The sequence below is a fragment of the Myotis myotis genome, unplaced genomic scaffold, assembly GCF_014108235.1.
Source record: "Myotis myotis isolate mMyoMyo1 unplaced genomic scaffold, mMyoMyo1.p scaffold_m19_p_3, whole genome shotgun sequence".
Taxonomy (NCBI): Eukaryota; Metazoa; Chordata; class Mammalia; order Chiroptera; family Vespertilionidae; genus Myotis; species Myotis myotis.
In genome coordinates, this window is record NW_023416335.1 from 170,240,895 (window position 1) to 170,529,252 (window position 288,358).

Below are 288,358 nucleotides of genomic sequence, written 5' to 3' on the forward strand. Positions count from 1 at the left end.
CAGCTTCTCGTTGCCTCTTCCTTGTCTTCCAGTCCACTTCCTGCTCCTCTGAGCATCACTCCAGCAGCAGCAGTTCCTTTCTTTGGTAGGAGCTGAATCCTACCAGTTTGCAGTTTCCCTGGCATTTGCAGTACCAGCCTCACATGACCCTGTCAGAGACACCAGCATCAGTGGGCCAGTGGCTCTTCAGAGCTGGGTTCAAGCCTTAAAACATCTTCCAACTCCCTTTTTCAAATTCATCTCTTTTTAAAAATACATTTTTATTGATTTCAAAGAGGAAGGGAGAGGGAGAGAGAGATAGAAACATCAACGATGAAAGAGAATCATTGATCGGCTGCCTCCTGCACGTACCACACTGGGGATGGAGCCGGCAACCCGGGCATGTGCCCTGATCAGGAATCGAACTGTGACATCCTGGTTCATAGGTTGAAGCTCAACCACTGAGCCAAGCCAACTGGGCCAAATTCATCTCTTATTAATGCATCTAGTGTCCCATCACACTCCTTTCTGGATTTGGGGAAGGTGGGTAAGACAACACGTAGAAATGGGAGGCTATCCTGAAGCTAGCACTGAATTGGTTTGGAGTAAAGAGGAAATGCAGGAGGAATAATGCCCCGATGGGTGGGTCTTTATAGTAAAGGCCAGACCATGTAATGACATACAGAACTGTTAGGAAGCAGTAGGATATAGGACAAGAGAGAAATGCAGACTAGAGGAAACAAAAGGCCAGGGACTGACAGTGTAGTAACAGGTTGTACTGTATTGAAATGAAATTGAGACTTACAAGCCACCTTAATATTTTGGTGTGTTTCCTTCTGAACTTTTTAAATGCTTTTTATTCAGTTTAGTCTCTATTGTATATTCAATTTTTATCTTCTGCACCTGTCACTTAACATTAAACATAAGCATTTCCTCTTCTTATAACATCAACATCGTCTTGTGTGTGTGTGTGTGTGTGTGTGTGTGTGTGTGTGTGTGTGTGTTTTAATTTGGGCAAGAAAGCAAAAGAGAATATAAAGATAATATGCAGCCCTATCTTGTTTGGCTCAGTGGATAAAGCATTAGCCTGTGGACTGATGGGTCCCAGGTTTCATTCCTGGTCAGGGCACATGCCTGGGTTGCCGGCTTGATCCCCAGTAGGGGGCGGAGGGCTTGCAGGAGGCAGCCGATCAATAATTCTCTCTCATCATTAATATTTCTATCCCTCTTTCCCTCTTCCTTCCTCTCTGAAATCAATAAAAATATATTAGAAAAAAGATAATATGCAGCGCAACAAACAATGCTTACCCTACATTTATTTATTTTTGAGTTAGTGCCATTTTATTTTATTTTTAATTGAAGTACAATTGACATAACATTATGTTAGTTTTAGGTGTTTAACATAATGATTTGATACTTGTATATCTTCAAAATTATCACCACACTATGTCTAGTTAACATCCATCACCATACATAGTTACAGAATTCTTTTCTTGTGATGAGAACTTTTAAGATCTACTATTAGCAATTTTCAAATATGCAATACAGTATCATTATTATCACCATGCTATACATTACATCCATAACATTTATTTTGTAACTGGAAGTTTGCACCTTTTGCCTATTTTCCAGTCCCTCCCCCACCTCTGGCAACCACCAATCTATTCTCTGTATCTACGTATAAGCTTGTTCTGTTTTAGTTTTAGTTTTCACAGATAAGTGAGATCATATGGTATTTGTCTTTCTCTGTCTGAATTATTTCACTTAACATAATGCCCTTAAGGTTCATCCATGTTGTCGCAACTGGTGAGACTTTATTCTTTTGTATGGTTGAATAATATTCCATTGCGTATATTTAAATAATTTCTTCATTCATTCATCAATGAACACTTAATTTGTTTTCATATCTTGGCTACTGTAAATCATGCTGCAATGAACATGGGGGTGTATATTCTTTGAGTTAGTATTTTCATTTTCTTCGGATAAACACCCAAAGTGGAATTGCTGGATGGTACTATAGTTCTATTTTTTTAATTTTTTGAGGAAACTCCATACTGTTTTCCATAGTGATGCACCAATTTACATTCCCATCAACAGTGCACAAGGGTTCCTTTTTCTTCACATTTTGACCAACACCTGTTATTTCCTGTCTTTTTGTAAGAGCCATTCTAACAGGTGTGATGTGCTATCTCACTGGTTTTAATCTGCATTTCCCTTATAAATAATGATGTTGAGCATCTTTTCATGTACTTGTTGGCCATCTGTATGTGTGCCTTGAAAAAATGTCTATTGAGATTCTCAACATCATTTTTAGTGACTGATTAAAATCCAGGGGTTTTTTTGTTGTTGTTGTTAGATCATTATTTATTTAACTATTCCTCTTCTGATGGGCTTTCAGGCTATTTTCAATGTTTATTAAAATAACTGCAATGACTGTCTCTGTGCAAAAGCTTTTTTTGTTTGTTTGTTTTGTTAATCCTTACCCGGGGATATTTTCCCTTTGATTTTTTTTTTTTTTTTTTTTTTTTTAGAGAGAGAGTGGAATGCAGGGGGAGAGACAGAGAGAGGGGAGCATCGAAGTGATAGAGACACATCCATTGGCTTCCACAGGGATAGAGCCTGCAGTCGAGGTATGTGCCCTTGACTGTAATCAAACTCAAGACCCTTCAGTCCGCAAGCCAACGCTCTATTCACTGAGCAAAACTGGCTAGGGTGCAAAAGCTTTAAAAAAAATTTTTTTTTTTTTTAAATTTCAGAGAGCAAGGAAGAGAGAGATAGAAACATTAATGATGAGAGAGAATCATTGATAGGCTGCCTCCTGCACACCCTCTACTGGGATCAAGCCTGAACCCCAAGCATGTGCCCTGACCAGAATTGATCCTTGACCTCCTGGTTCATAGGTCAACGCTCATCCATTGAGCCACACTGGCTGGATGAGCAAAAGCTTTTCATGCAATTGAGGTTGTATCCTTAGGAGGATATATTCCCCAAAGTGGAACTGCTGTGTCAGAGAATGTGGATGTTTTTAATCTTAATATTTTCATTCTTAATTTGCCCTCAAATTCTTACAGGTGAACATCCTTTTTCCATAAGAATCCTGTAATCTAAAAAGCACTGAAAATTGAAAGCATCTTCATATTTTACCTGGCTTGTAATCATTTAGTAGTAAAACCTGAGTAGAACTGATGGAAAGTGATTTATAGACTTTTTTTTCAATATAGTGTGAATATTTATGTTTTGCATAAATATTAATGCATTTGATTATGGGATACTGCTTCAGAACCCACTCAGAGAGTTCGGTAATTATATTTGTAACCTACTGCCTTTTGAAAATCCCAAAATATCTTACTTTAAAAGTGTATCCAGGCTTAAGGGTTTGAGATGAAGATTGTGAACCTGTACTAGTAATGTTCCAAGAATGTACTGGATATGTTAATTTTTAAAAAAAATCTTTGCTGAAATTTTTGTCCTGGTGTTATGGGCTGAATTCATGCTGAAGTCCTAACTACCAGTACCTCAGAATGTGACTGTATTTGGAGACAGTCTTCAAAGAGGTAGTTAAAGCAAAATGAGGTCATTAGGGTAGGCCCTAATCCAAAATGACTGGCGTCCTTATAAGAAGATATTAGGGCACATTCACACAGAGGGAAGACTACCTAAAGGCACAGAGAGAAGGCAGCCATCTATAAACCAAGGAGAGAGGCCTCAGAAGAAACCAGGCCTGCCATAATCTAGCCTCCAAAATTATAAAATAAATTTCTGTTGTTAGGTCACTCAGACTGTGGGTATTTTGTTTTGGCACCCTAGAAACTAATACAATGGTAACATAGATTTTATAATCAACAAAGTATCTCCATTTTGCAAAAACAAAGCACCAACCAACTAATCTGAACCACGCTCCCCCCAAATCAAGCTTCTAAAGTATGATTGGCTTTTTAATTGTTGCCATTATTTTCACAAGTAGACCACAATTCTTGTCAGTTTCCTGGAGGATCCAGCCAGTTGAGGGATTAAAAAAAAATCACAATGTCTTAGGCTTGAAGGGACGTTAGTTGAGAACAGTTTTAACTCCTTTATTTTACAGATCGGCAAAAAGAAGTTGCTAGCCTAAGTTTAACCATTGCATTGCTGAGAGATTGAAGACAAGGCCTTAGATTTTGTATGCTTTGGTCAATGTATGCTTTGGTCAATCATATTCCTTACGGTTTCTGCGCTTCTGAATCAAGGTCTGAGTCTCAAGAAGTGACACTTGCAAGAATTACAGATGGTGCAGTGAGTTCAGAGATTGCTGTAAATGGGGTGATATGATTAATGAGAAAGCAGGGTTGGTGAACGTCTAATAGGAAATCTGAGCTCTAATCCTGGCGTGTTCATGAAAGAAAAACCACTTAACCAGGGCTCTAAGTTCCTTGTCTTTCAAATGAAGGGATAGGCTAGTTGATGAGAACATTTGCATAGTACTTGGAGTTCTTTAAAATGTGCATTTGTGTAAAGAGAGCTACAAAGTGCCTGGCATAGAGTGCTAAAAAATGTTATTTTATTAGCAATCACACAACCCCATAAATAGAGATGCCATTTTGCAGATGTAAAAGCTGAGAATTACAGAAATTAAGCACACAGTTTCCCCAGGTCTCAACAGGGAAAGTAGGCCGAGACCCGGACTTCTGTTTCCTTCGTAGTTCACCGAAGCCCGTTTAGGTGTAAGGTTATTATTTTTCAATAATTTAGACTTGCTGGGACTCTATAAAGACGCAGAAACATATGGTCACAGAGAAGAGGGAAATGTTTTATGCAGGAGTAAGCTATGTCTGTGAAGGAAGGGTTTGGGGAGATAATGAATTTCCTCTGCAGTCTTTACCGCGAGGCAGCCTTCTGATGGGGAACCAGGTGGGAGGTAGGGAGGAGTGGGAGTCCTCAATGCCAGACTAAGCAGCCTCAGGAAAAACCCTGATCAGTAGCGGCACATTGCCAGCATTGTATTACTTATCTGGTTGTGGATTATTAAATAGATTGGGCACTTGGGGCTGGAGGTTCAGAGACTAGTTAGATGGCTGTTGTTAGAGTCTAGTACTGAAGTCCAAGAAGCGGGCATCCAGTAGGTTGAGATAATTAATGAGACCCGGGAGGAAGGTCTTCTCTTTTTAGTCAAGAGATCGTGTGCCGGCGCATGTAAACCCATTATTTTTATTTATTTTTTTAAAAAAATATTTTTATTGACTTCAGAGAGGAGGGAAGAGGGAGAGATAGAAACAGCAATGATGAGAGAGACTCATCCATCGGCTCCCTCCTGCACGATCTGAGCCCGCAACCCGGGCATGTGCCCTTGACTAGAATGAACCCGGGACCCGTCAGTACGCAGTTCAAGCTCTGTCCACTGAGCCAAACCGTTATTTTTAAAAAAGGGACTAATGAGTACTTTAAAAATATTTTTTAAAGCTACTGCGGAGGCCTGGGAAGCCAAAGTAGCGCCTGTGTAACTGAAACCAGGGTTAGATTCCTGGCTGTTATCTTCTAATTATGTAACGCAGAGGAAGTCATCGAACCTCCTGTGAACCTCGGTTTCATTTCCTCTGAGTTGAGCGCGAAATTCCCTACTTGGTAAACCAGACAGTATTCTCAGGCCCCAGCCACAGCGCTCAAGGTTGGCTCCCGTGCCCCCCAGGCATCCTCCGGGCTGGGTCCGAGGAGCCCAGGAGGCCGAACCTGGGAAAGCGGTTCCCCCGCAGACGCCCCCGCCCGCCCCGAGCTGGGCGGACCTCCGGACACCGGCCCCGGCCAGGACCAAGCTCCCCGGGAGGACCGAGCATCCCCCGCCAGCCCGCGGGACGGAGAGAGGCTCGCGAGCGCGTGGCGGCCCCCGCTCGCCCGGGGTGCCTCGTGGAGGCGGGGAGAGCGGGCGAGGGGGGCGGGCGGGGCGGCGGCGCCCAGGCCGCAGCGTCACCCCCACGCCGCCCGCCCGCGAACTCGCCGCGGTGCCGGACCGCGCTGGCCGCGTTTGAAGTCGCGGGCGCGGCCGCTGGTTGGCGGGCGCGGGTCACGTGGCCCGGGCAGGAGTTTCCCCGACAGCTGGAGGCTGCGTGGGATCCGGCGGCGGCTCGGAGCGCGGCGCTGCGGCCCTCCCCGCCCCCTCCTCCTCCCCGCCCGCTTCCGCCCGGCTTATTCTCCTCCGTATTGACAAACAGCGCGGCCGCGGCGGCGACTCTCGGCGAGCATCGGTAGCCAAGCCATGGGAGACAAGAAGAGCCCCACCAGGTAACGGCGCCCGGCCCCCGGGCCCGGACCGGACCGGGCGGGCGGCGGGGCCCTCGCGCCGGGCTGCGGGCAGCCAGCGGGGCGAGAACGGGGGCGACGCCGCTGCTCCGCGCGAGGGGCCGGCGCCGGCCGCCCCACAATGGAGCCGCGATGGCGGCAGCCTGGGGTGTCAGGGCGGGCGGCGGCGGCGGCGGCGGGCAGGGTTAGCGGCGACTGCACCGCGCTCGCGCCCTCCCCCTTCCTGGCTCCCCTCCCCCTCCGAGCCGAGCGGCGGCCGGGCCCGCGGGGCCGGGGTCGCGGAATTGGGGCAGGGGGCGGGGCGGGGCGGGCGGCCGCGGGCCGGGGCGCCGGGCGCGGCCTGCTGGTGACCCCACGGGGCGTCGTGTCCGGCTTGTGTCCCGCAGGCCGAAGCGGCAGCCGAAGCCGTCCTCGGACGAGGGCTACTGGGACTGTAGCGTCTGCACCTTCCGGAACAGCGCCGAGGCCTTCAAGTGCATGATGTGCGATGTGCGGAAGGGCACCTCCACCCGGTGAGTCCCGCGCCTGCCCCGCGCGCCGCCCGCCCGCCGGCCGGGTCGCGGCGCCCGCCGAGGACGCCCCCGCGCCCCCGCGTCCCCCCTCCGTGACACTCGCAGGCGCGGCGAGAGGAGGCCAGAAGGAGGGGGCGGCCGCGATAGGAATTGGGTCAGATTGATCGCGACCCCAGCCATGGTTTGCGGTGAGGGGTAATTGAAGAGGCCGTAACGTCTTTTGCTGCCAAGAGGGAATAAATTATTGAAGGGAGGCAGTAGCGACTTGGATTCAATTGGTGTCACTAGGTGTAATGTCCTCCCCCCCACCCCACCCCACCCCACCCACCCACCCCACACACGTTCCGGATGTAATAGTGTTGGCTGCATTGTTGTGTTAGTGTGTCGGAACCAAAGAAAAACCATGAAGACCTCCTGTTTAGGAGCAAAAGATGTAATTTACTGTCGTTCTTCAAAGTAAACTACTTGGTTATAGAATACAGGATAGGTTTAACTTCCTTTTTTATGCAGACGTCTGGAAGGGTCAGATCGAGGTTTTGCTTCGTGTTTGTATTCCAGTTCTTTAATATTTTATAAATAGGTAGTTGGAGATGAGCCCAGTCACGGACACATTTTTTACCGAAAGTATCTGAATATCTTTAGTTTGATCAAATGGCAATCTGTTAGACTATATACCAATGAGATGACTTGATCTCTGTCTATTTTCAGTCTTTATTTTATTGTAAGCTTGCAACAATTCAGTCTTTTACAGAAACACTTAAGTTCATTTACTGGGTAAAGAAAATCATCCAGGAAATTCCAAGTCAGTGACAGTCTTGATATGCCAGCACTTAGTTACAGAGTTCCTTCGCCTTTATAGGAAGGTAGTTTTTAAGTTAATTTATTATAATCCTGTGATTTATAGCTTGATATTGAGTTAACATGTATTTTGATATCACAGAATCTGTTACAAACTAAATTACCACAAGAATAGAAGCATACTAATGTGATATACTGTTGTTTTAAAAAACACTAACACAAAATTGACTTTAGATTTATATGTTCAGTAGAAATTAGATTTCTAAAAATGAGCTATTCAGATTTTTAAGCACCATTTAGAATATTTTATTAAATTTTTAAAATGTAGATTCAGAAATGGTTGGCAGTAATTTAACACTAAGATTTACTCAGTGAATGAAGCTGGCTGCTTTGGACATAAGTCTTTTTGTAAATCGTAGTATGCTTTTCGCATATTCCCATTTTCATTGGATGAAATTTTCCATAATATCCTTTAAAAAGAACATTTTCAAAAATTTACAAAATTCAAGGGAATGTAACAGAACATTCTAATAAAAAAGTACCTGTTTGCTAAAATGAATGTGGTAACTATTTTTGGAACTGTGATTTAAATATTTTTGAAAAGCAGAATATCTTTATATAAGGTGGGAATTGGTTCACATTATGTTTGTATATCTATGTTAGTATTTTCCACTTTTAAAAATGCTCAATAGACAATTTTCAGAAAAATTGGTTTTTGGAGGCAGGAATTTTAAAGTGGAGATGGTTATTATAATCTTAATCTCTGGTATGAAATTGTTGCTTTTTGTTGTTCCCTCTATTTTCTTTGTAGCCATTAGAAAAATACTGAAACTAGAAGAGCCTATATGTTTATTTGCAGGGACAGCAAGGAAGGGGGGAAGCTGGTGTCCTACTCCACAGCCAGTCTTGGGATTAGAGGAACCCTGAGAAATAGAGTAGGTGGTGGCAGCTCAGAAGAGAAGAAACAGGCTGAATACCTGGCACCTGGAAAAAGAAGGAATATAGTGCACAGGGGAGTTGGCCCAGGACAGAGAAGTGGGCCTAGTTTAAAAGAGGCTTGAGGCCCCCATGGGGCCCCCTGATATTTTTTACCAGTACATCTGAGCTCTTGTAGATCCAATTTTTAGTGAATTACTTGAGGAGGACTCAGAGAAGCATTCTCATTTGGATTGAAACTGAAGAGGCTCTGGGCAACTCACCAGAAGTCTAAGGGACACTCTGTTCCTAAAAGTAAGTGTTCGACACTACAACCCTCTCAGCTTCTTCCTTCCCCTCTCTGAATTGTCTCTTCTCTTTTGATTTTGGCTATAAATTAAGAGCTCTAATTTCTCTGTTATTTTCTTCATTTCTGAAAATCAGAGTGGAATCCATGTTTGGATAAAACAATGGAGCAGGGCATTGTTAATAGGACAGATATTGATTGCACCACAAAATATTGCCCTTCCTGGTAATGTTAGAACACAGGATTAAAGGACTGCAGAACACTCTGGAGAAGCAAATGTTTTTAGTAGTTGGAAGAAATAATTCTCTACAACTGACATGTTAATTAGCAGTTAAGGTAATTTCAAGGATAAGGTTGGTGATTACCAAAGCAGGGGCTGGATAGCTGCAGAGCAGAAGGATGCAGATTGCTAATGACTAGTTTGCAAGAGGACAGAGTGGGCTTGAATCCCTTGGCTCAGACTGACCTTTGAACTGATTCTGTCTCAGTCCATATATGGGAGGCCAAATGTAAGCCATCCCAAACCCTTGAAACATCTTTTCTTCTAAACCTCCAGAGAAGATGGGGCCATGGTCCCCTATAAAGTCTTCACTGGCAATTTTATTTTCTTTAAAGACTATCTAGTTAAAAAAAAAAAAGTCTAGTTCAAATCCCTTATATTACAACAGAAGGCCATTTCCTTTGGCTATATCCTTGGTAGGTCATGTTTTTCTGCAGAATAACAGTTTGTATGGAATGAAAAGAGGTTATGTTTACAGCAGTATTTTAAATGAAATGTGATTTGATTGAAGTAGCTTCAATTCCTAAATTGATAAATTATATTCTTTAAATTTAAACCATTTCTATGATTGAATTTTAGTTTGTACTTGCTCGCCTTAATTAGTTTAAATTTTATTAATCTTTTTTAATCCAGAAGCTAAATAACTACATAGTGCAAGTACCTGAGGTTTTCTACATTGTGCTTTTGTGAGCGAAAGTGATAAATGTCAAAACGACAGGAAAATTTTAAAAAGAAAAAGCTATGGTGACAAATTGTTATTGAAAGCACTACATAGTCTCCTTCATATTTATTTTTTATTTTAAAAATATTTTTATTGATTTCAGAGAGGAGAGAGAGAGAGAGAGAGAAAGAGAGAGAGAAACATCAATGATGAGAGAATCATTGATCGGCTGCCTCCTGCACGCCCCCTACTGGGGATCGAGCCCACATCCCAGGTATGTGCCCTTGATCAGAATGGAACCCGGACCCTTCAGACCACAGGCCAACGCTCTATCCATTGAGCCAAACCAGCTAGGGCTCCTTCGTATTTATATCTCAACTTCTTATAACGCAAGGTGTCTCAAATATAAACCCGAGAAACTAAGAAATTAAGAGCCATTCTGAATCATCTGAGAAAATGAAATATTGAGTATAGTGTCTGTGTGAGGATAGTATAATGTATGATGATTGAGTTAGATTAGTATCTTACTGTCACTTCATATAGGAATGGAAATTACTGCTTAATTCAGATAGCAAATATTAAAAAATGATGATGACACCCTAGCCGGTTTCGCTCAGTGGATAGAGCGTCGGCCTGTAGACTGAAGGGTCCCAGGTTCGATTCCGGTCAAGGGCACATGCCCGGGTTGCGGGCTCAATCCCCAGTTGGTGTGCAGGAGGCAGCCGATCAATGATTCTCTCTCATCATTGATGTTTCTATCTCTCCCACTCCCTTCCTCTCTGAAATCAATAAAAATGTATTTTTTAAAAAATGATGAAATGTGATCTAAATGAAAACCTATAAAACATCTAATTCATAGGAGGCTTTCTAGTGTAATTTCAAGTGGAACAGATAATGATCTTCTAAAGGTAAATTGTAATAGCTCCTTTAGGTTCCCTAAGACGTTATTTTAGAGAATGATGAAAAAGATTTTACATAGTAGGAAGAGCACTAAGAGTCTGGTGAACAGGGTTCTTATTCATTTCAGTCACTTCAGTACCCAGCATTCAGCAATGTTTATTGAACATCTTATTTTATACAAGGGCAGAGCTAGGTACTGGACATACAATGGTGAACAAAATAGATGTTTCTTGCTTCTTTTGTATTTTATCAAATCAGAAACACTTTGAATTGTACCAAATCTGTACATGAGGTAGTATTATTAAATCTTTCTTTTATGCTGAAGAGGTGAAATTTTCTCGTGTAAAAAAAAATAGTGTTTCTAACGGAATACAGTTTTGTGGTTAGGATCTGACTGTTGGTTTAAAGAATGAATTATTTCAGCTTCTGAAATAGAATGGGATTAAGCTGTATAAAATTCACATTTTGAAAAAAACCTTAAAGAAACCAGTTATCTGATAAAAATCATTTCAGTATCATTATTGTCTTTCCATACTTGCTTCCTGTCTTGTAATTTGAAGTTTGGCACAGACTCTCCTAGACTTTTGGTGTGAGAATGGGAGAAAAAAATTGAGGACCATCTAAGTCAGTCCGTTTTTCAGATAATGCAGAATACCTGAGCCTCCCTTTCCAGGCACCACACTGTTGTTCTAGGAGGGGTTGGGTTTCCTCCCTATATCTTGGGGTTAGAGTAGTTACATGGGCTCAGTGTTTACAGAGAAATTTTGAAAATGATTGTGTTTTGGTAATCTAGGTATTGGTTTTTAAAGGGTGATTGAGGAACCCTGGAATTCTCTTTTAGGAAGCCTGTGAAGCCCAAACTGTTTTCGTAATCATACTAAGATGTTATTTGCCCTTTTCACTGTGTTGTTACTTGTAGTGGTGGTGCAGAGGCAATGGTGGGTCAAACTGCTGGCCCTTAGCCTGAATCAAAGTAGTGGCACCAAACTGTTACCTTCACGGTAATCTTCACCACCATGCACATGCAGTAAAAATAACGTCAGACTCACTTAAGAATATCTTTGATGAAGCAGTAAAAGTTACTAATTTAATGAAGTCTCATGTCTTTTTTAATATTCTGTTTCATAAACCAGGAAGTACTGGAACATAAAAGTACATTTTCCTTTATTGCAGAGTGGTTGATTCAAGGGAAAGCAATTGTGTTGAGGTGCAAGCAAAACTAGCTCCTTTTTTTTGTAGAACATCATTTTTACTTGAAAGAATTCCTGGCAAATTGTGGTTCTTCGGACTTGGATATTTAGCAGATATTTTCTAAAAAATGAACAAAGTGTGTCTGTCACTTTAAGAAAAACAGTTGATAGTATTTGTTGGCAATGATAAAAATTGAGCTTTCAGGAGAAAATTAGAGTTTTTGAAAACTTGTAACCACTACAGTGATATTAAGAACTTAGAATTCTTTAAAGATGAGATCATGTGGTAATATTAATTAATGTAATTTATGATAGTTTGTCATGAAATTTGTCAACATTTGGACAATCTTCATAACTCAGTGACCCAACATTTTCCAATAACCAGGGTATGATTTTACAAAACTATGCATGGATATAATCCATTCAAAGTTGTAAATAAGCCAGTGTGTTTTAAGGGAACACTAGGAAACCTTCCTTGATGTGGTTTCAGATTTCACATGCAGCTAATCTTTGAGAAACAACTACTTGTGTGTTTTTTATGTAATATCAAAGAGGAATATTCACTATTTATATCTACTACATATTTTTGAAAGTCCAGATTTTCTTCATGTTCTTGAACCAAAACAGGGTAGTGCAGCAAATTGAATGCAGAAGTAGATATGACAATCCAGATGACTTCTGTTAAGTTAGATAATAGAGGTTTGCAAAAATATGCAAGTGCCACTCTTCATGCAAAACTATTGTTTTGGAAAATATAGTTTTTTTCCCCACAAAAATGTTATTTATATCAATGTGTGATGTACTTTTTGTTAGTTTTTAAATTCACTAGTGTATATTTACATTTTTTTCTGTTTATTTTATTCCTTGACAGATAAGACAAAAGTTCTTTTAACTTTTGAGAGTGTAGCAATCCTGAGACCAAAAAGTTTATGAACTGTTTGGTCTAGAGTTTTACTAACTTGGGTTTCTACATACAACAGATTTATTTCAGCAGCATTCTTTTCCTTTCCTTTATCCTTTGTTGAGTAAGATCTCTGTGTGACCTAGTTGTTAAACTCAGTGGCTTATTTTGAAGTCTTCTTTCTATGTCATCTTTGCAGTAGTTGGTATTGGTAACCTTTTTTAAAAAGAATTGAAATTCTCCTTCCTTGCCATCTGTAATGGCACTTTTTTCCTAGTTTTCCTTGTATAAGTCTCTGAAATCAATTTCTGCCTATCCAGACTTGACTTCTTCTCTTTGTGTGTGGCACAGACCTTCTGGAACCTGAGCTAGAAACTATTATTGACTCATCTTTGATGGTAAGCCATCATCCCTTATGTTTAGTCTTTCTCTGGATTTTCTCTCAAATCTGTCCTTTTTCCAGGTTATGTAGAAGCCCATATCATCTCTCGTGAGTTATTGGACAAATTTATCTCTTCTCTAGAATGCTGCTAATGTTATCTTCAGTATAATTTTTGAAAACTATGTAATTATGTTGGTCCCTGTATTAAATAAGAGAGAGGGACTCTCCAGTGACTTCTAATCAAAGGTTAAGTTCCTGAGATTGATGTTTCAGGCAATAATAATCTATTCCTAAACTACTTTCCTAGCTTCATTTTCTGCTGTGTATCCCAACCAATCCTATGCTGCATCAGCACTGAAATATTTTGATCAGATGGTACTCCCAACTATCATTGATTCAGTCTATCTTTCTAAATGGATATATAGTAATTATTCCTACAGAATCACGATATTGTATTATTGTCTAGAGCAGTGGTCGGCAAACTGCGGCTCTTTGGCCCCTTGAGTGTGGCTCTTCCTAAGCCTTAGGAGTACCCTAATTAAGTTAATAACAATGTACCTATCTATATAGTTTAAGTTTAAAAAATTTGGCTCTCAAAAGAAATTTCAATTGTTGTACTGTTGATATTTGGCTCTGTTGACTAATGAGTTTGCCGACCACTGGTCTAGAGCAGTGGTTCTCAACTTTCTGGCCCTTTAAATACAGTTCCTCATGTTGTGACCCAACCATAAAATTATTTTCGTTGCTACTTCATAACTGTAATGTTGCTACTGTTATGAATCGTAATGTAAATATCTGATATGCAGGATGGTCTTAAGCGACCCCTGTGAAAGGGTCATTCGACCGCCAAAGGGGTCGCGACCCACAGGTTGAGAACCACTGGTCTAGAGGTTTATCTGTTCTACCAGGCCGGGACTATCTTACTCACTTTGGTATCCCCAGAAACTAGTAAAATACCTGGAACATTGTAGGCATTTAAATTTTTTCAATGAACGTGTTGTTGTTTTTTAAATTTGACTATTCAATTTGATATCCAGCATTGCTTTTCCAATAACTTTTAAGTCTGTATTTTTAAACATTATCAGACTCCCCTGGCCAGTGTTTTCAGTGGTTAGAGCAGTGATGGCAAACCTTTTGAGCTCGGCGTGTCAGCATTTTGAAAAACCCTAACTTAACTCTGGTGCCGTGTCACACATAGAAATTTTTTGATATTTGCAAGACTTATATTTTTGATACTTATTTTATATATTTAAATGCCATTTAACAAAGAAAAATCAACCAAAAAAATGATTTCGCGTGTCACCTCTGACACACGTACCATAGGTTCGCCATCACTGGTAGAGTGTTGGCCCATAGACCGAAGGGCCTCTGGTTCGATTTCAGGTCAAGAGCACATACCTGGGTTGCAGGTTTGAATCCTTGCCCACCTTCTATCCCCTTCCCGGTTGGTGCTCTTGCAGGAGGTGGCCAATGGATGTGTCTCTCTCATGTCAGTGTTTCTCTGTCTCTCCCTCCCTTCCAGTCTCTCTGAAAGTCCGTGGTAAAGTGCTCTCAGGTGAGGATTAACAACAACAAAAATATTATCAACTGTTTTGTTTGCAATTTATTGTATATATTCGTTTTAGCATTATTTTTTACAGCTTACTTTATATTTTGAAGCTGTGTTAATTGATTAAAAACACAATTTTTACAGTTAGACTAGTAACTGAGATTTAGATGTACTTTCTTCATCCTTAAACATGGCAGTAGTATTTTTATAGCACAATAATGTTACAATACTATATGTGGTTATTTTGAAGATTAAAGTAGAATACATTTAAAGAACGTAGTATCTTATTTCGTTTCTATTACTGTATTTATTTTTATTTGTTCTTTTCAGATATTTTTTAATTTTCTTTTTTCTTCTACTTGTCATATATATTTTGAAAAACGTGTGCAAATAGGAAATACAATTTTTTCTCAGTTTTTGAACATATTTAGTTTTATTTTGTTTGTTTGTTTGTTAATCCTCACCCGAGGTTTTTTTCCCATTGATTTTCAGAGAGGGAAAGGGAGAGGGGAGGGGGAGAAAAACAGGGGGGGGAGGGGAGGAGAGATCTCAATATGAGAGGGACACATGGATCGGGATCGAACCTGCAGCCCAGGTACTTGCCCTTGACCAGGAATCAAACCTGAGACCCTCCAGTGTGAGGGCCGACCTCTAATCACTGAGCAATGCTGGCTAGGTCTATGTTTATTGTTTTAAAATTGACATGTTAGTTTCATGTTTTAGCATTATTTCAAAGATGATGTTATACATGAATACCTTAGCATTTTAAAGAAACAACTTTGGAACGTTTTATGGTTTTTACTTTTATCGTCTCACTTCCACCACTTATTTAGGTCTTGTTATCCAGACTATTGAAATTTATATAATACAGCTAAAAATGAGAAATTAACTACTGAAGTCATGAAAGAGTATAGCATATTATAAAACATATTTCTCAACTAAATTATAAGATCTCTGTTGAATGACTTTTAAAGTTAAGATGGTTGGTTGCCAAAACCGGTTTGGCACAGTGGATAGAGCGTCGGCCTGCGGACTGAAAGGTCCCAGGTTCGATTCCGGTCAAGGGCATGTACCTGGGTTGCGGGCACATCCCCAGTAGGAGATGTGCAGGAGGCAGCTGATCGATGTTTCTCTCTCATCGATGTTTCTAACTCTCTATCTCTCTCCTTTCCTCTCTGTAAAAAATCAATAAAATATATTTAAAAAAAAAAAAAAAAAAGATGGTTGACATTGAGGATCTATCAAAAAATAAAATATACTAAAACTAAATAGAAATTTATGCTATTTGAAATTGTTTAATTGAAAAACAATTTAGAATTCATATAGTGCATTTCTTTGAACTACTGAGTTTTAAATTAATGGAACAAATTAAATTTAATTATTAAATTGAACTAATCTTCATTTATATGTGAACTTACTGCTTTTAAGATAAATTATACAAATTAGCAGACACCTAACAAGTATAGAAATTGGATAGACATGAAGAAAATAATGGAATTTTCCTTCATCTTGTACTTTTTACTGCATCTAGTTGTTCATAGTAGGACTAACAGGATTAGTCACTGATATCTTTCTAGAATTTCATTATCATTTTGCCTACCTAGTTAACTATACTTCAAGACCCAGCTCATGCCCTAGCCGGTTTGGCTCAGTGAATAGAGTGTCAGCCTGAGGACTTGAAGGGTCCCGGGTTCAATTCTGATCAAGGGCACATGCTCAGGTTGCAGGCTCGATTCCCAGTAGGGGGCGTACAGGAGGCAGCCGATCAATGATTCTCTCTCATCATTGATGTTTCTGTCTGTTTTTCCCTTTCCCTTCCTCTCTGATATCAATAAAAAATATATTTAAAAAGAAAGAGAGAGAGAAAAAAAGACCCAGCTCATGTGTCTATTTCCTCTGATATTCTCCGATCTAGGCACATCCCAAACTTGCCTTCTTTTGTTTGTCTTTTGTGCATATCTCATTCTGTACTCCGTCTAGCTTTAGCATTTTTTCATAAATCCAGCACGGATTCATGCTTTCTCAGGAAGCTGAGTATTTTTTCTCAGAGGACAAGCTAATCAGAGAAGGGAGGATGGCTCTTTGGTTAATGTTATGAGAATAACCATATTCTCTTTCTAGGATCCAAATAGTCCCTCAAAATTAATTTGTGATGTTTACCTTTATTATATCATTCAGCATACTATAGTTCTGTTACATATATGCATTTACTCTCTTTTTATGCTATCAGTTTCTAAGGAAATAAGAGTTTTTCATGATCTTTTTTGAAAATGTTTGACAAAGTGCCTGGGAAGTAATATGTTCAATAAAGGTTTGGTAAAAGAGGAACAGGTATTAAAAAGGAAATTTTATTTATTTTAAATAAGCTTTGAAAAAAGTTGGAATTTTGAAACAGGTTGTATAAGTCATAATTTGGAGAGTACCTCCTGCATACATGTGTGAACTATCAGAAATAAATAGAAGTAAAAAAATTCTATAATTCTGTAAATGCTTATTAGACACCTACCATATGCCAGGAATTATGCCTGAACTATAGAATTGTGGATGAGAGACTCAGCTCCAGCTCTCTGAGAATTTGAATTCTAGCAAAGAAGATATCACTAGGGAGTAAACAGAAATAATTTAAATTAATTTTCCAACACAGTCCTAGTTTTTTGAGAAGTCCTGTGCTCAAGTTAAGTATGAAATCAGTTATTGCTGTGGCCATTATTAATAAGCACTTAAGCTAAAATGTGCTTTAACATCATGGCCAATTTCTAATTTGTTGGATTACTTGTCTCAAGAAATTTTAGCCAGATGAAGCTGCCACTTCATTACTAGGCAAAACCTTCTCTTTATCTCTTTGTACATGTATATATGTATGTGTGTGTGTGTAGATGTGTATGTTTTTAAAAGAAACTTTTTAAAATTATAGTTGTTATATAATTGAAGATTTTAGAAGACTAAAATGATTACTTGCTGATGACAAATTTACATAGGATATTATAGACTGTTACATTTAAATATATTTAGTATTTACTCATCCCAGAAACCACCTTTTTTGAGAATAAAATAATTTTGTAATAGTACTACATTATTAAATTTAATCGGTATTTCTTCAGCTATCTTATTGGTTATATTGGCAATGCTACTCAGGTTTTTTGTTTTTCTTTAAAAAGCATTGCTGAGAAGCTTTAATGAGCTAATTTCTGTAAAGGTCTTTCCACAGTGACTTTTACATAGTAAATGTTCACTAAATGGTAGCCATTACTGTTAAGTATGTTTTTGTAAGCATATAATATATGGCCGTGGCCAGTGTGGCTCAGTTGGTTGGAGCTTTGTCCCTGGCACCAGAAGGTTGTGGGTTCGATTCCCAGTTAGGGCACATACCCAGGTTTTGGGTTTGGTCTTTGGGGCACGTATCAGAGACAACCAATTGATGTTTGTTTATCACATCAATGTTTTTCTCTCTAAAAAAAAAATAAAATAAATTAAAAAATGCTAAAGAATGCTAATTTATTATTGCAAAATTAATTTTTTTGTACTATTGGTGATTTGTGGGGTGGGGGTAGGAATTCAGTAAAAGCAATATCTTTAAATTTCATTTATGTAGTACTGTACTGTATTCAGAATTCTTTCCTATATGTCCTTCTATTTGCTCATCAAACCACCCTACATGGAGGAAAGGAAGATGGTCATCTCATCACAGTTTAGTGTTAGAACCCAGATTGAGAATCAGGTTGTTTTGACTCGTTCATCTTTTCACCCTTCCATCTCTGATAAACAGGTTTATAAAACAATCCTGTTTGGGTAAAAGGTTTCTTTGCTTACTCCTCTTTCCTTCAATATTAGATACAGGGCCAGCATACTTTGGTAGAAAGATTAGCATTCTCTGGAGTATCAAGTTTTATTCAAGGATTTAATGTAACGTTAGTTTTTGTTTTGTTTTGAAAGACATATTGACCTTAAATATTCATCTTTTATAGGTTGTAATTTTACTGGTATTACAAGTGCATAAAAATGTCATAATGTCTTTGTAAATTATTCATTTAATAAATATTGAACACCTACAATGTCTTTGTTTATTGACTTTCATGTTTGTTAAAATCTCTACCCCCCCATTTAATTTAATTTAATTTAATTGTTGCCAGTATTACAGATGTCTTCCAATATAATATTTACTCCTCCTTTACCTCCCTCCTCCCAGCCTTCCCCCCACCAGCTCCCCCCCCAGGCCTTCACCACACCATTGTTTGTGTCCATTGTTTATGCATATATGTATTAAGTTCTTTGAGGGTGTTGCGAGAGAGATTGAGAGAATTTCAGAGCTGGAAGGAACTTTTCAAGAGCTTTCATAATATTTAGTCATTTCTTGAGACAGGCTAGTTTTTATTACTTGAAACCTTAATGGTAAAGTGGTAAGATAGTCTTCAGAGGGAAGATCCTGAGGGGTTTCAGGTACAGATGTTTGCATTAAAACTTTTGAAATGGGTTGAGGCCACTATTGTTTGCAAACCTTCCTTGGTTAGGATTTTCAGCTTAGTTTGGAGTATTCTTGTTGTGGTATTGTCTTAGAGAACTGCCAGGCAACATATAGCAATCTACTGGGTTTGGTCTTTACTATTTGTTGGAACTCATGGCTCTGGCCTCGCATCCTTTGACAGGTAAGAAACAAGCCTGGAAAGATTGTGATTTGTTCAAGGTCACTAACTAATTAGTGTCAGATTCAGGTATTTGCATTTCCAGTTCTTTTTATTACCTAGCCATGGTAGCATTTAAATTTGTTGGCAAGTTAACTTCATAAGGATTTCTTGTAAATTTCATTATATCTAGATCTAGTGTGGTACAACTTGATAACTTCTAACACTAAACCTATTACTTATAACTAATGTAATAACAACTTACGTTAAAATCTGGGCTAGCATTATAATGAATGAAGAACTAAGTACTATCAGTTATTTTCCCTATGTTAACAAATATATATGTTTTCATTCATTTTTATTGCTGGCTAACATTCCATTCACAGTTATTTGACCATTTTATTGTTGATAGGCTTGGTGTAGTTGAAGTATAAATATTAACAAACTTCATTTTGTTGTCTTTTATAGTAGCATTTATTGTGCTGTGTATCTTGTCTTCTTTGATATCGTAGTATTTCTTAGAACAATCCCAGTAAATATTATTTCCCCTTTTATGTGTGATATCAATAATAAGGATCACTAATAGTATAATTAATAACCAATTTGATTATATATGTATATATGAATGTGCATTTATGATAAAAAGTTTTTATAGCTCCAGGTGCATCTGCAGAGTAGGCAAAGTTGTTTTGGTCTTTGTCTTTTTCCATCCCTTTTTGCTATTTATCTTTTGTTCCCCTAAGGCCCAAAATCTCCTCACCAATGTTCATTTCTAGCCTACATCCTAAAATGTTCTGATTCCTGCCTGGCTGGTGTGGCTCAGTCGTTGAACATCGACCCATGAACCAGGAGCACATGGTTCCTTTCCTGGTCAGTGCACATGCCCAAGTTGTGGGCTTGATCCCCGTAGGGGGCATGCAGGAGGCAGCCAATCAATGTTTCTTTCTAATTGCTGTTTCTGTGTGTCTATCCTTTCCCTTCCTTTCTCTCTAAAATTAATTTTAACATTTAAAAAATGTTCTGATTTCTTTATTTTCTTCTCTAGTAGCTCTCTTTGCTAGAAAATCTTTTCTGCTTAATAAAGTAATCTGAATAAAGTAATTCATTCAAATGTGAATGTAAATAAAAGTGAGCATGGTTGGTAGCGTTTTTTCCTTAAGATCATTCTGATTACAAAAGCTCACACCTGCTGCTGGTACATGCTCATTGAAGATAATAAAAGAATGAAGAAGTATAAGGAGGAAAGTAGGAATGTCCACCATCCTATATAATAAAAAGCTAATATGCAAATAGACCAAACTGCGCAACAATCGGACAACCGGTTGCTATGACGTGCGCTAACTACCAGGGGGCGCACGCAGAACGTGGCAGACGTCAGCAGAAGGTTGCAGAGTGTCAAACATGGCAGGTGTTGGCCGCAGTGGGATGGTGGAGCAGGTGAGCGGGGGTGCCAGGCCAAGGTGGGGCACCGGTCGCTGTCATTGGAGCGAACCTCTGGTGGTTACTGAAAATCCTTTGCTTCCATGTGCCATGGTCCTGTCCGACGCTCACACCTGCTGCTGGTACCTGGCACCGGCCCCAATCGCTCAGTGCTGTCATTGGGTGCAAGCTGCAGTTGCTGCCCCCGACTGCCCCTCAGGGCTTTTCCACCTCCCCCTGCTTCTGAGGGGTGATCGGGGCCGGCAGCCACCTTTCACATCTGCTGCGTGCAACGACCCCACTCGCGCCCGCTGCCAGCATCAGAGCTGCCGCTTCCACCTGCTGCTGGCGCCCAGCACTGGTCCCAATTGCTCTGCACTGTTGGTGCGAGCGGCAGCTGCCAGCCCCGATCACCCCTGAGCGCTTGTCCATCTCCCCCTGCTCTTGAGGGGTGGTTGAGGCAGCAGCCACCGCTTGTACCCACTGACGGTACTGGTCCCACTTCCACCCACTGCTGGTGCTGGCCCCAATTGCTCTGCGCTGTCAGCAGGTGTGAGTGGGGCCAGCACTGTCAGCGCATGGGAGTGGCAGCAGCGGCACTGCTGGCAGACAGGGGACTGGGGGGCTGAGGCGGGAGAGGCCTGGCGGGAGCGTGGAGAATGGGCCGAGACCCACCCCTGTGCCCACCACAGCCTCATGGCCCACAGTTCCTTTCAAGGTGCACGAAATCGTGCACAGGGCCCCTAGTCATAATATCTCCAGCCAGAGATAGCTATTTTGTTGTGTTTAATGTGTTTATTTTCTGTCTTTTTACACATAGATATTAGCATTTAAAAGTGGAAGTTGAGGTATCTGTTTGGAAGAATGGGGGAAAGGAGGAGACTTCCAAATTGGTGGCCTTCTCTGACTTCCCCTGACTGCTTTCACCTTGCCTGATCCTCTATGCTCCAGTGTGTTTCACAGACACTAATCCTAGGGAATGCTCTTTGAAAACAAGAAATCAAGAAAGTTTGAAAATATTGTATGTAATTTTCATGGAGTTTAATAAAAGTTTTTTAGAAGAACAACTTGTTTTATTTGAGTGTTCTCAACCTTATTTGACCAGAACATGTTGGGACATAATTGTTCTGTAGGCCCTGGCTATTGAAGTTGGTCTAAAGAACAGGGTTATTGGCATCACCTGGGTGTCCTTTAGAAATGAAGATCTTGCCCTGGCCAATGTGACTCAGTTGGTTGAGCATCATCCCAATCCCTAAGAGGTTACCAGTTGGATTCCATTTCAGGGCATATGTACACATTGAGGGCTCGATCTCCAGTAAGAGGCGTGATCGATATTTCTATCTCTCCTTCTTCCTTCCCCTCCCTTTAAAATGAATAAAAGATTCAGAAAAAAGGAGGGAACCAAGATGGCGGCATAGGTAAATGCCTGTACTTGCTGCCTCCCACAACCACATCAAAATTACAACTATAATTCAGAACTATCATCCAGAACCGTGGGAAAGCTGGATGAGTGGAAATACTAATACTAGAGAGGTAAAGAAGAAAGCACACTGACTGGTAGGAGGTGCGGAGGCATGGGACGGGCTGGTCCGGCACCCGGGTGTGCTGCTTTTTTAATTGGGAGGGAGATCACCTCTTTGGAGGCAGCCTGGAGGAGCAAGGAGTCCCAGTCCCACACCAGACCCCCAGCCCAGGGTCCCAGAGCTGAGGAAAGAAGTCTCTCTGGGCTGTAAAAACCAGTGCGGATTGGGGCTGAGTGACACACAGGCTGCTAGAGAACAAGCTACTACTATTAAAAGGCCAGCACTGCAAACTGAATTCACAAGCTCCTGCTTGCTCTGAGCTCCAGTGCCAGGCAAGGCTCTGGGGGACCCAGACAGGTATAGGGAGAAACTGGACTGTCTGGCTTCAGGGCAGAAACACGGGGGTGACTTTCTTCCAGATGGAGGTATTCACATTGGTCATTGTTGCTGTGTTGGGACCTCCCTGTGCAGGGCTGACTGGCAGACATTTCTGTTGGCTCCACCCTGGAGATTCCCTGAGACCCTGCCCCACCCAATTTACAACCCCACCCACCCAAGCTGTTTGCAGTGACTTTTGCATATAAATGGACTGTCCTTTCTCAGCCTAAAAGCTGTCAAGCTGCAGCTGGATCAGGGAGCCCTAAAGCTGTTAACCTCTAGAGTGCCGGGGAGCTTGATCGCACTCCTGTCTTTCATCAAAAGTACCAGGAGCGCTATCACACTCCTCCTACAGTGTCACTATTAGATGCTAGTAGTTCACTCTTTATTGACAGATGGCACCTAAGTGCAGGTTACTTATGATGCAGAATGTTTGTAGTTCTAAAATTGACCACTGACATTTATCTGCCTAATTTTTTACAGGCACTACGATTTTATGAAGTTTACTCAGATTTTGTAGCCCTAAAGCTTTGAAATGGCTTCCAGTTCTAAGTCTGCTTTTATTAGTGATAATGATATTGCTAAATATGTCAATTCTTGCTGTGAAGATGACAATTTTGTGGAAGATATTGGAGAAGGGTCTCCCTCTTTTAACATTATATGTTTTGTTCCAATTTTTTTCTACTAGTATTTTATAATACAATCACCAAACAGTATATGTCAAAGATAAAAACAAATGTAGTAAAGGTTTCCTTAAGTTTTTGAATATGTAACTTCATTTACTTGAGATTCATAATTTTTTTCCTAAACTGCTGTAAAATCAGCAAAAATGCCTTGGCAATTTTAGCATAGTTCCTAGGATATTGGTCGGCAATCAAAGGGTTAATAAAAGCCCAAGACCAGGACCAGCACCAGCCTGCCTTGCTTCACAGCTGGGTCTCCTCTGGGCACTTCCAAACCTGATACAAAGAGGAGAAATCTGCAGATCTCTCTCTAGCTCCTGCTGGGTGGCCCCAGGCAATGGCTGACTTTGTACCTCCTTGGAGATCCAAGAGCCACTGTACCCAGTGGTCAGTGTGAGACCATAACAGATTACAACTTTTCACATCCATAAGTGACACACTCAAGGGGCAGACTCAGTGAGCACCAAAGCCCCACTGAAGCAAGTACTGCCCCATAAGAGTGTCTCCTGCACAGCAGCTCTCCCACTGTCGTCACAGCTGGTCCCCACAGCCAGTTGGCCTGGAGTTCAATTCCTCCCAGTGATACCAACAGCAATCAAGGCTCAACTACAACAAGACTGTGCACACAGCCCACAAAGGGGTGCACCAAGAGTGTCCACCTCAGGTGATTGGGGAGGCTGAGCCACTGGGCCCTATAGGACACCTACTACACAAGGACACTCTATCAACTCAAGGAGAATTAGCAGCTACTCAATATAGAGAAAGGGAAGCAGCCAAAATGCAGAGACAAAGAAACATGTCATGCCCTAACCGGTTTGGCTCAGTGGATAGAGTGTCGGCCTTTGGACTGAAGGGTCCCAGGTTCGATTCTGGTCGAGAGCATGTACCTGGGTTGTGGGCCCATCCCCAGTAGGAGGTGTGCAAGAGGCAGCTGATCGATGTTTCTCTCTCATCGATGTTTCTCTCTCATCGATGTTTCTAACTCTCTATCTCTCTCCCTTCCTCTCTGTAAAAAACCAATAAAATATATTTTTTTAAAAAAGGAAGAAGCATGTCACAAATGAAAGAAATGGAAGAAAGCAAACTACTTTACCACAATTATAAAGTTACTCAAGAATCTTCTAGAAACCTCCGAGGAACTTAGACCTTCAAGGATCTTAGCGAGAATGCCAAAAAAATGGAAAAGGAACAGTCATAAATTAAGCATACACTGACTGAAATAAAGAATAAGATATGGGGACTCAACAGTAGACTAGAGCAGTGGTCGGCAAACTGCAGCTTGTGAGCCACATGTGGCTCTTTGGTCCCTTGAGTGTGGCCACGAAGTTTCAATTGCACTGTACGTGTGTGCCCGCACATGGTATTTTGTGGAAGAGCCAAACTCAAGGGGCCGCAGTTTGCCAACCACTGGACTAGAGGATCCCAAGAATCAAGTCAATGATTTGAAATACGAAGAAGCAAAAAACACCCAACTGGAAGAGCAAAAAGAAAAAAGAATACAAAAATGTGATAGTGTAAGGAGCCTCTGGGACAACTTCAAGCATACCAACATCTGAATTATGGGGGTTCCAGAAGAAGAGAGAGAGCAAGATATTGAAAACCTATTTGAAGAAATAATGGCAGAAAACTTCCCCTACCTGGTGAAAGAAATAGACTTACAAGTTCAGGAAGCGCAGAGAACCCCAAACAAAAGGAATCCAAAGAGGACCACACCAAGACACATCATCATTAAAATGCCAAGAGCAAAAGACAAGAAAGAATCTTAAAAGCAGCAAGAAAAAAACAGTTATCTACAAGGGATTACCCATATGGCTGTCAGCTGATTTCTCAACAGAAAGTATGCAGGCCAGAAGGGAGTGGCAAGAAATAGTCAAAGTGATGAATAGCAAGAACCTACAACCAAAAATACTCTACCCAGCAAAACTATCATTTAGAATTAAAGGTCAGATAAAGAGCTTCACAAACAAGAAAAAGCTAAAGGAGTTTATCACCATCAAACCAGTATTATATGAAATGCTGAAGGGTATTTTTTAAGAAGAAGAAGAAGGTAAAGATAAAAAATTATAAACAAAGTGGCAACGAATACATATCAAGTGAATCTAAAAGTCGAATAAAAGCCGAAACCGGTTTGGCTCAGTGGATAGAGCGTCGGCCTGCGGACTGAGAGGTCCCGGGTTCGATTCTGGTCAAGGGCATGTACCTGGGTTGCGGGCATATCCCCAGTAGGAGATGTGCAGGAGGCAGCTGATCGATGATTCTCTCTCATCGATGTTTCTGACTCTCTATCTCTCTCCCTTCCTCTCTATAAAAAATCAATAAAATATATTAAAAAAAAATAAAAGTCGAATAAAAAATCTGATGAACAGAGTAAACATGAATGGAATAGAATCAGGAGCATGGAAATGGAACAGACGGACGATTCTCAGAGGGAAGCGTGTGTGGGTGTGTGCGAGAAGAGATTAGACAGAGATCTTATATGCATGTATGCAGAACCTATGGACACAGACAGTAGGGTGGTGAGGGCCTGGGGTGTGGGGTGGGACCCGGGTGGTGGGAGCTATGGGGTGAAAAAGAGGGATATCTGTAATAATCTCAACAATAAAGATTAAAAAAAAGGAAATGAAGAATCTCTGGCCCCTACCAAGGACTTACTAAGTCAGAACCTCAATTTTAACAGGATCCCTAGATTATTCATACACACCTTAAAATTTGAAGAGAATTGCTCTATAGTTTTTTTCAGGATAAGATGAGCTGGGTATGGTTCTGAGATGTTCATTCCACAGATCTACTTTCCCCAAGGGCTCCCCCCCCGCTTTATTGTGTGTGCATGTGCGTGTGTGCAGGCAGGGTTGCAAGTATGCGTGTATGTGGGCATGCGTGTGTATATAGGCATGTGAGTGTGTGGGTATGTCTCTGTTTATGATGTCCCTTCTTTGTTTGGCCAACACTCCCCTCATGAACTCTTGTGTCCAAAATGACTCCTCTGTTAACAACTTTTGTCCTTGCTTCTGTTTATTCATACACAACCATACATTTCTTCAGTCATGTAGCTCATTCAGGGCTGGCTCTGGAAGCCTCCTGTGAGGAAATAGGGAGTAGGAGTAGATGGGTTTGCCAGGTAGAACCAAGTAAGTTTCTTGGAGTAGAAGATAGCTGACCTTCCCTCAGAAGGGCCTAGGGGTTTTTAATTGTGTTGATAAGAACCGTGAGGTCTCCTGGAATTGTCTCATTGGCTGCCAATACCTTCAGCCAGATCACCTACACTCATACATTTTATTTATTAGGATTTGTCTTGCTTTTTATTTCTTTTTTTTTTTTTTTAATATTTTATTCGTTTTCTACAGAGAGGAAGGGAGAGGGATAGAGAGTTAGAAACATCAATGAGAGAGAAACAGCGGTCAGCTGCCTCCTGCACACCTCCCACTGGGGATGTGCCCGCAACCCAGGTACATGCCCTTGACCGGAATCGAACCCGGGACCCTTCAGTCTGCAGGCCGACACTCTATCCACTGAGCCAAACAGGTCAGGGCTGCTTTTTATTTCTTTTCTTTTTTTTTTTTTTAATTAAATCTTTATTGTTCAGATTATTACATTTGTTCCTCTTTTTTTTCCCCCCATAACTCCCCTCCTCCCAGTTCCCGCCCCACCCTCCGCCCTCACTCCCCACCCACTGTCCTCATCCATAGGTGCACGATTTTTGTCCAGTCTCTTCCCGCATCTCCCACACCCCTTTCCCCCCCAGGAATAGTCAGTCCATTCCCTTTCTATGTCCCTGATTCTATTATAATCAACAGTTCATTCTGCTCATCAGAATATTTATTCACTTCATTCTTAGATTCACTTGTTGATAGATGCATATTTGTTGTTCATAATTTGTATCTTTACCTTTTTCTTCCTCTTCCTCTTCTTAAAGGATACCTTTCAGCATTTCATATAATCCTGGTTTGGTGGTGATGAACTCCTTTAGCTTTTCCTTATCTGTGAAGCTCCTTATCTGACCTTCAATTCTGAATGATAGCTTTGCTGGATAAAGTAATCTTGGTTGTAGGTTGTTGGTATTCATCACTTTGAATATTTCTTGCCACTCCCTTCTGGCCTGCAAAGTTTCTGTTGAGAAATCAGCTGACAGTCGTATGGGTATTCCCTTGTAGGTAACTGAGTTTCTTTCTCTTGCTGTTTTTAAGATTCTCTCTTTATCTTTTGCTCTTGGCATTTTAATTATGATGTGTCTTGGTGTGGTCCTCTTTGGATTCCTTTTGTTTGGGGTTCTCCGTGCTTCTTGGACCTGTAAGTCCATTTCTTTCACCAGGTGGGGGAAGTTTTCTGTCATTATTTCTTCAAATAGGTTTTCAATATCTTGCTCTCTCTCATCTTCTGGCACCCCTATAATTCTGATGTTGGTACGCTTGAAGCTGTCCCAGAGGCTCCTTACACTATCCTCGCATTTTTGGATTCTTTTTTCATTTTGCTTTTCCGGTTGGGTGTTTTTTGCTTCCTCGCATTTCAAATCATTGACTTGATTCTTGCGCTCCTCTGGTCTGCTGTCGGGAGTCTGTATAATATTCGTTATTTCAGTCCGTGTATGCTTAATTTCTAGTTGGTTCCCCAATATAAGATCGAGGGTCTTATTAGTTTTCTTGTAGATCTCATTAAGTTTATCGGCGGCTTCTAAACAGTTCTTGAGAGACCTTAAAAGTGTGGTTCTGAACTCTATATCTTCCATTGACAATTTTGTCCTGTTTCTTTGTCTCCGCATTTTGTTATGCTTCCTTGGTGCACCCCCTAGTGGTCTTTGTTCGCAGTCTTATAGTTAAATCTTGATTGTTGTAGCTAATTCCAGGGAGGGTTTGACCTCCAGGCCAAGTGGCTATGAGAATCAGCTGTGTCAGCAGTGAGAGAACTTCTGTCCTCTAGGGAGGTGCTAATCTGGCGTTTGCCTGAGGCTATCCGGCAAATGCCTCTGTGCTGGGCTTGGGCGGGGCGGGTCGCACAGGATCAGCAGGGTGGGCTGGAGAGAGCAGTTATGGCGGCTCTCAGTCCCGTCCCCAGGGGCTCTGCCTCTCTGAGTCCCAGCACCCGCTGCAAAGCTCGGAGAGAAAGCTGCACTCGCTCTGACCGAAGCCAGACAGTCCCGCTTCTCCCGTTTGAGTCTGGGTCCCTAAAGACTCGCCCGGATCTGGAGCTCAGAGTCTGCGACTCCCTCCCGATGGAAAACGCCAACCGCGCCCTCCGCACCTCCGAATTTGACTTCAGCACTGCGCCTCCTCTGAGTGTCCGTATGCGTTTCTCTTTCCTCCTAGTTGTAGGACTTCCACTCAGCCAGCGTTCCTGTGGTTCTGGGTGATGTCCCTTCCGTTTTTTAGTTTCACTTTTGAAGTAGGTGTTCAAGGCAGCAAACTCCTGCGTTAACCTATGCCGCCATCTTGGTTCTCCTCTGCTTTTTATTTCTTAACGTGTTTGCTGTCAAACCCTTATTTTGAAAATCATTGCCTTGTTCCATCCATTTAGCCTTCTACAGCTCAGATTCTTCTGTTCAGCACTACTGGGTTGTGACTGGACTTCTTAGTCTCACATTTCAAAGCAAGAGTTGATAATGAGTTTTGTGTAGTGGCAGAGATTTGAAGCTCTCTCTTGAAAAGCCTTTTCTCCCACCTTCCTTCACTGTATCTTTCCTTTCTTCTCATCCATCTTCTTAGACACATTGCTCTTTTTTAAGACCAGGGCTGGTAAAGTCCAAAGGTACATAATCTGATTAGATGAGTAACGAGCAGTACAATTTATAGATGCAAAATAAATTAATAATGTCATCAAGTTGTACTTTTATTAAAATTTTTAAGACAGTCTTAAATAAATAAATTTGGTCACTATTCCCTTGTTGCCAATTTTCCATAAACTTAATGTCTTTGATTACATAGCATTTTTCTATAATATACCTTGGTAATTCACTGTAATTTTGCTGTCCTCCCTTGTATAGGATTTCATCATACATAGTCTTAGTGCAAGAAAATATATCCAGTTTTATTTTTTTTAAATATGTATCTATGTTAAATTTTTATGTGTATTCAGTATGATGATGGAAAGAAGAAAAAAGAACTTCAACATTTAATAATTCCCTATAATTATGTAGTATTGTGGTGAAGAGTTTAGACTCTGGAGTTCCACTCTTTGGATTTAAATATTGATCTCACCACTTACTGACTGTGACCTTTTGAAAGATACTCAGCTTTTTGAGCCTCAGTTTTTTCATTTGTAAAATGGAGATGATAACACCTACCTGATAGAGTTGTGAGGATTAGATGAGATAATTCTTGCAAAGTACTTGGTACAGTGCCTACTATATAGTAAGTCCTCAAAAAATGTTAGCTAAAAACATCAAATACACATGTGGTAATATAATTTATATAGGGTTTAACAGTCCCTGTTGTCAAACATGGGATCCTAGTGGGGTAACTAACAAAATCAGAGCATAAGGAAATGTTTTCTGCTCTGACTGGGTAGTTCATTTGATGAGAGCATTTTTCGGATACACCAAGGTTATGGGTTTGAGCTCCAGTCAGGGCACATATAAGAAGCAACAATGAATGCATAAATACATGGAACAACCAATCCATGTTTCGCTCCCTCTCTCTCTAAATATCAATAAACAAGAAGTTTTAAAAAAGGAGAAAGTACCCTGGTAGTGTAATAGTGGTAAGAAGTGCATATACACTTAAGAACGGAAACATTTTAAAGCAGCATTTTTTACTATTTGCCATAGTTAAAGACTAAGTTTATTTTCAAGGTTGGAGTGTCAGCACAATCATGGTCTTTTTTAGGATACTGTCATCTTATATGTGTCATATAATGCTGTTACTTCTGCCTTGCACTCTCCTGTTTTCCACAACTTCTTTCTACTTCTTTATGATTGCTTAAGCATGCTCGCTCTCCCTCTCTCTCTCTCTCTCTCTCTCTCTCTCTCTCTCTCTCTCTCTCTCTCTCTCTCAGCACTCCTTTATTCCTAGGCCAGAATGAATGCCGTTTCAATTACTCTTAAAGCGTTCTATGCAAAATGTAATGATTGTATTTACACAGTGTATTGAAAATATTTTGTTATGTTTCTCTTTCCTTCCCTGGACTAATCTTGACAGTAGTACCATTGATCCTGGAATCATATTTCAGTTTAATCCTACCTTGCCATTTATAGTCATATAACCAGAGGGCTTTTTGGTGATAAATGATGTAAGAAAACGAGCACTGTTCTTAATAATAAAGATGATAATTGTAAATAATGGTAATAAAAACTCTAAGTGCCTGTCCCTATGTCTTACGTAGGTATTGATAATGCTTAACTGAACCACAATGACTCCTTATCATTTATCTGATTCTGTGGCTGCTTTAAACTGTTTTCCACTTCTTGTTTTTTAAGAGATGTTAATACAATTTCATTTCATGAATCTGTTAGTCGGATGGAGTATGTTTAATTTTTCCTGTTTTATTTGATAAAAGAATTTATGTAAACCCAAGTTACCTTCATACTTGGCTCTTTCAGCAGTTTAAAATGTTTTTTTGGCCATCAATTCAATGTATAGTTGATAACGTTTTCTTGTCTTAATGTCTTGCTTACTTGTTTGTTGAATCTTAACTAGAGGCAGACAGACCAGTTAGTGCAGTGTTCTCAACCTTCTGGCCCTTTAAATACAGTTCCTCATGTTGTGACCCAACCATAAAATTATTTTCGTTGCTACTTCATAACTGTAATGTTGCCACTGCTATGAATCGTAATGTAAATATCTGATATGCAGGATAGTCTTAGGCGACCCCTGTGAAAGGGTTGTTCGACTGCCAAAGGGGTTGCGACCCACAGGCTGAGAACTGCTGATTTAGTGGAAGCCATTGCAGTAGTCAAGGCAAGAGACAGTAGTGGCCCAACAAGGATAACATCAGTGGGAAAGAGAAATGAATGGATTCTAGATATGTTTAGGAGGAAATTTATAGGACTTACTGGGTGCTTGGAGATGGTTGTAGGAGATAGGAAGTTGAGTTGTAGAGAGGGGAGAAGCAAAGATGAATTCTAGATTCTGACTTAATTAAGGACTGGGTAAATAAGTGGTGGAACTTCTCACTGACATGAGGAACAGGAGAAGGGCAAGTTTGGGGTAAGGTAATAGTTCATTTCTAGATTTAATTTCAAGTATCTGTGGAAAATCTGAGAGAGGAGCCTTATGAGGCAGTTGGATATGTGGGGCTTAAGCTTAGGAAAGAGAACAGGGCTAAAAATATTTATTGGGTAGCTATCAGTATACATGACTGAGTTGAAGACACGTAAGTGATAAGACAGATTAGGGAGAGAATAGACTGCATAGCATGAGAAAAGAGAACCTAGGACTGAAAATTGAGAAAGCCCTTTTTTTTTTTTTTTTTTTTTTTTTGTGGTGGTAGAAAGAGAGCATCCATTAAGAAGAAGAAAGAAATAGAGGAGAAAGAAAAATTAAATATGGAGTAAGAAACCCAGGAAAGTGTAGTTATAGAAACAGAGGGAAGATAATGTTTTCAGAAGGAGGGGATATAGTCAGCCATGTCAAATGGCCTTTACTTTCATCAAAATCTTAAATTTCTCCTTGCATTCTATGCAATGTTTATTTAACAAATGTGGCATTAAAATATATTCTTTAAGTTGTAATGATAACCTTGTATAGTGCTTGTACTAAGCCTTTCATGATAGTTATAACAGTTCTGAGTTATTTCTATAGGTTAAATAAAGGAAGTTAATATTGGAAGGTTGGGAGATGAATATAATTATGTTAGTATCTAACTTTGTTTCTCAAGAAAGAGAGCTTTTATCTAATCTAATAAAAGACAAACATGCAAATTGACCATACCTTTGCTATGCCTTAAGCCACACCCACCAGCCAATCAGAGCGACTATATGCAAATTAACCCAACCAAGATGGCGGCCGGCAGCCATGGAGCTGGAGTGAGCAGGAGGATTGAATGCCCCAGTGATGGAGGAAGCTAAGCTTCCTGCCTGCCGCGGCCGGCTCTGAGCTCCACTCAAAGCAACAAAGTTTCAATTATAGAAGGTAAATAAATCCCAGAATAAAAAGAGAAAAAGAAAAAAAAGAGAGGTTGGGAGCTTCCGTCGCCGGGGGGCTTGGCCTGCCTGAAAACAGCCCTTAGCCCCTCACCCAGACTGGCCAGGCACCCCAGTGGGGAGCCCCCACCCTAAAGGGGGTGTGGCCAACCTGAAAACAGCCATCAGCCCCTCACCCAGGCAGGCCAAACCTCCATCTGGTGAGTGTCCCCGTGGGGGGTGGGGCTTGACCAGCCTGCAAACAACCATCAGCCCCTCACTCAGGCTGGCCAGGCACCCCAGTGGGGATGCCCACCCTGAAGGGGGTGTGACCAGCTGCATACAGCCATCAGCCCCTCACCCAGGCTGTCCAGGCACCCCAGTGGGGACCCCCACCCTGAAGGGGGTGTGACCAGCTGCAAACAGCCATCAGCCCCTCACCCAGGCTGGTCAGGCACCCCAGCGGGACCCCCACCCTGATCCGGGACAGCCTTCAGGGCAAACCAGCCTGCCCCCACCCATGGCCCAGGCCTCTCTCCTATGTAATAGAAGGGTAATATGCAAATTGACCCTAACAGCAGAACGACTGGGAATGACTGGTCACTATGACACACATTGACCACCAGGGGGCAGACACTCAATGCAGGAGCTGCCCCCTGGTGGTCAGTGTGCTCCCACAGCGGGAGCTCTGCTCAGCCACAAGCCAGGCTGATTGCTGCCAGTACAGCGGTGGTGGTGGGAGCCTCTTCTGCCTCCTCAGCAGCACTAAGGATGTCAGACTGCAGCTTAGGTCTGCTCCCCACTGGCAAGTTGACATACCCTGAGGGCTCCCAGGCTGCCAGAGGGATGTCTGATTGCCGGCTTAGGCCCAATCCCCCAGGGAGCAGGCCTAAGCCAGCAGGTGGTCATCCCCCGAGGGGTCCCAAACTGCAAGAGGGCATAGGCCGGGCTGAGGGACCCCCCTCCCCCCCCCGAGTGCACAAATTTTTGTGCACTGTGCCTCTAGTCTAGTAATATCTATCATTAAGCCTGTACTTCCACAGGTAGTTCCTGATTCTAGCTATGGGAATTAATAGAATTAATTTTAAAAATTGGTCCATCTTGTTATTAAGAACTTTTAAAATGGTAAGTAAATGTACAGTAATTTGAAGACTCTTCGAAAATTGTGTGGTTAATTGTGGAGGAGCATGAATGGTTTGAAGAAGCTCTTTTGTTTTTAGGAGGAGTAAATCATTGCACTCTTTATGGCTCAGCTAACCAAGCAAATCATAGTGTTTTCCATAAATTTATATTTGGTCTGTAAAGTGATAGTCATCTGTGGAGTACATTTGATTTGATGTGACTCATGATTCAGATTTTATGAGTGTCGAATAACAAAGTTATTTCTTAGAACATAGGTAGTTTGAAAACTGTCACTGTTGACTTCAGATTATATTGAAATTTATTATGTTAGAAAAATTTTCCATTGTTTTATAAAATCATTTTTACATGGAACATATGTACTTAACATCTTTGAGATGGTTATTAAGAATTGATAAGAAAACTAATGCAGGGCTTAGACTCTGGTCAGATTATTTTTAATATAAGAAAAAATGAGAAAAAAAATGTAATTACAGAGTAAAGGTTAGACTTCCTTATTATGTTGACATAATTGTTGGCATTTTTGCATATTAACTTGGATACTAACTATAATTAGTGTGTAAAGGCTCCATATAATGCTCTTGACATTTTGGACTAGAGCAGGAAGATGTTAGATGATATTAAATGTCTATGGAAGTATCTCATTTTAAAATATGGGGGAAGCCCAAAATATACTGTAGATGAAAGGAGAGCTGTTCTGTCCAGAGCAGGGGTCCTAGATTTTACCTGCCAGCATCCTTTCTCTTTAGCTTTTCCAAACAGTTTGATTATTAATAATTTTACCATCAAGTGTCGGTAAAGAGCATGACTATATACTGTTTATCTCATATTTTCAATTAAGAATTTATCAGCAGCCCTAAAATTCTAGCTTATAAAAATCAGGTATTGGAACATGAAAAATTATTTGTGTAAATGTTTCTGGCACCTTTTTAAAAAATGTATTTTTATTGATTTTTAGCGAGAGGAAGGGAGAGGGATAGAGAAATGGAAACATTGATGAGAGAGAAACATCATCGATCAGCTGCCTCCTGCACACCTCCTACTGGGAATCCAGCCTGCAACCTGCACATGTGCCCTGACCAGGAATTGAACTGGTGACCTCCTGGTTTATGGGACAACACTGAACCACTGCGCCACATCAGCCTGGCTGTTTCTGGCAACTTTTAAAGTATGAATAGCTTCCTTTAATAAAGTAAATCTAATGTTATGGCTGATTTTATAATATTAGTAGATATAATTGGTAGGTAACGATAGTGATTTACTTAGTAACTACTATCTAGAATGTTTTATTAACTATTTCCCAACTATGTGTATTCTTTTTTAAAAAAACAAGAGTTTTGGTCTCTAAAAATGACTACTCCAGCCGAAACCGGTTTGGCTCAGTGGGTAGAGCGTCAGCCTGTGGACTGAAAGGTCCCAGGTTCGATTCCGGTCAAGGGCATGTACCTGGGTTGCGGGCATATCCCCAGTAGGAGATGTGCAGGAGGCAGCTGATCGATGTTTCTCTCTCATCGATGTTTCTAACTCTCTATCTCTCTCCCTTCCTCTCTGTAAAAAATCAATAAAATATATTTTTAAAAAAAAATAAAAAAACAAAAAAAACAAAAAAAAAACAAGAGTTTCTAGTGGTATTTGCAATTCAGTTTTAATATTAACGTGTTTTTGTAGCTCTTTTATGTTGCAAATTGTGATTTCTAATAACATCAATTACTTGTTTTCTTTATCTTGCAATATAAAAATATAGTTTCAAAATAATAGAACCAGAATTAACGTAAACAATAAATCTCTGAGTGAAGTTTAGAGTTTCTTTATCGTTCTTTTAGTCCTTAGATTACATCCCTCTAAAAAAGGTTACATTTAACATCATTTGAAAATAATTTCATTTCTGGGTGGTCATGCTAATAGTTGGATATATGGTTAGATTCTGGGTGTTGTTTCTAAACACCTATATTAATTTAGTTAATCCTTACAACTGCCATGTGAAGTAGGTTCAGTTGTTATCCCTATTTTTGCCCTCTTGATTTCAGGTTAATTTGCATTAACAAGAAAATAGTACTGCTTTTGTTTGTCGTTATGGGTTGATACAGGGAAAATGGCAGATAAAAACTGAGGAAAAGGAAAATTTTGATTAGGAAATGAGATGGTATTTATAATTTGGGACCCTGAGGATAGTATATCATGGGACTGAAAAGGGAGCTAAGGCACAATAGACAATAATTTTTGTATATAACTGCAGTGCCCTGTAGAACTTTTCCTGTCTGGATAATAATGAGAGGGAGTTCTAGTAGAAAAACCAGATAAAGTGGGAGTCTATACTATACTGATCTGTTTAAGGAGACAAAAAGAGGACAGTTTTCTGTAAATAACATTACTTAATAAGTTTATAACTCACTTTTAACCTTATTTTGGTTAACTGAGGCTCAACTCAATTATATATTCATACATTCCTCCAGATTTATATATAACCCTTCAGTAATGTCACTTAAATATGTGTGAATATATGTATAATATCAAATTTTATTACACTGTAACAAGATTCCAAGTCCAGGACTTATCCTGAACATTAAATGTTTAAATTTTAATGAAAATTAGAAAATAATGTATCTGGAATCATCAAAATCAGTTGCAATTTAAGTTACTTCTTGGCAAAATATAATGTTCAAACCAGTGGGTAGTAATGGAAGTGAAAGTTGCTACCACATTGTTTCCTGAGCAGTGTTGTCGTAAGTTCCGATTGATTTGATGGAATAGGTTTTCATTAGTGAAATGCTTGATTTGGTTCATGATTACTAAGGAGTACATTTTTGTGGATGAGCTTTATTACTATTAAAGCTTACACAGGATACTTTTGAATAGAGCATCCTAATTTTTGGAATTTCTTTTCTAAGCTATTCTGATGAGATCTATATCTTAGTTGAGCTTATGGCATGATAACAAGGACAAATATAGCTTTCAATACTGGTGTCTAAGAGACCATTTTGGTTGCCTTAAAATATTTTCAAGACCTTTTAATTCACTTACATTTTCTTAAAAAAAGTACTTGATTGTATTTTAAATTCATAAGACCTGAGTTTAATGGAGACTGCATTTTCTGTAAATAAAATTTAGAAATTATTATTTAGTTCTTTTTAAAAATATATATTTTTATTGATTTCAGAGAGGAAGGGAGAGAGAGAGCGAAACGGCGATGATGAAAGAGTATCATTAATCAGCTGCCTCCTGCATGCCCCACACTGGGGATCGAGCCTGCAACCCAGCATGTGCCCTGACTGGGAATTGAACCGTGGCCTCCTGGTTCATAGGTTGATGCTCAACCACTGAGCCATGCCAGCTGGGCTCTTAATGACATCTTTTTTTGTGTGTGTGTGTGTTGAATGACTTTTATTTTTAAACAACTATCCCACTACCCACAATCAGTGTTTTGTTTTTTTTTTTGCTTAAAGTAATACAAAGGGTATTACATGTGTCCATTTCCCCGCCCCCCTGCCCTAGACAGTCCCCTAGCCTCCCCTATCCCCCAGTGTCTTCTTAATGACATCTTTTATATTAGCTTATATCATAAGGATAATATCATAAAGATAATATATTTGGATTATTGTTCCTGTGTCTATTTTATCAATCCAATCACATAAGACTTTTTCTTTTCCTGTTAATCCTCAGTCAGTATTTTTCCTTTGACCTTTTTTAAGAGAGAGTAGAAGAGCGAGGGAAAGACAGAAACAGATGTCAGAGAAACACATCAATTGGTTTCCTCCTGCACGCGGGCCCTGGCCAGGGAGGAGGCTGCAACCAAGGTATGTGTCCTTGACTGGAATCGAACCTGGGACCCTTTGGTCTGCAGGCCAATGCTCTATCCTCTGAGCCAAACCGGCTAGGGCCAAACAGGACCTTTATGCCATGTACTTGCTCACTATTCAGGGAATAGAAGTCAACAAGATTTCTATTTAGTTAACTAGAAAAGTTAACTAGATGACCTTTTTGGTATTTATCCTTTTTTTACAGTTAGAAATGAATGTCTGTATAATGTCCCTGTTTTAGTGAATGTGTCATTTAAAAATGAAAAGGGAGCCCACTATATGGGAAAACATACTTGCCAATGATACATCTGATAAGGCGTTAATTTCCATAATATATAAATTACTCATACAACTCAATAAAAGGAAGACATCCCAATTGGAAAAATAGGCAGAAGACCTGAATAGACACTTCTCCAAAGAAGACATAAAAATGGCCAAGAGACATATGAAAAAATGCTCAAAGTCACTAATCATCAGAGGGATGTAAATTAAAACAACAATGAGGTATCACCTCATACCTGTCTGAATGGCTACCGTCAACAAATCAACAAACAAGTGCTGGTGAGGATGTGGAGAAAAGGGAACTCTAGTACACTGCTGGTAGGAATGCAGACTAGTGCTGCCAATATGGAAAACAGTGTGGAGTTTCCTAAAAAATTAAAAATTGAACTGCCATTTGATCCAATGATCCCACTTCTAGGAATGTAACCTAAGAAGCCTGAAATACCAGTCAGAAAAATACATGCACCCCTATATGTTCATGGCAGCGTTATTTACAATAGCTAAGATCTGGAAACAGCCCTAGTGCCCATCAGTAGATGAGTGGATAAAAACGCCATGGCACATTTACACAGTGAAACACTATGCAGCTATAAAAAAGGAAGGATGCCGAAACCGGTTTGGCTCAGTGGATAGAGCGTCGGCCTGCGGACTGAAAGGTCCCAGGTTCGATTCCGGTCAAGGGCATGTACCTGGGTTGCGGGCACATCCCCAGTGGGGGATGTGCAGGAGGCGGCTGATCGATGTTCCTCTCTCATTGATGTTTCTGACTCTCTATCTCTCTCCCTTTCTCTCTGTAAAAAATCAATAAAATATATAAATAAATAAATAAATAAATAAATAAATAAATAAATAAAAAAGGAAGGATCTCTGACCCTTTGAGACAATATGGAGGGACCTGGAAAGCTAAGTGAAATAAGCTAGTAAGAGAAAGACAAATATAACATGATCTCACTTATATGTGGAATCTAATGAACCAAATAAAATGGGGAACAAAATAGATCCAGAGACATGGAAGCATGCAACAGACTTAAGATTCTCAGAGGGAAGGGGCGGGGTGCGAAGAACTTAACCAAGGAATTTATATGCATAACCCATGGACACAGACAATAAATAGTGTGGTGAAGGCCTGGGGAGGGGGCGGGAGTGGGGAGGAGGGAGTCAATGGGAGGAAAAAGGGAGACATATGTAATACTTTGAACAATAAAGATAAATTGAAAAAAATTTAGTGCATTAAGTACTGTTATTTTTAAAATTCAGATTTATAGAAAAGTGAATATAATTTACCAAAGACAATTTGTATCTTCAAATAAGTAGAAATCTAGAAACAGTCTTGACGTGTGCTGTTAGCCTTTATGAAATACAATATCTATATATATAAAGGCCTAAGTGACCATTCGACTGGTCCACCGTTTGACTGGTCAATCAGTCGCTATGACATGCACTGATCACCAGGGGGCAGATGCTCAATGCAGGATCTGCGCCCTGGTGGTCAGTATGCTCCCACAGTGGGAGCACTGCTCAGCTGACCAACGGGTGCAGACACAGAGCTCACGGCTGGCCACCACAACCCAGAGACCGCATTGGAGCAGCAGCAGCGGCAGCGGCAGCAGAAGGCACAGTGGGGCCAGGATGAGCAGGAGTGGCAGGTGGGAGTGGCCGGCAGAAGTGGCAGGCCATGCCGAGGGACCCCACCAGTGCACGAATCCGTGCACTGGGCCTCTAGTTACCTTATAACGAGATAGAAATGTAAGATATTTATTAGAATTATATTTTTAATTTTTTGTTGAATAACTATTTTATACATCATTTTATCCTATTTATGATTAAAACAAAGGAAAAAGAATACATTATCTTTAATTTGTTTCCATAGAATGAAGAACCATGAAACCAAAGTTTCTTAAGGGTAGGGGGGATAGTTATTTAGTAACATAATGGTAAAAGGGAGGTATATTATTGAAACATCTCTCTGTATCTTCAACAAGAATTGGTGTTTGAAGTCATCACTGCTGTATCACATTAAAATGAATAGGTACCTGATTAATATGTATTCAGTTAAAGGTAATAGGATGTATTAATGTGAGCTTGAAGATAAAGTTCTATTTAGTAGACCTTTTTTCCTTTTGTTAGAAACAGTTGGATTTTTTTAAATGACATGTCCATTTTTAGGCAAGTATTTTAAGTGTAACAGTTAATAAAAAATATTATCATATTACTTTGTACAAGTATTTAAAATCAGCGTTGTTATTTGTCCATGGCCTGGCATACTTTTATGTGTGTGTGGTTGATTTGTTGTAGGTGGCAAATGATTATTTTAAACACTTACTGAATACTGAATGGGAATTGTGTTGATGCTTTTTATTTCAAGCCTTGTATATTGTTAATCCACTGTAGTGGCCTCTAAACCAAAATTCAGTGAATGTTAATGACAATGACTAGTTAGGGAATGACAGATTTTGATCAACTAATTATCCTTGTACTAATATTAAAAATGATGGTGTTGTTTCAGTGAAATGGAATAGTGGGGTAACTGATATATGTGTATATTAAAACATAACTGCCATTATAGTAGAACTTTAAAAATGAAACCATCAAGCCTGTTTTTTGTTTTGTTTTGTTTTGTTTTGCTTGTGTTTCTAATAATGCCAGAAGTTTTAGTTGACATTGTGGTTAGCAGTTTCTGCATTTACTTTGGTGCATGCATATGTAGTTATCTGGTGAATTTATAACCCTTTCTCTGTAGTTCTGTATGTATTAATAATCTCAAATAAAATGAAATAATCTTCTTATTCTGATAGAGAAGAAAAAGCTGGATCACTTACCAGTAACTGGAGTTCTCCTATTGGGTAATCTCCACAGATCCACATTCTTTGAAGTTATTGTGAATGCCTCGAGGACCAAGGAACCGTTGAAATTTCCAATTTCAGGAAGGTAAGCAAGTGCACTGAAGCATGTCTCTAGCATCTTCCAAATCCCCTTCCCCCAACTTTCTTACATATACATCTGTACTGCATGCCCCCTCAGTTCCAGTGGCTGTCCATCAGGAAGAATCTCATGCTGGACAGAAGGGCAAGAGAGGTGGATCTGTGAGGGAAAAGACCCAATAGGATAACTCAAGTTACTGGTAAGTGAGCTAGTTTTTTCAAGCTTGAGATGTTTTTCTCACATTTCTTCTTTTTAGAAGGAGCTCATTTAATTACAAAGAAAGGAAGTTGTTTGCCATAGCGTCTTTTTGTAAGCTTAATATGGATTGTAGAATTTATTGTATGGATAATAAATACCTAGTTCTTAAATAGTGTATGAATAAATGTGACATTAATTTCAAAGTGTATCATTTACATAATGGCTGTTTATAAAAATTATGTTTATTACCTCATAGTAAATAGTATAATAGTTCTAAAGCAATACAAGGAATCTCTGTGTTGAAATATTATGTTAATTCATTTGTTTGTAATGTTGCTTTTATCGAAGTAAACACTAAACACTCTAAAATTTATGCTTATGCCAAATTTGGCCAAATTCTTTTGACATAGTACTGAACAGCAAAAATAGTTTTATATAACTTGACTAGCACTTCTTACTGACATAGTTTAGATTGTACCTTTTAACTTCACTGAAGGTATATTGGGAAAATAATTCAGGGCATGCTGCAATTATATTTACCATTTTCATGTTCATTGTGGATGGACTATTGATGCGAAGGGTGGTGCAATTGTTTCTATGTGTGCTCTCTGGTTCTTCAAGTACAAGATAATTTATTGAGCTGGCATGTAAATGTTAGAAACGGACAGAGCTTTTCATTTCTCTGTCAGTCATCACCAGGTTATTTCTAAAAGGACACTTTTAGCACATAAAGTGCCTATAGTGGTGCTTGCTTGCTCTAGCTATTTTATAAAGTTATCATCATTTGCTAGGTACTTAAAGCCTCTCATAATCCAATCCCATTCTATTTATCCAGCCCTAATTTCTGCAATTTGGAACTTTTGTTTGGTTTTATCTGGACACTTGTCATATTTATATTTTGGTTTCTGCTTTTCCATTTTCTTGAAATGGCCTTCTTTCATTCTAGTTTTCTCTAAGGTTGAGGTCATAAATTGTTTTATGCTAGCACCTCTCTGTTACTTCTGTTTCAGTGAGTAGAAACATGAGATTGCTCTGAGGGTTGAATTCGTGGGACGTATTTAGGACAGTGCCTAGTAGTACATAGTAAACACTCTTCTTGTTAGCTATTTAATTATAGATTGATCTTAAACACTTCTGTGATTATAGGTATAATTCTTATTTGTAGGATACAGTTTAGTTTTTAAATATTAGCTTCAGGTTATATTGCTGTTTCTTTAGAAATAAACCTCTTAAACTGACTTGTATGGTCTTTTTTTTAAGTCTTCACCCAAGGATATATATGCTCATTGATTTTAGAGAGAGAGGAAGGGGGAGAAAGAGAGAGAGAGAAAAAGAGATGAGAGAGAGAGAGAGAGAGAGAGAGAGAGAGAGAGAGAGAGAGAGAGAGAGAGAGAGAGAGAGAAAGAGAAAGAGAAAGAAACACAATGTGGGAGAGAACATCCATTGGTTGTCTTTCCTATGTGCCCTGGCCAGGGATAGAACTCGAAACCTAGGTATGTAGCCTGCAACCTTTTGGTGTATAGGACAATACTCCAACCAACTGAACCACACAGGCCAGGGCATCAAGGATAGGATTCTATTGTTCTTTACCTTATTTAGTCCCTAACATCAGTGACTGAGATTAAATTGTATCCACTGAAAAAAATTGTGGGTTTTTTAAAAAATCTAAATTCACAACTATATTAACAGGTTTTTTTTCTCCCATTTATAAACAGGTTTAGGCTTATCAATGCTGTTTGTACTGTATGTTTTTCTTAAGAACAACAGTTTTTTCCCCTACAAAACTAGTATAGTGAAATTATTGTTTAGTACAATATAAACTTCTCTTATGGAACATTACCAAGGAGTGTATAGTTTTGAAAGTTAAGTTGGTTGGCTTTATTTTAAGACTTTGTGACGCATTAGAAAACAACTGGAAATTCAGTGTACTTGATTTTTTTGAGGTTTGACTATCTTAGAAGGTTGTTGCTTAATTTTGAGGAGTTGGATTTAAATATACCTGTCTGATGAAGCAGTAAATGAAATCTGTTTTCAAGGTTATTGAGGAAGGAAATGTTCTTTGACAGATTGAGTGTCACTTCTAAATAATTCACTAAAGAACCATTTCAGGTCCATTAGACAAGCCAAGATAAAGAACAAAAGTCAGATGACTTCATTGCTTGTTTTGAGTCTGCTTACGCACATCCACGAAAGAGACTATTCAATTTCATGGTTTCTTTGGTTTGATAATGGTATGATGGTTATATTGAGAATGCTCTTATTCATTAGCAGTATATACTGAAATATTTATAATTGAATTATCAGAATGGGTTTAGGAATGGGCTCAGAAAAGAAAATGTGGGTATTTGGGGAGTGTGTGTGTGTGTGTGTGTGTGTGTGTATCTTATATAATAAGAGCCTAATATAGACAGTCCTCGGATTACGTCAGACTTGACATACATCATTTCGTGGTTACATCACCATCTCCCATTTATTTATTAAAAAAAAAATAGTTCTGTCATTTTGACATATGTACATGTGCTTTATGTTTTTTTTATTTATTTACCACAAGTAAAGGTCAGGAGTTGTTATCTTTCTTTTAATTTTTTTTACTGTTTCACTTCATTACTGCTGTGTATGTGCTCCATGTGAGTGACGTAGGTGCTTATGTAGGTGGGTTCTGACTTATGGCGAAAATTGTGTTACGTCGCACCATAGGAACGGATCTCCGATGTAACCCGAGGACCCACTGTATGCAAATCAACTGAACGGTGGAACAACTGGTGGAATGACCAGTCGCTATGATGCACACTGACCACCAGGGGGCAGATGCTCAATGTAGGAACTGCCCCCAGCCTGCAAGCCCCAGGCCAGCCAAGATGGGTGCCAGCAGGAGCTCCCCGATTGCCCTGCTGGTCGCCTCCCACAGAGGTAGGCAGTGGGGGGCAGGGCCAGTGAGTGGGTGGTGCCAGCCTGGCCAAGGCAGGTGCCAGCAGGTGCCCCCCAATCGCCCCACCAGTTGCCTCACAGATCGGCCCTGATTGCCAGCCAGGCCTAGGGGGACTCTGCCTGTGCACGAATTTTGTGCACCAGGTCTCTAGTCCCATATAAGAAAGTGTTAATATGCAAATTAACCCGCACGCCCTCACAAGATGGCTGCCTACAACCAGGCTGGCAGCGGGGTTAGTGAGGAACGACCAAATGACTGAACAAGCAGGCTGTGTGGGTCGACCAGGTTGGAGGGGGAGCCTTGAGGGGCGACCAGGATGGCAGGGGGGGAGTTGGAGGTGACCAGGTCCGCAGGGGGGGCAGTTGGGGGTGACCTGGCCGACAGCAGGGGGCAGTTAGGGAGCGATTAGGAGCCAGCAGTCCAGGATTGTGAGAGGGTTGCAGGCAGGTAAGTGATTAGGAACCAGCAGTCCAGGATTGTGAGAGGGTTGTCCAACTGCCAGTTTAGGCCCGATCCTGGGAACAAATCGGCAGTCGGACATCCCCTGAGGGGTGCCCCCCCCCTGTGACCCCTACCCCCTGCTGGCCCAGTCTAATCGGCCCCCATCGGGGCAGGCTGGCTGGACCCCAACCGTGCACAAATTCGTGCACTGGGCCTCTAGTGTATATATAAAGAGAAATAAAAAGAAAGATAAAGCAAATGTTGCAAATGTTAATTTTGAGCCTAAGTGAAGGGCATATAGATATACATTGTACTTTTAACTCTTCTGTGGCTTTGATATTTTTCAGAAAAAAAGTTGGGGAGAAAGTATTTGAAAAAGAACTTTACTGTCTGACTCAGTGGTTGAGCGTTGACCTATGAACCAGCATGTCATGGTTCGATTCCAGGTCAGGGCACATGCTCAGATTGCAGGCTCTATCCCTCTAGTGGGGTGTGTGCAGGAGGCAGCCGATCAATGATTCTCTCTCATCATTGATGTTTCTATCTCTTTCTCCCTCTCCCTTCCTCTCTGAAATCAATAAAAATATATATATATATTTTTAAAAAACAACTTTACTGTGATTCAGTTTCTCTAATTCTAAAATGGGAATAATGGAACTTGTTCTTTCCATGCTTTGATGCAGGTAGGCACAATGGGATAACATTTGGTAGATAAAATGGCAGTCAAGAGAACTTTTAAGAAGTTTTTTTTTTACCTTAAAGAAGAGTTTTACAATGGAGAACTTTTCAAAGAACATTTCACCTAAAAGTATATTAGCTTAAAATATATCTCTTCCATTTTTTTAATTAAGAGTATATATTGCATTAAAAAATAAAAAATAAATCAAAAAAGAGTATATTGCATTATAATTGAACAAGAACAATCAAGAAACAAATATATAGACATATAAAGTAATCATTTGAAATATTGAAAATGAAATATGTATAGGAAGTTTTAACTCCATAAGTGGACATAATAGAAGATTGGACACAGCTGAAGAAAGAACTTGTTAATTTTAAGATAAAATGTGTTAACTCAGGACACAGCACAAGAAGATAAAGAGATGAAAAAAATGAAAGAAAAGCTAAGATGTCTTAGAGGTCAGCTTTTACATTGAAAAGCTCCAACCAAATGCCTTATTGGAGTTCCAGAAAAAAGGATACAATGGTAGAGAAGCAACATTGAAGAAAAAATGACTCAGAACTTTTCAAGAATTAAAAGAAGTGGAAATAACATTGTATCAAAACTTGAGGAATGCAAGAAAAGGCCTTTAAGGGTAAATTTATAACCTTAAATTCATGTATTAGATTGAAAGAAAATAAATGAATCAGATATTCAACTACAAAAAGGAGAAAGTAAAACCAAAGAAAGAAGGGAAGAGGAAATAAAAAAAAATACAGAATTTGGTAAGATGGACCATCCTATCTAATAAAAGAGAAACATGGTAATTGGATTACGACTGCTACCCTTCCCGTTGGCTAATCAGGGAGATATGCAAATTAACTGCCAGCCAAGATGGCGGCCGGCAGCCAGGCAGCTGATGCGAACAGGGAGGCTCGCTTGCTTCAGTGACTGAGAACTCCAACGTTCCCCGCCTGACTTGCCGGTCTCTCAGCTGCAACTCTAAGCAACTATGTTGCAAATATAGAAGCTAAAAAAAACCCCAGAAACCTGCTTTACTCAGCTGGGCTTCAGCCAGCTGGACCGCAACATTGTATCAAATACAGATGGTAAACAAAAGCCAGAAACCTGTTTTCAGCAGCCTAGGCCTCAGAGCTAAAGCTGGCCCAGAATAAAAAAAGAAAAAAGAAAAAAAGGAGCGGTTGGGAGCTTTAGTCACCCGTCAGCCTGAAAACGGCCCTCAGCCCCTCAGCCAGACTGGCCAGGCACCCCAGTGGGGACACCCACCCTGATCCAAGACACCCTTCAGGGCAAGCCAGCCAGCCCCCACCCGTGCACCAGGCCTCTATTCTATATAGTAAAAGGGTAATATGCCTCGCAGCACCGGGATCAGCGGAGCCGAGAGGCCTCCCGGCACCGGGATCAGCGTGACGGGGCAGCGCCCAAACCCCCTGATTGCCCTGCGGCTCTGTGTGTGACAGGGTGCAGCGCCCTAACCCCCTGATCGGCCCTGCTCTGTGGGTGATAGAGGGCGGCGCCCCAACCCTACCCCCCACGGGCCCTGCTCTGTGTGTGACGGGGTAGAGCCATAATCTCCCCATCGGCCCTGCCCTGAGTGTGACAGTGGCGGCGCCCCAAACCCCTGATTGGCCCTGCTCTGTGGGTGATAGAGGGCAGCGCCCCAACCCCCTGATGGGCCCTGCTCTGTGCGTGACAGGGGGTGGCGCCGCAACTTCCCTATCGACCCTGCCTTGAGTGTGACAGGGGGCCGTGCCCCAACCCCCCAATCGGCCCTACCCTGAGCGTGACTAGGGGTGGCATTGCAACCTCCAGATCCGCCCTGCTCTGTGCATGACAAGGGAAGGCGCCCCAACTCCCCAATCAGCCCTGCTCTGAGCCTGACCAGGGGCTGCACCTAGGGATTGGGTCTGCCCTCTGCCACCCGGGAGCAGGCCTAAGCCAGCAGGTTGTTATCTCCCGAGGGGTCCCAGACTGCGAGAGGGCACAGGCTGGGCTGAGGGACCCCCTCTCCCCCCCGAGTGCACAAATTTTTGTGCACCGGGCCTCTAGTAATCCTATAAAATAAAAGCCTAATACGCTAATGTTCGACCAGTCACTTTGATGCACACTGACCTCCAGGGGGCAGATGCTCTGACTGGTACGTTAGCTTGCTGCTGGGGTCCAGCCTATCGGGGCTGGGCGAGACAGGCCGGACACGCCCTGGAGCCCTCCCATGGTCCCTCCCTGGCCCTGATTGTGCACAGGTGAGGTCCCTCAGCCTGGCCTGTACCCTCTTGAGATCTGGGACCCTTCGGGGGATTTTGGAGAGCTGGATTTGGCCAAATCCCTGCAGGCCAGGCTGAGGGACCCCACCGGTGCACGAATCCGTGCACTGGGCCTCTAGTCAATAATAAAAATAATAGTGATGTTTATTCAAATTAAATCTGTTTCTTTTCAGTTGATTAAGTTCTGAAAATACTGATCAGGAAACAGATGACAAATGATAAAATTTAAAAGTGGAATGTAATTATAAATATTTAAAAATGGAATATAATTGCAAGGCAATTGCATATAAAAATATAATTACAAGTACAATTGTAATTTTAAAGATCACAAGAAATCACTTAATTTATATGTATATAAATTTTTTAAACCAAGTGAAATGGTATGTTTTCTAGGGGAAGAAATAATTCTAAAATTGTACAAGAAAAGGAAAATAAAAATCATTTAAGACATTAAAGCTGTAATAAATTTCCCCAAGAGGAATTTTTTAAAATAGCAAGTTTATTAAGCTATAATTCAGAAACTATACTACTTACCCATTTAAAATGTACAATTCAGTGGTTTCTAGTATTTTACAGTTCTGCAACCATTACCACAGTCAGTTTTAGAATATTTTCATCACCTTGGAAAGAAACTGTACCTATTAGCACTCAGTCCCAATTCTCCGCAAACCAGTGTTAGGCAACCACTAATCCACTCTCTGTATAGATTTGCTCCTCCTAAACATTTCATATAAATGGTATCTTTACTATATGGCCTTTTGTGGTTCACCTCTTTCACTTATTTTTAAGGTCTAATCATGTTGTAGCATGTACCAATACACTTCATTCCTTTTTATGGCCAAGCAATATTTCATTGTACAGGAATACCACATTTTGTTTATCCAGTCATCAATTTATGGATATTTGGATTATCTCCTACTCTTTTCCTATTATCAACATTATGTACAAGTTTTTATGTGGATATATGTTTTCATTTCTCTTGAGTATATACCTAGAAGTGGAATTGATAGGTCATATGGTGACTTGATGTTTAACTTTATGAGGAACTGCTAGATTGCTTTCCTACCAGCAGTGTATGAGGGCCCGAATTTTTCCACATCCTCACCAACACTTTTATTATGAGTCTGACTATAGCCATCCTCAAAGATGTGAAGTGATTTCAGAAGGAATAGGTTTTTTTTACTTTAATTTTTAATTACAGTTGACATACAATAATATATTAGTTTCAGGTGTGCAGCCCAGTAATTAGACATTATATAACTTGCTAACTAATCATCCTGATAAATCTTCTATCCATCTGACACCTTAGTTATTATTACAATATTATGGACTATATTCCTTATGCTGTACTGTATATCCCCTGACTATTCTGTAACTATACAGTTTGTACCAGAAGGAATAGTTTTAATGTGAAGTTTATTATGATTTCAGATACACTTTTGTGGAACAGATAATCCCAATTTTATTTATTTTTATTGGTTTTAGAGAGAGAGGAAGGGAAAGGGAGAGAAACATCAATTGGCTGCTTCCTTCATGCCCTCTAACTGGGGATTGAACCTAAAACCTAGGTGTGTCGGAATTGAAACTCGAGACCTCTTGGTGCATGGGATGTCGCTCAACCAACTGAGTCACACTGGCCAGGGAAATCCCAATTTTATACAAACTGACCCAGATAATAGAAGAAAAAAAGGGGAATGCTACCCTGATCATTTATTAGACGGTTAGCCCTGAAACCTAAATTTGAAAGAATATACAAGGGCAAGTTTATATTCAACCTCATTTATGAACAGAGACATAAAAATTATAATGATGATAAGAATATAAGGACAGTTCAATATTTGAAAACCATCAATGTAATTTATAAGACTTAGGGAAAAAATCTTGATTTAGTGAAAATATATGATAAGAGTCAATATCTATTAATTTTTTTAAAGTAACCCTTAAACCATGAAGAGAATTGAACTTCTTTCTTCCAGTAAAGGTTGTCTTTCAAACAGCAAGCATCATGCTTAATGGTGAAACCTTACAAATATTCCCATGAAAGTTGAGAATAAGACACGTATACCTGTACTGGTAAGTTAAGGAAAAGAAAATCCAAAAGGATTAGAGGAAGAAAAAGGAAATGAACAAATTACTAGAAATTTTTTTTAAAAGTCAACTGACTTTATTAAGGGACTTAAATGTTAACTGGATACAAGATCAACATTCCACTTGGCAATAGCCAGTCAGAAAATAAAAAATATCTCAGTTACAGCAAATTCTATAAAGTACCCAAAGTTTTATTGAAGGACATAAATGTAGACATGAATAAAAGGTAGGATTACTATATTTACAGGGGAGAAATACAAATATTGCTTTAAAATTACATCTCTGTGATTTATATGTCGTTTGAGACAAAAATCCCCATAGAATTTTTTGTGTGTGGAAAATGATTTTCATATACAAAGATATAGACACAAGAATTGCCGAGAGTTCTGAAAGAAGAAAAAGAATGAGAAAGAACTTCTGTGGATATCAAGACTAATTTTTAAATTATAGTATTTAGAATGAAATACTACATAGCTATGAAAAAAAATAAACTGCATACAATATGAGATGAATTTCCCAGATTTAATGTTGAGCAAAGAAAGAGAAAAACAAAAGGTTACATATTGAATAATTTCATTTACAGGAAGCTCAAAAGCAGATTGAACTAATCAATGGTGATAGAGATAGGAATAATAGTTATCTTAAAAGCATGGTACTTATTGCCAAGGGGTATGAGGGAACATTCTAGAGATATGCTAATATATTGGTTTGGATCACCAAGGGGTGTTAGACATTTAAAAATCAAATTGTATACAGCATTTGTGTACTCTATGTGAATTATACCTCAATAAACAAGTAAAATAAAAACATGGTATTTAAAGTAGTATAGTCTTAATACAGGAAAAGACAGTTTAATAAACAGAGTTCAGAAATGGATCCATATGTATTTGAAGTTGGTAAGTGCTAGAGATGGCATTTTCTATCAGCAGAGAAAGAGCATGAACCAGTGAATTGGTTTTTCATATGAAGGAAGGGACTAGATCTCAAACCATATGCAGAAATAAAGTTAATTTAAGCACTGAACAGGAAAAACGTTAACAAGTTTTCTTTAACAAGTCAAGAAGACTGAACCATCAAGGATAAAGAATTTGAGTACCTCAAAAAGAAAAACAGTTTTAGTAAACAACATCATAAATCAAACAAAAACATAACTAGCACAACTGGGAGATATGTGCAGTGTCTGTAGTATACAATGGATTTGTGTCCACAATATATAAAGATCAAAAGAATAAGACAGATGATGCAAATATAAATAAAATGAACAATGGTTATTAAATTCATAGCAGAGGAAACTGGAAATTGGAGTGGCTAATGAACTGAGAAGATGCTCAGTCTCATTTGCAGGGAATGCAGTTAAAAACTTATGAGCCATCAATTTTCAATCATTAGATTGAGGAGCTCAGGATGGGGTGAGTGTTCCAAAGTTAAAATTGTGCTTACCTTAGTATCCAGCAATTATTGTTCAAGATATTAGTCTTGGAAAACTTGCACATTTTCCCAGCAAGATTTTTACAGGGAGATTTATTTGGAAAAAGAGCCTAAATGTCTATCAGGGATAGGAGTCAGGGATAAATAAGATATAAAACTAGAGGCCTGGTGCATGAAATGCATGCACAGGTAGGGTCCCTAGGCCTGGCCAGCAATCAGGGCTGATTGGGGCCTTCTGGCTGCCAGCTGGGACCTTCCTTCATTCCACGCAGCCCCAGGTGGTCAGTGCACGTCATCGTGAGCGATTGAACTCCCGGTCTCCCAGTCGAACTCCTGAGGGGACAATTTGCATATTATATATATATATATATATATATATATATATATATATATATATATATACACACACACACACACACACACACACACACACACATACACATACACATATAGGCCCGGTGCACGAAATTCCTGCACTGGGGGACCAGGGTCCCTTAGCCTGGCCTGCGCCCTCTTGCAGTCTGGAACCCCTCAGGGGATAGCCAACTGCTGGGTTAGGCTCGATCCTTCTGGGGATCTGTGAACCAGAAGCCAGGCTCGCTGCTCCTTAGCGCTGCTATAGAGGTGGGAGAGGCTCCTGCCACGGCCGCTTTGCTCGCCAGGCTTGAGATGGCTTCTGGCTAAGCGGCACTCCCCCTGTGGGAGCACACTGACCACCAGGGGGCCGCTCCTGTGTTGAGCGTCTACCCCCTGGTGGTCAGTGTGTGTCATAGCGACCAGTCGTTCCACTGGTTGTTCCGTCGATTTGCATATTAGGGTTTTATTATATAGGCCTGGCCGCGGATCAGGGCCAATCTGTGGGGCAACCGGCAGGGCAATCAGGAGACCCCGCTGGCACCTGCCTTGGCTGGCCTGGTACCGCCCACTCACCAGCCCCACCTCCGCTGCCACCACTGGTTGCCTCCCTCTGCAGGCCAATCGGTGTGGTGATTGGGGTGTCCCCACTGGCACCTGCCTTGGCTGGCCTGGAGCCTGCGGGCTGTGGGCAGTTCCTGCATTGAGTGTCTGCCCCCTGGTGGTCAGTGCACGACATAACAACTGATTGTTCCACTGGTCGTTTCACTGTTCAGTCAATTTGCATATTAGGCTTTTATTATATAGGATAGTTCTATAGCAATTACCTAGATCTATATTGAGATTATTATTGTTCTTTTTTTGTTTGTTTGTTTGATTTTACTTTAAGAAACATATAGTACTGTCTATGCCCAGGGATTGTTCTGAGCATCCTATCTAATAAAAGAGAAACATGGTAATTGGCGTACGACTGCTACCCTTCCCATTGGCTAATCAGCGAGATATGCAAATTAACTGCCAGCCAAGATGGCGGCCGGCAGCCAGGCAGCTTGAAACTAACATGAGGCTTGCTTGCTTCAGTGACGGAGGACTCCCAACGTTCCCCGCCTGCCTTGTCCTGCCTTCTGAGCTTGCAGTTCAAGAAACATTGTAACAAATATAGAAGCTAAAAAAAACCCCAGAAACCTGCTTTCAGCAAGCCCGGGATCTCAGAGCTGGAGTTATACTTTGTTTCGATTATAGAACCGAAACAAACCAGATACCTTCGTTCAACAGCAGAGGCCTCAGAGCTGGAGCCAGAGCTAAAGCTGGCCCAGAATAAAAAAAAGAAAGAAAAAAAGGAGCAGTTGGGAGCTCCAGTCAGCCTGAAAACAGCCCTCAGCCCCTCACCCAAACTGGCCAGGCACCCCAGTGGGGACCCCCACCCTGAAGGGTGTGTGACCACATGCAAACAGCCATCATCCCCTCATCCAGGCTGGCCAGGCACCCCAGTGGGGACCCCCACCCTGATCCAGGACACCCTTCAGGGCAAACCAGCCAGCCCCACCCATGCACCAGGTCTCTATCCTATATAGTAAAAGGGTGATATGCCTCCCAGCACCGGGATCAGCGGAGCCGAGAGGCCTCCAGGCACCTGGATCAGCGTGACAGGGGGCAGCGCCCAAACCCCCTGATCACCCTGTGGCTCTGTGTGTGACAGGGGGCGGGGCCACCACCTCCCTATCCGCCCTGCTCTGTTTGTGACAGGGGAAGGTGCCCCCCCCCCCCACTCTGTGTGTGATGGGGTAGAGCCATAACCTCCCCCTCGGCCCTGCCCTGAGTGTCACAGTGGTGGTGCCCCAACCTCCTGATTGGCCCTGCTCTGTGGGTGGTAGAAGGCGGCGCCCCAACCCCCTGATCCGCCCTGCTCTGAGTGTGACAGGGGGCGGTGCCCCAGCTCCCCTATCGGCCCTACTCTGTGAGTGACAGGGGGGAGCTCCCCAACCCCCTGATTGACTCTGCTCTGTGCATGACAGGGTACAGAGCCCCAACCCCCCTGATGGGCCCTGCTCTGTGCGTGATCTGAATAAATGATTATGTATATGATTATGTATATCATTGATATGTACATCATTCAGTCTCAGATCTAAGTGGTCCTCTAGGTGGTCCCTAGGCTCTGTCCAATTTAAATAGAGGCAGATAATTGTTTAGGAACTCAGTTTTTTAATAAAGGGAATATTTTTATTTTGAGTGTTAATATTTGAATATCACATTACATATTCAAATAAATTTTAAAAGCCGCCCTTCTACTCATAAAATGCATAAGGAGGGAGACAGAGGCAACCAGAGACTAGGAGAGGAATCTTTTCAGAATCACTCTATTCCATCAAGATGGAGACAGCTTCTAGTGAGTTGGAGGCCAAGAATTTCATTGTATGGATTTTCCACTTTAGCCTCCTACTTCCCCATGCCTGTAATCCAATTTCCTGTGTGATCTTTGTCCTACCCTATATAAGCAGCCGGCTTATGGGCCAGCAGAGCAGATTTTTGTGGATGACTTGCTGCTCTCCCATACTGCCGGCAGTACTGGAATAAACATTCCTTTTCTGAAAACAAAACAAAACAAAACAACCCCCCAAACACCCTCCCCCCAAAAAAATAGCCATTCGCAATAAACAATAATTTGTGTTTAAAAAAATATTTTTATTGATGTCAGAAGGAAGGGAGAAGGATAGACAGATAGAAACATTGGAATATGTTTTAAATATGTGTCCCCTGATTGGCCCGGCTCTGTGCGTGACAGGGGCTGGCGCCGCAACCTCCCCATCGACCCTGCCTTGAGTGTGACAGGGGGCGGTGCCCCAACCCCCCAATTGGCCCTACCCTGAGCATGACTGAGTGTGGCATCACAACCTCCCAACCTGCCCTGCTCTGTGCATAACAGGGGAAGGCGCCCCAACTCCCCAATCGGCCCTGCTCTGAGCCCAACCAGGGGCTGCACCTAGGGATTGGGCCTGCCCTCTGCCACCCGGGAGCAGGCCTAAGCCAGCAGGTCGTTATCTCCCGAGGGGTCCCAGACTGCGAGAGGGCACAGGTCGGGCTGAGGGACCCCCCCCCCCCCGCCTTCCCCCTGAGTGCACAAATTTTTGTGCACCGGGCCTCTAGATTTATTATAAACATGAACAATTTTAGTCCTCTTAGGAACTCTGACATATTCAGCCATTATCTCCATTTTACATATGGGAATATTGAAGCATAGAGGAGTAAATAACCTACCCACTCTATATGGAGCAAATAGCAGAATTTGGATTCAAAGCTAGGTTTTTGAACCTCAGTTGCTTGGCTCCAGAGTCCACTATGCCATGCTTTATAGTTGATGTATATAAATATGGAGAGACCTCATAAGTGTAAGGAAAAGTTTGTTGCAAAATGATGTGATGTAATTTGCACAACATAAATGGTAGTGATTACTTCTGGTTGCGGTTGTGAAGTGAGGGAGATCTAGTAATAGTGGTGGAAGGAAAGTAGCTTTATGGAACTGCCTGCTTTTCCTTAAAGAATATGTGCGAGCATGTGCATGCGCGCACACACATATTTAATGTATGTATATGCTTATTTTTTCAAAAAGAAATACTGGAAGGATTGACCTTTATTGTTTTAATCTTCATTTATTTTCGATATTGGTTTATAATAGAAAAAGAAAGCAGTGGCCTTAGCACAATGGCTATAATTTATCCTAGTTCTGAAATAGCCACAGATGAGCGCCAGACAATGAGTTATGGATAGGCAGGTGAATAGGTTTCATCCTCTGTCTTTAAGGAGCTTAAGAGTTTTACAGGGAAATAGACAAAAACTAATTTTAATTAGGTATGTTAAGTGCAGATTTCTTTTTTCCCCCTCGGTTTCTTCATCCCCAACCCCTTCCCTCAAAATACAAATAGGATAATGGGTAACTATCTTGATTTGGGGCATGGGAAACAGACAATGAAATATCAATGGTGATCTTCTCATTCTTTTACAAAACTACCAGAGAATAAACTTTTTTTTTTGGCTTTAATCTTTATTGTTCAGATTATTACAGTTGTTCCTCTTTTATCACACCATAGCTACCCTCCACCCGGTTCCCACCCCACCCTCTGCCCTTACCCCCCCCCACCCCCCCGCACTGTCCTCATCCATAGGTGTACGATTATTATCCAGTCTCTACCCGCACCCCCACACCCCCTTACCCCCAAGAATAGTCCACTCCCTTTCTATGCCCCTGATTCTATTATATTCACCAGTTTATTCTGTTCATCAGATTATTTATTCACTTGATTTTTAGATTCACTTGTTGATAGATGTGTATTTGTTGTTCATAATTTGTATCTTTACCTTTTTCTTTTTCTTTCTCTTCTTAAAGGATACCTTTCAGCATTTCATATAATACTGGTTTGGTGGTGCTGAACTCCTTTATCTTTTTCTTATCTGTGAAGCTCTTTATTTGACCTTCAATTCTGAATGATAGCTTTGCTGGGTAAAGTAATCTTGGTTGTAGGTTCTTGCTATTCATCACTTTGAATATTTCTTGCCACTCCCTTCTGGCCTGCATAGTTTCTGTTGAGAAATCAGCTGACAGTCGTATGGGTACTCCCTTGTAGGTAACTGACTGGTTTTCTCTTGCTGCTTTTAAGATTCTCTTTGTCTTTTCCTCTTGGCATTTTAATGATGATGTGTCTTGGTGTGGTCCTCTTTAGATTCCTTTTGTTTGAGGTTCTCTGTGCTTTTTGGACTTGTAAGTCTATTTCTTTCACCAGGTAGGGGAAGTTTTCTGCCATTATTTCTTCAAATAGGTTTTCAGTATCTTGCTCTCTCTCTTCTTCTGGCACCCCCATAATTCGGTAGTTGGTACGCTTGAAGTTATCCCAGAGGCTCCTTACACTATCTTCATATTTTTGGATTCTCTTTTCTTTTTGTTTTTCCGGTTGGATGTTTTTTTGCTTCTTTGTATTTCAAATCTTTGACTTGATTCTTGCAATCCTCTGGTCTGCTGTTGGAACTCGGTATAATATTCTTTATTTCAGTCAGTGTATGCTTAATTTCTAGTTGGTCCTTTTTCATATCTTCGAGGGTCTCACTAGATTTCTTGAGGGTCTCACTAAATTTATCGGCGGTTTCTAGAAAATTCTTGAAAAACCTTATAACCGTGATTTGAACTCTATGCCCAGTAGTTTGCTTTCCTCCATTTCTGTCATTTGTGACTTGTTTCTTTGTCTCCGCATTTTTTATGCTTCCCTGTGTTGATAGAGTAGCTTTCTGTGCTAGGTGTCCTATAGGGCCCAGTGGCTCAGCCTCCCCAATTACCTGAGGTGGACACTCTTGGTGCACACCTTTGTGGGCTGTGTGCACAGTCTTGCTGTAGTTAAGCCTTGATTGTTGTAGGTATCACTAGGAGGAATTGACCTCCAGGCCAATCAGTTGTGAGAATCAGCTGTGTCTACAGTGGGAGAACTTCTGTGCTGGAGACACCCTTCTGGGGCAAGACTTGCTTCAGTGGGGCTTTGGTGCTCACTGAGTCTGCCCCCTGAGTGTGTCCCTTATGGATCTGAGGAGTTGTAATCTGGATAGTTCCACTCTGATCACTGGGTACACTGGCACTTGGCTCTCTAAGGAGGTGCTAATTTAGCCTCTGCCTGAGGCTACCCCGTAGGAGCTATGGAGAGATCTGCAGATTCCTCTTCTTTGTTTGGGGTTTGGAGGTGCCCAGATGAGGCCTAGCTGTGAAGCATTGCAAGCTGCTGTGGGGCCTTGGGCCTTCTTTTGGAAGTTCTGGGTCTGTCTGACCCAGCTGCAGTTTGTTAGGTAATTTTCAGATTGCAAAGGGCCAGGCCTTTCATATGCAAAAGCCTCTGCACACAGCTTGGGTGGGGCAGGGTCTCAGGATCAACAGGGTGGAGCAAGCAGCTATGGCTGCTCTTTAGTCCTACCCTAAGAGGCCCTGGTCTCAGTGTCCCAGTAATCGCTGCAAGCACCTCTGAGAAAAAGCCGCCCTCCAGTTCCCACTGATGCCAGACAGTCCATTTTCTCTTCGTATGAGTCTGGGTCCACGGAGACTCGCCCGGAATAGGAGTTCAGAGCAGTTGGGAGCTTGAGACTCTTTCCTGATTAAAAAGACAACCGTGTCCTTAGTTGCCAGCCCTTTCCATGTGCGCGTCCGTACCTCTGCACTTTACTTCTGCACCTCCTCTGAGTCTCAGTGTGCTTTTCTCTTTCCTTCTAGTTGTAGAATTTCCACTGAGCCAGTCTTCCTGTGGTTCTGGATGCTGTCCATTTTGTCTTTTAGTTGTATTTTTGAAGTGGTTGTGCGAGGCAGCAATTTCCAGTGTTTACCTATGCTGCCATCTTGGTTTTGGTGTATCGAGAATAAACTTTTAATGTTTAGAGGTTGTAGCTTATTCATCATTGTATCTCTGAAACTTAAACTTAAAATGCCTTGTGCTTGGTATTAGTAGACTCCTAAATGTTTAAATGAATAACTGATGCACTTTCACACTTCACTCTAAGTCAGCTAGCACCTGAACCTATAGTTTTCCTTAAGCTATCTGGGATGTCTTATATTGGTTCCATTTGTTACTGAAGTCAAAGGTGATTTGACTGAGGACACTATATAAAGCCTTGAATTGTTTTGTGCCAAAGAACTCTGACTTGAGAAATATTTTAGTCTGTACGAAATGTTAAATCTCTAAACCCTATTTTGTTTTCATTGTGCTAAGTCCAGTACATTTTTTAAAAACTAGTAGTCTTCTAATATTGGGATAGTACAATTATTTTTATCAGAGTTATTATATTCTCTGTCTTTGAGTCACTACTGTCTTGTAATCTATATATATAAAAGCCAAGCAACCAGAACGACCGGAACAACCAGTCGCTATGACACACACTGCGGCTTGCCAACCAGCCTGATGGGGGTGGGGCCGGTCAGCCAACTTCCCGCGGCCCCTCCCCCCAGTTGGCCTGGCCCCCAATCAGTCCCCCTCACCCTGTTTGCGGGCGGGCTGGCCAACCTCCCATGGCCTCGCCCCCCACCCCCCCGGCTGGCCTGGCCCCCAATCAGTGCCCCCCACCTCGAACAGGGGCAGGGCTGGTCGGGCAACCTCCTGAAGCCCCTCCCCCCAGCCAGCTGGCCCAATTGACCCCGATTGGGGTGGGCCAGCCGGACCCCACCTGTGCACGAATTCATGCACCGGGCCTCTAGGTGTGTTTATATTCTGCATCTTATTTGTGAAATTCTTAATTTCCCAAAACCACATTTTTTTGAAGTTTTCAGATGGACCATGGACTGTTTTCAGATTGTATTAGTGTTTATTATTTGCGAATTCCACTGTCTTTTAAAACTTGTCATGGTATCTATGAAAAGTAGTTACTGTTACCTCCTTTTGCTCCAGTGAGAGAGGTATGTTTCCTGTGGTAGCAAATTAGAGTCACTGTTAGGTGAGATCTTTCCCAAAAGGCCAAATTTTAATGTCTAAAAACTGCTGAAAATGGGTATACTTGAATGAATCATAGTGAAAAATGTTTATCCTACTTTGTAAGTTTAACACTTGTGTTATAATTAAGAAAACCCTTAAACATTAGCATATTATTATGCTAGATGGATTATAGTAAACTATTGGTCAAATCCTGTTCAATGTGTACATAGTGCTTCTTTCTTATTATGTAACCCTTTTGCCAGAGATAAGATGGTTATCATTTGGTAGAACAATCCCTCTGGCTCAAACCCCTGCCCAGAAATTTGATTCAGTCTCTTTTCTTGACAGTCTGGTGTAAGCTGTCATTGCTCTTATTCAGAGTGTACCCAAGAGGAATTTAATACTAAAGGAACAAACAGTATTAAATTCAATGAAAAATGTTAGACTAGTCCATTAATTTAAGGCTTCACATTAAACATGACTAATTTATAACAGTGCTGTTCAGTAGAAATGTAATGTAAGCCAAAAAGGGAACCATATGTATAATTTTAAAAGTTCTTTTGGCCAAATTTAAAAAGTAAAACGTAACAGATGAAATTACTTTTAATATTAGGTTGTATTTAACTCAATATATTTAAAGTATTGTTCTTTTATTAGTGATACTAGAGGCCTGGTGCACAAAAATTTGTGCACTCGTGGGGGAGGGGGGTCCCTCAGCCCGGCCTGTGTCCTCTTGCACTCTGGGACCCCTCGGGAGATAACGACCTGCTGGCTTAGGCCTGCTCCCGGGTGGCAGAGGGCAGGCCCAATCCCTAGGTGCAGCCCGTGGTGGGGCTCAGAGCAGGGCCGATTGGGGAGTTGGGGTGCCGCCCCCTGTCATGCACAGAGCAGGGCGGATTGGGAGGTTGTGATGCCACCCTCAGTCATGCTCAGGGTAGGGCCAATTGGGGGGTTGGGGCACCGCCCCCTGTCACACTCAAGGCACGGTCGATGGGGAGGTTGCGGCGCCACCCCCTGTCACGCACAGAGCAGGGCCAATCAGGGGGTTGGGGCGCTGCCCCCTGTCACTCACAGAGCAGGGCCCATCAGGGGGGTTGGGGCTCTGTACCCTGTCATGCACAGAGCAGGGCCAATCAGGGTGTTGGAGTGCTGCCCCCTGTCACGCGCAGAGCAGGGCCCATCAGGGGGTTGGGGCGCCGCCCTCTATCACCCACAGAGCAGGGCCGATCAGGGGGTTGGGGCGCTGCCACTCTCACACTCAGGGCAGGGCCGATGGGGAGGTTATGGCTCTACCCCGTCACACACAGAGCAGGGCCCGTGGGGGTGGGGGGCGCCGCACCCTGTCACACACAGAGCCGCAGGGCGATCAGGGGGTTGAGGAGCTCCCCGCTATCAGGCACAGAGCAGGGATGATCAGGGGGTTTGGTGGCCTTCCCCTGTCACGAACAGAGCAGGGTGGATAGGGCGGTTGTGGCCCCGCCCCCTGTCACACACAGAGCCGCAGGGCGATCGGGGGTTTGGGCACTGCCCCCTGTCACGCTGATCCCGGTGCCGGGAGGCCTCGCGGCTCTGCTGATCCCGGTGCTGGGAGGCATATTACCCTTTTACTATATAGGGTAGAGGCCTGGTGCACGGGTGGGTGCCGGCTGGTTTGCCCTGAAGGGTGTCCTGGATTAGGGTGGGGGTCCCCACTGGGGTGCCTGGCCAGCCTGGGTGAGGGGATGTTGGCTGTTTGCAGCTGGTCACACATCCTTTAGTGTGGGGGTCCCCACTGGGGTGCCTGGCCAGTCTGGGTGAGGGGCTGAGGGCTGTTTTCAGGCTGGGGGTAACTGAAGCTCCCAACCACTCCTTTTTTTCTTTTTTTTTTCTTTTTATTCTGGGCCAGCTTTAGCTTTGAGGCTTGGCTCCAGCTCTTAGGCCTCCACTGCTGAAAGTAGGTTTCTGGCCTTTGCTTACAATTTTTCGATCCTGCTGGTTGAAACCTGGCGACTAAAGCAGATTTCTGGGGTTTTGTTTAGCTTCTATATTTGTTACATAGTTGCTTAGAGTTGCAGCTCAGAGGCCTGCAGCGGCAGGCGGGGGACGTTGGAGCCCTCCGTCACTGAAGCAAGCAAGCCTCATGTTAGTTTCAAGCTGCCTGGCTGCCGGCCGCCATCTTGGCTGGCAGTTAATTTGCATATCTCGCTGATTAGCCAATGGGAAGGGTAGCAGTCGTACGCCAATTACCATGTTTCTCTTTTATTAGATAGGATATTTTACAACATTTTTCACTCTAAGTCTTTAAAATTTGGGGTGTATTTTATAGTTAGAATGCATCTCAATTTGGAGTAGCACATTTCAAGTGCCCAATACTCTCATGCGGCTTCTGCACTGTACAGCACAGACTAGGGTATTTGGAAGAATATTTGGTTCTATATCATTCTTCTGTTGCTTCCCATTAAAGATGCTTTGCATATTTTTTTCTTTTATTGGTTCACCTATTCATGGGTGCTTGGCTTTACTATTGATCATTGGCAACCTGAAACTCTACTTTTCTTCCTAAATTTGACAGAGCATTTAGGTCTTTCTGTAGTGTTCCCGTATATTTAGGTTTACTTAATGTTTTTAGATAAAGTGTAGTTTCCTTCCTGTAAGCTTTGAATCAGAATATTGACTCCTACTTTTTCTCAGACCATCAGGCTCAAACCTCCTACATGGGCTGTGTAGATAGGATTGCACATTATTATATTGTCATCTCCCTCACCCTAGCTGGGTAATAAACCTCTCTCTTCTTAGTTTAAGTCATTGCTCTAAACCAGAAGGATTCCATATGATGACTTATTTTTGGGTGTTCATTCTCCAAGATACTAATTGCTTAGAGATTTTCAAGGTAATACATTTTTCTCTACCCTAGTAGATACTTACATTGCAAAATAAAGTCATATCTAAGGTACAATGCATATGACATTCTGATAGCCTGTCGGTTTCACCATTCCTAGATGAGGGACATTTAAAATTATTCTCAGTAAATGAATTTATAACCTTTAATATTGGTTATCCATGTGTCCCAGAACCAGCAGAAGAATCTTCTATGATTTATATTAAACAGTGCCAGACTTTGCTCTTATAATATGAGATTATTTTGACTCTGAATATATAACTGCTCAGATTCTGGGAGTTTCTGTGTTCCCTCTTTTCTTATCTTAATTAATTGTTTAGCTTTCATACTTGTTATGAGTTTCTAATCTTAGCCTACCTCTTTATTACTCCATCTCCCTTCCAGTGCAGAACCTCAATCCCAGTCTACTTTCCATGCATACCTGTTTTTGATGAGTGTTCCTAGCACAGTTAAATGCAGCATTTGACTGTTACTTATCCTTGATATTTAGGTATCAGTTTTAGCAACAGTATAGAACTAGCATTGGAGGTCCTGGCCTGATGTTGAAGTGAAGCAAAGACTATCCTCATTCTTTCCCGTCCACTGTGATCATTCATCCTATTTAATTTCATTGTCCCTAGCCATGTGAAAGCTGATAGTTGCTAATTGAGGTCACTGGTGTGTTGGCCAGATTCCTGAGTTAGAGGCAGTTATATTGCCAAAGAAATAGCACTAGGCAGCATGTGGTAGCAGCTGTGAATACACCTAAAAACTGGTAGAAGAGTGGGCCAGCACTAGAGGAAAGGAGCACTGGATTAGTTTTCTTTCTTTTTTTTAAGTTTTCTGTCCTCCAGTTTGTCCTATCTACTACCGTGACACCGATTTTCAAAAAAAATTCCAGTTTTAACTTCATCTGTAGATATTTACTGAAACTAATGAAGTGTCTAATACTTTCTCAGTGAATAAGGCAGACACTGGCTTCTCAAGTCGTCATCCCTCTTAAATGTCCAGTAACTCTTCACTGCCTTCAGGTCCAAGGCAAAGGTCTTAGTCTTTGAGATTCTGCAGTGGAGTTTGGAAACCGATGACTACTTGTTTGACTCCTAGTCTTGTTTTGTTTGGTCCCCTTACTGTTGGTCTGCACTATGTTTCAAGCAAATCGAATTACCGTTTTTAAAAATGTAGGTTATTTTTTAAAATTTCAATTTCCAGCTTTTTTTAATTGGAAGGTCTAGCAACACTTAGTCACATTTTTCATTGCAACAACCTACCCCATTTTGAAGGGACTTTTGCTCTCCATAGTTCTTATCATTTTCTGTTGTCTCCTGGGTTTGTCTAGTAAGTATCTGGTCCTCTTTACTCATTTTTATTAATTACCTGGTCTCTGTAGATAATTAAGCTTGCAACCCCTGTTTTAGATAATCTGGTCCCTCATTACTCTAAACTTTTCTTTGATATGAACCTTTTAGTAATGGCCAAGAGGACATCCTTAGGTAAGGTCTATACCAGGGGTGGGCAAACTTTTTGACTCGAGGGCCACAATGGGTTCTTAAACTGGACTGGAGGGCCGGAACAAAAGCATGGATGGAGTGTTTGTGTGAACTAATATAAATTCAAAGTAAACATCATTACATAAAAGGGTATGGTCTTTTTTTGTTTTAGTTTTATTCATTTCAAATGGGCCGGATCCGGCCAGCGGACCGTAGTTTGCCCACGGCTGGTCTATACTCTTTAACATAGCTTAGACATTTTTTGTGGTTTGGTTCCTGTTTATTTCTCCAGCCTTAGCTTTTGCCATTCACTGTGGTAAAGTTATGTCCCAGCCATATCTACCACCCACCTACTGGTGTTGTGTTCTATTGTTTTTGGCCTTTGCACACACACACACACTCTAATCTGTGGATGATAGCTTGCCTTTCCTCCCCATTCTCTGTCCCACTGCTTCCCCAGCCCCACCTTAAGTTTGGTTAATTCCTGTTAATATCTTAATTTAGATGTCACATCCATCAGAAAGCCTTCCCAGCTTCCACAGGATCTGCCTATGTATTTTTATAACTTCTTGAATTTAACCCAGTCTTAACACAAACCGCTTCTGATAGTCTCCTCTCCATCCCTTTTAATAGACTTTTTTTTTTTTTTTCAGAGAGGGAGAGAGAGATAGAAACATCAGTGATGAGAGAGAATCATCAATCAGCTGCTTCCTGCATGCTCCCTACTAGGGAGCAAGCCCAAAACCCTGGGCATGTGCCCTGACTGGGATCAAACCATGACCTCCTGGTTCATAGGTCAACACTCAACCATTGAGCCACTCTTGCCAGAACTATTCAGTAGACTTTTAAAGGGTGTCTTTTTCATCTTTGATTCCCAGGGCCTGTCACAAAATAGGTGTATAGTAATATTTCATGAATGCTGACTACTTTCTATAATCTCTCATAATAATTCATACTTCTGAGTCTTTGCTTATGTGGTTTCTATTGTATGGAATGTTCTATTAGTCTTCCAGCTCTGTTCATCCTCTAGACTTTAACTTGGGGGCTATCCTGAGATTTTTTTTTGTGGTGGTGGGGTGCTTATTTCAATATCTGCTTACCTTTCACTCCTTTAAGTTATGGTAATATTTTTTAGACGCTGGCCATTTTAGCACTTGCCATAATTTTATATATTTTACTTTTAATTGAAGTTGCATCTAATGTCACAATCTCATTCATAAGGTGTTATTTGCCAGTAACATGTGCTTTAGTTATGGTATATTGCTATCTAAAATAATTAATCTATTCATTATATTCACTCATGAGTCAAACCTCTACTACTTTTCTGTATATTCTCCCTTATTTATTGAGAACTATGACATCTAGCCAGAAGTTTTTATCTCTACCTAAACTTTATTCTCAATTTCAGACTTCTACCATAATAACTTTTTAATGCATATATTTTAATTGCTTGAGTATTTTTCCTGTTTCTCCACTAAACTGTAAGCTAAGGAATGGTGAAACCATGTCTGTTATAGCCACCTGTTATACTATTTTAACTAATGTTAGAGTTTATACGATCTTGATATTCACTGTATGTATGTTTATGATGGGGCTAAAAAACAATGAGTGTTTTCAATAAGCATGGCGTGAACATCTCTCATTTCTTTACATGTGAGTTGTTAGGCAATTATTTAGGCAACTCCATTCGTTTGTTTCCTAGCTATCTCATATTTGACATATGTGAAATTGAACTTACATTTCTGTCCCCTAATTTCTCCTCCTCTCTTGATGACACACTATGTCTTTTCCTTCTCGCAGCCTCTACTTTCTGTTCATGTACAAATCCTGCATCATGTACCTCCAAATATATTTAGAATTATACCACTTTTTCTACCCTCTACTGTTGCTGTCCTAATATAAGCCAACATCATCTCCTGCCTCCCTATTATAGCAAGTTCCTAATTGGTTTCTGTTCCCCTACCATCTGGTTTCTAAATAGCAGCCAGGCCATTTTTTTCTTTTTAATTTCCAAAGCTCTTTTTTATCTGATCCTCACAAACGCCTTTGTAGAATGACTATTATTATAACAATTATTTTTACCAAGAAAGCAGAATCTAGAATGGTTAAGTGGTGTACACAGGAACAGAAGCTATTCAGTAGTAGAACCAGAATTTAATTATATATCTTCATGTCTCAAAGCTTTGTCTTGTGGACCACAAATGCCCATATAATTCCTGCCCCCACACTTGCATAGCTTCCCCACCAGAGTGGTACATTTGTTATAATTGATTCACCTGTATTGACATATCATTATCCCCCAAAGTCCATAGTTTTCATTAGGGTTCACTTTTTTTTTTAATTTCTCAATTTCTTTTAATATCTTTTTTTCCCATCAGACACAATTTATTTATTTATATTTTTATTTATTTTATTTTTTCCCCTTTATTGATTACATTAGGGTGGTATACATTCTGTGGGTTTGGACAATTATATAATGATATGTATCCATAATTACAGTGTCATAAAAGATAGTTTTACTACCCTAAAAAGCTTTAGTGCTGTGCCTATTAATCCTTCCCTCCCCCCAGCCCTTGGCACCATTGATCTTTAATGTAATATGGTTGAATCATATAGAATGTAGCTTTTTCAGATTGGCTTCTTTAACTTAGGCATTTTAGATTCCTCCCTTCCTTTTGATGGCTTGATAGCTCTTTTTTTTAAGTGCTGAATAATAATTCATTGTCTGGATGTATTACAGTTTATTCATCCACCATTTTGCATTCCCACCAGCATGAATAAGAACTTGGGTTGCTCCATATTTGCACCAGCATTTGGTGTTGGCAGGGTTCTGGAGTTAGACCATTCTAGTAGGACAACCAGGTAATTTTAGTTTTAGTTAGATCTTATTCTCTTGCTCAGAACTTTCCCATTTTACTGAGTTTCTCATTCTGCTTAGCATAATATAATTCCAGGTTTTTCCCCATTGTATGAAAGAAAGGCCTTACATGATCTGGCTGTTGGCTGCCTCTTCATTGCCTTTTCTCTCTCATTCATTGCACCTTATTTGGCACATGTTATTTTTGGGACAACAGATATCCTAAAATACTCTTCAGGAGAGAAGTGATTTCTCTCAGACATTTTGGTCAGACATTTTGGTCACCTTATTGTCCTTGCACATGCCATCCTTCTGCCTCAGGGCCTTTGCAGTTGGTCTTGCTTGTCCTGGAATCTTTTACATCTAGATACCTGCATGGCTTATTCCTTCACTTCATTTAGAGCTGTAAGTATAACCTCATCGGAAGAGCTTTTATTTCTCTGTAGAAAAATAGCTCTTCTGTATAACTCTCTCTTCCCAGACCCTGCTTTATCTTCCTTTTATGACTACTTAATAATACTTCATACAGATACATGTTATTGCCTGTTTTTTCTAGAATCCATGTATGCTCCATGAGGCAATACTTCTATATACCTGTAGAATAAGATATGGTACATAGGTTGTGCTTTAGTAAATGTCTGTTGAGTGAATGAATGACTATATTACATCAAAAAATGTTTTAGTGTTACTGATTTATTACAGAAGAACATAATCAGAAACATAAAGGAGGCTTAGTTTTATTTTATTTCACAAATTACAGACTTTGTGAGGCTAGAGATTTTCCTTTCTTCTTTGCTATATTCCCATGATTGGCATGTTGCCTGGCAGTACTATACATTTAATAAATATTTACTGAATGAATGAGTTTATGTAAAGGAACAGTGATGTCTTTATTATAAGAACAACCAAATTATACTACACTTAAAAGTAATCTTGGAAGGGAAGGAGGAAGAGTGATAGTACTACCTTGATTAAAATTGTTGGATCTAGCCCTGCTGGCATGGCTCAGTGGTTGAGCATGGACCTGTGAACTGGGAGGTCTCGGTTCGATTCCCAGTCAGGGCACATGAATGGGTTGCAGGCTCTATCACCGGTGGGGGTGTGCAGGAGGCAGCCGATAAATGATTCTCTCTTATCATTGATGTTTCTATGTCTCCCTCTTTCCTCTATGAAATCAATTTTAAAAAATCGTTGGATCCATTCATTTCCTTCCATCTTCACCATGTGCCAAATACTGCAAGCCACCATCCCTCTTGTATGGGTTACTCTACTAATGTACCACTTAGTCTCTCCAACTCTTTATGTGTCACACACCAGTTCATTCTGTACACAACAGTTTAAAAATGGAAATGTAATAGAAATCACTTCTCTCCTGAAGAGTACTTTAGCATGTCTGTTGTCCCAAAAATAACTAGGTTCTTTAACTTGTCCCATTTGTAGACCTGACCTGGCCTTCCTACCTCCTGATCTTTCCCCTTACTCAATATTCTCCAGCTTTACTGACTTTCAGTTTCTATAATGTCTGAAGTTCTTTCCTCCTTTGTATATTCAGTACTTGCTTGCCGGGGTCCAACCCCAGCAGGTCCAGGGGTCCCCAAAGGTGTGGACGGAGTCGGCGAAGAAGGAAGGACACGGAGGCAGTGTTCAGTTGATCAGCAGCCTAGCCAGGATCTCCAGCCAAGTTCTGGTCTGGATCTCCAGAGAGGTTCTGCTTAGGATCTCCAGCCAGGTTCTGTATCCATGTTGTCTTGCTAGGTTCTCCAGCCAGGTTCTCCAGGTTCTCCAGCCAGGTTCTGTAGCCAAGTTCCCTCGCTAGGTTCTCCAGCCAGGTTCTGTCCAGGTTCTCCAGCCAGGTTCAGTTACCAGGTTCTAGTCAGGTTCTCTTGCCAATTTCTGTAGTCAGGTTCAGTCCAGGATCTTTTGCCATGTTCTCTCGCTAGGTTCTGTCTCTAGGTTCTGAGGCCAGTTTCTGTCCAGGAACTTTTGCCATGTTCTCTCCAGCGAAGTTCTTCTGTCTCTAGAGAACGTTTTGTGTAGGTTCTGTGCCTAGGTTCTGTCTCTCTCGTTCTGTCTTCTTACATCTGTATTTATACCAGTTGATTCCAATCCTATCAATCTCTATTTCAAAGGTTAGGGCGTTTCTTATCTCCATTCCAGGGAGTAAAGATTATGTAGCTTAAGCATGATTGTTTGTAGTTAAAGTGATTAATTACCCACCTGGCACTTAGTTAAGAGGTTTTATTCCCTTCCTAACTTCAGGGGAAAATCCCTACCTGGGGAAACAACCTTTCTCAGAGACCTTGGTTAAAACATATAGTGCCAAGAAGGTGAGCAAACATATTAAGAACAGTATGCCATATATGCCAGGTCCCTTGAAACAGCAAGCATGGACCGGCTCCCGGCACTTGCTTTCTGCCTGGATAATCTTTCTTCCATTCTTTCATTTGGCAACTCCTTTGTTTTATTTAAATCTGAATATGTCAGAGCCTATGAAAAATCTTCCTTGAAAGCCTTATCTACCTTCACTCCTATTAAAATTGCTCATGGTTTTGGAGTGGGGTGAGGAAGGACAACACTACAGTTTGTAATTATATATAGGTAGCTAATGTTTTGGTTTATTTATATTCATAACACTAAGCAGGGTGCTTTGCACATGGTAGGCACTTAATAAACATTTGTTTAATATGTGAAATAACTATGCAACAAAAGATAGAAAACAAAAAGAATGAGAATGAAGAGGGAAAAAGACCCAGAAAACATAAAAACAATACAAATGTGCTTGTTAAAACAATAAATGCCCATGACATAAGCTCAGCTATTAAGCAAGACTTAGATTAGGTCAAATATAAAACCGACCTATACACTTGATTTAGAAACACATCTAGGACAAAATTACTAAGGGGGTTAAAAGTAAATCAATAGTCACAACAAAATAGTAGGCAAATATAAACAACAAATTATCAATGGATTGGTATTATTGCTAGACAAAATGGAATTAAAAGCAGTAAATATCAGGTAAGAAAAGTTGCTGTGAAACTAATACAGGTTAATACAAACACAGTCCTTAGAACAACACCTGACATATAGAAAGCATTCAATAAATATTAGTGCCATAAAAATAGAGCAATAGAGCAGGCATAATACTGTTTACACCTGATGGAGCTCTCATAATAAAATACAACTACAGATCAGTTATATCTATATATATAAAAGCCTAAGTGACCATTCGACTGTCCAACTGGTAGCTATGACGCTCATTGACCACCAGGGCGCAGCCGCTCAACACAGGAGCTGCCACGCTACTGTGACTTGGCAGCTGCAGCTCTCGGGTGACCAGCACCCAGAACCAAAGAGGAGGGAGCCCAATTCGCCCGAGAACTGCCCTCTCACAATCTGGGACCCCTTGGGGGATGGTGGGGAGCCGGTTTTGGCCCGATCCCCACAGGCCAGGCCAAGGGACCCCACCGGTGCACGAATCCGTGTACTAGACCTCTAGTTAGTAGATAAAAGTGGAAAAGCCATGTGATTATCTCAGTAGATCTTGAACTGAAGTTAATAAAATGAGACATATTTCTGAAAGTCATCTTTAATAAAATTTTCACATAGTTAAGAGGCATGATGTAGAAATAACCACCAAACTCTTTGGATGACATCCAGTGCTTTTTTCTGGGTATTTGTTAATGTGTCTTCAAGGACTATTCTGGAGCTCCCATTTCAGAAAGGGCAGCTGGTTCATAACAAATTCAGGCTCCAGAGAGACATGTTGTATGAGGTTCTAAATGGTGGTTCTGCAACATCAAGACAGCACAGCATTGTGACATGTAGAAAGTATGGGCTCTAGAAAGACATTGCATAATCTCCCATATCTGTGGAGTATGAAAAGTTGAACTCATAGAAATGGAGTATAATGGTTGCTTTCAGGTGGGGGGATGGGAGAAATGGCATGGTGTTGGTCAAAGGGTACAGAGTTTTAGTTATGCAGGATAAAATTCTGGTGATCTAATGTACAGTGAGATGACTATCCTATATAATAAAAGCCTAAAATGCAAATTGTTCCCTCGGGCAGTTGTTCAACTGAGAGTTCCACTGGGAGACTGAGAGTTCAACTGCTTGCTACGGCATATGCTGACCACCAGGGGGCAGTGCGGAACTTGGAGGGTGTCCACGACATGCTGTGACCTCTCACTGGCTACCTGGTGGTGGGGGTGATGGGGATGGAGGTGCAATGAGAATGCAGGGTGTCTGTTGAGCTTGTTCTCACTCCCCCGCTACCCTCCCCCGGGGTGCCAGGGAAGTCCCCATGCTCAGGAGCCGGGTGCCTGTAAGGAGCCCAACCTGCACCCGTGCAGCCTCTTCCTGCTGAGCCGGGCCACAGTTCCTGGGACCACAGAGGCCGGTCAGGCTCCCCATGGGTTTGCGCAGGAGCCTGTCTGTGAGGCTGGCCGAGAGAGAGCTTGTGGCCCACCCAGCTTCCATGTGGCACAGCTGTGCTCTAGCCTGCACTCACCACATATCCACATGGGGACTCGGGCACCGTGACTTAGGCGGAGGGGCACGCATTGGGGTGCGGGGGTTAAGGTGGTTCCCAGGGCCCAGAGGTCAGCTAGGACCTGCCCTTCCATGCCAAACACTCACACTTTGATGGCTGGCCAGACCTAGGGACCGCACACGTGCACAAATTTCGTGCACCAGGCCTTTAGTAGTTAATATTGTGTTGCATACTTGAAATTTTCTAAAAGAGTAAATCTAATATTCTTACTACAAAAAAGGTGATATGAGTTTATGGATTTGTTAATTAGCTTGATTGTGGTAACCATTTTACAATGTATCTAATCTAATAAAAGAGAAACATGGTAATTGGCGTACAACCGCTACCCTTCCCATTGGCTAATCAGGGAGATATGCAAATTAACTGTAAGCCAAGATGGCAGCCGGCAGCCAGGCAGCTTGAAACTAACATGAGGCTTGCTTGCTTCAGTGACTGAGGATTCCAATGTTCCCCACCTGCCTTGCCGGCCTCTGAGCCTGCAGTTTAAGAAACATTGTAACATATAGAAGCTAAAAAACCCCCCAGAAACCAGCTTTCAGTGAGCTGGGATGCTGGGATCTCAGAGCTGGAGTTATACATTGTTTCGATTACCTACTTTCAGCAGCGGAGGCCTAAGAGCTGGAGCCTCAGAGCTAAAGCTGATCCAGAATTAAAAAAAAAGAAAAAGAAAAAAAGGAGCGGTTGGGAGCTTCCGTCACCCACCAGCCTGAAAACAGCCCTCAGCCCCTCACCCAGACTGGCCAGGAACCCCAGTGGGGACCCCCACCCTGAAGGGTGTGTGACCAGCTGCAAACACCCCTCAGCCCCTCACCCAGGCTGGCCAGGCACCCCAGTGGGGACCCCCACCCTGAATGGTGTGTGACCAGCTGCAAACAGCCCTCAGCCCCTCACCCAGGCTGGCCAGGCTCCCCAGTGGGGACCCCCACCCTGAATGGTGTGTGACCAGCTGCAAACAGCCATCATCCCCTCACCCAGGCTGGCCAGGCACCCCAGTGGGGACCCCGACCCTAATCCAGAACACCCTTAAGGGCAAACCAGCCAGCCCCATCCATGCACCATGCCTCTATCCTATATAGTAAAAGGGTAATATGCCTCTCAGCACTGGGATCAGCAGAGCCGCGAGGCCTCCCGGCACCGGAATCAGCGTGACGGGGCAGCGCCCAAACCCCCTGATCGCTCTGTGACTCTGTGTGTGACAGGGCGGGACTCCAACCCCCTGATCGGCCCTGCTCTGTGGGTGACAGGGTGTGGCGCCCCAACCCCCCCTCCCACGGGCCATGCTCTGTGTGTGATGGGGTAGAGCCATAACCTCCCCATCGGCCCTGCCCTGAGTGTGAGAGTGGTGGCATCCCAACCCCCTGATCCGCCCTGCTCTGTGTGTGACAGGGGGCAGCGCCCCAACCCCCAGATTGGCCCTGCTCTGTGCGTGACGGGGTGGTGCCGCAACCTCCCCATCGACCCTGCCTTGAGTGTGACAGGGGGCGGTGCCCCAACCCCCCAATCGGCCCTACCCTGAGCGTGACTGGGGGTGGCATCACAACCTCCCAATCCGCCCTGCTCTGTGCATGACATGGGGCGGCACCCCAACTCCCCAATCAGCCCTGCTCTGAGCCCGACCAGGGGCTGCACCTAGGGATTGGGCCTGCCCTCTGCCACCTGGGAGCAGGCCTAAGCCAGCAGGTCGTTATCTCCCGAGGGGTCCCAGACTGCGAGAGGGCACAGGCCAGGCTGAGGGGCCCCCTTTTCCCCCCGAGTGCACAAATTTTTGTGCACCAGGCCTCTAGTACATATATAAAAACATTACTTGTACACCTTAATTATATGCCATTTTTATTTGTCAATTGTACTGTAATAAACCTGGGAAAAAATTAAGTGTAGACTTTAGATTCAGGCAGACCTGGAGTTGAGTATAATTTGGAACGTGATCATGGTAGGCTTCTTAAACATTCTGAGCCTTGGTTTCTTCCTTTTAAAAAACAATATATATTTTTATTGATTTCAGAGAGGAAGGGAAAGGGAGAGAGAGAAACATCAATGATGAGAGAGAATCATTGGTAGGCTGCCTCCTGCATGCCCCCCTACTGGGGATGGAGCCCATAACCCAGGCATGTGCCCTGACCAGGAATTGAACTGGTGCACTCTTGGTTCATAAGTTGAAGCTCAACCACTGTGCCATGCCAGCTGGGTGGTCCTTGGTTCCCTCATCATGTAAAAAGGAATTTGAAATTAAGTGAGTTAGTGAATGTAAAGAGCTTGGCATGATCCTTGACACACATAAGGACAACCTTTAAAAAGTTAACAATTTTTATATGTTATACTATCTATTAAGGCAGTGAATCATGTAACATATTTTAGGAACAAAATAAAAAGTTTTAGTTTTTTAAAACGTATACCTTACTCAGCTGGAAAATTGCTTTATCTAAATACTTCATCCTCAAAAACGGGACACATGTAATACTTTCAACAATAAAGATTGAAAAAAATATTTCATACTCACTCATACTAAAGTCTTTTTATGTTTAATTTTTTGACTGAAGTAAATTAACATACAATAAAATGCACAGATGTTATATTTTCAATTTGACTACATTTAACTTTGACTTTTAATATGATAGTATCTTTCATTTGCACTGAACTACTTGTGAATTGCTAAGTTTAATTGATAACTGTGATTAACTTAGAAAATTCTGTGTTAAGAAAGCTCTTTTATAGGAAGTTAATGTTATTTCAAAAAACTGAGTTCATTTGTAGCCATTGTTGGTCTATAGAAGCTCAGTGGTAGTGTTTTTAGTAAATTGTATTTATTTGTGGGCTTGGTAACAAAAATTTCTGCGCATAGCTTCCATTTATTAGTACCTAATACATGTTAACTGGTGTAATCCTGTATACGATTATAAAGTTTGTCTTCTTAAGTTTCTTTTTTATGTATCTTATTTAGAGAGCCTAATATATTTGTTCTTCCTTTTAGTTCCCTTTGTCAAAAAGCAAAGATCTGAAGTAGCTATTTATGCTTGCTAATTAGTTGATTTATTACTAATATGTATTTGTAAATTTGTCAGTTTAGCCATACATTTGTGTTTTAGCTCTCTGTTAAAGTAAGTTTTGGTTGACAGGAGCAAATGGGGAACTATGGGATGGAGGAGGAAAGTACAACTGTTTCCTTAGCTGATCTGGAAGGTAAATATGACTTAAATTTCATAGGATCATTAGGGATAGAGGATCCTGAAGTAGTTCCTTATAGTCTTTGGATAGAGAAGCTGGGAGTTCACTAGTGTTTGGCTGAGAAATGCTGAGATAGAGGGCCATTTGTCCTTCCTACTTTCTGTTCATCAACAGAAATCCCTTCTTTAGTCTTCCTCTCCTCTTTTACTTTAGGTAGTCCTATTTTTTGTGGCATTTAAAAAATGTATTTGATGTTATTAAGTCTTAACTTCCCCTTTTTAGTTATTTTGGAATATATGATCATGACCCATTCATTCTAAATTAATTTAGTTTACTTATGTACGACCCAAATTGGTCACTTAATATTTTGTGAATAATTTAACTGATTAGAGCTAAATCTATTTTAGCGAACATATGAGTGTTTATTTTTATTCAGAATACAATTTTTATTCTAAAAAGTATGGTAATCTACCATAAACTTCTTATATAGCCAAATTTAGGACCCAAATGTTAAGAGAACTTAATGAAGGCTGAATTAAATCTTCTGTTAGCAGATAGGAGATAACCATTTGTTGATTTCTTACTACCCTAACTGAAAAATTAATATGTAGTATAATAAAAAAGAAATAGGCTAGTTGTGATTGATATTACAGTGGGGCCTTGACCTACGAGTGTCCCGACTAACGAGTTTTTTGAGATACCAGCTGTCTCTCAGCCGATTTTTTGCATTGAGTTGACAGAATAATTTGAGTTAACGAGCTCCTTAACGAGCTTGGTCTCCGGACGAATTAAACTCGTAAGTCAAGGCCCCACTGTATTAGGCTCTATATTTTTATTCTTTCTAATTATAGGTAACTCTAAAAGAACATTCTGTAAAATGGAATGAAATCTCTGTGATTATAGGCATCTTGAATTAAATAGGAAAAGCAATCTAAAGAAATTGGCATGGCATTGTATATTAAAAGGCAGTTTTTGTGAAGATTTGTAATAAACAAATTTTCTGCTTTTATTGTTTAGAAAGTGTATGCTATACTGATGTGTACATTATTGAACCTGTTGTTTGTCTTGAACTGATTATTTGTATATGAATTATCAAGATGTGTTTATACTAACGTAATGTTTCTCTGATAACTTAATGTGGGCTTGTTTACCTTCCCTGTCTATCTATAGCATATACCATCAATTGGTACTTAAGAAATTCCATCTAATTTTTTTTAATCCTCATTGGAGGATATTTTTTCCATTGGTTTTTAGAGGGGGTGGGAGGGAGGGAAGAGGGGAGAGGGGAGTGGGGGGGGGGGGAGGGAGAGAGAGAGAGAGAAACATTGATGTGAGAGAGACACATCGTTTGGTTGCTTCCCAAACCCACCCTGACTGAGGTCAGGGATGGAACCTGAAACCCAGGTGCATGCTCTTAATTGGGAATGAAACCCGAGACCCTCCAGTGCGAAAACTGATGCTCTAACCACTAAGCCACTGGCCAGGGTTCCATCTAATATTTATATCAACCTAAGAAACAATCAGGAATATAAAATTTTGAATGATTTTATATCTGTTGCAAATATGTTGTATATACGTTTTGTAATATATAATATATAACATTTAAATATCGGATTACATATATAAATACTATGTGTGTATGCATATGTGTGTATGTGTGTATATGCACACACACATATGCACACACAAGGCCAAACAGCAAGCTTTAAGTATGTTTCAGTTATTGTGGCATCTTTATGCTCTCAGGCACCGAGCTTTAAATCTTTAAATTTCCTCCTTTCCTCTGTCTCAGCAGCCCTAAATCCAGTTAGACTTCTGAGTAGTTGTTTTTCCCCCAGTTGCTCACATAGCCCATCCAACCCCTAAAGCCCTATTTTGGACCCTTGTTGCCTCTTTTTCAAATATTGTAATAATTTCTTAATGGTGTTCTTTGCTTCAGGTCTGACCCTGATATTCTTGCATTGTCAGCAGTGAGGATTCCAAAACGATTTCATTTTTTAAACTTTTATTATATAACATTTCAAACCTAAAATGTAAAAGCAGAGAGAATAGCATATGGATTGGACTTGTGATAGATAACTCCTTATTCCTTTAGAATGAAGTCCAAAATTCAGACCACTTCATAAAGCAACCAGAATTCTCCAATAGCCGGGCTCCAATTTGTCTTTCCAGTTTTGTCTCTTTATATAATTTCAGTATTCCAGCTATACTGGGTTACTTTCTAATTATTTGTTTTTTTGAAAATGCTTTGGAAATTCCCTGTATCTTCCTGACATTGTGACTACTCATTGTGCTCCCTATGCCTTAATTGCCCTTCTTTTCAACTTTATTCATTGAAATTCTACATGTTACTTAAGGCTCAGTTTAAATACCAGCTTGTTTCTTTTCCACTCTGACTCTCCCAGTTGTAGGTGTGCCTTTTTTAAAAAGTATTCCCTACTTCTCATATTTAGCCAACAAATATTTATTGGGCATATACTGTGTTCTAGGCCATATTGGATTCCTCATGTCTGTTTCTTGTACTAAGTTAGGGCTCCATGATGTTAGGAATCTTGCCATCTTCATTGTTTAGTCCTCTCTTGCAGTTAGCACAGTGATTGCATGTAGGTTTGAAATGAATAGTGATCTTAACAGTTGACTTTCAGTTGTTTTCAATTAATTACTGCATAATAAAATTATACATGTGAATATTTGGAGAGTTTTAAAATTAAAAAGTATATTTTTGAAAAGTAAACTATTGTTAAAAGTGTGAAAATATAGATAAGGACAAACAAGAAAATTAAAATGATCTTAGGAACCTAGAAATAATGACAGCCTGAAATATTTTTGAATACTTTGCATTGATTTATTCTATTCGCTTTGATTATCTCTATTCCCATTTCTCTCCCTCTTTCTCTCTTCTGTGTTCCCCTTCCCACAACAAATAGCACTGTCTTTTCACATGAATTTTTGGCAAACAGATTTATTATATACTAGAAGCTCGGTGCATGAATTTGTGCACCAGTGGGGACCCTCGGCCTGGCCTGCGGGATCGGGCTGAAACTGGCTCTCCAACATCCCCTGAAGGATCCTGAATTGCAAGAGAGTGCAAGCCAGGCTTAGGGGCCCCACCGGTGTACAATTAGGGCCGGGGAGGGACGCGTGTCTGGCCCGTCTTGCTCAGTCCCAATCGGCTGGACCCCAGCAGCAAGCTAACCTACTGGTTAGCATCTGCCCCCTGTTGGTCAATGCACATCATAGCGACTGGTCGATTGTCTGCCCTTTGCTGGTCAGTGCACATCATAGTGAGTGGTTGAGCGGCCTTAACATATCATTAGCATATTACGCTTTGATTGGTTGAACAGACGACTGGACGACCAGACACTTAACCTATTAGGCTTTTATTATATAGGATTTCTGTGTAACAAGTTATCACAAAGCATTTATTTTCTCACAGTTTCTGTGAACCAAGAATTTGGGAACAGCTTAGCTTGGGCTTATCCTGATGTTGTAATTAAGATGTCAGCTGAGGCTGCAGTCATTTGAAGGCTTGACTCAGCTGTAGCATCTGCTGCCAAGATGGCACACCCATACTGGCTGTTGTTGGCAGGAGACCTCAGGTTCTTGCCGTGTGTACTTCCCCATAGACCTGCTTTCAGTGTCCTGATGACATAGCAGCTGGCTTCCTCCAGATTAAGTGATCCAAGAGTGAGCAAAACGGAAGTCACAGTGTCTTTTACTAGTATGACCTAGTCTTGAAAGTCCCCCTTAGTCATTTCTGCAGTATCTTTTTGGTTACACAGGTCAGCACTTTTTATTGTGAGAGGAGATGGTGCAAGGGCACAAATGCCAAGAGATGTGAGGCTCATTGGCCACCATCTTGGAGGCTAGCAGTAGTTATATGTAACTGGAAAATGTAGAGGTAAAATGAAAAGGCCAAATAGCTTTTAGTTTTTTCAAATTGGGTATAGTGTAGTATTGCCATTTTGTTTGAAAGTGAGAAGGTATGGAAGACTTAAACTCTTACTAGTACAAGAATACATTCCTAAATCAAATTTTAGCAATACCTTCAAAATGTTAGCTTTTAGGTTTTTATACACTCAATTGTCTGAACAACTTCAAAGAATAAGTAGTAGTTTATTAATCTTTATTAGTGTTTATTACATATAAGACAGTGTGTTGAGGTATTTTCATGATCACAATATTTAACTCCCCACAATTATAAACAAGAAATGAGATTTTTGAAAAATACATATTTTTATTATTGATTTCAGAGAGGAAGGGGGGGGAGAGAGAGAGAGAGAGAGAGAGAGAGAGAGAGAGAGAGAGAGAGAGAAATATCAATAATGAGAGAGAATCACTGATCAACTGCCTCCTGCATGCCCCCCACTGGGGATTGAGCCTGCAGCCTGGGCATGTGCCCTGACCGGGAATCAAACCGCGACCTCCTGGTTCATAGGTCGAAGGTCAGCCACTGAGCCATGCCAGCCAGGTGAGAAATGAGATTTTAAGTAAGTATCAGAGTAGGGTTAGACTCTAGGCAATCTTACTTCACCTACAAGCACTTTTGATCATTATGTAATTGATTCTCAGTATTTCAGTATCTTTGGAAATCAGAGGGTATACACCGTATAAGCATACCACTAATATTTGGTAAATTGAAAAATACTATCACACCTAAAGCAATAAAATAGTATTTAAGAAAATAATAGTTATTGTTTATAATAAGTCACATCTGTGAAAGAGATGTTGTTTACCAGCTTTTCTTTAGAGCTCAGGAGCTTGCACAATAGGTCAGATTCCCCAAATCATACTTTTTTTTCCTGTTCTTAGTTCTGCTAACTTAAAATTGTAGATTGCTGAAATGGTAGCAAGCTATAGTTGGCTAAGATAATTCTGCATATTCAGATTGAACCCAAAATTAGGGATAATTTCTTAAGCTATTCCTGTACTTTCAGACTTTGGATGAGCCTTGTTCCACTAAATACTGAAAGTTGGAATATTTCAAATTGAGGCAGTGGCATATGTAATATTAATTAGCTTTTTTGGTTATTAGTGGCAAAGTCAACCTCTTGCTGATCAACTCTATGCACCATGTTTGGCTTTTTCTTAAACTGAAAATTAAATTTATTCTCTTGTATTTTAAATCAACATATTCATACTATTCAAGATTTAAACATATTGCTCAGATATACATACCACTGTGAACAGACCTCTAAAAATCTTAGAAATGATCATTTCAGATGTTATTAGTGCCTTGAAGAAGTGCAAACATTTTTACTACAACAGGCACTTTCTATTAAGGTGGGGGGAAAAACTCCAATATATTCAGTAAGTTTTTAAAAAAATATATTTTTATTGATTTCAGAGAGAAGGTAGAGGGAGAGAGAGACAGAAACATCAATTATGAGAGAGAATCATCGATCAGCTGCCTCCTGCACACCTCCCCACTGGGGATCGAGCCCACAACCTGTACATGTGCCCCGACCCAGAATCAAACCCAGGACCCTTCAGTCACAGGCCAACACTCTATTTACTGAACCAAACCAGCTAGGGCTTAAGTAATTATTTTTTGTAGGGAAAGATATTATAACCATTCTGATCACATTGAATCAAAATTGGGAGGTATGCTTTTTATTGCCAGTTATACATTGAGGAATAATGTAACATAGATTAGGCAATTAATTGCAACCTCTTTTATAGCTTTGTATCCACACCAGTACCTGGTATTCTATTAGTACTGGTCCCAACCTACCTTTTCCAGCTGACATCGCAGTTCACAGTTTTCAATGTAGTTTCACTCTATTGGAAATAACTTTTCTGTAGTTTGGTATGTCAGTGATGAAAAGTCATTGATTACTTCTCTCTCAAATAGGTTGTCTATAATCTATATATATTAAAGGCTAATATGCTAAGTGTCCCTCCGCCTGTCCAACCGGTTGCTATGATGCACTCTGAGGGCAGACGCTGAACACAGGAGCTGCCGTGATGCACACTGGACATTTACAGAGAAAAGGCAGTGCGGACCTGGCATTGACAGAGCAACACTCGGCTTCCTCCAAGTGGGACACAGGCCCCACCACCACCCCAGAGCAACACCCCACCAAATTGCAGCTGAGACCGCATCGTGCAAAATGCAGCCCACAGCCCAGCCCAGCCCAGAAACAGTGGCTGTGGGTGCTGGGTAAAGGCGTCACGTAGCAATGCCTGGCTTCCTCTCCCTAGCAACTATCATCCTTGGAGTTTCTTCAGCCCAGAAACCTGGCTTGCCTTATAGCCAGGTGCAAACATTTCACAGTTTAACCAAATGTCTGTGAAGCATTTTCCCGTGCCTCATCTCATTTGATCCTCACAGAAATCCTGGTGTAGGTAGCTAGGAGACTCGATGGAATCATACTTTCTTTTTATTAGCCGGAAAATGGAGATTTAGAAAGTTTAGAAACTTGACCCGACTGAAAAAAAGTAAGAAATGGTGGACCTTGGAGAAACCAAGATGGCGACATAGGTAAACACTGGAAATTGCTGCCTCGCACAACCACATCAAAAATACAACTAAAAGACAAAACGGACAACATTCAGAACCACAGGAAGACTGGCTCAGTGGAAATTCTACAACTAGAAGGAAAGAGAAAAGCACACTGAGACTCAGAGGAGGTGCAGAAGTAAAGTGCAGAGGTACGGAGGCGCACGTGGAAAGGGCTGGCAACTGAGCACGCAACTCTGAACTCCTGTTCTGGGCGAGTCTCTGTGGACCCAGACTCATACAGGGAGAAACTGGACTGTCTGGTATCGGTCGGAACTGGAGGGTGGCTTTCTCTCAGAGGTGTTTGCAGCGATTACTGGGACACTGAGACCAGGGACCCCTTAGGGTAGGACTGGGGAGCAGCCATAGCTGCTTGCTCCACCCTGTTGATCCCCTGAGACCCCACCCCACCCAAGCTGTGTGCAGAGGCTTTTGCATATGAAAGGCCTGGCCCTTTGCAATCTAAAATTACCTAACAAACTGCAGCTGGATCAGACAGACCCAGAATTTCCAAGAAAAGGCCCAAGGCCCCACAGCAGCTTGCATTGCTTCACAGCTGTGCCTCATCTGGGCACCTCCAAACCCCAAACAAAGAAGAGGAATCTGCAGATCTCTCCATAGCTCCTGCTGGGTAGCCTCAGGCAGAGGCTAAATTAGCACCTCCTTAGAGAGCCAAGTGCCAGTGTACCCAGTGATCAGAGTGGGACTATCCAGATTACAACTCCTCAGATCCATAAGGGACACACTCAGGGGGCAGACTCAGTGAGCACCAAAGCCCCACTGAAGCAAGTCTTGCCCCAGAAGGGTGTCTCCAGCACAGAAGTTCTCCCACTGCAGACACAGCTGATTCTCACAGCCAATTGGCCTGGAGGTCAATTCCTCCTAGTGATACCTACAACAATCAAGGCTTAACTACAGCAAGACTGTGCACACAGCCCACAAAGGTGTGCACCAAGAGTGTCCACCTCAGGTAATTGGGGAGGCTGAGCCACTGGGCCCTATAGGACACCTAGCACAGAAAGCTACTCTATCAACACAGGGAAGCATAAAAAATGTGGAGACAAAGAAACAGGTCATAAATGACAGAAATGGAGGAAAACAAACTACTGGACATAGAGTTCAAAACCACAGTTATAAGGTTTTTCAAGAATTTTCTAGAAACCGCCCATAAATTTAGTGAGACCCTCAAGAAATCTAGTGAAACCCTTGAAGATATGAAAAAGGACCAACTAGAAATTAAGCATACACTGATTGAAATAAAGAATATTATACCGAGTTCCAACAGCAGACTAGAGGATTGCAAGAGTCAAGTCAAAGATTTGAAATATGAAGAAGCAAAAAGCACCCAACCGGAAAAACAAAAAGAAAAAAGAATCCAAAAATATGAAGAAAGTGTAAGGAGCCTCTGGGACAACTTCAAGCGTACAAACATCCGAATTTTGGGGGTGCCAGAAGAAGAGAGAGAGCAAGATATTGAAAACCTATTTGAAGAAATAATGACAGAAAATTTCCCCTACCTTGTGAAAGAAATAGACTTACAAGTCCAAGAAGCACAGAGAACCCCAAACAAAAGGAATCCAAAGAGGACCACACCAAGACACATCATCATTAAAATGCCAAGAGCAAAAGACAAAGAGAATCTTAAAAGCAGCAAGAGAAAACCAGTCAGTTACCTACAAGGGAGTACCCATATGGCTGTCAGCTGATTTCTCAACAGAAACTATGCAGGCCAGAAGGGAGTGGCAAGAAATATTCAAAGTGATGAATACCAAGAACCTACAACCTAGATTACTTTCTCCAGCAAAGCTATCATTCAGAATTGAAGGTCAGATAAAGAGCTTCACAGATAAGGAAAAGCTAAAGGAGTTCATCACCACCAAACCAGGATTATATGAAATGCTGAAAGGTATCCTTTAAGAAGAGGAAGAGGAAGAAAAAGGTAAAGATACAAATTATGAACAACAAATATGCATCTATCAACAAGTGAATCTAAGAATCAAGTGAATAAATAATCTGATGAACAGAATAAACTGGTGAATATAATAGAATCAGGGGCATAGAAAGGGAGTGGATTGACTATTCTTTGGTGGGGGAAAGGGGTGTGGGGGGTGCAAGAAGAGACTGGACAAAAATCATACACCTGTGGATGAGGACAGTGAGGGGGGGATAAGGGCAGGGGGTGGGATGGGAACTGGGTGGAGGGAAGTTATGGGGGGAAAAAAGAGGAACTATAATAATCTGAACAATAAAGATAATTTTAAAAAAAGAAATGGTGGACCTTGATAATGACTTCAGGTTTTTTCTCACTGCACAGAATATAGTCAAATACTGCTGCAGTTAAATATTTTACTCTTTGTTCCCCCTGTGTGATCTACAATAACAATCTACTTCATGTTGATATTTACTGCTGTGTTGCAGATAATTACCTGAAAGAGAAGTTGGGGTGCTTCACTGGGTTGGAAAAAGTTTGGCTAATTCAGAAAGCAGGTCTATTTAAGCAAGTTTATTCTATATACTAGGGGCCCAGTGCATTAATTTGTGCACCTTGAAAGGAACTGTGGGCAGTGAGGCTGCGGTGGGCACAGGGGCAGGTCTCGGTACATCCTCCATGCTCCAGCCTAGCTCCTTCTGCTGCAGCCCCTAATCTCCTCTCTGCTGGCAGCCCGCTCCCGCTGCTACTCCCACGTACTGACAGCTCTGGCCCCACTCTCACCCACTAATGGCGCAGAGCAATTGGAGCCAGCTCCAGCAGTGTGTGCGAGTGGGGCCTGTGTAGTCAGCGGGTGTGAGAGGCAGCTGCTGCCCCAGTCACCCCTTAGGACCAGGGGAAGGTAGAGAAGCCCTCAAGGGCGATTGGGACTGGCAGCTGCCATTTGCACCCGCTGATGGCACTGAATGATCGGGACTGGTGCCGGGTGCCAGCAATGGTTGCAAGTGGTGGCTCCAGCACCAGCTGCAGGTGCGAGCAGGGCTGGTGCCAGCAGTAAGTGCAAGCGGCAGCACCAGCTGCAGGTGGGAGCGGGGCCAGTGCCAGTGCCAGCATCAAGTGTGAGTGCTGGGTGGGACCGTGGCACATGGGAGCAAGGAATTTTCAGTAACCACCATAGGCTCACCCTGATGACAGCAACTGGTGCCCCACTTTGGTCTGGCGCTCCCACTCACCTGCTCCACCATCCTGCCATGGCCAACACCACCATGTTCCATGCTCTGCCACCTGCTGCCAATGCCTGCCATGTTCCGCGTGTGCCCCCTGGTGGTCAGCACATGTCATAGTGACTGGTTATTCAGTTCGGTTTTTCTGCTGTTTGTTCTACTTGCATATTATCCTTTTATTATCTATCTATATATAAAGAACCAGGGGTGTCACATCTGAAATAACTGAATGAACAACTGAACAAGCTGAGTGGGTGACAAGGCTGGCAGGGGGGGTTAGTGAGGGATGACAAAACGACTGAGCAGCAGGCTGCGTGGGGCGACCAGGCTGGCAGGGGGGGCAGTGAGGGGCAACCAGGCCAGTGGGGGGGGCAGTAAGGGGTGACCAGGCTGACGGGGGAGGCACTTAGGAGCGACCAGGTTGGCAAGTGGGGGCAGTTGTGGGTGACCAGGCCAGTGTGTGTGGGGGGGCAGTTAGGGGCAATCAGGTCAGTGGCAGAGGCGTTAGGGGTGATCAGGCTGGCAGTGGTGCCAGTTAGGGGTGGCCAGGCAGGCAGGCAGGTGAGCAGTTAGGAGACAGCAGTCCTGGATTGTGAGAGGGATGTCCAACTGCCAGCCTGATCGGGCCTAAACTGCAATCCCTAGGAATGGGCCTAAACCGGCAGTCAGACATCCCCCGAGGGGTCCTGGATTGGAGAGGGTGCAGGCTGGGCTGAGGGGACTTCCCCCTCTCCCCCGTGCACGAATTTTGTGTACCAGGCCTCTAGTATGTACACTAATAAAAGACAAAGATGCTAATTGACCATACCTTCGCTATGCCCAAGCCATGCCCACCAGCCAATCAGAGCAACTATATGCAATTAACCCAACCAAGATGGTGGCCGGCAGCCACGGAGCTGGAGCATGACGGAGGCTTGATTGCCCTGGTGATGAAGGAAGCCAAGCTTCCTGCCTGCCCTGGCAGGCTGTGGCCTCCGCAAAAGGCAACAAAGTTTCAATTATAGAAGACAAACAAATCCCAGATACCTGCTTCCAGCCAGCCTCCACTGGGAGCTTGGGTGGCTAGTGGCTGTGGCCAGCCTTCAAACAGTCATCAGTCCCTCACCCAGGATCCCCACACCCTCATGGGGTGAGGGTTCCTGATGGGGGTCTTGGACAGCCTGCAGACAGCCATCAGCTCCTCACCCAGGCTGGCCAGGGACCCCAGCAGGACCCTCCACCATGAAGGGGGTGTGGCCAGCCTGAGAAGACCCTCAACCCCTCACCCAGGCTGGCCAGGCACCCTTGCAGGGACCCCATCCTGAAGGGGCTTGGCCAGCCTGCAGCCATCAGCCCCTCACCCAGACTGGCCAGCGACCCCAGCAAGACCCTCCACCATGAAGGGGGTGTGGCCAGCATGAAAAGGGCCCTCAACCCCTCACCTGGGCTGGACAGGCACCCTAGTGGGGACTCTCACCCTGAAGGGGCTGTGGCCAGCCTGCAAACAGCTATCAGCCCCTCATCTGGGCTAGCCAGGCACCTCAGCGGGGACCCCCACCCTGAAGGGCCTGTGGCCAGCCTGCAAACAGCCATCAGCCCCTCACCTAGGATGGCCACACCCTCATGGGGTGAGGGTCCCCACTGGGGGCCTTGGCCAGCCTGCAAACAGTCATCAGCCTCTCACCCAGGCTGGCCAGGCACCCCAGCAGGACCCCCACCCTTATCCGGGATACCCTTCACGGCAAACCAGCTGGCCCCCACCCATGCACCAGGCCTCTATCCTATATAGTAAAAGGGTAATATGCAAACTGACCCTAACAGCAGAGCGATTGGGAATCACTGGTCACTATGACACACACTGACCACCAGGGGGCAGACACTCAATGCAGGAGCTGCCCCCTGGTGGTCAGTGTGCTCCCACAGCGGGAGCTCTGCTCAGCCACAAGCCAGGCTGATTGCTGCCAGTACAGCGGTGGTGGTGGGAGCCTTTCCCGCCTCCTCAGCAGCACTAAGGATGTCTGACTGCAGCTTAGGCCTGGTCCCCACTGGCAAGTCGATATCCCCTGAGGGCTCCCGGGCTGCCAGAGGGACGTCTGACTGCCAGCTTAGGCCCGATCCCTTGGAGAGCGGGCCTAAGCCAGCAGGTGGAAATCTCCCGAGGGTTCCAGACTGCGAGAGGGCACAGGCCGGGCTGAGGGACACCCCCCCCCCCCCCCCCCAGTGCACAAATTTTTGTGCACTGGGCTTCTAGTAGGATATAAAAGGCTAAGTTGACTTGTGTATGCATGATACATATAAAGCTCTTGCTGGTGCCAGTTGCATGTGTGTGTTTCGATCTTTCATTGTCGATTGTGAATTTGGTTGGCACTTTTATTATAAAGGGCAAGTAGCAATATTAAAATATTTCTTCTAATTAATTTCCTTTCATTGTGCACAAATCTGTACACCAGGCCACTAGTGACATAATAAGAACTAATTGATATTTTTTTACATTTGTGGTTTGTTTCAGCTGTAAAGCAAAAATATCTACTAGTATGCACATGTAACAGTATTAACCCTTCTACATTGCATGCTAATAGTATACTATGCCCAACTATATCATGTATTAAAAAGATTTAAAATATATATATATTTTATTGATTTCTTACAGAGAGTAAGGGAGAGGGATAGAGAGTCAGAAACATTGATGAGAGAGAATCATCGATGAGCTGCCTCCTGCATACTCCCTACTGGGGATGTACACGCAACCAAGGTACATGCCCTTGACCGGAATCGAACCTGGGACCCTTGAGTTTGCAGTCCGACGCTTTATCCACACAGCCAAATCGGCCAGGGCTAAAACAATTTTGTACCTTCTACTTCTTCATTCAAACATCATCAATTTTACAAATTTCTTTAAACTTTCTGTTTATAATGTTTTTGCTATTATGAGTACAGCTGTGAGTGATGCCATTGTAGTTTTAGACTTCTCATTTTTTGGTGACAGAATACATCAGTTTTACACTGAAGACCATATTTTGCCCTTTGTTTTATAAAAATTTACTTGGTTTTCCCGAAAAGTACTATATTTTGAAAATTATTCAAAAGCTTTGATGCTTCATACCATTGTTTGACAAAGAATTATACTTGATCATTAGAGGCAGAAGCATGGTGACTTGCTAAAAAACAGTTTTCAGATATTTATCAATATACTTCTCATTTCATTTTTCTTGACCAGGTACTTGTGTGTACACATCAATACTTGAAGATTTATGTGTGCAATAGGGCCAGTCATATTGATTGACATTCTATATTCTGTTGAAGCCCTGTTCAATGTTTACATCATTACTCTGAATTCTGGCATTTGTGGTATTGTCTATTTTTATGAGTTAAAACAATTCTTATGAGTTTGGATTGTACATTACAAAATAACAATGAGATTTCTGTGAAAAATCATTTGACTTACCTTTTATTTATTTTTATTTATTTTTAAATCCTCACTTGAGGATATGTTTTTATTGATTTTTAGAGAGAGAAGGAGGGATGGAGAGAGAGAGAGAGAAATATTGATGTGAGACTGAAACGTTGGATCGGTTGTGTCTTGCACACGCCTCGACCAGGGATCAAACCTGCAACCTTTCAGTACATGGAATGACACGCCAACCAACTGAGACACCTGGCCAGGGCTGAGCTTACCTTTTAAATTTATAATTATGCCAGACTGCCTGTGGAGCACTAGGTGGACTGACATGGCCCACTAGTGATACACAGATCATGCTTTGAGGACATGGCACTCAGCTGCTCTAAGAACAGGTATTAAAACAGCCATAGATCTGATTATTACAAGAAATAACTAATCTGGCTGGTAGAAGGTAAAGGAGAGGTAAAATGAAAGAAGCAATACTAGTGCATGGTGATGACAATGAAAACCAGTGTCTTACCCACATTAGGCCAAGAAGCAGAGGAAAAGCAATAGGGCAAGAAGTAAGGAGAGACAATACAAAGTAAACTGTCTAACAGGAATAATTGATAGCACAGAATAAAGGTGAATGCTGCAAAGGAGTGAAAAGAAACACCAAATAGAACAGCTGTATTGCTAACTGAAGGACAAATCAAGTATTTACATCAGTAACCTCAAGCAAAGAACAGAGCATTCAGGGTGCTATAATCTGATGGATTTGTTATAGTCAGTACCATACCTTCTATGGAATATATAAAGATTCAGTGGACCAGAGAAAGGTGTCTTAAACAAGCAGTTTGGGTACCAGATTTTCTGTAGCAAACAATGGCATCTGAATTCTTGGAATATAATAGGTGTCAATAAGTGTATTAGTATCTATTGCTGCGTAAAAATAACCTCAAAACTTAACTGCTTAAAACAGGAAATATTAATTACCTCACAGTTTCTGTGGGTCGGGAAATCTGGGCACAGACTAGCTGGGTCTGTCATGGGCTGCAGTTGTCTCAAGCTGTCATTGGGGGAGGAATTACTCCAGGCTCACTCACTCAAGTGGCTACTTAATTCCTTACTGGCTGTTGAACAGAGGACTTTAGTTCCTCACTGACCTGTTCTTTGTCACATAGGCCACTCTATAGGGGAGCTCATAGCAAGGCAAGAGAGAGTGAGCAAGATGGAAGCTATAGGGTCTTTTAGTAACCTAACTTTGAAGTGGCATCAATCATTTTTGCTATTTGTTTAAGGTCTTTCTAGGTTTAGCCAAGTCACAAGGAGGAGATTAGAAGGGACATGAATAACAGGAGGCAGGGATTATTTGGGACCATCTTAGAAGACTGCCTGCTACAATAAATGAATAAAAAATGAAGGAAAGAGCCTAGCCGGTTTTGCTCAATGGTTAGAGCAGGGGGTCCTCAAACTATGGCCTGCGGGCCACATGCAAATACAAGTATTGTATTTGTTCCCATTTTGTTTTTTTACTTCAAAATAAGATATGTGCAGTGTACATAGGAATTTGTTCATAGTTTTTTTTTAAACTATAGTCCAGCCCTCTAACGGTCTGAGGGACAGTGAACTGGCCCCCTGTTTAAAAAGTTTGAGGACCCCTGGATTAGAGTGTTGGCCCATGGACCAAAGGGTCTGGGGTTTGATTCCCAGTCAAGAACATGTACCTCGGTTGCAGGTTTGCAGGTTCAATCTCTGGCCCTGGTCGGGGCACATGTGAGAGGCAACCAGTCTAGGTGTCTCCTCTCCCCCTCCCCCTCCCCCTCCCCCTCCCTCTCCCCTCCCCTCCCCTCCCCTCCCCTCCCCTCCCCTCCCCTCCCCTCCCCTCCCCTCCCCTCCCCTCCCCTCCCCTCCCCTCCCCTCCTCTCTTCTCCTGTCTCTAAAGATCAATGGGAAAAATATCTTCTGGTGAGGATTTTTTAAAAAAGGAATGACGAGAGAAACTTAAGCAAAAATAGCTTACTAGGTGTACCGGTTAATCGGATTTTTTTCAATAGATGGAGTTTAAATTATGTTGATATATATATGTGATTTGATATGTATGCTGTTTTGTTGTATTGACAGCAGGCTTCAAAACTTCATATGTCGCCGAAGCTGGTTTGGCTCAGTGGATGGAGCGTCAGCCTGCGGACTGAAAGGTCCCGGGTTCGATTCCGGTCGGGGGCGTGTGCCTGGGTTGCGGGCACATCCCCAGTGGGAGATGTGCAGGAGGCGGCTGATCGATGTTTCTCTCTCATCGATGTTTCTAACTCTCTATCTCTCTCCCTTCCTCTCTGTAAAAAATCAATAAAATATATTAAAAAAACAAAAAAAACAAAAACTTCATATGTCAAATTTGCTGAAGATGTTAACATCATGGATATTTTTACGCTTAAAAATGTCAAATGTCGTGCCAAAAAAAGAGCATTTGCGGGAAGTTTTAATTCATTACTTTATTTTGAAGAAAAGTGCTGCTGAAAGTTATCATATACTTCAGAAAGCTTATGGTGAATATGCTCCATCTCTAGATACTTGTGAACGTTGGTTTAAACGCTTTAAACGTGATGATTTCGATGTGAAAGACAAAGAATGTCCAGGTCAACTGAAAAAGTTTGAAGACCAACAATTACAGGCATTATTGGATGAAGATGTATGTCAAACTCAAAAACAACTTGCAGAAAAATTAAACATTGCTCAGCAAACAATTTCTGATCGTTTACAAGCAGTGGGAAAGATTTTTAAAAAAGAAAAATGGGTGCCACATCAACTGAAAGAAACACAAATGGAAAACCGAAAAGTCATCAGTAAAATGTTGCTTCAATGGCACGAAAGAAAGTTTTTTTGTGCATCAAATTGTGACTGGTGATGAAAGGTGGATTTATTTTGAGAATCCCAAATGCACAAAATCATGGGTTGATCCAGGTCAACTATCAACATTGACTGCAAAGCCAAATCGCTTTGGAAAGAAGACAGTGCTCTGCGTTTGGGATCAGGAAGGTGTGGTGGATTATGAGCTTCTAAAACCAAGTAAAACGGTTAATACTGATCGCTAATGACAACAAATAATCAATTTGAACCACACTTTCATCGTGACACGACCAGAATGTGCCAGAAGACATGGCAAAGTAATTTTGCTTCATGATAATACACCATCACACACTTCAAAACCAGTTAAAGACACATTAAAACAGTGGTTCCCAACCTTCTGGCCCTTTAAATACAGTTCCTCATGTTGTGACCCAACCATAAAATTATTTTCATTGCTACTTCATAACTGTAATGTTGCTACTGTTATGAATCATAATGTAAAATATCTGATATGCAGGATGATCTTAGGCGACCCCTGTGAAAGGATCGTTCGACCGCCAAAGGGGTCTCTACCCACAGGTTGAGAACCACTGCATTAAAAAATCTTGCCTGGGAAGTATTAACCCACCTGCTATATTCACCAGACCTTGCTCCTTCAGATTACCACTTGATCCGATTGATGGCAAATGCACTTTCTGAGCAGCACTTCAAAACATACAAAGAAGTGAAAAATCGGTTCTCTGAATGGTTTGCCTCAAAACAAAAAAAGTTCGCCCTAACCGGTTTGGCTCAGTGGATAGAGCATCGACCTGCAGATTGAAGGGTCCCAGGTTGAATTCCAGTCAAGGGCATGTACCTTGGTTGTGGGCACATCCCCAGTAGGAGTTGTGCAGGAGGCAGCTCATCGATGATTCTCTCTCATCAATGTTTCTGACTTTCTATCCCTCTCCCTTCCTCTCTGTAAAAAAATCAATAAAATATATTTAAACACACACACACGTAAAGTTCTGTTGGGACGGTATCCACAAATTACCTGAAAGATGGGGGAAATGTGTAGCTACTGATGGACATTACTTTGAATAAAGCACTTTTTATGTTTCTTTTGAAATTATCGTGTTTTCTTTGATTACAAAATCTGCCATTATTAACTGGTACACCTAATATACAGGCATACCCCATTTTATTATTTTTCTACTCATTGCATTTTATGAAGGCAAGATCCTCCACTAGCAAAAAGACTGACTTTATTATTGTGGTCTGGAATTGAACCTGCAATATCTCTGGGGTATGCCTGTACTAAGTGGTCCATTCATATAGATTACAATTATGGAAATTGAACCATAAAAGAAAAAAGTAATCTATCTATATATATAAAAGACTAAGTGATCAACCATCTGTCCATCTGACCATCCGACCGACTGACTGGTCGGTACATATGATGTGCACTGGCAATTTAAAAATAAATGTTGACTTGCACACGCATGATACATATAAAGCTCTCCCTGGTGCCAATTGCACACATGTGTTTCGATCTGTTGTTGATAGTGAATTTGGTTGACACTTCTATTATAGAGAAAGGGTGAATAACAATATTAAAATATTTCTTCTAATTAATTTCCTTCCAATGTGCATGAATCTGTGCACTGGGCCACTAGTCTTATATAATAAAAGGCTAATATGCAAATAGACAGAATGATGGAATGACTGGTTGCTATGATGCGCACTGACCACCAGGGGGCAAATACTCAATGCAGGAGCTGTCCCCTGGTGGTCAGTGTGCTCCCACATGGGGAGTGCCATTCAGCCAGAAGCCAGGCTTACGGCTGGCAAGCGCAGCAGCAGTAGCTGGAGCCTCTTTTGCCTCCACGGCATCGCTAAAGACCCCTCGGGAGATGTCCAACTGTGGGGAGCGGGCCTAAGCTGTCAGGCAGACATCCCCCGAGGGGTCCCAGACTGTGAGAGGGCACAGGCTGGGCTGAGGGCCCCCTCCCCCCAGTGCACAAATATCGTGCACTGGGTCTCTAGTATATATATAAAAGGCTAATATGCTAAGTGTCCCCTCGGGAGTTCGACCAGGAAACCAGGAGTTTGATCGCTTGCTGTGACATGCGCTGACCACCAGGGAACGGCGTGGAACATGGCAGGCGATCGGCAGTGGCGGCAGTGAGGCACTGAAGGAACAAGGGAAGGAGGAGGCAGGGAGTCAGGGGGACTCGCATGATGGTGGTGTACCGGTGGCGAGGCAGGGAGGAAGCGAGGAGGCATGGAATCTGATCAGCCCTTATTGCTGGCCAGGCCTAGTGACCCTACCCGTGAATGAATTTCATGCATTGGACCTCTAGTCTCTGGATAAGAATGGTTTTAGCTAAAAGTAGACATATGTTGATCAGTAAGTACTCTATTAGTTTATTCATATCAGAAAAGAAAGCCTTGGGAAACATGGGTACTGTTTTCTGCAGATTCTAAATCAAATGACATCTTTTATTACCGCCAGTCTCTATATTTAGAAAGATCTAATATCTAAAGTTGATGCATTTCAGTCATTGGTTTCTAGCTTTCCCTGCATATTGAAATCACCTTGAAAACAGAAAGACCAAACCAAAAAAGGATGTCTGGGCTCTGTCTTGGCAAAATAAATCAAAACCGCTATGAAAGTGGGGCTGAGACAAGCATATTTTTTTTGTCAGTTTTCATCAGTGAGTCCAGTGTGTATCGGCTTAGGAACTGTTGTTTTAAGTGGTTCCTAATGGAAGGATTTGAGTATGTACCCTTTCTGTGGTTTAGTACAAATTGAATAAAGAAATAATTTTATGAACAAGCTTTCTTCATTCAGCATATATTTATACAGTGTCTATAATGTAAATAGCAGTTTGGGGAGATTGAAAAAAGAAAGAAATGGAAATAATTTAAAAATGGGCATAAGCTATACTCTATAATATAGTTAAGTATCTATATGAAAGGCTGATATGCTAAGTGTCCTTCCCACCTTCTGACCAGTCGCTATGACGCGCACTGACCACCAGGGGGAGACGCTTAATGCAGGAGCTGCCGGGCTGCAGTAACTTGGCAGCAGTGGTTCTCAGGTGACGCACCCCAAAACCAGAGAGAAGGGAGCCTGATTCCTCTCGGGGCCATGCGATTCCACCTTTAGCCATGGGTTATGTTGTTGTTGTGGCACTGTCGGCCCCGGAATCTGGTTTACTGCACCCTTGAGTTTGCATTCCACACCCTGTATGACAGCAACTTTGTAGAGTGCCCTCTCGCACTCCTGGACCCCTTGGGGGATGTCGGAGAGATGGTTTTGGCCCGATCTCCACAGGCCAGGCCGAGGGACCCCACCTGCAGGAGGGACCCCGCTCACTCTGCCATGACCTTTGAGCCATGGTGCTACCCCAAGTGTAGCCAGCCAGGGAGGGACCGTGGGAGGTTGGCTCCAGGGCATGTCTGGCCCATCTCGCCCAGTCCCACCCTACCAGCCACCTTCTAATTAATTTCCTTTCAATTTCGTGCACCGGGTTACTAGTTTACTATGATTATCTGACACCGTTCAAATGTACGGTAGGGTTTCAGAGAGGGAAGAGGTGAATATAGACTACAGTAGATAAGTTAGGCTATTTGGATAAAATGGGGCAGAGGTAGATTAGGAAAGCACTTTAGTGAAATGCAGGAACTTGCTGCCCTTGACAGATCCAGATCCTGGGATCTGATTTGGAGAGATCTAACAGTTTAGCTGACACTTTGATCTTACCCTGTAGTTGGGTGGCTGTGAGAGAGGAGCTTTGAAAAATACCAGGTTTCACTCCTGGAGACTTCTATTCTGTTGGTCGGGGTGGGACCTAAGTATCCTATCTAATAAAGAGGGAATATGCTAATTGACCATCACACCCTCAAAGATGGCGGTGCTCAGTCCCCTCAGTTTGTGCTGCCGGCAGTGGCAGTAGCAGAGGTGTGATGGGGTGTCGCCTTCCCCTGATTGCCAGGTCGCCTCCTGCCCCTGAGGTGGGAGGGGGCAGGCCGGGCTGAGGGAACCCCCTTCCAGTGCATAAGGCCCGGTGTATGAAAATTCATGCATTGGAGCAGGGACCCCTCAGCCCGGCTTGCCCCCTCTCACAGCCTAGGACCCCTCAGGGGTAGGAGGCAACCCGGCGATCAGGGGAAGGTGACTCCCCATCACACCTCTGCTACTGCCACTGCCGGCAGCGCAAGCCTCGGCTGGCCCTGGTTACCTGAGCCTCGGGCGGCCCTGGGCAGCTGGGCAGCTGCCATCCAAGGCTTGCCTGCGCCTTGGGCCAGCCCTGGGTGGCTGGGGAGCTGAGGGGACTGGGGGACTCCGGAGGCAGGTGCGTGGAGCTGAAGGGACTGGGTGCCGCCATCTTTGAGGGCGGGGCAGGCAATTAGCATATTCCCTCCTTATTGGCTGTGGGTGCCAACATCTTTGCAATGGTCTGAGGGTCAATTAGCATATTCCCTCCTTATTGGCTGTGGGTGCCAACATCTTTGCAATGGCGTGAGTGTCAATTAGCATATTCCCTCTTTATTAGATAGGATAATATTGGTGGCCTTGTCAGAAGAGGAAAAGGGATCTCTCTCACTTTATCATGTGTAAATACAGAAGGATGCCTTCTGAAAGCCAGGAGGAGAGCACACACCAGAAGCTGAACCTGCTGGATCTTCATCTTGGACTTTCTATCCTCCAGAATTGTGAGAAAATAAAGTTATGTTGTTTAAACCAACCAGTCTGCAGTATTTTGTCATGGCAGCCCAAGACATCTAAGACATGGGAATAGAAAGTGTCAGAGGGGAGAATATAGAAGATAAAGTGGAGAGAGACTAAATCATGCAGGGTTGTGAACTAGAGCAAGTATTTTGGATTTTATTCTCAATTGCCATTGTACTCTGGTTGCCAGAATGTAACAAGGGAAGGGTTTGGGTGGCAAGGAGGAACACATTACACCATTTTAAGCAGAGGAGTGATTTAATCTGATTTACATCTGGATGGATCGCCTGCTTTGTGAGAAAATGGTCTGTAGGAAAGCAGTTGAGGAATCAGGGATATTAGTTAGGGGACTATTACAAGGGTGATATTGAGAAAATCAGCCATGGTGGTAGTGAGAAAACATTCAGTTCTATATTTATTTTTAAGGTAGAGTGGAAAGGATTTGTTGGTGAAGTGGATGTGGGTGTGAGAGAAAGTGTGGAATAAATATTACTTTAGGCCTTTGGTCCAAACAAATGTAAGTAAGGGGTACTATTTACAAAGATAGGGAGACTGTCAAAAGATGGAAAAGTGGGAGGAGAGAGAAATCAAAAGTATATTGTTGAACAAACTAAGTTATTTTGAGTTGTGAAGATATTAAATAGGCAGTTGGTTTTATAAGTATGGGGTTTAGGGGAGACATTGGAGTTTTTGATTTAAAGTTTGGCCCGGCTGGTGTGGCTCAGTTGATTGAGCACCATCCTATGCACTAGGAGGTAGCCAGGTCAGAAGCCTGGGTTTCAGGCTCGATCCCCAGTAGGGGGTGTGCAGGAGGCAGCCTATCCAATGTTTCTCTTTCATTGATGTTTCTCTCCCCCTCTCCCTTCCTCTCTCTGAAATCAATAAAAACATTTTTAAAAATAAAGTTTGGAGTATTAGTATATACATCAATATTGTCAGCCTTGAATGTACTTTGTAATCAATTTGGAAACTTTCAAAAAAATTTCTGAGCCTGGCTCCATCCCTATAGATTCTCATTTAATTTGATCATGAGGCTTAGGCATTCATGTTTTAATTTGATCAGTGGTTCGGTTAAACATTTTTTAAAATAGCTTTTATGAAGGTATAATTGACATACAGTATACTGCACACAATTAAAGTATACAATTTGATAAGTTTCAGCATGTGAATACACCTGTGAAAAAAACATTTCCACAATTAATATCATGAACATATTTGTCATCATCAGAAGTGTGTTTGTATCCTTTTCTGGGTTTTCCTCCTGTGTGTACTTCCCTTCCATCCTCTGGCACTAGGCAACTACTCATTTGCTTTCTGTATAGATTAGTTTGCATTTTCTAGTATTTTATAAGTGAAATCATACAATATGTACTTCTTTGTATGACTTTTTTAAACATAATTGTTTTGATATTCATTTATGTTGTTGCATGTATCAGTGCTTCAGTTCTCTCTGTTGCTGAGTAGTATTCCATTGTAAGAATTGTACCACAGTTTCTTTTTAAATTTTTTTATTAAACTTATTGGGATGAGATTGGTTAATAAAATTATATAGGTTTCAAGTGTACGATTCTATAATACCTCATCTGTATATTGTGTTATGTATTTACTATTCCAAGTCAAGTTTTCTATCAACATATATTTGACTCCCTTTATCCTTTTCTACCCCCAACCTCCACTCCCCTTTCCCTCTGGTAACTAGCTCTGAGGGAAATGCAATTCAAAACCACAATGAGATGCCACCACATACCTGTTAGAATGGCTGTTATCATCAAATAATAATCATATCTAATAAAGAGGGAATATGCTAATTGACTGTCACACCCTCACAAATGGTGGCACCCACAGCCAATAAAGAGGGAATATGCTAATTGACTGTCACACTCTCACAGGATGGTGGCACCCACAGCCACAAGATGGTGGCACCTGGTACCCTTAGCCCCCCCTCATCCAGCTGAAGTCCCCCAGTCCCCTCAGCCCCGCCAGGGGCTGGCAGGTGCCACACGCCTCATCCAGCCAGAGTCCTCCAGTCCCCTCAGCTTCACCTCATCCAGCCGGAGTCCCCCAATCCCCTCAGCCCCTCCGCATCCAGCCTCAGTCCCCCAGTCCCCTCAGCCCTGCAGGGGAAGGCAGTTGGGGGCGATCAGGCCGGCACGGGAGAGCAGTTGGGGATGATCAGGCTGGCAGGCAGACTGGTTAGGGGCAGTCAGGCAGGCAAGCAGGCGAATGGTTAGGAGCCAGCAGTCCCGGATTGTGAGAGGGATGTCTGACTGCCGGTTTAGGCCTGATCCCTGTGAGTCCCAGATTGGAGAGGGTGTAGGCTGGGCTGAGGGACACCCCCTCCCGTGTACAAATTTCATGCACTGAGCCTCTATATAATAAAAGCCTAAGCAGCCATTACGGTGGAATGACCAGAACGACCGGTCACTATGATGTGCACTGACCACCAGGGGGCAGATGCTCAATGCAGGAGCTGCCCCCTGGTGGTCAGTGTGCTCCCACAGGTGGAGCGCCGCTCAGCCAGAAGTTGGGCTCACAGCTGGTGAGTGCAGTGGCGGTGGCAGGAGCCTCTCCAGTCGCCGCGGCAATACTAAGGAGCAGTGAGCTGAGCAGTAAGGAGCAGCGAGTAGGCGGGCGGTAAAGAACGAGAGGTCCCAGACTGCGAGAGGCATGTCCGACTGCCGGCTTAGAGGGATGTCCCAGACTGCAAAAGGGTGCAGGCCGGGATGAGGGACACCCTCCCCCCCCCCCCAGTGCATGAATTTCATGCACCAGGCCTCTAGTAAGAAGTGTTGGAGAGGTATTGGAGAAAGAACCCTCATACGCTGCTGGTGGGAATGTAAACTGGAAACAGGAGGTTCCTTAAAAATTTAAGAAGAGTTACCATATAACCCAGCAATCCTACAGTTTCTTTATTCAACTGTTGATGGATATTTGGGTATTTTTAGGTTTTGGCCATTACACATAAAGCTGCTATAAACATTTGTGTACAAGTCTTTGTATGGACACTTCTTTCCCTGTAGATAAATATCTTGGTGTGGAGTAGCTTGATAATGTGGATCACATTTGTTCATATGTTTCACCATGAGAAATTGTATGTATATATGTGTGTGTTTGTGTGTGTGTGTGTGCGCACGCGTGCATGTTTTTGATAAGATTTTTTATTAAAATTAATGTTAATTTATTAGTTGAAATTATTAAAATTAATATTCAATTTAAAGTTTCAGTTTTAAAATCTAGTTTTTTCTGCCCTAGCTGGGTAGCTCAGTTGGTTGGAGCATCATCCTGAACACCAAAAGGTTGTGGGTCTGATTCATGGTCAGGACACATACCTCGGTTGCAGATCCAGTCCCCTGTTGAGGCGAGTTTGGGAGTTGGCCAATCGATCTTTCTCTCTCATATCGATGTTTCTCTCTTTCTCACTCCCTTCTCTCTCAAAAATCAGTAAAAATATATCCTCGGGTGAGATTTAAAAAAAAAACACCTCATTTTTTCTTAAATGTTTGTTCAGTTTTATAAATCTTATTCAATTATAAAATTTAACTTTTATCCCCCTAGGCATAGTTATTTTAAAAAAGCATTGCAAGTTAATTCTAGTTGGAGTCAGGGCTGCAAATCATTGTACAGATGGTATTTACAGCCAAGGACTGAATTAGATCACCTAGACCTGTGGTCGGCAAACCGCGGCCGTGGGCCACATGCAGCTCTTTGGCCCCTTGAGTGAGGCTCTTCCACAAAATACCACGTGGAGGCGCGCATGTACAGTGCGATTGAAACTTTGTGGCCCATGCGCAGAAGTCGGTATTTTGTGGAAGAGTCGGTATTTTGTGGAAGAGCCACACTCAAGGGGCCAAAGAGCCGCATGTGCCTCGCAAGCCACGGTTTGCCGAGCTGCAGTTTGCCAACCACTGAATCCTAGACCAGCATTTCTCAAGCTTTGTGTGCATAAAAATACACATAGTTCTGGGACAAGGTTGAGAATTTGCATTTCAGGAAGCACCCAGTGCAGATTCTCTTGGTTGGGTTGGTGGCCCACACTTCAAGTAGTACCATCCTATAGGGTTAGTGTAGGTAGAAGACATACCCAAAGACTGACTCCTGGGGCACTGCACAATTTAGAAATTGAGAAAGTGGAGGAGGAATCAGTAAATGAGACTATGAAAGAGTGGTCTGTGAGGCACGAGAAAAATCAGAAGAACGTGCTGTTCTAAAGGTTTATGAAAGTTTTGCTGGAAGAGAAGAGTGATAAACTCAGTTAAATACTTAAAAAGACCGAGTAAGGTGAGAGCAGCAGTTGATCAATGAATATGATAAAGTGATTGTTGCTGACCTTTAAAGAATTTATTTTGGTAAGTTGTAGAGACAAAAATGGATTGAGGTGGAAAACAGAAGAGAGAAATGAGGCAGTGGCTGTAAAGGCATTTGGACTTAGGGAAGGGTATTTTCTTTCTTTGTTTAAGGTAAGGACTATTATAATGTATTTGTATCTAATAGGAATAACCTATTAGAGAAGAAAATAAATATTGTTGGAGCAGCGGAGATAGGAGATCAGTAGCAGGAGTGGTGTCCTAGAGAAGTGATCCAGTGGGCAGGTGGAGGCATATTTTTTTAAAAAAATCTTTATTCAGATTATTACAGATGTTCCTCTTTTTCCCCCCAACAGCTCCCCTCTACCCGGTTCCCACCCCACCCTCTGTCCTTACCTGCCCCCCCACCCCCCACTGTCCTCATCCATAGGTGTACGATTTTTGTCCACTCTCTTCCCGCATCCTCCACACCCTGTTCCCCCCGAGAATTGTCAGTCCACTCCCTTTCTATGCCCCTGATTCTATTATATTCACCAGTTTATTCTGTTGATCAGATTATTTATTCACTTGATTTTTAGATTCACTTGTTGATAGATATGTATTTGTTGCTCATAATTTTTATCTTTACCTTTTTCTTCTTCTTCTTAAAGAATACCTTTCAGCATTTCATATAATCCTGGTTTGGTGGTGCTGAACTCCTTTATCTTTTTCTTATCTGTGAAGCTCTTTATCTGACCTTCAGTTCTGAATGATAGCTTTGCTGGAGAAAGTAATCTAGGTTGTAGGTTCTTGCTATGCATCACTTTGAATATTTCTTGCCACTCCCTTCTGGCCTGCATAGTTTCTGTTGAGAAATCAGCTGACAGCCATATGAGCACTCCCTTGTTGGTAACTGACTGGTTTTCTCTTGCTGCTTTTAAGATTCTCTCTTTGTTTTTTGCTCCTGGCATTTTAATGATGATGTGTCTTGGTGTGGTCCTCTTTGGATTCCTTTAGTTTGGGGTTCTCTGCGCTTCCTGGACTTGTAAGTCTATTTCTTTCACCAGGTAGGGGAAGTTTTCTGTCATTATTTCTTCAAAAAGGTTTTCAATATCTTGTTCTCTCTCTTTTTCTGGCACCCCCATATTCAGATGTTGGTATGCTTAAAGTTGTCCCAGAGGCTCCTTACACTTTCTTCATATTTTTGGATTCTTTTTTCTTTCTGTTTTTCCGGTTGGGTGTTTTTTTGCTTCTTCGTATTTCAAATCTTTGACTTGATTCTTGCAATCCTCTAGTCTACTGTTGGATCTGTGTATAATATTCTTTATTTCAATCAGTGTATGCTTAATTTCTAGTTGGTCCTTTTTCATATCTTCGAGGGTCTCACTAGATTTCTTGAGGGTCTCACTAAATTTATCAGCGTTTTCTAGAAAATTCTTGAAAAACCTTATAACCGTGGTTTTGAACTCTATGTCCAGTAGTTTGCTTTCCTCCATTTCTGTCATTTGTGACTTGTTTCTTTGTCTCCGCATTTTTTATGCTTCCCTGTGTTGATAGAGTAGCTTTCTGTGCTAGGTGTCCTGTAGGGCCCAGTGGCTCTGCCTCCCTAATTACCTGAGGTGGACACTTTTGGTGCACCCCTTTGTGGGCTGTGTGCACAGTCTTGTTGTAGTTAAGCCCTGATTGTAGTTGGTATCACTGGGAGGAATTGACCTCCAGGCCGATTGGCTGTGAGACTCAGCTGTGTCTACAGTGGGAGAACTTCTGTGCTGGAGACACCCTTCTGGGGCAAGACTTGCTTCAGTGGGGCTTTGGTGCTCACTGAGTCTGCCCCCTGAGTGTGTCCCTTATGGATCTGAGGAGTTGTAATCTGGATGGTCCCACTCTTACCACTGGGTACACTGACACTTGGATCTCTAAGGAGGTGCTAATGTAGCCTCTGCCTGAGGCTACCCAGCAGGAGCTATGGAGAGATCTACAGAGTCCTCTTCTTTGTTTGGGATTTGGAGGTGCCCATATGAGACCCAGCTATGAAACAATGCAAGCTGCTGTGGGGCCTTGGGCCTTCTTTTGGATGTTCTGGGTCTGTCTGACCCAGCTGCAGTTTGTTAGGTAATTTTAGATTGCAAAGGGCCAGGCCATTCATATGCAAAAGTCTCTGCGCACAGCTTTGGTGGGGCAGGGTCTCACGGAATTAACAGGGCGGAGCAAACAGCTATGGCTGATCCTCAGCCCTGCCCTAAGAGGTCCCGGGTCTCAGTGTCCCGCGGTAATTGCTGCAAGCACCTCTGAGAGAAAGCCGCCCTCCAGTTCCGACCGATACCAGACAGTCCAGTTTCTCCCCATATGAGTCTGGGTCCCCAGAGATTCGCCTGGTACTGGAGTTCAGGGACATTGGGAGCTTGTGTCTCCCTCCCGATTGAAAAAGACAACCGCGTCCTCAGTTGCCAGCCCTTTCCCCGCGGACACCTCCGTACCTCTGCACTTTACTTCCGCAGCTCCTCTGAGTCTCAGTGTGCTTTTCTCTTTCCTTCTAGTTGTAGAATTTCCACTCAGCCAGCATTCCTGTGGTTCTGGATGCTGTCCATTTTATCTTTTAGTTGTATTTTTGAAGTGGTTGTGTGAGGCAGCAATTTCAGGTGTTTACCTATGCCACCATCTTGGTTTCTCCTCGAGGCATTTTTTTTTTAAAATATATTTTTATTGCTTTCAGAGAGGAAAGGAGGACAGAGAGTAGAAACATCAGTGATGAGAGAGAATTCATTGATTGGCTGTCTCCTGCATGCCACCCACTAGGAATTGAGCCCACAACCCGGGCACGTGCCCTAACTGGGAATGATCTCCTGGTTCATGGCTTGACTCCCAACCACTACGCCACGGCAGCGGAGCGGTGGAGGCATATTCTTAAATAGGAATATGGATAGGGAAGTTAGCGTGTATGGGCCCAGATGGGAACTTGTGGAAATTTTAATCCAGTAGCGTCTATTTTCTCTGTGAAATAGGAATCAAGGTCATCCCATGATAATACGACATGTAATAAAAGTAAGCTTTCTTCAGTGCTCTATCCCTATGCTTTGAACAGTGATTTGAACATAGTGAGTGTTTAATAAATACGCCAGGAGGAGTAATCTTGGATTGGAAGGGAGAAGGGAAGGAGTCAAGTAGATAGTATAGGGAGCTGCTGTTGGGTTAAGCCAGTGGTCGGCAAACTCATTAGTCAACAGAGCCAAATATCAACAGTACAACGATTGAAATTTCTTTTGAGAGCCAAATTTTTTAAACTTAAACTATATAGGTAGGTACATTGTTACTAACTTAATTAGGGTACTCCTAAGGCTTAGGAAGAGCCACACTCAAGGGGCCAAAGAGCCGCATGTGGCTCGCGAGCTGCAGTTTGCCGACCACGGGGTTAAGCTATAGGTAGTGTTCATGGGACTGATAAATATGGAAGAAAAATTGAAAGGAATTGATGTTTATTTGGCTAAGATGAAGGAAAAGTTGAAGATGACCTATCTGAATGCAGCTCTAGAACAGAAGTGGGGAATGTTTGTCCTGCGGGCCATATAAGGCCTGTAAAATCATTTTGTCTGGCCCTGCCAAGGCTGCAGGGGTGAGTTAATTAAATATTTGACCAAATATAGCAGGCTGATTTTTAAGTTGATAAATTTGTATGGCCCTCAAATGATGTTGTAAATATTCAAATGGCCCTGGCAGAAAAAAGGTTCCTCACCCCTGTTCTAGAGCATGTCCGTGGTCTTTGAAGTTAAGTGAACTGTGATGTTGCTTAATGATTTGAGGGATTTTTCAGAGATTTAATTGCTGAACACTCTAACCTAGTTTTTATAGCAGTTGTAGTCATCTATTTTGTCTGTGCTTACCAAGGACTATCATAGTAGTTGCCAAGGAATCAAGTCTCTCCTGCTGCTGCCTTCCAGGAGTTTAGGGGAAATTGTGCTTTGGGCTTCTGCAGAAGTGTTTGATATTGAAAATTAAATATATGAAAACCTTGCAGACTCTTTAAAATACTCTGCATAGATTCTTGAAATGGTGAGGGATGTTGTTCCATACATTCTATAAGCACACTTAGGCACGTGACAATAAGAAAGAGTACGTTGAATCTTAGGTGTAAATTTAATTGGCATGGTATGAATACGTTGGATCGTGGTTTTCCCATGGTAGTCATCACAGCCACATGTCAGGGATAACCAGGGGATTTGAGCATGAACACTGAGCACATGGGGGCTAAGGAGTCTCTACATCAACTTTAGAGATGTGTTAGTTTTTGCAGTTTTATCTATTGAGAGTCCTTATAAAATTTTATTAGCATGATGATCCTGCAAAACAGTAACAAAAACATTTGAATAACTTTACTATAGCTAATATTTGAATTTTGCTAATAAGTCAAATAGTACTGATAGATGATTCCATTATTTAGAGGTGGGGAAAACCACTTAAAAAGGACTTTTAATCCTTTGATTTAATAATAAAATTTTATAACAAGGAGATGTACTTTAAACTCTTCATTCTGTCTTTATGGAGAAGTAAATGACTCAAAAGCAAGATGGCATCAGAAATTTTTTCAAGGGGATGATGAGAATAAATTAACCAAAGAACTTATATGCATACATACATAACCCATGGACACAGACAATAGTACATTGAAGTCATGGGAAGGGGATGGTTGCAAGGTGCAGGGAGATCATTGGGGGAGGAAAAGAAACATCTGTAACACTTTGAACAATAAAGACAAATTTTTTAAAAAGATAAATTAAAAAAATAGAAAGTGAGTCCTTAGAAGTTGGCATCTATTCAAATCAGTGTTCACATAGTTGATTAATAATTGTCTTTATGCATTATATTTAAATTCTATTTATAATGATTGTTAATATTAAGACATGTTTATTGAGCATCTAATACATGTAAGATCTACTGTACTAGATGCTGGGGCTACAACAATAGGTAAGATGTGATCTTTTCTCATGTAGGTGTTATGTAGTCCAGTTGGTGGGGAGATAGGACACAGCCATGCAAGGATCAATAGCATTACAGAGCAGTGTGGAAGACCACAATTCTGAAGAGGTACTTTAAGGGCTCCACAAATATTAGATGCACATTTCTTTTTAAAATATTTTAACCATTTAAAAAATAAACACATTATATAAATGTGGTTTTTGCACCAAATATTATCCACAGAAGGAAGACCACAAAAGCTAATAAATTTATTTTGCAAATTAATTTATTCCTCTTTTAGAATTTCAAAATAAAGTAGCAAAACCTTTATTTGTATTTCTTAAACACTGTGAAAGAAGACACATAGCAATAGAAGCATTTTTTAGCATTTATTTTCCCTTTTCTACCTTTGCCCTCATATAATGGTTTTGTTCCCAAGTTATTTCTCTAACCCCCACAAAAAAAACAAAACCTCTTCTGGCAATTTCTTTCCATTTTTTTCCCTTCTGATTCTCCATCACAAAATCTCAAAAACTGATCTGTCAAGTTAACATCTACCTCAGAAAGCTTGGGAGGAGGAGTCATTGAGCAGGCCAAACTAGAGAATGCTCTTCTGAGGGCCTGGGGAGGAGAAATCCAGGGACTTCACATGGAGTTGTTTTCATCCTTTATAGACTGCATGGTGCTAGAGCTCTCTGACCAGGTCTTCAAATGACAATTTCCTAGGAGTCATTACATTAACAATATATGTTTAAGGACAAAAAAGAAATATAGTTTCTCATAACCAGAAGGATTTTATCATACAGTGTGCTGGGCCAGCTCAGCCAAGGGTTCAGTGAGCCTGAGGGGGCGCGGCGAAGGATGTAGAAAAGACAAAGAGAAAAAGCTGGGTCTCAGCGGTTCTCAACCTGTCGGTCGCAACCCCTTTGGCGGTTGAATGACCCTTTCACAGGGGTTGCCTAAGACCATCCTGCATATCAGATATTTACATTACGATTCATAACAGTAGCAACATTACAGTTATGAAGTAGCAACGAAAATAATTTTATGGTTGGGTCACAACATGAGGAACTGTATTTAAAGGGCCAGAAGGTTGAGAACCACTGGCTCTAGGTGGATCTCCTGTCCTGGCTAAGGCCACAGAGAGAGACCCAGGCAGCAAGCTGAGCCTTTATTTTATAGCCAGAGGTAAACAGGTATTGGTCACCATAGTTACACTATTCTTGTGAGTTTTACTTGTTTTGGCAGCACTTGCTACATCTCCCTCAGCCCATTAGCTACCCATATAAGATCTAGGAAGTTACAAGGTCAAGCCTAATTATGCTAAGAGGGCTATGCCCTCTAAGCTGAGACTTGTCCCTTTGCCAACAGGTAAGTCTGAGGCTTAACCCTATAGCCATGCCCTACAATACAGCATTTTGCAATAGTGAACCTCAACCATCTTGTTTTGCTATTAGGACATGTGATGGTATTCTTTTATCTTTTATGACATTTGACACCAAAATTTACTTGATATGATTCATAAGTGGATGAATACTGGAGGATAGATATGTATACTAGTCTACTGTAAAAATGATAATGTCTGGTAATTTTGGAGCAAAGAAAATTGCTGTCCTCTTTTCAAAAAATGATGAGCCACCAAGGTTTTCAAAGTAAAATGTTTTGACAATGCAAGGGTAAGAAGTGGATGTAAAGATAAGCCAAAATCACTCTAACTGATTTGGCTCAGTGGATAGAGCGTCAACCTGTGGACTGAAGGATTCCGGGTTTGATTCCAGTCAAGAGCACATGCCTGGGTTGCAGGCTTGATCCCCAATAGGGGGTGTGCAGGAGGCAGTCAATCAATGATTCTCTCATATCGTTGATGTTTCTATCGCTCTCCCTCTCCCTTTCTCTCTAAAATCAATAAAAATATGTTTGTTTTAAAAAAAGATAAGCCAAAATCTATCAGAAATATATATGAATTCAGGGAACCAGTGTTTATAAGATAGATATGTTTCTAGGATTAGATGTAATAACTGATAAGTTAGCTACATTATAAAAATTTTGTGTCTTTTAGGTCTATATACCTTTAAAGTCACATTATTAGGCAATAAAAATTTGGGTTTACTGTGTTACTAAATTTTTTTAATATTCATTGTTCCTTTATTTCATTTGTAAATTATTCATAAAATGACATTATAAAGGGGTCCATGGTAATGGCTATTTTTTCTGATGTACTGATGGTTTAGACATGAACTAAATAAAGTTCTTTCTACCCTGTCATAATAAGTCCCCTGACTGTTTGCTCTATCACAGCACACTATTTTCTTCTTAGTGCTTTTGACAAAATTTACTTTTATTTCCTTTTGTATGGTGTCTTTCTCATCTGCTTAGTAAACTATGAGGGCACAGACTAAGTCTGTCTTGTTATATAGTGAATCTCCAGCACACCACCTAGTCCTTGACAAGTGTTAAGTGTATAATAAATTTGCCAATGGGGTGGGTGCTTATACAGTCTTCCTTGGTTAGGTTTTTGGACTTTGTCAGCAGATTCAGATTTGGGGTTAGTTCAGCCATTTTACTCACTGAGATATATTATATTGCTTCAAATTACCATATATGTTAGTGTCATGAACCAGATTGTTTCTTTCTGAATTCTGAGTAATGCTGCCTGTTTTAGAAAAGAACCAGTAATTGCTTTATGTCTTGTTTGTTTTTTTCTTTTTGCATGTTCAATTTGATTAAGCTAATTTGTAATGAGATTGATCAAGCTTAAAGCATTTTTCTTATATTTAGCACATATTGTATTGGAGGGTGGTGGAGATGAAAGGCAGACACATAATTAGAAATGGTATATATTAAGCCTCCTATGCACATGGAAGGTTTAACAGCTTCTAAAATATTTTGTTTTGATGAATAGTAGGTATCCATTAAGTGGTTGTTGAAATGTTTTCTTTTTTTATGTTACAGTAAATTATCACTCCTGCCAAACACAGTCTATTTGGGCATTTATGATGGGTAAATAGATACATAGGGACTCCAAAATTTTTGAATACAGTATTTCACAAGTTATAGCCTAATTATGATATATGTAAGAAGATAATACTAGTAGAGTGCATTTGGGATATGGCTGGACAGCACTTATTTTACTTATTAGATGACCTTATTGTTCTTATTACAGAACCTTTGGTATTACAGATGTATTGTTAAAACCCTGAGTAATAAACCCCTGAACATAAAAAGGCATATCTTATAAATGATATATCCTGTCCCTTATTTCCTGAGTAAACTCTTCCACCTCTAAAATTCCATACTGTCCTCCTTATTTTTCTCATTAAATAGAAAAGGGATCAAAGTTAGACCTTGTTAAGCTCCCTGGAGGTAGGAGGGCTTCCTTTTTAACAGGGCACGGTGAAGATGAATCACTTTATGATAGGATAAAAAGCTCATCATAAGCTGTGTTCCCTCTGTCTTCAGTGAAGAATCTTTAGAGCTCATTTAGCCTCTAGAGCAGTGGTTCTCAACCTTCGTAATGCCGCGACCCTTTAATACAGTTCCTCATGTTGTGGTGACCCCAACCATAAAATTATTTTCATTGCTACTTCATAACTGTAATTTTGCTACTGTTATGAATCGTAATATAAATATCTGATATGCAGGATGTATTTTCATTGTTACACATTGAACATAATTAAAGCATAGTGGTTAATCACAAAAACAATATGTAATTATATATGTGTTTTCTGATGGTCTTAGGCAACCCCTGTGAAAGGGTCATTCGACCACCAAAGGTGTTGCGACCCACAGGTTGAGAACCGCTGCTCTAGAGAGCAGCAGAAAACTTTATTTCAATAGTTAGGCTATATGCATACATGTATATTTATATATTGTGTTTTTCTCCCAAATTTGAAACAGAACAAATAATCCTAGAACAGAAGAGCAAAGGTATAATCTTTAAGTGAAAATCAACCACCATTAAAATAAAAGAATGGAATAGTGTATATTTAGTAAAATCTAGGATAAAAAGAGAGAATAAAAAATACAACTACTCAAGAACAGAAATAAACATTTTTCTTAAGAAAAAAGAGAACCACTATAGAAAATTTGTTGGTGAGTAAAAAATACTGTAAAATCAATAACAAGCAACACTAGGTACAGAAATTACGTAGTTACTTATCAGACAACTAGTCTCACATTTCCACTTGCTCTAAGGACAGCTTTGCTTATCCTACCTATCTAATAAAAGAGAAACATGGTAATTAGCCGTACCTCTGCTGCCCTTCCCATTGGCTAATCAGGGCAATATGCAAATTAACTGCCAGCCAAGATGGCGGCCGGCAGCCAGGCAGCTTGAAGCGAACATGAGGCTTGCTTGCTTCAGTGACGGAGGACTCCAACGTTCCCCGCCTGCCTTGCCGGCCTCTGAGCTTGCAGTTTGAAACATTGTTACAAATATAGAAGCTAAACAAAACCCCAGAAACCTGCTTTCAGCCAGCCGGGATCTCAGAGCTGGAGTTGAAACAGAGTTTCGATTATAGAACCCAAACAAACCAGATACCTGCTTTCAGCAGCCGATACCTAAGAGCTGGAGCCAAGCCTCAGAGGTAAAGCTGACCCAGAATAAAAAGAAAAAAAGAAAAAAGGAGCGGTTGGGAGCTCCAGTCACCCGCCAGCCTGAAAACAGCCCACAGCCCCTCACCCAGTCTGGCCAGGCACCCTGATCCAGGACACCCTTCAGGGCAAACCAGCCGGCCCCCACCCGTGCACCAGGCCTCTATCCTATATAGTAAAAGGGCAATATGCCTCCCAGCACCGGGATCAGCGGAGCTGCAAGGCCTCCCGGCACCGGGATCAGCATGACAGGGGGCAGTGCCCAAACCCCCTGATCGCCCTGCAGCTCTGTGTGTGACAGGGGATGGGGCCACAACCTCCCTATCCGCCCTGCTCTGTATGTGACAGGGGAAGGTGCCCCAACCCCCTGATCAGCCCTGCTCTGTGCCTGATAGGGGGGAGCCCCCCAACCCCATGATCGCCCTGTGGCTCTGTGTGTGACAGGGTGCGGTGCCCTAAACCCCCCCCCCCCCACGGGCCTTGCTCTGTGTGTGACGGGGTAGAGCCATAGCCACCCCATTGGCCCTGCCCTGAGTGTGACAGTGGCGGTGCCCTAACCCTGATCAGCCCTGCTCTGTGGGTGATAGAGTGCGGCGCCCCAACTGCCCCCCACGGGCCCTGCTCTGTGTTTGACGGGGTAGAGCCATAACCTCCCCATCGGCCCTGCCCTGAGTGTGACGGTGCGGCGCCCCAACCCCCTGATTCGCCCTGCTCTGTGTGCGACGGGGCGGTGCCCCAACTCCCCTATCGGCCCTACTCTGTGCGTGACGGGGGAGCTCCTCAACCCCCTGATGGGCCCTGCTCTGTGCGTGACAGGGGGGAGCTCCCCAACCCCCTGATTAACCCTGCTCTGTGCGTGACAGGGTACAGAGCCCCAACCCCCTGATTGGCCCTGCTCTGTGCGTGACAAGGGGTGGCGCCGCAACCTTCCCATCGACCCTGCCTTGAGTGTGACGGGGGGTGGTGCCCCAACCCCCCAATCAGCCCTACCCTGAGCGTGACTGAGGGTGGCATTGCAAACTCCTGATATGCCCTGCTCTATGCATGACAGGGGGCGGTGCCCCAAATCCCCAATCAGCCCTCCTCTGAGCCCGACCAGGGGCTGTACCTAGGGATTGGGCCTGCCCTCTGCCACCCGGGAGCAGGCCTAAGCCAGCAGGTTATCTCCCAAGGGGTCCCAGACTGCGAGAGGGCACAGGCCAGGCTGAGGGGACCCCCACCCCCTGAGTGCACAAATTTTTGTGCACCGGGCCTCTAGTCTAATCTAATAATAGACAAACATGGTAATTGACCATACCTATACTACGCTTCCCATTGGCTAATCAGCAGGATATGCAAATTAACACAACCAAGATGGCGGCAGGCAGCCATGCAGCTGAAGCGAGCAGGAGGCTTGCTTACTCCGGTGATGGAGGAAGCCAAGGTTCCCCGCCTGCCGCGGCCCAGCCCTGAGCTCCACTCTAAGCAACAAAGTTGCAATTATAGAAGCTAAACAAACCCCAGATACCTGCTTTCTGCAGGCCGTGGCTTCAGAGCTGGAGCGGCAAGAATTACTTTCAATTATAGAAGGTAAATAAATCCCAGAATCAAAAAAAAAAAGAAGAGGCTGGGAGCTTCAGTCACCGGCTTGGCCAGCCTGAAAACAGCCCTCAGCCCCTCATACAGACTGGCCAGGCACCCCAGTGGGGACCCCCACCCTGAAGGGGGTGTGACCAGCTGCAAACAGCCATCAGCCCCTCACCCAGGCTGGTCAGGCACCCAAGCAGGACCCCCACCCTGATCCAGGACACCCTTCAGGGCAAACCAGCTGGCCCCCACCCGTGCACCAGGCCTCTATCCTATATAGTAAAAGGGTAATATGCAAACTGACCCTAACAGGAGAAATACTGGGAATGACTGGTCACTATGACACACACTGACCACCAGGGGGCAGACACTCAATGTAGGAGCTGCCCTCTGGTGGTCAGTGAGCTCCCACATGGAGGAGCTCTGCTCAGCCACAAGCCAGGCTGACGGCTGCCAGTATAGTGGTGGTGGTGGGAGCCTCTCCTGCCTCCTCAGCAGTGCTAAGGATGTCCAACTGCAGTTTAGGTCTGCTCTCCGCTGGCAAGTGGACATCCCCCGAGGGCTGCCGGGCTGTCAGAGGGATGTCTGATTGCCATCTTAGGCCTGACCCCCAGGGAGCAGGCCTAAGCCAGCAGGTGGACATTCCCCAAGGGGTCCCAGACTGCGAGAAGGCACAGGCCGGCTGAGGTACCCCCCCGAATGCACAAATTTTGTGCACTAGGCCTCTATTCCTATACAATAAGAGAGGAATATGCTAATTAGCCATTATGCCCTGAAGCATAATGACCAATTGCATCAATTTCAAATCACAGATCAGCAGGAGGGTGGGCCAGCGAGGTGCAAGTGGGCTGCGGAGAACTACAAGAGGGGGCAGGGCAGCAAGCTATGAGGAGGGCAGGGGGAGCTACAGGAGGGTGGGGCAGCAGGCAGAGCTACAGGAGGGCGGGGCAGCAGGTGGAGAGCTATAGGAGGGTGGCAGAAACCTACTGGTGCATGGATTAGTGCACAGGGCTACTAGTATTTTAAAAATCTAAAAAGCCAACGTGCCCAACACCAAGTTCATCACTTCCTCTTGTTTAGAATAGTCCTGTTCTTGGCATTCTGCAACTAAGGGTCTTAGTCCTTTTGAGCTGCTCTAACAACAATACCATCGACTGTGTGGGACATAAACAACAAACATTTATTTTTCACAGTCCTTGAGACTGGGAAGTTCAAGATCATGCCACTGGCACATTCAGTGTCTAATGAGGACACACTTCTCTTTAACAGCCAATTTCTCACTGTGTTCTCACATGGTAGAAGGGGCAAAGGATCTCTCTCTGTGGCCTCTTTTATAAGAGCATTAATCCCATTCATGATGGCTCTACCTGCATGACTTAATCATCTACCAAAGGCTCCACCTCTAATACTATCACCTTAGGGGATAGGATTTCAATATGTGAATTTGGGGAGGAGGGACACAAACATTCTGTCCATAGCACTGTGCTTCCTAATTCCCTATTTCTTTCTGTTTTATTTCTATTGGGGAGTGGGTGTTGTTCTTTATCCTTCTTATTCAGCACATATCCGGTTGTATTATCCTTCTGAATGTCAATAGATTCACTGCTTCAATTCCATTCCCCTGACTACGCCATAGAATAGATTCTTATTACTATTACTTCATTTCTATTTTGACATGGTAGTCTTCTAGTTTGTTTCCTGATTCCAGTCTCTCACCTGAGCAGTTTAAATAATTGTTCTTTGTGAGTTGGTTTTGCCTTGTAGGAGAGTATATGTTTATTATTTTGCTCTTACCACGGAGACTTTAACACTTAGAAAAATTCTAGATTCATATCTCATTTAGAAGATAAATTAGTGCCCTGGCCAGATAGCTCAGTTGGTTAAAGCATCATCTCGATATTCCAAGGTTGGAAGTTCGATCCCCAGTCAGGACACATACAAGAATCAACCAATGGGTGCATGAATAAGTGGAACAACAAATCGATGTTTCCCCTCCCTCTCTCCCTTCATACCTTTTTCTCTCCCTCGTCCTTCCTTCTCTAAAATCAATCAATCAAGTTTTTTTAAAAAGAGAAAGAATTTATTTATTTAACTCAACCTCCTGGCTTAATGAAACAAAACCTTCTCTACTAATATGCTTTTATTTTTACACTAATAGACTCATATTTTATATGGGCCATATAAAAGGAGAAATGATCCTAGAAAGATTCTGGAGACATAAAACTTGTTAAATATGAAAAGCAGCAGTTGTAAGATTCATGAAGTTGGGGAATTAGGATTATCTCTTTCTCACAGAAGTGGGAGTGAGAATGTTGAGGAACAGTGTCACAGAATAGTTGGGTCCCCACTTGGAGACATGTTGGAGGGAAGGGGGAGTGATTGATCATGTTATAAAAACATTTTTTACCTAACCACAGCACAATGTTATATTCCTGAAAATCTTCATGATTTAGAGTGTCCATGATTGAGATATTTAGATCTTATGGATAAAAACTGCTTTTGGGTATTGAGGTCATTAATGAATCCAATACATCTAGAAAAATAATCAACTTTACTTAAAGGCAGCACTAAGTAAAGAGAATATAAATAAATTATGTATTTTAAGTTAGTATTAATGGCTCCTGAATAACATCAATTTATTGATTGCTTGAAACTTCAGGATTTTATACTAGGTTCAAACGAATGTAAATTTATATGAATGTTTGAAATTTTATTGTAATTCAGGTTTATTCATTAACCATTTTGGAAATTTATTTTGCATTAAATTTTGGGTTGCAGAAGGGAGCAACATTACAAAATGTAAGAAAGGAAATTGTCAAACCTTCATTTGTTATGGAAGAAATAGATTCAGAGATCCTTAATGACTTGGAGACAAAATGATTACTACACCTCAGTTGCATTTTATATCCTGGGGTGACTTTGAATTTTAGGTGACTTACTATTCACTAGGCCCTAGTCTAAACAAATCTTTCCTCAACTCTACCACACCTTTTAGCTTTCTCTTTCTATATTCCAGCATTATTAAAAGAGAAATTAATTCTTGCTGCTCTTTTTCATTATTTGTTTACTTCTGTGTAGTGACCCTGAACAATGACTAAGCTTAGACATTACTGTACTCCTTTTCTTAAAAAAATTAATCTTTCTCCCTCATTAAACCTGATTTTATTATTCACTCATTCTTCAGAAAATATTTTTATATGCTTTTATTGAGTTTTTTAGAGAGAGAGAAAGGGAGAGGGATAGAGAGATAGAAACATAATAAGAAACATCAATCAGCTGCCTCCTGCACGCCCCCTACTGGGGGTCGAGCCCACAACTCAGGTATGTGCCCTGACCAAGAATCGAACTGAGCCCTCTTGGTTCATGAGTTGATGGTCAACCATGGGCCACATCGGCCGGGCACAAATATTAAGTATCTAGTATTTTTTCAGTATTGTGCCGGGTATTAGTTAAACAGTGGTATGCACTCTTTACTTGTGGAGTTTATTTTCGAAGTAGAAACAAGACAAAATTAAAACTGCATCTCCTTCCCCAATACTCCCTATGATCCTTACTTTATTTATTTATATAGCATTTATTAGCATCAGAGACTGTTTTTTCTTTTTTTATGCCACCCACAGAAACTTGGCTACAGGAGGGCAAGGGTTTCTCTATGTTTTGCTAAAGGAATGTTTGTTGGTTGAGAAGTGAGAAAATCACATCTGGCTAGTCATCGTGTCTCCTTGATCATGCTTCTTTAGTCTGTCTTAAATAACTCCACTGCTGCTTCCTTAGTTCAAGCCCCTTTTAATTTTGCTCGATCCATTAAAGTAGCTTCTTAACAGTTTCCCTGCCTCTTTTGTACCTTTCCTCTTAAGATTGCTGCCAGTAATCTTTGTAAAATTCAAATCTGAATTTCTTCAATGCTCTTCCATCTATTAAGGGTAAATCAAACTTCCTCGGTTTTCATTATTGGGTTCCTGCCTGGCCATCCAGCCTTGCTCTTTTTATTTCTCTGCCACTCCCTGATTTTCATCTCAAACTTTATGCTCCAGTAGTACTAATATATTACATTTCTTCAAGCTTTTTCACAAAGTGTGGTGGCCAGACCAGAGGCATAGCTTGGCTTGGAAACTAGTTAGAAATGCAAATTATTGCACTACTTCGGGCCTATTGAAATCAGAAACCCTGGGAGTGGGGTTAAGTCTTCCAGGTGATCCCGTTGTATGTAAATTTGAGAACCATTCCTTTAACCCCTTTTTTTAAAAAATTCATTTCTTTTTTTTTTTCTTTCTCATATTCTAGTTTGTTTTATTAAATGGAACGTGTTAACTAGATTCTAAAAGATTTAGGATAAAAATTATACATATGCATTGGAGAGAGGGCTGCAAATGTAGGGAAAATCCAAGTATTCTTTTTTTTTTTAGAGTTTCTTTTTTTTTTATTTTTTTTTTAAATTTTTTTAAATTAAATCTTTATTGTTCAGATTATTACATTTGTTCCTCTTTTCCCCCCCCCATAACTCCCCTCCTCCCAGTTCCCGCCCCACCCTCCGCCCTCACTCCCCACCCACTGTCCTCATCCATAGGTGCACGATTTTTGTCCAGTCTCTTCCCGCATCTCCCACACCCCTTTCCCCCCCAAGAATAGTCAGTCCATTCCCTTTCTATGTCCCTGATTCTATTATAATCAACAGTTCATTCTGTTCATCAGATTATTTATTCACTTGATTCTTAGATTCACTTGTTGATAGATGCATGTTTGTTGTTCATAATTTGTATCTTTACCTTTTTCTTCCTCTTCCTCTTCTTAAAGGATACCTTTCAGCATTTCATATAATCCTGGTTTGGTGGTGATGAACTCCTTTAGCTTTTCCTTATCTGTGAAGCTCTTTATCTGACCTTCAATTCCGAATGATAGCTTTGCTGGATAAAGTAATCTTGGTTGTAGGTTCTTGGTATTCATCACTTTGAATATTTCTTGCCACTCCCTTCTGGCCTGCAAAGTTTCTGTTGAGAAATCAGCTGACAGTCGTATGGGTATTCCCTTGTAGGTAACTGAGTTTCTTTCTCTTGCTGCTTTTAAGATTCTCTCTTTATCTTTTGCTCTTGGCATTTTAATTATGATGTGTCTTGGTGTGGTCCTCTTTGGATTCCTTTTGTTTGGGGTTCTCCGCACTTCTTGGACCTGTAAGTCCATTTCTTTCACCAGGTGGGGGAAGTTTTCTGTCATTATTTCTTCAAATAGGTTTTCAATATCTTGCTCTCTCTCATCTTCTGGCACCCCTATAATTCTGATGTTGGTACGCTTGAAGCTGTCCCAGAGGCTCCTTACACTATCCTCGCATTTTTGGATTCTTTTTTCATTTTGCTTTTCCGGTTGGGTGTTTTTTGCTTCTTCGCATTTCAAATCTTTGCCTTGATTCTTGCGCTCCTCTGGTCTGCTGTCGGGAGTCTGTATAATATTCGTTATTTCAGTCCGTGTATGCTTAATTTCTAGTTGGTTCCCCAATATAACATCGAGGGTCTCATTAGTTTTCTTGTAGATCTCATTAAGTTTATCGGCGTCTTCTAAACAGTTCTTCAGAGACCTTAAAAGTGTGGTTCTGAACTCTATATCTTCCATTGACAATTTTGTCCTGTTTTCTTTGTCTCCGCATTTTTTATGCTTCCTTGGTGCACCCCCTAGTGGTCTTTGTTTGCAGTCTTATAATTAAACCTTGATTGTTGTAGCTAATACCAGGGAGGGTTTGACCTCCAGGCCAAGTGGCTATGAGAATCAGCTGTGTCAGCAGTGAGAGAACTTCTGTCCTTTAGGGAGGTGCTAATCTAGCCTTTGCCTGAGGCTATCCGGCAAATGCCTCAGTGCAGGGCTTGGGCGGGGCGGGTCGCACAGGATCAACAGGGTGGGCCGGAGAGAGCAGTTATGGCGGCTCTCAGTCCTGTCCCCAGGGGCTCTGCCTCTCTGAGTCCCAGCACCCACTGCAAAGCTCGGAGAGAAAGCTGCACTCGCTCTGACCGAAGCCAGACAGTCCCGCTTCTCCCGTTTGAGTCTGGGTCCCTAAAGACTCGCCCGGATCTGGAGCTCAGAGTCTGCAACTCCCTCCCGATTGAAAACGCCAACCGCGCCCTCCGCCGCCAGCCCGCTCGCGCACTCCGCACCTCAGAATTTGACTTCAGCACTGCGCCTCCTCTGAGTGTCCGTATGCGTTTCTCTTTCCTCCTAGTTGTAGGACTTCCACTCAGCCAGCGGTCCTGTGGTTCTGGGTGATGTCCCTTCCGTTTTTTGGTTTCACTTTTGAAGTAGTTGTTCAAAGCAGCAAACTCCGGCGTTAACCTATGCCGCCATCTTGGTTCTCTCCTAAAAAATTCATTTCTTCATAAGCTCAGCCATCACTTGCCATGTTTTCAGTGGCACTTTAATTTGTGTAACTCTTAATCTACATCACTAACCGTGATTTATATGTCAACCCTACTTGTGTATTGGACATCTTTCCTGGATATTCTTTCTGTACTTGAGACTCTTTAGGCTCTAAACAAAATTAATTTCCCATCTGCTGAAATCTGTTTTGCATGCTGTTTCCTGTTTCCTCCTTCAAAGGATTCCTCTGTGCAGCTTTGATTGTAGATTATGCAGTATTTTCTCATTAGTTTCTATTTTGTCTTGCTTGTCTAGAGAAACCAAAAGAAAAAAAAAAGTGTTGTTTTTTTTTGTAACTCTACTGACCAAAATAGGGTCAGGATTTTCCAGACAATAAATTAACTATTGTTTATAGACCCATCTGTTGAAATGTATTTTTATCTTATGCTCCCTAACTTTTTCCTTCCTTCCCTTTTCCCTTTCTCAGTCTTCTTTTTCTCTTTCATTTTAAGAACTTAGAGATTACTTAACTTTGAATCTTGACTTTAGTTGCCCAAGTCCTACCATAAAGCTGGAGGGATCCTTGATCTAGGCCTATAGAGTGATAGCTTGTACTGGCACCAAAGATTAAAGCCAGACAACATTTCAGATATCTCTCTGCAGTTCCTACAGTAGTTTCTCAGTAAACGTTTTTTAATGAATAAGTGAGTGAGGAGGCATGTGTCAAAAGATTGGGCAGATCTTCAAGGTCAAAAAAGCATGGTGAGCTTGTGGCTAGAATACATAAGGCACCTCAAGGAATTGAGCAATAATGACTGAGAAATTTCAACACTCAAATATTTATTAAGTGAATAAATGAAAGATTTTAAAGGAAAAAACAAGTAGTCATAGTCACAGATGGTTAGATATTTCCTTCTCGGAGGGAGGAAGGATAAAATTAAATGTTATTTCAGTGTAAACTTTCAAGTTTAATTTTTAAAATTTGTGTGCATTTTTATGTGTGCTTCCCTATGAACATTCAGTTTGATACATATTTTTAATAATTTCATATTGATTTATGTATGTTATATTCTAATGGTTTGACCATATATCTTGGGCTATAACTTTTAGCTATTATATTTCTACTAGAGGCCTGGTGCACAAATTTGTGCACCAGTGCGGTCCCTTGGCCTGGCCTGCAGGATCGGGCTGAAACCGGCTCTCTGGCATCCCCCGAGGGGTCCTGGATTGCGAGAGGGCACAGGCCAGGCCAAGGGACCTCACCAGTGCACCATCAGGGCCAGGGAGGGACGCAGGAGGTTGGCCAGCCAGGGAGGGCTCCAGGTCATGTCTGGCCCATCTTGCTCAGTCCCGATCGTCCAGACCCCAGCAGCAAACTAACATACCAGTCGGAGCCTCTGCCCCCGGTGGTCAGTGTACATCATAGTGAGCGGTTGAGCGGTCTTAGCATATCATGCTTTGATTGGTTGAATGGATGATCGGACACTTAGCGGCTTTTATTATATAGAACTTTTGTTGGGTTGGAAAAACAATGTTATTAAATTGTTAAATTGCACATCTGAATTACTTTGCATATGAAGAATTTTTATACTTGAAATTTATAATATATATCTAGTCTCATAATTTGAGCTATTTTCTCATAAAGAGTATGTATTCTTAAGTTATAATAATTTTTAAAAACTTTCTTTTTAACATACACACAGGAAACCTCGACCTGTCTCCCAGTTGGTTGCACAGCAGGTTACTCAGCAGTTTGTGCCCCCTACACAGTCAAAGAAAGAGAAAAAAGATAAAGTAGAAAAAGAAAAGAGTGAAAAGGAAACAACTAGCAAAAAGAACAGTCATAAGAAAACCAGGTAAATTTTTAAAATATTTTATGGTACTTTTGAAATAATAAAATTAACCATTTTATCTCTTTTAATATAATATATACAAAGTAGAAGTAAAAGATTTCATCTCCTTTATTGTAAAGTATCATGAAATTGGTTTTGGTGGGGGTTTTTTGTAGTTTGAAAGGTGTACAGACAGTCCTCGGGTTACGTCGGACTTGACGTACGTCGTTTCGTGGTTATGATGTCACCATCTCCCATTTATTTATTAAAAAAGAAAAGTTCCATCATTTCAACATATGTACATATGTGCTTTATGTTTTTTATTACTTATTTATCACAAGTAAAGGTCAGGGATTGTTATCTTTCTTTTGAATTTTTTTTTACTGTTTCACTTCATTACTGCTGTGCATGTGCCTCATGTGAGTGACTTAGGTGCTTATGTAGGTGGGTTCCGACTAACGGCGAAAATCGCGTTACCTTGCGCCATGGGAACGGATCGCCAACGTAACCCGAGGACCTACTGTACTAGAAGTTAAACACAGAGGCCACAAATATAAGCTTAAATGTGAGGGTGTGTGTGTGTTTTTCACTAGATTAAAAGACTTTGTGTTTGAGTCATTTCTTTTTCACTCATAAAGCCAGGAATAATAGTCACAGTATTCACAGATATTTGCATGGGCTTTAATCAGTCAAAATGGTCATGGGTTCAGGCAGAATAGACAATCTTGATGCCCTTAGCCACGCACATCAAAGGAGTAACAGCCCCGCATATAATGTAACCTTAGCTGTTACCGGCTTCCTCTGTGATGTAACTATATCATTGCCCTTCTACAACATTTGTTTTAAAAAAAATTTGTAACCTATCTGCAAAATTATGATAAAGCTATAAAAGTACAATTAAGAGCCAGCCTGTTACTTTCAGTGTCACAGTTTTTTGTCACGAAGAAGATTCATGAGTGAGTAGTTTGATTAATGTTAATGATTTGAAACATTTAATGATATTTTTGTGGCTAGATACACATGAATGTAGAGCTTTAAACATAGATATGTTCATTTTGTTGTTCTTACCTAACTTGTTCATTATGTGCACAGAAAGTTAGTAGCCAGAAAAGCTAGTTTAAAATTATATCATTTTTTGTGTGTTTAGGCCAAGATTGAAAAATGTGGATCGGAGTAGTGCTCAGCATTTGGAAGTTACCGTTGGAGATCTGACAGTCATTATTACAGACTTTAAGGAGAAAACGAAGTCACCGCCTGCATCTAGTGCTGCTTCTGCAGATCAGCACAATCAGAGTGGCTCTAGTCCTGATAACACAGAGAGGGGAATGTCCAGGTCATCTTCACCTAGAGGAGAAGCCTCATCATTGAATGGAGAATCCCATTAAAGTTTATTTTCTCCAACTTCTTAGTTCATTCATATCATGCAAATATACAGATTATGCCAAGAAGTACCACATTTTCATGACAAACATATTCATGCACAATTCATAATTTGCATTTTGCATAAAAGAGAAATTTGTTAGAATTTGTTAGATTTGATTGCAATCTATGCCTACCAAACATTTCCAGACTTTAACATTTTGGTCTCCACAATTAAAGGTGCCATGAAAATGTGGTTGAATTATTCATTATGCAGTGTTATTGGTAAGTCTATTTTCACTTTTAGTTTAGTGAATTCTAACACATAATTCTTGAATTCTCTACTATTGGCATGTAACGAAGTTAAATTTTTATAACATAGTGCAACCTGCCTAAATATGTATTATTTGAGAATTGTGAAACAAATAGTTATATGTATACAAGTCAAAGATCAACTTAATCAACTATTGCTGCAACAGGATTTTCTTAATGGCTATCCTCTTAATACACCTGCTGGTACTTGGTGTGGTTAAATAGAAAAACTGTTATTAAATAAAGAATTTGTATGAACCGTTGCCAATATTTTTGACACATTTTGCTAAATTATTTTTTCCTGAATTATGTTTCTGGTTTTACCTCCCTTTTTTTTTTTTGCTTTCAAAACATTCATTTGTTGTAATGTTTACTCTCAGACTAGTAAACAATAAAACATTGATTATTTAGCTTTATAATTCAAGTTTAGTGCTATTGTCATTGAACACTGGTATTTTCTGTATTATATAAAATATTAAAATTCAAATAATTATAAGCATTTGACAAAAGCAGAAGAGAAAAGAAACCTGCCATATTTTAAAAGCTGCAATTTTGGAAAAGCTTTAACTTAATAGTTCTATCACTGTTTCCTCGCCCCAAACTTTATCCAGGGTTATAGAAGTATGAATCTAATAAATACAGAAATGACAACTGTTGCACAGAACTGGGAAAAAAACTAGTTTTAAATCAGTTTAATTGGCCCCTTATTAAATGTAACAATTCTTATGAAAATCATAGTGCCCTATTTTCAGACACAACTGCCAGTTTATGCATTTATCAATATCCCAAAATAAATATTTACAGCTCCACTTACTATTATGTAAAGTTATGAATAAAATATTTTTATGACTACAGATTTTGCATTTTTGTTTACAACTAATAAAGTGTTTTATGTTATATTTAAAAATCAAACCTAGAAACCACACAGTACTTCTTAAATTCTCCTAAGGTCTCCTGCTTTTTCTTAGCCATTTACTTAATATATAGCCACCTGTAGGAGACTTCTGCAATATCAATGAACTTAACAACATAACTTGGATACAAAATATCACATAAAGACATCATGATAGCATTTTAAGAAAAAAATAAAACTGTAGACCCTGACAGTTGTGATATATGGTGGTTTCATGTGATAATGTAATTTTCTGTTTTATTGCAGTACTTTTTACAGGCACAATGGTACTGTCATTTTTGTAAGATGCTAGTTGTGAAATATAGTTAATTGCATACAGTAAAAGTCTGTGATTAAAACATTTATATACCTCATTCTTTAGTGTTGTTAAATGAAAAATTAAAATTTGTTTTTATTATCAGATACTTTCAGTGGAACTGCAACTAACTGGTTATGTTCTTTTAAAAAACATGAAGTTTTTTCTGTCTTATTTTTTTTTTTTTACCATATTTCAGATGTTTTTTAAAATATGCTTATTTTTAGACATAGCAAAAATTACAAATAATATTAATAGGGAAAATATTATAAATTTTAAGTCAAAACTATGCTTTAGAGGTACTGGGTCTTCTGATGATATTCAAATACTTTCAGAATGTATTTTCAATGGACTGCAAAAGAGACAAATCTGACAGAGGGTGGGATTTTACCTGAATGGGGGTGGCATAGTCATCTTTCTATATTGGTGGGAAGATAATGTAGCATGGAAATTAAAGTACTAACTGGTGTTTGGCATTTGAATCCCTGTTGTAGAACCTAAGCGACCTTGGGTAAATTACTCATTACTCAAGGTCACTTCCCATCTATTAAACAGGGTGATGATAATCATATTTAACTCATAGGGTTGTTGGGATGATTAAGTGTCAATCCATATAAAGTTCTTAACAATTACCTGACACATACTAGATGCTTAATAAATGTGAGCCATTACTATCTTAACTGGTAAAATTTCATTACAAAAATACAAAAAACAATTTGTAACAGAAATCATTTCCATACCCTCTTGTATGACAGAAAGGAATTGTGTTCTATAGGTTACACTGAATTTTCTGCATCAGATGTTTGCTCTGATCCTAGACCAGCTATTTTTCCATAATTAAAGAACCTGATGGTATGCACTAGGAGACGGCAGAAATGAACTGAGTTGCCTAGTTTAAAATTTTGTTTTCCTTTCATTAATCATAATCATCTTCGCCTGCCTTCATTTCACCCTACCTCAAACACTTCCAAACGAGGAAGCAGGCCCAAATCCCACCTGAAAACCTAATATTAAAATATGCAAAAAGATTCAGAGCCTGGGCTTAGGGTGCATTTTTAGCTCTGTTTCATCAATGTACCCTGCGATAGTAGCAGTGGGTTCTTTTATCCAAATTCCATACAAAAAGAGAATTTGGATGTTTTTCAGAGTTTATTACCTTATTTTGATATAAGAGTGAAGATATAATTTGAGGCATACAAGAATACATACTCTTAAAGCCTTTTGTATTACACAGTAGAAATAGTTGACTTAATAAAGGTTTTATATTTATTAAATGCTTTCCTAAGATTATAGTGATGATAGCAAAGTGAAAACAATGAGAAAGGAAGAAAAACCTCAGCTTTTCTAAGTTGATTGCATATTTATTACCTTTCTTTTAGGTAAAAACCCTTATTGCCTAAAAATGTAGTTTCTGCATATTATATGCATTAATGCTAAATGGTCTAGAAGTTTTAGTTTCTACTAAGGCCCTTTTTTACTTATTTTTTTGGTCTGCAACTTATCTTTTTTTCCAGAATCTTTTAACACCTGATATAGGAGCAGTGAGATTGATGACAATTTCTGTACTGTACTTTGAAAATTAAGCGAAAAAAGAAAAGTGAGTTTGTGTAAAGATAAGGATAAGGATAACCATAAAATAATACTTTGACCTGTTAGCATTGCCCTCCCCCCACATAACCAGAGGCACCTTCAGTTGTCTGGAACAACAAATGTAGAAAATTGACGTGTAGAAAAGTTATCTGTGTCAAATATAGCTGAGCAGAATCAAGAGACAACGAAGGTTGCAGAATATAGGATCATTTTGTAAAAGCAGAAGGAAAAGAATTCCCTCAATTGCTATTGATGAAAAAATAAGCCCTACTAATATCAAAGGCAAGGGAGAATACGAATGGGAGAAAATGAGGGAAGAAGGGGAGAAACAAAGCACAAATAATAGCAGAAATTAGAAAATGGGGCATTGGGGTGCTATCTGGATGATAGAGAAAAATCACTAGGAGGAAGAGGGGATGGGAGGGGGAGGGAGAGAGAACAAATGGAACTTAGAATATCTTTGTCTCTGAAAATACTTGAAAAACATTCTGTGATAAATCATCATAATGACTCAGTCATTAAAGTTTCAGTGGTGTTTAGTAGACTTTTTACTAGGGCAGCAGTATGTGATAACTTTAGAACAGTTTTCTTCAAAGCCAGTTAATTTTAAAAAGCTGCCATAGAGAAGTTTTACCTTGAATTATATGAATACTTCCCTGAACTCACATCCCCACTAACCCAGGTAATTTAAGCATTATGTTTGTAATATGGCATTCTACTTAGCCAGTGCAGATATTCCTGCCTTTATGGAATAGGCCAATCCTGGAGCATACGAAATGCTGTGACAATGCAGGTACTTCTATGGAAAAAATCAAAGATAGCTTTGAAAGCTTTCAGTGCCATGGACGTTCCATGTTCTGAATCTTCTCTGGTGGTGTGATCCCTGCTCCAACGTTAGTAGGAGTTGTAGATTATAGTAACTGTTCTTCCATTGTAATACTTTCAGTATTTCCTAATCTAGGATTTCTTTACATCAGTATTATTCAACTCTGAACATTTATTGGGTATGTTTTGTGTACAAGGCACTGGCTAGGAATTGGTTACCAAGAGGACAAAGATAGGGAACTCTTACAGGAGAGATCTGTGAATTATTACAATGCCATCACTGCAACAATAACTATATGTAAGATACAGAAGTAGCACTGAGCTGGGTGTATTTGTCACGCCTTTGCTTCTAGAAAATTCATCTTCACTGCAAGCCCACACTAGATCTCATCTCATAGTTGCAGCTGATATTAGGTGTCAACAAGTAGTTTTAGCCAGCACCATTTCATTATTCCAGCTCAAATTTCCAAAAGTTTAAAACTTTAAGCCATATAATGTGAGATTATCACTTTCCCATACTTTTAAAAATCAATGAACAGCTGAATGAGGTTTGCTATTGCCTTTTTGTGAAGATTATTGAGGGAACATTACATCACTCAATCCAAATGGGAAATTGTATTCAAACCTGTTTCAGGAAAATACTTACTTCTGATAAATCAATTTGCCTTTTTCTTATGGACAATACAAATCATTAATTGTCTTCGATGTTTATTTTAGTTGTGAGAAATCTCATTAAAAGGAAGCTTGCTTTTAACAATTATGTAGGGCTCCATTGCCTGCATGTCTATATTCTGATTTGTTATTCTTCAGTCTTCTAGATTCTGATTTTTATCTCATGTTTTTCCTTGTGTCATTCTAAAGTTCCTCAAATTTCTTCTGTAATAAGGTTGAATAGTGACACTTTTTTAAAAAGCTAAAAAAAAGGTGTGAGGATAAGCCCAACGGGAACTTCTTGGGTCAAGGAGCCAATAAAGTGGTGCCTCTCAGCAGGAATTCCTGATGAGTGGAAACAATAGATGAGTTTGACAGGTCTTGAGATTATACCTTGGTTTAGATCTGCTGACCTACTTAGAAGTCGGGAGTTGGGATGAAAGCTACCTACCATCTTTATACTTTCATTACTTCCTTTAGCAAGAGAATCAGAAACAAAGCTGGATATCAAGATTTATTCACTTAGACTTTCTACTGTGTATTATTTTCATAGTCCTCTTTTAATTTATAATAACAGCATTGAATGAGCCTGTGTTTACTTTGAAGTCAGCAAGATTGAGAAGAGTTGGGTTACTGTTTAAAACCAGTTTGGGAGGAGAATACTTCAAAAATGGCAGTGAAAATGTTTTTTTAGAAAAGGAGACTGACTTCAAGAGCAGAGTGACCTGACCTCAGGCCTAACGAGGTAGTTTTTGATCTTTAATAAGAGTAAATAAAAAAACAACAAACCTATTGTTCCCAGTGCCCGATAAGATAAATAATTTAAGGGATATTTAAATTAGAGCAAAAGATTTTTTTTTACTTTATTAAAAATAAAATATGGAAATGTAAAAAAAAAGAAGAAACTAAACAACATAGGACTGAAGTGTGATGGTATCGAATTCTTTATTTTCAGCCTTCAATTTTTGGGAACCTGGGTTAGAATTTGTGCATGTGCTTTTTAAATCTAATTTTCCCCATGAGTAAATTTCCCTGCAAATCCAGCTTTTAATTTCACTGACAACATTTATTTTAAAGTAATCCTATATAATAAAAGGCTAATATGCAAATTGTCCCTTCCACCAGGAGTTCGGCCAGGGGGCGAGGTCGGCCAGCCAACCACCTATGGCCCCTCTTCCCCCTACCCGACCTGTGCATGAATTGCACCGGGCCTCTAGTAAATTATAATCTGTTGTAATAATGGGGGTGAAGATTGAACCAGGGAAAAATACAGGGATGGTCCATAGGATAGTCTTTACTCCCTCCCCCACTCCAACTCCTCCATACTCTCCCTTGTGGATGAAATGCCAGCTAAATTCTGGGATCATTTAGGAGGTGTCCCCATTCATTGGATTTCTACTACCACTTTTTCCAATCTTGTGGCCTGTAGCTGAGCTTTTTTAGTTTTGTACTCTTTCCTTCTCTTCCTGACCCTCCTCTTTCCCCACATTTACTGGTCTGAACGAACACTTAAAATGAAATACTTTTTGCTTAAAATGACTATTATTTTCCAACTTTTTCCTTCAGTCCAACAAGGTTTCTAGGAAGTAGACTGGAAAATGGAGAAATTTCATTAGAGGCCTACTGGAGGTGATAATTTTTACTTTTAGTCTGAGTTTCTGATTCTTTGTACTCTATAACTAATCTGACTTGTCTTTCTCTGATTTTAAATTTTATTTGAACCTCCAAGATCAGTCTAAGAGGTTTTCATATAACATTGTATTGTTGTTTTTTAATTTGCATCACTCAGGTTAGCATTTATTTGTTCATAGTGAGACAACATGGTATAATGGAAAAAACAAACATGGCCTTTGTATCCTCAAAGATTTTCATTCAAATTATGGATCTTCATTATTAGCGATGTGGTTAACAAACTTTTCTAAATTTCAGGTTTCTTCTTATTTAAAAGAAAATATATCCTACTTCATATAAATGTTATAAGGATTAAATTAGATTATGCATAGACCTTTATAAAGTAGAAGTTACATAAAAATGTTCTAGAACTTTACTCTGAAAAGGTATAGAATTTACCTTTTCCCCAATAGGATGTCTTTTTTTAAGAATCAAGTACTCAGTGTAAATAGAGATGAGAAAGAAAGACTGAGCAGAACCTGAAGTTTAGAGAGACTTAGAGAAGACATAAAAAAAATAAAAACACTCATGAATTGAATGTCTATTATATATCCAACATGTAATAGGAGCTCTAAAAAAATCAAGATTAATCTTTTGAGTATAATAATTCTTGAGATCTGAATCTGAGAGTTTTCCAGATCATGGGAAAGAGCTCTATCTCCGTAATTTAAACAACAGATATTGCTACTTTTAGATTTCTTTTTATCTGCCTAAATTTACCTTTTTGACAGCATGAAAGGAAGATCAAAATTGATTAAAAATTTGGATATAGCCAGCCTGTTATTAGAAAATTAAGAGGATGGTCTAGACATGAAAAAATAGGTTTAGGAATATGTACATACACATAGTAAACTATTATAACATTAAGATATCCCAAATATCATCTAAAATAATCTAAATTTAATTTTAGAAATATGAAAATGTAATGTGAAACCCAAAAATGATCACAAGGGCATGCACACAGCTCCTTACACTCCAAGACAACCACTTAAGATAGCATGTGAGTAATACAAAAATCATTTCTATTTTTGGAATACCTTATATACTTTTTCAACAGAATTTCCTTTTTAATTACAGGATTAAAAGGAGCCTAAAGGGAGGATATGGTCCAGGACCCTGATGTCAAGTAAATGGATTATTCTTCTGGATATGCTCTCCCCATAAATGGTTGCAGAAATGAAAACTGCCATTCCAGTAGTTTAACAATCTGTGGGTCATGAAATTATTTTTTATTTTTACTACATTTAATTTCTTTGTGGAGCTAGAGAATAATTGTAGTTAGCACCCCTTTATATTAAACATCCTTGATTTGAGTACTAATTCTTACTCTAGTTTCTTAGTGTCGTATTCTTTAGTTTTTTTCTCTCAAAATCTATTTTCCCTTCTTATAAATGCTTACCACTCTTTGTATCTCCTTGCGTTTATTTCTCTAAGAATTGTAAGGTGTAGTGGAAGGAATAACTTAAAATTGTCTTCGTTTTTATCTGCCTGTCTCCCCTTTGAGGGCAGTACACTCTAGCCCTTTGTCTGGCATGTAGAATATATTCAATAAATGTTTATTGAATGAATAAGTGTATGTTTTCATTCTATTCACACATCTTGATACAATGCTAGTTTTTCATTTTTTGTCAGGTAAGGCAAGACCTTTTCTTTTATAGGGGAAGAAACTGGCTTAAAGTGTTTAGTGACTGCCCGGCCGGCGTGGCTCAGTGGTATGAACCAGAAGGTTCGATTCCCCGTCAGGGCACATGCCCAGGTTGCGGGCTCGATCCCCAGTAGGGGGCGTGCGGGAGGCAGCTGATCCATGATTCCCTCATCATGGATGTTTCTATCTCCCTCTCATTCTCCCTTCCTGTCTGAAATCAATAAAATATATATTTGGAAAAAAAAAAAAATGTTTAGTGACATCCCCTGGTCACAGAGCCAGCACTTTTTTGGTGTAGGAATTTCAAATGGAGAACTGTTGTTAAATTACATAGCACTTCCCCACCTTGTTTCTCATCGCCAAACTCTCCAGAGCTCCAAATGCAATTTGAACAATTTAACAGCATGATTTTTCTCCCTGGTTTGTGTGTGTGTGTGTGTGTGTGTGTGTGTGTGTGTGCGCGCGCGCGCGCGCGCAAAACTTCCTTTTCTTCACTTTTCGGTACTGTAGCTGCTTTCTGGCTCCAGTCTCAATCTCTGTCCCAGCCAGAATCTGCTCCCTAAGAGGCAAATTCGATCATGTTACTTCCTAATTAAAAAAAAACCTTCAGTGGCCCACCATTATCTGCCAGAGTAAGTTCAAACTCCTTGGCATACTAAACAAGGCACTCAAGTATCTGGCCCCTTCAACTTCTACAGTCTTATCGCTGATCATATCATCTCTTGCATTCACTTAGCTGTAGTATCAAACTTCTCGCAGTTCACTAAGCACAAGGGCCTATTTCATTGATTCCCCCAGCCTGGAATTACCTTAATGCCCCCCCTCCCCCCCAACACACACCCTGCCCCCAATCCTCCCCAAGACTAGGACCAACTTTGCTAAGAAGTTTCTCTTGACCACACCCACAGTGGAACTGATTGTTCCTTTGTGTGTGTGTGTCCACACCTTTACCGGCTTACATCCGAATGTCTGTATTGTACTTAACAAGTATCCACTGTTCCACCCTACACTCCAACCCAGAGTCTCTATACTCCAAGGTACTCACACAGCACTTTGCACATAGTGGTGCTCTGTAAATGCCCACTGAGCAAATGGAGTAGGACTATGGCTGAGGAAGAGGAAGAAGAAACTCATAGCTGAAGAGAAAGCTCTGTAGGGAAAATATGAAATTGTTTTGAATGTGCGAATGAGTTGTGAGGAAGGTCAAAAAGATGTAAAAGGAGGGACCTCAGCTTAACCAGCTCCTGTGACTAGGCAGTTAGACAGACATGAGCAGAGCAAGGACGATGGGCCAGGTACAGGCCACCAGGGCAGAAAGCCCTGGGCATCTAGCCAAGGACAGTTGTAGTGTGGGACCTCATACCCAGGTGACCTTGCCCCCCTAGCATCTTGCTGGTCATGCTGTGTGGATTCCATGACCTTTCCTCTCTAGGAATAACATCTAGGCCTCAGGTGTATTTCAGCTCCAGGCCCAGAAAAGCAGCAAAATCAGACAAGCAAGGCCATGGCTCACCTCAGCACCAAATGCACTGTCCCCCTACACTGGCACCAACGAATCAATCAGTGGAGACCAGGATCCTGAAACAGCACACCTGGAAAGCTGATGAATATTCTCTGGAGATCTTCCCTGGGACCTCCCCTTTAATTTCCACCCTTGAAACCCTTAGGAGGAGCATCCCCCTTTCCCTGCCTCCTCCCCTGACCCCCAGGCACCTTACCATTCATTACCTTCCTCACTTCTAAGCTCCAAGGGCCCTATAGCTTGTTTCCTAAACCCATTTCTTCTATGAATCACTTCCATCGCTATGATTTTACAAAGAAATGTTCTTTTACAGTTTGAGTCTTGGCTCTGAATTCTTTCTTAGCAAGGCTCCAGTATTGAGGTTGCTGAACCCAGGTGCGGTCTGACCCCACCGGTCTAACACCCGGTGCCCTTCTTGCTGCCCAAGACTTGGGAGGGAAAATAAGCATTCCCAACAGTATTACAAGATGATGAGGTCCCTGGTGAAACGGCTCTAAAAGACAGATTTATACAAACTTAGAGTCTGGGGAAGTCCCTGCTGGGGATGAGCGAGCTGAAAAAAACGGCTTAGTCATGTGCCTGCTAAGGGAAGGGCGTTTTATGTGCGTTGAGCAACTTAGTCTTTACAACCTCCCCGTGAGGAGGATGCTCTCTCCATTTAGAGACGAAAACACAGGCTCCTAGAACTTAGGTTGCTCAACATCACGAGCTGCGCAGCAGAGACCCGTCCATTGGACTTGGGTCAGCAGCTGTCTCCAACGCCCGGTTCATTTCACCACGCGCCTCCAGTGCAGTTCAGAGCCCGGGACGCCCGGGTGGGCGTCTCCCCGATGCCCCGCGGGGCCGGCGCCTCCGGGAGCCGGGACCTGCGCGCCCAGCCCTCTCGCGCTCAGTGCGCCGGCGCGTGCGGCCCGGCCCGCCCCTCGGGGAGGAGCGCGCGGCGGCGCGGAGGCGGCGGCGGCGGCGGGGGCGGAGGGCGGGTGGCTCGCGGCCGCGGCGGCGGAGGAACTTGTTGCGCCCGCGGCTGCGCGGTGCCGCTCCCTCCGCTCTCCTTCGCGGCGGGCGCGGCGGCGGCGGGAGGAGGCGAGGGCCGGCACGATGCGGCGCTACCTGCGCCTCGCGGTGCTGTGCCTGGCCTGCGGCTTCTGCTCGCTCCTCTACGCCTTCAGCCAGCTCGCCCTGTCCCCGGAGGAAGGCGCGGGCGGCGGCGGCGGGAAGCCGCAGGCCCGAGTGGCTTCCTGGCTCGCGGGCGGAGGACGGGGCGCCGCGAGAGGGGCGGGCAGCGCGGCCACGGCGGCGCACCCCGGCGGGGCGCACAGGTACGGGTCGGGTCCCGCGTGGCGGGTGGGGGGCGAGCGGGCGCGGGGCGCGGGGGTCGGCCTGGCCGGGTCTGCGCGCGGGGCCGTCCCGCGCCGCCCGCTCCCTGGCCGCGGTCTCCGACCCCCTTTTCCCCCCTTTTCCCTCCAGCTCGGGGGGTGCCCGGCGCCGCTCCGGCCTGAGCGCACCCCACACTTTGGTGTTTGCCTTCGACCCATTCCTTCTGCGCTCTTTAATGTAGAAGAAATTGATTTTCAACTTTAATTGGCAGTTGGCGTTTTAAAAAGGGGTTCCGTGAAAATCAGAGGTGCCTCACAAAAGCCTCCCTGCTGTAGGACGAGTCGGCATTCCCTCTTGTTTCCATGGAGTTCAGGTTGAGATCTTAAGCATCAGGCTGGCGCCCTAGTTCAATTGTTTTTTTTCACCCCCTCCAGAATGGGGAGTCTAATTTTTGTGGGTTAACGTTTAAATTTGTCATTACGAGTCGGTTAGTTAAATCTGGACAGAGCACTTAGGCTGATTGGATTTTTCCTTAGGAAACAATCTGTTCTGAAACTTACAGCAAGTTAAAGAAGATGAGCGATGCTTAACATGCCCACGCCTTTTGTGAGATGGGGGAGAGAGACATCTTTAAAAATGGGCCTTTAAAAAGCAGCAGAATGGTTGAGGTGGGTTTTCACAAATCGCTGCCCGAGTTGGAGTCGGCTTGCGATGTAAGTGGAGAAAAGAGTGCAACGCGTGATGAATGCTTTAATAGAATCCGAGCGTTTCCACTTCCTCGAGGACAGACTCTTACCTGTGGGCACCTCTGGGAGCGACCAGAGCCTCTGTCCCCTTTGGGAGAGGCAAAGGCTGCTTTCATATCCAAAGTGTGGGTTTGGAAGGAGGAGCGGGTGCCGCGAGACTGGGCTGTTGAACCTTCTTTGGAGAGTTGACCCTTCCCCAAATGAAAGGGGCGTTTGGGCAGAGGAGCATGGAAGTGGTCCTGTTTTTGCCCTCTGATTTGATTACAGTCAGGCGAATTCCTAGGACATGAGCACTGTATTCATAAAAGCAGAACCACTTCCAGAGCCAGGTTTGTAAGCTCAAGTTATCTGTCTTGGGAGAGGCGGTGACTTGAAGCCGAGGGATGAGGTCATGAAAAATACTCGTGCAAAGAAGCGGTTTATGTGACTGTGAAGCATTGTAAATTGTGGAAACGAAATTATTTTGGTATTGGCTAGAATTATGTAGAAGCAACATTTTAATCAAACCACTGAGTGAAATAATACGATGGTATTAGCATTTCACTTCGATAGAGTGACATTCATTTTCAGTGCTTTGTCTCCCGTATACTTTATTTTGTGGCAGATTTTTATAAATTGTATTTGCTTGATCATTTTTTAAATGTATTTTTTTAATTTTTTAAAAAATATATTTCTTTATTGATTTCAGAGAGGAAGGGAGAAGGAGAGATTGAGATAGAAACATCAATGATGAGAGAGAATCATTGATTGGCTGCCTCCTGCACGCCTCCCACTGGGGATCAAGCCGGCAACCCAGGCATGTGCCCTTGGCCGGAATTGAACCAGGGACCCTTCAGTCCGTAGGCCAAAGCTCTATCCCCTGAGCCAAGCCAGCTAGGGCGTGATCAGCTAATTTTAACACAGTGCCTTTGTTTGCCGTTTAGAAAATAAGCACCTCCACTTTAATAAATTTTTATTTTATAGAACCATCACTGAAATTTTAATTTTGATGTGTCAGAGTAGAGTCAACCCAAAAGCTGGACATTACAGGTCCCCTGAGCAGCATAACTCCTCATTTTAAATGGGGCAAACATCTACGTTAAAACTAAAGGCGTAACTAAAAAGAACTAAAGTCTTTGTAAAACTGATGAAAGACATTCCACCACATGTTCATGCATAAGAAGTTTGGGCAGAGGGACAAGGTGGGAAAGCTGTGTTGTCATGTTTTTACCCTATGCTTTGATTAAGGTCCTGAGAATTCCTAAGACATCAGGACTCTTTAGATATTATCACTTACAACATCTTTTTAGATTTCTCATAGACTTCAGGCAACTTCTTTGACTATTGTAGGATATGGAGTAGGCATCCGTCACCTCTTTTCCTGTGTTTAAATCATTTGACCAAGGTTCATAGGGCATCGATCTTTGGATTGGACCAGGATTAAAAATTATATATCCTTTGATTGCTCTCCAAGTGCTCTTTCTATGAAGCTGCTGTGATAAGAACCTAGTCTGTAGTGTTTCATCAGTGGAGAAAGGGGCTATGAGGCAAACATAATCTTCCCTTTTTCTGTAGGACTTGATTATCATTGTATTCTTACCTTTTTTGAGGCTCTCTTACTTGAAAGATGGAAGTCCATCATTTCTTTCTTTTGTTTAATACATGGGATCTAGTTTTATACCCAACAGGGTCCATTGGTCAACTCTTACAGAAAATACTGGTTGCACGGAATTCCATGACAACAAATACTTGGAAAGGTCTTACCAAGTACTCAGAGTGAAAACGAAAATGACAGAACAGTTTTTTAGTGAAATCTGTTATTGATTAGTGCATTCCATTTGAATCCATTATTTTGGTATTTAGAAAATGCAAAGGTCTTAGAGTCAGAATTTGTAATAGTCAGGATTCTGAGTTGTCAATGATTAAAATCCAATAAAACTCACTTAAGCAAAAATAGACATTTATAGGCTTATGTGGGTTGCTGGAAGGAACAATACTGAAGGAAAAATCCCCAGGCATCTTCAGGGACCTCAAGGACTGGGGACTCTCAATTCTCTTCCACTGTAGACAGGCCTGGTTCATGGAGTGCTCCTTGCAGTGTTTCTTCTCTAATCTCAAGTAGAAAATTCTAGGGAAAGGAACTCATTGCTCTTCCTTTCTTCATATGTCCACGGTGGACCACTCAGCGATGCCTGGAATGGGGACCTCTGATGGTCTGGCTTTGTGTTGCTTGCATATCCCTGTGGTGGAGAGAATCCTATGTTTGGTGTTGGAGAGGAGTGATGGGTGCCTCAGAGGAGGGGAAGAATGGTGGGTGGGCAGTGGTTCTTGCTCCTAGAGAAACTCTTAAGCTATTCAGTATGGGACAGACTGTATTAAGTTATTCAACCGAAAGCAGATACTATAGCCAGGCCTCAGTGCTTCTGTGAAGGAGTTATGTGCCATTTTGCGACTTTAGCTACTCAGGGTGATTAAATTCTCAAATTTCACTGGTGAATCTTGACAGTGATTTTCAAGATCTCATCCTGTTGTGACTGTACAGCATATTAGCCACAGGGAATCAACAAACACGAAGCATTTCAGTGATACCATTCCTGGACTGTCCATGCCCTTAGTGTGACTGATTTTCAGATCTGGGTAGGCCATCGAGTTGTTATTTCTGCTCATCCTGGGAACGCTAGTAGGTTTCATAGAGAATTTAGAGCGGCAAGTATAAGGGTTTTGGAGACACATATTTCAGCTTTATCATTTACAGGCTGTGTTAACCTTGAACACATTTCCTCATCAGTTAGAGGTAAAAGTTATTTTTTAAGAAGAGAGGAGTTGGGGGAGTGACCAATGAAGAAGGTTGAATTACTAAAGTCACCTTAATCTCTGCTTTAAAAAAGTTTTTTTTTTTTTTTTTTATATTTTATTGATTTTTTACAGAGAGGAAGGGAGAGAGATAGAGAGTTAGAAACATCGATGAGAGAGAATCATCGATCAGCTGCCTCCTGCACATCTCCTACTGGGGATATGCCCGCAACCCAGGTACATGCCCTTGACCGGAATCGAACCTGGGACCTCTCAGTCCGCAGGCCGACGCTCTATCCACTGAGCCAAACCGGTTTCGGCAAAAAAGTTTTTTTTTTTTTTTTTTCAATTATAGTTGACATTCAATATTTTTTTAAGATTGATTTTGGGTGTACAGCATAGTAGTTAGACACATAATTTACAAAGTGATGCCTTGATAAGTCTCTTACCCTCCTGGCACCATACATACTTATTACAGTAATATTGACTATAATTCTCCACTTTGTTAATGTAGAGACAACTTGTATAAAAGCACTTCTCTACACCTTGTAATTTTTGTGCATTGAAGATCATATTTCACATAGGTGTAAAGTGTTTAGCAGAAACCTGGCTAATAATTAAAAGGTGTAAAGTGTTTAGCACAAACCTGGCTAATAATTAATTAATTAAAATATTGTTCTGTGCTTTTGCAGGGGAAAGTGATTAGGCTAATGAGAAATGTATACTTTTGATTTAGAAATCCTATTTTAAAACATTAAGATTATTATCAGCCATACCTGTTGAGTGTACTTCCCCCCCCATGTTAAATTAATTTTTTTTCAGTTTGTATACCATGTGGAGCTTAAAAGTCTTATACATTCAGATAGACAGTTTTTCTCCTTTATTGTTTTTACTTTTGTCATTTCTAACAAGAGGGTGCCCCCCTCCCAAACTTTTTTACATTTAAATCTTTAATCCAGCATTTTTTTTTTTTTTCTGGGAGGGGGTACAATGTGATGCTAACTTATTTTAGAAATGGTTATCTAATACTAGAGGACCGGTGCACCATGCACCGGTGGGGTCCCTTGGCCTGGCCTGCACCCTCTCATAATCCTGGACCCCTCGGGGGATGTTGGATTGCCAGTTTCAGCCTGATCCCCGCAGTCCAGGCCGAGGGACCCCAGTAGAATCCGTGCACCGGGCCTCTAGTATGCATATAAGATCTTTGGTTAATCTCTTCCTCCCCTTCCCCCTTCTCCCTTCCCCCTTCCCCCTTCCCTCTGAGATTCATCAGTCTATTCCATGTTTCCATGCCTGTGCGTTGAGCGTCTCCCCCCTGGTGGTTAGTGCGCATCATAGCTACCAGTCAAATGGTTGAATGGTTGCTTAGGCTTTTATATATATATATATATAGATAGATAGATAGATAGATAGATAGATTAATATTGTTTAGTGCCATTTATATGTAAGCAGTCCTTTTCCCACTTCCTGAGTATTCATGAAATTTGAGACTTAGGAGAAAAGAAACTAGAAATTAATTGAAGTTGTCTGGAGACAAGTTTTAGTTGAAGATGAGTGACCCAGGCTCTGATCTTCAAAGAATGGTGCTGTGTCAGTCTCATGGGCATGGATGGGCTCCTTTTCCGCAGCTGATCCGTGCCTGGCAGTTGCACTGTTGGCTTGTGGCACCTCATTCAAGCTTCCACATTCTCATGCTGGATATGCCTGAACTTATCCCTGACTCTGTAAGTTGTGCATAGTTTTCACTAAAGCCTCATAGACATTTTGATAAGAAGAAAAGCTTTTTTTCAGTTTAATTAAAAAGTATAGAAAGACTGTCCATGATCAGATTTAGGTTTTTAAAGAAACTTTAAGTTTGAGAACTGATATTGTGGTGAGCATTGTGTTAAATGTTCACTTTAATCTACAGCATGAAATGTCTCAATTTTTGTAACGTTTTTCAAGTGCTGAAATTTTTGGGAATTTTATTTTTGGCCAGCTTTATTTTTTTAAACTTTTGATGTGTAAGTCCACAGGAAGTGGCTGAGTTACCCCATGTTCACTCATTTTCCCTCAGCAGTAAAATGTTGCATACCACTATATATACGTAAAACCTTATATACTACTATATCTGGAATATGTATGTATCAATATAATGTAATATTATAACCCCAAAATTTGACATTGAACAACCCATACTTCAGTTTTTAGGTATCACCAGTTTTACATGCACTCATTTGTATGTGCAATTTTGTGTAATTTTATTACAGATGTTAATTCATGTAATCACACAATGAGGATGCAGATCCTTTGTGCTACCACTGATCAGTTTGCTTTTGGACAAGCCATCTTTCTAGAGCTAGAAACTTTAAGCCATAAGAAAGTTGAGGATGAGCCACAGAAAAGTTCTATTTCAATTTGATTCACAGTGAAAATACTGCATTTATGGACTTGTCTGACTTTTTATATCACTGTTTACTGAAGACATACCCACTTAGCTTAGCTTACAGTTTTGCTCCATTAAAAGTATTTAATAGGATTACTGTTTTTTGAATGTTATATATCTAGTATCCATTTCTAATAGCTTTAAGGAATAAAAGAAAAAGCAATTAATAACCAGAACTTGGATAACTACCTTTATTTTCCAGTATTTTTAAGCTTTATTATTATTTTTTTTGGCCTGAAGCTACAACTGCCTTTCTTAATTTATTGCTTATAGTAACAATTACTGTATGTAATGAGTTTCTACTCCGTATCTTAATTTTTAAAATCAATTTTTCATAAGAGAATATAAATTTGGGAGGTAAGACACTTTAAATTATGCCACCTTTTGCCAGCAGCACCTCAGTGTTTTATGATTAAAAAAAAAAAAAGCATGTGTACTCACTAGTGCTTATGTTTTACATCCCCATTAAAGAAAGGCAGAAAACCATCCTCTATTAACTGTGTTTTCTGATAGTAAGTTATAGTCAAGAAACTTACTAAAACTTAACTTTTTTACCTGTAGCTTCATCTTGACAGTGATTACATGATTTGGCAAGTCCACTTTTAAGTGTACACTCAAAAGAATTGCAAACATGTGCTCACAGAAAAACTGCATGAATAGTCATAATAGCATTATATATAATAGTAAAAATTGGGAAACAGCCCAAATGTCTATCACCTGATGAATAGATAAACAAAACGTGTATATCCATCCATAAAATGGAACATTGTTTGGCTATAAAAGGAATGGAGTGTACTGATAAATGCTACACTGGGTGAACCTTGAAAGTATTATGCCAGTAAATGAAATCAGACTCAAAAGGTCACATATTATATGATTCCGTTTATGTGAAATGCCAGTAACAGGCAAAATCTATGGAGACAGAAAATAGATTTGTGGTTGCCTAGGGCTGAGTGATTGAGGATTGTAAGTTGAAGCAAAAAATGGTATTATTACGTAATTTTAAGCAATAACTTTTATAGAAAAATTTAATTAGGGAGTAATTTTCTTTGATAGTTTATTGTCCATTTTCTACTGTTGTAAGTTTTGACATGGAGAGATGGAATAACCAGATTAGTTATTTCCTTCTTGGAACAAAGGTGCACTTTAGGATTGATTATCAGTGAATTGTGGATTTGTTGAAAGAAAACCGTGATCATGTCTGAATCTGAAGGATGGAGATACCTGTTTGAACAGGTTTGTTGTGAGGCTTAAAGGGATGTGAAAACACTTGAATCTAAAAAGAACTCTTACCACCACTACTGAGCCTGTGTCTCTGGTATGAAATGCAAGTCTTAAAAAACTCATAAACATGTCAGGGAAGGGACAAACATAAGTTTCCTGATCAACTTGTGTGTTTTACTGGTCTGCACACAGCTCCTTTTTTTCTGATTTATCAACCACCTACATTAATGTATGTAACATTTTATGTTATGTTTGAAAAGGGTGTTCCTTTAAAGGAAAATCAGATTGCAATGTAACTTTTCCCCATTGATTTTAAAATTTAGACTGTAGTTTTATGCAGTAGTGTACAGAATTACTTAGGCAGCATTTTAAAAGCCACCAGTGCCTGACCCTGTTCTTGGAGATTGATTTAATAGGTCTGGTGTGAGGCATTGGCACTAGTGAGAGATATGATCAGAGATCTCTGCAAATCTGAAATTACATAGACCTTTTCCTTGTAAGAACAGTAACTTATAATTGAATCCGTGGAGAGAAAACAAAGCTTCAGGGTGATGGGATATGAGGTGACCTGGCTTAGTACCTCACCCTGAGTTCATACTTGGTTAATTTAATACCCAGGCCTCCACTGTAGTGATTTCAAACTAGACTGTTTTGAAAAGGAATAAAAGTGAAAAACATACTTTTTGTAACATGAAGCATTGTTTTGTTTTTTGCTCCAACCTGCCATTGAAGGAGAAAGAACACATTTGAGCCTCCATTTTAGTGTGTATAATATAACAAAACTGACATAATGTAGATAATGAAACCGAGCCATGATTTCTTATTTTTTCAATTTGAAACACCATATAAGAAGCTTTGATTGAGGATTAATTTGAAAACATTTAAAGTTCCTCTTGCCTTTCATCAGCATTTGTGGCATTTTAGTTTTGCTTCAGGATAAGCAAATATTTTGTTTGGCTAAAATGGATTTTATTCTAAGGGGAATATGTGTAGTTCATGAAGGAAATTTTAATTTTATTTTCTTAATTAATTCTCACTGGAGGATATTCTTTCCACTGATTATTTTAGAGAGAGGAGGGGGGCGGGGGGAGGAGAGAAACAGATGTGAGAGAGATGGTTGCCTCCCACACCCCTGCAACCGAGGTACGTGCCTTTGACTGGGAATAGAACCCGAGACCCTTTGGTCCATGGGCTGGTGCTCCAACCACTGAGCAAAACCATCCAGGGCAGAAGGAAAATTTTAGATGTCCTCTTGTATTTTCTGTGTCATGTAAGGAGGGGATTTTAATATATTAGGAGAGTTCCTGACTAGGAAACTGGTTTCCAATCTGTTGTATATTCCACCCTAAGGTTTTAAAGTTCTATTTAAAATAATGGTACCCTAAGTAATGGAGAAATCAATTTTCAAAAATCCTCAAATTACTGTAGCAATATTGAATTTGCAAAATTGGATTTGCAGTTTTATTGCTGTAAAATAGAATAGTAAGTTATGTGTTCGGGTAAATTCCTTGTTAGTTTTAAACTAAAATACTTAGGACTCTATTTCTGTCTTACCCTGTTAGGTGTAAAGATTTCTCTCTGTGTTACTGGAATCCCTATTGGATGCTGCCCTCTGATGTTTGTGGAATGAACTGCTTTTGGGAAGCGGCTATTAGGTAGGCACTTAATATTTAATTGGCAGATCAGTCAGTGTAGGTAAGATTAGATAGTAGATACATTTTTGATAATAAATAGGATATAAAAATGTTTTTTCCCCTGTAATATATTATCATACAAGTAAATGATTTATTTTCTAGTTTTTCTGTGTTTTTCCCCCTACTTTGTAGTTATTGCTATTTTTTAGTACATAATGCATATAAGATGCTCTAATATTTTTAGATGTTATTATGATAAATATACCACTGTTCTTAGAATTTATGATTTAATTTTAGGTAACAAGTGATAAATAGGTGGTTTAAGATAGACTTCCACTGATATTTACAGAGATATATACATATATGTGACATTTAATTTAAGTTGGTATTAAACAAACGTTTTGTAAGTGGATGGGGACACCTGGGCAAGAATTATTTTGGTTATTAGCGGAGATTGAATATTGGGGAGTGGGAGGATAAAGATCAGGGTTTAATGAAGGAGCAAATGATATGGCATTGTTTATTGATCTCTTAAATTCCTGAATAGTTTGGCCTTGTTCACTTCTCTGCATAAGGAAGGCACTGGATTGGCTGACCTCTCTGGTCCCTTTCTTGCTCTAACTTTCAATGAAAGAAGCAAGTATTGAATGAGACATCAGCCTCTCTCCCTGAGATAGTGACAGGGGAGAGAGAGGCGGTAGCCTGAAATGCTCTTCCCAAAGGTAAAATTTGAGAGTCACCTACTTTTACTGTGTCTTGTGAGTCATTAAATTTTACTCATTCAGTTTGCCAGGCACAGTGCTACGTGCTGAGAACCAGACTGTGAGTCTAGTTAATATGGCTTCATCCTTCTAGAGCTTGCATTCTGACTGGAGCTAGTAAACCTGAGATTGCAGAGGGTGATGTATTATAAATAGCTATGATGATGGGAGAAACAGGTGAGTCATCAGGTGGGATCACCTTAAGGCATCAGGGAAGGCTTCCTGGAGGGAGCTACTGCATGATGAATAGGCTCAAGGACAGGAGGTGAAGTAGTCTAGGTGGGAAGAACTAATACACATTTTTAATATGTAATAGTATGTATTTTAAAATTCTTATATTCCCAATACATTATGTGTTTCATGAACTACTGGGAAGAAATCGTTGAAATCAGATATTTTAGTTATATCTCATTGCTATGGTAAGATTGACATTCTAATATGGATGAGTCAAATCAGATTATTCAGACTTTTAAAAATGATCTTATCCTTTTGAAAGTTAATCTTACCCTTCAGCTTGATCATAATTTTGGAGAATTGGGGCTCCATATTTTTCATTCTTATAAAAGTCTGCTAAATGAATAGAGCCTTGACAAGCGCCACCTTGCTGTTTTCAGCCTTGTGCCATAAATTCCTCACTCCAGAAGCTTGGTAAGTTTGAAAACTTCCATATACTCTGATCTATACAACCCAGACTCTTTTGTAAGTTATAATCATAAGGCATGAGGAATAATCTTCCTTCTCAACTGCAAGAGAAGCCCAGGGAAGTGGACCTGGTCTGAATCCCAGAGCCTCTGCTTATTGTTATTCCTTTTGCTTTGGCTTCTCCAGTCCCTGGAAGGAATTACATGTGAATGAATATATAATGTAAACCCTTGTGCTTGTTACTCTCCTGAATTTGAGGTTTTAAAAGTTACACTTCTCTGTTACACTCTTTACTTGTAATATTGAATCCATACTATATATCTGTAACCATTTTGTTTCTTACTTAGAACTTAGGATCCCTCACACTTAACTCATTCTCTTCACACACACAGCCAAGCCAGAACGCCATATAATGGCCACATCACTCCCTCCCTCCCTCCATTTCAGTGTTTGTTCTAAGTAATACCCCCTTTTCCCTGACTCCAAGAGGTTGTCTTGTCTGCCCCACCTCTTTACTTCAAAGAGGTAAAGCTTCTTTGAAATTCCCTTTTACTGTCCCCTTAGGTCTCAGATTTTGCCTGGCACCAGTGGGGACCTAGCTGGCACCACTTTCTTCTTCCCAGGCCTGTCCCTGCTTTGCCAATTTGAATCTATCTATGTATAATAATAAAAGGGTAACATGCTAATTAGACTGGGCATCTTCCGGACGTCCTTCCTGAGGAAGCCGGGGCCAGAGAGAAACCCGCCCGGGTCCCGGGTGCCTGCAGGTGACCTGAGGGAAGCCAGCTTGGGTCCCGGGTGCCTGCGGGTGACCAGAGGGAAGCCCGCCCGGGTCCCGGGTGCCTGCGGGTGACCAGAGGGAAGCCCGCCCGGGTCCCGGGTGCCTGCGGGTGACCAGAGGGAAGCCAGCTTGGGTCCCGGGTGCCTGTGGGGGGGCCGGAGGGAAGCCCGCCCGGGTCCCGGGTGCCTGCGGGTGACCAGAGGGAAGCCAGCTTGGGTCCCGGGTGCCTGCGGGTGACCTGAGGGAAGCAGTCCGGGTCCTGGGTGCTTGCCAGTGGCCGGAGGAGGGAAGCCTGGGTCCCGGGTGCCAGAGGGAAGCTGGTGCTGGCAGGGGGGTGGTGGGGAAGGAAGGCCTCCTCTGCACGAATTTTCGTGCATCGGGCCTCTAGTTCTTTATATAATTATACTTTGATCAATGTTTATCTGGGAGGATTATTTTCTCCCAATTTATTATACAATGAACATAAAATAACATAAAAAAGAAAATTGTCTCTTATTTACTCTCTTTCCCGTTACCAGCAAACATCTTAAGAGTGTCTACTGGCTTACTTCTACCTACCAACCAACCAACCAACCAACCAACCCATCCTTCACACCTCAGTCCACTGTGAGCAGCGCCTGCCTCTCATTGAAGTCACCCCTGCCTCCGTACTGTTCTTCTGGGCCTCATCTCACTTTTCTTGTCCGTTTGACACTGGTGACCACTTCTTCTTTCTTTCAACTCCACCAGTCTATGGCTCTGGAGACCAGTGTCCTCAGCTCTTTGATCTGAACTCCTTTCTCTATTCCCAACTCCTAAACATTGAAGTTCCTTAGAACTCTGCTCTTTCCTCTCCCCACGGAGGATAATCTGTTTAACTGGTGTCTCTAGTCCAGATCTCTTTTTTGAGTTCCACAACTGTATTTCCAGCTGCATGTTGGTTATTTTACCTTGCTGATTCAGATGCCTCAGACACTCTTGTTCAGACCTGAACTCGTGGTCTAGCTCCTCCCACTTTCCGTCATCTGTAGATTGTATCTTGGTTTACGACTGACTTTCACCTGTCAGTCCACAAGACTCTTCTACTGGTCTCCCTTCACAGTTGCTTCTGACGGCCTCCTCCTTCCTGTTGCCTTATCTACCAGGCTCATCACTTCTTATCCAGCTATTGAATCTTGGTTTACAACTGACTTTCACATGTCAGTCCACAGTGACACTTCTACCCTTTCCCTTTCACAGTTGCTCCTGCCGGCCTCTTCCTTCCTGTTGCCTTATCTGTCATGCTCATCGCCGTCTTACCCAGCTAGTGTGATCTCCCTTCCCTGCCACTGCTCCTGCCTTCTCTGTATCTTCTGTATTATTTTACCTATTTCATTGGTTGTGGTTCTGAATCATCTTGTAGACTGTTGACTTTACAGATAGATAGCACATTGTATTCATCATGTAAGTTATGTTTTAGCAATTAATACTTATATTTAATGTAAAATTTTTATTTATTTTTTTTAAAGAATAGTTTATTGATTTTTTTTTTTTTTACTGGTGCTTGGCAACCAGTAAATAACTAATGATTTTCCTCAGCACTTTCAGACTAGCCTACATGTTTGTGTAGTAAGCTTCTTGAGCAGTCTCATTTTTTTTCTATTTTAAGCAGTTACCATTATTTCTGATTAAATCTTTTAAAATTCTGTCTTTTCACCAAGGTTGTAAATTTGTGTGAGGTAAGGATTGTGGCTTTCCTGCTTGTCCCCAGTGTCTGGCATATGAAAGGAGTTCACATATTCATTACAAAGAATGAATTATTATATTATGTTCTAAAAATTATATGGATTTAGCCGAAACCGGTTTGGCTCGGTGGATAGAGCCTCGGCTTGCGGACTGAAAGGTCCCAGGTTCGATTTCGGTCAAGGGCATGTACCTGGGTTGCGGGCACATCCCCAGTGGGAGGTGTGCAGAAGGCAGCTGATCGATGTTCCTCTCTCATCGATGTTTCTAACTCTATCTCTCTCCCTTCCTCTCTGTAAAAAATCAATAAAATATATTTAAAAAAAAAATAAAATAAAAATAAAAATTATATGGATTTAAATGTGCACCAGGTTTGTGTGAATCTACTGGTGTCTCCATAACCTTAAGCGCATTATTGGGAGTTATAATTTTACCACATAATAGGGTAAAATGATGGCTTGTTTCTGATTTATATGTTGTTGATTATTTGTTGAATATATTTCCATATTTATTTAGCTTTTAAATTTTTTCTATATTGATATTTTACCTATTGAATTTTTAGTGCTTATTTTATGAACTCATAGAATTATATATTCTGCTTTTGCCATGGATCACAAATATCTTCCTAATTTATTTCATTTTTAATTTTTAGTTCTCTTTTCATTATGCAATCTCTTAATTTTAGTATTATTATAAATATTGTTTTAATATACTAATTTTTCTAAGAGTTGAATTTTTAAAATACTTAATCTTTCTCTTTATGGTGGGAATCAATTTTCAGTTCATGGAGTCTATGGGTATAGGTGAATTTAATGTTATCTGTCTTCTCTTGAGTGGTCACATGTTCATTTTAAGAAATATATATTTACAGGTAATTTTATTTTTTAATAGGTTGTTTTAAATTATGTTTTAGCAATTAATGCTTATATTTAATATAGAATTAAAAAATTTTTAAAGAATAGTTTATTGATTTTATTTTTTAATTCTATATTAAATATAAGTATTAATTGCTAAAACCTGTAAAATATTCTTTAAATAGTATTTTTTTCTGATTTCCCCCTCTCAGCATTTTACTTCCATTAGTTTCAAATCCTCAAAGGTTATGAGAACAGTATAGCAAGCACACTACATACCCTTCAGCTAGCTATTTATCTATTATTAATTAACATTATGTTTTACCAGCTTTTTTTTTTTTTTTTGGCTGAACCATTTGAGAGACAGCTGCAGCCCTGTTACACCCACCTAGTTACATGTGTTCAGCTTGCAGCTCCTAAGAACAAGGACATTCTCCAGTAGAAGCGTAATAAAATTGTTAACTTCAGGTTGCTTAACACTGACAGACTATATATTCATATTCATATTTCTTTATTTTTCTGTTAATGAACTTTATGTCTTTCCTCCCTCATTCAGGATCCACTCAAGAGTTATATATTGCATTCAGTTGTTAGATTTCTTTAAAAGTCTCTTTCCCTGTAAAATAGTATTACCTCCGCCTTTTGGGCAGTGATGGTATCCTTCATGATTTGATATTTGTGTTGTGTTTTGTTTTTTAGACTATCCCTTTATTTAGATTTGTCTGTCTACTCATGATTGGTTTTAGGATTTTTGGCAGGAATACTCATAATAGATACTGTGCTCCTCTTTGGGCCTGCTCTCAGGAGGCCTATGGGGTCATAAGTTTAAATAACATTATTGGTTAAGTTTGATCATGTAATTAAGGTGGTGATATTACATTTGTAAACTTGTAAAAGTATCTTTATCCCCTTTGTAATGTGTGGGGATAATACTTTGATATGTGGTTTTAACATCCATTGGCTATTCTTGTTCAAATCACCTATCCTATCCAATAAAAGCCTAATGTGCAAATTGTCCCCTTGACCGAAAGTTCGACCAGGAGTTTGACCGCTCCCTATGATGTGTGCTGACCACCAGGGGGCGGCACAAAACATGGCAGACATTGGCAACGTGGCAGTGGCAGCGGGCAGCAGTGGGGGCACTGCCAGCCCTGATGGGCCTCGTTGAGAGCAGGACTGTGGCAGGATGGTGGAGCAGGTAAGTGGGCGGAGCCAGGCCAACGTGGGTGCAAGCAGGGCCCAGTTGCCCTACCGATCACCCTGCAGACAGTGACCAGTGGCGACAGGGCCGCCGCCCAGCTCCCAGGCGCTGAGGGAGCAGGGCAGGGGCCCAATGACTCAGGCGGAGGGGGGCGGGCAGGGGCCGGGGGGCCCAGGTGCTGCCCAGTGCCCAGAGGTCAGCTGGGACCTGCCCTTGCACACCTGACGCTTGCGCTTTGATCACTGGCCAGGCCTAGGGACCATACCCGTGCACGAATTTCGTGCATTGGGCCTCTAGTCTATATATATAAAAACGTAAGGGACAGTTACAACTGAATGACTGGAACGACCGGACGACTGGTTGCTGTGATATGCACTGCCCACCAGGGGGCAGACACTCAGTGCAGGAGCTGCCCCCTGGTGGTTAGGGGGCTCCCACAGTGGGAGTTCCGCTCCGCTCAGCCAGAAGCTGGGCTTATGGCTGGTGAGTGCAGATGTGGCAGCGGCAGTAGGAGCAGCGGGGCCGGGATGAGTGGCAGCGGAGCTGTGCCCGGCCCCGGCTGGGGTTCCTCCCCAGCTGCCTGCTGCTTCACCACTGCTACATCCTTCAGGGTCCTGGATTGCGAGAGGGTGCAGGCCAGGCTGAGGGACCCCACCCATGCACAAATCTGTGCACCAGGCCTCTAGTCTATTATAATGGTGATTTCAAACTAGTGATTTTCATAATTCTGTTATTCTTTCTACATTTAATGGTTGGCATTCATCTTTAAAGAGTTCCACCTCCCCCTTATCCCTTTTCATTGGTGTCATTGTAGACTCATGGATTCATTTTTTAAATCTAATGTGTTGTGCATCACTCTCATAATTCCTGTTCCTGCTCAGTTTATGCCAAATTTAGCCATGGGAACCCTCAAGTGTTAGCTTTGAATTATCTGAAGACTTTCTTCTAATCACATATCTGTGGAAAATAGGTTTGACTTAAAAATGTCCTTTTGGATAATATTTCTTTAATCCATAGGGCCTTTTTTTCTTAGTTACACTGTATAGCATACTTTCACAGAGCCTGATAAGATTACGCCATTCAGTTGTCACCAAAATTACTTGAATGGCTGTTTCCCTGTTACTTCTAGGTGGTTTTAGTTTCCCCTTCCTCTAGAGTAGAAGCTTACGTTAGATTTCTTCCACTTGGAATTATTTCCTGTCCTTGAGGTCTAGGGACATGGTGGTGGACAGAGACATGTTAAAGTATGTTTTATCTTGTCACAGTTTAGGTGTTGAGTCTGCACTGTATATAATGCTTTCGCTAACAAAGGACTCAACAAAAAAGCAAATGCAATTTGATGGTACTCCTTCCATAGAAATTGGTGGAAGGAGTGTTGGCAGTGTGACTAAGCCTTGCTAAAATGCCTGGAAGGAGGAGTCCCTGGGACTGATTTTAGAGGGATTATTTTTTTTTTGAACATTTAACTTATTTTTCTTAAAAAGGTTTGCTATACTTCTTGTCTCTGTATGTAGAGAATTCTGTGCAACACATGACTATTATGGCTTACTTTAAAAATCTCTTGGCTTTTAGCTTTGGGGTAGGATCTAGTTAGGGCCAATTAAGCAATCAGAACCCATTATAGATTCTCAAGTCTTGGTGCTTTAATGAGGGCCTTTATACCATCATGAGAAGTGGGGTCTGGAGGCATTTGCTGGAAAGATTAGATAATTAGAGCTCTGTGAAATTGTTGTATGTCTTCACTGCTTTGTCTTTTATTGTGTCATCTTGCTTTGAGATGAACGAGGTTCCCACCCACCCCCTTATTATAGGTATAGAAAGCGTAGATATCTAGTCTTCCCTCTGCTAGGGTTTAATATTGCAAACCGGGGGGCTCAACAGAAAAGTGGGGCCAGATAGAGAATGCAGACAAGGGAGGAGGTACTGCTGCTTTCTGTTGCTATCCATGGGAAAGAATAGTGCTTTGAAAAGATTTAAGCTTATGCTAACACCAGTATGTGAAAGAAGTGGCAAGGCAGGCCAGGTGGGTGGGAAAGGATAAACTGGTGACTAACAGCCGGTGCTTGCACAGTGGGATAGCCATGTGCAAAATTATGTGACTGTCCCCACCTCAAACCATTCATAAAATCCATTCCTGGCAGATCAATCTAAATATTAAAAGCAAAGTCTGTACCTAATACTATGTTTTAATTTAATGATCTTAATACTTTGATGAAGAATATCACCACTGCTTCTGGAATAGTAAATATAATTCTTGCAGAAATACCATTTTATATGTAACTTCTCCATTTAACACCATTTAAGTAACAGTTAACTTTATAAATTATCTGGGGAAGGTTATTTTTTTTCTCTTAAAGAAAGCATATCCATTTATAGAATAATTGGCCCGTTAGCCTGAACAAAAGGCGAGTTATCGCGTCATTGAGGAGTCAAAGTTTCAGCCTCCCAGTAGAGGGCCCAGGGAAGGAAATGGTCCCTATGTTTTCTAGGAGACAAGTAATTTGGCTGAAGAGCTTTCTGCTCTTCTGCATAAAGGCTGACAGCCAGTTATCAGTAATTGTGTATATGAGATATCCCAATGTAAGAGCAATGAACCCATTTTCAGGCCCAAAGAACCCAGTTAGACCATTAAAGCAGCAGTTTCAACCGCTGTTTTAAATACCTCCAGGCCTTTAGCAAAACAGGCTTGTTACTAGGAAGGGATAGATCACAGCAAAAACAAGACTCAGACTTAATTTTCTATACTACTACAATGAAAAATTCTAAATGTTTATCATCATTTTAACATTAAGATGTATGAATTTGCTGAAGAATATCACTGCTGCTTCTGAAATAGTAAAAATCTTGCAAGAACACCATTTTATATGTAACTTCTCCAAGTATGTTTTATATAGTCAGTTGCTTATATTTAAAGTTATTTAATATGATTTTCTGTTTTCTAATAGCCTAGTTGGTTGAGGGACTAATTACCCATGAGCAAGATCAAGCATTTCCTCAGAAAACAGTCTGGACCACTCTAACATGTGGGTGAATATTCCAGGATTCCAAAGCCTTATGCTAAAGAATATAACTACAGTAATTTTAGCTTGTAAATTTAAGAGAAATAATTAATTTCTCATCCCTGCTATTGCAAATCTCAGTTATGTTTACATACAACTGGTAATGTTAAATATTAGAATTTCTAATTCTTTACACACTTTCCAGAAATGATCTGTGTCAGCAAAAATAGAGTTAAAGTCAAATTTGTATATTTTTAGTGTAGATTGTTTGTACGTTACAATACTTTAATGTGTTACTAGTTTTGTCTTCTGTTATCTTCCATTTTTACATTACTTTAGCTGTCAGTTCCAAAAAGATTGTTTTACATCATAATTACAGATGGGATCTTTATTTTATAAGTTTGTTATTTTATTTAATAACAATACAGTCACATGTAATTAGTTCTGTTCTTTAGGTACTGGTAGGTTATAAAGGTACAAGAGGGTTGAAATAGGCCTGGTGCTGTTGACTGCTGCTCTGTGTTAGAAGTAGTGGGGCCTAACATAGCCTAGGCCAGTGGTCGGTAAACTGCAGCTCGCGAGCCACATGCGGCTCTTTGGCCCCTTGAGTGTGGCTCTTCCTAAGCCTTAGGAGTACCCTAATTAAGTTAATAATGTACCTAAACTAAAACATATAGTTTACGTTTAAAAAATTTGGCTCTCAAAAGAAATTTCAATCGTTGTACTGTTGGTATTTGGCTCTGTTGACTAATGAGTTTGCCGACCACTGGCCTAGGCCAATAACTGGGGCTTAGGGAGTCTTTCCTTCCAAGATGCAGTGTAGAGTTTGACTTGTATGTTTTAGACCACCTCAGAAATTTTCAGTACTCACTGATTACTTGGTAAAGGGGACTGAAGGTATGTATGTCAGTGACAAAAGTTAGGTGAAGAAAACTTCTTGTAGTCACATGGGTGAATATTGGATATAATATTGAAATATTTATGGGTGAATTTCTGTCTGTGTTTCCTTCAAAATGATCCATTGGTTAGTGAAAGGGGACGTGGGCAAGGGTTTTTAGATGAAATAATAATGTTGGATGGATAATTGTTGCAGCTGGGAGATGGGCACATGGGGAACTTCTGTGTATTCTCTCTACTTTTATGTGTGTTTGTGATTTTTTTTAAATAAAAAAGCTTTAAAAATTGATGCTCCCCTTCTCAATTGGGGAGGTTCCTTGAGAGAATTAAGCTCTAATGCGCTAATGGATTCAGTGTGAGTAATCAATTAACTTCTCCTGTGTGCATCTAGAATGGTTTTAATTATATACCACTCTTGGGAGACTTGAGAAAGTAAGTAGTTGTGTGTGTGTGTTTTAATATTTTATGGTTCCTAGTGAGGAATATTGGCCAAGAAAGGCTGGTTGAGGGTATAGAACTGTATGATTGATTCAACATTGTACTCTTTTGTAATTTAATGTTTCTTTGCCTTTTAAATAGGAGTTTTGTACTTCAGTTTTTGAACATGGTCAAAATGCCGTGTTAATATATTAACTTTATACTAAAACTGTTTGAAAATGTGGTTTTCTTTTCTATTAGATATGGTCCGAAAGTACAGCCCGTTGAGAGGATGCACCTAGCTGTGGTTGCCTGTGGTGAACGACTGGAAGAAACTATAACCATGTTGAAGTCAGCGATCATTTTCAGCATCAAACCTCTTCAGTTCCATATTTTTGCTGAAGATCAACTACATGATAGTTTCAAAGGCATAGTGAGTATTTGAGACTTAAGTCTATGGAGTTAAATATTTACTGATGTATTGCTTGGTGGGGAGCCTTTTTTCTTCCCAGGCCCATTTGGATATTTATAACATCATTCGTGGGCCATGCAAAATTATTACCTTTAAAATTAGCCTGCTATATTTGGTCAGACATTTAATTAACTCACTCCTAATGCCTTGGCAGGGCCAGACCAAATGATTTCATGGGATTTATATGGCCCGAGGGCCGGACGTTCCCCACCCCTGCTTTAAAGCAGCAACCATTTCTCTCGTTGAGATTGCACGTCCCTACATTGTGGGTTTAATCCCTGCTTGGGGCATGTAAAGGGAGCAACAGATTGATGTTTCTGTCTCTCTCTCTTCCTCTCTCTAAAATTAATTAAACATATCTTTGGGTGAGGATTTTAAAAAAAAGTACTTGAACACAGTCATCATTCAAAAAGAGAACATTTTTAGCTTGTTACATAAACTACTTAGTACCCCTCCTTATAAGTTGTGAATGTAGGAAATTTGAGTCAACAGTTCTTTTGAAGCAACAATGACAGGTAATACTTAAGCAGAATTTGAAACAATACAGTGTCTTTCAATGCATTTTTGATGCTAAAGAGTAAATGTGTTCATTATAGATTTTTAGGTCTCTTTTGCCTTTTGTAATCTTCTTTTTAGAAGTTGCCATTGGATATGTATTTATCAGAACATTTTATTGTCAGGAATATCTATGCATATTAAAAGCACATAAATAGACAAATATTTTTTTTTTTAAAATATATTTTATTGATTTTTTACAGAGAGGAAGGGAGAGAGATAGAGTTAGAAACATCGATGAGAGAGAAACATCGATCAGCTGCCTCCTGCACATCTCCTACTGGGGATATGCCCGCAACCCAGGTACATGCCCTTAACCGGAATCGAACCTGGGACCTTTCAGTCCGCAGGCCGACGCTCTATCCACTGAGCCAAACCGGTTTCGGCTAGACAAATATTTTCTAACTAGAGGCCTGGTGCATGAAATTCGTGCATGGGTAGGGTACCTAGACCTGGCCAGCAATCTGTGAAGCGACTGCTGGGTGTTTGGGGGGCCCCCCACTGGCACCCACCTTGGCTGGCCTGGGGCCTGCGGGCTGGGGGAAGCTCCTGCATTGAGTGTCTTCCCCCTGGTGGTCAGTGTGCGTTATAGCAACTGGTTGTTCCACCGGTCATTCTGCTGTTCTTTCGATTTGCATATTAGGCTTTCATTATATAGGATTAGTTTCATATTGGTCTGACTTTGTAAACGTATTATCCTATACTAGAGGCTCGGTGCACAAAAATTTGTGCACTCGGGGGGGGGAGGGGGTCCCTCAGCCCGGCCTGTGCCCTCTCGCAGTCTGGGACCCCTCGGGAGGTAACGCCCTGCTGGCTTAGGCCTGCTCCCGGGTGGCAGAGGGCAGGCCCAATCCCTAGGTGCAGCCCCTGGTCGGGCTCAGAGCAGGGCCGATTGGGGAGTTGGGGCGCCTTCCACTGTCATGCACAGAGCAGGGCGGGTCTGGAGGTTGCGATGTCCCCCCTAGTCATGCTCAGGGTACGGCCGATTGGGGGGTTGGGGCACCGCCCCCTGTCACATTCAAGGCAGGGTCGATAGGGAAGTTGTGGCGCCACCCCTTGTCACGCACAGAGCAGGGCGGATCAAGGGGTTGGGGCGCTGCCCCCTGTCATGAACAGAGCAGGGCCCATCAGGGGGGTTGGGGCTCCGTACCATGTCACACACAGAGCAGGGTTGATCAGGGGGTTGGGGAGCTCCCCCTGTCACGCACAGAGCAGGGCCGATCAGGGGGTTGAGGAGCTCCCCCCTGTCACGCACAGAGTAGGGCCAATAGGGGAGTTGGGGCACCGCCCCCTGTCACACACAGAGCAGGGCCGATCAGGGGGTTGAGGAGCTCCCCCCTGTCACGCACAGAGTAGGGCCAATAGGGGAGTTGGGGCACCGCCCCCTGTCACACACAGAGCAGGGCGGATCAGGGGGTTGGGGCGCTGCCCCCTGTCATGCACAGAGCAGGGCCCATTAGGGGCGTTGGGGCTCCGTACCCTGTCACTCACAGAGCAGGGCCCATCAGGGGCGTTGGGGCACCGCCCCCCGTCACACACAGAGCAGGGCCGATCAGGGGGTTGGGGCGCCGCCACTATCACACACAGGGCAGGGCTGATGGGGAGGTTATGGCTCTACCCCGTCACACACAGAGCAGGGCCTGTGGGGGGGTGGGGTTGGGGCGCCGCCCTCTATCACCCACAGAGCAGGGCCGATCAGGGGGTTGGGGCGCTGCACCCTGTCACACACACAGCAGGACCGATCAGGGGGTTAGGGCGCTGCACCCTGTCACACACAGAGCCGCAGGGCGATCAGGGGATTTGGGCGCTGCCCCCTGTTACGCTGATCCCAGGGCCGGGAGGCCTCGCGGCTCTGCTGATCCCCGGTGCCGGGAGGCATATTACCCTTTTACTATATAGAATAGAGGCCTGGTGCACGGGTGGGGGCTGGCTGGTTTGCCCTGAAGGGTGTCCTGGATCAGGGTGGGAGTCCCCCTGGGGTGCCTGGCCAGTCTGGGTGAGGGGCTGAGGGCTGTTTTCAGGCTGACGGGTGACTGAAGCTCCCAACCGCTCCTTTTATTCTTTTTTTTTTTTTTTATTCTGGGCCAGCTTTAGCTCTGAGGCCTCGGCTGCTGAAAACAGGTTTCTGGCCTTTGTTTACCGTCTGTATTTGATACAATGTTGCAGTCCGGCTGGCTGAAGCCAGGCTGAGTAAAGCAGGTTTCTGGGTTTTTTTTAGCTTCTATATTTGCAACATAGTTGCTTAGAGTTGCAGCTGAGAGGCCGGCAAGTCAGGCGGGGAACGTTGGAGTCCCCCGTCACTGAAGCAAGCAAGCCTCCCTGTTCGCATCAGCTGCCTGGCTGCCACCCGCCATCTTGGCTGGCAGTTAATTTGCATATCTCCCTGATTAGCCAATGGGAAGGGTAGCGGTCGTATGCCAATTACCATCTTTTTTATTAGATAGGATAACAAAGAGGTAATATGCAAATTGACCCTCTGTCACATCATCACAAGATGGCTGCGCCCACAGTGGAGGCAGGGATCTGCGCCTGTGTGGCACCGGGGTGGGGGACCTGAGGCCGTGCCCCTAGCCCAGCGGGGCTTGCTGGGGGACCTCAGGCCACGCCCCTGCCGTGCTGGGCTTGAAGGGGGACCTGAGGCCGCGCCCCCTGCCCGGCGGGGCTTGACTTGGACCTGAGGCCCCGTCCCCAGCCCAGAGGGGCTTGAAGGGGGACCTCAGGCCACGCCCCCTCTGTGGGTGGGTGGGGATTTGACTCTGGGTCCCCTGGTGTGCCCCAGACTTTGACAGGAGGAAGATTTTCATATACATTTTACTAATTTTCTTTCATCTCTGACACTTCTGTTATAGAGAAAGGGCAAATAACAATATTACAATATTTCCTCTAATTAATTCCCTTTTAATGTGCATGAATTTTGTGCACCGGGCCACTAGTATGATATAATAGGAAATGATGCAATAAAATTAGTGCTTCATTTTTCTCAGTTTAATTTGTTTAGGGATTGAGAAGATTTATATATCAGGTAAAGTTGAAGGAGATGAACAATTTACAAGGCTCTTTTAACTTTCTGGTTTTGTGATTGATTTCCTTATAACTTTTGTGCCTCAGATCTTTGTGGTGGAGTCTCTCTAGCATATTATTATGACTTTAAAATTCTGAATGAAAAAAAAAATGGTGAGAAAGAAGACTCTGACTTTGTCTTAACTATGTCCAACATAAAATGTGTAATATCTTAATTTTTAGTTTTTTAAAAAATAATCTGTTATATGATCTTACAGAGAAAATTGAAAGTGAAACAAAATTAAACAGTTCTTTTTTTTATATTTTTCAGCTTGACAGCTGGTCATTTTTACAAACATTTAATTATTCATTATACCCAATAAGTTTTCCAAGTGAGAATGCAATGGAGTGGAAAAAGCTCTTTAAACCATGTGCTTCCCAGAGATTGTTCTTGCCAGTAAGTTTTCTCCCCAGTGTTTTGTTTGCTTGTTTTTTGACTCTTGCTTTTACATACGAGTTACTGAATAGTTGCATTTAAATCATTAAACACACACACACAAACACAGTATGACTTTTCCTTTGAACAAAAACAAGGAATAGAAAACATTTCCATAGAAAAAGAGCTACAATAAAAACCTCTGTTAAAATGAAAACTGCAAATAATTTATATTGAAACACTATTTCTTGCATTTTAATTTATTCAGTGCTATAAACTTATATCTCTAAGAAGAAATCAAGGTCATCTGTTGCCAGCAGAAATGCAGTGGTAGTATCACCTTCAAGTTGCAGACTTCATTATTATTTGGGAAAAGAAGTAGATTGCATCATTAAGTAACCATTTTTGTCTTATACCAAGTCAATTTACCTTTTCTAACTAATATTTTAACACAAAGACAATTTAAGGCATGTGAACTCAAAGGGAGATGGGAACCATTTATTCAGTGGGGCTGTTTTTTGGTAATATTGTCTGGCGATAAACCTTGATTATAGTTTTTTTTTTTTTAATATATTTTATTGATTTTTTACAGAGAGGAAGGGAGAGAGATAGAGAGCTAGAAACATCGATGAGAGAGAAACATCGATCATCTGCCTCCCGCACATCTCCCACTGGGGATGTGCTCGCAACCCAGGTACATGCCCTTGACCGGAATCGAACCCAGGACCCTTGAGTCCGCAGGCCGACGCTCTATCCACTGAGCCAAACCGGTTTCGGCGATTATAGTTTTTTTAATCTAAAATATTCAGATTTTAAAAGATTGATGCTTTATTTTTCTAAGTGATAAACTTTTTTTTAACTGAATTTCTCTTCCTTTGAAATGGATGAAAAGAACTAATGTAAGCTCTGCCAACTTCTTCCACCAAAAATACTGATGTGGTTATTATTTAACCTTATGTCTGATTTCCAGTTGGCAGTGAACTTGGAGTTTTATGCAGTCTTCCTAGTCTGCAACAATCCAGTAATCTGTAGACGCACATTGTATCGTGGTACAGAAGCAGAATGTTGATATAAAAACAGTTGTCCTCATTTTTTTCCCCACAACAGAGAGACAGACAGACCTACAGACACATGTACACATACTCTTCTAATTGGGGGCTTTATTCAGGCACTCCAGTCTACCATCATATTTTTTTCAGCCTGATATTAAACCAGCTGGTGGGGGGAATTCAGTGTTTTCAGCCTTCTAGCTGCTCATTAAGGTAATTGCTTAACCTTAGTTCTAGGAGGAGGTAGCATCTTTGAAAAGGAGCAGAATGAAGATCAAGCTCTTATTTTCATTATCTTCTTATCTAAAAATGTTTAGCTTAACCTGATTATCGAGTTTTACTGATACACTGGATAGGCAATAAATTTAAATTTGCAGGAGTCAGATTCTAAAGTTCATGAGTAAGGCAGAAATAAAAAAACGAAAATTGCCTTTGGAACTCCCTATAGAAGGTACGTTGGAGATTTAACATCTCTCAGAAAGTAGCAGCATAGCCGATCTGTCTTGCAAGACAAGTCGTGTCTTTACTCTTACTCAGTGAGTGCACATTTTCTTTGGTTTGTTGGGGGATAGTAAGCACAGAAATAAGAGCATGAACTTAAGCTAAGTGGTCTGGGTTTCAATTTTGGCTCTACAGTTTCCTAGTTGAGACCAAAATGATGTAAACGTGCCAGCCATTAGTGTTACAGGCCAAGGGAACAAATTCATATCTTTATCTATATTGGTTTATTTCTATATTTATCTCAAGAAATTAAGATTTGAGATAGAAATTCACCTAAATTAATGTTCTTTAATTAAGATTTCTCCCTAATCTCTAAGCATATGCTTTTATTTTATTCTTATTGTTAGAGTGTTTGTTCTGATTCATTTTTATACTGTTTCTTCTCTAAAAGTTAATATAAAGATTAGCATAGTATCTTTAACATGCTGTTGCAAAAAATGACTGATCGAGGAAAAATTGCTCTAAAAGTTCATGTAAATTAGCGTATCTCTTAAGTACTTCTTTTATGTTTTACACTAAATAAATAGAATTATAGTTAATGATTCAAATATCTCTCCTTATAGTTAATCCTTAAAGAAGTTGACTCACTATTGTATGTCGACACTGATATCCTTTTTTTACGGCCTGTTGATGACATTTGGTCTTTACTCAAGAAATTTAATTCCACACAAATTGCTGCAATGGCACCAGAACATGAAGAGCCTCGAATAGGATGGTATAATCGCTTTGCCAGACATCCATACTATGGAAAAACTGGAGTAAACTCTGGAGTTATGTTGATGAACATGACTAGAATAAGAGGGAAGTATTTCAAGGTAAGCCCCTGATAATAGGTAGTTGGTTATTTTCCCTCTGAAGTGTTTGGTTTCTGATTTAATTTTGCTTTGTTAAAAACTAGATTGAACTATTCAGAATATTTTCATTTGTCTAAAATATTTGAAGAAAGGCGTGTTCTTAGTATTCTGTTTATTAGAGCATTGCTCAAACGAGATGGCATTACAATGAAGTGAACTAATGCACTGTAGCAAACATCACCTTCTTAGGTTGTTACTCCAGGCAGCAGCAGTCATTTTGTAGTTATGTAGCCGTAGAATACTTGAATTTAAAGTGTGAGCCGTCTTGGGGGAACACAGAGTTGCAGTTAAGAGCTTAAGACTCTGGTGCCTGCTGGCTTGGTTCAAACACTAGAACCTTGGGTAAGTTTTGAACATCTATGGGGTTTAGTTTCTTCATCTGTGAAATGAGGATGGCAAGGTCACACAGTACCTATGTCATAGGCTTTTGTGAGGATGAAATTAGTTAGAACAGTGGCTAACACATGGTGAGTGTACAGAGTATGCCACCAAGTAAGCACTTAAATGTCAGCTAAAAACAATGACCTCTGTAATACCCATATAGACTTACTGTTTATCCCTTTACATCTAGTTAGGACAGAAATAAGCATTAAGGGATATTAAGTCATATCTGATATGAGTATATATGTATGTTTTATACATATATTTGTCAGATCTTTTTCTTATGGCTTCTGGTGGAACAGAATTTACATCATTATTTAATACTCCTTTCATTGTGTCTGATTTAAACCTCCCTCTTACTTTGGGTATAGGCAGCAGTGATGCTTGTAGCCACCCTCCCCCCACATCCTGACATTTCAGTCTTAGGACACACAGTTCATACCCATCATTCTGTAGATCTAGTAAATCTAGGTGTTTGTGTTTTTTTTAAATAGAGCTTTTCCATTTTCTGAACCTTTCTGAAATCTTGATTTCATTTTACCTTTGTCTCTCACAATTGAATGAACGAATGAGGCTGGTGTGATCTGTGTTCTTGCTTAAAAGTGAACGTCTTTCTTTAGTTACCCAATTTGTTAATATATCTTGAGTTTTAAAATTTCACATACCATAAATTTTTCTAAATAAGATGTCAAACTATGAGTTTTCTTCCTTTTCTATGCATGGTAATATTATACCAGAAGATGGTGCTGTAAGATTATCTGCTAAGGAATAATGTGACTTCTCAGTAACCCTTCACTTGAAATTCACAGAATTATGAGAAAGTTAGTGTTGCAAAGAACCTTAGCGATAATTTAGTGTAACACCATTATTCCGTTTTTTAAAATTTTCAAAATATAGCTATATAGTTCAAATCTATGATTATTTTTTACTTATTTAAATGTCATTCTTAAATACTTTAACAGTTTCTCCCATTCTTCTTTTATTTTTGTCTGTGGCATGTTCTAAACCAGCTGGAGATGTAGATATGGAAGTTGAAGTAATTTCTAAACTTTCAAACTTTAGCTTTCTTTTGTGTATTAATGATTATTTAATGAAGAAAAATATGAGAGGCATTGTACATTAATTTAGTACAATACCTTCTGTCTCTATGTTCTAAACAACCCTACTCTTGCTCAGAGAGGATAATACAAATTTGCTTTGTTTTCAAATATTATTACATTTATGATTGCTGGATGCTTCTACAAAATTTATTGAGTCTTTAATTCCTTTTTTATAATCTTTCTTTGTTTTCCATGTTGCTTTTCAGGCTATATCTGTAGCAAACTTTACTTTGATTTTTCCTGGCACAGGTCTTAAATTTTAGAGCTCTGAATTATTTGTAATAACTTTTCAAATTGTTTCATACAGATCTGTGAATGCTATCCCATAGTTCTTACCCGCATGAAAAGAGAACACTTACTGTGAAGTAGACATGATAGTGGTTTTTACATATTTGAAAGATGTGTGTGACCGGGACTGGTGGACCCCATTGTACCAATAAAGAGGATTTTTATTGTAATACACACACACACACACACACACACACACACACACACACACCCCTATGAGAACAGAATATCAATGAACATCTTATCAAAAGGGATAGAACTTTTCAGAGATTCATGGAGTAACTAATTTTGGGGAATTGATGAGCTTCATTTTCTAGCATTGCTGGAATATAATATGAATAGCCACCTGTCAGTTTTATATTATAAGGTAGACTGATAATGGTAATGAGCCTATGTATTTTCAAAAGCATACATAATTCTAAAAGGGAAAGTAATTGATCTTAATATAATACATGTGCATTTTGGTAGTAGTTTTGCTAAATTTAGTAAATTAAAACTATGAGGTTGGTAAAACTAGGTATATAGTTGTTCATATGGAAAATAATACGATAATTGATAAATAATAATACAAGAATAGACTGTTTTACATATAACTGTAAACCTACTTTTGCCAACCACTGTGTTTTTTAAATTATAAAACTAAATCTTTAAAAAATATATATATATCTTTTTATTGATTTTAAAGAGATAGAAACATCAGTAAGAGCGATCAATCGGTTGCTTCCTGCACATGCCCTACTGGGGATCAAGCCTGCAACCCAGGCATGCACCCTGACCTGGGAATTGAACCGTTACCTCCTGGTTCATGGGTTGATGCTCAACACTGAGCCATGCCGGCTGGGCTAAATCATGTTTATAAAAATTTAAACAATTCATTGTATGTAGAGTCAAAAAACAAGTTCCCCCCTTTACACACCGCTTTCCCCAGTTTCATTTCTTTGCCAAAATGACAAACTTTGCAATGTACCATATTCTTCAGACTTTTTAAAAAATGGAATTTGAAACTGATATACATGTATATTAACACTTATATGTAGGGTCCTATTATTTATCTTCACTTTGCTTTTTTTGCTTAGTATAGATTAATTGCTTTTTCTCAGTACGTGTAGTCTGTCACATTTTTAATGTGAGTGTGGTATTGTGGAGAATAAATGATAGGGTTTTATTGAACTTGAAATTATATGGCTGAAAAATATCTCATATATTTTAATTTGTGTGGATAAAATCTTATTATAATTTTTAGTCATTTCTTTTTTCTCCTTTGTAATGGCTGTCCATATCCTTGGGCCATTTTTCTAATTCTGTTGACTTGATTTCTCATTGTTTTTTAATTGGTTGTCTTGAATATTCTAGTTATGCCATCAGCAAATTATATTAGTGTTGTTTCTTGTCAAGTATTTTCCTAGTGGGATTTTTTAAGTCATAAAGGTTTTTCCCTCTATGATTTTCACCCCCCCCCCCCCCCCCACACACACACACCTGCCAAGACTACACTGGGCCTTGTAGTATGTCTTCCATTGATTTTTCTTTGAATAGATGTGTGTGTGTGTTTAAATCTGTCTGTCTGTCTCTGTCTGTCTGTCTATATTTGAATAGATTGAACCCAGTGTAGAGTTGAACATGGCCTGGTACATGGGCCCACCAGTCCCTGCCTATTGAAGATTTGCCGGTCTTTATCCTCGTGCAGTTTATATTTTCTTTTTCAGATCCTAAGACTATTTTGTTAACCTGCTCAGTGATTTATTTCACAATAATTTTTTTCAATAAAATATTTTCTTATTTCCTTAAGTAAAATTAGTTTTGGTCATTTTCCAAATTATTTTGGGAGGGACTTTAGATTTTTTTATTACTGTGATTACTGCATTCTGACAAACTTCACACAAAGGTAAAACAATTTGAGCAGATAATATTTAGTTTAAATGTTTTTTGGTGTTTTTTTCCAGGAGTTCTAGCTTTTCTTTCTCTTTCTTCAAGGATAGATTGTTTATACCTCCACTAAGTTTATATATATCCTAGAATAGCTTACAATGTTTTTCAAACTTTGGAGAAGGATAAAAAAAATTTTTTTAACTTACAATTTGTCATGAGCCAATATTTTTTTAAAATGATGTAAATAAGCCCGTCTGCTGTTGCTCAGTGGTTGAGTGTTGACCCATGAACCAGGAGGTCATGGTTGGATTCCCAATCAGGGCACATGCCTGTGTTGCAGGCTCAATCCCCAGTAGGGGGCATGCAGGAGGCAGCTGATCAGTGATTCTCATCATTGATGTTTCTATCTCCTCCCTCTTTCTGAAATCAATAAAAACATGTTTTTTAAAAAATTATATAAATAAGTTACTAAAATATAAATTAAATAGATATAATTCTGTTAAATTCTATAAAAGTTTCTAAACCTCACTTTTAATATCTGTACTCAGTCTTATAGAGGTCATAAAAAATTCATTGATTGCATGCTGCAAACTGCACTTTGAGAAATACTGGATTAAGTCTGGAGGGTTTAAGAGAGTCATATACTAGCAGGTATAAGAAGCTTACTATTCAACTCCATCCTTTCGCATTCCAGATTCTATGGTCCAGAGCCCTCTATCTTGTTTCCTCAGATATTTGAATTCATGTTTTAAAATAATGAGCTATGAGGCTGAAAGGCAACTGATGAAGTTCAGTATCTATTTTTGATAATATCAATTTTGAATGATCTCTCTGAAATGCCAGTTACAAAAGATTAGCAATCAGTCTAAGAATAATAGCGATCATGGCAACAATAGTAATAGCTAACTGCATGTGTACCACGTATCAGGTATTGTTCCCGGTACTTTTAAATTACATATAGTAACAGGTTTAATCCTCAACAACTCTATGACATAGACATAGACAGAGTTACTTTGTCTAGACATATGGCATAGGTACTAAAGTGCTCTGCATTTTAAGATGAGGTTATAGTCATAGGACTTAAGCCATGTCCTGCTTTCCCTTTCCATCTCCTTCCTAGCTTTATTAGTATTCTCAATTCTACATGCAGCTTCAGATAGCTTCTTTTGTTATCTTTCCCGTTCCAGCTGGGCAGCCTTACTCACATTAAGGTTTACATTGGCATCACTGGGTTTTGTAACAAAAGAAGTTGATATTTCTTCCTGATCTGTAATGATTGCTAAGGGAAGAATGGGGAACTGTTGTCATGTCACCATTTTGAGCCTGGAAGCTTGAGGACCTTTTTACTGTGTTTACCAACAGAATGATCTGACAACTGTACGGATGCGATGGGGAGACATACTTATGCCATTGCTCAAGAAATACAAACTGAATATTACGTGGGGTGATCAAGATCTGTTGAATATCATATTTTTTCATAACCCAGGTAACCATTTAATTTCTTTAATCCTTTGCATTTGTAAAAAAAAATTACAAACATTATTTAGTCAAAATGAAATGCATTTATTTGATTTTGGCTTTATATTAATAATTGTTACTATTTATGTTAAAGACAGAGTAAAGCTTTTCTTGAATATTGATTTAGTAGGAGGAGATCCAAATGCCAAACATATTTTTTACTATTTTAAATTTTATTCTGTAAGGACTAGTTTTAAACTAAAATTTTTGCAAAATGTTAATTCTATGGGATTAGGATTATTTGCTTAATTGTTTTTGTCTTTCTGCATGTAGAAAGCCTTTTTGTTTTTCCCTGTCAATGGAATTATCGGCCAGATCATTGTATATATGGAAGCAATTGCCAAGAAGCAGAGGAAGAAGGAATCTTCATTCTTCATGGGAACAGAGGTGTTTACCATGATGATAAGCAGCCAGCATTTAGAGCTATTTATGAAGCACTGAGAAATGTAAGCATTTAAAAAATTTTTTATGTGGAAATACTTGCAAGCTTATGGAGAACTGTACAAAAAATTTCCATACCCTTTACTGAAGGATATGGATAGGTTGTTAATGTTTTACCCCATTTGCTTTATCATTGGTTCTCTTTACACATACATTGCTTGTTTTCTGAATCATTTGAATACATCATGTGCTTTTGTCCCTAAAAACTTACGTGTGTTTTCACTTAGAACAGTGGTTCTCAACGTTGGCTGCACATTAGAATCACCTGGGAATCTTTTTAAAATTCTGATTTCTGGGCCTCATTCTCCGGAAATTCTGTTTCTTTGTTACTAATGTTGTGGCCTCACCCCATAACAAAGAAACAGAATTTCCGGAGGATGAGGCCCAGAAATCAGGATTTTAAAAAGATTCCCAGGTGATTCTAATGTGCAGCCAAGGTTGAGAACCACTGACTTAGAACAAGGATTATTTTCTTATTACCGACCGACAGGACAGATGTCAAACTCAGGAAATAAAATATTGATAAAATACTTTAATCTACCATCCATGAGCTTTACTCTTCTTTGATCTAGAACAGGTTCTCAATCTTTTTTTGTCTATTATGGCATTGGCATTTTGGGAGGAATAGAGCCCCTTAATTCCTTATATTATTAGAATGTTCTTCATATTGGCTTGCCTGATGTTTCTTTATGATTAGGTTCAGGGTATGCCCTCCTGGTCAGAATATTATATAAGTGAAGTTGTGTTCTTCTCAGGATGTCACATTCAGTCCCCTTTGTCTGCCTGCCTCTCATTGGTGACGTTGATTTTAACCACTCAGTCAAAATGTTGTTCAGTTTATGCACTGTATAGTTATTTTTCCTCTTGCAAGCACTTTTTGGGGAGACTCTTTAAAATCCTGCTCATCAAAATGTCCATAGTAAATTTAGTAGCCATTATTGGTTCTTGCTCAATCAGTCTTTACTGTGGTAGCTACAAATTGGTCATTGCCCAACTCTGGCACTCCTACATACAGCTTTTTGCCTGTTTATTGATCTTTACACACACTTAGTATGAAATTAGTATGTATTTTTCCCAATGATTTATAATGCGTTTTTCCCTTTTATTTACGTTGTTCCAAATTTGACTCTTGGGAGTCCCTTTGGCTACCTCTTGTGCCCTTTTGACATATTCCCATCATTATTTTTAGTATCTCGTTGTTTGTCCCAACAAATTATTCCAGGCTCATCTTGATAATACCTTCCCCACTGTAGCCCTGAAATTAACTATCTGACAAAGGAGCTCTGGTTCCTTTTGGTGGGCTCTGGGTGCTAGGTATCCTTATTGCTGCCAGGGTGTCTTCTTAGCCCTTTCAGTAACAGAGCTAGAAAATGTAAACCCACACATACTCAACTTGTGATCATACGCCCACACCAATGCCTCCAGTTCCATACCCCCAAGCCCCCAAGCCCCCTCCTTGCTTTTTCGTACTCTATGTTTCTGTGTTTTATCTTCTTCTACATTTACAATCCTGGCTCCTAACATAAAACATTTGTTAATTTAACTTAATCCTACAATACATGTAAAATAATTTGAAGAATGTTGTGTCTCTGCTTCCCTCTTCACAAGAAAAACAACCTGTTCAAGATTGTTTCCAGTCCTTTATCTTCCCTGCCCCTGCCCCCGGGCGAGGGTGTGTGCTCAATTACTGTGTTCAGAAGTTACTTAGATTAGTTATTTTATCCTCTCTTTCAAGTGAGTTTATTTTATTCATTTCAAATACAATTGAGTTCATTGTTTCAGTATGCTTTTAGTGTTAAGTTTTCCTCCTCATCCTTGTTGATTTAACTTTAATTCGATATGTGGAATATTAACATATTTCAAAAAGTATATTCCCCATCTCTTTCCCCCCACTCAGTCAGTTGCCAGTTTCATTATCTTCTGGTTTGTCCTTCCTGTACACATGAGCAGATGTGTGTATGTGTTATAATTCCCTTTACTAAACAAAAGATAGCATACCTTTTTTTGTTTATATATTTTTTGCTCTTTGCTTTTTTCATCAAAATATTCTGGAAATACATGCATTTATATATATCTTTCTCATTTTTTATAGCTGTATAATATTCCATTTTGTATATGTACCAGAGTTTATTCAACTCACCTCTTGTGTTTGAATGTTTTGTTTTCCAACATTTTGAATGATAAATAATGCAGCCATGCATAACCGTGCCATATGTATGTTTGTGCTGTCGGGGGATGTACCTTCAGGGTATATTCCTGGAAGTGGGATTATTGGATTGAAGATACTGCCTATTTCCCCTGCACCGGGATTGTTTGCATTCCTGCCCACAATTTATAGGAGGCCTGTTCTCCACAGCCTCCTCAATGGAGTGTGTTATCAAGCTTTTAAAATTTTGCCTTTCAGCCCTAGCCAGTTTGGCTCAGTGCAGAACGTTGGCCTGTGGACCAAAGGGTCCCGGGTTTGATTCCAGTCAAGGGCACGTACCCTGGTTGCAGGCTCTTCGCCCGCCCGTGCAGGAGGCAACCAATTGATGAGTTTCTCTCACATTGATGTTTCTGTCTGTCTTTCCCTCTCTCTTCCACTCTCTATAAAATCAGTGGGAAAATGTCCTCGGGTGAGAATTAACTAAAAAAACTAAAATAAAATTTTGCCTTCCATGTGAGTGAGAAATGGAATCTTAGTTTAGTTTTAATTTATATTTCTCTCATGAGTAAGGTAAACATCTTTTTATAAAAGAGCCATTTTATCTTTTTTTGGTGAATTTTCTTTCAGATAGTTTACCTATTTATAATGTCTTTAAAGTAACTTTATTGATACACATTTTATATACCACAAAGTTCACCCATTTAAAGTATATAATTAATTCAATCATTTTTCGCATATTTGCAGAGTCTTTATTTACCATCTCCCTGACAATCATAAGTTCTTTGTATATTAGGGATATTAGTACTTAATCTGTGATTTCTGTTACAAATATTTTCTCCCCATTTACTTCATTTATGGCAATTTTTGCTATTCAGTCTGTTTGTTTTTAATTTTATCAACCTTTTTTTAAGAAGTCATAATTAGAAAGCCTTTTCCTAACTACACTTAGGTTATAGAAATATTCACCTATGTATTGTTTTATTTATTAAATTCAGTTCTTTGCTTAGTTTGGAATTTAGTCTTTTGTATTTGTTGAGGAATGGATCACATTTGATCTTTTTCCCAATGGCAGTCTTGTTGTCCCAACACCATTTATATAAAAGTCTATCTTTTTTGTTTGTTTGTTTGTTAGTCTTCACTGAAGGATATTTTTTTCCATTGATTTTAAAGAGAGTGGAAGGAGGGGAGGGGGGAGAGAGGAGAGAGAGAAACATCAATGTGAGAGAGCCACATCAATTGGTTGCCCCCCACTTGTGCCCCAACCATGGTGGGGAATCTGCAACCCAGGTACATGCTCTTGCCCAGGAATTGAACCAGAGACCCTTCAGCGAGAGCCAACGGTCCAACCACTGAGTCACTCTGACCAGGGCTAAAAAGTCTATCTTTACTGCAAAGATTTGAGATACTGATTTTATCATGTACTAAAGTTGCATGTTAATTTCTGTTTTGTTCCATTTATCTGTTCATCTGTGCACCAGTGCCACACTATTTTACTTAAAAGACTTTGTGCTGTGTGTTATTATCTGGTCCGGTCACTTCTTCTTCATAGCCTGTCCTTCTCAGTTTGTTCCTAGATCTTGTATATTTATTTTCCCACAAATACCAACACTTTTAACTACATAAAAATCTTGTCATTTTTATTGGGAGTGTATCAGCTTCATATATTGGGGGCTGCTGAGATTTTGATGGTGTTGAGACATCTTAAGAACAAGGGCTGTCTTTGTATTTGTGTCTCAGGATTTTTTAGTAGTTTTCTGCATATAGATTTTAAATATATTTTATTGATTTTTTACAGAGAGGAAGGGAGAGAGATAGTTAGAAACATCGATGAGAGAGAAACATCGATCAGCTGCCTCCCGCACATCTCCTACTGGGGATGTGCCTGCAACCCAGGTACATGCCCTTGACCGGAATCGAACCTGGGACCTCTCAGTCCGCAAGCCAACGCTCTATCCACTGAGCCAAACTGGTTTCGGCTGCATATAGATTTTAAACATATCTTGAGTTTATGCTTAAGTATTTCATCTTCTTTCTTGACTTTGTAAATGGGGTTTTCTTGTGTAAGCATTTGTTTTTATTGAGTTTTGAGTGGAAATTATACTCCCCCTCTCCTATTCCTGCCCCAGATAATCTTTTCTCCCTTGTTTTTCTTGTTCTTACAGTCCCCTTTTGTGTAATTAAGGTGGTTTTACAAGGGAAGGTGATTATACTTCACATGCCTCTAGGGTGGTGCATGGAACCAGGTTTGAATATGTTGGGGATCAAGTCTTGGGGCAAATCCAAATGATGGTTGAATTTATGGTTTTGTTTAATGATCTGTATCACTCACTATGCATGCAGCTAGTTCACTGATACTTGGGGAGAAGTAAATGTGACCACTCGTCTCATGTAGTTCTGCTGCCAGGCTAGACTGTGCCTAATCTTATGTGGATGTGAAGATAAGACATAAATGAATCATGGGAGTACTAGTTTGGCTTAGGTGTGGGCCCTGGGTTCTAATTCTTAATTGCTGGTGACTGAGAACCTCTGGTCTAGTACAGCCTATCAATAGGAATGAGAAAAAAATACTTAACTGTAATCCACTGAGCTACACTCATTGGAGAATTATAAAATTTAGTGTTGATGTTCATTTAATGCAGTATTCAGAAGTTAGTATCGTATTTTAATGATGTTTTTACATGGATTGTCAAAAGGTGATAAAAATGAAAAAAAAGGACTTTTGGGGGATCTGAGACTTTGCAGGATAGAAAAGAAATGCATACTTATAAAAATGTGATTTCTTTGTTTCCTTTGAGCATTAAAAATGCATTATTAAAGAATTAAATCTTTCTAATTTATTTGATCTTTTATCTTTTATAAATATGTACCTTTAAAATGTGGAGTTGGTTTTTAAACTGATTAACTACACTTGATTTTTAAAAAATCTTTTAAGATTATTTCAAATACTGAATTAATGATTTTATGTTTTTCAACTTAATGAAGTTAATCAACCCTTTATGGTGCTTTTGGTTAGTGTTTTATCTTCCCTTATCTATAATTCAGTGAGAAGTGTAATTTTTAAAAGAATTGTATTCAGACAAAGGTATTTATGCAAGCTTTAGACAGACGCTTAGTCATAGCCATCGAATACAGTGAACAGTATGAATTACAAAGAATGTGTATCATTTTTAAATTGTAAATGCATGGCTATATCTGCCAGCAAATCAATTTTTACAGTCCATACATATTTCTTAAATATTAGTTGTTGAGTGAATAAAAATATTAAGATTAAAAATTGCAAATTCAAAATGGGAACAAAGTATTTTATTGCTCTGTAAGGTATTTTCTGCTTAATGTATATCATCCTGAATTATTACATTTCTTGGTATTTCTGTGTTAACTTTGATTTACTTCACACACCCTGCTTATATTTGCATAACTGTCTCTGCAAGAGAGTTGAGTGCTTACTCCTACACTACCTTCTTCGCCATAGCCATGATTGTACCCAGCATTTGCTGGATTGAACTGCCATTCTGCCATATTTTAAAAGCATGTCTTGTTCTTTGAAAATGCCTTGAGTTATTTAATTGTGGTCATCATAGCCTTGCTATTTGCTGCCTTTCAATCTGCAGTCTTAGATACAGAGCATGACCTTCCTGAAAGTCTGTGTACTGAGTGGTGTGCCAGTGACGAGGGAGGGAGTGATTAACTGTCAGGAGAGGCTTCTCAGAGGAGCTGACACTTGAACTGAGCTGTAAAGATGAGGACCAGGCAGAGAAGGGAAGTGAAGATGAGCCAGGCACAGCCTGCGGTGTGGAAAGAGGCCTGCAGTCAGGTCAGGCACATGTGGGAACACCTAGATGCCAGTTGTGTACTGCACGACTCTCCGGGCACTTCGCATTACGTGATGGAAGAATGCAGTGACTTCAGGCTGTGTTCACCTCGGAGGGATTTGGGGCTTTTGTTCGTTTCCGAGCTTGTGGTTGTCTTCTCACAGTCGTTAGAATCCCGGGTAGTCTCTGTCCCTGAGCACGTGAGAACTCCTGCCTTGGCTTGCCCTGCCTCCATTGTCCTTGCTGAGAAAAGCTCCCCCTGCTGCCCTAGTGATTACCATTACTTCCTCCTCTTCCAGATTGTGAGACCATAGTTCTGTTTATTTCACTGAAAATATTTGTTGAGAAAATGCTTTTGTGAGACTTTGTTTATTTTAAAATATGTTTTTATTGATTTTAGAGAGAGCGGGAGAGGGGGAGAGAGAGAAGCATTTATATGAGAGAGAAACATCGATCGGTTGTCTCCCATACACAACCTGACTGCAGCCTGAGCTGGCAACCTGGGCATGTGCCCCGACCAGGAATGGAACCGGCGACCTTTCAGTGCATGGGACAGTGCTCAACCAACTGAGCAACACTGGCCAGGGCGCTTTTTATGAGACTTTAAATGGAGGTTGTCAATATTAAATTGATTGAAGAAGTTATTTAGAATTAATTACATATTTATATTTGTCTTTTTATTTTCTTCCTCTAGTGTTCTTTTGAAGATGACCACATCCGTTCCTTATTAAAACCTTTAGAACTGGAATTGCAAAAGACAGTGCATACATACTGCGGGAAAATTTACAAAATATTTATCAAACGGCTAACCAAAAGCATCCAGGACCGCTATGATAGACCACCCAAGGAAAGGTGATTCTTGGAGACTACTGAGTCAAATGAATGAAACCAACAAAATGTTAGAGGAAACGTGAAGGAATAGTCTTGGATGAAGTGTTCAGGAAAGAATTGTTCATCTTCAGAATAATTTCTTTTTCCTGAGGAAGTTAAATGAGCAATATATTCATTTAATGAAGAATAAATTAAAGTCTTGACTCCAATAAGAAGACATTTTTCATCTCTGACGTTTTATAATGTTATTTGCTGTCATTCCAGTATTGATGAAAATATTGAATTGTTTGTGGCCTATAGACTGGTTTACTGTTAAGCTCAAGTGAGTAAGAACAGTAGAAGGGGCAGGGTGTATGAATGGAGAAGATGTACCTCATACACAGTAGGTTGCAAACTGAGTATAGCAATAATTTTGTCAGCACTAACCTCACTTTAAATACGTGAGAAAAACGTTTACAGGAGCAGAAAAGATTCTGTTTCTAAAGAAATGTGATGTAACCATTGACAATCCATGTGTGCCTTCATAGATTTCATCTCTGTTTTAAAATCTTTTTGTGACAATCATGTTTAAAATTATTTTTAGATTACAAGTAAACTGCACGTTTAAGATGGCGCTGTATAAGAAAGAGGGAAAACAGTGAAAATTGTGTTTTAGTCTGTGTGTATGCTTGTAAAATATAGTATTTTCATGTGTATATTTTTAACTGTCTTGCCAAACTCAGATCTAAGATCGTTAAATATTTTGAAAATTTTTTTTATCATTTTAAATGAAGAATTTCAGCTTTACTGGGCATTCTGGAAGCAGAAAAAGAAAGGAAAATAAAATGAAAAACTAAATAGTATACCTGTGTGATGGACCAAAATGCATTAAGCTCTGTACTTCTGTGAACAGTAATTTTAATTACAACAGAGCAGGAGAAAGTGGTCATTTAACTTTTTTTCTTCTACCTCAAAATATATTTGCAAGATATATTTGAAGAAGCAAATATATAGAGCCTTAATTTAAGCAACTGTCATGGATGATTGGGATTAAGAAAACCAGTACCTCTGACTACAGGAAAGTAGTTTGGGTCAATGTGAATAGCTTCCCTTTTTGAACATCACTTAAGACAAACTTAAGACAGTTATTTTTTTATAATGTTGAAAATAGACTTCTCAGTGTTGTTGACCTCTATCTAAGTTTGGAGGGTACATAGAAGGTTGTTGTTAACGGTCCCCAAATAAGACCATTGCCTGCCTGGCTGCATTAGACTCTTGGGGAGAGCTTGTTGAGAATGAATGCTGGGGCTTACCCTTTCTGGCCCACTATGTCTAGGATTGGGGTCTGCAAACTTTTTTTTTTAATGAAGAGATTTAAAAATTACACAGAAGTAGAGAGAATACAGTGGTGCTGTTTGTCCGGATCAAGCACTTAACAATATCTTGCCATATTTGCATCATTTATCCTTTTTCTTTTTTTCTAAAGTATCTTAAAGAAAATCCCAGACAACATGTTATTTCACCACCGTGAACAGTTCAGTAACTACAATGACATAATACTTCCTCCATGTTAAATGCATCTTAAGTCCTTAAGCAGATTCCTGATTGTCTCCAATGTTAGAATCAGGGCACTAAAATAAGTCACATTATGATTCTATTTTTAATAAACACCTCAGGTGATTTTTGATGTCAGCTAGTTTGGGAACCACTGGAAATCATTTTGCCAACCTCAAGGTTGAAATTAGGATATCATAATTCTTAGCATAGTTGGTGGATTACAATTGTGATTCTGAAATATTAGAGGAAGTACTTGGGTTATTGATAGCATATGAATTTATATTCTAAGCAAGTTCCTTAGGTTTAATTTCCTCAGTGAACAGAGAATCTCAGCCCCATGGGCTCTGATATGATTGGGACCATGTAGAGTGTGGTCATAGTTGAATCCAGCTGTGCTGTATACTCTGGTCTCACACATGTGGCTTATTTACGTTGCCACACATTCTACATTGTCCATCAGTTGGAAGATTCCTCACCTGGTTTATTCAGATCTGGCCTAATTGGGCCTTTTACCATAAATTGGTTTATGGTGAAAACTTTCCACTTACGGACTATTTTGCCTAAAACTTGGAATATCACAGAAAGTCCATAAAGATATTAAAATGAGTTTCTGAGTTTATCTTTAGGTAAGGTAACTTTTTCCTTCAGAATTCTCAAGAAATGCAGCTCTTAGCATTAATGAGGTTAAATTATAGGATAACTTAGAGAATATTACATTTCTTTTTATAAAATAGTATACCTATGCAGTTTATATAAATTACACTGTATATTTTTTGAGTCCATATGTTAGAACAATTCTGACCTCAGAACTATCTCTGGGCTACAGTATTACCAAAGTGGAGTGACTAAAATATAGTCGCACTTCATTTGTATGAAGTAGTTATCTTAAAAGAATATGGAAAACTTTTAGAAATATATATTGTGATACATTTTAAGAAAATACAGCCCTGACTGGTTTGGCTCAGTGGATAGAGCGTCGGCCTGCAGACGGAAAGGTCCCAGGTTCGATTCCAGTCAAGGGCATATGCCTGGTTTGCAGGCTCAATCCCCAGTAGGGGACGTGCGGGAGTGATTCTCTCTCATGGATGTTTCTAGCCCTCTCCCTTCCTATCTGAAATCAATAAAAATATATTTTAAAAAAGAAAAAAATACATACCCCCCCTCCCCCCGAAGAATAGTTCAGAATGTATTAGGTAACCCAGTTACCTTTGGATGCTTTAGAGCCTGAAGTAATATTACTGCTTACTGCTGCTCTCATCTTACCTCCAGTCAGATGTTAGTGGTGTAATGGGAAGAAAATCAGACTGTGAACTAGGTCTGTATTCTCTTCCTGGTTAAGGGACTCCAGGTTAATTGTTTAACCTTCTCTGTGCCTTGGGTTTGCAAGTAATGAATATGCCCTTCCAACCTCATGAGACCCAGCAGTCATGAGTTAGGAAGTTTTGAGACTCAAGAGAGAATGGATTTGAAAACGTTCTGCACGGCCTCTGTCATACACGTCCATCAGCGTTGCTGTGGAAGGTCTGCTTTGCCCTGCCGTCCCCTTCGGCTGAATGTTTTCTGACACGCATGGTATCTCCAGTATTAATTTGCTTATATGAGGTAAGGAAGAGTTTTTAAGGAAGAGAAAGCAGAGAAAAGAATGATATAAGTGAATGACCAAAAAAAGAAGGAAAAGAGAGGAAGTGAGAAAAGGGAGGAAAGATGGGAATGAGAGAATGGCAAAAGGCAGAGTAGGAAAAGATGGAATGAGAGTGGGAGAATCGAGGTGGAGTGATGGAGAGAAATGGTGTGGAAACAGTCACTGGCGGAGTTGTAGCCCCCACCCTGTGCTGCTGCCCGCCGCCTTCCTCCAGTGCAGTGCTCGGCCCTCAGGGTCGGGGTGCTGGCTTCATGGAGGAGGCAGCATGGCTCCTTTGTTTGATTTGTTGATGCTAGAGTTGTTTCCCAGTCACTCTACTCACTTATTTAGAGCTAATGATTGAACATTATTTTCATTATTATTATTTTCTGGATCCCAGTTTATGAGGTAGGGCCTGTGGAAACACAATGACAAGCATCTTCCCTTAGCATTGTCCTTTTAGTCATCCTGAATGTTGGCTTAGGCAAGACCACCACACAGAGTCACCGGAGAAGCTAGGGTGGAGGGATGGTTTCATAAGGTGTGAAGGGGCCCAGGAACTTTCTGCATCATTTTTCCAAGCTGATGCTGATAGGAAGCCAGGTTTGGGAATCACGGCCCTCCCTTGAGTGGCAGCTTAAACAGTCAACATCTGTTGACTCCTCAATAGCATATTTTCAGTTGAACTGGTATGAATGGATTCAAGAGAACGGGAGATAGCAGAAATACATGAAAGGGAAAGACCTTAAGAGAGAGTAGTCACTGTCTTTTTCCGCAGTCTATATTGTCAGTAATACGGTGGTGCTGATCATCCTTAGTCGTAGTCAGAACCTCTTTGAGGTGTTTAGAATGACCATTGATCTGTTTTTTTAAAAATGGCTTTTTTTGGTTCCTTAGAGTAAATTAAGAAAAGTAGGGGAGCTATATGTTAAGTGTGGGGTCAGTTATCAATTTATTAAATGTAATTTCAAGTGTCTTAAAACAACCGCGTTTTAATATTTAATAAAAGTAGATTAAAGAATGATTTGTATGTAACAGTTATCTTCTTATACATTGCCAAAGCAACTCTTTTTTGCCTATTAAATTCTGGCCGAACTGTTCTGATGTTTATTGTTTCTTAATTCATTGAACATGAAACTAGATTTTTTAAAACTAAGTTATAATGTTACATAAACTTAAGACAACTCTAAAAGGTGGTACAAGAATGTTCTTTTGTAAAACTGAAAAGGAATATGATGTTAAATCATCTAAGCTAGCAATAGAATCATGAGGAGAACATGAAATAGCATATTGGACTAGGCAATTTGAAGTTGATTATAAATCAATGTCACACTCATTTTTAAATGGAAAATATGTATCGTCACCTCATCTATCAACAATTCCAAGTGTCTAATGGGATTTATTTCTTTAGAATTATCTGTAGTCTCAGTTTTAAAACAGAGAGCCATTGAAAATATATGAAGAAAAATGAAAAATTCTCTCACTACTAATACTGTGTTATTTGGAGGTTCTGTGGTCAGACATTTTGATATCAAACTTAACTGCTGTGGAGCCATTGATTATGTTTAGTATATGTACAGTCTGAATATGTGAGCATATTGACGCACACAACACCATAGCAACTGCGTGTAAAAATTGAACACAATGCAACCGCGTATGTTGCGTAAAAAGTAAATTGACTTTGACTATGATGGAAAATAGCTATTTTCAACTTTCATATAAAATCTCTAAAGGGAATATTGGAATGTTGTGCTAAAATAATTCAGGGCTTGTAGTATAGCTGTAGAATACAACATTTATTCAAAATTTTGCAGAACACACATGCTTCGTATTCGTTATTTGAGAGCTGGACCAATGGTTTTTGATGGGTGCTATAACAGAAGATCTATGAAGGAGATGGTTTGCACCTGTTCCCGAAATTAAACACTGGGAAAGATTGCAGATGTTCCCATTTTTTACAAGCATTTTGCATAAATGTTTTGATCATTTGAGTAGAATGTTTGTAAAGCTGCAGAAGGCCTCTGGTGTACTGTGATATGTAGAGATTACCACCCTTAAACTGCTTTTTACCTTAAAATATTGTGGTTTTAGAATAATTTGGATGTCTTCCTCCAAGTATTTTATGTATCTTGACATTTATTAAAGGGGAATATAAGATTATAGATGCCACTATTACCTGAGAATAATGGAAAGTTGCTTCGTTTTGGGTGAGTTCAACTCATCTTTTTGTTGAGAAACTGTGTTGCTGTTACTAAAAAAACCCATCTCAATAAATGTTTAATTTCTCCAAATGATGTGTCTGAGTTATTCTAGAAATCATAAACAGCTTTGGAATGTTTAGGGTTAGGATGCTTGATAACTAGGAGTCCAGTAGCTGTATCCTAAGGGATAGATTTTCCTCAAGTGCTTCGTACTGTAGAATAACTTATAAAGGCCATGAGTTCCTTATGGTTAACCTCAAAATGAAATGATAAAAAGAGAGTTGGGCCTAAGAAGTTGAAGATCAGAAGGATGCCATTAAAAAGCTGGTAAATTAGGACCAGAAAAGATAATTGAAAATTGTTGACATAGAAAGGTTTGGCACAGTAAGTCAGGTGCCACTCATCAGGGGCAGAATAATCCCAACATATTTGTAAACGCTTAACCATGAGGCTGGATGAAGAATTTCCCAGTCAGGCCTAGCTTCCCTTGAAAGAATTAGCTTGCAGAACTCTCTCAGGTTAACCCTGCAATTCCTCAGCAAAGTGTATAAGTGTAGAAGGAAAAGGGAAAATAAAGGAATGGGGAAAGGCATAGAAGAATAAAAACACACCCAAAGAAAATGTACTATTGGAAAAAGTAAAATCAAGATCCAGAGTTTAAAATGGGACAAAGTAATATTTTTATTTTGTTATTATTTTTATTTTTTTTGTCTTCATATTCCTTGGCAATAGGGGAAACTGTCACCTCCCACCTTTTATTGTTTTGAATTTAATGGGGGAAGGGTGAATGGTGTCTTGTCTTTTTTCTTTTTTTTTTTTAATTAAATCTTTATTGTTCAGATTATTACATTTGTTCCTCTTTTTTCCCCCCCATAACTCCCCTCCTCCCAGTTCCCGCCCCACCCTCCGCCCTCACTCCTCACCCACTGTCCTCATCCATAGGTGCACGATTTTTGTCCAGTCTCTTCCCGCATCTCCCACACCCCTTTCCCCCCCAAGAATGGTCAGTCCATTCCCTTTCTATGTCCCTGATTCTATTATAATCACCAGTTCATTCTGTTCATCAGATTATTTATTCACTTGATTCTTAGATTCACTTGTTGATAGATGCATATTTGTTGTTCATAATTTGTATCTTTACCTTTTTCTTCCTCTTCCTCTTCTTAAAGGATACCTTTCAGCATTTCATATAATCCTGGTTTGGTGGTGATGAACTCCTTTAGCTTTTCCTTATCTGTGAAGCTCTTTATCTGACCTTCAATTCCGAATGATAGCTTTGCTGGATAAAGTAATCTTGGTTGTAGGTTCTTGGTATTCATCACTTTGAATATTTCTTGCCACTCCCTTCTGGCCTGCAAAGTTTCTGTTGAGAAATCAGCTGACAGTCATATGGGTATTCCCTTGTAGGTAACTGAGTTTCTTTCTCTTGCTGCTTTTAAGATTCTCTCTTTATCTTTTGCTCTTGGCATTTTAATTATGATGTGTCTTGGTGTGGTCCTCTTTGGATTCCTTTTGTTTGGGGTTCTCCGCGCTGCTTGGACCTGTAAGTCCATTTCTTTCACCAGGTGGGGGAAGTTTTCTGTCATTATTTCTTCAAATAGGTTTTCAATATCTTGCTCTCTCTCATCTTCTGGCACCCCTATAATTCGGATGTTGGTACGCTTGAAGCTGTCCCAGAGGCTCCTTACACTATCCTCGCATTTTTGGATTCTTATTTCATTTTGCTTTTCTGGTTGGGTGTTTTTTGCTTCCTCGAATTTCAAATCATTGACTTGATTCTTGCGCTCCTCTGGTCTGCTGTCGGGAGTCTGTATAATATTCTTTATTTCAGTCAGTGTATGCTTAATTTCTAGTTGGTTCCCCAATATAACATCGAGGGTCTCATTAGTTTTCTTGTAGATCTCATTAAGTTTATCGGCGGCTTCTAAACAGTTCTTGAGAGACTTTAAAAGTGTGGTTCTGAACTCTATATCTTCCATTGACAATTTTGTCCTGTTTCTTTGTCTCCGCATTTTGTTATGCTTCCTTGGTGCACCCCCTAGTGGTCTTTGTGCGCAGTCCTATAAACTTTTATTGTTGTAGCTAATACCAGGGAGGGTTTGACCTCCAGGCCAAGTGGCTATGAGAATCAGCTGTGTCTGCGGTGAGAGAACTTCTGTTCTCTAGGGAGGTGCTAATCTGGCGTTTGCCTGAGGCTATCCGGCAAATGCCTCTGTGCAGGGCTTGGGCGGGGCGGGTCGCACAGGATCAACAGGGTGGGCCGGAGAGAGCAGTTATGGCGGCTCTCAGTCCTGTCCCCAGGGGCTCTGCCTCTCTGAGTCCCAGCACCTGCTGCAAAGCTCGGAGAGAAAGCTGCACTCGCTCTGACCGAAGCCAGACAGTCCCGCTTCTCCCGTTTGAGTCTGGGTCCCTAAAGACTCGCCTGTATCTGGAGCTCAGAGTCTGCGACTCCCTCCCGATTGAAAACGCCAACTGCGCCCTCTGCCGCCAGCCCGCTCCGCGTACTCCGCACCTCAGAATTTGACTTCAGCACTGCGCCTCTGAGTGTCCGTATACGTTTCTCTTTCCTCCTAGTTGTAGGACTTCCACTCAGCCAGCGTTCCTGTGGTTTGGGGTGATGTCCGTTCAGTCTTTTAGTTTCACTTTTGAAGTAGTTGTTCAAGGTAGCAAACTCCGGCGTTAACCTATGCCGCCATCTTGGTTCTCCCCCTTGTCTTTTTTCTAAAGGGTAGGAATTTGCCACATGTTTACTGGTCCTTTGCTTTCCTTGTTTTTTGAAGCAGTCTTTCAGAAGGCATCCTTCACATTGGCATGGTCTGATCACATGTTCTTAGCAAAAGCATGAAAGCTTTTCCACATTTCAAGTTAAGCAGGAATTCCCCAAATGATTAGAATTATAAAGTCTTATCTTCTGGGCAACATGCTATATTTTAATGCCTTGGTAATAAAACAGAGAACTGGACCATATTCTTCAGGTTGTGGAGGGTTTCTGATCATTCCACGGAACCTATCTGAGGTATGGTAGTAAGTAGCAAACTTTTGGCTTTATTGGCATTTTCTTTCAGGGTCTTTAAAACCTGGCCCACTGAAACCACTTTTTTGTGTGCTCCTTCCAGCAATCCTAATCTGTTGCCATGGCCATAAACACTTGCATAGCAAAGTCCAGCCTCCTTAGCAAGAACCACCTCTGGAACTGTGGTCATATTGATAATATCCACCCCCCCCCCTCCCACCCACACACCCAGTACAAAACATGAAGCTTTCTGTCCATGAACTAAAAGTCCTTCAATTGTGAGCACTGTCCTTTTTGAGTGGTACCAGAATCCTAGTTTCTTAACAGTCACTATGAGGAACTCTCTGGTTTGGGGGCAGAATGGCTCAGCCACTGGGATATGGCACACTCCTCTGGCACTGGAGTGACTCCCATCATAGAAGGTCTGAGGCCTCATGGTGGTCTTGTTGATGAACTTGTCAATAATGACAGTATCACCCAGCTGAATCTCTTCCCTCTAGGAACTAAAAGCTGTGGTCTCTCTGACAGGAGTACAACCCTCCTCCTTCAGAGCCCAGATGTTCGCCTGATGGTTGACTTTTGAAGGCCCCATACCCTGCAAGGAGGACGCCATCAGCATTCTCTGTCTTCCCCAAAATTAAGGCATCAGAAGGCTTGCCAAACGAAGCATCCACATATTTCTTGGTTCTTCCTTCTAAGATTTCTGGATCATCCAGGCCTGTTCCACCAATGATTCCAATCTTCATAGCTGTAGGGGTGGCACCTGAGGCCATATTTGCACCAGGAGGAGGTGTTGGGTGGGCACGGGGGCAGAGAAGCAGAGCCCATAGTACTGTATTTTTCCATGCATAAGATGCTATTTTTTTCTAAAATCGTTAGTCTGAAAATCCAATTGGCGTCTTATACATGGAAGTCAGCTGAGGAGGGAGCCCTGTGGGTGCGTAGCTGCCCATACCTTGTCAAACAGGCTTCCTCCAATCACGAGCCTTATTGTTACTGACGTCAGCTGATGAGTAATTGGAGGTGGAGGTGGAAAGTGCGCAGATGCAACAGGGACCTGAGTGTTCTGAGCCCATAAAGATATCAAAAAACAAAGAGGGAGAAACCAAGATGGCGGCATAGGTAAACACCAGAGTTTGCTGCCTCGAACAACCACTTCAAAAATACAACTAAAAGACGGAATGGACATCATCCAGAACCACAGGAAGGCTGGCTGAGTGGAAGTTCTACAATTAGGAGGAAAGAGAAAAGCATACCGAGACTCAGAGGAGGCGCAGTGCTGAAGTAAAATACTAAGGTGCGGAGTGCATGAGAAGCAGGCTGGCAGCTGAGGGCGCAGTTGTCGTTTTCAATCAGGAGGGAGTCTCAGGCTCTGAGCTCCAATTCCGGGCGAGTCTCTAGGGACCCAGACTCATACAGGAGAAGCGGGACTGCCTGGCATTGCTCAGAACCCTAGGGCAGCTTTCTCTCCGTGGGGCTTGCAGTGATTACTGGGACACTAAGAAGCAGAGCCTCTGAGGGCAAGACTGAGAGCAGCCATAATTGCTAACCCCGCCCTGTTGATCCCGTGGGACCTGCCCCGCCCAAGCCCTGCAGGGAGACTTTTGCTGGATAGCCTCAGGCAAAGGCTAAATTAGCACCTCCCTAGAGATCCAGGAGCCAGGAAGCCCAGAGGTCAGAGGGACCATCCAGTTTGCAGCTCCGTGGAACCATAAAAGACACACTCAGGGGGCAGACTCAGTGAGCACCAAAGCCCCATCGAAGCAAGTCTAGCCCTAGAGGGGTGTCTCCAGCATGGAAGTTCTCCCACTGCAGACACAGCTGATTCTCACAGCCAATTGGCCTGGAGGTCAATTCCTCACAGTGATAACTACAACAATCAAGGCTTAACTACAACAAGACTGTGCACAAAGCCCACAAGGGGGTGCACCAAGAGTGTCTACCTCAGGTAATTGGGACACTTAGCACAGAAAGGCACTCTATCGACACAGCAAAGCATAAAAAATGCCGAAACAAAGAAACAGGACACAAACGACAGAATTGGAGGAAAGCAAACTGTTGGATATAGAGTTCAAAACCACACTTTTAAGGTCTTTAAAGAACTGTCTAGAAGCCACCGATAAACTTAATAAGGCCCTCAAAAAGACTGGTGAGACCATTGATAAATGTAATGAGATCTTCAAGAAGACGGGTGAGACCACCGATAAATGTAGTGAGATCCTCAAGAAATCTAATGAGACCCTCGATGTTGTGATTAAGAACCAACTAGAAATTAAGCATACACTGACTGAAATAAAGAATATTATACAGACTCCCAACAGCAGACCAGAGGGTCGCAAGAATCAAGTCAAAGATTTGAAATATGAAGAAGCAAAAAACACCCAACCGGAAAAGCAAAATGAAAAAAGAATCCAAAAATGCGAGGATAGTGTAAGGAGCCTCTGGGACAGCTTCAAGCGTACCAACATCCGAATTATAGGGGTGCCAGAAGATGAGAGAGAGCAAGATATTGAAAACCTATTTGAAGAAATAATGACAGAAAACTTCCCCTACCTCATGAAAGAAATAGACTTACAAGTCCAGGAAGCGCAGAGAACCCCAAACAAAAGGAATCCAAAGAGGACCACACCAAGACACATCATCATTAAAATGCCAGGAGCAAAAAACAAAGAGAGAATCTTAAAAGCAGCAAGAGAAAAACAGTCAGTTACCTACAAGGGAGTACCCATATGGCTGTCAGCTGATTTCTCAACAGAAACTATGCAGGCCAGAAGGGAGTGGCAAGAAATATTCAAAGTGATGCATAGCAAGAACCTACAACCTAGATTACTTTCTCCAGCAAAGCTATCATTCAGAATTGAAGATCAGATAAAGAGCTTCACAGATAAGAAAAAGCTAAAGGAGTTCATCACCACCAAACCAGCATTATATGAAATGCTGAAAGGTATCCTTTAAGAAGAGGAGGAAGAAGAAAAAGATACAAATTATGAACAACAAATACACATCTATCAACAAGTGAATCTAAAAATCAAGTGAATAGCCGAAACCGGTTTGGCTCAGTGGATAGAGCGTTGGCCTGCGGACTGAAGGGTCCCGGGTTCGATTCCGGTCAAGGGTGTGTACCTGGGTTGCGGGCACATCCCCAGTGGGGAATGTGCAGGAGGCGGCTGATCGATGTTTCTCTCTCATCGATGTTTCTGACTCTCTATCTCTCTCCCTTCCTCTCTGTGAAAAATCAATAAAATATATTAAAAAAATAAAAAAAATAAATAAAAATCAAGTGAATAAATAATCTGAGGAACAGTATGAATTGGTGATTGTAATAGAATCAGGGACATAGAAAGGGAATGGACTGACTATTCTTGGGGGGGGGAAAGGGGAGTGGGGGTGAGGGAAGAGATTGGACAATAATCGTGCACCTATGGATGAGGGCAGTGGGTGGGGAGTGAGGGCGGAGGGTGGGGTGGGAACTGGGTGGAGGGGAGTTATGGTGGGAAAAAAGAGTAACTAATGTAATAATCTGAACAATAAAGATTTAATTAAAAAAATAAAAAGATAAATACTGGTAAGCAATTGTCTTACTCTGCAACATTCAAACTGAATGTAATCAGCTATGCAAAAGAACATGGAAATAGAGCTGCAGAGAGGCAATGTGGACCTCCTCCCACTGAGTGTATGATCAGACAGTAGAGAAAACAGGAAGAACTACTCCTTAAGATGCCAAAAAAGAAGGCCTTAAGAGGAAAACCAGCAAAATGTTTAAAATATTGATTTCTTAATTTTGGGTTGGAAAACTGGGGGGCGTCTTATACATGTGGGCATCTTATACACGGAAAAATATGGTAATATTTTAAATAATTTTGTACAGTAATCTACCAAAATACACAATAATTCTTATATATCAAACATAGAAGTTTACATATAGCAAAATCTCCCAGAAAATAGGATATTGTTAAAGCCACCATCATTTTGTCAATCTTGAATAAGCTTCTTTCTGAATTTGCACATCAAGACCAAAAATAAACATGTATCAGAGGATTTGAACAATGCAATAAATAAATACCATGTTTTATATCCATATTTATAGAATTTAGTAACCTGCAAAGAAAACCTTCATAAACTTGTGTATTATGTAAGATTGCCTAGGATGAGAATTGACTACAAGTGACAGAAGTCCAAAATAATGGTGACTTAAAGATAAAAGCTCATTTCTCTATCACGTCAATGTGGTTGTCAAGTCTAATTTGGAGTTTCTACTGTGCTCAGGGACTCAATCTCTATCTTGCCTGCTCCTTTGTCATCTCCAGTAAAGGGCTTCTACCAGTGGTACAAGAATGTATTTCTTCTTCCACTTAGCATGTCTACTTTCAGATAGCAGGGAGGAAGAAATGGAAGGGAAAGAGCCTGTCTCCAGCTTTCATACCACTTTTGGGGAGTATCACAGATTACATTCCTTTGGCTCAGAACCTAGTCATGGACTCTGTAGCTGCAATGGAGGTTGGGATATCTTTACATGTTCTTCACATGGGCCCAGATAAAATTTGTCATGTCAACTGCTGCTGCTGAAGAAGAAAAGAATATATATTAAGGGAAAACAATCACTGAGACACTTTGCACATCTGAAAATGTTTTAGTCTGTATTTGCCCTATTGAATAATTTGGCTGTTTATAGACTCTGAGCAATTTGTTTTTCAAATTTTCAAAACATTGGTTTATTGTTTTTTTAACTTTCTATATTGTTTGTATTAAGTTTCTCTGGGTGTGGGGGAGGGGGGTATATATTTATATCTATAAGGAATTGGTTTATGCAATTATGGAGGCTGAATAGTCCTATGATCAGTTGCCCACAAGCTGAAGACCCAGGAAACTGGTGCTGTAAGTCACTCCAGGTCTAAAGGCCTGAGAACCAGTGGAAATGATGGTGTAAATCCCAATCTAAAATGAAATCAGTATCTCAAAGCAAAACTTGCGTTCCCATGTTCTTTGCAGCATTATTCACAGTAGCTAAGATATGGAAACAGCTTAAGTGTCTGTGGATGGATGAATGGATAAAGGAGGTGAATATATATATATATATATTCTATAGTAATAAAAGCATAATATGCTAATTAGACCAGACGACCTTCTGGATGAAGCCAGGGCTGTGAGGGAAGTCCGGGTCCACGGTGCCAGAGGGAAGCCAGTGCCGGCAGCTAGGGGAAGGAAGGCCTGCTCTTGCATGAATTTCATGCACCGGGCCTCTAGTATATATATAATGGAATATTATTGAGTCTTGTAAAAAGAAGGAAATCCTGCCATTTATGACCACATGGAAAAGTCACTGAAATACAAATACTGCATGATCTCATTTATATGTGGGATCTAAAAATGTTTAACTTGCCGAAACCGGTTTGGCTCAGTGGATAGAGCGTCGGCCTGCGGACTGAAAGGTCCCAGGTTCGATTCCGGTCAAGGGCATGTACCTGGGTTGCGGGCATATCCCCAGTAGGAGATGTGCAGGAGGCAGCTGATCAATGTTTCTCTCTCATTGATGTTTCTAACTCTCTATTTCTCTCCCTTCCTCTCTGTAAAAAATCAATAAAATATATTAAAAAAAAAATGTTTAACTTACAAAAGCATAGAATAGAATGGTGGTTACCAGAGGCTAGAGGAAATGGAGAGATGTTGGTTGGAGAGTACAAAATTCTAGTTATAAGTAGAGTAAATTCACCCTGGATGGGTAGCTTAGTTGGTTAGAGCATTGTCTCAATACACCAAGGCTGCAGATTCCATACCCAGTCAGGGCACATACAAGAACCAACCAATAAATGCATAAATAAGTGGAACAACAAGTCAGTGTTTCTCAAGTCAAAAATAAAAATTGAAAAAAGTAAATTCTGCAGGTCTAATGTACAGCTTGATGACTATAGTTAGAAATACTGTATACTTGAAATTTGCTAAGAGAGTAGATCTGAAGTGTTCTTACTACACACACGAAATGGTAACTGTGAGCTAATGGATTTGTTAGCTTGATTGTGGTAACCATTTCACAATGTATATGTGTATCAAAACATCATGTTGTATACATTAAATATATACAATTACACCTCAGTAAAGCTGGGGGCGAAAAATCCCAGTCCATGTGCAGAAGGTAAGATGAGATGTTCCAGCTCAAGCAGTAAGGCGGGCATAAAAAGCAAATCCTTCTTCCTCCACTTTTTTTCCCCCCAATTTTGTTTTATTGCTTAAAGTATTACAAAGAGTATTACATGTGTCTCCTTTTCTTTCCCCCCTTCACTTTCCCCGGCCTCCCCTACCCCCCAGTGTCTTGTGTCCATTGGTTATGCTTATATGCATGCAGACAAGTCTTTCGGTTGATCTCTTACGCTCCCCCCAATTCCCCCTCCCCAAACCTTCCCCGGCCTTCCCACTGTAGTTTGACAGTCTGTTCGATGCTGCACTGCCTCTGTATCTATTTTTGTTCATCAGTGTACAATGGTCTTTTTTATCTATAAGTGAGTGAGATCATGTGGTATTTTCCCTCCACCTTTTGTTCTATTCAGGATCTCCGTGGCTTGGATGATGCACATTGACATTGGGGAGGGCAGTCTACTGAGTCCAATTGAAGTGCTAATCTCTTCCGGAAGCACCCTCACAGACACACCTGGCAAAAATGTTTAATCCTGGAGACCCCTTGGCCCAGTAACTGTGTACATATACCGTTAACCATCACGTTGTTGTTGAGATAGCTGATGGAACTCTGATTCTTGAGCTCTTGTGTGTGGCCTGATTTTCTTTCTTGAATCTCATCTCTTTTTTTCCTGGGGTTCTTTTTGTTTCATTCTGCTGGGGAAGTCATGGAGCTCTGGAAATTCCTGGTAATGCACTTCAGTGTGAGCCTTTTTCCCTTCAGTGTGCTGGGTACTTAAATATTTTGATTTGGACAGTTGGTACTTCATTCCTTGACGGAAATTGTCTTGAGTATTTTCTTTGTGCCTTTTGCCTTTCTTTTCGAAACACCCATTTTTTCAGCTATTGTATGGCCTGGTTTGGTTCCCTAATAATCTGGTCCCTTTTCTCTTATTTTTTATGTCTAACTCATCTTCCACACTTCTATTCTGTGTTTCAGTTGTCTTCATAATTTTAGTATCCAAAAACAGTTGTTTGCTCTCTGAATGTTCCTTTTAATAGCATCTTGTTTTTGTTTCAAAGATGCACTGTTTTATCACCCCAAGAACATTAATGATTTTTGCATTATCTCAGTCACAAAGTTTCTTTTTAGCCTTTGTTTTGGCCTTTCATGTCACGTGGAAACTTTCTAATGTCTGGTGTTCCTTGACTCTCTTTATCATATTTAATATGAGGCCCTAGGAGTTGAGTGGAACCTCTGTGGGTGGTTGAGATTTATCAGCTGATGGGCTTTACTGTAGGGTAATCTGTGCTGTTTTACTAGGAACTCCTGATTCAGTAAAGATAGATCCATTTTCTTGGGCTGATTAGGCTTCTCAGAAAGGAGCTCTCATTTATGTAGTTAGAGCCTGATTTACCTGGTAAGTGGGGGAAGAGGACTGTTGCCTTTGACTTAACTCATCTTTCCCTCATTTTTTTTTTTTTTTTTTTTTGGTTATGTGCCTCTCACCATCGGTTGAGCCTGATGTACCCAAATTCAGAGTCTTAGAGCCTTTTTGTTCAAACTCTATAGCCAGTTAACCTGCAGGCTTCTGCCACTGTGTAAGAAACAAGGACTTGAAGGTGGAGGTGGTGGTGGGGTGGTGGTGAGGTCCAACAGCTTCAGCTAATTCGAACTTGTGCTGTCTACAAGTTCTCCTACTTTGCACGTTGTACTCAGTTCCTGATGTTTCTCCAGGATTCTTTGATTCAGATAGTTTATTTCTGGGCTTTTCCCATTGCCTACTTAGCTTTCAGAAAGAAAGGAAGAAAAAAGCCAGAACTTCTTGTTCATTTGCTTTCAGTTTTTTTTTTTTTAATATATTTTATTGATTTTTTACAGAGAGGAAGAGAGAGAGAGATAGAGAGTTAGAAACATCGATGAGAGAGAAACATCGATCAGCCGCCTCCTGCACATCCCTCACTGGGGAAGTGCCCACAACCCCAGGTACATGCCCCTGACCGGAATCGAACCTGGGACCCTTTAGTCCGCAGGCCGACGCTCCATCCACTGAGCCAAACCGGTTTCGGCTGCTTTCAGTTTTTTGTTGCTGCTTTCATTCTCCTTTCTTGTTTTCCTTGCCCTTTGTCCTCGTGGGTTTATGTCTCCTGTTTTACGTCATTGTGGAGGAAGCAAAGGTACATGCTAGTTCAGGTCACTATGTTTAATTCAGCAATTTGTTGTTTTTAACATAAGGAGTTGAAATTCTCTTTTCTATCTGTGCTTCTCACTTTACTTCCTGTACATTTTTAGTGACTTTTAATTACATGTAGGAGACGCATTTAGCTAAACTCTAGCACTTTTAAGCTCTATCTGCTAGGAAGCTCCTTGCCCTACCCCACACATGAGTTTATTCAAGGAGCTAAGCCTTTCCTAATACTGAGCTTTAAGTATGATGTTTTTGCTTTATATTTATTTATCATCTCATGAAATCTTTTGATAGTTCTAGGAGCTAGATAGTACCACCCCCACTTTACAGAGGCGGAAACAGAAAGACAATATGTTATTTGTCTGAGGCAAAGGGACTTAACAAGTGGCAAAGCAGACTTCAACACTCCTATGCTTAACCCCAAAGCAACATGCACTATTTGCATCCTTTTGCTTTTGTTGTTGCTGTTATTCTTCCTTTTCCTATTACTATATTGTCTTTTTTGGAGAAAATAGTTAACTACTGAGTGAATCACTTAATTTTCTTTCTAAAGGAAATTTCTCCAGTTTTTTGTTTTTGTTTTTTGTATTAATATCATTTCAAGTTATTTGAAGTGGGCAATTTGAGGTGGGTGCTATATGTATGTTTTACTACCCAAGGCTCCAGGAGGACAATATATACCTCATACTTTTCCTTTTGCTAGAACTACGTCCACAGTTCTTTAATGATATGCTACACTGCACAAAAAAATTTGACAAAATGTTTATTTTTAAAGCATTTTCAAGTTTGCTGATAATTTACCAACTTTTTCATACAAAAATATCATCTGTAAAATTAATTTCTGACACTCACATAAATTATTTCAAACATGTGCCCACTTGTCTACAGAAAAACCCAACCTCTCCTGCAAAGCAAAAAAAGCCCTGGTGCCCTAGCTTGTTTGGCTCGGTGGATAGAGTGTCAGCCTGCGGACTGAAGGGTCTCAGGTTCGATTCCAGTCAAGGGCACATGCCTGGGTTGTGGGCTTGATCCCATTGTGGGGTATGCAGGAGGCAGCCGATCAATGATTCTCTCTCATCATTGATGTTTCTATCTCTTTCTCCCTCTCTGAAATCAATAAAAATATATTAAAAACAAAACAAAAAACACAAGCCTAGAGCCAACTTCCCGTGGTCCCTCCCTGGCTGGCCACACCTGGGGTGGTGCCATATCTTGAAGGGCGTTGGCAGAGTGAGAAGGGTCCTCTGGCAAGTGGGGTCCCTCGGCCTGGCCTGCAGGAATCAGGCTGAAACCAGCTCTCTGACGTCCCCCGAGGGGTCCCGGAGTGCAAGAGGGCACTCTGCAAAGTTGCTGTCATACAGGGTGTGGAACACAAACGCAAGTTTGCAATGAACCAGATTTGGTGCCGGTAGTGGCCCAGCAACAACATAACCCATTGCTGAAGGTGGAATCGCCTGGCCCCACGAGGAATCAGGCTCCCTCCTCTCTAGTTTTGGGGTGTGTCACCTGAGAACTGCTGCTGCCTAGTCACTGCAGCTCTGCAGCTCCTGTTGTTGAATGTCTGCCCCTTGGTGGTCAGTGCATGTCATAGCGACCGGTCGGACAGGTGGAGGGACACTTAGCATATTAGCCTTTTATATCTATAGATGCTTTCAGAAAACATTAAATATAAAATTTTTATTATAAGTTCCTTTTTAATTTTCATTGACTTTTTAGAGAGAGAAGGGGGGAAAGAGAGAGAGAGAGAGAGAGAGAGAGAGAGAGAGAGAGACACCGATGTGAGAGTGCAAGGTTGATCAGCTGCCTCCTGTTGCCTCCTGCACACCCCCAATCTGGGATATAGCTAGAAACTGGGGCATGTGCCTTTGACCGAGAATTGAACTGGCAACCATCTTGTGCACTGGATGACACCCAACCAACTGAACCAGGCAGCCACCAAAACCCAAGCCTTTAGATAATGGAAAGTGGAAATCACTTTGAGGCCTGTTATGTCAGTCTCTCCTTTGTAGAATTAAGATTCATGTATCCATTTTTCCAGGATGAAAAAAGATTCAATGAAGAAATATGAAGGTGATTAAAAGTCTGAAAATATATCATTATTCTGTCCATTTAAAAATAATAATATTTTCAGAGATATGTTAATTGACCCAAGGAATAAATTGGGTACTTTTGCCTGCATATCGTGAAGAGAAGGTTTTCATATTAATGCCAACCAGGCTGAGTCCCATTCATTCCTACCATGGCTCCTGTTCAACAAGTGGATAAAGATGGGTTGTTACTCAATGTTGTCATATAAGAAGATACTTTTTCTTTTTTAAAATATGTTTTTATTGATTTCAGAGAGGAAGGGAGAGGGAGAGAGAGATAGAAACATCAATGATGAGAGAGAATCATTGATCAGCTACCTCCTGCACACCCTGCACTGGATATGGAGCCTGCAACCTGGGCATGTCCCCTGACCAGGAATTGAACCATGACCTCCTGGTTCATAGGTCAACACTCAACCACTGTGACACACCGGCTGGGCTGGGGCCAATATTTTGGCACTGGTGTTCACTCTGGGTTGCTGAGATGAGCAGAATGCTATGTAGGTCTGAGCTGCACATGTTTTCCAGCTCCACTGTGAAGAAAATGAGGCAGAAGGATCAACTGACATATACTAGTAAATAACATGTTACACAACGTAGCTGGGCCGCGGTATGCACTTGATTGTACAGCTGTCAGGTCCACTCTCCCAGCCCTTCTGATTAGCCTGCTGAACTGTTTTACCTCTCTTTCAATAACTCCCAGTGAATTAATTCAAGTGTGGGTGGGTTTTGGAGTTATTTTCAATAACACAAATGATGAGAGCCTCACAAGCAGTGCCCATAATTCAATTATTCGTAATTAGGCAGTGCTGATCTAAGGAAGAATCATCCTGCAAGACCTTGATGCCTCCCTGGATGCATCAACATTACTGTCAGAGCATCTGCCAGTTCCAAAACATATGACTTACCCCTTATTTTATTATGCCGGGGTCTTCCCCCTTGAACTTGGAACATGCAGTTGGTGTCCTGTTATTCTGTTTTTCATCTGGCCACAGAAGGAACAATCTGAAAGTTACAAATTTGCCTCAGGAGTGTCATACTGGTACAGACATTAAGAAATTCCCACAATTTCTGCTCTATCTGCTTCCATGCCAATGAAAGGAGTTCTTTCTAAAATCTTGATTGTGTTTTTTTGGTCTGTACTATACACTAGGCTTTCTGTCATCCAGTAATTATCCTATCCTATGTAATGAAAGGCTAATATGCAAGTCAACCAAATGGCAGAACAACTGCTATGATGCACACTGACTACCACAGGGCAGATGCTCAATGCAGGAGCTGCCCCCTGGTGGTCAGTGTGCTCCCACAGGGGGAGCACTGCTCAGCCAGAAGCCAGGCTCACAGCTGGTGAGTGCAGTGGTGGTGGTGAGAGCCTCTCCCACCTCCACAGCAGTTGGATATGCCCCGAGGGCTCCCTGACTGCAAGAGGGTGCAGGCTGGGCTGAGGGACACCCTGCCCCCGACCAGTGCACAAGTGTCATGCACCGGGCCTCTCGTTAAGCATAAAAATGTATGCTACTTCTATCTAATATAACTTATAAAGCAGAGAATTATTTCCATATATGTTATTCATTTCACCGAGAAAGAGGCTATTCCAGCAGTTTATTTTTAGTCTTGGAACTTTCTAAAATTTGTGATGTATAAATTTCATTTTGTTATAATTTAGAATATCTGTCTCAATTTCAGAGATCCTCCAGACAATTTTGTACATTTTTATAGTCACCCACTCCCCAATTTTTTTAGTTTAATTTTTATTTCCAATTAACTTTTGTGTGTGTGTTCTACCCCATCATCAGTGTAATCTCTTCTCAATTTTTACTTATGGGTCATTTTCTTATTTTACTTATTCTCATTTTCTATTCTCTAAATGATCTTTCTAATAGCTGAAGTCATTGAGAGCCTAATTTCTTCTTTCTGCTGACTTTTGCTCATGGTGGTTTGTTTTGTAATTTTGGATTATGAGAGCATGTTTGCCTGAACTTTATATGTTAATTTATTGTTTTGAAGTTTCCAAAGTCAGAGACTGAATTTTAATCCTAAGTGCATAAGCGTAGGCCTGTTCTTATGAATCTTGCGGGGGGGTTTAGGAGCACTTGAGAAGTATTTGCCATAGAGATGAGCGTAATCTATGCTGCAGATGTTATTTTGCATATTTTCAGATGAGGTCTTGGACCCAGGGAGGTGAAGTGACTTGTCCAAGGTTATAGCGGTAGTCATGTGGTAAAGAGCAGATCCAAAAGTCCATCCCCCCCCATCATTTGGTAAGCGATTTCATTAGTTTCTGAGAAGCCAAGGTGAATAGCTAAATTATGAAAGTAGTTTGATTAAATGATAACCGAAATAAATTCTTTGCATCATTAATTTCAAATTATATTTCATTTTAATAGTGATTGATGATTTATAGTATATAGAATTAAAGACATTTCATAGAGTCAGCATGACAGAGTAAAACTTCCAAACCCTATAGATGATACTTTGTCCTATTTCTGAAGTGTGGATATCATTTGTTTTGCAAACTATATTTTTGGTTCTCACTCCATTCATGAGAAATATTAAATATTGCTGTGTTTTATTTCTTCCCTCCCCTACTTCTCTAATTCCCTGATATAAAAGAGAAGGTTGGAAAACTATTTCCTATTCTTACCAGTCTCTAAAGATTCTAAAATAGATAAAAATTGCCTTGCTTTGACTAATCTACTACAGTTTTCAATTTAAGACTGTATTTCTAAACTGGAGACTACTTTCTGAAATAGAGGCTAAATTGTCAAATTGGTGATGAAAGTCAAGTGAATGTTGCAAAGAATATCCATGACCTGCAGAAAATATGCATCCAAAATGAAGGTCTCACAGTAGAAGAGTAGATACTGCATGCTGAGTAGAAAGGCCATTTTGCCTCTTTTCAGGATAAATCTGTCTGTAAGAAATTGTAGGTCACCACTGCTGTGGTTCATTCTGATAGAAGTGGAAATAAATTAATAAATGTGCTCTCTGAGTATAAAGACTTTGACCTACCATGCCCTTTACAGTTTAGTGCTATGAAAAAAGTGACTCCCATCGTCTCAAAGAGTAGTTTTCTGTAGGGTCTGGAAAACGTTCTTAGACTTTTAATGGTAAATTTAAAAATATTGTCTACAGGGTTCTATATTATACAGCTGGAGGCAAAATCCGAGTCCATGTCACAGAAAGCGTGGAGCCTGGATTATTGGATGGGTTCCTAGGGTGGCCCACCCGGAGAACAGCTTTTTAATCTTTACAGTCAGAGTGTGGTTTTGCTTATGTTAGGTTGTAAATCACAATGGAATACGAGATATTTTGGTGATACGGGTTTTCTTTTATACACAAGGAGTTGTAAAAACTAATATTTAGGGGAAATAAGCTCTCAAACATAGAAGAGTTTCAAGTGAAAGTATAATTTTAATATGCTTGTTAGTTTGCATATACCTCTGAATGTAGGGCATGATAGCGTTGCGAGTGCCTAGAAGGCAGGCATTGCTTATTCACTTTTTATCTTCTCACCTCGTCAGAGCGGGATGAAGGTCTTTGGAGACATTCATTCAAATGATCACAGACAAGCCTCTGCTTGAACATTTTCGACACCAAACCTCCCCACCCCACCTGTGAGTCTGTGTTGGTTTTGACAAGTGGAGGCTTTTTCTTCTCCTGAGTGAACCTGTGCTCTCCTCTCACCTCCCCAGGCCCGGTCTGTCCTCTGAGACCTCCCAGAACACGCCTGATCCCTTCTTCCATATCTAAAGCGCTTTGGACATTTGAAGGTAAATACAATGACACAAAATTTATGGCAAGCGCTGCACCATGAAGTCCGATTCTTGACGTCTCACTTTTAGGACTTGAATTTTGAAGAAGCTTGTTTTATGGGTTACCCACTCACTTATTTGAATCACATGGATCCGGTAATCAACTAAAATCCGATTGTCTTATTCACATGCTCCACCCTGTTCTTCGGTAGTGAGATCTGGAAGTTTGCACTTCTCCCTATTAAATTTCTTGTATTTAGCCTATCATTTGGCTTACCAGGATCTTTATGGGCTCTTACATCATATAGTGTCACCAGTGATCCTCTCAACCACTTTATGTCACCTCCATTCTCACCTCTCATTGCTCTCACCTCTCATTGCTCCCACCTCACACACGCTGCTCCATACACACAGCCGGGAATATAATTCTTGGAACAGTCCACACTTTATCTCAAGGTGAGTCATTGCACGAATTGTTCCATGACACTTTTTCTTTTTATTGAAATTATTGGGGGGACACTGTTTAGCAAAATTATATAGGTTTCAGGTGTACAATTCCACGACACATCATCTGTACATTGTACTGTGTGTTCACCACCCCAAGTCAAGTCTCCATCCATCACCATTTATTCCCTCTATTCTCTCTCTCTCTCTCTCTCTCTCTCTCTCTCTCTCTCTCTCTCTCCCTCTCTCTCTTTAAATCTGCAAATTCTTTCTTACTTTTCAAGGTTTGACTGACATTTCCAGGACTCTTTTATTACTGGGCAAGTTAGCTCACCTCTGAGCTGCCATACTACTCAGTCCTAGCATTTATCAAACTACAATATTCATGGTCTAGTCTTGGCTTCTTTGGCTCACTAACTTATATGATCCTCGAATGCAGGAATATATATATATATTTTTCAGCCATTATCATCAGTGCCTATAGTATATATAGCATATAATACATATATGTATATATATATGATTATGAGTATTATTTTTGAATAAATAACTAGATGAGTTATTGGCTTCACTGAGTAACAATAAGAATGTGTACAGGACCAAGGAAATTGTCCTATGATGTACACTCCGAAACCCTGCTCCCTCAGTCTATAATTCGTGTTTTAGGCTGTGGTCATTTAACCAGTTATCGACCCCCCGTGCTGAGTCACTCCCAGCACACACCTCTCATCTCTCATGTCTACAGGGCACCATGAAATAGCCTGAAGCCCTGCCAGATGCCATCCTGAAATTCAGAAATATTGGGCACAGGGCTTTCCCTTGCGCTGTCAGTCCAAAAATGTGCTGATCTTAAACTACAATGGCATTTAATTCTTACATCCAGCTTTTCCATTGTCTTTCCCTGTATTGTTATAGAATCCTCTATCTTATCTCAGTTTTCTGTAGATTTGATTTATGTTTTCAAAACATCCCTAGTAAACATAGAATAGTTGATTTTTTTTACAAATATTAAACATATCTAAGTCATCTCCAATCCTTGTTTATTAACTCACCTTACAGCCCCATTTCTTAAAGTGAAACTTAAGTTTTATTTATAATTTGAGGGAGTCTACAAAAGGGAATTAAACTTAAGTCCTCTGCATTATTGCTTATTCCTCATGATAATACTGCAAAGTAGATTTTTATTAATCCTGCTTTATAGAAGAGGAAAGTATGTCATGAGGCATGGAACAGACAGAGTTGGGATTGAGACTCAATTAGGCTTGTGTCTAAGGCAGAGAGCCCCTGTGAGAGTCTGGTAAAAGCCATAGCTCCCTTCCCAGTAAATGCACATAAGCCACAAATCAGTTGGAACTCTTTGTTATAAGCTATAGAAGCAAGTCTGGTTTTGAAATAGGAGGGGAGGTTTTATGTTCTTGAGATCTTGGTAGCCCATTGAGTCCCTGGGACTGCTGTAGGACCAGGAATGTTAGTCAGCCAGGGAAAATGCCGAGCCCACCCTGCAGAAGTGTCTGGTGAGGACACAAACACTATAAGCTACCACTGGCACTGCTGTTTCTGGGATTCAGTGCCGTTGAAACCTCTGCTGCCACCACATCAACCCCACAAACTTGGTCCTGCAGCAGCAGTGCCTGATACCTGCTAACATAACAAACATGGACTCATGGCAGCCACCATCATCACCATGTTGCCACTGCCCCAGCGCCTGCTCCGTGGGCCTGGAACCTGGGCAGTTGCACAGAGCTCTGGGCTCAGAAGGGCCCACACTTGCTTTAGTGCCCACTGTCAGCATTTGGAAATTCTAGGTAAGTTTTGAATGAGGGGATCCACATTTTCATTTTGTCCTGGACCTACAAATTATGTGGCCAGCGCTGACTGCACTCTATCTTTTTTTTTTTTTTAAAGTATTTTTATTGATTTCAGAAAGGAAGGGAGAGGGAGAAAGATAGAAACAGCAATGATGAGAGAGAATCATTGACGACTTCCTATTGCACACTCACCCTGGGGATAGAGCCTGCAACCTGGGCATGTGCCCTGACCAGGAATTGATCTGTGACCTCCTGGTTCATAGGTTGATGCTCATACCACTGAGCCACGCCGGCCGGGTGACACACTAAGCCTTATAGCACCTACCACCAATCCTACATGGACACCATTCATATGGACCTGGCACAACCACCATTGTCATTGACACACAAGAGGTTCTACGGCACCTGGGGTTGCCATCGTGTCAATGCGACAGACACACGTAATCCTGCAGCCACCCTGCTCCTTCCCAGAGGGAGAGAAGAAATCCACAAGACATGGATTTTGTGTGAAGTTTAGGGGATTCCTGGATTTCCACAGGACTCTCCGTGGTCCCAGGCTAGGACTGCTGGTCTAACGTCCATTTCCCACCTTGACACTGCCCCCCAGGACTAGAGGAAGAAAGATTTTTCTCATTTGTGGGCAAGGGACACTGTGCATTTTATTTTTTTTACCTTGATTTGAATGTAAACTTAGAAAGTAATGAAAATGCTTATTGTAGTAGAGCGTGTACTGTCTCTAGAATGGTGACATATTGAAAGATATTTAGTGAGTAGAAGCCTGGAGCTAGAGAGATTTGGGAGTCATCAACATTGAGGCAGAAATTGAATTATTTCAGCAAATACGTATTGAGTATCTACCCATGCTGGGTGTTCTGCTAGGCATAGGGATAAAATGATGAACATCAGACCAAGTAGAGAAGGTACTCTGATGCTGATGATTAAATGGACATGCTTATGCATGTAAATACAACTTTCTAATTTTATAGGAATTGAATTATAATTCTGTCACTGATGTTTGAAATCTGTTAACTGAAAATCAAAACTAGCAATGTCATTTTAAAATGTGGGATATTTAAAAAGATGGCATTTAATTTATACATGCATTGAAAAAAAACGAAGCAAGTCCTGTCATCATTTGACAGGCATAATCACTTATCCTTTAATGCAACCGGTAACCTAACAGCAAGATTTGAAGAGTGCCTCAGTGCAGGTGTTGCTAATTAGCCATTGGATTAGGCTGCATGGCATTCTCTTCTTTTACCCCTGCATAATATTTGTGCAAAATGCAAATGCGAGCTATAGGCTGAAATGTTTAAGTGCCATCTGAGGCTTGTAGACTGAGCTTGAAACAATGAGAATTTTGAATTGGGCAATGATCATAGCTTACAGCTCACTAAGATTGCTGGTTCTCTGGCCGGTCAAGGTTTGGACTCAAACCGGAAGTTAGGGTAATTAGGGCTCATGCCAAGTGACTAGGAGGGAAGACAGAAGTCTTTTCTTATTTGCTCTTTCTACACCCATTTCTAGTTGTTGGATTGCTCTGGGAGAAGTGGCAGCAATTACTAGTATAATTAGGGTTCACTCCTTTGGTTATTTAGCAAATGTGCATTGAATGCCTACCATGTTCCTGCACTCAGCATGAAGTAGGAATGATATAAATATTTGTTGAATGAAATATAACCACTTGAGAGTTAAGAAGCTTTCCATAAGTCATTGGCAAACTTTGAATTCATTTGTAGTAAGGAAATGATTTCTATTTATGTGATTGAAGTGTGGAAGAGATAGTCATAACACTCATCAAATATTTCATTTTATTCACCTATATTTTTAAGCCTCTTTTCAATTGGGAGGGAGCAACTGAATCCGAGTTCTGGCTAAGAGCTATGAAGCTACTTCTGGACTGAGATGGTCGAGAGTGGTGATTAAGGAGGGAGGCTGTAACGCGTGGATGATGCATCCTGATTAATGCAGGAACTATTGTGTATTTTCTATTTCAAAGGATATATTTGTTGTTGCAGCATTGCCTATTGTAACAAAAAACTAGTTAATGAAATGATCATTGCTAACAGGTAGCTTAGATGAATTATAGTATCCCCAACCATAGAATATCAAGCAGCTTTTTAAAGTAATGTGCTCATATGGAATTATCTCTAAGCTATTTTGCTGTGATAAGAAAAGAAGGTACAGACCAGTGTTCATACCTTTGATTACTATAAAAAGAGAAGCGCTATCTGTCCATCTATCTGTCTGACATTTGGTAACAGCACACGCATATGTCTATATGTACTTGAAAAATATGTAGACAGTATTATTTAGATCTCAAGCAAGGGGATAAAACGGCTTATTCATTACGGCTCCTGGAGAAGAGTCTATGGCTTTGAATAGAAGGGTTTATCTGGTCTGTGTTAGTCAATAAAAAGTAGTTGAAAGTCACCTTTAGTACTTCTTTTAAAGGTAACTAATCTTTTGACAACATGGGGCCTTCAATCAATGGTTGCAGATCAATATTTTCTATATACAGTTATTGTTTCCTTTTACCTTACACACTATGGGCTGAAAATCAACACACTGTAGACTGAGAAAATCAATGGGGTATGTTTGTGGTCTCGAGAACACTGGATAGGAGACATATGTCCTCCTGGAAAACCCGTACAAAGGAAATGATGGAAGCACCTTCTCAGAGGAATCCTAAAGTAATCACTGGGTGAATTTGTGATCCAACAGGCTTTTCCTCAATTACACAGTCAGAGCACATCAATTCATTTGCCTTGCCGTAAGCAGGCTATCTCAAGCGTCCAAATAAAGACACCAAAATTGCCCCTGTTAGAGTAATTGGCTCTGGTGGATCCAAACTCAGGATTTACAAACTGCTTCTCATTTCTGGCCCATTTGGCTTTGGTTTTCAGAGACAATTACTATTTACAGCTTGGAAAGGACTCTCATTTCAGCAATCTGAAGGAAACGCGTCTGAGTGGCTTTGAGCTTTCTGTGTTGGTGGAACCGGATGAATGACTATCAAACGCTAATTCACATCATGAATTATGTTTCTGTAACAACATGTACTCCGTCTTGGAGAATTAAGAAAGGGCTGTCTTGGTTTCAAAGTCAGGACCTCAAGTGTGTTGGTTGGCCCTTATACTGAGAGGTAGCCCTGCAATAGCTTTTAAGAAAGGAACACATTTTTGTGGTTTGGGTGGGGAGTGGAATTTAATGCTGTGCTTTCTGAATCCCTAAATTCTATTCACCGATGAAGTCGGTGGCAGGATAGATATGCTGTAAGGCTTTCTCAAATAGATGAGCACTTCCTTCAATCAGGAGAAAACCAGAGAGGCAGAATTGGTATTTGTGTTTTCTGAATGTTCCAGAATATTTAAGATGGGTTGCTTGAATGGTCATTTGCATATTAGATGCACGCAATTAGGATAGAAAGCTTATTCCCACTTCTTTTTGTAGTTATCAGCTAGCCTCAGCTAGCCCAACCTCAGCCACATTCTAGCTAAGACTGGGCAACTCATTCATTCAGTAGTTTATTCATTGTTTGAATACATTGCATGTTGAGTGGCAAGTAGGTGCTGGGAATACAGTAGTGAACAAAACCAAACCTGGTCCCTATGCATCTTATAATGTAGTTGGGGAGAGTGGGAGTGTCCTGGCCTACTCAGGCCTCCAAAACAAAATATCATAGACTGGGTGGCTTAAACAACAAAAATTAATTTTCTCTCGGTTCTGGAGGCTGGGAAATTCAAGATCAACGTACAGGTAGATTTGGTTCCTGATGAGGTTCTGGCTTACAAATAGCCCTCCTTCGCAGGAAATGAGGAAAGCATTGCCTTGGTTTTCAAGCCAGGACCTCACACAGTAGAGAGAAAAAGAGAGAAAGCAAACTCTGGTGTTTCTTCTTCTCCTTTTTTTAAAAAAATATTTTTTAAATTAATTTTTAGAGAGAGAGGAAGGGCGAGAGATAGAAATTGACCAGCTGCTTCTTGCATGCCCCTTACAAGGGATGGAGCTCGAAACCCTGGCATGTGCCCCCACCGGAAATTGAACCATGGGTCGATGCTCAACCACTGACCCATACTGGCCGGGCTGTTGTCTCTTCTTATAAGAGTACTAATCCCATTATGAAGACCGCACCCTCACCTCCACCTACGTACCTCCAAAGGCCCATCTCCAAATATCATCACATTGGGGGCTAGGACTTCAACGTATGAATTTGGAGGAACACAGTTCAGTCCATAGCAGGCTCTACATAGAATATTAAATAATTACATAATAGGTCAGATGGTGATATGCGCTATGGAGAAAAATGGAGTCAATAGAGGAGAGTATGTTTGCCATTTTACGTAAGGTTATCAGGACAGGTCTTCCTGATAATGTGACATATATTCCAGTGTAAAATATTTGGCTTTACTCTGAGTGAAATGGGGCGTTACTGTAGAATCCTGAGAGTGGAGTGATGTGATCTAACTTATGTTTCAGCTGGATCCCTCTGCCTGTGATATTGGAAATAAACTTGGGGTGTGCTGGGCAAAGAAACCATTTCAGAAATCCAGATGGAAGCTTGCACAGGATACAGAGGTGGAGGTAATGACAGGTAGTAAGATACATGTACTTGAAAATATTTTGAACATAGGGCTGCGAGGATTTGGCAATGAATTAGATTTAGGATGAAAGAGAAAAATCAAGATGACTTGATTTAAGCAACTGAAAAAAACACACACACAGAATTGTTATATATTTTGATGGGGAAGACTGAGGGAGATGTTTTTCTTAGGGGAAATCAAGGATTTGGTTTGTGCTATTAGGCATTTAGGCAGAGAAATCAAGAGGGCACCTGAGTACCTAAGTCAAGAGTTTGGGGCAGGGTCTGAGCTGGAGATACATGTTCGGGTCGATTATCAGTACAGAGATGCTATTTAAAGTCATGAGACTGGATGAAATAAGAAAGGAGGTCCCGGGGACTGATCTCTGAGAGATGAAGAAGAACCATTAAAAGAGACCGAGAAGGAGAAACTAGGTAAAAGGTGACTCAAGGGATGGTTCTGAGTTAGAATTGGACAATAGAGGGAGACTTTGGGATTTGGAGGGTGGAAGTGGAAACAAAAGCCATCATTCACAGAAGGTATGGCGGCCACGGGTAGCAGCTTGCAGGTCTCCCCAGAGCTCCCCCGGGGCAGGTGCAACAGTTTTGGGGTTTCCCTGGGAGGCCCGCCCCCCTCCACTCTGCCCCCCCCCCCCATTGCCTTTAGTGTAAGGCTGTCAGTGACTGTTTTCCTTCTTTTTTAGCTGCAGACTTGTATTCCTATGTTAAACTCCTTATTTCTTAATACTTGTAGTGACCCTGTTTTCTGACCAAATCTAGAGTGACATATCCTGCTTGGATCTTTTTGGAGTCACTTCAAAAATCTTAGACAGTTCTTGGACTAATTAAGAAGGCAGTGAGGCCCCAGAAGGCCTTTTTGTAAATTTCTCTTTCATGTTGCTCCCATGAACAGGTCAAGGAAGAGCATTAATTAAGGAAACCTGAAGGCTACATACACAATAAATTCTGGTAGAGGTGGCGGTCTCTCTCCCCTGGAGAATGCACTCATTTCCCTTATATGTCTCTGGCATAGTGGACATATATTCCAGTGATACAATATGCCCCAAGTTTGATCATGAACTAAAAACCCTTGATCTCACAGAAAGGTTTAAGTTCCTCTAATTAATATTGTAATTTTCCTTAGCAAAATTAAAGCACATCCAACTATGAAATCTTCCTTCTGTTGTTCCAACAAAATGCAAAAAGTGGGTTTCTCTTTCTCACATCACCATAATGACATTAAAGTCTCACAATATCTTTGCATTTCCAATTGTTTTTTCAGTCATAGATAGAGACTCATAGACTTGGAAGGAGGTTGAGTACATCTTAGATATGAAGGTGTGCTCAGTCATACCCTAGATCTCTACTCTAAAACTTGTTTTTTATTTTATTTTATTTTCTAAAGTTTTACATATGTCTCCTTTTTCCCCAATTGACCCCCCCCCACCGCCCCTTCCACCCCCAAGGGTAAGCCCCCACTTCCCCAGGGTCTGTGTCCACTGGTTATGCTAATATGCATGCATACAAGTCCTTTGGTTGACCTCTATGCCCCCCTCCCTGCCATTTGTCTCTGGATCTATTTCTGTTCATCAGTTTATGTTGATCATTATATCCCACATATGAGTGAGATCAAGTGATATTTATCTTTCTCCAACTGGCTTATTTCACTTAGCATAATGCTCTCCAGTTCCATCCATGCTGTTGCAAATGGTAAAAGTTCCTTCTTTTTTATAACAGTGTAGTATTCCATTGTGTAGATGTACCAGTTTTTTAATCCACTCATCTGCTGATGGGCACTTAGGGTGTTTCCAAATCTTAGCTATTGTAAATTGTGCTGCTATGAACATAGATGCATATATCCTTTCTGATTGGTGTTTCTGGTTTCTTGGGATATAGTCCTACAAGTGGTATTACTGGGTCAAATGGGAGTTCCATTTTTAACTTTTTGAGGAAACTCCATACTGTCTTCCACAGTGGCTGCATTCCCACCAGCAGTGCACGAGGATTCCTTTTTCTCCACATCCTCACCAGCATTTGTCGTTTGTTGCTAAGGACTGACTCTGTAGTGAGTAATCATTTATTATTTTGCTAATCCTCACTTGAGAATATTTTTCCCATTGATTTTTAGAGAGTGGAAGGGAGGGGGAGAAACAGAAACATCGATGTGAGAGAGACACATTGTTTGGTTGCCTCCTGCATGCGCCCTGATAAGGGCCGTGGATAGAGTCTGCAACGAAGGTATGTGCCCGTGACCGGAATCGAACCAGCAACCCTTCAGTCCATGGGCTGACACTTTAACCACTGAGCCAAACTGGCTAGGGCAATTCTCTAGAGCTGCATGGGAGGCTGGATATCATCTTTATTGGGTTGATAAATGTTAAAGAGAAAATCATAGGCCCAAAAGGTGTTGCTTGTGCTAAAGCCCATGATACCAAACCTAGACTGAACACCTGACCTAACTGCAGTTTTAACCTTCATCAGAAATTTTATCTTAATCTACCAATGTGGAATTTTCTGGGCTAGCACCAGTAAGATATCTGTCACATGGACCCTCAAAATGGGCCCCTCCCAGCCCCAAAGGAGGAAGAGGCAATCTGCATGTAAAACCCTTGTTGCCCCTGCCCCTCCCCACCCCCTGAAAAGAAGATGTCCTGGCCTACAAAGAATCCTTTCCTCTTTTGCTAATCGCTCCCTTGTCCCACTCTTCTTCCTGTAGAAACCTTACATTTTAAAATTAAATTAAATTAAATTAAATTAAATTAAATTAAATTAAATTAAATTAAATTAAATTTTTTGTTAATCCTCACCTGAGGATATTTTCCCATTGATTTTTAGGGAGAGAGGGAAAGGCAGAGAGAAACATGGATGTGAGAGAAACATCAATTGGTTGCCTCCTACATGAGCCCTGACCAGGTCTCGGGCTGGGGAGGAGCCTGCAACCAAGGTACCTGCCCTTAACCTGAATCGAACCCACAAGCCGATGCTCTATCCACTGAGACAAACTGACTAGGACGACACCTTCCATTTTATACAAACCCTTCTAATTGCTAGATGGGATGCTGCCTCATTCATGATCGTCTTTCAGAGTGACGCTCTTTTTATCATGGGAAGCTGTAATATTTTGTTTTGAAGCAAGCATGTTGGATTTGCCTTTGTCGAATTTCTTAGTTTCATCATGTGGAGACTGAGATGGAGGGACCTTTGACAGTTTTAATACTGGTGCTTTCATCTTTCACTTGTTCAGAAAGTCTTTGAATTGGAATAAGCCTCAATCCTTTCAGTGGGAACTTTGCAGTCGCACATCTGGTTGCTTATTGCAACCTTTATGGGTGTGGTTTTGCCTCGATGGAAAAAATGAGCATAACTTTGTATTGCGGTATAAATTGAACCATTGAGTCATTGACCTGCGAATTCATAAATGATCTAGGAGTCACATTCTTTCAAGTATTAAAACAACAGTATTACCCAGAACTAAAAACATATTTCAGTACTTAAAAATAACAAAGTACATCAGAATACTGGAAATTGTGTCACAAACACTAAGTATCACCATGCCACTTTCCGATCCTTTTCATTCTTCTTTTTGTCTTTCTGCTTCCGGGGCTTGCGATTCAGGTTTGTAAAATGACATCATAGTGGAGCTGCATTGCGAATGATGCAGACTCTCATGAGCTGGCCTGGGAGCTCAACTTCTTGTTCTTTCTTTGAGACGGTGCTTTCTTTCTTTTAAGCAGCCGCCTTAGAAACAGGCTTTGGCAACAGAGCATGTCTTCAGTGGATATATGAAGATGTTAATTTTATATGTAGTTCTAATTTATATTATAACATAGAAAAGTTTGACAGAGACTTAACTACTAAACAAGGATGAGAAACTAAGTTTTATCGCCCAAATGGATCGTCCCTATTGGAAGCGTGTTTACACGTGTGCGTCCTGCTAAGTAGATGGTGCCACGTTGTAATTCGGATAGCAAGCTGCAGCATTTGTCCAACTTCAGGTCACATACACATGGACAGAGTCAAACCAATTCTGTGCAGTTAAAAGCTGCACTTCCGTGGGATGTTATATCCATGTCGGTGTTCCTTTTCTTGAGTTTCCTAAGTATTTCCTAGGTAGCACGCAAAATTGCTGTATTTCAGGTAAAAATAGTCAACTAGCAGCAGTTTCTTATGGCTCAATCTATAATTTGTTTCATGAATTCTATTTCTAGCATCTTGGTCTCACTCAATATTTTTGGGAATATTTGTAATAAAAAAACAAGCACCGCTTCTCTCTTGCTGTCACTCCTACCTCGAGTTATAGGAAGAGAAGCTTAATTAATAAAAGTAGGAGATGTTGGGAGAAGGGGTCAGAGAAAGCTGCGCCTGGGTTTCTCTGCCAGGTTGCTGCCATGGGAGCAATACAGAGCCGTAGGGATGGCTGTGTGGCAGGTAAGGGTTCGGTGACATTTGTGGCTGTCCTTGACTTCTTGTTCACCACATATTTTTTTTTTTCTGGTCATAAAAAGCCCCAAATCATCCACGCAAAAAGCCAATATGTAGTCCCAACCAGGGCTTCTTTTTAAAAAAATATATTTTTATTGATTTCAGAGATGAAGGGAGAGATAGAAACATCAATGAGGAGAGAGAATCATTGATCAGCTGCCTCCTGCACACCCCCCACTGGGGATGGAGCCTGCAACCCGAGCATGTGCCCTGACTGGGAATCCAATCGTGACCTCCTGGTTCATAGGTTGACGCTCAACCACTGAGCCATGCTGGCCAGGGAAGGACTTCTTTATTCATAGTTGAAGGAATTCCGGGGTACCACTGTCAGCTCTGAAAATAGGCTTTATTAAAATAGAATCATATACCAAGTTTACTTAAGAAAAGAACAGTAAATGATGCAAGTTTTGGCTTTTTATTTTTTTTAAATAACATTGTTTGATACATTTTTCCTCACCAATAGTTTCCTGTGTGTATGGCACTAATTTTATGGTACTTAAAATGAATGCAAAGGATAGGTCAGATGATTTAAAAAAAATGTATGTTGTGGTTCTATGAATCGCATACATTAAAATATTCTAAACTAGGTTTCAAACTTAAAATTTCATTTTTGTCTGAGATACTTATGCAGAATATATGACAAAAACTAAACAATAGAAGATAATGAAACATACAACAACTACTACATTTCATGTATTCCTTTACAGTAGAGAAAACTGATTTACAAAATGCAGTCGCAGTCCCACTGGAATTTCTCCGCAGCTCCCCGCGGACGGACAGCAGGTGGCGCTGCGGTTCCCCTTTTGTCTGCCTCGGCTGCTGGGGCCGGAACCCAACTCTGGCAGAGCTAAGCTTAAGATTGCAAACAGATTCAGAATTGGGTGAGCAATTGAAGCTACGCATTTAGCATCATCATTTACCTCACTTCACACCAATTTGGGCTTTCGAGGACATAGTTTTTGTTATCCTGGATCTAGGGAGTGGCTCTGGGCGTTGGAGTAACGGTGTCCATTATGCTGAGGGAAGGGGCTGCTTGCCAGGAGGGACCGGCTTGTAGCTGCGGCAGGTTGAAAGCATGTTTTCAGCAGCCTAACAAATACCAAAAGACGGGTGTCTTCTTCCTCACAACCAATTTGTATTTATTAAGGGTCCCCTGGTGTTCGGTAGTGGGGCTGCAAGGCAAAGATGCGACTTGTAACTTTGAGAAGTTTGTGATTAAGCAGGTGAAGCAGAAATAGTCAAAACGACTTTCTGCCCATTCACGCCCAACAGCCACAGTTTCATTCTGCCGTGTTCCAGCATCATTGCGCTAATTGCATCCAAGGCTCACCAGCCATCTCTCCTCTCTCTAGTTTTTTGGTTTGTCTGTTTTCTTCTTCCGGGTCTGCTGCTTCAGCTGAATTTGCATTTGTCAACATTGGCGAAACAGATATTCTAGCATTTAGCTGCATTTCCTTAACTAATGTAATAAAATGTTTTTGGTGGGCAAATGATGACAGTTCAGTATAATAGTCATGTCATCTTCAGCTAGAGAAGACTGTAGAGATTGTTTAACCCAAATGGTTAAATAATCTGGTGAGAATGAGATGTGTAGAAAGGCTCATGTTCACACGGAGGCGGAGTGAGAACTCTGACCCAGGTTTCATGAGTCGTCCAACAGCCCACTTTACCTTATGCTCCATTGCATTTTAAAACAGGTGCAGATCACACATGCCAAGGTTGATTTGTGTTACTGACATGCTGATCACAGATGGGTCTTGGCTGGTCACATTCATCACCCCTGGCCATACAGGCGAAGCCTTCCCCGGCTTTCCCACCGAGTGAGGGGCTCCGGACTCTTTGCTCCTGTTCCCTTTGGCGCACACCTATGCCGGGTTTGAGTCCTATGGCGCTGGAGTTTGTTGTCTTCCCTAGACTCAAAGGTTGTTGGGAACCAGCATTTTGTCTCACTCGTGTTTGTTTCATCCCAGTGCTTGACACCTCATAATGACTCAAAAATGTCAAATGAATGAATGAGTGAATGAACTTTTTACAGAGACTACCCTGAGAATGGCAAACTGAGGTGCCATGGGAAGTCTTCCTTGGGCTCTGAACACATACATATACTGGATTAAATGTAAGAGAAACCCATAACTGTATCTCTGAGCTGGAAAGCAAGAAAAACTGAAAAAGAAATCTTCAAATGCTAAAAAGCAAGGAAAAACCAAACTTTAAAATGGGAGCAGAACAGGACATGTGTAGGAGACATTTGCAACTAGATGAATATCAAGTGAGTTTATGGTCACAGACTCTTCTACGACAAGGATCCATTCAACCGAGCTACTCCTATATCCTAATGAAAGGCCCCGGCATCACAGCACGGAAAGCTGCTTAATGACCGTGGGCCTCGGGGACCCCTTCTACTGTGTGTCTTGGCAAGACATCCTGAGGATGGTAACTGGTGCTGAGATTATCGGTCCAGTGAGTCAGTAAAGGACAGGAATACCCCAAAGTCCCTCGAAACCATGGAGATCTGTGTAGGAAACAAGGAGAGAACCATAAGTTAGCCAACAGGTTGCCTAATAAACCAAGTGTCTCATTACAAACTAGGGCTGCTCTTATACCTCAAAAACATGTTTTTATGGATGTTTGGCATCTTAGTTTTTTTCTCACTCATATGATGAGAAGAAATTCACAATCACAAAATAAGATCCACAAGAAATGTCATCTTTCTTCATTTAAAAAAGTCAACACAAAACAAGTTGTCCTTCAGGAGGTGAATGGGTAAATAAACTGTGGTACCCCCAGAGAAGTCCATATTACTCAGTGCCAAGAGAAAGGGGTACAAGGCATGAAAAGACATGGAAAAGACTTCAATGCATATTACTAAGTGAATGGAGCCAACCTGAAAGAGCTGCAACTATATGACATTGTGGAAAAGGTGAAACTATGGAGACAGTAAAAAGATCAGTGGTTGTGGGGTGTGTGTGTGGGGGTGGGGGGATGGGATGGGGGGGAGGCAGAGATGAATAGGCAGAGCACAGAAGACCTTTAGGGCAGTGAATATACTCTGTACGATACTATAATGGTGCATATAGGTCATTATACATTTGTCCAAACCTATAAAAGGCACAACATCAAGAATGAGTCCTACTGTAGACTATGGATTTTGGGTAATCAATATCAGTTTATCAACTGTAACAAATGTACCACTCTGGTGAAGGGTGTTGGTGATGGGGGGAGGGTATGCATCTGTATGGGCAGGAGGTATATGGGAAATCTCTGTATCTTCCCTATAATTCTGGTGTGAATTTTAAGTTGCTCTAAAAAAACAAACAAACAAAAAAACCTCCACAAAAAACCAAAGAAAAGCAAAAACAAACATGTTCTCATCGCCCAGGGTGAGCAAGAACCTTGTTTACAGTTATTATAGGAGCTCCTCCCATCTCCCTTGGGTTGTATAGGGCCCAGGAGTTTCCGTGGTGCTTTGCTCTATAGGGAGGATGGTCCAGCCTCAGTCCAGCAAGGCCCCAGCTGGCAGCTGCACTGTCCATGCCTTGTGCCTTGGGGGCCGGCAGCTCTGTGATTTCTGGACCAAGTTGGGCCCAAGAACCTTGCCCAGTCCTGAAAGCCGTTCCCTCAGGGGCCTGATCTTCATGAGTCTATTTCTATCCCCTATGGCATAGATACAGAGGAAACAACATAATGTACTATCTCAAAACAACAACACAATGTACTATCCTGCCCTGCCTGCAGGACATGGACAATCACATGTCTCCTATTGCCCCCTTTCTCGGGGCTGTTGGCAGGAGTGGGTGAGGTGGGGTCTGTCAGGGCATTTTCTCCACTGTGCCTGCTGGGCAGTGGAGCAACCACAGTTCTGAGGATGGTGCCATGTGTGTGTGTGTGTGTGTGTGTGTTTGAGTGTTTGTGAGTGTGTGTGAGTGTGTGTGTGTGTGTGTGTGTGAGTGTGTGTAAGTGTGTGTGGAGGAGCTGGCATTGTTGCTCACTCGGATTTTCCTCTGACATCTAATATGTTCCCTTGGGTTGAGCAGCAGATACATGAGCTGTGTTCATGTGTGTTTAGGGATTGTGCTATCAAAAACACAAGCCTTTATATATTTATTTAAAAATCAGCTTGTTCAGAATCGCTGCAAGCACCTTTGAGAGAAAGCCGCCCTCGAGTTCCGAGTTCTGCCCGCTGCCAGACAGTCCAGTTTCTCCCTGTATGAGTCTGGGTCTCCAGAGACTCGCCTGGAACTGGAGATCAGAGCAGTTGAGGGCTTGTGACTCCCTCCTGATTCAAAAAGACAGCCGTGTCCTCAGTTGCCAGCCCTTGCTACGTGTGCCTCCGTACCTCTGCAATGTACTTCTGCACCTCCTCTGAGTCTCAGTGTGCTTTTCTCTTTCCTTCTAGTTGTAGAATTTCCACTCAGCCAGCCTTCCTGTGGTCCTGGATGATGTCCGTTTTGTCTTTTAGTTGTATTTTTGAATTTGTTGTGAGAGGCAGCAATTTCCGGTGTTTACCTATGCCGCCATCTTGGTTTTCTCTAGACAATTTTTTCAATATATTTATCTTCTGATAAATTTCTAAGCAAATAGTAGGAAGAAATGATGGCAGTTTAACATGATTGTTTGGTGTGAAATTGTATCATTTTCACAGAGATTGTAATATTCTCTTTGATACCAGATTGACACATTAGCAGATTTTTTTTTTAAAAAAGGGAGTATTTGTCTATTTGGGAATACAAAGAAGATTGAGGACACATGAATGGAAAAAAAACACCTAATTCATTATAAGATAACAATAAAGGAAATAAAGGCAAAAAAAATCAGCCTGTTCTGTAGATTCTGTTATTTATTTATTTATTTATTTATTTATTTATTTATTTATGCTAATCTTCACCCAAAGATATTTTTCCATTGATTTTTAAAGAGAGTGGAAGGGAGTGGGAGAGAAAGAGAGACACATAGATCGGCTGCCTCCTGCATGTGCCCGGACCAGGGCCAGAGAACCTGCAACAGAGGTATGTGCCTTTGATCGGAACCAAATTGGGACCCTTCAGTCTTTGGGCTGATGCTCTATCCATTGAACCAAACCGGCTAGGGCTATTTATTTTTTTATAATTTGCTGTTTTCTGTATATATATTGCTGAGAAAACACAAGCCTTTACATCTTAGAATCACGTCAGGGAGTGAGATGCCCTCCTTGTGAAAGCATCTGAGAAGGGAGTCCAACCGAGTGAATCACATGGCCCTGTTTCCAGTCATTTCTCCTTCCACGGCTCGTGATGCGTGGAGAGGATGGGGCAGAGCTGTTGCCTGCACTACTTAAACGGTTCCTCCTGGACTTTTCCTTCTCTGTGTTTTTTCTTTGTTTCCTGTACAACTGACTTCAAGTTTAGTCTGACTGTGATGTGACTGGCTGGATAGGCGAGAACCACAAGCCCGGGCTCCTGGCTCCGGCGCTGCCACTTCTGTGCTCCGTGATCTTGGCAAGTGAGTCAGCTTTTCTCAGGGTCCTTCCCCTCACTTGTAAACCTTGGGGTAACCATGCCGATCTCATGGAGCTGGGAAAGGCGGCAGTGAGGCTCCGTGTCTGGAAGCACACTGTGAAAGCAAATTGCTTGTCAGGAATCGGCTATTATGGCTGGTTGGGATCTTCTTGGACTTGTGTCTTTGACACCCTGTGCTGGCTAACAGACCACTTGTTAGACAGTCTTTTGTCTCTGACCCAAGAATGTTATGACCGTCATACACATGCTAGCTTTTAAGTCCACGTAAAGGTTTTTTTCTAAAGTAAAAGTTCACCTTTTGAGCTTCCTGTACTGGTTGGGGACCCTGTTAGGAGCAGGGTTTAAAGGCCTCTTTTTTTTTTAAAAGAAATATATTTTATTGATTTCTTTACAGAGAGGAAGGGAGAGGGAGAGAGCGTTAGAAACATCGATGAAGGAGAAACATTGATTAGCTGCCTCCTGCACACCTCCCACTGGGGATGTGCCCACAACCAAGGTACACGCCCTTGACCGGAATTGAACCTGGGACCCTTCAGTCCGCAGGCCAACGCTCTATCCACTGAGCCAAACTGGTTAGGGCTTAAAGTCCTCTTTAAAAATTTCCTGGAGTAGAGACCTCCCCTGGGTTCCCCCACCTGAGGAAGAGGGGCTTTGAGGGAGGTCCAAGCAAAGGGATTCCCAGGGACACAGCTGGGCTGCCAGGCTCCAGAGCTGGGCTTTGGGAAGGGAGGCGGGACCCACAGTTTCTGTCTTTGGAGGTTTCGTCCTCCTTGATTGCTTCTCTTCCCTGTTAGCCCCTGAGGCTGTTGTCATCAGACAGGTCCATCTGCTTCCAACACCTGCAAGTGACTTGGAGGGACCCTGGCTCTGCATTGCCTAGGGCCTAGGGCAGTGGTCGGCAAACTGCGGCTCGGGAGCCACATGCGGCTCTTTGGCCCCTTGTGTGTGGCTCTTCCACAAAACACCACGTGCGGGCGCGCACGTACAGCGCAAAGTTGACTTAAAACTTTAAGTAAAGTTTATTAAATTAATTTTAGGGAACGTTGTGGAGTGAAAGAAGATGTAGTGTCGAGGATTGAGAAAGGTATGTTGAGATGGTTTGGACATACAGAGAGGATGAACGAAAGGAGATAGACGAAACAAGAATACAAGACGAATGTGGATGGGAGAGTTGGAAGGGGTCGACCTCAGTGAACGTACCTCAATCAGATTGAGGACGTTTTTAGCAAAGGCCAGCTTAGGAGTACCCTAATTAAGTTAATAACAATGTACCTACCTATACAGTTTAAGTTTAAAAATTTTGGCTCTCAAAAGAAATTTCAATCGTTGTACTGTTGATAGTTGGCTCTGTTGACTAATGAGTTTGCCGACCACTGGGCTAGGGGCATGGGAGAGGGTGTCTTGCTAATGATCACACCAGGATTGCCCCAGGCAAGCCAAGGCAGGGGGTCACTCTCCCTCGGGGTGTGGGTTGGGGGAGGCCTTGGTCTTGGTGCTCTCTTCATTGACATCCATTTTCTGTATATTTTTCCAAGGAGTGGGAACCTTTAGGATCTACGATCGAAAGGTAGACCCAGTGGATGGGGCCATGGAAGTCTCCGGAATTTTTGGTCCAAATGCACGAGGGGTAGCATTTCACATAAAGCTTATGGAGAGTACTTAGAGTAATCAGCAGTGAGCATTTGTCTGGCCTTGACTTTGTCTCCCTCAGTGGCCCAGCTGGAGAGAGAGGCTGGCTGTGGTAGGCTGGGTATCAGAGGGATTTCCATTCCATTTATCACAAGCTGTACTGGGGACCCAAAATCAATCAAAATTTATATAAACTAACATTTATCGGGGATGCTTACAGTGCAAGTTTGCTAAGCGTTTTCATGGGTTATCTCACACCCATTCCTCCAGGGAGGTTATTATTGTATCCATTTTTCAGATGCGGAAGCTGAGGCTTCGAGGATCAGTTGCCCAGCTCACACAGTCAGTAAGTGGTAGATCTGGATTTGAATTTGGGGTCTAGCTCTAAAACAAGCTCTATGATTGACACTGGCAATCACAGGCCCCACACCAGGGAGCTTACTGCCCCTGTGGACAGTGAGCCCTTAAGCTCACACCTCTGTGAAAAGCACAGTCATGTAGACTTACCACTTGAGAATAGGAGCACAGAACAGGGCGCACGTCCCCTGGCAAGGAGCAGCTGAGAAACCTTCAGAGATGTGAGAGTTTAACCTCCTCACCCTCCCTGTATTGTTCAGCTTCTGCGCAGCTTCCCAAGAAGCTGGCTTTCCCGCACTTTCTTCTTTAGCCTGACAGCATCATTAGGCTTCTCTGTGACTCCTCTCACCTCTCCTTAAAGGTGGGAACTAATGCTCAGAACCTGGTGTGGTTTTTTTTTTTCCTGTGGCTGGGTTCCTGGAAATTCGCTGAGGCTAAGGTAACTCAAAAAAAACCATGCGAGAGGAGACATTGCTTAAGATTTTCAGGCATTCCCTGTGAAAATATTTTCATACATTTTACTAGGGATGTTTTCCCAACTAATTTCCTCTGAAACTGAGAGTTGGGAATATGACTTAAATGCTTGACCATTCTCCCAGGCTTACATAAATGATGCATCAAAACAACTCGCTGCAGAAATGGGCCAACTTACAACATTTTTCTTTCAGCAAACATTTACATAGGTTCGTGGTTTTTTATTTTTTATTTTTTCTTATGTTAATCCTCACCCAAGGATATTTTCCCATTGATTTTTAGAGAGAGTGGAAGGGATGGGGAGAGACAGAGAGAGAAACTCCGATGTGAGAGAGATACATCCCCCGGGAATCGAGTGTGCAAGCAAGACATATAAGCCCTTGACTGGAATTGAACCCGTGACTCTTTAGTCCATGGGCCGATACTCAATCCACTGAGCCAAACCGGGGATGAGTCAGATCTGTGGAAGACAACTGATACTTTGAATTGAAGCATGTTACTTAAGTTACTTGTTAAAATTGAGATGCCTGCACTCTACCCAGAACCTATTAAATAAGAATGTTTTTTTGGGGGGGAGAGTGGAGTGCAAGAATCCATATTTTAAACAAGATTTCACATGATTTAAAAAAATGCTAATTAAAGTTTGAGAGCCTTTGCTTTTAATGAATTAATCCAGTCATTCGATATTTAATAAACCCTACGATCTGCCATTCATTGCACAGGTCATAAAGACCTGAATTTTCCATTTCAAGGACTTAGGTTTCAGCTGGTGCCTTGTAGGGAGGGTTCAAGAAGTCAAGCTACTTAACCACTGTATTAATTCTGGAATCTCAGGACTGGCCCTGGAGGTCTGTGGCTCCACCACGAGGACCTGGTAAATAGGCTCTTGGAAGACAGGCTGGAGAGACGCTGCTCTGACGGCCAGTCTGTGAAACGGTGTGAGAGCACTCAGATAGCAGGGTCCACGTCAAGCCTTGAATTCTAAAAGGAATGAGCAGGGTCGCCACAGAGCTCATTGAGTAGCCCGGTCTGCTCCACCGGGCCCTGAGCTGGCGTTGGCCAGGAGACGTACTTGGTGCTGCCCAGCAAGTGTCTCATAGTTCGGTGCCAGATGCCATGGGAACTTAAAAACACCTGAAAGAGCCAGGCTCCCCGGTGTGGCCATTTTGGCTAGGTGAGAGCCTGACCCACATGGCCAGAGAGAAGCAGCTGCCGCCCCGGTGATGGGAGGCCATGGAGGACCTTGGATTTGCACATGTCCACAGGCATCGGTTCAGTTCAATGAACTGATAAAATTGATTTTCTCGCTGCATTGACTGGTTGTCAAGCTGAATCGCTGAGGTGATTGACTGGTTCAGCATCTCAAAGTTAGAGCCAGAAACTCCAACGACTCGATCACATTCTAAAACATGAAGTTTAGAAATGTGTTGTTTTTTTTTTTCCCCCCTTTATCAGGTTTCAACCCAGCGAAGAAAGCTGCGAGTTTGCCGAGAAATAGGTGAAGATTTCTTATTCAGTGGCATTGGCAAAAAGTTGATATAGAACATTTGTGGTTTGGGATAATAGTGCACTTGGCTGAACTTTACCCTGATGTGACTTTGAGAATAGGATGAGTGATAATTAAAGAAATTAGATATATCCGACTTTGCATTCCACGTAGGTTAGCAGATTTTTTTCCTTTTGCTGTAACCGCCTTCACATTTTGGGTCATCATGCTATTAATTGAAGGTTGGATCCAAACTGTGAAGGGCCCACAATGCTAAGCAAGAGGAGAGCTTTTCCATAAAGCACCATTTTTGCTTGAATTGCTAGACACCACTTGCAATTTTGAAGTCTGTGTAGAAAACAAATACACTCTGCTTTCAAGCAGGACATGCATGATGAGAACTCGCAAATGATATTAGCATCACTCATATAGCATTAGTGAAATCCCTGTCATTAGGAAATGTTATTTTATATAAAAAGAGTTGATAATAGGATACAAAGATGCTAATATAATTAGGTGATGAGCTGATAATGGGAATTTTTTTCATATCAGTGGTTTTCATTCGTCACCAGCAAAACTGATCTCCCTAATATGATATGATATTATAATAAAGCCCAGGCAGAGAGTCAGCAGTGGAATTTATGATGCAAAAGAAAAGTCAATAGCATTATAAATCTTAGAAACTGATTATATTTCAGCTGTCAATGCTCTCGGCTAGAATATCTCCTTTAATTCCCGTGTCTTAGTCCTATTTACTTTACTGATCCTGAGCAAGGAAATGAAATAGATTTAAATCTTTATCTTAAGGATAACTTTAATGAGTGACAGTCAATTCCACATGGCCTGGTGGCTGCAGATCTGTCACCTTCGCCTGGCTAAACTCCCATCCAATTAAGTGTACATTTAAATGCAAGTAGTTGGCAGGGTGTAGTCAGAAGAATTTAATTCTGTGAGATAGAAACTGAATTTTCTCTGATATAACGGTCTTCAGTAATAAATGGCTGCCTGAAGGTGTGCAGCAACATTTGAGTATCATCCATGAATTGCTGACAGGCTTCTATGACGGATTAGAGAAGGTAGGCCCTTCTTTTCAATGAAAGTAGAGTCTGGCCAATGGGGAGTTTGGCAAAAGCATCTCTCTGGATGGGAAAAGGGGCAAAAAGCAATGAGATTCATTGGAACCACTTGGTCATCCGATGACAATCTCTTGAGTTTAAATAAAAATAAACAAACAATTCTTGTCAAAGTAGTGACTCGATGGATGCTGTGACTGTCAGTGTATAAGAGACGTTCTCACAGGGACAGGGCAGTCCTGGCCAGCTGTTTCTTTGGTGGCACTCACAGCCTGTGAGATGCACCACCAGGAATGTTAAGTGATGGCTCTCCCTTCTAGCTTGTAAGTTAAGAAAGGGTTAGCATCTAAGAGTTTTTTCTCAATTGTATTCCAAAAGCTGTGATAAGATGTGAAAGTCTTAGGGCTAGTCTGTTTTCAATGGCTAATGTTTGCCTGTAAATCCATTGTTCAGCATTGCTAACATGGATCAGCAGCATGATAATGATGGATATGGGTAGCTGGGCGAATTTGTAGGTATAATCCAAGAACTGGGAGAAAAATCATTACTGCGAAGGCCTTATCCAATGGGGTCCTAATATATCACAAGATCAACTACAGTGCAGAGAAGTAGGCAGACCCTTCTAGCAGCCTTAAAAAAAAGTTTTATCTGGGGACATGAGGAGAGCTTGTTTCACTCATTTCACACAGAGCAATGCCACCCAGAGAGAGAGACCCGGTCCATTGAACTTCCACAAACATTTTCACCCTCAGAGTTTCCAACGTGCACAGCTCTTGTTGGCTTCAGAACATGGGAGAGAAACCTCAGGCTTTATGTGTACTGGGCCATTCACTTCTTCATAAGATAGTCACTTGAACAGTTCAGGGCCAGAGAGCTCCCTTCCTTCCTTCCAATAAAATATTTGAATTGAACAAAGTTTCCACTTTAAAATTTGCATTGAGTCCTTTGCTGGACTAACCTTGGACTTGGTTGGGCTAAGCGTGGCCGGAAGCCGCACTGTGCAGCTTTGCACTCCAGGTTGGGAAGAGTTGCTTGGAATGGGCAGGAGGAGGAACAGCCACAAGGAGGCCGCCAGAATTCTTTCTGTGGACTTCCTGCCTCTCATTTAGTTCATCGGCCCTGTTGCCCTAACCACAGTGTCTGGGTTCAGTTCCTTTGGCTCCCAGTTATAAGCTTTGCTTCAGCCTGCAGCCCCTCCTGCTTTCCTGGACCTGGGACCCAGTGTGCCCGCTGTGCACTCAGAAGCCACCTTTCGCTCAGTAAGTGCCGGAGCCCACTCCTGGCTCTTGGTTAGTTTGTCCCAAGAAATGTGGCGAGTGGGCCAGCACTAACAACGTGATTGATATGTAGGAGTCAGTTTCTGACTTGTAAGATTTTTTTTTTTAAAAAAGGGTATTTGATTATAACAAGGCTACTTTTTCAGTTTTCCTTCTCTTCTATCAACAGGTTGCCCCTTAAATTGTTTGTCATTAATAAATTTTGTGCCTAAACAAATGTTAAAATCCATCTTTCCAGTGAGTTTCTAATTATGGACACTTCCCAGCCAGAGCACATGTCAGGCATTGTAGCAATGCATCCATTCAAATACAATATACTAGTAAAATGAGGTGAGGGAAGGGATGGGGGTGGAGCAGGGAGCCAGAGAAGAACAGAGATGCAGCTACAGCACTGCCTCCTGGCATTAACTACAGTAACTACAGTAACTACAGCTAACTAACTTTTTCTGAGTCCTAAGCATCTGTCACACATTTTTAAATGCAATTTTTGAAGCTACTCTGTGAAGTTTCTGTAGCCAAGTTAGAGGTAGAGAAGTTGAGGCTTAGTGATTTTCTCAAGGTTATACAACCAATAAGTATAGGGATTTAAATTCAGACCCGTGTGACTACAAAGCTTTTTTTTTTTTTTTTTTTTTTAATATTTAAAAGTTTATCTAAGCCAAGGTGACGACATATGCCAGGAGCAAGATCTCCAGAGAGTTTTGTAGCTTCTTTTATGAATTTGAAATTAAAGAGAAAAAGTAAGGAAGTTCACATGGAGGTGAACAAAAGCAAGGCAGGGATTAGGTTACAGGATGTGTTAACAAGCTTACGAGTATAGTGCTCTCTTGAAGGTGGTGATAGCTTATTTCAAAGGTGTTTTAATGTAGATTCGCAGAAACAATGGACAGGGCTTGCTTGAGGAAAAGACAGGCCTTTACTAAAGGGGGTGACTCTCCACCATGACCTGCCCAGTTAGGAATTTATGATCAGATCACCGTGATGTTACTTTTCACAGAACCTCCCGCCCCTTTTTTGTCCACAGTTACCCCTTTTGGTCATACATCAATCCAAAGAATGCTTTGATGACCAACATTTGATCATACAGTGTGGTCTCAGTGCTTGGAAAGTGATGACAAAGCTTAAATTCTTTTCTTAAAAATATGTTTTAATTGATTTTTTAAGAGAGAGAAGAAGGGAGAGGGATAGACAGATAGAAACAGAAATGAGAGAGAAAGATCATCAGTTGGCTGTCTCCTGCACGTCTCCTACTGGGGATCGTGCCCACAACCCAGGCATGTGCCTTGACCGTGAATTGAACCAGTGACCTTTTGGTTCATGGGTGAATGCTCAACCATTGAGCTGGCTTGGGCCAAAGCTTAAATTCTTAATCATTTTGTAAGATTGCTTATACGGTTTATAAGTTGATTAAAAAAAATACCTGATGACTAAAAGTTATCCTTCAATAAATTTGTACTTTAGCAATTACATATTGAAAAACACTTGAAAAATAACAGCACTCCCATTGAGAAGTGAAGGCTAGCCCTGTGAGTTGCTTGACCAACAGGATGTCAAAATGACACTGGTGGCTTCCAAGGCAAGGTCATCAGAAGCCTTGCTGCTTCCATCTGGCTCTTCGAATTCTCCTTTTGTGAGTCTACCTTTTGCAGCCTAACCACCAAACTGTAAGATGCCCCGACGATGTGGAGATTCACGTGTGGGTTTTTTTTTTGATTGACAGCCTCAGCTGAGCTCCCAGCCAACAACAGGCAGTGAGCTTATAAATGAGCTATCTTGGATGTTTCAGCCCAATTAAATCCCCTGATGACAGCAGCCATCCTGGCACCCCAGCGGACACCATGTGGAGTGGAACCACCCAGTCAACCCAGAAAATGATGTGAGAGAATCGTTTTTGTTTTAAGCCTCTATGTTTTGGGGTGGTTTGTTCCACAGTAGGTAACTGGAACACAGATCCTTTGTGATAACGTGCTCTATATATTGTGCACCGGTGAATGCTTGTGCTCACACTGATTCAAGGATCCCTGGCAATAACTGTAGCTCCATGAGGTCTGAGGCCAACTATTTGAGGCCGGAGAAGAGGTTCATGGGAAGTTTCCTATAGTGACACATCCCACGCGTAGTGGTTATCTCCAAATCCATCCTGGTCCCAGACAGTATTCTTCACTGTCTCATAGGAGAAGAAAAATTCCCATGAGGCACTGTGGAAAGCTGAGTTAAAATGCACACACACATGCTATTTAGATGATCTCAAATGAACACTCTGTATCTGGGTGACATTTGAAAGAAGCAGCCATTTGGATTTCTCTCTTCCAAAGACAAGATTCAGGCTAAACGATGCATCAGTAAGTGCCTTCTGCAGGCATTCCTAACAGCCCCAGTTTATAGGCCTATAATTTTAACACGGGGTTTTAGAATGCAATAAACAAAGAACAAAGTGCAACCAGTTTATGATATTATTAAAATAGTGCATATAATTGTTGTCTAGTAATCAGAATATTTTAAAAGGCACTTGATTACACCGAGTGCTATGTTTTAAATGTTTCTCTTCTCTCAACATTGGCTGAAAGTTTTATACCTATCCTTTTAAAAACATGATCTAAACCTTTAAGATTTCATTATGTTCTTTTGGTTATAATGATAGTGCCTATATTTTGTAGGTCACCTCTGTGCCATACATCATGGTGAATCCTTACGCACCTTGGCAAGGTAATTATTACCATCCCCTTTATAAAAGGGGAAACTGAGGCTTAGAGAGCTTAATAAATTGCTTGGACAAGGTTACTCAGTTAATAAATGCAGAGTCGGGATTTGAACCACAGCCTCTCTGATTCCAAAGGCATATACCCATGCTGATGACTGCATCTCCTATTGCCCTTCTAAAAAGCTTATGATTCAAAAGGCAATTTGTAATAAAAAGCCAGACTTGAATTGAGGTTTTAAAAGCACTGTCTGCCCTTTCAGGTATAAAGCATTTTGTTAGAAGCAATAACAGCATAATTATAGCAAATGTCTCCACCTTCGCTGTCATCACTGCACACGGGTCTAGGTTACAAGTTCGAAAATTCACTGATTATTGGTGCATAATTGGCTTTATGTAGATGATAAATGTATTACGGATTGATTATAATGACTTGGTCATATTTGAAATGTCAAAGTAGAAAATTGAATTGTCATATTATCGCATGTTCTCATTCAAGCACCAGATAAATATTACAAATGATGATTTTTCCACTGAGTACTATATAAAGAATTTATGGAATATTAATAATTCTGTTCTCCACAACCTTCATGCTTGGTGGATGACCCCAAATTGAAATCATGTTTGACTTCTGAGGAATAAACCTTACGAACGATCTGCTTTAGCCCACTTCCCTGCTGCCTACAGTTTTATAGTGTAACTATTCATAAGGATAATGCTTGCCTCCATTAGAGAGAATTGGGCATTTATGAGCTGCTTGACAATGCTTTTTTTTACCTCATCTTTTTCTACCCACCATGCTTTGTGCCAGCCAGGGGATCCTCTGCGTGTGAAATCAGGTCTTCACAGAGAGTGAAGTAGTTGCTCTGAGACAGTCTAGGGCACTCAGTCCACAAGGCTAAACACGGTGGAGACCCTGACGGCCTTTGAAAATGCTGCTGTAAGGAAACTGCAGAAGCCCAGCGTTGGCTGTGAGCCTCCCCATGACCTAACAAGTCTGACCTTCTTGCTTTCAATGGGCACCGGGCTCTCTCTCCACAGACCAGTCAAGGAGAAGAGTCTGGGAGGAAATCCCTTGAGATCAGAGGCTGAGGTAACAAATATCAGTTGGTGGGACTCCAACCTCTGCCCCGGACCCTTGAGATGATTGAAGGGCTCTTCCCAGTGCACCAAGCATTGTCTATAGACTGAATAAATGAGATGGTTTAACTACTTTCTAGGTTTGTATAGAAATTGCTGTGCTTAATAAAATGCATGTTATTTTAAGATAATACTGAATTTATGGTACCTTTTAACAATATGCATTTTCTCAACAGATACTGAAAATATAGCAATAGGGCAAAGGATCTAAATAGACACCTTTCAAAAGAGGACATTCAGAAAGCCAAGAGACATATGAAAACATGCTCAAAGTCACTAATCATCCGAGAGATGGAAATCAAAACAACAATGAGGTACCATCTCACACCTGTCAGAATGGCTGTCATCAACAAATCAATAAACAACAAGTGTTGGAGAGGATGTGGAGAAAAAGGAACCCTCCTGCACTGCTGGTGGGAATGCGGACTGGTGCAGCCACTATGGAAGACAGTGTGGAGCTTCCTCAAAAAAACTAAAAATGGAACACCCATTTGACCCTGTGATCCCACTTCTAGGAATATATCCCAAGAAACCAGAAACACCAATCAGAAAGGATATATGCACCCATATGTTTATAGCAGCACAATTCACCATAGCTACGATCTGGAAACAGCCTAAGTGCCCATCAGTAGATGAATGGATTAGAAAACTGTGGTACACCTACACGATGGAATACTATGCTGCTGTAAAAAAGAAGGAACTCTTATCATTTGCAACGGCATGGATGGAACTGGAGAGCATTATGCTAAGTGAAATAAGCCAGTCAATGAAGGAAAAAACCCCACATGATCTCACTCATTCATGGATAATAAAGATCATTATAAACTTATGAACAAAAATAGATACAGAGGCAGAGCAGCCTCAAACAGACTGTCAAACTGCAGCGGGAAGGCCGGGGAGGGTAGGGGGGCAGAAGTGGGGGGGAGGGTAAGAGATCAACTGAAGGACTTATATGCATGCATATAAGCATAACCAATGGACATAAGATACTGGGGGGTAGGGGAGGCCAGGGGATTGTCAAGGGTGGGGGAAAAAAGGAGACATATGTAATACCCTTTGTAATACTTTAAGCAATAAAACTAAACAAAAAAAAGAAAATATAACAATAGATGATGCATTGATTCCCCCCCCCCCCCCCCCCCCAAATTATCTGGAGTCATTGACAGGGCCAAGGGACCATTTGTTCAATCATAGTTGTTCTGGAAAAATAGAAGAACAGCCAGGAGAAGGCAGTTCCTGCTCACCAAACCCTGCTGGCTGAGGAGGCAGCTGAGGAAAACTTACATTCTAGTGTTTTTATGATTCTTTTGGTCAGACTGGATACAGATGCTCCCTAAATGTTCCAGACCTGATCCAGGACTCAGCGTAATCATTCTCTCAGATACTGTCATCTTTAGGTCACCATGGTGTAAACCTAAATATTTTCAAACCTCTACTTCAATGTATGCGCTATAGATAGTAGGTGTAAATGTTCATTAGTGCCGATGAAGGAATTGCTTTTCTCTGACTACCTGCCATCAAATCATCGTTGTTAATCATGTTCCTATTTAGGGTGGGCTTTCTGCAGTGCCTGGAGTATCCGTGGGTTAGAAAGACAGGGAAATCAATGCTTCATAAATGTTATTGAAAATGTGTCTTTTCTGCTCCTCCTTGTTATTCAGAAAAGGATCAAAATGTATTCTAACTTAAATGAGCCACCTGGCTGTTAGAAGTGGCTTCTGACAGGGCTTGATTTAAATCTGTTATCTATTTTTCTTTCTTGAACATTTGAAGTGGAAATGCCATAAGGAGATACTCTTTAGCTTGTAAATATGGAGTAAACATGAACTCCAGAAAATGTGTTTTGTGAGCTACCATATTCTCTCTTTCTTTGTGTTTCTTCAGTAATTACTACCAAGGCTTAACTAGCGCCATAGTTCAGCCGCATTATGGATAGCCCAGCTTTGGTTGGCTAACCTAAGAATCCAAAAAAATGATAGTCTTGCTCTTGTGAGAAAGGTCAAACAGCTGTCTTTGTGACCACACTTGCTTGGAGCTGGTGGCAACCCTTGCCAGGTTCCAAGTGCCCCCTTGGTCAACCTGTCTCGTACACAGTTTCATGCAGGGTAGCGCAGACCTGCACCCTCAGACATGAGTGAGCTTCAGAGTATCCCAGTGAGCCTGTTAAAATGCATTTGAGCCCCACTCGCCTAGACTGTAATTCATTGGATCAGGGGTGTCATACAGGAACCTACATTTCAGCCAGCCACCCTGGCTGCTTTTAAAAAAATCTCATCTGAGAATATGTTTTATTGATTTTTTTTTTTTTAGAGAGTGAGAGGAAGGGAGAGCAACAGAGGGAGAGGGAGGGGAGAGAGAAGGAGAGAAAGAGAAAGAGAGAGAGAGGAAGAGAGAGAGAGAGAGAGAGAGAGAGAGAGAGAGAGAGAGAGAGAGAGAGAGAAGAAAGAAACATCAATTGGTTTCCTCCCATATGCACCCCGACTTGGGACTGAACTCATAACCTAGTTATACGAATTGAACTAGCAACCTTTCGGTGCCCGGAATGACACTCCAATCAACTGGGCCACCCAGCCAGGGCCACCCTGAGGGATTTTGATGCCTGCGTTCTGGTATAAATAGCTGAAGGTGCCCAGCCAGGTGGCTCAGTGACTGAGCATTGACCTATGAACCAAGAGGTCACAGTTCGATTCCTGGTCTGGGCACATGCCTGGGTTGCAGGCTCGATCCCCAGTGTGGGGTGTGCAGGAGGCAGCTGATCAATGACTCTCTCGTTACTGATGTTTCTATCTCTCTCTCCCTCTTCATTCCTCTCTGAAATCAATAAAAATACATACATTTAAAAAGAAAGCTGAAGGTATTGCAGAGAAGGTGGGAACTGGTGCTTTGGAACATAATTAAGATTTGGAGAGAGGGAAGGCATTCAGGAGTCGGGGGCTGGCTTGAGTGGAAGTACAGAGAAGAGCATGAGTTGGAGGTAACAGCGTGGAGTTAGAAGTGTGGGTGCCGAGGTCTGATAGGCCTGGCTCGGAATTCCCCTGCTCCACCACTGACAACCTTTTAGACTTAGACGAGTTATTTCACATCTGATACTCAGTCTCCTCCTCTCTAAAATGGGATAATAATGGCATCTCCCTGCAAGGGTTGGTGTGAGGATTGAAGGAGGAAATGCAGTTAATGTGCTCACCATATCTTAGGGTCTTAATAAACATTAGCATTTATCATGCATACATAAGAGAAGTTGTATTTAAATTTTCCTTTTCTTCCATTGTCACAGAATTTATATTTTGAGATTTTCTTCTTATTCTTTTTGTTCTGGTAGTTGCTGAGTTGCATGGAGAAGTAGGAAGTATCCAGAGTCTGATGAGAATCATCAGAATTCCTTTTTGTATGTGTGTTTTAAAAGTTTATAATCATTTAAGTTCTGATTGTATCCATCACACCAATAAGTTCAATAAAACATTTTTAAAAATGCCTCCCTTCTTTTCCAGCTCTATTCTTTCTGTGGTCCTTGCTCATCTATCTTGGCTTTGATCCCCTCAAGGTAGCACTTATTTCCTCGACTGGACCTCCTACTATTTTCTAATTGTCTCACCCGTGTGTGTATTTCTAAGAGATTGCAAATTCCTTGAAGAAAGAGTCCAAGTCTCCTAAAAAATCCAGACAATCCCTGCTATACAATTTGAGTAATGTAGGGCCTCCCCGTGTGTCTCAATTTCCTCATTAATAAGCTGAGAGGATTCTGAGAGCTTTTCAATGTGGGGCACTGTGGTGCTTTAGAGCAGCGTGTGGGTGCAGTGGGTGCAATGCGTGTAGTGTGGCAGCTCTCAGACAGAATTGCCTGTGCGTGAGCCCCTCCTCTGCTACTAATTGTGTAACAGTGGCTTGTCTATGTCATCTTTTCTTTCATTCATTTTTTAATTTTTAAATTTATCTTTAGTGTTGAAAGTATTATAGATGTTTCCCTCCCCCTCTCCCCCTTCGCCGTTGGCTCTCTCCACCCCCCACCCCCAGGCCCTCCCAGGCCTTCACTGCACTATTGTCTGTGTCCATAGGTTATGCCGTTTTGGTCACCTTTTCTACCTCAGTGTCTTCATCTTTAAAATGGGGACAACTGTGATTATCAGCCTGAATGCAATGGATTGTTATGAGCATATAAGCAATTGACATATGTGAAGTGTTTGAAATAGAGCCTGGTGCACCTGTGTGCTCAGCAAATGTCAGCTGTGATTATATTGATGTACCATCAATGTGGAAGCAAAATATTCCTTTTAGAGAAAATCTTGTTTACTGGGAGAATTTAGGTTAGCCTCTAGTCCTCGCCAAATTTGTCCCTTATCTTTCAGTATTTCTCAGGCTAAATCTTATTTTTCTGAGTGAGGTTCTTATTGCTGCCCTCCCATATATCCATTGTACTTATTGAGAACTCAACACATACCAGCAGAGAGCTCTCACAGCCCATCTTCACCGCCACCCCACAGGTGTGCATTCTCTCTGCTTGCAGGCCGCACATCTAGTAAGTGGTGGTGGCTGCTCCAAAGCACATACTCTTGACCTCTATGTTTTACTCTCTCATAACCCTGCACACTCTGTTTGTTACTCTGTATTATTGTTCATTTCACCCCAACCCTACCCAACCTCAATGCCTTCCCTTTGTGTGTGTGTGTGTTTTGAAAGTTTATAATCATTTAAGTTCTGACTGTATCCATCACACCAATAAGTTCAATAAAAAATTTTAAAAAATGTTTCTCCTTTTCCAGCTCTATTCTTTCTGTGATCCTTGCTCATCTATCTTGGCTTTGATCCCCTCAAGGTAGCACTTATTTCCTTGACTGGACCTCCTAATATTTTCTAATTGTCTCACCCATGTGTGTGTATTTCTAAGAGATTGCAAATTCCTTGAAGAAAGAGTCCATGACATCCCCTAACAGTATAGCTTAGTCAGACACAGAAAGGTAATTATTTGTTAAACTGAATGCAATAGGCATGTGCATTAGTTTGCTAGGGTTGCCACAACCAAATGTTACAGACTGGTGGCTTAAACAGCAGAAATTTATTTTCTCATGTTCTCAAGTACAAGATCAAGGTGTCGACAGGTTTAGTTTCTTCTGAGGCCTCTCTTCTTGGCTTGCAGATGGCTGCCTTCTCGCTTTATCTTCACATGATTGTTTCCTCTGTGTGTATGCATCCCTGGTGTCTCTCTGTGTGTTCAAATTTCCTCTTCTTATAGGGGGACCAGTCATAGTAGATTAGGGCACATCCTAATGGCCTCATTTAAACTCCAAATACAGTCACATCCTGAGGTACCAGGGTTAGAGCTTGAACATAAGAATTTTAGGGGGGGACACAATTCAGTCCACAACAACATACGTCTTTAAAATAACACACAGGTGTAGTGAATGTGAAAATAATAATTAAAAATTTAGAATTTCTATAAATATATGTTCTCATATCATGTATGATATATATCAGATGAGATACACATCTCAATGTATGAGACATACATTGAGAATATATCATATACTACTGACCCAGTGCACGGATTCGTGCACATTGAAAGGAAATTAATTGGAAGGTGACCAGCAGGCGGGACTGGGCGAGAGGGGCTGGACACACCCTGGAGCCAACCTCTCATGGTCCCTCCTTGGCTGGCTTGAAGGGCATTTGCAGAGTGAGCAGGGTCCCTCAGGCAGGTGAGGTCCCTTGGCCTGCCCTGAGGGGATCAGGCTAAAACCAGCTCTGCGACATCCCCTGAGGGGTCCCGGAGTGCGAGAGGGCACTCTGCAAAGTTGCTGTTGTACAGGGTGTGGAATGCAAATGCAAGTGTGCAGTAAACCAGATTCAGGACCGACAGTGCCCCAGCAACACCATAACCCACGGCTGAAGGTGGAACCGTGTGGCCCTGGGAAGAATTGGGCTCTCTCCTCTCTTGTTTCAGGGTGCATCACCCGAGAACTGCTGCTGCCAAGTCACTGCTACTCCACAGCTCCTGCGCTGAGCGTCTGCCCCCTGGTGGTCAATGCGCATCATAGGTACCGGCTGGATGGACTGTCGGTCACTTAGCCTTTTTATATATACAGATAATACATTGAGATATCCTCAGTGTACCTCTCATATAGAGAGATTTAATGAAAATTAATATCAGAATTTACCAGGCTTAAATATAATAATTTTCAGGTGTCCTACAGGTAAGCTAATGATAGCTATGTGGCCTGCCTAGTCACAGCCCATCTGGTAATTTAAAATTACATTTATTTTACACGATTAGCACATATATCGTAGATCATTAAGGCCTAACCACCCACCCCCAGCTACTCCCCCCCTCAGGTGTCACATTGGCAGGTGTGAATCAAATTAGTAATTTGTGATGGAGACTGAATGTAATCAATTACACAATTTTGAGCTGTTCAAATTTAATTCCATTAAATTCTATCATGAGTATTGAATATAAGATGGAGAGAAGCATGAATGAAGGCCTTCCACTGAGAAATGCTGTTATGAGAGAGGTTGTAGGAATATGGACTTTTGATTCCTCAGACCTGAGTCCCAGCTCTGTCACTTCATAGTTGTATGACTTTGGGTGAGTTTCTTACCTCGATGAAGGCTCAGTTTCCTCCCCTGGGTAGTGAGGATAAGAATGATCACTGCAAATGTGTGTTGTGAGAATGAATTGAGACGATGGGAGGAAAAAGCAGTCCTCTGTCATGCGAACAGCATGTGAGCAAGGACCTTGTCTCATTTCTTCGTTGCCACATCCCTGGTAGTTTGAACAAGGCTGGAGAATGGAGGTGCTACATTTTACTAAGTAAATATTTATTGATTTATTATTTAACTTATTGAATGAATCAACAGCTAAAGACATTAATAAGACAAAAGCAAGAATTCCCACAGAGCGATAATGATAATTTCCATGGACAGAGGCAGTGGTTCTCACATCTGGCTGCACATTAGAATCGCCTGGGGAGCTTTTGAAAAATGCTGATGCCAGGACCCCACACCCACAGAACCTAATGTGTTGGTTTGCATTAGGCCCCCAACAGTGGAATTCTTTTTCCATAACATGTATCATCTAAAATACTATTTAATTAGTGAGTATGCTACATAATCTTCTCATATGATAGATATAATATACTAAATGTGATAATATAATGTTTTGTATTTATTGGTTATAGTCTACCTTCTCCCTCTAGTATGTAAGCTTCAGAGTGCAGATATTTTTATGATTTTTGTTTCTTGATGTATCCTCAGTGCCTAGAACATATTTGATATAATAGATATTCAGTAATAAGCAAATACATGAATGACAAACAAATAAATGAAAAAAGAATGACCAAGGTACACTATTCAAATAATTTGGAGGTAGATGAGGCTAAATTGTTTTTTTTTTATTAGGTAACATTTTATTGCTCAAAAAGAGATGTACTTTGAAGCAAATAATATAATAATAATGGTGGAAAAAATTTTAATAAAAAAAGAGATGTACGGTCAATCGTTGGTGGTAGGAGGTGGGTTGGAGGAGGTATAACTGGAGCTGGTGGGCGCTGGAGAAGGGAGGCCACACCTCCTGGGTCCTTGGCAGGGGTTGGACAATGGAAAGCCTGGAGAAGTCAGGGGAAGTTCCAGAGCAGGGAACATGTGCTTTCTGGGTGAAGCCTGAGAAAACAGAAAGCCTCTTAGACTGAGGATCCCCTGAACTAAGTGGGTCCCCAGTAGATTAAAAATGACAGAGTGGTTTACTTAAGCAGAGAAGAGTTGACAGCCCACAATCATCAAGTTTCCTTGTCCCTGAAGTGGGAGAATAAAGAAATTCTTCTGTATCCTGAAGAGGGGTGAAGAAGTGGTTGAAAGTGGCCAGGAGATTGGAGAGGCCTAGACATCTAGACAAGACGGGTGCAGGTGACCAGCATGACCCTCGTGCCCAGGGAGCAGGGTGCAGCCTGTATGGTCCAGAGCAGTGAGGTTAGTGCCCAGAGAACATACACATCTGGCAAGATATATAGTAGTAGACACAGCATATGACCAAGGAAGATGGAGATGGGGAAAAGATGCTATCTACCAATACACAGGAAACTCTACTGAAGACCCCATGACTGAAATAATCTCTGGGCAAAAAAGAGTTAATAGAGGGTGAGAACTCTGAATTGATTGTTTTCCTGGCAGTGACTAGACAAAGTTTTCTACTTCAGGTGAAATGGAGGTTTGAGAGCTAAGGTAGTTTGAGTTATAGAGAAACATGTTTTTAGAAGTTCTATCTTTGCACATCTAAGTTTGTGACTGCAAAATGTATACCCATACGTAACTATCTTAATATTTTTATCATTTATTATGCATTGGACTCATGTTTGTGTATATATACAAAGGAAAAGAAATTACTCTCTCAAGGGGATAGCTGGTCCCCGTGTTCACTGCAGCTTTATTCATAACAGTCAAGACATAGAAACAACCTAAGTATCTGTAGATGGATGATGGTCTGAAAAGACTGTGATACACACACACACACACACACACACACACACACACACACACACACACAGGAATATTATTCAGCCATAAAAAGAAGGAAATAGCCATTTGGGGCAATATGGATGGATCAAGGGCATTATTGCAAATGAAATAAGTCAGAGAAAGACAAATGCTTTATGATCTTTCTTATATGTGGAGTCTAAAATCATAGAGACAGAGCATAGACTAGTGCAGTGATGGCGAACCTATGACACGCGTGTCAGAGGTGACACATGAACTCATTTTTTTGGTTGATTTTTTTTTTGTTAAGTGGCATTTAAATATATAAAATAAATACCAAAAATATAAGTCTTTGTTTTACTATGGTTGCAAATATCAAAACATTTCTATATGTGACACAGCACCAGAGTTAAGTTAGGGTTTTTCAAAATGCTGCCACGCCGAGCTCAAAAGGTTCGCCATCACTGGACTAGTGATTGTCAGGGGTGGCAGGGAATCCAGTGAGGTTACGGGAAATGGGTGAAGATGATCAAAAGGTACAAACTTCCAGTTATAAAGTCAATAAGTTCTGGGGATCTAATGTACAGCATGGTGACTGTAGTTAACAATACTGTATTGTATACTTGAAAGTTGATGAGAAAGTAGATCTGAAAAGTTCTTATCACACACACAAATGGCAGCTATATAGGTGACAGATGTGTTAACTAACCGTATTGTGGTCATCAATTTGCAATATATACATATATCAGATCATCACGTTGTACACCTTAAACTTACAGAATGTTATATGTCAATTATATCTCAATAACGTTGGAACAAAGAAATGCTCATCCAAAGACTGTGTCAGGAGCTCAGAAGCAGGCCCCAGCTACCTGCATTTTCACAGGACTTTCTGGGGACGATTCTGTGTGTGCCAACCACTGCCTAAGACCCCAGGTACCTTCATGGACACCAAGGCAGGGGCCTGGGCACTGGCAGGGAAAGGGGCATGGAGGTGTGGAGGGGTGAACCTAACTCCACAGGGCCCCTCCTAAGATTGGGGAAGCCTAGAAGGTGAGCCACTCCTTTGTCCCTCCCTGTTGCCGCCCTGACAGATTCTTACATCATCAGAGCATTTTCGCTGAAAGTAGAGCCCTCGGAGGAGTAAATGTAGAGCTACACTATCCCGCCATGGAGAAAACCCCCTGATGCTTTGATGTATAAAGCGAGACCGACATTCTCTGAGGACCCGCGAGTTGCTGGGTGTTCTTGTTAAGGCAGCGCCCGTGGAAGAGTCTGCAGGGAAAGTCCCACCACCCGAGGATGGATACGCCGCGGTGCTCTTGACAGGCAGGCAGACAGGGGAGTGAATGTTTTAGTATATTATAAATCATTTGGAGGAAATTATGTTTTATTTATGTGCACTTCTGAATGCATTTGAATTTTTATTACAGATATTTTTCAAAGATGCAAGCAATTGGAGGCAATCCAAGGGGAACATGCACCTCAAAAGAATGTCGCGGGCGCGACCTGATTGGCCCAGGGAGTGAAAAGTATTCACGTTTTAAAGAGCAGCCAGAAGTTGGCTTTCAAAGGGACCGAATCTGAATGAAACTTTTAAGTCATGACTGTGAAGCACCTGGTTTTAAAAGGAAGATGTAGTATAAAGGAATCACAGGGCCACCTAAGTGATGTGGAGAGATGCAGTTTGAGAAAACAGAAGGAAGGATTAGGCATGAATCTCAAGTAAATGGGCTGATGAATTGTGAGAACGGGCTACTTTTCCAGAATTCCCCTTCTCTGGTGTAACTGAGTTCACAGTGGTAGCCATCTATCCACCCTGGAACTCAGCGCAGCGGCAGTACCTCTTCCAGCTGCCCTCCTCCCCAGTGCTGGCCATTAGGCCTACTATTTCCCCAGATGATCAACTGTGTGGCTCTTGGCACCAGTCAATGACATGGGCCAAAGTGAACGAATTGTGTACGTGAAGAGGAGGTGCGTTTCATTTAGAGAGATGACTGGTGTTCCACTCCTACTTGAACGGCAAAGGACTTTAATGCTGTTGGCACTAAAATGAAAATGGACATTGTAATTGAGAATTTTTTATTCTGTGATTTTGCTTTCATAAACAAAGGTATTGGCTCAGTTTTTGCAAGCATATTGAATTTAGGGACATCATTTTCTTTTTTCATGTTAGTGTGACGTTAATCTCGGGGGAAAATATGTTCTCAATAAAAGAGAAATGCATTTCTTCTCCAATATGCCACGGAAACAGGACATAGGAAAATACTTCAGGATAAAAAGATGCATGAAGATACTGAATGATGGTACCTTTCTTGTATCTGATCTCATAGCTCTCCCTGTTATGGGATAATGCCACTAAAACACTGGTCCTGGAAGGAAACCACGCCTCTGGAATGGGAAAGCAAGAGTCAGATATGAACAGTTTCGTGGATGAAGCTGTAAATCTAAAGGTTTACAAAAGCATTTGGAGCAGTGGTTCTCAACCTTCCTAATGCCACGACCCTTTAATACAGTTCCTCATTGTTGTGGTGACCGCCAACCATAAAATTATTTTCGTTGCTACTTCATAACTGTAATTTTGCTACTGTTATGAATGGTAATGTGAATATCTGATATGCTATATGTGTTTTCCTAGGGTCGCGACCCACAGGTTGAGAACCGCTGATTTGGAGTAACACTGTTGGCTCTCATTTATTGAGGATTACCATGTAGCGCCTTGCCTCTCACTTGGTGTTTGTTTACTCACTGGTTAATTACCGAGTTACTAATGCATGGCAGGCGCTAGTGTGAGCTACGATGGCTAACAATTCACACAACTAGTTAAAGAAGTGCCTACTTACTATAGTTCACAGCTGAGCAAACTAAAGCTCAGAGACTTGAAGTTAGAGGTTCTCAACTCTGCTACATTGGAATCATCCGGGGGGCTCTGCGTTTGAAAATACTAATGTCTGGACCCAGTTTTAGATTAATTAAACCAGAATTGCTAAATATGGGACTGGGGACTAGTATTTTCTTTTAAAAATATATTTTAAATATATTGATTTCAGAGAGGAAGGGAGAAGGAGAGATAGAAACATCAGTGATGAGAGAGAATCATTGATTGGCTGCCTCTTGCACACCCCACACTGGGGATCACACTGAGGATCTGAGCCTGCAACTCAGGCATGTGCCCTGACCGGGAATCGAACCGTGACCTCCTGGTTCATAGGTCGATGCTCAACCACTAAGCCACGCCAACCGGGCAAGACCTGTATTTTCTTTAAAAGTTTCTTTGGTTCTGATATGCAGTTGGGGCTTGGGAACACGATGCACGCTCACACGGGACTGGCTGGGGACAGGAGTCTAAGCCACGAAGCCAGGGGCCTACAGGACATTATGGATGGCCAGACTCCGCATCTGTGCCGTGGTGTCAGATGTTAGAAAGCCAGTTGTTATCAGCAGGAGTGTGCTCCGAGGGGCACATCGTTTCTCAGCACAATCTCTGCTTTAGGCCTGTCAGTTTCTTGAAAAGTCCTGTCAAGGTTCCCAGTCTGAAGACAAATATGTGATCCTCTGAAGGCTTTCCACTTAATAGACTCCTACCCACCATGTCGCATGTGTGCTTTGTAATTTCACTTAGGAGGTTTGTTCTATATATTCCAGCGGTGGGAGCAGCAGAGATAGCGGAGAGAGAGATAGAGCGCGCTGCCGAAGGCTCTGCCGGTCCTCTCAGAGGAGAGCAAGTTATCGCTTTGTTTTCAAATAATGCAGTTGGTAATAAGTTTTTGGATGTGTGTGAGCTGTAAATCGTTCTGAAAATTGAACTGAAGATACAATATCGTAAATCTCTTCCTTGGTGGTGGAATATTTATGGGGAGAGCAATATAATCAGTTATGTGGGTATGCTATGTCTGACATCTGACTGAACGGGACCCTGTCCTGAGGATCTATCGCCTATTAGAAAATTCCTCTAGGTGAGCGTGTGTGAGTGTGTGTGTGTGTGTGTGTGTGTGTGTGTGTGTGTGTGTGTGCTGGAGGACTATTTTAAATGGGAATAATCAGATGATCCCGTTGAAATCCAATCTGGAATGTGAGAGGGAGCAGGTAGGGATGTTTGGGCAGCAGGTGCAGGGAAGGGCAAGGAGATGCAGGCTGCACTTCAGCTTTCTTCTGGGCAGCCTTCTCTCCTGGTAGCTATAGAATTTGGTTCCCCACATCAGTGCTTGTGTATTCTAGGAACTCACAATCCTACCGAAACTGCATATTTTATTAGATTTGTTTTGAAACTCATTATCATCAGTATAAATACCTCTGTGTGGAAAGTAATAAAATAAAACCACACGCAGTAGTGAAATCTTGGCAAGCTGTGAGAAGTGAAGAATCAAGGCCCAGTATACAACATTATTGGATTTTTCTTTTGAATAATATGACAATTACTTAAAAGAAAAAAATGCTATAATCACTATTTAATGATTTTCAAACCTTTTTGGGGGTGTGTAGTGAGACTTTTCTCAAACAAAATCTGGTTTGCAGACCAAACAGACCAAACGTTGAGGTGGGGAAGTCATGCAAATCTTCCGCTAGTTGGCCTCTAGTATCATCTCCCTCCAGGGCTCCTGATGTACCTCTGTCACGCTAGGGTTGTGCCAATCGCAGTTTTGTAACCATTGACCCAATCCAACTCTCTCTGTTCATAGCTGAGGAAACCAAGTCCAGGAGCCTTAATTCTTAGTTCTACTAGTAAAGACTGACAAATGTGGACCACTACTCCTGCACTCATGGCAGACATAACTAATCAATTATGACCACTACTCCTGCACTCATGGCAGACATAATTAATCAATTATGACCACCACTCCTGCACTCATGGCAGACATAACTAATTAATTATGACCACTACTCCTGCACTCATGGCAGACATAATTAATCAATTATGACCACCACTCCTGCACTCATGGCAGACATATTTAATCAGTTATAACACTTTTTTTTTTTTTGCTGGGCTCAGGGTTGGTTTCATAGTCCTTCCTAATCTTGTGGTTAGGCAACTACTTTTCTTTTGGAGTTGCACACAGGTTTCCCCCTTTGGCCTAGTCCTGAACGAAATCCTACTTCTTGTACCCTCAGCTACTGTCTGTGATCCTAGAATCTTCACTTGAACTGAGCCAAAAGGCCGAGAAGCGTTTGGGATCCTAGCATCTTGATGCCTTTACGTACCACTTGCCACAGTCCCTGTCTCCCTCACCTGGCCAATCCATTCATTCTGCAGACTCTGCGGTAGGTAATTGGGTACATTAGTGAACTATGCACACGAAATTTCCTGCCCTTGTGCTGCTCATATTCTTGTGTGGGGAGAGGAGTATTAAATCGTCAACATAACATAATTAAATTACATAGTCTTTTAGAACATGAAGAAAGCTATGGAAAAAACCTAGAGCAGGATCTAGAGCAGTGATGGCGAACCTTTTGAGCTCGGCGTGTCAGCATTTTGAAAAACCCTAACTTAACTCTGGTGCCGTGTCACATATAGAAATTTTTTGATATTTGAAACCATAGTAAAACAAAGACTTATATGTTTGGTATTTATTTTATGTATTTAAATGCCATTTAACAAAGAAAAATCAACCAAAAAATAAAAATGAGTTCGCGTGTTACCAGACACACATGTCATAGGTTCGCCATCACTGATCTAGAGTGAGAGTTAGGCTTTTTCTCCTGAAGGGGCTCAGCTGGACAGTTTGGTTTGATTGGCTTTGGCCCCCTTGGTCCTGCCTCCTCTCCTTGTTTAGCTCCCCTAATGCTCCTCCCCGCCTGGTGGGGACAGTTGTGGGGGCAAGGACACCCACCACAGAGGCCCCAAGGAGAGGCAGGGCAAAGCAGATCAGGGTTGAGGGCTGCTGCAGGGAGCTCAGAGAGTAGCTTCCGACATGATATATGGGTTTGGGAAAGGAAGTAGACGTAAAGCTGAAAACATACTACAGACATACTTTATTCTTGCCACACTTTCTCTGAGGGTGAGTTCCAGCAAAATCTGTTTAAAAATTCAAAATCTAACAAATCTTCATTCTTTTCCATCTCCCACACTAAAATGAGCTTCCTACCCGAGGCGATGCAAATTAGAATTAATTAAAATTAAATAAAATTAAAAGTTCATGTCCTCAGTCTCTCTAGCCTCCTTTCCAGTGCTCCTGTGGTAGCAGGTACCTGATTGGGCAGCGCCCATACAGAACCTGCCCGTCCTCACAGAAAGTCCTGCTGGACAGCTCTGCTCTGGACTGTGAGCCCGGATGCATCCAGCGCTGAGTGGGCAACTGAACACAAGTACCTCGAAGGCCAGAGGTTAACTAGAGGTGGGCTTAGAACCAGGACTGAGCTGCAGGACGATAAGGAGGCAGGGACCTGGAAATGAGTGAGTTATCAGAGATTAAAGAGCCGAGAAAGCAAATCAGGTCGACAGGGTGGGCTGACAGAGTAACGAGGGTGAGCACAGTAGAAATGAGCTGGGGTAGCGCCCAGCTGGCTGGAATCCAGGGGTGCCCTACAAGATCTGTGGGGAATATTCAAGAGAACGAACACCGATGTCCTTGTTACTCTTCTGCTTCCAACAGCTTAGTGCCCTTTGCAATAACTAGCGCATAGCAGACACTCAGCGCATGTTTGTTGGGCTGATTTGAGTAGACAGTCCCTCTAGGAAAAGAAGACACCTCTGGGATTATGCTTTCTGTAGTTTCAACAAAATTTTGATTTTCATAGCTTTCAAGAATAATTTGATTTTCTTTTGTATTAGTTCCAAGTGTTTCTCCGCTGTAGCAGGTGGTAAAAAATAGATTCTCTTCCCATTTAACCGAGCTAAATAGCGGGTCGCATGGCTGGGTCTTCATCAGACACAGAATTGTTTGCTGTAACCCCAGGCAGGAGACAGCCTCTCGGTGACACAGCGATGCTCAGTGGGTAGTATTTGCAGCAAAGGCTTAGTCACAGCAGAGCAGCACCCACCTTGTAGTCATTAATAGGAAACCATGGAAGAGTCCACTGCAGCTGTGACTTCTACTGGCGAATCATTGGGTTTGAAACATAACGGACTCAAAAAGCACCAAAAAGTGCAGTGAGAAATCACTGTAATGGCTTTCATGAAAGTGATCGCTAATTTAGGGCCCAATTAAAACTAGAAACCCAATTATTGCTGAATAACATAATTGCAAGAAAGTAACTTGAATTGCACACATGTCAGTAATTAAGGAGGAAGCTGTAATAATGGAATCCGTCAGAACCATTACAAGGAGCGGCCGAAGAGCCTGAGGGTCTGCCTTGTTTCTCCTCCAGGATGGGTCAGAGCGAGACGCCCAGGCGTTGGGAGCTGGCAGTCACCTCTGAGCCTGGTAAGCATGGCGTACTTTATAGCCTGGCTCACGAGGTCCTGGTAAGGTAAATGCAGAATTTATGAGCAGGGTAAGGCTGATATCTGAGTCCACATCCTGGGAACGTCAAATACATTGTTAACCCTGAAAAATGAAATATCAGGAAGTGCTACTCGTTAAATATTTGAGATGCTACAGAAAGTAGTTGGCAGTATAAATGTCAAATGCTGCACCTTTATAGTTCAGACTCAGATTTTGACCTTGTGGCAAATCTCACTGCATTGATTCTACTGTTTGCAGGGGAGCGGCCTGGCTGCTGGGGGGATGGGTTGGGGGGGAGCACAGACTGGGCACACTGTGTGTCAGGTATGAAGAGCTCTGTGCTGGATGAGGCAGGACAGGACGTAGGTCCCTGTTCTGCAAAGGTCGGCCGCGTTTCTCTCTATCTGCATGGCCTGCAGAGGGCACTAGCAGCATCTCTGACAGGAGCCCTGGAAGGTTTTTCATTTTACTGCAGAGACCAGGAGGTGCGGTGAACTTTCAAGGACATACGCTAGGGCGGCAAGTCTCCAACTGTGTCCATCAGAACGACCTGGAGGGTTTGTTAAAACACAGGTGCTGGGCCCCACCTCAGAGTTTCTGAAACTCGAGCTTTATGCATTATTGTTATTGTTCTACTATTATTAACCTTGACAATGAGAGCACACACATTGCTCCTGTAGTTCTCTATAGAAAGAATGGCCCACTCCTGCCTCTTTTCTGTCTCCCTTTGACTTTGATAGACATTTAATCTTACTTTTTGGTAAGACTGGGTTTGAACTAGAATTCACTTCTAGCAAATGAAGAGAAGCATTTGGTAAAGACCCAGTTTAAGAAGTTTCATTAGCCTGGTCATATGTAGAACTCCCCAACGGGGAACAATCAAATTAATCAGAGCTGTCCTTGCTCAAACCTTCAAATGGGAGCAGGGTTCCCCATGCGGATTTCTCTGGACTTTCATGCCAGGCCAGAGCCCCTCCAGTGAGCAGAGAGAAAACAGTTGATGTTAATATCCCAAATGAACTCTAAGCTGAGGTTGTCAAGAAAATGTATCAACAATGCAAATTATTTTGATTGTTCAACCCACAAAGAGTACCTGCTTGGGAGCCCCACCCCCAAATGTGGTCACTTCTAGGTGGGAAAGCTGGGAGGGGGGGGGGGGGGGATAAAGGCCTGTGAGCAGGGATGAGAAGGCGGGAACATGACTTCCTAAATAGCTTTGTGTTCAAAAGCAATACCTGCTAAAGGAATAGAATTTTCTGATGTTTTATAGTTTATTCCCAGTTTCCCCCACACTTCTTAATACCAATTGCTCTTTAGTGATTGACACATCCCCCAGGCACCATGGCTGGGTCTTCATCAGACACACCTGCTACGGCAGAGAAACACTTGAAACTAATACAAACTAACGCCTCTTTATTGATTGACACTTCCTCCAGTTTAAAAAATATCTACAAAATGCTTTTAAGTGATGACTAATATGTTTTTTGTTAACCAAACAACAACACATGGTTGTCGACCAGAAGGTCTGATGAATGTGAGTTGATACAATTCCAGCCACATACAAAAAGCTTTTTACTGATGTTGTTGGTGTGTGCAGATGTATTGTTTAATTTTTGCTAGAACTTCAGAAATAGAAAAATGCTTAAGGGCCCCATTTGTACCTTCCCAAATTGCCAGGAGTCTAGGAAACCCTAGAACTATAGTAGGTTATTTTATTACCTTTCTAGATAGGAAGTAACCATCCCCAGATACTAGAAACGGTCAGGTGTGCCATTTTGGGTGCTACCAAGTTATGTGATGAACTTCTGCTGAATGCTGGTCAAGACAAGCCAAAGATAACTGAATTACGAGCACTTAAAACTAATCTGTGCTAACCTGTCAGGAGAAATTTATGATTTCATTTCTAGAAATAGGGTAAAGAAATGAAATAAAGTCCAATTCCAGGGTGTAAATTAGGGAAATCAACCTCTTCCAGTTTAGTCCTGAATAAACTGCTTTCTATTTGACATGCTCAAGAGCATGGTCTCCCTTTTAATTCACATTGTGAAATAATTTTCCCTGGTGGAAATCAGAAACATGCAATGTAATATATTAGTTTTACTCAATGATTCTTGAGAGGTGATACCTCAATTAACAAATCCTTGGGGAAAGAGGCAGTGTTGAAAAAAATATGCTCTGATCTCATCTTCATAAATCAAGCCCGGCAGAGCTGCCTGCCACTAGGCATCGGCAAGACAGAAGCTCCTCTGAGCAGGGTGGCTCTCAGCCCTGCCCAGAAGTGGGCAAACAGGGCCATCCTTTGTCAGGTTTATAAAATATTTCAATGTTCTTTGTTTCTCCACCTTCCATTTTCTGTTACCTCTTAATGGCTGCCCCAATTTAAGGGATCCCACATCCTGTTTGTTCCCTTCTCCTTCATCAGAAACTGATTTTGTAAAAATCATGTCTGTCAATGAATACATGGAACGTTAATTTAATGTGAGTGGATTTTAATGAATGTGGCAAATCAACCAGGCCTTTGGTTCACGCTTGGGAACCCAGGGACTTGGAACTGCTTGCTGTGGTACCCACGGCCCTAGCTCAGTACCTGGCAGGCACGTAGCAGACTCTTGAGAGTGAAAAAGCTGGTTCCATCTCCCTTGAAGAAATTCAAGTTGGAGTAGAAGCGGGGAAGGGTTGGGTGGGTGGGTGAACTGAAATCCCAGTAGGTCCCCTCAGAGGGTAAACCAGGCAGTTCTTCTGAGTGTCTGATGGATTTCTTCTCCTTCTTCCCACACCCCAGCCTTTTTTTTTTGTCTCTGAGGAAAGGAAGGAGGGAAAGGAGGGGCTATGGCTTCTGGGTGCTGGTGCTCCCTTCATAGTTACTTTGCTCTGGTGAGGCCCAGCTCCATCATTTGCTGGATCCAAGGTAAGACGAAAACGAGGCACTTCTTTTTCAGATTTCTGAAGAATTTCATGAAAATCAAAACAACAATGAAGTATGTCACCCTCACTAGGAGGGCTATAGTAAAAAAGATGGACAATAACAAGTGTTGGTAAGGATGTGGAGTGATTGGAGCCCTCGTACAATAAGGTCTCAGTTAGTATTGTCGATAGGTTCCTGGAAACTGCGACTTTAAGCAAAACGATGTACAGTGGGGCCTTGACTTACGAGTTTAATTCGTTCCCTGACGGGGCTCATAACTCAAATTACTCGTATGTCAAATCAGTTTTGAACGAGTGAGACACGTGATGCTGGGCTGATGTTGTGGTGTTCGCTGCGCCAACTAGCGGTGGGGTATCTGAAGCTGGCTTGTAATCTGAATTTTAGAATGCAACTCAAAGCGAAAAATCGTCCAAGAGACGGCTCATATCTCGAAAAACTCATTAGTCGGGACACTCGTAAGTCAAGGCCCCACTGTATAGCAAAACCAATTTTACTCTAGGCTAATTAATTTAAACAGGCGTTAAGTTCCTCTGATATATTTCTGGTCACAAAAACATCACCAAACTTCTAAAGACCAAAACACTTTTAATGTTAAACATTGAAATGAATGTGAGCTATACAAACATTAAGACTAATAAAAACAAGTAAGATAATGATTTCCAACCTGCTTATTCTAGTTCAGGGATGCTGGTGGCCATACCCTATTCTGGCAGCTCAGGGCACCAAGTGGGACCCAACCCTGGACATCAGAAAATAGCTGAGCGGACAGGAGATCTCGGCTCTGGTCCTGAATTTGCCAATAATTGGCTGTGTCAACTTGAGCAAGTTGCTTAACCTCTCTGAGCCTCAATGTGTTCACCTGTGAAATGTGGTAATTAGAGTCTTAAAGCTAGTGGTCAATAAACATATAAATATTTGTTAAATTTGTAGCACCTGGATTAGAACAACCCTGATCTACCTGACTCTGAAATCAGACCACTCTGCTTCGGTCATTTACTAGGATGGTGTCTTTGGTTAAACATCTTTCAGTTTTCTCATGTGGGGTTGTTGTGGAAAGTGAGATAAATAGCATTTACAAAGCGCCTGGCTCAGGGTAGACCCCCATTAAATACTAACTATATATTAGTTTTTGTATTATCAGAATCTAAAGTTCTGATGAGAATGTGTCATTAGAATACATCCTACTTAGACCTGGATGTTTTTGAATAATTGCAAGAATCCTTTTGTCTGGTATTGAAGATCATGTAGAATGTTAGTGTTGGGTGGAAGAATATATTTTACTCCAGCTTTCTTATTTAGATTGCTTCAGCAAGGAGCCTTTTGAAAAACCAGTCTTCATCTACCCAACACATAGCTCTTGTGTCCTTAGGATAGAGCCATCAGCTTCAAAGATAAAAACTAAAACACAAGGAAAACACCTGCCAACAGCATGCATCAATATGGTTCCCACGGTTGAGCAAACTAAGCTTTGCTCTCTGAGAAAGAGCAGGGACAGAAGTTCAGAGGTTGAGGTCTGCTGCGCAGGCTGCATCAGACCAGTCCGTGGGGGCACATCACAGCTCTGAGTCCCCAAGGTCTTTGTGGGGTATTTTCTGTTGTTCTTTGGTCCCAGCACTTCATCAGATTTGCATGTTGGAGATATAATTAGCTATAGACTGATTGCAAAGAATCAGCCATCATTTAAAAATACAAATTAACATAAAATGGTAAGCATTAAAAGTTAATGTTAACTTGATGCTCATTGATTTTTGCATCTAGATGAGCCTTATTAAGTTACTTAGTCCACCTAAACATCAGGATTCTTCCATAATCTTAAGTTGTGATAACAGTTTCTCATATGCTAAACTCTGATGAAGATTTTGAAAAATGCAGGCCCAGGCTGCTATAGATGTTCAATTTCCAGTTTCTTTTCTTTTAAATTTTATTGTATTATCTCCTTTCCTTCTTTCTTTCTTTCTTTCTTTCTTTCTTTCTTTCTTTCTTTCTTTCTTTCTTTCCTTCCTTCCTTCCTTCCTTCCTTCCTTCCTTCCTTCCTTCCTTCCTTCCTTTCTTTCTTTCTTTCTTTCTTTCTTTCTTTCTTTCTTTCTTTCTTTCTTTCTTTCCTTAATCCTGACCCGAAGGTATTTTTCCGTTGTTTTTTTGAAATTTAAATTCTTTATTGTTTAAAGTATTACATATGTTTCCTTTCCCCCCATTGACCTCTCCCAGCCATTCCCACCCCCCAGCACATGCCCTCACCCCTCTAGTGTCTGTGCCCATGGGTTATACTTATATGCATACATACAAGTCTTACCTCCCCGCTGCTCCCACCTTCCCTATGAAGTTTGATGATCTGTCCAATGCTTCTCTGTCTCTATTTTTGTTCATCAGTTTATGTTGTTCATTATATTCCACAAATGAGTGAGATCATGTGCTATTTATCTTTCTCCTACTGGCTTATTTCGCTTAGCATAATACTCTCCATGTTCATCCATTGTGTTGTGAATGGTAAGAGTTCTTTTTTGTTTACAGCAGCGTAGTATTCCATTGTGTAGCTGTACCACAGTTTTTTAATCCACTCATCTGCTGATAGGCACTTAGGCTGTTTCTAAATTTTAGCTATTGTAAATGGTGCTGCTATGAACATAGGGGTACATATGTCCTTTCTGATTGGTGTTTCTGATATCTTGGGATGTATTTCTAGAAGTGGGATTGCTGGGTCAAATGAGAGTTCTATTTTTAATTTTTTGAGGAAACTCCATACTATTTTCCACAGTGGCTGCACCAGTCTTCATTCCCACCAGCAGTGCATGAGGGTTCCTTTTTCTCCAGCACTTGTTATTTGTTCATTTGTTGATGATAGCCATTCTGACAGGTGTGAGATGGTACCTTATTGTTGTTTTGATTTGCTTCTCTTGGATGATTAGTGACTTTGAGCATGTTTTTATATGTTTTTTGGCCTTCTGTATGTCCACTTTTTTAAAAATATTTTTTCCCTTTATTGATTAAGGTATTACAAATGTGTCCTTATCCCCCTATTGTCCCCCCATCCCTCCACTCATGCCATCACCCCCCAGTGTCTGTATCCATTGGTTATGCTTATATGCATGCATACAAGTCCTTTGGTTGATCTCTCCCCCTTAGCCCCACCCTCCCCTGCCTTCCCTCTGAGGTTTGAGCATCTGATTGATGCTTCTCTGTCTCTAGATCTATTTTTGTTCATCGGTTTATGTTGTTCATTATAATCCACAAATGAATGAGATCATGTGATATTTATCTTTCTCTGACTGACTTATTTTAGTTAGCATAATGCTCTCCAGCTCCATCCATGCTGTTGCAAATGGTAGGAGTTCCTTCCTTTTTACAGCAGCATAGTATTCCATTGTGTAGATGTGCCAAAGTTTTTTCTTTTTGGTTGCAGTAATACGATTTATTAAGAAGCCTGTGCCAAAGTTTTTTAATCCACTCATCTGCTGATGAGCACTTAGGCTGATTCCAAATCTTAGCTATTATAAATTGTGCTGCTATGAACATAGGGGTGTATATATGCTTTCTGATTGGTGTTTCTGGTTTCTTGGGATATATTCCTAGAAGTGGGATCACTGGGTCAAATGGGAGTTCTATTTTTAGTTTTTTTGAGGAAACTCCATACCATTCTCCACAGTGGCTGCACCAGTCTTCATTCCCACCAGCAGTGCACGAGGGTTCCTTTTTCTCCACATTCTCTCCAGCACTTGTTGTTTGTTGATTTGTTGATGATAGCCATTCTGACAGGTGTGAGATGGTACCTTATTGTTGTTTTGATTTGCATCTCTTGGATGACTAGTGACTTTGAGCATGTTTTTATATGTCGCTTGGCCTTCTGTATGTCCACTTTTGAAAAATGTCTGTTTAAGTCCTTTGCCCCTTTTTTTATTGGATTGTTTATCTTCCTTTTGCTAAGTTGTATGAGTTCCCTGTTAATTTTGGAGATTAGGCCCTTATCGGAATATTGGCAAATATGTTCTTCCATGCAGTGGGTTTTCTTGTTGTTTTGTTGATGGTTTCTTTTGCTGTACACAAGCTTTTTATTTTGTTGTAGTCCCACTTGTTTATTTTCTCCTTAGTTTCCATTGCCCTAGGAGCTGTATCGGTAAAGATATTGCTATGACATATGTCTGATATTTTGTTGCCTATGGATTCTTCTAAGTTTTTATGGTTTCCCATCTTATGTTTAAGTCATTTATCCATTTTAAGTTTATTTTTGCTTATGGTGTAAATTGGTGGTCTAGTTTCATTTTTGTTTTTGCATGTACCTGTCCAGTTTTCCCAACACCATTTATTGAAGAGGCTGTCTTGACTCCATTGTATGCTATTGCCTCCTTTGTCAAATATTAATTGAGCATAATGGCTTGGGTTGATTTTGGGCTCTTTGTACTGTTTCATTGTTCTATATGTCTGTACTTGTGCCAGTACCAGGCAGTTTTGAGAACAGTGGCTTTGTAATACAGCTTGATATCTGGTATTGTGATCCCTCCAACTTTGTTCTTCTTTCTCAGGATTGCTATGGCTATTCAGGGTCTTTTTTAATTCCATATGAATTTTTGGAGTGTTTGTTCTAGATCTCTGAAATATGCTGTTGGTATTTTAATGGGGATTTCATTGAATCTATAGATTGCTTTGGGTACTATGGATATTTTAATGATGTTGATTCTATCAATCCATGAACATGGTATATTCTTCTGTGTTTGTTTATGTTTTCCTCTATCTCTTTTTCCAACGTTCTGTAGTTTTCCAAGTATAGGTCTTTTACCTCCTTAGTTAAGTTTATTCCTAGGTATCTTAATTTTTTGTTGCAATGGTAAGTGGAATTGTTGTTTTTAGTTTCTCTTTCTGTGAGTTCGTTATTGGTATATAAAAAAGCCATAGATTTTTGGGTGTTAATTTTTATCCTGCTACATTGCCGAATTCATTTATTAAATCTAGTAGTTTTTTGATGGAGTCTTTAGGGTTTTCTATGTATATATCATGTCATCTGCAAATAATGACAGTTTTACTTCTTCTTTTCCAATTTGGATGCCTTTTATTTCTTTTTCTTGTCTTATCGCTATGGCTAGCATTTTCAGTACTATGTTGAACAGGAGTGGTGAAAGTGGGCATCCCTGTCTTATTCCTGTTCTTAGGGGAAATGGTTTTAGTTTTTGCCCATTGAGTATGATGTTGGCTGTAGGTTTGTTGTATAAGGCTTTTATTATGTTGAAGTATGATCCCTCTAATCTCACTTTGCTGAGAGTTTTTTTTTTTTTATCAAGAAAGGGTATTGGATTTTGTCAAATGCTTTTTCTTCATCAATTGATATGATTATGTGATTTTTGTATCTCAAGTTGTTTATGTGATGTATCACGTTTATTGATTTGCAGATATTGTACCATCCTTGCATCCCTGGAATAAATCCCACTTGGTCATGCTGTGTGATTTTTCTAATGTAATGCTGGATCCGAATTACTAGAATTTTTTTTGAGGATTTTAACATCTATATTCATCAGGGATATTGGCCTGTAATTCTCTTTCTTTGTGGTGTCTTTATCTGTTTTTTGGATTAGGGGAATACTGGTTTCATAGAAAGAGCTTGGAAGTATGCCTTCCTCTTGAATTTTTTGGAATAGTCTGAGGAGGATAGGTTTTAGTTCTTCTTTGAATGTTTGCTAAAACTCCCCTGTGAAGCCATCGGACCTGGGCTTTTGTTTGCTGGAAGTTTTTGATTACTGCTTCAATTTAATTTGTAGTTATTGGTCTATTCAGTTTTTTTTTATTCTTCCTGATTGAATTTGTCTAGGTTGTCCATTTTGTTGAAATATAGTTGTTCATAGCATTTTTTTCATAATACTTTGTATTTCTGTGGGATCGGTTGTTACTTCACCTCTTTCATTTCTGATTTTGTTTATTTGTATTTGGGTCCTCTCTCTTTGCTTCTTGGTGAGCCTGGCTAGAGGTTCATCAATCTTGTTTATCCTTTCAAAGAACCAGCTCTTGATTTTGTTGGTCTTTTGTATTGTTTTTTTTTTCTCTCTCTATGTCATTTATTTCCTCTCTGATCTTTATTATTTCCTTCCTTCTGCTTACACTGGGCTTTTGTTGTTGCTCTCTTTCTAACTCTTTGAGTTGTACGGTTAGATAATTTATTAACATATTTTCTTGTTTTTTTTTTGAGGTAGGCCTGTAGAGCTATGAATTTCCCTCTCAGGACTGCTTTCACTGTGTCCCATAGATTTTGGATTGTTGTGTTTTCATTGTTGTTTGTTGCCAGGATGATTTTTATTTCTTCTTTGATCTTTTTGGTAACCCAATCATTGTTTAATAGCATACTATTTAGCCTCCAAGTGTTTGATTTTTTTATTTGTTTTTATTGTAGTTGATTTCTAATTTTATGCTATTGTGATCTGAGAAGATGCTTGATATGATTTCTATCTTGTTAAATTTCAAGAGACTTTTCCTGTGTTCCAATATGTGGTCTATCTTTGAAAATGTCATGTGTGCACTTGAGAAGAATGTATATTCTGTAGCTTTGGGGAGAAATGTTCTGAAGAAGTCAATGAATTCCAGCTGATCCTAGTGAGTCATTTAGGATTGCTGTTTCTTTGCTGATTTTTTGTTTAGAGGATTTATCCAGTGGTGTTAATGGGGTGTTCAAGTCCCTTACTATGATTGTATTGCTGTTGATCTCTCCCTTGATATCTTCCAGAAGTTTTTTTTTTTTTTTTAAATGTATTTGTGTGCTCCTGTATTGGTTGCATTTATGTTTACCAGAGTTATATCTTCTTGTTGAGTTGCTCCCTTTAGTATTCCATTGATTTTTAAAGAGAGTAGAAGGCAGGTGGGATAGAGAGAGACATCAATGTGAGAGACACATTGATTGGTTGCTTCCCGCATGTGCCCTGACCAGGGCTGGGGGTCGAGCCTGCAACTGAGGTATGTGCCCTTGACCAGAATCGAACCTAGGACCCTTCAGTCTGCAGGCTGATGCTCTATCCATTGACCCAAATCAGCCAGAAAAATTTTCAGTTTCTTACATGACCTGGCACCACTATACAGTTTGGCATATTAAAGTTCAGAATCTAAAGAGCTTTCTAATGGAGATCATATTGTGACGGTCAATGTCCTATGGTTTTTTTCACTGTCAGCACAACCAAGAACTTGGGCAGGTGGCTGGAGTGCAGATGGAAAAGGAATGTATGGAAATGTAGCACGTCTTTACGATGTGGGCTTAAGTAAGCAAATCAAGCCAATTGGCTTAGAATTATGATGGTTGGCTTTCTAATGCATATTCAGAGAGGGCTGAAAAAAAAATGTAGGAAGTGTAATTGTACCATAAAGCTGTCACAAGAAAATATATACTGAATATCAAGTAGGGTAAACTTCTAGAGAGTTAATCTATGAAAGTTTAAAAAATTGTTTTTTAAAGAATGTTATAGTTGAATAAATAACAGGAAGAAATAGGTGGTACTAGGGAACAGTTTCTGGAATAAGAAAAAATTGCACAAACATATTTAAAGATGAAGCAGATTTGATATATCATTGGTTAGCAATTTCCCCATGGAATATGTAGGACATATTTGGCAAAAGAATTCTAAAAATGAGATTATTTTAACATTTTATAATGCAGAAGTTTAAGAAAATGTATCAAGAATATTTAGATAACTACCAATATTGTGCTGCTATATGCATTAACATCAATGGATGTTTTGTTTCTTTGTATAGAAAAACCCAATATTTCTATAAACCAGATAAAAAATGACTGAAAATACCTAATGGTCTTCTATTAGAGCTTGCTCCTCAAACTTTAATGCGTATATGAGCCAACTCTTGGGGTCTTCTTAAAATGTGGATTTTCCTATTTTAAAATTTGATTTGTTTTTTTTACCTACCTAACATTAATTCATATCCAAACTCTCCCCCAGTACTATGTACTAGTATCTCTGCTCAAACATTCAAACACATTGAGTAGTCTATCAATTTCAACTTTTCTTGGAAACCTTTCTTTTTGTGCCTTTGTTTTTCATTTTTTATTGAAGCAAAATTCACATAACATAAAATTAATCATGAATCATTTTAAAGTGTACAATTCAGTGGCATATTTAGCACATTCACAATGTTGTGCAACCATCATCTCCATTTAGTTTTAAGACTTTTATGTCATTAAGGAAATCCCATGTCCATCAAACTGTCCCCATTCCTCCCTCTCCCCAAGACCCTAGCAATCAACAGTCTGCTCCCTGTCTTTGTGGATTTACCTATTCTCCATTTTCAAATACATGGAGCCATGCAACATGTGGCTTTCATGTCTGGCTTTTCTCACTAAACTACAGATTTTGATTCAGAAGATTTGGGGGGCAGAGCCCGAGGTTCTGCATTTACAACCTGCTCCCAGCTGATGCCGATGTGGCTGGCGTAAGGATGACGCTTGGATGGGTCTGGCTCCCAGGTGGAGAGGCTACTGTGTGAGTGAGGAGCAGGGCGGGCCAGAGCACTGACTGCCTGACATCAGCAGCATAGCCAGCGTATGGAAGCACTGATGGAACTGAATGGTAGTGAGCATCTGCAGCAGATCTTTCCCACAGAGTGCATAAGACTTCAGAACATGTGTGCTGCAATCTATGCTTTATTTTGTTAAACTATTTTTACCATCTATATCAGGGAGTTCAAATCTAGCCCACTGCCTGTTTTTGTACAAACTGCAAGCAAAACATAGTTTTTATTTTTTTAAATGGTGGAAGAATAATATTTTGAGGCAAGTGAATGTTATAAAAAATCCAAATTTCAGTGTCCATAAATAAAGTTTTACTGGTATACTGCCATTTTCATTTGCATACGAATTGGCAATGGCTGTTTTTGTGTTACAACAGCAGAGATGACAGAGACCATTTGACCCCCAAGCCAAACGTATTTACTGTCTGGCCTTTTATACAGAAAGTTTGCCAACTCCTGATCTACGTGATCACTTCTTGTTGTAAGTACAGAATATAGACCACCTATTAAGGCCTTGTGAAGAGAAAGGCATGTGAGACTAGGCATACAAACCAGCAGTGAAACATTATCAGGAAAAATTAGCTCGCACAGATGAGTGGTACAAAGCACAGCTTTTAAAGAAGTTCTAATTTCCTGGTCAAAACAAAAAGCTAAGTATCAGACTTCTCTGCTTCTGACCAAGCATTAGAACCCCCCTTTCTTTATTTGAAAAAATAAAGCCATTCTTGGCCATCTCTTTTTGAGCCTCTTCACATTTCCATGGCTGTAAAGCTGTATGTGAAAATGTCAAGTGCTTTTTAAGAATGGATTTTACACTTGCCATTTTCAAGTGCAGTGGATTTACACTTCAAAAGTCAGACACAGCTTCATAATTGAATTGCACCTGATCTTTTCAAGTGCTGGGCAAGGACAAATTCAGAACTAGAATGTGTTTTCAGAGGTTGCATCTATCCTGAATTCAAGTCCTCAAAATGAATAGCACAGGGCTTATGCAGCTGAAATGCAGGCAAGGAGGAAATACTTTCCAGTTTCAGACCAAGTTGTGGATGGAGGCTCACCATGTTAATTCTCTTGGATTATTTTTTCATATTTGAAAACAAAAGGGCTGGGTGACCTAGGATTTGTGACATACCCACATGTGACTGGGAGAGCCACTAGGGCAAGCTCTAAGAAATGACAGAATAAGCTTTAGGGATTTTCTCAAGTTTTTATACCTTAAAGATAAATAGACTAGAGGCTGCCATTACTAAAAGCCCACAGCTTCCCCTAAGAAAGAGTCAGTAGAAGTTGTTGATTACTCAGGATCTCAGCGCTCAAAGACAGGCACACACACACATCTAAACTTTCACAAACCTGTAGTCTTTGTAGCTCTTTTGAACACATGGAATGTATCTAAACCCTGGTGTTGTAGGAAATAATTTTTTTTAATGGAATAAATTAGGAAACCAAATAAATGTTTTTCTTTGACTCACAAAAAAGCAGCCAGGCAAATATTTTGACAAAATATATGCTCTTTGCTTCAAGGAAATGAACTGATTTGAGTCTTTGGGTTTTTATTTGCTTCTTATATATTAAAGGAGAAAAATTATACAGATAAAGTTACAGGTACAGTGTGAAAATAATATATGTAAATGTGCCCAGATGACATGCGTTTTCTCAGGACAGTTGTGCATCTTTGTAAAATCTGAATGTGCTATGCAGTGACTCCTTCTGTGAAACCTGGTGAGTGGTGTTGGGAATTCAGAAGCAGAGGGAGAAGGAAGCCCCAAGAACACAATCTCACTAAAAATGGAGGGTTGAAGTTCCACTAACACATGGCCTTCTCTTCTTTTCCTCTGAACGCTCCTTGCACAATGTTGACCAAACGGCATGGTCTGAGGCAGGGGTCCTCAAACTACGGCCCGCGGGCCACATGCAAATACAAATATTGTATTTGTTCCTGTTTTGTTTTTTTAATTCAAAATAAGATATGTGCAGTGTGCATAGGAATTTGTTCATAGGTTTTTTTTTTTTTAAACTATAGTCTAGCCCTCCAACGGGATAGTGAACTGGCCCCCTGTTTAAAAAGTTTGAGGACCCCTGGGAGGGCACAGTTCTCCGCAGGACCTTGCTTATGTCTGACCCCAACGGCAAGTTTGGGGCTTCTCCAAACCACCCTCTAATTCCATAATTCCCCAGAAGGGCTCACAGGATTTCACTGAGGCCAGCTGTGCTTGTGGTTATGGTTCTTACAAGGAAAGAGTACATGTTAAAATCAGCCAGAGGAGGAGCTGCATCAAGGAAATGCACTGATTTGCAGAGTCTGGGAGAGATCCAGACATGAAGGTCTGTTGTCTCAGGACACACTGCTCTCCTGGTGTCAATACCTGACAACACACATGAGTACTGACCACCAGGGAAGCTCTCCTGAGCTTTGTTTTCAAAGTTGTCACTGGGACATTATTCATAGGAATGTTTGATTAGTTGCCTATGCAGTTGAACTCAGTCACCAGGTTGACTGAGACCAGAGATCCAATGTTCCCACTCTAAATCACATGGGTGATCTTTTTGGCATGGCCAACCCGCAACCTTAGATTATCAGGTGTGGCCAGCCCTAATCCTGAACAAACATATGCCTATCCAATATGTCAGAGATGACCTCCCTGAAGCCCAGGGCAAAGGCCAGACCTCTCTTTGAGTCAAGCATATATTCTACTATATACTTTCCTTTCAAAATAAAAAATATATATTTTTGGAGCCAGTCATCTCAAAGGATCATCAGTCTTTGGGTTATTTCTTTCCTATACTTCCGTAAGAACTTGGCTTTACACTTGAGGTTAGTGAATCAATGGAGAAAAATTAAGGTTCTTGTGTCTCTCACTAAGTCTCATTTATATCTCAGAGACAAGGATTTTTGTTTTGTTTATTTATTTAAGAATAGTAAGACCTTTTATTCTAGATAGACAACTTCAAAGACAAATCACTATAAAAAATGTAGAGATCATCCACTGTTCTAAATCCATCAGGATTAGGTGTTCACAAATTGAACTTTTATCCTTTTCATTACTTACATCTTCCGGAGACTAGCTTTATTGTTTTTGAAATGATAAAACATACTTATTGTAAAAACTTCAAATGATAAAGTAAAAAAGAAAAAAGGAAAACTCATTAGACAGTTCACTACCAAGAGATAAACAATGTATTAATCATTTTATATGCTTCTTATCAGTTTTCACAAACTATAACTGTTCTTTTTACTGTCTTTAGCCTGTCTTCTCCATTGGACCATGAACTCTGTGGTGTCTGGCACAGTCTCCAAAGATTGCTTAATGAATGGTGAACATTCATCTAATCAGATTATTCATATATCTCTCTATATAAAAGGCTAAGTGAGTGACTGTATGTCTGTCTGACCATCCGACTGACTGATTGGCAGGTACATATGACGCGCACTGGCAGTTTAAAAATCAACATTGACTTGTGCATGCATGATACATATAAAGCTCTCGCTGGTGCCAATAGCATGTATGTGTTTCCATCTGTCATTGTCGACGATGAATTTGGTTGACACTTCTATTATAGAGTAAGGGTGAGTGGCGATATTAAAATATTTCTTATAATTGCCTTTCAATGTGCACAAATCTGTGCACTGGGCCACTAATATATATATATATATATGTATACAGATAGCTATAGAATGTAAGATTTTTGGAGTCAGTTTTTTTGTATGTTTTGCTTCACTTATATATTCCAATTGTCCAGAACAGGGTTCAGCAAACTAGTAGCCAGCAGCCAAATTTGTCTAGTAGCCTAGTTGTAAATAACATTTTATTGGAACAGCCACACCCATTTGTTTACACATTGCCCATGGTCCAATGGCACAGTTGAGCAGCTGTGGCAGGAACTATACACCTGCAAAGTAAAAAATATTTACTATGTAAATCTTTTAGGACAAGTTTGCCAACTCTGCTATAGAATAATGGCTGTTACTTAGAGTTTGACAAATATTTGTTGCATGAAAACATTTAATGTGAATTTTATAGATGATATAAGATGTTTCTTATTAAATAATATTTAAATATCATATTTGTTTAAATAGTTGTGATAACTTTTATTTGCATACCATAATATATAGTTGCCTTTTATTGGACATTTAGGATGTTTCCTTTTATTCTGTTGTAAATAGCAAAACAGCAAACATGAATCTTCTTCTAGGTGTGCAACTATATCAGGGTAAATTTATAGAAGGGGATTTCTGGGGTAAAGGATAATCACATTTTTACATTTTTGATATATTTTGGCAGATTGTTCTCCAGTAAGGTAGTACCAACTTACACTCTTCACCACAGTGCATTTCCCTTGATAGTAAGTCCAGCATTTTTAGTCAGGAAAGACACACATTTAAAAAAAGTCAGATGGCAATCAGATGACTTCAAGCTTCTTTTGGTTATAAAACTGCCTTGTCCTGCACAGTGATGGGAGATATAAATGGTTTTCACTTGCCAAATTAAGAGCACAGTGGTGTCCCTGATTACATTTACATTTATCACTAATTCCCTGAGCTCCAGAACACAGGGGAAAAAAATCATTATGATAATGAAGGCAGCTATTTTTAAACAAATGTATGCACGTACATTTTGGAAATAGAAATGTTAATTAGAGAGTAAAACATGCTTCATATCACTCATTTGTTCAAGGTCCAAGTTCATATTCACAACAACACAACGCATTTCTTTTTTTAAACAGGGGCCATTTCACTTTTAGAAAAGAATGAGGTGGCAGCCCAATTTCTGGGCAGGCGAAGGGTGTGTACTGACAGTGATGTATTTGGAAATTACTCTGATTCAAGAGTTCACAAAGATGGGAGCCTGGGTGCCTGCTGCAGGCCTGCCTTCCTCTGGGAAGAGCTTGCCCATCCCTCGTTTGCTCGTGTCTGAAGGCCTAGCCACAGGGTGGGAGGGGCGGGTGGTGCAGCCATACTGTCCTCATCAACATGTTTGAAAAGCCCACTGCAGGTCCATGAGCTGTGCCCCAGGAGGGCAGGAGGGTTAAGTTCCTAGACTCCAATGCTAAGCTTCTTTGGTTTGAAATCTGCTGTCAGGAAGATTACAGACCTTCACTCTGATGCCATGCACAAGTGAGCGGGTCCAGGAGTCAGATTTCAGACCTCTTAGTCACAGCTGAAGCTAGTTATGCAGAAAGAAGAGAAGCAGGCCTGGGTGCTGAACGGAGGAAATGGATAAGTTCATCGTGCAGCAAAGGGTGCCCTTTCCCCGCTGTCTAATGACTGAGGCTACCGCTGCATTTAGCAAAACGGCGTGTAAGGGAACTCAGGTAGCTGGGAAGCAGGCGGGGTGACGGCCGAGAAGGCAAAGGGAAGGAAGCATGAGGCCTCACTGCGTGGCCTCAGTGCACGGCCCTTGGGCACCCAGCTCTTGGATGCTTCACTCGCTGGGTCGACTTGGCACACAATGAAATGGAGGCTGGGAATTAGCTGGTGAATAAGGCGATGAAGTAATGCAAGCCAGGCTCTCCAGGGGCGGACATCTGTTTTGGGCTGTTGCCAGAGCTCAGAAGCCCCAGTAGATGCCAGTGCTCCGCTTTTGTGAAGTGAATGCCTGAGATAAGTTGTAAGAGAGCTGATGTCTCCCTGGGAAACTGCGAATAATGCACAGGAAAGACTGTCTGCCCTCGTTGGGCTTCCAACGGACGTTTCCTTGTCTCACTAGCAAATATTTCCACCAACTCCTGTATCAAGGGAGGGGGAAAAGAACGGCCAAAAAAATAAAACTGACTATGCCTCTGTCGATAACTTCAGGGGACAGTGCTCACTACCTGTAAACACTGTGCTTTGAGGATCGGGCACCACAGAATGTCTTCATTTCGGTTTTACTTGTGGTTGTGCAGCGGGACGCACGGAATAATATTAGGCATCATCCGGAAGTTTTGTCAATGGAAATAGAAACTGTTCTCAAACATATCTGAGATGTGTGCAGCTGTACACAGACCCCAAGTCAGTGCGAAAATTGCCATCTTTGTTTCCAACTTCCTCCCAGTTTCTTTTACAAATTACAATCGACAACTAGAACTGAACAGAAAAGAAAATCCATAAGATTGCTGATTAGACCACTCAGGAAAAGAGAATACTTATTTCTTAAATGACTTCCAAAGGTTATTTGCTGAAAGACCGCGACTAAACTGGACCCCCTAAATCAGGATTATTGACTGTAACTCTTGGGTTCAGTCCATTAGAAACAAGTCAGGCTTACAAATGAGCGGATTATCATTTTGGTTACAGAGTAGATGGGGGTAGATGCGAATATCAGGTCCTGGGCCATCATTCAGTTGCTTTGTTGTTAATTCCTCAGATAGTTGACCATGGTGGTTATATGTGAAAGTGGGGGAGAATCAAGTTAATTACTATGGGTGCTTTATTGTGATCGATTCCTTGGTAACATCTGCCTTTCTCAGTTTCTGTTTTTTCCAGACTAAAATTGTGGTGGCTCAATTCTTTGAGTAGAATATTTTTACCTCAATGAATGCAATTATTCAGTAGAGAAGGTTCAAAATGACTTTCCAGGAGAATTTTGTTTCTGGCCTCAAGTGCTCCTTTAGCCCACCACCAAATGGAGGTAAAATCGCCTTTCTGTGCTTGTCCAGTCTTTCAATTTTCACCTACGGATGTTAACTTTATCCCCAGCTCTACTGTCTGCTCGAGTACAGGGACCTGGCCGCACCGACAGCATCAAATAGCCTCATTTAGTTATTTTTGAGGAATGCACCCTGAACGTACTGCTGTAAACAGTAGTGTGCCTCCCTCCCATCCACGGAGAGCATGTTCCAAGACCCTCAGTGGATGCCTGAAACTGCAGATAGTACTGGATCCTATGTACTAGTATACTATGTTTTTTCTCTACATACAACCTATGATAAAGTTTAATGTATAAATTAGGCACAATAAGAGGTTAACAATAATAATAAAATAGAACACTTATAACAATATACTGTGATGTTATGGTGGTATCTCTCTCTCTCTCTGAAAATATCTTATTGCACTGTTCTCACCCTTCTTGTGATGATGTGAGATGATGCAGTGCCTTCCTGCGGAGATGAAGTGAGGTGAATTGGCGTTGACCAGTGATGGCGAACCTATGACACGCGTGTCAGAGGTGACACACGAACTCATTTTTTTGGTTGATTTTTCTTTGTTAAATGGCATTTAAATATATAAAATAAATATCAAAAATATAAGTGTTTGTTTTACTATGGTTGCAAATATCAACAAATTTCTATATGTGACACGGCACCAGAGTTAAGTTAGGGTTTTTCAAAATGCTGACGTGTCGAGCTCAAAAGGTTCGCCATCACTGGCGTAGACATTGGGACGTAGCGTTAGGCTACTACATGAAGTACTTGATCACAAGCACTGCGATACTGTGAGTTGCTCTGATAACCCCGAGGACTCCTAAGTGATTTATGGGTGGGTAGCATATGCAGTGTGAATACACCGGCAAAGGGATGATTCATCCATTCCTGGGTGGGACAGAGAGGGACAGCATGAATGTCATCATGCTACTCAGAACAGGGCACAATTTAAAACGCGTGAATTCTTTACTTCTGGACCATGGTTGACTGTGGGTTATTGAAACCATGGAAAGTGAAACTGCGAATAAGGGGGAACTACTGTACATTATCTCTCAAAAGCTCAGTCGGGATCAACAGTCTTTACAGAGGGCTGTGTGAAGGCTTTGCAGTTTAAATAGTCTTCTGGGTAACCCCAAAATATCCTCGGATGGAGCCAGGCCTGCATAAACCTGTGCACCTGAACTGATTTATATTGGTTTTTTGCAGGTTTGGTTTTTACTGATTTGATCTTGGGTTTGTATTATCACCAGGGTGACCAACTATCCTAATTTGTCCCGGACAGTCCTGGTTTTAGGACTGAGTGAGCCATGTCCCAGGAATTTTACCTGATTCTAGACAAACCTGAACAACTTGTCACCCTACCAGCCAGTCACACGTCCCCACGCAGCTCACCTGTGCCTGTAATGTAAGGCTGTGAAGGTTTTTATATGAATGCTCAGGAAGTATTTCCCTTTGGCTCAGTTTATCCTGAGCCACTTTGTCTTTAACCAAATCTTAAGGTCACTGTGAATGGTAGGGTTTACTTTCTTTTGTATTGGCAAAAACAGAGCCAAATTTATGACCCTACTAAAGGGATTTATTTTTATATGAGCTACATGCCTGGCTCCATTTTATGTCCTTTCCCTGGGTTTCTTTATTTTTTATTTCTTTAGCCTTTCTCTGCCACTTCTCATATGTTAACTTGTATTTACATATTCATGAAACTGCCTTTGATGCTTTTTGCTAAAGAGGATTCATAAATAAACATTGCTAAGTTTCACTACAAAACTAACGTTGTAGGTCAGATTTTCCAAGGAGCAGACTCTGATAAGGGAATTCGGATGCAGGAAGTTTAGTAGGAAGTGCTCTCGGGATCCATACAGTGGAGGGAAAGGAAGGAAGAAGGATGGACAGAGAAGTTGGGCTTCATCATGGTTATAATAAGCCTTCAGCTGGCCCCAGGGGGATCTGGAGCTGAGATGGCTCTTAGTGTTTCTTGGGTTTGGGCTGGTCCTTACGTTCCCTCCACCATCCATGAGCTGTGGAATGTGGGTTGCCCCAGGAAAAGGTATGACATTGGGTGAGGGGCTCTCTTCGGCTGAGGGTCAATCTCAGGGAGGTCAGACAGGGAGGGCTGTCAGGCAGCAGCAGGCCCATGGCTCAGACCAAGGGTCTGCCAGGCATCACCATATTCTCTACAAGTAGCGTTTCTACCTCTCCGCAGCAACCCCCTTGACGGCATGGCTGTGGAGTAGCAGAAGGAGCAGAAAAGTCTCAACTCCTTATCTGTAAAATAAAGATAATACCTTCATTGCAGAATTTTTATGAAGATTAATCATATATATGAATTATAGAGAGTCTCCCCCCAAAATATATACACACTATAACAGCTGCAAGCTCAATTTTGAAAATGGGATGTATTTTAATAAAGACTGCCTTTATAATTATTCAAGGTGAGTATGTATACATTTTTGGGGGACACCTTATATATAAAGGACTTACTTAACACAGAGGGTGATATGCAGTAGATAATAAATGGTAACCAGTGCCATTTATGTCTCTCTTTCTAACAGGGCCTAATGAATCAATGTATGCTGAGTAGATCATTTTACTCGATGATTTGACTGTGCACCAAGGTAGTTATAGCAAAAGTTTAGGTTAGGAAAAGAAAACAAAAACAATTTGGAGCATGTGCATTCTAACACTAATAGTTATAAAGTAACAGGCTTCGCTAATATATAGCAAGAGGAAAATGACATAAAATTTTCTAGGTAGATTATGTCAAAGTGCCTATTATAGGATGATTTGTGAGTCTCCTGAGTCTTCAGATGAGGAATTAGAGGAAGCCAGAGAAGCAGGTACCAAGGTGGCCAGGCAGCTGTGATCCTTTCCAGTTGTAATTGGATTCCTTCCATTTTGAGCATTCCTATGACCCACTTTCTTTTTGGTCAGGCATTGTGTAAGCAAGAGACAAAAACCAGAAAAGCAGAAGATGAGAACAGGGATGGTTACACAAAATAAACAATTTTAAGCAGGTGAGGCAGTCTTAAAGCTAAAAAATTTGAAAACCAGGTAAGTGATGAATCTTTAAGTAAAATTCTTTTTTAGCCAAGTATAAAAAGCTTAAAGGGAAATGAAACCTATGAGGTTAAAAAACCAATAGAATAATGCTGAGTTAAGAATAACGAGAAAGGAAATTTAAAACAAGAGAAATTAAAACCAGAGCACAGAAACATTTAAAATTCTTTTAAATAAATACAGCTATAATATTGCATAAATGTATGACCAGAAGAGTTATTTTATAAATCTCACATCAGAGACATAGAAATTAAGACCAAAAATAATCTATTTAAATTTATGACCATAAAGAAGCCATTTAAACATGTTCACCTTATTATTTTCAAATTGAATGTCCAGTCCTTTAAGGAGTCATTTGGTATGCTGAATGTGAATTTACCTAGAAAATGTGAATGAAGAGTAACTGAATGACAGGAGAATTCCATTATGTTCAATTCCCTGAAAAGACATTTGGGAATTAACAGGGCAGTTAGAAAATCTAACTCATCTCTATCACTGTTACTCCCCTCTCCCCCAGTCTCTCTCCCCTGCATCCAATTCAGAAAGATATTATATGCTTATTATTATTATTATTATTATTATTGGGGTACTTATTAAAGGCACTTATTCTTAGATTTCTCTCTAGTCTACTAAATCAGAATTGCTGAAGTCTGGGCCTGGGAAATGCATTTTTACAGATGTGACAGGTAATGCTGATGTCTACTGTTTGAGGACCACCATTCCAAATAACAGGACTAATAATGCCAGACTGGGGAGGTGAGAACTCCTGGTGACACACTGGGTCACACAGAGTAGCAAAAAATAAAGAGGCAGTGAAAAGTCTTTAACACTTATATTTGAAAAGGCAGCTGCCTCCAAGCTGAAATTAGCACAGTACAGAGAAAATCATATAAGGGAGGCTTATCAAATATATAGACAACTCAATAGAAAGAAGGGTTAACATGATAGATGATAGCATTACAACTCAAAAGGGTCTTGACAGGCTGTGAAATAGGATTGAAATCAAGACGTTGATACGTAATAGGGATAAATGTAAAATCCTATATTTTGGTTGACAACAAAAATTCACCACACAAGGCCAAGACAGACGAGAGCAACTTGATAAGAATTCATGAATAAGGACCCAGGAGATTTTGTTGACTGTCACCATGATAGAAGCGCCTGGAGTGAAGAGCCCGCTAACAAAGCTAAGACAATGTGAGGATGCAATAGTGGAGAGAGGCGGAGTGGGGAGAAGCAGTCCTGAGCTTCTCCAGGCTGGTTAGGGTGTGCTCCTTCCTGGATGAGACATTTCGAAGTGAATATTGATGAACCTGAGCTCAACCAGAGGAATCAGCCAGGATGAAAGCATCTCATAATTATGCCAAATGAAGGATGACTGAGGTTTAACTCAGAAAAGTCAGGTTTTCCACATATTTGAAGGCACCTACCATTTATAATAGGGAACAAGCAAAGAGCAGATGAGACAGCGAGACCTTTGGGAAGCTAAAGTTAGAAGGATCAAGTAGAACCAAGTCGAGCAGGGAGTTCTAAGAGAATGAGGACTAAAAAAATGAGATTTGATTTAGTAGAAAGTCCATTCAGTTGAATGGTAGATGAAGAAGACAAATGATTGGAGATTAGAGAATAGGTGAATGGTGAATACATGGAGGCCACGTTTGCAGACAACAAGTTCTGGAATGTTTGCAGAGAAGAAAGGGGAAGAATGGATGAGTTTCTAGAAAAGGCACCAGACTGAATTATAATTTTGTTTTAAGGACAGAGAAGTCCTGTGGGTATTCGATGGAGTGATCAGATCTAGGTTTACAGATTTAAATCTATTACCCAGTGTAGTATTAACATACTGTTCCTTTTGACTCTCAGAAGTATTCTGATGTGGATCATAAATCTCATGGCATTGCAGTATTAGAAGGCTGAGGGAGGTGAGCCAGTGGCGAGAGCATGAGATGGTAGACTTGGTAGTGAACATGCACAATGAAGGAGAAAGTCTGTCCAGGGAGCTGGGCTGGGAATGTGGGCAGATAGTGGAGCTGTGGCAGGTGGTGTGGATCCAAGGACTAGAAGCCAAGCCCAGAACTCCGCTGGAACCAGCAGGCCTCTGGCAGATGTCTGGCTGTGATGGAGACTTCGGCATTTTAATAGAGGATTCTCTGAAAGAGAAGGCTTCAGGGCTCCAGTGGATGTGGGAGGGGAATGTAGTCTGGGGCTTCTCTAACAGGACCATTTGAAGGCCAGCTTCAAAGTCCCCTGGTTTTCAAAGGAGTACTGCCACAGCTCTCCTCTCTGCTGCACTTCCTCTCTCCCAAGTGGAAAGGGAAAGATCCTGCTTCCTTAGCAAAAGGCAGAAACCCATTAAACCAGAGTGAGATGTGTAAGTCTGAACCTTGAAACCATGAAAAATATACCATCAGTGAGGGCTGCAGACGTTGGACTTTCCTGTGAGTGCACATTTACTAGGACCCATGGATTTGCATGTCCTGCGGAATCCCCACTGACAACAGGCAGACTTGATACCCTGGGTTTTCAAAGTGCAAGGCAACCCTGGCCTGCTCTTTTATTAGCCTCGTTGGGGTTATATTTCTTTCTCCAACATGAAGGATAGATGCGGATATTACAGCCTCATTTGTGGTTAAGACATAGGCATTGCAGTCAGAGAAACCCATGGAAGCTTATTGCCATTACTTACCAGGTGTTGTTCTCTTTGGGCAAATGACTCCTCAGTTTCCTCATATGTGGAATGGGAATAATGGCAGTACCTATTTTCTAAATTTGTTGTGGGGATTAAATGAGCTGATGAATATAAAGTGATTAGCATGTTCAGCCTGTTACATAGTTAGTATCAATAAATAGTGCCTGTTGGTATTTTTATTCCTATCATATTACCTTGGGGTGAGATGTTTGAGGAAAGCTCCAGTAAAGTCAGGGAGTGCTTCAGTTTGGGTCTATTCATTACACATTTACTGAGCACTTCCTATGTATGCAAAGGACGTTGCTGTTCAAGAAAGTCACTTGTCAATAAAAAGCTTTGCCCTGTTCTTGTCTAGGGGCACTGTCTGTGCACTTAGAGTGACCCACAGTCGGCTCCCAAGTGACACGGCTATGGATTTTTAGGATAATATTTAATAATAATAATAATGGCAAACAACAACAAGAACAACAGTAATACATACCACCTTAAAGTTGCGTAGTGCAGGGCACCAGGCAAGGCCACTGGAGACACCCCCCTGAGTGTTATAACTCACATGGACAGTGTTTTACCGTGAACCGATGTCTTCAAACAAAGTGTGTGCATGAAGTTATTTTCCTCATCACAGTAGCCACATGGTTATGGATGCAGCAGATGCTATTTTCTCCATTTTTTTTTTTGGTTGAACTCACCAGGTTTATGCAACTGCTTTTGAAAAAGAATGTGCATTGAGAAGCTTTTTGAAGAATCGGCAAAATTACACTATGTTATATAATATTCTGTGATTTTTTTTAGAGAGTTATGAGTTCAAATTTGGTATACATTTTAATTTATGCTGCATGTCAGGATTGCAGGTTAGTTAAAAATCATTAAGCCCCTTCTTCTTTGAATTAGTAATTTTTACCATTTCCTCCCTTTTCTTAGGGTTAGAAGTGATGCATTGGGCCATCAATCAGCACTGACTGCTTTAGAAATGACTGCCTTTTCTTTCTTTCCCCCCTTCCACATTTATTTGGATTTTATTGTGTGCCGCTCAGCATTGACATATACAGGCTAATGTGCTTTTAAAATACACTTTAATTAAAAATATTCCTGCGTATAGCCATGCGCCTTTCCAGCTAGCCTGATTTCTTTTTCTCCATGGGTTTAGTTTGTGGGTCTGGAGCCAATTTACATAACTGATTAAAGCAAGCCTAGATGGTTTGTGACCCATTTTTGTTAGTAGTTTTTCTCGCCCTTATCTGCTAACATGGCAATTAAGATAGTTTGCACTAGCCTGGCTAATGATTTTCAGATCTAATCTCAGGGAACTGTAGGCATGAGGTTTTCAGAAATGCTTAGGATCACTGAATCTGAGTTCTTTCATCTGGGAAAACATTTTACTGAAACGTGATGAAAGATGTATCTTGTAATTCTTGGACTATGGCCTTTTAAGGCCAAAACTTTAGCCTATGTAATTCTTAACAGCAAAATATGACTAACTTGATAATAGAGGTTTCTAGGCCATCATTGACATTCTCTTATTAATGGAAATGCTGGTAGTGATGCCAGTAGAAAATAGATGAAAAAAGACTCATAACTGTAACAGCATAGTAACTAACATGTCACTTGCGGTCCTTTGGCATTATAGTTTGAGGTAATAATGAAAATGTCATTTCAAGTTATTCTATCATTTATTAAGAAGAAGTAAATGAAGTTCTCAAAACACAGGTCAAGATTAATAGGTGTTCTTTGAGCCATTAGCTGCAGGGTCATATTAACTTTAGTTTGGTACAGAAGCCACCTTATCACTGTCTTCCTGTTGCTGCCACACACTGTTACCCATGTAGGTTGTGCATTTTGCATGGTAGTGTGGCCCAGTAAGCTGAGCATGGGCTTTGGGGGTCAGTCACACTAGGGGTGAAATCTAGGGTGGTTTACTTATAATTTGTGTGATACACCTAACTGTTATGCGTCTGCTTTCTAAAATGTAGAAATAAAGTAACAACATCTTTCTCAGTGTGGTTGTGAAGATTAGGCATGATAATACCTGACATCAAACATTGGTAACATTTATTGGGTGCTTCCTCCTTGCGTTATAAAAATAAATCTAGTAACCTAATCCCCAGACCTTATTCAAGTATTGTCACTCTCCAATACCAGCACCCTCAGATAGTCAGACACCTTTCCAAGTGTTGAAGACATAGCAACGAACCAAATAGGTGATGTTCCTATTCTATCAAAGCTTCATATATTCCATTTCCAGTGCTATTCGTGTGTGTGTGTGTGTGTAGATCCAAGTTTTACTCTGATATTGTTATGGACTGAATGTTTGTGGTGCCCCCCCACCCCCATCCTAATTCATACATTAAAGTCCTAATTCCCTCTCCTCCGATGTGATAGTATTTGGAGATGATATTTTTGAGAGGGGATTAGGTCATGAGGGAAGGGCAATGGTCTGATGGGATTAATATCTTTATAAGAAGATACATCAGAAAGCTTGCTTTTCCTCCCTGTCTCTGCCATGTGAAGACACAGCAAGAAGGTGGCCATTTACAAGCCAGAAAAGCGTGCTGTCTCCACAACCCTGTTATGCTGGCACTTAGAACATGAGCTGTGAGAAAACAAATCTCTGTTTTTTAAGCCACTCAATCTATGGTATTTTTTTATAACAGTCCAAGCAGACTAAGATGGATATCATATCCCATCTGCTTGAAAAACTTCTTTAATATTGCTTACAGAATAGGTATGCAGGCAATGGCTTCTCTGTTTTTATTTATCTGAGAAAGTCTTTATTGCTCCTTCATTTTTTGAAAGATACTTTTGCTGGGTATAGAATTCTGGTTGGCAGCGTTTGTCTTCCAGTACTTTAAACAAGTCCCTTTCTTGCCTTCTGGTCTGTATAGGTTCTGATGAGAAGTCTGCTGTAAGTTCCTCTTTGTTCCTTTATATGTAATGTCTTTTTTCTCAGGCTACCTTCAATACTTTTGTGTTTTCTTTTCTTTTCAACAATTTGAATATGATATATTTAGGAGTAGTACATAAGGAAAATTGAAGCCTTATCTTCCTTTTAAGTGGCAGGAGTGTCCCACCAAGAAGTTCTCCTGCTGTTTGACAAGTGTTGGTCCTTTGCCTACTGTGCTCTTCCAACCTCTGGTCCTCAATCAAATCCTATTAAGATACTAAGAACTAGCTCAAGTCCTATCCCCATGAGGCCTTCATAGGAGACAAACACCATGCTGTACTTTCTGAACTTCCAAAGTCTCTATTCTTTGACCTTGACACATTGTAGACAAAATCCATTTTCTCTATGAAATGATTTCAAAATGCTTCACCACTTACAACCTTCCTTTAAACATCCTCTCTTTGCTTCTAAAAATCAGCCCATCAATTAAGCAGGCTTTTTTGTTGTTGTTTGTTTTTTTGTGCATTGTCAAGTAAATACCTTCAAGTCTTTCCTCTATTAGTGTGATCAATTTCTTCAACTCACATGATTAACCTAATTAGATTGCTTTCCTTTTTTTAATGGGTGACTCTAAAGGTGAGGGAATGAAGGCAGGTACTCAGAAGGATCCCATGCTTGATTTTATGCTCTGCTGTTGCTATGTTGACATTCTTAATAACATTTGAACAAAGAAATCCACCCTTTCATTTCACACTGGGTGACCCTGGAAATTATGTAGCTGGGTCCTGGGTTTGGGATTAACATCTCAGTTGGGAATTTGGATAGCCAGAACATAGTGTAAGAGTATTAGGTATCTTGGGCATATAGGAAAGAGAATACAAGGAGGCAAAGCTTATCTTGAGGCAGCCATTTCAAAATATTGTTCTTCAGGCCATTTCATTTATATGTTATATATGAAAAGGCATTATCATTCAAATTTCAGAAAAGTGTCAAGAAAAGTTAAATAGGTTTCCTTTGGATAGAATGTCTTAATCTTTAATTTGGGGAGCAATATGGTGACTAACCCAAATGGGATATCATCTGCAGCATTTCCGAAACTCATTTAACTGTGGCTACTGGTTTGCAGGAATAAGGGTTCTTTCTTTGGATCACAGTTTTGGAACACAATTTGACAAATGGAGACAATAGTTCTAGGCTCCAGGGCAAGGAGACATGCTCTTACCAGTAGCTTTGGGAACTAAACTTGTGGATTGTTTAGATCAGCGGTTCTCAACCTGTGGGTCGTGACCCCTTTGGGGGTCGAACAACCCTTTCATAGGGGTTGCCTAAGACCATTGGAAAACACATATGTAATTACATATTGTTTTTGTGATTAATCACTATGCTTTAATTATGTTCAATTTGTAACAATGAAATTGGGGGTCACCACAACATGAGGAACTGTATTAAAGGGTCACGGCATTAGGAAGGTTGAGAACCACTGGTTTAGAAGAAGGAATAGAAAGGGTCATTGTTCTCTACTTATAGATCAAGGGCATTTGAGTCTGGGATTGGCTTTATCACCATTTCTACCCCCAGAAACCTCCTGGGTTCATGTCTTTCCTTACTTTCCTCTTTACTATTGCCCTTCAACTTACATCTTAGTCAATTTTTATCCTGATGAAAGTTGACTGTTAAATCATATGTATATATCTGCAATGTGCATGTCTCCATTGGAAATTCTGGAGGGATATTCTTTAAGGAACAACAACAACAACAACAAAGGAGATCTTTTGGTCCCTTTGCTGTAGATGCACAAAATCATCTATAGCTAAATGAATGAAAGCAGTGATAAGAGGCTGGGTCCTTTTCTCTTTGGGGATCCCTGTGCACAGCATGCTCTGCATATTCCATTAAACCAGCCCTGGCTGGGAGCTGTAGAAATAGCACCGCAGTGATCCCATATTATCCTCTAATGTAGCCATCAGCCTTACTCTATAAATCAGCTGGAAAATGAGCTTGCGTTTAAAAAGCTTGTGTCTAACACACAGGAGACCACCAGGAAGTGTGTTAGTGAAGAGAGGGAGGAGTAACTGGGAAACACACACTAGGAGCTCTTTGGAAGTTGGCACAAGCTAGTGGGTAGATTGCCAGTGAGTTTTTATTATGTGCCTGTTGCTAGCAGAGCATATTTAATATCTGATAACGGCATGGTTTTGAGCTATGGTTCTCAATTCTGGCTCAATCACATATGAAAATTAAAAAAAGATAAAATTTCACTACCTTTCTGAGAGTCTGATTCAGTTGGTATGAGGTGAGCCCAAGAATCTGAATTTTCAACTTATTTTCCACAGTGATTCTGATGCTCAAGAACTACTGAATGTTGAAAAACACTGATATAGGCAATAGAGTAAACTTTGAGCAAAAAGCATTACAAACACACCTCAAAGTCACAGTGTCTGACCTTAAAAAAAAAGCAGATGTTAATGTAATCTGAAGAAAATCTTTGCCATCCAATTTTCCTAACAGATCCTCTCCTGAATGAATATTTTTTGGGGATAAAAGAACTTATCTCCTAGTTTCTGAGATCAAGATCTGTGCTAATATCTTTTTAATTATATTTTTACTAGAGGCCTGGTGCATGAATTCGTGCACCAGTGGGGTCCCTCAACCTGACCTGTGGGGATCAGGCCGAAACCGGCTCTCCTACATCCCCTGAGGGGTCCCAGATTATGAGCGGGCGCAGGCCAGGCTGAGGGACCCCACTGGTGCACAATCGGGGCCAGGGAGGGACGTGGGAGGTTGACCAGCCAGGGAGGAGCCAAGGGAGGGCTCCAGGGTGTGTCCAGCTCATCTTGCTCAGTCCCGATCGGCTGGACCCCAGCAGCAAGCTAACCTACAGGTCCAAGAATTTTCCCCCTGGTGGTCAGTGCACATCATAGCCACTCGTAGACCGGTCAAATGTCTGCCCCATGGTGGTCAGTGCATGTCATAGCAAGCTGTTGAGCGACCTTAGCATATCATTAGCATATTACGCTTTGATTGGTTGAATGGCTGACTGGCTGACCGGACACAGCATATTAGGCTTTTATTATATAGGATTTTATAACCATTATAGCTTTTAGAAACTGTTTTTCTAGGAAAATAGTTATATATCAGACACTATTATAAATGCTCTGTGATGCTCCATTGTAATTAAAAGACTGTATGTGTGTGTGTCTATGATTTTTAAAAATGGTGCCCTTCATGGAATGTCTTCAGCAACTACTGTGAGTTTTTTCTCACCATTGAGTTTTTACAATTCAGTTTTGCATTATACCAAGCAAATTTTCCAATATTTGTTATGGAAACAATTTTACAGTGAACACACATATGCCCCCTGCCTAGATTCTATCATTTATATTTTACTTGATTTATTTTAACATGTATCTGTTTGGTTATTTGTCCTCTTCTTTTCCCTTAATCCATCTTAAATTTTGACACATTTCAAAGTAAACTGCAGACATTAATACATGTTTGCAATATTTATTTATAAATAAATTATAAATTTATTTATAATTATTTATAGTGTTTTGCTGTACTAAGAAATATACATCTCTTAAGTACGTATATATGTATTAAGTCTTGACAACTATAAACTTCTATACAATGCAGACCCCTATCAAGATATAAGACATTACTACCATCTTACACTGTTTCCTCATTCTCTTTCTGAGGTAATTCCCACCTTTTGCTTATTCCAAAATTATATACACTTGGAATCATATAGTATATACTGTTTTTCTTTCAACCAGCATAATGTTTTGGACTCATCCATACTATTGTATGTATGAATAATTAGTTCCTTTTTATTATAGAGTTGTGTTCCATGGTATGACTATACTACATTTTGTTTATGCATTTTTCTATTGGTGAATATCTGAGCCATTTCCAGTTTTTGACTATTGTGAATAAAACTGCTATATATACTCTTGTTCAAGTTTTTCTGTAGACATGTGCTTTGTTTCTCTTGGGTGAAAATCTAGGAGTGGAATTGCTGTTTCATAGAATATGAGAGTTCTGTTTACTTCATATCTTTGCCAACACTTGATGTTGTCAATTTAAAAATTTTTAACAATTTGGGTGTGTAGAGTACTTTATTATGAATTTAATTTGCATTTCTTTGATGACTAATGATGCACACTTTTCCATGTACTTGATAATTCAAATATCTTCTTTTTTGAAGTGTCTGTTCAAATCAATTGCCTATCTGTTATTAGGTCCTCTTTTTATTATTGAGTCTTAGGAATTATTTTTATATCCTGCATATTAATACTTTGTCAAATATATATTTTGCAAACATTTTCTCTCAGTCTGTGGCTTATCTATAATTTTTAAAACTTACATATTAAATAAGAAAGTAAAAAAGAGAGACCCTAGGGAGAGGAGAACCAAGATGGCGGCATAGGTTAACGCCGGAGTTTGCTGCTTTGAACAACTACTTCAAAAGTGAAACCAAAAAACGGAAGGGACATCACCCAGAACCACAGGAACGCTGGCGGAGTGGAAGTCCTACAACTAGGAGGAAAAAGAAACGCACACGGACACTCAGAGGAGGCGCAGTGCTGAAGTCAAATTCTGAGGTGCGGAGTGCGCAGAGCGGGCTGGCGGCGGAGGGCTCGGTTGGCGTTTTCAATCGGGAGGGAGTTGCAGACTCTGAGCTCCAGATCCGGGCGAGTCTCTAGGGACCCAGACTCAAACGGGAGAAGCGGGACTGTCTGGCTTCGGTCAGAGCGAGTGCAGCTTTCTCTCTGAGCTTTGCAGCGGGTGCTGGGACTCAGAGAGGCAGAGCCCCTGGGGACAGGACTGAGAGCCGCCATAACTGCTCTCTCCCGCCCACCCTGTTGATCCTGTGCGACCCGCCCCGCCCAAGCCCTGCACAGAGGCATTTGCCGGATAGCCTCAGGCAAAGGCTAGATTAGCACCTCCCTAGAGGACAGAAGTTCTCTCACTGCAGACACAGCTGATTCTCATAGCCACTTGGCCTGGAGGTCAAACCCTCCCTGGAATTAGCTACAACAATCAAGATTTAACTATAAGATTGCGAACAAAGACCACTAGGGGGTGCACCAAGGAAGCATAACAAAATGCGGAGACAAAGAAACAGGACAAAATTGTCAATGGAAGATATAGAGTTCAGAACCACACTTTTAAGGTCTCTTCAGAACTGTTTAGAAGCCGCCGATAAACTTAATGAGATCTACAAGAAAACTAATGAGACCCTCGATGTTATATTGGGGAACCAACTAGAAATTAAGCATACACGGACTGAAATAACGAATATTATACAGACTCCCGACAGCAGACCAGAGGAGCGCAAGAATCAAGTCAATGATTTGAAATGCGAGGAAGCAAAAAACACCCAACCGGAAAAGCAAAATGAAAAAAGAATCCAAAAATGCGAGGATAGTGTAAGGAGCCTCTGGGACAGCTTCAAGCGTACCAACATCAGAATTATAGGGGTGCCAGAAGATGAGAGAGAGCAAGATATTGAAAACCTATTTGAAGAAATAATGACAGAAAACTTCCCCCACCTGGTGAAAGAAATGGACTTACAGGTCCAAGAAGCGCGGAGAACCCCAAACAAAAGGAATCCAAAGAGGACCACACCAAGACACATCATAATTAAAATGCCAAGAGCAAAAGATAAAGAGAGAATCTTAAAAACAGCAAGAGAAAGAAACTCAGTTACCTACAAGGGAATACCCATACGACTGTCAGCTGATTTCTCAACAGAAACTTTGCAGGCCAGAAGGGAGTGGCAAGAAATATTCAAAGTGATGAATACCAAGAACCTACAACCAAGATTACTTTATCCAGCAAAGCTATCATTCAGAATTGAAGGTCAGATAAAGAGCTTCACAGATAAGGAAAAGCTAAAGGAGTTCATCACCACCAAACCAGGATTATATGGAATGCTGAAAGGTGTCCTTTAAGAAGAGGAAGAGGAAGAAAAAGGTAAAGATACAAATTATGAACAACAAATATGCATCTATCAACAAGTGAATCTAAGAATCAAGTGAATAAATAATCTGATGAACAGAATGAACTGGTGATTATAATAGAATCAGGGACATAGAAAGGGAATGGACTGACTATTCCTGGGGGGGAAAGGGGTGTGGGAGATGCGGGAAGAGACTGGACAAAAATCGTGCACCTATGGATGAGGACAGTGGGTGGGGAGTGAGGGCGGAGGGTGGGGCGGGAACTGGGAGGAGGGGAGTTATGGGGGGGGAAAAAGAGGAACAAATGTAATAATCTGAACAATAAAGATTTAATTAAAAAAAAAAAAAGAAAGTAAAAAAGAGAGAAAGTTCAGATTCCATTAAAAGGCAAAAACATGCTGATTGATGGCTGGTGGGATGTGAAGTTGACATTTGTAGGAAGAGGTGATCAGGGAAGTGGGGAGTAGAGAATTATAACTCGGAACTGGAGCTATAATTTTAGGTTCCTATGTTTCATTTGTTGTGTATATCTGATTTAAATTTATCAGCATCTCTGTGAAGTAGGTCAGATTCCTAAAATCAAAGTTCTGAGAGTTTCAACAAGTGGTCCAATCAGTTAGCTGTAAGCTATGTATTGTGGCCCTCAAGACAGTCAGTCTGTCTGACTCTTCTGGCTCACCAACTTTTTTCTCTAGTGAAGAAAACAGATATTTAAATAATTTAAAAGTTGCTTATGCTTTGTGGCAAGATTTATTTTGATAAAACAGTGACACTAGTATTTTACCACCTGATGAAAAAAGAGAAGTAAAATTAAAAAATTAATGTGTTGCCCTGACCGGTTTGGCTCAGTGGATAGAGCGTCGGCCTGCGGACTCAAGGGTCCCAGGTTTGATTCCGGTCAAGGGCATGTACCTTGGTTGCAGGCACATCCTCAGTTAGGGGGTGTGCAGGAGGCAGCTGATCGATGTTTCTCTCTCATCGATGTTTCTAACTGTCTATTCCTCTCCCTTCCTCTCTGTAAAAAATCAATAAAATATATTTAAAAAAATTAATGTGTCAAGTTTTGTTTTGAATGGAGTCTTTCCTCCAGATACTTAATATAAAATTATGTATTATAACTTTTAAATCCATACATTTGACTTCTAAACTGTGGGCTTAAAAGTAAACTCATATGTATTTAAATCAATATTATTAGTATAAATTAGTATATATCCAACCACAAAAACATATTACATTTTTATGAATTTAATATCAAGATAATAAAAAAGCTACTTGTGAGTTTTTTTTCATCCCCCAAACCTTCCATAAAAGTAATCTTTGATTTCAGGAAGAGCCCCATGATCATTTACACTGTGGCTGTGTGCCCTGGAGGTACATGTGCCCTCCTAGGAAAGCCTCAAGATGGATAAGGATTCAGGATTATGTTCATTACATTGGATTTTTTATTCAACAAAATTCACTGAGCTTTTATTACCAAACCCTTATGCTGTGCACGAATGACATAATCATGAATGTTTTATCATGGGCCTACTACATTTCAGTCTGTATACTACACCCTTTTCAATGTATTATCTCATTTTATCCTTCTGCAAACTTTATTCATGATCTCATTATTACTCCCCCATTTAGATAGGAGGAAATCGTCAGGGAGGAGATGCAGTAGCTTGTTCAGGGTCACACAGTTTGCAGGTGGAAGAATGAGGATTCCAACCCAGGCAGCCTGCCTCTAAGCCCACTCTTGGGATTGTTAGTGGACAGATAAACACTCAACTCATCTCACTGTACCAAACGTTATGGTGATATTTGTTAATTTAGGAGAAGAAAAAGTGAGGAACATGAGTGTTGGACAGAAAAAACACTTCATTTTATAATTTGCAATCATTGTTTGAAACAGCCTTCTTTTCCAAAACCTCAAATTTTCCCTCTATTCCATATGATAAGAATTCTAGAGGGTCAGACAGGTCTGCGTCTGGTTGGCTGTGCTGTGGGTTGGAGGGCTGTGTGCTCTCTAGGGCTTAGACGGTGTCCATGGTGTCCCAGTTCTAGGATTTATGACGTGGGGAGGATGGTAGAACCCTCCAAAACAGAGTTGTTCTTTTAATGGCCAGGTCTTTCTTCCATTTACATCTAACGGAAGATGCTCCTTGAGAAATATTTTTAACTTAATAGTCAATATTTATTTGTTTAAATAATTTACAGCCCCATTTAAAAGGGCATTGCTAACTAGAGGTGGATATCTACTTTGGTTAACATCAATATTTATTCTTCTAACTGTTCTTGCTTAAAGTTTCAGATATATTGATTAGAATGATGTGGTGCTACTCTATTCATCTTACTATTTTAAAAACTTCTGCTTGAAAACCTGCAATAATCCCCTGGTGAATACTGCAATAGACTGACCCATCTCTGACTTTCTAGGCTTCTGGCGTTATCCTGCCTTCCCCCAATCCTCACCATCACCATTCACCCAAATAAACTTTATTGTAATTGGACCATTTCCTCACTCTCCTATAATACACCCACTCTTTCCTGCCTCCTGGCTCATGTTGCTCCCTCACCCCATTCTCTCAGTTTATTTAGAATCAGCAATTCCTGCTCTACCTCTATTAGCAACTCCAGTTCTACGTCTTCTTTGACCCTTTCCCTGGCAAATGGTGGTTGAGAAGGCAAAATGTGGATTTAGATACACTTATGTTCAAAACCTGGTTTGCCTGTTGACTGGCAATTTATTTTACCTTTCTTAGTTTATGTCTCACGTGCAAAGTGAGAATAACAGTAGTGTAGTTGATAGGCTTTTACCATCTTACCCAGTACTGGTGTTCCCACGCATGTGTAATTCCCTCCCTGTGAGTGTGGGGAGAGCCTGTGACTTACTCCTAATTAATAGGATACAACAAAGGTTACAGAATATGCATGATTACATATATATGATGATGTTGCATATGACTGGAACACCTGTCTTGCTAGGAAACCCTCTTCCTTGCTGGCTTTGAAGAACAAGCTGCCACGTGGGGAGCAGCCATATGGAGAGGGCCCTGTGGCACTTAGACTGGCTGACAGCCAACAAGAAATTGAAGCCCTCAGTCCAACAGCCTGCAAGGAACCTAATGCTGGCAGCAATCATGTGATCTTGGAAAATGACCTTTCCCCTGTCAAGCCTCAGGTGAGAACCCACACCTAGATTGCAGAGGACCTCGCTAAGACTCCTGACCCATAAACCATGAGAAAATATGTGTTGTCAGTTTAGGCTGTTAAGTGTGTGGTAATAATGTTATATATAACAATAGGTAACTAATACAGATAATGTCTACCTGTGACATAAAAAGAAATGGTTGGTCTCTGTCCTTGTTTGATGGCCAATAGCTCCTAAAACTCATGGAATCTCCAACGTGCTAAGTATCTTTTTTGTATGGTAATGAAAGACTGTTGGAAGAAGGCTCCTAGATGGCCTCAGGGTGAGGGCTGGTTGTCAGGAGAACCAACCATATGATTAGAGCAGGGGTGGGGAACCTTTTTTCTGCCAATGGCCATTTGGATATTCATAACATCATTCACTTAATATAATTCACTTAATATAAATTTATGTTGCTATGAAAAAAGCTCCTAGATTTATTGAATTTTGAGTCCCGCCTGCCTTGGCAGGGCCAGACCAAATGATTTTGTGGGCCTTCCCTGCAGGTCTGGCCGTTCTTATCCCACCCCTGGATTAGAGAGTTGGAACTTTCAGCCCCACCCCTGCATCTCTGGGGAGCCAATGGGGCTTGGAGGTTGAGATAATCACCAATGATCAGTGATTTAATCAGTCATCCTATATAATAAAAGCCTAATATGCTAAGTGTCCAGTCATCAGTCAACCATTCAACCAATCAAAGTGTAATATGCTAATGATATGCTAAGGCCGCTCAACTGCTGCTATGACCAAGCAGGGGGCAGACAGTTGACTGGTTGACCAGTTGCTATGATGTGCACTGACAACCAAGGGGCAGATGCTCTGACTGCTACATTAGCTTGCTGCTGGGGTCTGGCTGGTCGGGACTGAGTGAGATGGGCCGGACATGCCCTGGAGCCCTCCCATGGCCCCTCTCCAGCTGGCCAACCTCCTGCGTCTTTCCCCGGCCCTGATTGTGCACCGGTGCGGTCCCTCGGCCTGGCCTGTGCCCTCTTGCAATCCGGGACCCCTCGGGGGATGTTGGAGATCTGGTTTTGGCCTGATCCCACAGGCCAGGCCAAGGGACCCCACTGGTGCATGAATTTGTGCACCAGGCCTCTAGTGTCTAAATAAGAAGCCGCCATAAAAACCCTAAAGGACAGGCTTCAGAGAGCTTCTGGTTGGTGAACATACCCTCCTGCTAGGAGGATGGTGCATTTCAACTCCAAAGGTATCCTCTGGACCTTACCCTATGTATTTTCTTTTATCTGGCTGTTCATCTTATCCTTTATTGTACCCTTTACAACAAACTGGGACATGGCCCTTATGAGCCATTAAAAATATAGAACTCAAGGAGTTGGTTGCAGGAACCCCAATTTATAGCCTGTTGGTCAGAAGTACAGGTGATAATTTGGGACTTGCCACTGACATCCAAAGTGGAGGCAGTCTTGTGGGACTGAGCCTTAACTTGTGGGGTGTGGTGCTAACTCCTGGGAGTGTCATAACTGTATTGAAGTCTAGGACCCCCAGCTGGTGCCCGAGAATGGATCAGTGTGGGAAAACCCCCACACATTTGGTGAGCAGAAGTGTGAGTGTTGTGTGTAGAGAGAAGGAAACCAGAGAGTTTTTCCTTACACTATGTCATACGATTATTGTAAAACTTAAATGAATTAAAGCATGCAAAAGCTTAGTACAGCCCTTGGTGCACAATAGATTCTCAAAACTTAGAAGCTTCATCCTTTGTCTTCCACCCTCTGCCTTCCAGTTCTTACTGACTCATCAATGAAATCCCTGTAGAACTTACCAGTGTTGGAAGAGACAGTTGAGTTAATTTAGTCTCACCTTGCAGCTGGTACTTACATTTCTCTACAAATTTCCTGTTTGTCTGGTCTCTGCTTAAATAGCTCCAGTGATAGGCAGCTCACTCAGAGGTTTCCCCTTTTACAAAAGGCATGGCCCCAGTATCATTTTCTAATCAGGACTTAGATTCTCTGAGGCCTGCAAAATCAGCAGACCTGCATCCTGTTCATTTGAAACCTAAATCCTTCTCAAATGTATCTGTTGGAGCTTTATTACCAAAGAGGACATTCAATAGCCAATGAACACATACAAAGGTGCTCAGCATCACCGGCCATTAGAAAATATCAAATGAAAGCCACAATACCTCTCCAGTTTAGCTACAGTCAAAAGAATACCTAATGTTGGCAAGTATATAGGGCATGCAAACTGGTAGTCTTTGCCAAAGCTAAACATACACCTACTTAGCAATTTTATGCCTTGGTTTATGCCTAACATAAGTGTGTGCTCATGTCCGCCAAAATAAATGTATAAGAGTGTTTATAACATTTTTATTCATATTAGTCAAAAACTGGAAAAAAGTTTTAGTTGTCCACCAAAGGAAAATAGATAACTAAACTGTGGTGTAATTACACAATGGAATACTATACTGCAATGAAAAATAACAACTGCTACATGTACCATGGAAGAATCTTGCAGATGTAAAGTTGAGTGAAAAAAGCCAGACATCAAAGAGTAGACTACTCTATGACTTCATAGAAATGAAGTCATAGAGTAGTCTACTCTTTGACTTCATTTCTATGAAGTTCAAAAATAGGCAAAACTAATCTATGGTGGCAGGAGTCAGAATAATGGTTACCTTTGGGACAGTTTTAATTGGGGGAACACTCTGGAGTGTTGAAAATTTTAATATTTGGTCTGTGTGGTAGTTATGTGGGTATATACTCTGTAAGTGAAAAATTTACTCCTGAGCTTTATACCATTAAAACTTGTGCACTTTATAGTAAGTTTATACCAATTAAAAAGTTTTTGAAAAGTGTCTGTTGAATACTAAGCATTTGGATTTTTGTATCCACCAATATAAGGGATAGCAGATTAAAGGGGCTAGGTAACTCTGCAAATACATGAATTAATTTTCAGTATGCAGATCTTTAACTTTTACATTATAGTCTCTGTATGTCCCTGATACATACACATATTATCTTTATTACACTGGTAACAAGTTAGGGACCATGTGCAAAATATCTGTATAGCCCATAGCATGTAGCAAAGAGCAGGACCCATATATATTCCCAGTAAAGATGTCCTGGGAGAGAGACTAAGGAAAGACATAGTGTGCTGGGCTTGCCAACATTCTGTTGCTCAACAATGTCGTGGTATATAGGAGTCCTCATCTCTCTCTGAAAGTACTTTTTTTTTTGGGGGGGGGCATGATTTTCCCTTAAAATTGATTTAATAAGAATCAAGGTTCTATTTATTTAATCCCCCCAAATCCCTGCCTGACCAGTATTCTGTTCATTTACATATCGAGAGATAGGTAATAGGTAAACTCAAATTCCTTTTTGGGCAACTTGGAACATTTCAGAAACCCCCTTAGAAAGAAATGAAGGTTCCAGCCTGTTTGGCTGTTTGGATAGAGCATCAGCCTATGGACTGAAAAGTCCCAGGTTTGATTCAGTCAAGGGCATGTATCTGGCTGGGTTGCAGGCTCAGTCCCCGGCACTGGTCGGGATGCATGTGGGAGGCAACCAATTGGTGTGTTTCTCTCATATTGATGTTTCTCTCTGTCTCTCCCCCTCCCTTCCACTCTCTCTAAAAAATCAACGGAAAAATATCCTTGGGTGAGGATTAACCAAAATAAATAAATAAACAAACAAAAAAGAAAGAAACAGAAAGAAAGAAAGAGAGGAAGAAAGAAAGAAAGAAAGGAAGAAAGGAAGAAAGAAAGGAAGAAAGAAAAATGAAGGTAGAACAAAACAAAACACAGCACAACAAGGAAAAGCTGGAGTCTGTTTTCAAGTTAGGAGACCATATCAGTCTGTTCCTACATTGTGGGCCCTTTGTTTGGATTGTGTCCCAACCTTAAACCCTGAAGCAAACTGTCACCTACAAAGCCAGGGATGAGGGTGACTGACTGAGAGAAGCTGCCAGTCCCACTCTGCCCCCGTAGCAAACATCAGAACTGGGGTTTGAACGTTTATCTTCCATGAGAATCTTTTTGTTTAACAAGGAAAAGAAAACAGTATCTGTTCTTGTAGATATTAGTATGTGCAAAGTCACCAGGGACTCCTTTAGGATAAAATGAGCCCCTGAGGATCTATTTCCATGCAATATTCAAGTACCACAACAGGAGTACCTAATGGAAAAAGGGACTTGCTCTTTTCTCAGCTGAGCAGTAGGTAGGAAGCAGGGCAGACCCCCTCCCAGCTCCGAAGGGATGGAATTCCTTTTCTTGCTGATGCTCTTGGCTTTCTGACTTCCTGATTTACTGCCAGCATGGAAACAAACACCTCTGGTGCCTGATGCCACTGTTCCATTAGCATGTTTTGCACATTTTATTGCTAAGCAACAATTAGCAGTGTGAATCCTGCCTTCTGTGCTTTCAATTTGGGAATCACACACGGCCCTTTGCTTTTATCTTTGCAACGCAGCAAGCGTTCTCTGTTCAGCTAAAGCTGTGTTTAGGAGAAACCGTGAGAGAAAAGATTGAGGAGCGAGCAGCAGGTATTTGGTCATTCCATGGTACAGTTCTGAAATGTATATTTATGGAAAAAACCTTCCCTAATTAGATACCCAATATTTTTAAAGTAATACTAAAGATAGAAGATATACTCACAACAATTCAATGGGGCCTTAAGGGAAAACTGATAATGGTGGAATAATTATGAAAACCCTGAATGAAAGCAAACTAAAGGTCCACAAGAAAAAAATCTTTTGTGAATAAAAAATTTCTCATGATAATAATGAAAGAAAATGCTTTCCTTCCAATCTCAATACCATGCAGAATTCTTTTTCATTCAGTTAATAGGATGTTATGACAACTTAATGGGAACAATAAATCTAGAAGAAGTAAGTAAAAGAGTAGAACAACAACAACAACAAATCTGTTAAATTAAATATAAGCTTGTTCTTCTTTACTCATAAAAGAAAAATGACCATGTTTCAGCTTAATTATCATTCCTATCAAGTGCAGTTTCTTGTGAAGTACTATTATTAGGAAGATAAAATTATCAGCATTTAGGAATCTGGTAAGTGTAAAAGCAAGCTTATTTTTCCACAGGTATAAGAATAATGTTAAAAAATTGACTGGGGCCTTGGCTCAGTAGCTCAGGTGGTTAGAGTGTTGTCTCAATATGCCAAGGTTGTGGGTTCCATCCCTGTTCAGGGCACATGCAAGAATCAATCAATGTTTTTCTCTTTCTCCGTCTCTCTGTCTTTCTCTCTCTCTCCCCCCTTCTTCTCTCTCTCTCTAAAATAAAGAAAAAAAATCACTGGACCTGGCTGGTGTGGCTCAATTAGTTCAGTGTCGTCCTGTGCACCAAAAAGTTGCTGATCAGGGCACATGCCTTGGTTGTGGGCTCGATCCCCAGTAGGGGGCATGCAGGAGGTGGCGATGGATGTTTCACTCTCACATCAATGTCTCTCCCTCTCACTTCCTCTCTCTCTCAAAATCAATAAAAATCTTAAACAAAAAATTCGACTGGGTAATTATATTTACCCTCTTTATTGAAGAAGAGAGGAAACTGTTTAAACCATTTAGGAAAAATAGAATATAAACAATTTATTTTTTTCATAATGAGAGATCTACTTTCTAGTCTCTTCTTGGAATCTTGAAAAAAAAATCAGGGAGGATCATAATAGAGAAGAGCCATACTGCAGAAGGAGAGGATATTATATTTTTGATTCTCTCTTGAAGCTCTTTGAAAAACACAAAGATTATTGTTTTAAGTGGAACAAAGATTGATAGGGGATTGAAATTCTGGAGTTAAGAGGAATTGGTCATGGAGAGCCAAATTCCCTCACAATGTAAGATACTCTTTGACTAAAAATTTTTTGACTTTAAAGATAATTCTCAAGGATTTGGTTCTACTTTGAACAACAATTGCTTAAATCTTTGGCTTCATTGAACAAAATCTTTAACTTCACTTTCATTTAGTTAGACAAACATTATTAAACTTATGATGTAGACCTCATGCATTTATCCAGTTAAATAAAATATTTTTGTCCTCAAAGAACACAATTTAATGGGTAAGACAGGTAAGTAAACGAGTCATGCATCATGCGTAAATCAAGGATAGAGGATGGTACTGGTTTTATGATGGTGCAAGTGAAACTTTCCTAACTCATTTTGAGGGCAGAAGGTCAAGGAAGGATTCCTGGAGGTTATGGCATTTGAACTGCTTGGTTTTCATATGAAATTGCAAATAATGATTCTTTAAACTGTCACCTGGAGCTGTTCACATGGACTACTCTGGAGAAGGGGAGTTGGAGGGAGAGAAAGGGTTGAACAGGACTATATATATATATATATATATATATATATATATACACACACATATATCCTATATTTTAAAAATATGTGACTGAGAGAATATATTCATTAATAATAAAAAATACACAGAGGTTTTTTAAAAAGAGAGAGAATTTCTTTTCTCTTAATCATTCTTTGGCTCCATAGAAGTATATTTTTTTTTCATAAGCTATCAAGAAAATAGGGTCCCCCATTCTAAATTTATATTATTGAATTTTAGAGGTTAAATTCAGACTTTATATTAAATCTTGCTAAATTTAATCTTGTTGTTTTTTGTCATTATTTCCACTATTGGAATAATTTTAAAGACAGGTTTTGTCATCTGAAATGTTCTCTCTCTCTCTCTCCCAGTTTAGTGATATCTTCAGAAATAATCAACACACTGCGTTTTCACTGAAATGGTTACTGGAAATGTTGACAGAACCATGTGGCATGCTGCTGTAGTCCTCTCTCCAGTTTTAACAATTATTAATTATTCCTTTCTGGGTTCTATTACTTATTCAGTTTTGATTCTACATAGCTGTACTCTTATCCAGTCTATAGTTCATTTTCTTGATCATAGATATTGTGCATGATGCTGTTTATTGCTTTGATGATAAACATCTGCTTATCCATCATCTGTTAATATTGAGCACAATGGGAGTATTTGTGGAGGTGGAAGCAGAGGTAATGTAAGTAAACAGTGTACCAATGTATGACAAAGTTCTGAGGGGAACATTTCCTATTCTCCTGAAGTTTCAAAAAAATCATGCAATCAGTCACATACCTAATATACTTAGTGATACTGCTCAACAGAATTTTGCTGTGTAAAGGACGATTAGAAAATTGCTGAAAACATTTCTTTCAAGGACTATGGGCAGCTTTTACTTTATGTAGTGTAGATTTACATTTTTGAATTTTTATACTTGAATTATGTTTATTTATCCATTCATCACTCACTTATTAAAAAATATAATGAAAAATTGTATGTGCTAGGCCAGTGGTCGGCAAACCACGGCTCACGAGCCTCATGCGGCTCTTTGGCCCCTTGAGTGTGGCTCTTCCACAAAATACCACGTGCGGGCGCACGTACAGTGCGATTGAAACTTTGTGGCCCATGCGCAGAAGTCGGTTTTCGGCCTGGGTGAGTCTATTTTGAAGAAGTGGCATTAGAAGAAGTGGGGGTATGTTCGCTGAGGTCGACCCCTCAGATTGAGGACGTTTTTAGCAAAGGCCAGCTTAGGAGTACCCTAATTAAGTTAATAACAATGTACCTACCTATATAGTTTAAGTTTAAAAAATTTGGTTCTCAAAAGAAATTTCAATCGTTATACTGTTGATATTTGGCTCTGTTGACTAATGAGTTTGCCGACCACTGTGCTAGGCACTCCTATATCCTGAATGAGCAAAGTCAGATATGATCCATTCCTTCATGAACTTGGTGTCTAGTAGCCAGACAATACAGCCTGGTGGTTAAGAGCAAGAGTCCTAGAGTTAGAATTCCAGCCTGTCCCATATTGGATGCATAATCATGGTCAGGTTCCTTGACCTCTTTATGCCCCAGTTGCTTCATTTATAAAATGGGGATAATAATTGCACCTCCAAACCTTATGCTTAAATGGGGAAAAAATAAAGGTGAAACATTTAACATAGTATGTGGAACATAATAATTTATTGTGTGTTAGTATTAGTGACAGAGACAGACATAAATTATATGTTCATACAAATAAACACAAAATGGTCATTGTGATACTTCATGGAAAGGTACATGATATTGTAAGAGGGATGGGTACTCTTATGCGGATAAGATGGGAAATCTGATATGGCCATGGAGATGCTCCTGAAGAAGTGATGAGTAAGCTGAGATAAGAGTTATTTATCAGGAAAAACAAAAACAAAAGATGTCAAGATCCTGTCACAAATATCCCTGGAAAAGATAGGCAGGGAGCATGTCAGAATAACAGACTGTTTTACTGATTGCCTCTTTGCTAATATCTGCTGGTTGTCTGAGCTCTCATGCGGAGTGGACTTTGGTGGGTACTGGGAGGTGCATGGGAAGCAGAACATAGCTGGGAGAAGCATCAGAAGGAATAAAGCGGCCCAGCGCCCCCGTCTGTTGGTTGTAGTAGGACAGATTCATTTCCTTTGGGGCAGGTTGGATTCCCATCATGAGGTGATGCAGAGGCTGCAGCTTGATGCCCTCAAGGGCCCTTGTCCTAATTCCCATACCAAGATATCAGATAAAAGCACGGGAGCTGCACTTTTTAGGCCATAAGGGTTATTGGGGGGAAAAACTTCTCATGTAACTCTTGCCAAAATGTACTCCAAGGCCACTGATGAATTGGATTTAACAAGACAATTGTTTAAAGGTTTCATAAATCACGGTCACATTTAAACACATTCCTTTATTCTAGGCATTTTCAAAACTTTCAATTTGAATGGACTTTATGAATCTTCTAAAGGAGGCTCTTTAGTTTTACTAGTAAATCTTCAGTCCTCTTGGTCTGGGAATGCCGTGGGCATCTGTCAGGGCTGGTTATGAGAAGCACACCTCGGGAAATATCCCCATGTGTTGTCAGGGCTGGCTCTCAGTGGCCTGTGGTCGAAGAAGAGCTTTGGAAGGAATTGACAGGAAGTGTGGGTTGGGGTAGACGAGAACACTTTGAAACCAAGAAGGCCAGTAGAGGGAGATGGTAGCATGCTGTGAGGGCAGGGAGGAGCTCGGGGAGAAAAAGTTGGCACCAAGAAAAAAAAAAAGCCACCACAGTGAACACAGTGAACTTATGCCCCAGCTCCCAGATGCCATCAGTCATAAGTGGATTGTATTGGGACCCACAGGCCACACAGTGCTGGAGTCCATGTGGGCCCCGTATCTTGTTTCTACCAGGTCTTGGTAATTGTATGCAAGATGAAGCTCACATCTAGGGGAACAGTGACAGAGACAGCTAAGCCTGTCCCTTTTCTATCACCTCTTCCAGATTTTCAAAACTATCAAGTCAAGAGTTTTTCTGAGACTTTGTGCCCACCGGTTTAAGATACCCATAATTTTGAAAGCCAGAGCCTTCGGGCCTCTGACTTAATGTTTATGGGTCCTCAGGTATTACTGATACTGATTCCTTCAATTGCAACTCCTGGGTCTGGAATCCTGGCCTTATTTCAGAGTGCCTTGAAGCTGCTTTGTAATAACCTCATGTGTTTTGGACTTCTATTTTTTTTGTTTTGTACTTTTCTACTTCTATGTTCTGATTATAAAAGTAACAAATGTTCATTGCTTGAAGGCTCATAAAAATATAACACAGAGAAAAAAAATACTCATAATCTTACCAATCAGAGACAACCTGTGTTATTCTGGCATATAGCCATCTGGTATTTTTTCTCTGATTTTATTTTTTCGTAAGTCAAGATTATTTGCGATTCAATTTTGTATCCTGCTTCTCCCCCACTTAATTTTACTCCATGTACCCTCCCTCCCCCCATGCCATTAAGAACTCTTCATGAACAAATTTTTAGTGGCTACCTAATATGCAAAGGTTGAGGCATTGTAATTTGCTTAGTTGTTCAATTTCCTCTTAACCATATTTGTTCCTTTGCCAATCTGAATGTCTTTCTTTTGGGTGAAGACAAGGCTGTCAAGGACTTGCTTTCTCTTCTGTCTTAATCATATATTACTATTATACAGTCTTCCTCAAGAAGTGGGCTTATTCTTTTCATTTTTATTGATTTATCAAACACAGTTAACCTTTGTGTTGTCTTAGCATTTATTTTCTCCTAAGCTTCAGCTCACTGTGCTATTTAACTTTCCTGTCCTAATCTTACCGACACTACTCACTTGGCCTTCTTTCTGTCTTTGGTACATGCGTCAATCTGTCGGAAGTTTCCCTGTACAGACACTTGGATGGTTCAGGTTGGTGCTGAGATGAGAAACATACTGCCTTGGACAGTTCTCCCTAAGAAACTTTCAGTCGCTTGCCATGTAGCATACTCTCTCATCCATGAAGAAAATGGACCCTTAGACAAATCATTATGAAGTTTGAATGTACAGAGATTGGGTTGTTTTGTTCCCTCAAGAAAACGTACATACATTTCAACAAGAAGAGGTTGTATTTGTCTGCTTGGGGCTACACTCACAAAATATCACAGACAGAGGGGCCCTGGCTGAGTATGTCAGTTGGTTAGAGTGTCATTTGGATACACAAAGGTTGCAGGTTCAAATCCTAGTCAGGGCACACATACAAGAATCAACCGCAGGGGGGTGAGGGCATGAGTGGGGGTGGGTGGGGGAGGCAATGGGGGGGATAAGGACACATATGCAATACCTTAATCAATAAAGAAATTTTTTTAAAAAAGAATCAATCAATGCATGCATAAATAAGTGGAGCAACAAGTCAATGTTTGTCTCTCTCTTTTGAAAATTAATAAATAAAAATTAAACACACACATACGCACACACACACAGACTGGGAGGCTTAAACAATACAAATCTATTTTCTAATAGTTGAGGAGGCTAGAAGTCCAAGATCAGGTGCTGGGAAATTTGATTTTTGATGAGTTTTCTGTTCCTGGCTTGCAGACAGCCACCTTCTCTCTGTATCTTCACATGGCCTTTCCTCTGTGCATGCACGGAGAGAAGATGCACTCCGACATCTCTTCCTCTTGTTATTATAACACCAGTCTTATGTGGTTAGAGGCCCACCCTAGGACTTCATTTAATCTTAATGATCACTTTAAAGGTCCTGTCTCCAAATACGGCCTCTTAGAAAGTGAGCGCTGTAACATATGAATTTTGTGGGGGGAACCGCACAATTTTAGTCCATATCAAGAGATACCACAGTATTATGATATTCTGCAGCTTTTGTATTTGCTCTATGTCATAAGAAGTTTTACTTGCTTGCTGCTTGGAATGAATAGGTAGATAGATGGATGGATAGATAGATACATAGGTAGATAGATAAAAGAATAATCTTACCTCTCATTGCCCCCAATTAAAAGGATGATATTGGCACTGGATGTTGGCACTGCCAATTATGTCAAGAATAAAAGACCTAACCTTAACCATAATCCTAGAAGTCTAGAGAGCTCGACCATTGGCAAACCTCTTTTTCATCACTCTTTCTGAGAATAGGAATAAGAATATTAAATGCTTGAACAGAAGAAATATTTCCAGGGAAACCATCACTAGTAGAGAGAGGACTGAGAAATCAATGTGGGATTTCTTGTTATCTAATGAGCACGTATTTTCGAAGGCCTACTATGCGACAGAGGCACTGTTCTAGTCACTTAGGGCACAGAGGAGAATAAACAAAATCTTTGGCTTCTGTGGGCCAATGTTCTGCGAGGTAATGGACAATAAACAGATAAATAAATATATAACATGTAGGTGGATAAGTGCTATAAATATAAAACGAGGAAAGTTGCTGGAGAGTTATTGGAAAGTCCTCTCCTCCGGAGATGTCATTTGACAAGGGACCTGAATGAAGTGAGAGTGACCCCTGCAGGTATCTGGGGAAAAGTATTGAAGAGAGATGGACCTGATAAAATGTTTCTGATGTTTGTCTCTTAGCAGTCTTCACTCATTGCACATAAATAGAATCTATTATTCAATGTAGGATTTTCTTATATCTTTGACCAAGAACTTCCCCTAAACAAGATGGTCCTCCGATCCTGTGATTTAGGTGTTTGCAAAGCACCAGCATCTTCAAGTACTTATGACAAATTAATTATTATTATTTATTACACAGAGCGAGCCCCGAAGAAAGTTTGTGTTTTTCCTTATACTTTAAACAAGTATTTCTCCAAGTTTGAATTGTGAAACCCCTATCTATTGATACGCTTCCTCCTAAAATGTGTCCTGTGATAAAATGGATTGGATTATATTCTCCTTTTTGTTCATCACAGTGCACATTTTTAAAGGAAAGGCTCTGAGAAGGCTTTTAGTAAAATGTTTAATTTTGCTCAATGTTTTTCAAACTAATTGACTATGGGACTCTAAACAGGTAGATTCTTTAATTAGAGTTTAGAACGTCTGCACTAAAGTGATATAAAACCCAGTACTGTTCAGGTGAAATACAAATGTAACATTACTTATAATGCTTTATTTCTAATTGGCAGCAAACTAGTGATTGTAGCTTTTTCTAAACTGTTCCTCCAAGCTAACACCAGTTGTATCATAATCACAACCCTTGTTGGAGGGACCCATTTGTCTGAGGATAAATATAGTCAAGCCTCTCCTGGTGATTTTATGGGCATCCCATCTGACATTCTGTTCCCGCTTAAACTCCCCAGGTAGCTTTGATAAGCTTTATCTCTTGCTGTCCTGAATCCTCACCCTATTCTTATCCACCTTTTTCTATCATTGGCTGGAGTCTCTTCAACTAGATCTGCAGGGCACTCCAACAATATGATTCAGGCTTTCATTCTCTTCGCCCCATTCTTGGGAGATGCTGATACCAGCAGAAGCTGCGGAAATAGAGCAGCATTGATTCTGTTTGATGCCTGGGCTTGATTTTCAGCCCTGCCACATAAGCATACTTTACACACAGCGGAGCACTGGGTGACTTCCCAGGGGGACAGCAAACCCCCTGGAAATGGTGTGTGCGTGTACAAACTTCAAGATTCTTCTGCTGCCATTTTATAGAGTAGGTGTGAGGATTATTGGAGTCCCTTAGCCAGTCCCTCAAATGGTGCTTTTAACATTTCCTCCTCTAAATCAGACTATGAGATTTCCCATTGTTGAAGGTGAAAAATCCCTTTAACTGATGAAAACCTTCTTTTTTTTGTAGAGTTTCTTTACAGTGTATCCTTTTCTCTCCTATTCAGAACTGCTCTCTATTACTTAATGCTGATCCTTTATTGTATCATGAGATCTTTTTTAATGTTTTTATATTTTTTAATTGATTTCATTGGGGTGACATTGGTTAATAAAATTATATAGCTTCCAAGTGTACAATTCTATAACACACTATCTGTGTATTGTATTGTGAGTGTACCATGAGATCTTGAGTAAACAATTTGATATGATTTATCACAGATGTTGAGGTGGGCTTTAGTGTAAAAGAGGGCTGTGGGCAAAATTGTAAAGGTGGTTAAGTATTTGTTTTTTCCTTCCCTTCCTTTCCTTTTTTCCCCTGTTTCTCTTTTGAAGCTCCAGGTTCTTCCCCCTACACCCAGGCCCTTCACTGTGGGCCCCGACCTCCCTTCAGTAGCAGTAGCTGAGGTGTCTCCACCAGTCTGGGTCTTTCCCCATCTCAACAACCCTAAATGTTAAGACATTCAGATTGTAAAGAGCATTGATGTCTTTTTCTTCTTCTTTTTCACAATGGATCCTTTTATAAGAGTTAGGGACACATTCCAGCAGATCTTGTGAGCCACAAAGATCTGCAAACTAATGGCTTAAGTCAAGCCATTTACATGTCATTGTCTCCCATGTAAGAGATCCTGGGAGTGGGTGGCCGGTCCAGGACCTGGAGAGTGGTCCCAACGTGTCAGAGACCCAGATTCTTTCCCGTTATGCCGTGCGCTGCTCCCAGTCTTAGAAAAGCACGCTCCCTCCTAGATGTACAATACAACATTTCCACTGGTATCTCAGCCAGAACCTAGTCCCAGGCCACATCCCAGTGGCCGGGAGGCTGTTTAAGGCCTCTGCTGGTTGTAATGAGCCAGTAATGAGCCCACCTAAAACACTGGGGCAGGAACAAGGGGTAAGACTGGACATGGAAGCAACTGGTAGTCTCTGCCACAGTTTCATTTTCCTAATTATAAAAATAATATACATACATAGTATAATCACACAGAAAACATGGAAAAGTATTCCTTCCTAGAGATAAAATCACTTAACTTTTTGGTCTAGTTTTTCAGTCTCTCTTTATCCCATTCCCATAATTTCAATTTTTATAGACTTGAAAGAAAAGTTGGATTATATATATATATATATATATATATATATATATATATATATATATTTAAAATACATATAACCAAACTGGGCTACTACTATGTAGAGGTTTGTTTCCTCACAATTAAAATTATATTGTATTTTCTCTAATGTTCTCTTTCTATCTATTCACCTTACTACCCATCCATCAATTCATCTTACTTTTTAAAGCATTTTAAAGTTGCAGATGTTAGTGACTCAAGACATAAGTACTTAAACATGCATAACAAACTAGAGTTCACTTTTTTTTAAGGTAAAATTAAATACAGTGAAATGTACATATTATACATTCAATTAGTTTACCTAATAGTTTTAAACTTGCGGTTTTTGAGTGAAAATATATGAGGTATTTGCATGTTAATAATGTAGATAAAAATAATTATTTTAATGGTTTGTATATACATTTATCCAATTCTTTAATGTTAGATATTTTGGTTGTCTCTAAGTTTTTACTATTTTAAACAACCCTGTGTTATTTTATATCTATCTCTTTATCTCTCTATTTCTCTTCTTTTTATCTAGAGTTTTGAGATTAAACAGAGAATTTCACACAAGAGGCAATCTTAATATTTTTACCAGCCTTCCTGTCTATTACTGGTTTCTAAAAATCTCCCTTTACTCTACATTTTCATGGCTGAATTTTATTTATTTTGCTAGACAATTTATATTCTTTCTTCTATGTCTACTTTTAAAAATATGTTTTTATTGATTTCAAAGAGAGGAAGAAAGAGGGAGAGAGGGTAGAAACATCAATGATGAGAGAGAAACATTGATTGGTTGCCTCCTGCAAACCCTCTACTGGGGATTGAGCTCACAACCCAGGCATGTGCCCTGACTGGGAATCAAACCATGACCTCCTGGTTCATGGATCAATGTTCAACCACTGAGAAACACCAGCCAGGCTTCCACGTTTATATTTTTATTTGTTTTTATTTTTTTAAATATATTTTATTGATTTTTCACAGAGAGGAACGAGAGGGACAGAGAGTTAGAAACATCGATAAGAGAGAAACATCAATCAGCTGCCTTCCGCACACTCCCCACTGGGGATGTGCCCGCAACCAAGGTACATGCCCTTGACCGGAATCGAACCTGGGACCCTTGAGTCTGCAGGCCAACGCTCTATCCACCGAGCCAAACTGGCCAGGGCACGTCTATATTTTTATACATAAAACTTAAGCCACTGTCAGATTTGTCTTCACTTACCTTTATCCAAATTGAAAGCCTGACTATGTACTTAGTTATTTTGTTAAATCAGATTGTCAGTGGATAATTCAAAGGTTACCATATTTGTATTTCTGTTTGCTAACAGGAATTTTATCTTAGATACCAGTTACTACAACAAGGGTACATGTTCTAAAGGCTTTCTGTCAATTTTATTTCCAAACATAAAAATGACTTTGATAGATTCCTATTTTTGTTGTTGCTACATACTTGGTAATGAAATTGTGACTTTTCCTTTTATCTTAAAGCATTTGTTCTGGCAGCATCCAAAACCCTAAATTGTCTTCACATTTAAAAAACGTTTCCTTCTTTTCAAAGCAGCCCATTTCTGGAATTCACACTATGTTTCCTTTATCATAGGCTCACTGTTCTGCACTGACACACCAGTTGGGACCAAGCGTATGTGGTCCAATAGCTCATTTTAGAGACAAGAAAACTCAGTCCTAGAGATTTAGGGGCCTGGTTTGAATTTAGTTAAGATAACTCTTTCCGAAGGTTAAACATGGTTGTGAAGTGCTCAGAAAGACTTCTGTTTATCTGTTGGATTAATAATCCTCACACACAAAAATTACTATAATAATGTTTATTTGGTTTAATTTCTCAACCTTCCAGAAAAAGGGGATGTTTCCCAATATGTTATATAATCCAACATAGGAAAAAATTTGATCAATTACCAGTTTTGTTTTGCTTTAGAATATGGAAGGGAGGGAAAAAGAGGATTTTTGTTTAACATATGTTAAAAAATCTAAAAAAATTTCTCAACTTTACTTTCAGACACTTATGGATGGGCTGTAATGGTGAGCACAGCCACAGTTCCTGCTTGCATGGGGCTTATTTACTAGTAAGGAGGTAAACATTATTTAAATCATCACACACTAAAAGCACAACTACACACTAACATACAAGCTCAGAGAGAGAGAAACCCACTGGATATTGGATGGAATTATCAGCAGAATTCTTTCCCAAAAAGTGATGGGTGAGCTGAGAGAGTAGCGAACAATCATATAATGTCAGAACTAGTAAGATAACCTGTCTGCCCAACATAAAATGAAAATATAAAGCCCTTATTCAAAAACTATCAAGAATTTCAACATGTGACAGCAGAGCATTACACCAATGAGTGTGGGCGGATGCCCCCCCGGGGCAGGTGGGAGGCAGCAAGCTCAGCGCCCTTCTTAGTGAGGGTCCCGGCATAACTGCCTACGTTGGGCCCCCACGAAGCTGGCCCTGTCTTGTATTTCCCTTGTGCCAACCACTGTCCTAGGTACTTTTACATTTACCAGCTAATGTAATCAATCCTCGCACTAACCCTGTGAAAACTAAAAAAAAAAAAAAAATTATTCTGCCACTTGTTAAAGATGGCAAGGCAGACTTTATTCAGGGACTGTTACAATGGCGTTTGCAGTAGGGGAGAGAGATTGCGCTCAGCTCCGAATTCAGCAGGGACAAGTGGAGATTTTAACAAGGGTCAGGGAGGGTGTCCGTGGGTGGAAAATCACCCAGAGGAAATATCAGGGCAAGGGGGGAATTCTTGGCTAAACCACCTGGACAGGATTTTTGCTGAAGGTGGGCCAGGGTGATAAGATATCGAGAATGACAATATTCAGTAAAATGACCCATAGGATTCCTTCTAAAGCTGGGCTTAGCAGGCCAAGGACAGAGCCCAGGTGAGGCCAGTCACAAAGAGGACTCAGAGGAGCCAGACTCAAGTTTAGTCAAAGGTCACATCAAAGTATGAACATCCCCACTTTAAAAAAAAAAATTGTGGGTCATATTTGCCTGATCGTCTCCTTTTTTTTAAAAAAAATTATATGCTGGCCATTGTGTATACATGGGAGAGACTGAAATAGGTAACATTTGCCCAGAAGAGCAATGGCCCTTTCGTCTGTTCCACTGGGATGCGGAGTGATGTCTTTGGTGGACTCCAGAGCTGAGATGGGTAGGGCTGGCTGCACACGCCCACCATTTTCAGTTTACCAGTGGATCCCAAAGTTTTGCTGTGGGCTCTGGTTCCTACCTCCAGGAGGCTTGAGACCTAAGCACCTAGGAGTTTGTGGGGCTTTCGCTTGCCATCCGCTCTGGCCCAGCTTTCCGTGCCGCTGTGTGGAGGTCTGCCTGGCTGCAGGCCCGCAGTGTTCCCAGCCTGGGATCCTGTGAAAGCTGGTGGAGAAGAATGGACGGCTCATGCATCTTTTGGGTTCTTCCTGGTTCTGATCAAATGCCAGTTTACGGATGGCTGCTAATATTCCAGTTTTTCCTCATTGACCTCCCCAAGCCCCTGACCTACAGCAGGTAGTGACTCTGCCTGCCCTGCTCCCAGAGATAAAAGCAGCCTCCCTCTCTCCACCTGGAAAGGACTCATCCCGCTCTGTCTTGTGACCATCTGCAGTCTAATTGGAAGAACTCTTTCCTTACTTCTTATCCTCATTTTTCATCACTCTGGCATTCCTCTTTATGCTGTAGATATGGATATTAGTTTACAGTCTTCCCTCCTCCTCTTTTCCCTCTCTGCCTAGTCTATCTGGACACTTGATTCTGTGTTCTGATAGCATTCAGGGTGTTAACCAGTACCCTGACAGTACTACTGGCCTGTGTTCCCCGATGAATTATAAACTCCCCAATGGCAAGGAATGCTCCTAGTACAGTGCCTGACATATGCATAGTAGGTGCTTAATATTTGTTAAATGGAATAAGTTGCATATTCTTTAATCTTTCATCATTCACTCATTCTTTTATCATTCATTAATCAGTTCACTAATTCAGCACTCTAAAGTATCTACTGTTCCATGAATCGGGGAGAATACCAAGAAAAATGGTTCCTACCTAAAAGATAGGATTTCTGCTTTTAAGGGACTAGCAGCCTCGTGTGTGTGTGTGTGTGTGTGTGTGTGTGTGTGTGTGTTATTATCTACTGACAAGCTCAGCAAAAACTCTTCTAATAGAAGGCTCCCCACTCCAGGCCTTAACTGCTACAATTCTGGGGCTCAGTTGGAGGTTAGAGTGTAGGTAGATGGCCCCATGGGGCAGGTGGGAGGCAGCAAGGTGGGGAAGTGGTCAGACTCCTGGGAGAGGAAGCCCGTGGGATCATGATAGGTCCCCATATTAACTTCCCATCCTTTGATTTTCTTCCTCCAGAAAAAAAAGCATTTTTAGTTTTTAGTAAATAAATTAAATTACAAATAACAACAGTTATAATTATAAAACAATTAAATAAAAAATGTGAAAAAAGCATTCCCTTCCAAAACCACTGCATGTAAATTTAAAATTCAATTCCAAATTCTTTCTGTGTATATTTTTCATATATCTGTCTATATGTATATCCATATATCTCTACCTATCTATCCATCTATCTATGCCTGTCTATCATCTATCCATCTATTATCTATCTATCTATCTATCTATCTATCTATCTATCTATCTATCTATCTATCACCTATCTATCTGCGACTGTGAGCACCCTCCACTCCTCTCACTGCCTTAGTCGTGGGGGCACAGGGCCTGATAAGCACCCGCCTTCTGATGCCAGTGGAGTGCTGCCTTCTAACTGGTTTTCTCTTCATTGCAGATTTCTTTAAAATGCACCACTAATATCATTGATAAAACTTTGAGCCTCTGCAGAGAGGTTGGGGCAATGGTGTCTGAATGTTCAGAAGAGTATTTCATTTCACTTAAGAAATGGAACAGAAGGTTTTTTGATGAGGACGATTAGGCGTGATGAGTGCTGGTGGTGGCCGCTGAGGGCCAGGAGGAAGAGACTTCCCTAATTCTGATGCCTCAATTCTGAGATTTCAGTTAGCATGAAACTTCCTTTACAGAGTCTGAGGTGTGTAGCCACTAATTTCTGGATGCTGATACTGTTTCCCGTTGTTCTTGGGGATTTCAGGTGTTGAGCTGTGAGCTACTAAATTAGTGTGATGCTGCCTTCCTTGGGTACCTTGGAAAATCCTCTCTACGTGACTGTGACACATTCTGGGAATCTATTTGACCAAATCTTTCCTACTAGGCTCAAGAAAACTGGACATATCCTTATTTTTATGAATGCAATAGTGAATTTTAAAAGTTATTCTTGCCAAATCAAAACTAATCAATATATGTTGCT

The 288,358-nt window shown here is 41.0% G+C and overlaps 2 protein-coding genes, 1 long non-coding RNA gene and 1 pseudogene across 14 annotated transcripts; 3 read left to right on the plus strand and 1 right to left on the minus strand.

The window, feature by feature from the left end:
- The first annotated feature begins 5,986 nt into the window (after nt 1-5,986).
- On the plus strand, nt 5,987-126,465 carry YAF2 (YY1 associated factor 2). Of its 9 annotated transcripts, XR_004965753.1 has the most exons (5): nt 6,016-6,231; nt 6,636-6,761; nt 117,194-117,346; nt 118,470-118,966; nt 126,016-126,465. XR_004965753.1 is itself a non-coding variant. In XM_036297289.1 (4 exons), exons 1-4 carry the CDS (start codon nt 6,206-6,208, stop codon nt 118,705-118,707), a joined length of 543 nt encoding a protein of 180 aa, XP_036153182.1. In that variant the 5' UTR covers nt 6,016-6,205; the 3' UTR covers nt 118,708-120,248. The 9 variants fall into 9 exon arrangements, 2 of the variants coding, with proteins under 2 accessions (XP_036153183.1, XP_036153182.1); XM_036297289.1 differs by lacking the exon at nt 126,016-126,465 and having other exon boundaries at nt 118,470-120,248; XR_004965756.1 differs by lacking the exons at nt 6,016-6,231; nt 117,194-117,346; nt 118,470-118,966; nt 126,016-126,465 and adding exons at nt 40,330-40,462; nt 40,556-40,655; nt 43,352-43,378 and having other exon boundaries at nt 6,641-6,761.
- Nucleotides 20,180-21,749, plus strand: LOC118649843. The gene is made up of 2 exons (XR_004965760.1): nt 20,180-20,700; nt 21,503-21,749. It is a non-coding gene; the product is annotated as an uncharacterized LOC118649843 (long non-coding RNA).
- Nucleotides 126,466-129,085: 2,620 nt separating the features above from the next.
- On the plus strand, nt 129,086-169,340 carry GXYLT1 (glucoside xylosyltransferase 1). Of its 4 annotated transcripts, none has more exons than XM_036297807.1 (8): nt 129,088-129,424; nt 138,152-138,244; nt 148,738-148,909; nt 152,835-152,960; nt 155,053-155,304; nt 160,344-160,467; nt 160,773-160,945; nt 167,593-169,340. In XM_036297807.1, exons 1-8 carry the CDS (start codon nt 129,204-129,206, stop codon nt 167,752-167,754), a joined length of 1,323 nt encoding a protein of 440 aa, XP_036153700.1. In that variant the 5' UTR covers nt 129,088-129,203; the 3' UTR covers nt 167,755-169,340. The 4 variants fall into 4 exon arrangements, with proteins under 4 accessions (XP_036153702.1, XP_036153700.1, XP_036153701.1 ...); XM_036297810.1 differs by lacking the exons at nt 129,088-129,424; nt 138,152-138,244 and adding exons at nt 139,013-139,161; nt 140,926-141,013; XM_036297809.1 differs by lacking the exon at nt 152,835-152,960 and having other exon boundaries at nt 129,086-129,424.
- Nucleotides 169,341-176,017: 6,677 nt separating this feature from the next.
- LOC118649714 lies at nt 176,018-176,873 on the minus strand (annotated as a pseudogene).
- Nucleotides 176,874-288,358: the final 111,485 nt, after the last annotated feature.

Bases quoted from the DNA above. Each gene is read 5' to 3' on its own strand.
- GXYLT1 (XM_036297807.1), top strand. From the start codon at position 129,204: ATGCGGCGCTACCTGCGCCTCGCGGTGCTGTGCCTGGCCTGCGGCTTC. The intron at 138,245-148,737 runs GTAGGCACTTAA...CTTTTCTATTAG, and splicing joins TTTTGGGAAGCGGCTATTAG to ATATGGTCCGAAAGTACAGC. The intron at 152,961-155,052 runs GTAAGTTTTCTC...CTCTCCTTATAG, and splicing joins CCCAGAGATTGTTCTTGCCA to TTAATCCTTAAAGAAGTTGA.
- YAF2 (XM_036297289.1), top strand. From the start codon at position 6,206: ATGGGAGACAAGAAGAGCCCCACCAG. The intron at 6,232-6,635 runs GTAACGGCGCCC...TGTGTCCCGCAG, and splicing joins GACAAGAAGAGCCCCACCAG to GCCGAAGCGGCAGCCGAAGC. The intron at 6,762-117,193 runs GTGAGTCCCGCG...ACATACACACAG, and splicing joins CGGAAGGGCACCTCCACCCG to GAAACCTCGACCTGTCTCCC.